The 235,742-nt window shown below is 42.5% G+C and overlaps 1 protein-coding gene, 1 long non-coding RNA gene and 1 other non-coding gene across 6 annotated transcripts; all 3 read left to right on the forward strand.

Annotated features, from left to right (window-relative positions):
- The first annotated feature begins 1,923 nt into the window (after positions 1-1,923).
- DOCK5 (dedicator of cytokinesis 5) lies at positions 1,924-231,587 on the forward strand. Of its 4 annotated transcripts, XM_519666.8 has the most exons (52): positions 1,924-2,186; positions 60,491-60,574; positions 85,594-85,634; positions 92,129-92,184; positions 95,306-95,402; positions 108,641-108,789; positions 113,141-113,276; positions 115,553-115,710; positions 117,185-117,266; positions 118,938-119,067; positions 120,868-120,940; positions 125,413-125,555; positions 129,785-129,910; positions 136,408-136,532; positions 139,006-139,104; positions 140,408-140,480; positions 143,269-143,372; positions 144,785-144,968; positions 151,625-151,722; positions 151,982-152,071; positions 153,475-153,575; positions 155,635-155,769; positions 160,265-160,376; positions 161,126-161,196; positions 161,788-161,894; positions 164,859-164,995; positions 171,113-171,208; positions 178,351-178,449; positions 182,423-182,517; positions 184,003-184,081; positions 186,252-186,352; positions 187,575-187,633; positions 187,953-188,107; positions 188,938-189,023; positions 191,937-192,096; positions 192,999-193,039; positions 193,945-194,035; positions 196,691-196,810; positions 199,679-199,768; positions 202,057-202,161; positions 208,453-208,594; positions 209,572-209,653; positions 211,260-211,344; positions 212,158-212,244; positions 214,902-215,078; positions 219,275-219,358; positions 220,299-220,436; positions 222,936-223,102; positions 227,355-227,526; positions 228,170-228,308; positions 229,464-229,567; positions 230,519-231,587. In XM_519666.8, exons 1-52 carry the CDS (start codon positions 2,144-2,146, stop codon positions 230,621-230,623), a joined length of 5,613 nt encoding a protein of 1,870 aa, XP_519666.2. In that variant the 5' UTR covers positions 1,924-2,143; the 3' UTR covers positions 230,624-231,587. The 4 variants fall into 4 exon arrangements, with proteins under 4 accessions (XP_519666.2, XP_009453323.1, XP_063672317.1 ...); XM_009455048.5 differs by lacking the exon at positions 229,464-229,567; XM_063816247.1 differs by lacking the exon at positions 113,141-113,276 and having other exon boundaries at positions 2,025-2,186.
- Positions 8,806-9,167, forward strand: LOC134810671 (uncharacterized). Its single transcript, XR_010159230.1, has 2 exons — positions 8,806-8,881; positions 9,036-9,167. It is a non-coding gene; the product is annotated as an uncharacterized LOC134810671 (long non-coding RNA).
- LOC112204344 (U5 spliceosomal RNA) lies at positions 126,426-126,543 on the forward strand. The gene has a single exon (XR_002937898.2). It is a non-coding gene; the product is annotated as a U5 spliceosomal RNA (small nuclear RNA).
- Positions 231,588-235,742: the final 4,155 nt, after the last annotated feature.

Consider the following 235,742-nt stretch of genomic DNA (forward strand, 5'->3'; position numbering starts at 1 on the left):
TCCCCGTCTAGACTAGAAGCTCTGTGAAGGGACACATTTTACTGTATTCACCGCTGCACCCTCATTCTTAGAGTGATGCCTGGCACTTAATGTGTAGGCATTTAATATGTGTGTGAAGAAGGAAGAAGTTACCTAACCTGGGAAATTAGAATCATGATATACTAATGGAGGAAGATAAACTATTTTAGGGAAGATGGTGGAATTCTTTCTGGATGTCAAGTCTAAAGTGACAGAGGAATTTCTTACATTATTGTTAAACATTGTGAATAAATACCTATTGGTTGATGGAGAAAAAAAAAAAGCCAGCTCTAGTAGTTACCCACCGTGAATAGGACTTAAAAAAAATTTCAGACCTCGTTTGGTAAAAAACCACCAAAGTTAAAATGCACTAATTCTCCAATGAAACTTTACTATCTTGTTACCTTGTTTGCCTATCTATCTTTACTGTCTTTTTTTTTTTTTTTTTTGAGACGGAGTTTTGCCCTGTTGCCCAGGCTGGAGTGCAGTGGCGCGATCTCGGCTCACTTATAGCCTCTGCCTCCCGGGTTCCAGCGATTCTCCTGCCTCAGCCTCCTGGGTAGCTGGGATTACAGGAGCACACCAGCACGTCTGGCTAACTTTTGTATTTTAGTAGAGAAGGGGTTTCACCATGTTGGCCAGGCTGGTCTGGAACTCCTGACCTCAGGTGATCCACCCGCCTCGGCCTCCCAAAGTGCTGAGATTACAGGCATGAGCCCACCGCGCCCGGCCAACTACCTTTACTATCTTTACTACATGTTTGTCTTCCTTTCTTTTATATTCCTAAAAAGCATGAAAACCTTCACAGACTGCAAGGAGGATATAATTTCTCTCTAGAGGAATCTTCTTCGAAGGTGAACGTAATTAAGCTGGTCATTTACTCTACTTGCAATGTTACTTCTCGGTACAAGGTAGCGAGAAACCCCTGGATCTTCATTCTCCAAGTCTCTCCAGGAAGAAATGAATTCCAAGAGGGGAGCTCTAGAGAGGGCGCCACCTGGAGCCCAAGGCGGTTCAAATGCGCAGCCCCTTTGGGATCTTCGTCAAGAAAAGGCAGCCGTCGACGGAGAAAAGACGGGGATGCGCCTTGTTCCCTTCTCCACGGGAATGCTCTCTGGGCTGCTGGCTGGTTGGGAAAGGGAGGTCTGGGCATGAGGGTCTAAGTTTCTTCAGCTTAAGGTTGGGGGGTCCCCGGAGTTTGGGGATACAGGACTTCCAAATTAGGGCTTTCTAAACAATTTCCCTGCAGAGGATCCCCTAGCAAACGGTCTGATACTTCTGAGGACCCCACCTCCCTTGCACCAGCTCTCCGGTGATAAAAGTTCTGCTTTCCAGGCTCTAAGCGGTGGCCCCGGGAGATTCAGTCTGCCCTGAGTCCGGCTTCTCGCGCTCGCGGCACGGGTTCAAGCTCCAGGGGGTGAAGGCAGAAGTCAACTGCTCATTCATTCAACAAATATTTATTGCGCACCCGCTTAGTGCCAGGCACCGGAGGTGCCCCGAGCAAGAAGCCGCTCTCGCTGATCCGTTTCCGCTCCCCAAGGGTCCGGTGCGCGCCGTGGGAGCGCAGCCTGCATCCCTCGCCCACCGGCCGCCCGGCCTCGGCGTGCCCGGCTCCTCCAGCGCAGCCCTCTGTCGGGAGCCGGACCCCCGGGACCCAGCCTCCGGGGTATCAGCCGGGTGGGGAGGGCGGGAGAAAGGCAAAGTGCCGCCAGCGTCAAAGTCCCGCCGGCCCGGGAAGCCGCTCCAGGGAAGCGCGCGAGGCGGAGCCGCAGTCGGCCCCCGCCCGGCAGAGCGCAGAGAGCGGCGCGGGCGGGAGAAGCCGGGCGCCCGCGGCTCGGAGGCGGCCCCGGCGGGCGGAGGGCGCGGCCGGCGGGAGGGGCTGGGGCGGCGCCGGGAGGGGCGCGCACTGCTGCGCTGCCGCCCGGCCCAGCAGGTGACCGCGGGCGGCGCGGGCACGGGCACGGGCGCGGGCGGCGCGGCGAGGAGGCGGCCCGCGGAGTCCAGCGAAGTTTGGCGGAACATGGCGGAAGCGTCTGGGGCACGCAGGAGCGCGGCGCGGCGGCGGCCGGAGCCCGAGGAGCTGTAGCAGCCTTAGTCGCCGCCGCCGCGGGGCGAGGTCGCCGCCATGGCCCGCTGGATCCCGACCAAGAGGCAGAAGTACGGGGTTGGTGAGTGCGCGCCCCACCTTGTCCCGGCCCGACCCACGCGGCCAAGTTCGCGGACAGCGGCCCTGCCAGGTTTGCGCAGAGCCCGGCGGAGGACCCTGGCCGGGGGCTCGGCCCGGCTGCGCAGCTCTGGGAGCCGGGGGCGGTAGCGCCGGTGGGGAAGTCGCCCAGGGTTTGGGGACTCCGAGTGCTTCCAAGTGCAGCTGAGCTTCGGGACCGTAATCCCGCTCTTGCATCCCAATCTCCGGCACTTCACACCGGGGAAATGTCAACGCGAGGGGGGCGCGCCTGCTGCTCTTTTGGGGCCGCAGCTCTGTAGCTCGCCCCCGTGCGCCCAGCGTGGGTTTCACCTGGGAGTAGGTGACCAGCCCGGGTCGGCCCATGGACTGGTGCTCATTGTCCCAGTGCTTTCTGCTCCCCCCCTCCTTTCGTAGGTTCTTCTCAGACGCCCCTTAAGTGAGGAGTTGAGGGTGGAAAGCCGCCCTGCCCCCTTTCCTCCAGAGACTGGGATCTTGATGACAGTTGTGAGCTGGATGGAAACTAGAGTCGTGGCGTGGAAGTGATGGAAGGGACAGGAAGTTGTGGCACGGGAAGGGGGTGGCTGGCCCCTGGGGCTGTTTGTGCGCACTCATCCCCTAACGGAGCCTGTCTGGAGAGGGTGTAAGGCTGCCTTCCGGATCCTGAGTTTCATCCTGGAGACGAGAAGAGGACATTTTATTAAGGAAACGGTGCCAGACCCCGTGCTGGGCACTTGGCATTCAGAACAGCGGTGCTGGAGAGCCCCGGGTTGTGCGCAGGGGTTGCTGGTGGTGGTGCTTTGGCTCCGAAACAATAGATGTGCGGGGATTTTGACCCAGGTGGAAAGTCAGGCTCCTTTGGCTTTTTATCAAGGATTGAGGTTATTGAGGGCCTGTGGGAAGACTTCTGCCCTGAACGGGGTGATTACAATGGCAGTTAGACCTGGGGTGATTCCCTACAATAAACACGGCTGAGTGTGTTGCGAATTTTATCACTTCCTCTCAGATCCATTCATTTGGCCTGTTTGTAATTTAGTCTTTGACTTTACTCGCTTACTGAGGTCCTGTTTTTCCTCACCTCACTGGTTAATGAAGTGCAGTCTCAATTAAGAGCTACTCAACGTGTCTAGGGGCTTTTCAACTCTGTAGCCAGGAGTCAGGGTTTTTTGTTGTTGTTTGTTTTGTTTTTTAATAGTCTCATATTTACTATATTATTCTTAGGTTGTGATCCTTTATATATTTATTATTCTTTGTTTTCCCTCAATTCAAAAGACATTTTCTTTTTTGCTCTTAAGTTGCTTTTAGAATCTTAGTCTCTCCCTTAGCTGCATCTCAGAAATGGGTAGAGATGTTGCTTCTGCCTCAGGGCTCTTTTTTTTTTTTTTTTTTGGTTTGTTTGTTTTTGAGACGGACTGACGAGGGAGTCTCACTCTGTCGCCCAGGCCGGAGTGCAGTGGCGCAATCTCGGCTCACTGCAACCTCCACCTCTGGGTTCCAGCAATTCTCCTGTCTCAGCCCCCCTCCCCTAGTAGCTGGGATTACGGGCTTGCATCACTACACCTGACTAATTTTTGTATTTTTAGTAGAAACCAGGTTTCACCATCTGGGCCGGGCTGGTCTCAAACTCCCGACCTCAGGTGATCCGCCTGCCTCTGCCTCCCAAAGTGTTGGGATTACAGTCATGAGCCACCTCACCTGGCCCCTAGATGAAAGCATATTTACAATGCCTAATAACTACAGAAATGTTATCAACTCTAATTTTATCAGGATTAAAACCTCTTTGCAAAACTATTCAGTTGAGGGTAATTAATGCAAACATGTTTCAAAAATGTGGTTTTTATTGCCATAGTCCTAGGAGCAAGTATAATATGTTTTTAATATTTTGTTTTTATGTTCTGGAGTCAGTTTACTGTGTCACTTATCGGTCAAGAAAAATATTTGGGCCAGGTGCGATGGCTCACGTCTGTAATCCCAACAATTTGGGTGGCAGAGGCAGGAGGATTCCTTGAGCCCAAGAGTTCAAAACTAGCATAGCAACATGGCAAACGGGTCTTTACAATAAATACGAAAAAAATTTAGCCGGGCATGGTCGCCTGTGCCTGTGGTTCTAGCTACTGAGGAGGCTGAGGTGGGAGGATAGCTTGAGCCTGGGAGGTTGAGGGTGCACTGAGCCCCCATCACGACACTGCACTCCAGCCTGGGTGATACTGTGAGACCCGATCTCAAAAAAAAAAAACTATATATACATATATATAGTATATATATGTATATATACACACATGTATACACACACATATATGTATATACATATATATGTATATATACGTATATGTGTGTGTGTGTATATATAGGTATATGGAAATATGGGTGGAAATTGTGTGTGTGTGTGTGTGTGTAAAATATTTGGATTGCATTTCCAGGGCCTAGGTGTTAGGGAAACTGCTCCAGGATATAATTCTGAACGCTTGTTTCACCAGACATAGATTCTGGTTTGTCTGGGTTTGACAAAAGGACCCACAGTTGGGATAAATTAACTGAAGAGAGAAATCTCCATTGCTTATTCCTAAAACTCATTGTTGTTTTTGTCACCTCCTTGCTTATGTTTATGTCACCTCCCTGCTTGGAAGCTTCTCGTGGTCAACAGGATAAAGTCTGAGCCTCAGTTCCAAGGTTCCTATAATCTGGTTCAGCCTATCTTCAGCATTATCTCTCAAGGCTTCTTTCACTAGCTCTCCAATGCAGACCAACTGCCCTTCCCACTGTTGTGCAACATACCCTGCAGAGTCCCTCCTTTGGGACTTTGCTCCCATTGTGCTTGTCCCTGCCAGGAGTGCCCTCCCAACTCTGCCTCAGACAGCTCACCTTTCCTTGAGGGCTCAAATCCATTCCTACTCCCTTCTTCAAATTTGCTATTTGTCAGACTGTCCCAAACCTCCTTGCTTCTTCCTCGCAGTTCCTGGACTGTGCCATCCTTGGGTTCAGTGAATCAGACCATTGTGGTTTGGTATTCCTAGCACTCAACAGGTGTACCAGGTATTAGTGCATTCAGTTTGCTTGTCCTTGATGTTGGGGTGCCGTTCTAAAGTACACTAACCTCGCTTCTCTGGTAATTGAATGCAGTTTTTTCCTCTTCTTTTTCTTCCCATTAGGCATAACATCTCATTCACCCCAATATGGGTTGAATTTTGTTTGGTTAGATGGAGGAAGGGAGAGCCTCCACTCTGTCTTTATCTCTGCAAGTAAGAGAATGAGATATTCTGCTGAGAAAACAAGGAAGCATGGAGCAGACAGACTTGCTTAAATATAGTTGGGAAAATTGGCTTTCTGGACTTTTCTAAGTGTGTACTGGTCAGATTTGGTTTCTGGATGAAGGAACCGTAGGATAGTCATGTTGAAGCATTTGGATGACTCAGAGCTAGCTATGACTTTGCCTGTTGTGCTCTAAGAGGAGTGTGCCTCTGCAGAGCTAGTCTGTGTGAGGATAGAGCTTTGGACTCAGTATGAATTGTGCCTGCTGAAGCTGGCAGTCGCTACTGTCATATTTTATCTTGGTGCCACTCTTGGCTGTTCCTGACATATCCTAGATGTTTCTACAGGGACTGAAGTGCAGCCTGTCTGGGCTTTCTTAGTTCTTAAACAGCAGTGTTGGCTCAGGCTCTAGCATTAAGTGGATCTCAATGGTTTCTGTGTGTTATCAAGTGAGGTGACTGATCCATTTGATTCTTTAAACTTATGTGCTCTAGTACCCCAGTGTGAAGTGCTCAGTGGCTAAGTGTTCTTCCCTGGAGATGTGGAAAATGTGCTTTTTTTCTCATCTTTTTTCTTTCTTTGTTTCTCTTTTCTCTCTCTCTCTTTTTTCTGTTTGAGCATATGAAGATATAAAACACTTTTAAGCAAACATTAGTGATAAATATCCAGAATAGTCTGATTATAAAAACATTTATTTTTAAGTTTGCTTCCACACACGCCATTATGTAAAGAATAGCCCCAGATTAGGTTGACTATGGATTCTTTGCAAAGCTTTTTTTTCTTTTCTTTTCTTTCTTTTTTTTTTTTTTTTTTTGAGACAGGGCCTCACTCCACAACCCAGACTAGAGTACAGTATGATCATAGCTCACTGCAACCTGCCACCTCAGCCTTCCAAGTTGCTGGAACTGCAGGTGTGCACCACCATGCCTGGCTTAAGTTTTTTGATTTTTTAAGTTTTAAAATATTAAACTTTTAAAATAATCATTTTAAAGATGGAGTCTTTCTATATTGTCCAGGCTGATCTGGAACTCTTGGCCTCGTGTGCTCCTTCAGCCTTAAGCCTCCCATGTTGCTAGGATTACAGGGGTGAGCCATGAGTCTGGCTGATTTTTTTTTCTTTTCTTCTGAGACAGGGTCTCGTTCTGTAACCCAGGATAGAGTGCAGTGGCAAAATCATGGCTCACTGCTGCCTCAACTTCCTGGGCTCAAGTGACCCTCCAGCCTCAGCCCGCTGAGAGCTGAGAACTACAGGTGCGTGCCACCACACCCAGTTGATTTTTGTATTTTTTGTAGGGATGGAGTTTCACCATGTTGCCCAGGCTGGTTTGGAACTCCTAGGCTCAAGCAGTCCTTCTGCCTCAGCCTCCCAAAGTGCTGGGATTACAGGCATGAGCCACCACACCCGGCCTTATTCTTTGAAAAGTAGCTCATTGTTGCATGTTGGGATTTGTGATCACATATATTTTTATGATGTAACAAAAGGCAGTTTTGGGAAATATTTCTAGTTAGCTCTTCAGGTGTTTACTTGTTTAAAGCTCTTTAGTTGTTTAGAAGCGTCTGACTTAACAGAGTAGAGCTTTGAATGCTGATTTAAGACTGACTTCAGACTTGGGCTTTTGTTGTGATTTTGTTTGCTTGTTTGTTTGTATTTTGAGATGGAGTCTTGCTCTGTCGCCCAGGCTGGAGTGCAGTGGTGCAATCTTGGCTCACTGCAACCTCCGCCTCCTGGGTTCAAGCGATTCTCCTGCCTCAGCCTCCTGAGTAGCTGGGATTACAGGCGCACGCCACCACGCCCGGCTAATTTTTGTATTTTTAGTAGAGACGGGGTTTCACCATGTTGGTCAGGCTGGTCTGGAACTCCTGACTTCATGTGATGTGCCCGCCTTGACCTCCCAAAGTGCTGGGATTACAGGTGTGAGCCGCCGCGCCCGGCCCAGAATCGTGCTTTTTGTTAATGTCTTCAGGTATGTTGTTTTCCACCTGATTCTTCTCCACTATGGACATCATATTCCGTAGACTGTAGCTGGGGTGGTAGAACTGGGAGCGGCCTCAGGGAGTAAGCATCCTTTCCTTTAAAAGAGAGGAACTTGGTGCCTGAAGAGATTAAGTGAATTGCTTAACACCAAGGGTTCTTGCCTTTTTGGCCACATGAATCCTTGGCGGTCTGGTTAAGCCAGCGGACCCCTTTCTCAGAATGTTTTTATTTTATTTTTTATTTTTATTTTATTTATTTTTTATTTTTTTGAGATGGAGTCTCGCTCTTTCGCCCAGGGTGGAGTGCAGTGGCGCGATCTCGGCTCACTGTGAGCTCCGCCTCCCGGGTTCACGCCATTCTCCTGCCTCAGCCTCCGGAGTAGCTGGGACTACAGGCACCCGCCACCATGCCCGGCTAATTTTTTTTGTATTTTTAGTAGAGACGGGGTTTCACCGTGTTAGCCAGGATGGTCTCGGATCTCCTGACCTCGTGATCCACCCGCCTCGGCCTCCCAAAGTGCTGGGATTACAGGCGTGAGCCACCGCTCCTGGCCCAGAATGTTTTTAAATGCATAAAGTACGATACAAAGTTCCAAGTCACTGTAGAAATAAAAATTAAGTAAATTACAAAGGATAGAAAATGAAAACAGCCGTATTGAAATAGGCCGTGAAGGTGTTTTTCAAAGTTCGTGATACTGCAGTATATGTACTTCTTTATTAATGCATAAAGTACCAAGATCTAGTGACAGGTCTAATAACTACCATAATTTTGAATTAGTCACGAGCATATATGATTTTTCAAGATATCTGCAGTAACCATACTATGACATAAAAATCCCTGTTTTATTGGTGACAGTATCACAGACGCTACTAGTGCAATTGCGGTTTATTGGCTACAGTCGTAATTAAAGTGAGTGCTGAATGTCAGAAAATAGAGATGTAACTTTTTTTCTTGTTCAAGTCCGTGGATCCTCTGGATTTAACAGATTAAGTATCCTTGGCTGAGGATCACATAGCTAATTAGTTACAGTGCCATCTGAGCAACACTGTGATACTTGTTGACCACCTCTTTACACATAGCACTGTACCGGATATTATATAATTATAATGACCCGAAGAAGGCCTGGCCTTAACTTGGTCATGGTTTTTTTTTTTTTTTTTTTGAGACGGAGTCTTGCTCTGTCGCCCAGGGTGGAGTGCAGTGGCGCGATCTCGGCTCACTGCAAGCTCCGCCTCCCGGGTTCACGCCATTCTCCTGCCTCAGCCTCCCGCGTAGCTGTGACTACAGGCGCCCGCCACTGCGCCCGGCTAATTTTTTGTATTTTTTAGTAGAGACGGGGTTTCACCGTGTTAGCCAGGATGGTCTTGATCTCCTGAACTTGGTCATGTTTTAACAGCATTGAGGCTAAGAACAAAAGGAAGAGAGAATTAGTATTCATTGAGAACTTCCCTTGTGAGGTACCATTCTGAACCCTTTATTTTAGTATGTTCCAGGGACATGTGGGGTCTTGGAGACACGTTCAGAATGGGGGGGGTCCATGAAATTAAAACTTTCTTTTTGCAGTAATGCTAAGACATTATTGGCCTGTTTACATTCTCATTCTCTCGTTAGTGTCTCGTGGAGTTTTCCAGAGGCTTTGCAAAGTGTGATATGGCCACTGATGGAATGCAGAGGCAGCTATAAAGACCCAGCTGCCTATAGTGAAGTCAGACATTAAAGAGACTTCCAAATATGCAAAACAAAGCCACGCTTCCAAGTGTTTTTCTTTGAGAAAATAGTTCTGTTCCTTGAAAATATGTATTTTTACAACATGTATTGGATTTATCATAGTTATTTTAAATTAATTACCAACTACTTTTTGAATGTTTCAATTTGAATTTCTGATATGGCAAGTTGTGATAGATGTCACCCACATAGAAGCTCTTTGGGGGTTCTCAGTAACTTTTAAGCAAGTAAAGGGGTTCTGAGACAAACATTTGAGCTGCTTTACCTGTTATTTCATTAAATCATTGTGGCAGTGGTATGAAATGCTGTTGTCCCCTGTTTCTGATAAAGGAAACGAGGTTCGCAGAAGATGAGTTTCTCATCCATGGCCATATAATCTCGCTCCATAAACAAAATCTTTTTTTAAAAATTATATATATATTTTTATTATACTTTAAGTTCTAGGGTACATGTGCACAACGTGCAGGTTTGTTACATATGTATACACGTGCCATTGTGTGCTGCACCCATTAACTCGTCATTTACATTAGTTATATCTCCTAATGCTATCCCTCCCCCCTCCCCCCACCCCACAACAGGCCCCGGTGTGTGATGTTCCCTTTCCTGTGTCCAAGTGTTCTCATTGTTCAATTCCCACCTGTGAGTGAGAACATGCAGTGTTTGGTTTTTTGTCCTTGCGATAGTTTGCCGAGAATGATGGTTTCCAGCTTCATCCATGTCTGTCCCTACAAAGGACATGAACTCATCCTTTTTTATGGCTGCATAGTATTCCATGGTGTATATGTATCACATTTTCTTAATCCAGTCTATCATTGATGGACATTTGGGTTGGTTCCAAGTCTTTGCTATTGTGAATAGTGCCACAATAAACATACATGTGCATGTGTCTTTATAGCAGCATGACTTATAATCCTTTGGGTATATACCCAGTAATGGGATGGCTGGGTCAAATGGTATTTCTAGTTCTAGATAGCTGAGGAATCGCCACACTGTCTTCCACAATGGTTAAACTAGCAAAAACAAAATATTTAACCCATGTTGTGTTTCCCAAGTTCCACTTGTTCATCGTCACCTTGGTTTTGCCCTGTTCAGGTACCACTGTGTAGCATCTTCAGGGCTATTGCTATACCCATTTCCATCTGTATTCTTTTTTGTTTTTCTTTTAAGAGATAGGGTCTCACTGTGTTGCCCAGGCTGGAGTGCAGTGGTGCAATCTCGGCTCACTGCTGCCTGGACTTCCTGAGCTCAAGCGATTCTCCCACCTCAGCCTCTGGAATAGCTAGAACTACAGACACACACTACCATGCCTGGCTAATTTTTGTTGTTGTTGTTTTCGTAGACACAGGGTCTCACTGTGTTTCCCAGGCTGGTCTTGGGCTCCTGGGCTGAAGCAGTCCTCCTGTCTTGGCCTCCCAAAGTATTGGGATTACAGGCGCCAGCTACCACGCTCAGCCTATACTATTTTCTATGTTATATTTTCTTTATATTGTCTGCTTGTTTTCTTTTTTAATTTTAGCAGTTACTGAAAAAGAAAGCCTTATCTTTCTACCACTACTTGCTGTAGAAAAGAAACAATTGTAAAAATGAAAGCAACAAAAATAAAAGGGGTGTATTAGATTCTGGCTGGATACTGTTGCTGTCAAGCCTAGAGCCCCAGACCTGCTTTTTCTTCATTAAAAAAGGAGGAAGCTGATACCCAATGGAATCTTTCTCTTCGGTATAGTGTCCATTCTCATTATTCATGGTAATTATGTTCTACTTAGTCACAGTGAACACTGAGTTAGTGAATACTGACCCGTTGCTCCTAGGGGAGAGGCAGGGTTCCTGTGAGCCTCTGGTCACAAGCTTTTCATCAGCCGATCAATACATAACCTTATTTTATGTGTGTTCGTGTTTAAAGTTACCTTATTTAACATATATAGTTGGTTCACTAACATTGAGCCCATGGCAAAAAGCACTGTAACTCATGCCTGAATGAAGAAACTTATCTAACGTGTATTTTTTTTTTAAGGCACATTACAGCTTTTTTTTTAGCATTTAGGTACTTAGACAGCACTGTAGCACTATGCTTGGGACCATTTTAAATAGCAAAATCACCAGCAAAAAGCACAAAAATGAGGCCAAATGTGGTGGTTCACACTTGTAATCCCAGCACTTTGGGAGACTGAAACGAGAGGATTGCTTAAGCCCAGGAGTTTGAAACCAGCCTGGGCAACGTTGTGCAACCCCGTCTCTACAAAAAAAAATACAAAAATTAGCTGGGCATGGTAACATGTGGTTGTGGTCCCCCTACTTGGGAGGCTGAGGTGAGAGGATCATCTGAGCCTGGGGAGGTGAAGGCTGCAGTTAGCTGTGATCGTGCCACTGCACTCCAGCCTGGGTGAGCGAGTGAGACCCTGGTCGAAAAAAAGGCAGAAAAATAAGAGAAATGTGGCAGTAAATAGACCCTGAAAAAGACACTTGTTTACAATATGTTAGCTGAAAAAAGAATGCAGAGCATCACCTTGCTCACCCTTAGCTAGGAACTTGTGCAGGAGTATTGGTTTTAAGGTTCCATATATATTTTAGTGAGTAGGTGAATTCGCAAATATGGAGTCTGTCAACAATGAGGATCTACTGTAGTTTCACAAAACGATAATTGAAGCCGGGCATGGTGGCTCACACCTGAATCCCAGCACTTTGGGAGGCTGAGGCGGGTGTATCACCTGAAGTCAGAAGTTCGAGACCAGCCTGGCCAACATGGTGAAACCCTATCTCTACAAAAAATACAAAAAAAAAAAAAAAAATTAAGCCAGGTGTGGTGGTGCTCACCTGTCATTGCAGCTACTAGGGAGGCTGAGGTAGGAGAATCCCTTCAGCCCAGGAGGCGGAGGTTGCAGTGAGCCAAGATCACGCCACTACACTCCAGCCTGGGTAACAGAGCAAGACTCTGTCTCAAAAAAATAAAAGATAATTGAAAATGGAATCACTTCCTTTCCCCATGTGTTTGTTTTTGTTCACAGATTGGATGCAGTTGACTTTACTTCTGGAAACATTTTCGTCTCTAGACTTTTGATCCCATTTCTCCACAGTTTTCCTCCCATATCCCCACCCTCCATCCTCCCTGCTTTCCCTCCGCTTTGCCAGAACTTTAAGGCTTGCCATAGCCTGGCTGGCTTTTGTGTCTCCTTTATCTACCTGATACCAAGTGATCTCATCCCCCGCCTTGGCTCTCATTCCCATTCATTTGCTGCAGCCTTCCACATGGATAGCCCCAGACCCCTTCCCTGTGCTTCGGAATCACATACAGCTGTTCACTGGGCGTCTCCCAGTGTTTTTCTTAACAGGCAGTCCCTGCTTCCAGAACAGAAGTTTGAATCCTCTCTAACCCCAGAACCGCACTTCCCCCAGTTTCTTGCTGTCTGTGCAGTGGCCCAGGCAGAACACGAAGAGTCACCCCACATTCTATCTGTCATCAAGTGCAGTCTGTCCTTCCTCCAAAATATGTCCTCAGATTACCGCTCCTGATGTTTCCATTTCAATGCAAGCCTGCATTAGCGTCTGCAGGGCTACTGCAACGGGATTTTTTTTTTTTCTTTTGGAGACGGAGTCTCGCTCTGTCGCCCAGAGTGGAGTGTAGTGGCGCAATCTCGGCTCACTGCAACCTCCACCTCCTGGGTTCAAGTGATTCTCCTGCCTTAGCCTCCCGAGTAGCTGGGACTACAGGTGCGCATCACCATCCCTGGCTAATTTTTGTATTTTTAGTAGACACGGCATTTCATCTTGTTGACCAGTCTGATCTTGAACTCTTGACCTCAAGTGATCCACCCGCCTTGGCCTCCCAAAGTGCTGGCATTACAGGAATGAGTCACCACGCCCAGCTGCAATGGTCTTCTAACTGGACTCCTTACCACTTTTTTTTTTTTTTTTTTTTTTTAAGATGGGCATCTTGCTCTGTTGCCCAGGCTGGTCTTGAACTCCTGGCCTCAAGTGATTCTCCTGCCTCAGCCTCACAAGTGCTGGAATTACAGGCATGAACCACCAAGCCCAGCTAAGAGGAACTTTTTAAAGGCAAGAACCTGACATTGCCACCCCTGCTTCCACCTTCCCATTGCAGTTGGGATGGCACTGAAGTTCCTGGTCATGCCCTCCAGGCCCTGTGGGATCAGACCTGCCGCCTACCTCTTTCCCTTCTGCATTCCAGCCACACCAGCTTTATTTCTGGTTTTTGAACTCGCCAAGCTCAGCTTGACTCAGGACCTTGGCACTTACTCCTCCCTCTTATGGAATGTGTTTCCCTAGATCTTTAGATGTCCGGTTCTCTGGTCATATTGAGGTCTTCCTTCAAATAATCACTGCTTAGAGAGAACCTTCTCTGAGAAGAACCCTAGCTGCATGATCCCACCTCCTTGCTGACACCTCAGAATGTCTAGCCCTTTTCCTTTATTTATTTGTTAGTGTTTACTGTCTGTCTCCCATACTAGAATGTAAAGTTATGAGGACATGAACTCTTTTTCATCAGTGTGCCCCAGCCCCTGGAATAGCACCTGGCTCATAGTAAGTCCTCAGTGAATATATGCTGTATGAATAAATGAATACTGACCCCATCATCTATTTAAATTCATCTTGCTTACCATCAGCAGGATTTTGCCCACACTTTGGAAAATACCACCCTGTGTGTATTTCCCATGAGAGAAACATCAAAGGCAGAGAGAAAGGGACATTCAAGTAATAGAGAAAATAGATTTAATAAACTGCATAAGCAAAAGATTACATGAATCCTGTGGGGTGGGTGAGGACTTAGAATCATAAATGTTGCATTATTAGATGGAAGTGATGGGATTTGCTTTTTTATTTTTGGGTCATTATTTCTGGAGGCTTTATGGAGGAAGGGGCATTGCAGACTTGGCTACCTGGAAAGAAAATGCTTGACCATGTGGTGCACAGAGTTTAGGAGGTTCTGAGTCATTGGTTGGTGCTGTGTTGAGCACATGAATTGGAAAGGAAAGAAGGCGCAGTCTCATGGAAGAAACAAGACATTTAGATTCATCTGTTATTTCCCATTTCTAATACAAGGAGTTGAGATTCCTTATAAAAAGAGCATATGTACTGTACACTCAATAATTAAATAAAAAATCTGAGAAATCACAAGTAATTTGGAGAAGAAGAAAAAGTAATTTAGAATACTGGCAAGGGGCTTTGAAGCCGTGGTTACTCAAACATTAGTCTGTCTAAATTTTTCTTGTGGCCATAGCTGTCATGTAGCCATCATGTTAGCTGAAAATATAAATTAATTTGTGTTTTCTCCTCATCTAAATTTCAAGAGACAAATCAGTGGGGCTTGAATGTAAGGAATCAAATCTCATTGTACTTAATTTTACCATAAAGCAAAGTTTTTCTAACTTCTAGCTTATTGCCAGCAGTATTCAATGCAATGACGTTATAATGCAATGCATATAAAAGATTTTAGTACTTTCAAAAGAATTAAAAAAAAGGAATCATCCAGTTCTTTGGAATGAGTTGTAGCGGAATTGAACCATATGTCTGTGGTCAAGGAACACATAGTTTGTTCTTCACTAAATATTTTGGCTGGGCACGGTGGCTCATGCCTGTAATCCCAGCACTTTAGGAGGCTGAGGCTGGAGGATTGCTTGAGCCCAGGAGTTTGAGACCAGCCTGGGCAACATAGTGAGACCCTGTCTATTATTTAAAAAAAAAATTAGTAGAAAGAAAAATCGTTTTCCCCTTCCTCAAACAGGTAAAATCACCCAGAATATGCCTACTCTCCGTGGACATTAAAGGACATAATAAGCCCTTTGGGAGTCCTTTGACTGATTTATAACTACACCAGCATACCTCCGGAATAATGGGGGTTTTATTGTCAAGCTTTATAAAAGTGTTTTTTGAGAAATTATTTTGAGGCAGAGATGTGGATGAGCACGATAATTGTATTTTTCCAAGTAATGTTTGGGCCATGTCCTCTCAGAGCCTGGGCTCACTCAAACAATTGTCTGAATGCTGGCAGCCACTTCCCAAGCAAGAGACAGAAGTGGGCTTTGTCTTTCAGAAAGCTCCGTGCCATTGCAAAGCCACTGTTGTTCGAATGGGTTCATGGTCATTATCCACCTTTTCCCAAATGTGCCGTTTGCTCTCATATTTCCACAGCTGATTAAACCCTGTCACTGTCCACATCAGATAATAGTTGGACCCCAAAGATGCCCTCTCTCTAAGGATCGTGAGTGTCTTTGTCTTTTTTTTTTTTTTTTTTTTTTTTTTTTGAGAAGGAGTCTCGCTCTGTCACCAGGGTGGAGTACAATGGCGTGATCTCGGCTCATTGCAACCTTCGCCTCCTTCCTGGGTTCAAGAGATTCTCCTGCCTCAGCCACCCAAGTAGCTGGGACTACAGGTGCATGCAACCATGCCAAGCTAATTTTTTTTTTTTTTTTTTTTTTGAGACGGAGTCTCGCTCTGTCGCCCAGGCTGGAGTGCTGTGGCGCAATCTCGGCTCACTGCAAGCTCAGCCTCCCTGTTTCATGCCATTCTCCTGCCTCAGCCTCCTGAGCAGCTGGGACTACAGGTGCCCACCACCATGCCCGGCTAATTTTTTGTATTTTTAGTAGAGACGGGGTTTCACTGTGTTAGCCAGGATGGTCTCGATCTCCTGATGTCGTGATCTGCCTGCGTCGGCCTCCCAAAGTGCTGGGATTACAGGCATGAGGCACTGTGCCTGTGTCTTTGTCTTTTAAAACAGCTTGAGGGAAGGAAAACACAGTGGAGACTAATTCCCTCTTGAAAATAACTGTTTGCTGACTCAGCCAAGGTGCATTAGAATGCACCCTCCTGATGGGTTTGTTACCTGTATACCTGCAACAAGTTGCATCGTATTTGATTGGTACTTTCTGTGAGCCTGAAACAATGCGGCTCTCATGACCCAGCCTTCCCTGCCAGAGACCAGTTATAAGACGAAGTGACGACCAGACACGGTGTCTCATACCTGTGATCCCAGCACTGTGGGAAGCTGAGGCGGGTAGATCACCCAAGATCAGGAGTTTCAAGACCAGCCTGGCCAACATGGTGAAACCCCATCTCAACTAAAAATACAAAAATTAGCTGGGCATGGTAGTGTGTGCCTGTAATCCCAGCTATGCAGGAGGCTGAAGCACAAAAATCACTTGAACCCGGGAGGCAGACGTTGCAGTGAGCTGAGATCGTGCCACTGCACTCCAACCTGGGCAACAGAGCGAGACTCCATCTCAAAAAAAAAAAAAAACTAAGTCATAAATAAGACTCAGTTGTCAAAATCTAACAGTTTTGCCCTCTTGTATGTAGAATCAGAAGATATTAAGAGCTGGAATTTGTAAGTATTACCTCTTGGCTAACACCCTCATTTTATCAGAAGAAAAAAAGCCCCAGAGACATCAGATGACTTACCTGAAAGTCACACAGCTAGTAGCAAATTTTTGTTTCAACTTGCTGTCTATCTTTCTCCTTACTTACAACTCTGGAGAGGGGTTTGTTAATCAGATCTCATTAAGGTTGGAAGAGTAAACTCTCCCCTCTCCATCCAAAGGGGAAGATGCCTGTGTCTCCTGGGTTTTTTCCAGGTGGAGGTTTTGTTATAAGTAAGGTTCGGCTGTTAAATATCTTCCCTTTTTTAAGAGGTCTAGGAAGGAAGTGTGTTTGAGGAGGTTTGAGCCTGCAAAGTGGAAGTGACACTGTGGGTTCCACGGTTTGGCCACTGACTTCTCACGTGGTTTCAGTCCTTAGCACCGTGGTATTGACATGACATCAGTTGCAAAATTAATAAGTAATGTGGCATTGTCACTACATCACAGGCATATTTGAGAATGAACATCACTGTGTTTTGCAAAGTAAACGTTTAAGGGGTGAAGAAAGGGTCATGTATTGCTAATAAAGGATTATGTTAGTAACCTGGATGTGAGAGAACATTTCTACTTTTTCAGACCTGTATTTCAAATAAAAGTTGATGTCATCTTCTGAAGACTTAGGAAAAGTTTGAGTAAGCGCCTTCTCCCTCAGCTTCCATTTCTGCTCTGTTCTTTTTTTTTTTTTTTTTTTTTTGTGAGACGGAGTCTTGCTTTGTTGCCCAGGCTGGAGTGCAGTGGCACCATCTCAGCTCACTGCAACCTCTCCACCTCCTGTGTTCAAGCAATTCTCCTGCCTCAGCCTCCCTAGTAACTGGGATTATAAGCATTTGCCACCACACCCGGCTAATTTTTGTATTTTAGTAGAGACGGGGTTTCACCATGTTGGCCAAGCTGGTCTTGAACTCCTGACCTCAGGTGATCCTCCCGCCTTGGCCTCCCAAAGTGTTGGGATTACATGCGTGAGCCACCATGCCCGACCAACTTCTGCTCTATTCTCTTTGCTGGGAGTGGACAGCTTTACTCTAGAGGAGGAGATGCAGCCTCTTCTCATGCAGAGACAATCACTGTCATTCTCCATTGGGAGCAAACTCCTAAAATGGGGCAATATCTACCCACGTGGAACCAGAGGTGCTGGTGCTGGTGCTGGTGCTGAGCTTTGAACTTCCTTCAGAACAAAAGTAAACAGCAAGTTGCCCTTGTTCTTTACCATAAGCAGAGAAGGCCTGTCTATCCAATTGTGACTGCATGATTTGTTTTAGATTGTTAATTTACATTTTGCAGAATACTGAGGCACATTTTCTGTGAACTTATGTGGTTATATATACTTTCAATCAGTGGATACTGGAAGCATTGTTATACATTTGATGTCTTTTATAAAATAATCCTAAGGGCCAAAAATGTTGGGAACTTTGGAGTAACTGAAATGGCAATGTGCTGTATCTTATCATAATACTTTGGAGTTCATTGTGACTTGAAAAGTCCAATTAAAGTTGGTATAACCTCTATCATGTATTGATTAAAAATGCACATACCCTTTAACTTAGCAACTCCGTTTCTCTGAGTTTATCTTACAAATATACTCCACATGTGGGGAATAATACATGGACAAGGTTATTCATTATAGCATTATTTATACCAAAAACATGGAAACTCTCAAGTGTTGGCTAATTAGGGATGGATTTAGTAATTTATAGCACATGCATACAATGGAAAACTATACAGCCATTAAAAAGAATCTGACACAGTGATAGATAAAGTGTTGACAAAGGTGACAGTGGCATGTAGTGGTTGAAGGATGATCTTTTCAAAAAATGGTACTGAGTCGTTTGCTTATCTCTACTGAACAAAATGTATCAGGACCCCTACCTAATACCATATAAAAAATTGATTCCAGCTGTATGAAAGATAAAACAGTGGAAGCTCTTAGAAGAAAACATAAGAGCACATTTTTGTTACCTTAGACCATCTATAATTTAATACATTTTGCTTTCTGCCATTCAGTTAGTTACTTATGACCATCTCTTTGTTAATCAACAAAAACCAAATCCAATATTTTACTTCAATAAAGGGCAAAATAAAACATGCCTGTGCTGGTCTCATCTCTTTATAATCCTACTTTTTAAAACTTGCATAATTACATCTTATTAATTGTAGTGTTAACTTGTTGGTTGTTTAAGGATCTAAATGGCTATTTCTTCTTCCTCTTCTTTTTTTTTGTTTGAGATGGAGTCTTGCTTTGTCACCTAGACTGGAGTGCAGTGGTGCAATCTTGGCTCACTGCAACCTCCGCCTCCTGGGTTCAAACAATTCTCCTGCCTCAGCCTCCTGAGTAGCTGGGATTACAGGTGCATGCCACCATGCCTGGCTAATTTTTGAATTTTTAGTAGAGACAGGGTTTCACCATTTTGGTCAGGCTGGTCTCAAACTCCTGACCTCAGGTGATCCGCCCACCTCGGCCTCCCAAAATGCTGGGATTACAGGCGTGAGCCACTGTGCCCGGCCTAAATGGCTATTTCATGGTGAATAAACCATTAGCCTCAGGCTTCGTCTCCTCTCTCTGTTTGAAGACAATAAAGTATGATGTAATTGTATTATTTTGATAAGGTAATACTTAGTCCCATGACATACAAAACACTAGTAGCATTACATAAAACAAAGTATTTCAATAGTGAAAGAGAACATTTATATACAATTATTTCTATATTCTAACAGTATCACTAACATTACATGCCTTTTAAAAAATATGTTTGAGTTACTGAAGAAGATCGAGATACAGATGTTGACTTGTTTAGGGCAACAGGTTAAGCTAACTTTAGAACGCTGGTTACTACCTTTAGTCCTGCAGGCTGTGGAGCCGGGCAGCCAAGCCATGCTTGAAATCAGAATCGTCAAGGTGGATGCAAGAGCCATTGGCTGCAGAGTGAGGTTTTGGAGAGTAGTTGCTTGTGGCTGGGATTTTTGAAGTCCAAGTCTCCTAAATTTTATTACTCTTTACCTTGTGAAGTCATATAAGGCTCTAAGTCAAGTAAGAAGGAAGGAATAAGATTAGCACACTTCCTGGTACAGTGGGCAGTACGTGATCGCTATCTGAAAGTTTGCTCAGTCGCAGCCTCCCTGACAGTACCCTAGCCTGGCAATCAGGTGCCTTTGTTTGCAGAGTGGGGCTGATTACCAAGTAGTTAATACTGGTTGGCTCAGAACCTGTCCTCAAAGTTCAGAATAGATTTGAGTATATTTTTGATTTTAGAGCCTTATGGCCAGAAATGGCAAGAATCTTCCTGGAAAAGAACATATATATATATATTTTTTTTTCTTCTCTTTGAGACAGAGTCTCGCTCTGTCACCCAGGCTGGAGCGCAGTGGCACAATCTTGGCTCACTGCAATCTCTGCCTCCCAGGTTCAAGCGATTCTCCTGCCTCAGCCTCCCCAAGTAGCTGTGACTACAGGCATGCACCACCACCCCCAGCTAATTTTTGTATTTTTAGAAGAGATAGGGTTTTGCCATGTTGGCCAGGCTGGTCTCGAACTCCTGTCCTCAAGCGATCCACCTGCCTCGGCCTCCCAAACTGTTGGCATTACAGGTGTGAGCCACCGCACCCACCCCTGGAAAATATTTGAATTCCCAGGGATCTCTGGGTGATGGGACTGTTACTTTTTTCTGATCCTGTGCTTTTGGGGTGGTACTCACTCACTGGCTTAGAACAGGCTGGAATCCAAAGAGGAATGAATGAATGAATGAATTCACACACAACAAACTAACGGAAATGTTTTGAGTCACGCCACCTTGCGTGTGAATCCCCTTACTGTGGCTAACCCACCTCACTGTTCTGAGGAAGCCCATGTTCACTGAGCACCTTTTATGTTCCAGGGTCTTGCTGGGCTGGATGGTGGTGAGGATCACACAGTAGTCCCGCCTTATCCTCAAGGCATGCTTGAAACCACGGATAGTACTCAAGCTTGTATATACAATGCTTCTTCTATACAAATATATTTATGATAAAGCTGAATTTCTAAATTAGGCACAGTAAGAGGTTATCAACAATAACTAATAATAAAAAAGAACAATCAACACAATATGCCAGTATTACCACTCTTGCACTTTGGGGCCATGATTAAGTAAAATAAGGGTGACTTGAACACCAGCACTGCAATACCCCGGCAGTTTGTTTTTGAATTTTTTTATTTAATATTTTTGGACCTTGAGTACCTGAAGCCACAGAAGGTGACACAGGGGACACTAGGAGACTACTGTGTAAGATAAAGAGTCTATAGAAACGCACATAGAAGCAGTAGGCAGGGATTCATAATGGCTGCTTTCCTTTTCTTTAGCTTGATAAGAGTGCTACCAAATACATCTCCAGTGTCATGAATTCATGGATGTGTGACCAGTAGCTCTTAGCCAGCCATTTCTGGTCTTAACATCCAGATCATCATAGAATATGAAGATAGGAATCCACTGATGACAGAATCCTGAATGACTATCTCATGTGCCTGAAAGACGGCTGATGTCTTCTTGAATTAAAGAGTTGCTTGCATATAGAATATACTGGAGTCATTTTTCAGAAGATCCTTACATGGCTTGGCAGAGGGTGGCATCCAGTTTATCTTTGGCGGAATTAGAATTGCTGCTCAAGATTGTTTTCAAATTGTTTGATAGCTTCAGGGAGGTCCACTGGTAAGCTCACAAATTCAGAAATAGTTTGAGGCTACAGAAGAATTCTTTTCATGTTTGAGCTGTGATCTAAGCCAAGAGCCTTGGAAATTTTGAATCCGTCTTATATTTTCTTTCCTGAATGAGAAATGGGTATACTTGCTCAGTTCCGATTCTGACAACATGACTTATTTCAAAAACAAATAGCTCACCCCATGAAGCAAACCCTTTATCACTCTCCTGTGGTGACATTTCGATTCTGATACAATGTGGTGGCATGGGGATAGATTTTAGACCAGGAAAAGAGAGAGCCTCTCATTTGTTGCCCAAAAGACTCAATTTTAAAGATCAGATTGGAATCTGTCAGGGAGGACATATGGACATAGTGATTTTTTCTTGTATTTGCCTTTTTTCGCCTCTCTTTACTTTTGGTTTAATGTCTTTTAGGACTTGAGGTACAAAATCCCGTGTTGTGGAGGCATTAGCTAACAGTTGTAAAACCTTAGGAAAAGTACAGCATCTCAGTGATCCTGCCTTCCTAAAATTGCTCCTCAACAAATACAGATGGAGGAAATAGAAATATCTAAAATGAAACATGTGTTCTTTCGTCTTAGATGTCTTTATCTTCTTGCTTTTATCAGCAGCCTTGAGTGACAGGATTTTATACTTTTGGAAGATTAGAGGGTTTGTTTGTTTTTCTTGCAGAAATAGTTACTTATACCATGTTCATTTGTCTGCCTCAGTTCTGAGAATTCTTTGCCAATTTTTTTAATAGCATGTGTTTGGATGAATTATAGACTTCATAGAAGTAACTTCAGGAATTATCGACTTCATGGTCGATACAACATAATGAGACCCTGTCTGTACTTTAACTTTTTAATACAAGAAATTTTTTAAAATTTTAGGGGCATTTAGGTTTTTGGGGGATAGTGCATGGAGTGAAACTAACAGAAGTATTGATCCCAGGATTAGGAAGTTGGGTTTGTATTTCAGTCTCTGTTACAGAAGTGACCAAGTGGCTTGACTCTCTTTAGCTTAGTTTTTCCATCTGCAAAACAGAGATAATATTTTCTATTACCTTCTAGATTCTCAGAGTGTGATGAATTTTCAGTTGTTGAAAATTTCTGCAAATGAATTAAGCAATGCCTGTTAGGCCACATTAATGGACTAAAAACTGCTAGGATCTAAAGTTGACATGCCATTGAACTTTCTGCCTGAAGACTTACTGAGGAAACTTTGTCTACAAAAGCTTTGGTGCAAAGAACCCCATTACTTTATGGCCAAATTTTCTTCACATACCGATGGTAATCCAGTAGTCTTTTTTCTAACTTCTTGGCGGCTTTCATATACTCTTCAGACTGGCTAAGTCATACGTAATAGGAAGAACTAATTTTCTCTCCCTGAGGCTGAACTTGTGATCTTTTTCATCTGGTTTCCACTTCTCAGATTTCCCCAAATCTCTCAGTCGTCTTTCCCAAAGTATTTAAAGGAAGATTGATTTTAACAGAGTGCTATGGACTGAATTATGTCCCTCACAAATTCCTATGTTGAAGCCTCAGCCCCTAGTGTGATGGTATTTGGAGATGGGTCCTGGGAGATAATTAGGTTTAGATGAGTTCATGGTGGGGCCCTCATGAGGGGATTAGTGCTTTTTTTTAAAAAAAATTATTTTTAAAAATGTCTTTTATTAAAAAGTTAATTAAAGTACAGACAGGGTCTCATTATGTTGGCCAGGTTGGTCTTGAACTCCTGGCCTCAAGCAATCCTCCCGCCTCAGCCTCCCAAAATGCTTGGATTACAGGTGTCAGCCCCTGTGCCTGGTCTCTTCTTTTATGTGGAGAGCGCTCTCCCTCTCTCTCGCTCTTGCTGTCTCTCGCTCTCTCTCCCTCTGTCTCTCTCTTTCTGTCTTTCTCTTTCTCTCTCTATGCTATGTGAGGATACAATGAGAGGGTGGCCATCTATAAGCCAGGAAGAGAGCCCTCACCAGAAACTGACCATGATGGTAACTTGATCTTGGACTTCCAGCCCCCAGAGCTGTTAGAAAACACATTTCTGTTGTTTAAGCCACATGGTGTGTGGTATTTTGTTATGGCAGCCTAAGCTGACTGAGACAGAGGGAGTTGAGTGTTATTTGAAATACGAGTCCACTGTTGCCAGATCAAAGTTCAATCTCTGTAGTTTAATCCTAGATTTTTCCCTCCTCTTTTACAGGGATTTGAATCTAGTGAAAGTAATTCACATGCACATCAGATACATGCCTTTAGCAGCCTTCTGGCCTTGAAAATCCTGCTGTTGCTGATTCAGTTGTCAGGGCCCAAATCAGTTGGCAAACTCATGAGTTTGCAGGTCTAGAATTGTAGGTGTGGGAAGGGGAGAGAGACATGGGTTACTGAAGACTTGTGCAAATAAATGCTGTGTTCATCTTCACCGATTCACCAGGTATCTGAGTAGGAGGTATGCACTTAGCACTTGGAATACTCAGAGATAATGCCATTGCACACTTAATTGATACTTCTCCTAACACTTAAGAGAAGTGGACATAGATTCTGTTTGTGGGAAGTTTATAATGAATTAAAAGACCCCAAAGTATAAAGCCATAAATAACTCCAGGGAAAGGAAGGCTGAACATGAAAAAAGTTGCAAAAAAGTCCAATTGGGGTTATCGGAGTTTAGAGAAGCAGAGATTATTCTAATTGAGGGAGTTGGGGAAGCTTCAGGGAAGAAGTTGAACTTTATAGAGATGGACATCAGGTTTGGGAAGGCTGGAGACCTGGCACAGCGTGAGCCCTGGCCCTAACGCAGTTATTTTTGGCAAGTGGATAATGAGGAAGTTGTCCATTCTTGCTGAAGCAAAGGTTGGGTAAAGTGGAAAAGAGGGAAATGATATAGATTTTGTCAGATTACGGGGAGACTTGTTTACCTTGATTTTTTTTCTTCCTCTTTAACCATTCATGCTGCAATAGTGTGCTGGTAAACTAGCTCTGTAGAGTGGGAGGAAAAAACTTGAGTTTGTAGCATTCGCCAATATCTGTGGTGTAAATACTCCCACAGTGGCCAATTTCAGACCAGCAGTGGATTAAGAGATAGCTCACAGAATTCCTGAAAATTCCTGAAAATGTAACAGTTGGCCCTTCCAAACTAGTACAAGTTTGCTCCAGTATTCTGTGAAAAACCTGGGCTAGTTCCTACATGACAAATAGTTACAGTACCTGCCTGCCCACAGCCTGGATAGAAGACCCAGGGAAGGCCTAGGTAGCCTCGTTTTACACCATCTAAGATTCCTGTGGCCATCACTGATTGTCCATGGATGGACACACTACCCAGAGGCCATTCCGTAGCCTGGACAATGACATATGGTTTGACGCAAAGAAGTAAGTACTCAATCAGGTTCCTTCTCTTGGGAATTTGAATGAAGAAATACCAATATGTTTTGCCACAGGGGCAAAAGCTAAAAGGATGTTGTTTGGGAGTTGAGTTGGTGGCAACCTGAAGTCATGTGGAAGCCAATGTTGTGAATGGAAACCACAAGGAAACTGAAAAAGCTGATTGATAGAGAGAGGGGAGCAGATGTGGAGAGACCCTACAGCCCTAGAGTGGCCCCTGTTCTTAGCAGCTTTCCAAGTCCAGGTCTAAAACATCCCTTTTCTGAGGCAACTTGAGTGAGTCTCTGTTCCTTGCAATACCGTGGCATCACTGAAGACGTTTATGTGGCAACTCAGGGTACTTTGCGGAGCTTTCTATGAATGCAGACATACCTCCTTCTATATAGCACATCACTTTATTGATCGACCATAAGATTCATGGTCGATCAATAAAGCAATGGTTCATGAAGTTTGATGAAAGACGTTTAATAAAAGAAGCCATTGCCATAGCATAGAAGTGCAAGGTGAGGCAGCAAGTGCTGATATAGAAGCTGTAGCAAGTTATCCAGAAGATCTAGTGAAGATATTGATGAAAGTGGCTACACTAACAACATATTTTAAGTGTAGATGAAATAGCCTTCTATTGTATGAAGATGCTGTCTAGTACTTTCATAGCTAGAGAGGAGAAGTCAGTGACGGGCATCAAAGGATAGGCTGACCCTCTTGTTAGGGGCTAATGCAGCTGGTGACTTTAAATTGAAACCAGTGCTCTTTCACCATTGTGAAAAATCTGAGGGCCCTTAACAATTATGCTAAATCTACTCTGCCTGTGCTCTATAAATGGAACAGCAAAGTCTGGATGACAGTACATCTGTTGACAGCATGGTTTACTGACTATTTTAAGCCTACTGTTGAGACCTACAGCTGAGAAAAAGAAGATTCCTTGATTCAAAATATTACTGCCCATTGACAATGCACCAGGTCACCCAAGAGCTTAGATGGAGATGTACAAGGAGATTAATGTTTTCATGCCTGCTGACACAACATGAATACTGCAGCCCATGGATCAAGGGATAATTTTGACTTTAAAGTCTGATTATTTAAAAGAATACATTTCATGAAATGGTGGCTGCCACAAATAGTGATTATGCTGATGGTTCTAGGTGTAGTACATTAAAAACCTTCTGGAAAGGATTCCCCATTCTAAATGCCACAAAGAATATTGATGTTTCATGGGAGGAGGTCAAAATATCAATATTAGTAGGAGTGTGGAAGAAATTGATTCCAATTCTCATGGATGACTTTGAGGGGTTCAAAATTTCAGTGAAGCATGTCCCTGCAGATGTTGTGGAAATAGCAAGAGCACTAGAATTAGAAGTGGAGCCTGAAGATGTGAGAATTGCTGCAATCTCTTGATAAAACTTGAGCAGAGAAGAGTTACTTTTTATGAATGAGCAAAGAAAGTGGTTTCTTGAGATGGACTCTATCTTGGTGAAGATGCTGTGAACATTGTTGACAACCAAGGATTTAGAATAATCCATAAGCTTGTTGACAAAGCAGTGGCAAGGTTTGACTGGATTGACTCCAAATTTGAAAGAAGTTATACTGTGGGTGAAATACTATGAAATGCTATCAAATAGCATCACATGCTATAGAGAAATATTTCATGAAAGGAAGTATCAATTGATCTGGCAAACTTAATTGCTGTCTTATTTTAAGAAATTGCCACAGCTGCCCCAATCTTCAGCAACTGCCACCCTGATCCATGAGCTGCTATCAATATCAAAGCAAGACCCTTCACCAGCCAAAAAATTAAGAGTCCTTGAAGGCTCAGATGATCATATGCATTTTTTTAGCAATAAAATATTTTCAAATTAAGGTCTGTACATTTTTTAGACATAATGCTATTACACACTTAATTGTAGTGTAAACATAACTTTTATAGGCACAGGGGAACCGAAAAATTTGTGTGATTGGCTTTACTGCAATATTTGCTTTATTGCACAGTCTGGAACCAAACCCACAGTATCTCCTAGGTATGCCTATATAGCAAATTTCTTAAGAATAGAGGACAAATCACTTGCTTCTGATTGAGGTTAAAATATGCCCATGACCTTCATTTCTTTGCCTTCCCTCCCTCCCTGCACTCCTCCCAAGTGACTTGTGAATATTATTTTTTCATTCTTTTTCATTCCAGCAGAGCTGGTTTGGAATTCATGATGTTGAAAGAATAGCCAGTAGGAACATGTGGTGGGGTGATGTTTTGTTGGCATTTACCATTACAGAAAATCACAAGAAAATTGGAGCCATTAGCAGCAGGGAAAGGAAAATGAGTTCTTTATCTGCTGAGGGCATCTGGTGAGGGAGGGTCTGTGAAGATGCCGCGGGTGCACTGCTCTAGTATGAAATGCCATTTGAAGGAGGCTCAGAGCACATTAGCGCCGTCATCCCTGTCTGATGTTCTCACCACACGCAAGTTCGTGAATAATTAAATTGTTAGGAAAGGGAAAGTCATGCATGGCGGGTCTTGCCCGAGGCTCAGGCAGAGACACAATGAGGTCGCTACTCTGGGAGCCCAGTGGTCCAGGATGCCAGTCTGGCAGTGCCAGGGAAGGATCCTTCCTTTCAATAAGTGAACATTGTGAGGGAGCGGGGTGGAGGCAAGAGACCGCTTAGAAATCAGCACATGTGAATTCTGCTTCAAACTCTGCCACTAATCAGCTATTTGACCTTCCGGAAGTTGCTTCTTCATCTATAATGAAGGATGATGCCGAGAGGATTTTAACTTTTTGAGAAATAAAGCTCCTTTGAGACTGTAATGAAAGCTGTGGATTCTTTCCACAGAAAATGGTGCATATGTCTGTCGATGACATTTCACATACAACTTTAGGAAGTTTAGAAATCTTTGGGGACTCAAGGATCCCAGCTTAAGAAGAAGTCTTGCATGAGATGATGTCTGAACTTTTTTTGTATCTCTACAATTGCATTTTTCTGAGACTTTGGATCTTGGAAGGAACCTAGAATGTCAGCTGGGCTTTCACTTCTACTCTCAACAAGAGGCAAGCCTGCCCTGCCAGCATTTCGTGCAGAAGGCGCAAGCAACATGGGAGCCTCCTGTGTTTTCCTCAAAAGACACCATACTTCTTTTTCATTAGAGACAGGGTCTCAGCCTCGCTTTGTTGCCTAGAGTGCAGTGGCGCCATGATCCTCCCCTCTCAGTCTCTTGAGCTGCTGGGACTACAGGCACATGCCACCATCCCTGGCTAATTATATATATATATATAAATTGTGTGTGTGTGTGTATCTGTCTATTTATCTATCTATGGAGTAGAGATGGGGCCTTGCTATTTTGTCCAGGCTAGTCTTGAACTCTTGGCCTCAAGCGATCCTCCTGCCTTGGGCTCCCAAAGTGCTGAGATTACAGGCATGAGACACTGCATCTGGCCCTCTATAACCTCTTGATGGGTGCATTCTAAGCGGGAAGAAACAGACAGCAAATGCACAGTATGTATAGCATGATGTCAGTGATCAGGGCTTTGAAAATATTGATGAAGCACAGTGATGCCATAGACAATGATGGGGTGAGGTGCTGTTGTCGAGTTGGGATGGTCAGATAACGGCTCTGTGGAGGGGATATGTGGGAAAAGATGTGAATAAAAGAGGGATTGAGGCCGGGTGCTGTGGCTCATGCCTGTCATCCCAGCATTTTGGGAGGCCGAGGTGGATGGATCAGTTGAGGCCAAGAGTTCAAGACCAGCCTGCCCAACATGGAGAAACCCCATCTCTACTGAAAAATACAAAAATTAGCCAAGTGTGGTGACACATGCCTGTAATCCCAGCTACTTGGGAGGCTGAGGCATGAGAATTGCTTGAGCCTGGGAGGCAGAGATTGCAGTGAGCTGAGATGGCACCACTGCACTCCAGCCTAGGCGACAGAGCAAGACTGTCTCCAAAACAAAAAAGAGGGACTGAGCCATGCAAATCTAAAGTAAGAACATTCTAGGCAGAAGATGTGGCACAGTTAAGGAGCAGTGGAAAGTGCCAATGTTCCTGGAGCTGAATGAGGGGAGGGGGAAGGGAGGGAGGGAGAGGTGGGAGACAGGTTGAGAGACTGGCAGAGCTGAGGTGGGGGTACTTCTTTGTCTACTGGAAACACAATTATCTGTACTCAAATGACATCTAATAATAATGGTTATTCATAAGCCACCCATTCATTTCATAGACTTGGTTCATTACCAGCAATGGGCTGCTTTAATAAGACAGTGGTCCTCAAACCTGGTTCTGTCAACAGCACCTGGATAGCCTGCTTTGCGGAGTACCATTGGAATCAGATATCCCTGTCTTTAAGTAACTTACAGTACAGCAGAGGGGACAGGATGGTGTCTCCATTATTTTGTGCACATGGGAGAATTGCTGTGTCTCATAAGAGAAGCACAGAAAGTGCCAAATAGAGTTTCAGGAGAGGAAGTGAGTACTATCTATTGGAGAGGTCAGGAAGGCCCCAGGGAACAACTACGCCAGTTTTATCACCCATGCACTGGGGATGGTATTAGAACCTCCCACAGCATCGTATAGACAAACTGTATGAGTGCCTAGAAAGCTTTCCACACAGGGCCTGGCACACACCTAGTAAGTGCTCAATAAAATATGGGCAAGCATTTGACTTGCGTCTTAAAGAAGGGTTAGGATTTCTGAAATATAAAATGCTGTCTGTGGCCAGGCACAGTGGCTCATGCTTGTAATCCCAACACTTTGGGAGGCTGAGGTGGAAGGATCACTTGAGCCCAGGAGTTTGAGAGCAGCCTAGGCAACATAGAGAGACCACATCTCTGCAAAAACATTAAAAAATTAGTCTGGTGCAGTGGTGCATACCTGTAGTCCCAGCTACTCTGGAGGCTGAAGCGGGAGGATCGCTTGAGCCCAGGAGGTCAAGGCTACAGTGAGCTACTATCACGCCACTGCACTCCAGCCTAGGCAACAGAGCAAGAGCCTATCTCTAAATTAATTAATTAATTAATAAATGCTATCTACATAGTTTATCATGCAGATTTTTTAGAAATACAGCTTCCGCCGGGCACGGTGGCTCATGCCTGTAATCCCAGCACTTTGGGAGGCCGAGACGGGCAGATCACAAGGTCAGGAGATCGACACCATCCTGGCTAACACGGTGAAACCCTGTCTATACTGAAAATACAAAAAAATTAGCCGGGCATGGTGGCGGGCACCTGTAGTCCCAGCTACTCTGGAGGCTGAGGCAGGAGAGTGACGTGAACCTGGGAGGCAGAGTTTGCAGTGAGCCGAGATTATGCCACTGTGCTCCAGCCTGGGTGACAGAGCGAGACTCCGTCTCAAAAAAAAAAAAAAAAAAGACAGCTTTCATGTAAAGAACTATTCAGGTCGAAATAGCTAGCTATTTTTTTTTTAATCTGGCTGTTTGCTTTATGAGTAGTCTTAATTAACAAGAGGATCAAGATTTTTCCAAATCTAAATCCATCTGTATAGCCTTGTTCAGGAAACATTTTGTTCTTGACTTTGGCTTGTGTCTGATACACTTGAACTGTCTGTGTTATTTATTGCTTCTTTAATTAGAGCAGCTTTTAAGGACCAACTGTGGGCCAACAGTGTGCTAAGGGCCACGGGCAAGTTTCATGTGGGGTCTTGAAAGAGCTTACATTCTAGTCGGGGAAATAAGAAGTATACACAAAAGTCAAATTATATTGAGTCTGCATTATGTGGGTACCACCTAGGAAGGGGACTGGATGTACCTCTGCTCAAAACATCTGGATCCCATTTCACTTGCGAAGTCTGTTTTGAAAGGAAATATCCAGATGTGTCACGTGACTGTGACCAATTCATCTGAAGTAGCTAGAGAGTGTCTGAATAATTTTATTTCGATGCTTGCAAGAGAGAGGGTCGAAAACCCCTTTATGCTGGACTAGAGGAAAACCTCAGCAAGGGAGGTCTGTGTCAGGCCAGCGTGATTCTAGGTGGGGCTGACACCATCCTCTACCCTCCCCAGCCATGGCAGGGAAATGCTCAGGAAATAGATTAAGGCACGAGGGCTTGGCGTGGCTTAATTGACCCCTGAGTTTTGACTGCCAAAACCCTGAATAAGGATGAATCTGCTGTTTGGAGAATATTCCCTGAGCAATTTAAAGGCTAGTTTCTGGGTTTGCAGAAAAAGGCAAGGTTCACTGTGAGCGGAGTCTTGGAGGTTGCCTACAATGGTCATGGGTGGACGAGTTTGTTGGAAAAGCCCCCGTGACTGGGCTCTCGGTAGAGTGGCAGGGCGTGTGTGTTGGAATGGAAGATGGAAAGTTAAACCTTGGGCTCAGTGGGCGTCTAATCAAGAGAGAAGTTTCCTGTGCATCAGGCCCAGACCTAGGAAACGGGGAAGGTCTCCGTGTTTCCAGCCTCAGCCTCAAATGAATGGGCACCAGGATGGGCCGCAGTGACTTCTCCGGGGTCTCTCTGATGTCCAAAGCTCTCCCCACCCAGACATTTTTGTTTCACAGGAAAGTCAGGAGCCTCCTGAAAACAGACATGAATGTAGCAAAAAAAAAAAAAAAAAAAAAAGCTGATAATCTTTAGGTTTCAGCCCCCTTCTGGCTGGTGCAGCTATTTGTAACCTTTCCTTTGTGTGCGTCTGGCAGTGTCCCCTTTTTGAAGCCTTTTAACGTTTGAGAAACTGGAGACCTGGTGTGTTTTTTTTGTTTGTTTTTTTGTTTTCCTAGTTTTTACTCTTGTTTAGGGTCTGGCATTTTCATTTTCCTCATGCTACATCAGGGTTTAATTAGCAACTGTCTTTGAAGTAGCCTTCAGGGAGGAATAAACTTTCTTTGTGAATACCTCCTCACCCCCCAAAGAAAAGCAGTAATGCAAGTTAAATGCGTATCCAGAATTGCAGTCACTCTAATCCTGACATCATAAACGCATTTGTTCTTGGAAATGACTTTGGTGGAGCCTGACAGTTTTATGCTTCTTACTGTGGCTGAGGTGGAGTGGCCTCTTTAGATGCAATAAGAGATGGGGGAGAGGTTGATGCTTTGATTAGTAAACCTGTTACAGGTTGTGTGTCCCTTATGGAAAGTACTTGAGACCAGAAGTGTTGTGGATTTTGTATTTTTTTCAGATTTTAGAATATTTGTGTATACATACTGAGACATCTTGGGGATGGGACCCAAGTCTAAACACAAAATTCATTGGTTTCATATACACCTTATGCACGTAGCCTGAAGGTAATTTTGTACAATTATTTTCAATAATTTTGTCCATGAAGCCAAGTTTGTGTACATTGAACCATCAGAAAGCAAAGGCATCACTCTCTCATGGCAACGCTCTAACAGTTTCAGATTTTGGAGCATTTTGGAGTTCAGGTTTCTGGATTAGGGATGCTCAGCCCATAGCAGGTTCTGTTTTCTCCCTCACTGACCCCTCTGCTTTTAGAGAACGAATTCTCTGCTTTGCCTGTTCCTCTTTGATCTTAACCTTGGATATTTTCCTCTTTCTCCTGGATGTTTGGTATCCAGGAGGGCACAGAGAGGTGAGCCCGGACCCCGTGTTGGGTGTGTGTCTTGGGGTCAAGGGATCCTGGGCAATGAGTGGGGAGGCCATTTCTGAGCACCTCTGAAAAAGGAAAAGTGGCATTTTCACAGCAAATATGGGTTGTGTCTAATCCGGTGGTTCCCAATTTCAATCTCCTGTTTACCTCTTCAACATCCAGGCGGGTGACACACACTGTCAGTATCTGTAAGTATACACAGTGATTCCTGTACCTTCACTGTAAGACTGTCAGCTACCAACCCCTGACCCCCAAGCCCCACTGCCACTTCTCTTAAAGTGTGCCTTAAACGCCATCCCCTGGCACCTCTTTTATCCTGTGGGAATAGAGTCTTATCGATTCAGCAGTCATCGGTTGGTCATTAATCTTCCACAAACCACGCACTTTATCATTGCGAAAGGGGACAGAGAGGATCAGGATGTTGGGTTGTGACACGCGAGAGAGCCCCATCTGTCCCTGGCTGCTCCGCTGAGGTCATGGCACAGCACAGAGGACCAGATGGGATGGCTAAAATCTGTGTCCTACCCTAACTTTGTTTTTATCCCCCACTGGCCAGCTGCAAATTTGCTCTTGCCAGCAGAGGCTAGGGCCTGGAATGAAAGACTTCCTATACTGCTGGCTGGACATATTTCTCCCATGCATCAGCAGATGAGCCTTTTGAAGGGTGAGACATGATCTGTGACTAGGGGCTGTGGGAAAACATGCCTGTCCTGGAGCTGGGGGAATCCTGGACTCCATTTTGGAGAGGGAGTCATCCAGCCCCCGTTGGGATACGGTTCTTCAGGCCAGGGAAGGCCCTAACAATGGCTCAGCTGGACTCTTTGTGTCTGTTTGAAAAACAGGGGAATTGGGTGACCAGTTTGATTTCAGCTTTAAAACATGGATAGGCTAGGGTGACACTGCCATCAACATATTCTGTGGGAACAGAGGGCCTTTGGACAAGGCAGTGTCTCTGGGTGAGGGTAGGATGGGGGTGGGGGGATGTCTTTTCTCCTCTGTCCTGGATCTGTAGAGGTTGGGGAGAGAGAGAGAGAGGCACAGAACTTTCAGTGCTTCAAGTGCAGGAAGTGGTTCTTCTACACCCCGATCCCCAGTACCCTGGCCATCATCAGAGGCCGAGTAAGGTCACTGGTGCAACTTGTCCACTATGTGACAGTTGCCATTTATTGTGAAGGTAGGACAGTGACTCTCGGGAGGGCACAGATAAGGAGAAAGGAATTCTTCCCAAGCAGGGCAGGAGAGCAATTTGCAACCTACTCAATCCCTTGGTCATTGTGTTATTTCTATTTCCAGCAACATTTCTGACAACAGTATGTATGATTAGAACACATCTCTTTTTTTTCACCTTTAAATATAAAAAGGGCTTTATTAAAGCAGTACTGTTCTGTTTTTAATGAATATATAATAATTCCTATTACAATAATAACAGAAAGTGATAGCTATTAACTTTGATATTGCTTCCCCCAGTTTGGATAGAGAAAAGGTTATTGTCATTTCTATATTAGATAATTAAAAGTAACACCTCTCAGATTTTTTTCTTAATCTTTTCAAATCCTGGAAATAAATACACACACACACACACACACACACACACGTATACAATATGAATATATATGTGCATACAGTATGTATATATGTATACATGTATATACGTGTATACAATATGTATATATGTATGCAATATGTCTATACGTGTATACAACATATGTACACAATATGTCTATATGTGTATACAATATGTATGTATACAATATGTCTATACGTGTATACAATATGTATATACATGTATATATGTATACAATACGTATATATGTATATATAATATGTGTATATATACACATATATACGTATATATGTGTATATATACACGAATGCAGGAGAAGGTGATAGCATTGTTCACTTTCCTGTTGTAGGGAGAGAGAGATATATATGTATATATACATACACATGTATACATACAATATGTATATATGTATACAATATGTATATATGTATACTATATATGCATATATATGCATATATACACACAATTTCATATTATTGGGAGATTTTTAAAACTAGTTTGTATTTAAACAATTAATTATACTGATGATCTCTGGACACCTTAGTAATGAACAACTTAAAAACGGGGAACTGATGTTAGGGGTTTGAGTCACCATGAGTTTACTGAAGTTACTACCCCTGGGACTTGCCCTGACCAGTAGCATTCACTTGTTGGAGAGTTTGAGATTCTTCTTTCTGTGCCAGCTGATACCAGCAACGCATGTGCCAGACATCAGGCAAATAGAGTTGTTCTAATGCCTTTAGTTCCAGTGACACAGAAGTCAGCAGTCAAGGTTGGGTGCTTCTTGGGTGGGTTATGTTGGTGGAGAACAATGTGTCAAAGTTGGTGGGAAAATATTATTGCCCAGACCAGCACCTGCAAGAAGGGAACCATGTCTATGATTTCAGAGAGCCATATGGTAGTTTGAGAGGGTGCAGTATGCATGACATTAATCTAACATTGAATCATGTAGTGAGGAAATAATTCTTTAAAAATTCTCTTTCAGTATTTCTGGTTTCACCAAAGAGAATGGGACATGTTAGTAACGACTCTCTAACATTTGCAATCCCAGTCTTGCAGGCCACTGCACCTACTAAGATTGTTCTTTATTACCTTTTATTCAAAGGGAATGGTGCTGGTTTTCCAATTACTATAAAGAAATCAATTTAAATAATTTGATTTCAAATACATCTAAATGATGTACTTATGAGAAAAACAGTGAATTCGTTTAAGCAAATAGTAAGCAAATAAGTATCACAGGTGGCTGATGGGACTGAAATCCTGGAGGCAGGTACATGAACAAACAGAGCCTGGGAAATCCTGAGCTAGGTCATTGGTGTCTCTGGAATTTGTTTTCAAGTGAGTTTCATGAATCTTTTCTTCTATGAAAGTTATACTTTTTAAGATTTTTTCAGAATGGTTATGACCTGATTAAGTGACGGGGACTCTCCTGCCTCCGTGGACAGGAATGGAGTGTGGAATCCCAGGGTGCCCTCAGGTTGGTCACACAGGCTCTGATTATCATAGGGCATCCCTGCAGGGCCCGGGGTGGCCGCAGAGCTCAGCTTCTGTCCTGGTTACCACGCACGTGCCACCATGACCACTGTGCTCTTACAGTTCTATTTCATGCTGCTTGCCTCCATAGTGCCTCTGTGTGGTGTCTGGACCTTGCCATGGTCCAGAGACAGCTGGATTGTTACAAGGGGGCATCTCCAATGTCACCTTAGTGGTGGCTAGGAGATGTTCCTAGTCCCTGACTAGTAGGATCTTTTAAGTCCCTCCTGTGGTGTTTATGACACGTTCACCTGTATACTGGGGGCAATGGACAATGCAGGAGAAAGTGATAGCATTGTTCACTTTCCCGTTGTAGGGATAAATCTAACATAGAAGGAAACACTAACCGATTTGTCACAATTAAGGACTGTCTTGTGTGGAGCCTCCTTGGCAGTGCTGTGGCTCTTCTAGGGAGAGGCTTGAAGGCTAGAGCAGGAAGACAAGTTTCCAGGAAGAGAGCTTAGGTGGCAGGACCTTGAAGGCTGGGTAACAGAAATAATAATCATTGTAATCAAAATAATGCATGCATATACTTTTTAAAAATCCAAGGAGCACTAACAGGCTTATAATGTATCAAGTAACACTTTCCTTCGTCTTCTTCTCACCCAAAATCTCACTGATACTCCTTTTTAAAGAGGATTCTTTTGGTATTCATATTGATGACTCTAAACATGCTTATTTTGCTCTCTTGTGATTCATCAGTTTTAGGCATTATTTACTGACTTCCGCTATCTGTTGGTAGACGAGTATCTGCTCTTCTACCTGGCTACTTCCCCTCCCCTCTGAGTCACAATTTTTTTGTTAAATTCACATTCCATGTTTATGATATTATGACTATGCAGATATTCTTGGCTGAGTAAAATATGTATTATGACCCTGAGCCCTTCCTTGTACAATTTTCTTTTTCTGGAGTTAATAATTGCTTCATTTCTATGTCCTCCAATATGTCCCCTCTGATAATCTGTCAGTGGCATGTTTTTTTATTAAAGACCTCATCCCTGGAGTACTTTTTCTGTTAATTTCAATCTGGCATAGCCGCTTTTTATATCTCTGTCCATGGCTATCATCCGAGACCTCCTGTCCTCCTCATTATGGGACCTTCCTTTTCCTCTCTCCATTGTTGGATTTTGTCTTTCCCCTTCTTGGTTTACTTATTTGTTTTTCTGGATTGCATCCTGTAGTAACTCTTTGAGGAAGGTTCCGTGGTAACTTTTGAGAGCCTAAATGTCTGAAAATATCTCTATTCCACCCTTCCACCTCCTTGACAGTTTGCACATAGAACTTGAAAGTGGCTTTCCCATGGGAATAATGCATATGTAGTAGTCTGTTGTCCTCTAGGGTCCGTGTTTTTTTTTTTTTTTGAGACGTTCACAACCACTTTTGACTTTCTGTCCCCTTCAACTGTGACCTGGTTTTTCTTTCTGGAAGGTTCTAGAATCTTCTCTTTATTTTTGTGTTGGCATGCCTTGGTAGGAATTGTCTTTCTGTTATTTGTGCTAGGTATTCATTGATTCCAGAAAGTTATTCTCTTTACCTGGAAACTGTCATGTGTCATTTAAGATAATATTTTCTTCTTACTCATTTTGTATATTCTTTGTGAAATTTCTAACAGATGTTGGTCTTTGGGGATTGACCCTTTAGTTTTCTTCTTCTTCTTCTTCTTTTTTTTTATCTATTGTCCTTCTCTTTGTTTCACAGACATGATATTTCATCTTCTCTGCAGGTATCAATGATCACTTTGATGTTATTATTATTATTTTAGTTTTTCCTCTAATACTTGCACTACCTCTTTTTCTGCCAGGTTTTGTTTTGTTTCGTTTCGTTCCTTTCCTTTCCTTTCCTTTCCTTTGTGTGTGTGTGTATATGTAGGTGTGTGTACTTCCTGTTAGAGAATTTCCCCAGTGGTTTCCTGGTCCTTGGCCGCTTGTTCCTATATAAAGGTGAGAAACTGAAAGTTGATTGGATGCTCTGTGTATGGCTAGGCATGTTGATGGGTGGACTTCACACTTAACTGCCTTTTTTGTTCTCTTTCTCTCTAAGACTTTCAAATGCCTTTATCTGTAGAAATTTCTCTGTGGCAATTCAGATTCTCCAGGAAAAGATTTTCTGATTTCATACCGAGGCAGGACACACCTGCTGCTAGGGCTCTTTGTCTGCAGCAGGAGGGGCTGGGGTCACAGCACGTTTCATGTGTTCTGTTACCCCCCAGCTCTCCACAGGTACCGGGTGTCCCTGAGGCCAGAACATCTCTCATTCAGTTTTGTTTTGTTTTGTTTGTTTGTTTGAGACAGAGCCTTGCTGTGTCGCCCAGGTTGGAGTATAGTGGCGCAATCTCGGCTCACTGCAACCTCCACCTCTGGGGTTCAAAGTGATGCTCCTGCCTCAGACTCCTGGGATTACAGATATCCGCCATCATGCCTGGCTAATTTTTGTATTTTTGTAGAGTTGGGGTTTCACCATGTTGGCCAGGCTGGTCTTGAACTCCTGATTTCAGGTGATCCGCCCGCCTTGGCCTCCCAAGGTGCTGGGATTACAGGCACGAGGCACTGCGCCTGGCCTCTCATTCAGTTTTTACAGAGGATGAACTTTCCTGTCTCCCGTGGGAGTGGAGAAGGGTTTGTTATCTGGACCTGTGGAGGGGATGGGTAGGGATGGTGGTTATTTGTCCCATCTCTCAAATTTCCCTGTTTCTTAGCAGTCTGCCTCTCCGGTCTGTCCCTAACTGGGACCAAGCTACCTATATCACTTTATTTCTACAGTTCATTTTTTAGTCCCCCCCATTGTTGGGTATTTAGCTTGTTTGCTGCTTCTCCCAGTTTATTACTGAACTTTATGTTTAATTTGTCTTGTCTTTCTCTTTCCAAAGGAATATATCCGATAAGTGAAATTATTAGATCAAAGAATTAAAATATTTAAAATACTTGAAGCTTTTTAAAAGCTTCAGCTACATTCTGCCAAATCTTTTTTGTTTGTTTGTTTGTTTTTTGAGATGGAGTCTCGCTCTGTTGCCAGGCTGGAATACAGTGGCACAAACTGGGCTCACTGCAACCTCCGTCTCCCGGGTTCAAGCAATTCTCCTGCCTCAGCCTCTTGAGTAGCTGGGATTACAGGCACCTGCCACCATGCCCGGCTAATTTTTGTATTTTTAGTAGAGATGGGGTTTCGCCAAGTTGGCCAGGATGGTCTCAATCTCTTGACCTTGTGATCCGCCTGCCTTGGCCTCCCAAAGTGCTGGGATTACAGGCGTGAGCCACTGTGCCCGGCCCATTCTGCCAAATCTTAAATTCCACTTCTGCTACCTACCATCATCATCATCTCCATCACCATCCCATCATCATCATCATCATCATTAGTTGAGTACTTACAGGGACCATGCTGAGCAGTTTTCATTCTCATCTCATTTAATCCTCACAGCAATCATGCATAAAGTGTACAGTTATTCCTCAGATTGGCAGAGGAGAAAATGAAGGCTTAAAGAAGTTTAATGACCTGTCCAGAGCCCCAGGGTTAGTGGGTGCTTGGAGCTGGGACTTATATCCAGGCTCACCTAATGGCATAGTAACGCTGATCGTATCAGCTCCCCACTGCCAGGGCTATGCTGACCCATGCCAACCAAGACTCATCTTCAGGGCCTTTGAGAGTGAAGAAGTGTGCTCTGAATCTTACCTTCTCTCCTGCTGTCAGCCCTGCGAGTTAAGAGAGAGCATTGCTTTTTGCTAGGGGTTTTTGCTGTTTAGGACACTCTATTTTCTGTGAAGGAAAAAGGATGAGTTCGTGATCTCGCTTTCTTCATGCTGGTCCACTCTGCACTGTTATTAGATAGAACAATGCTCTCCCCAAGGTCCTGGCATATGATTAAATGCTTTGGTTTGCTTTCTAGGGTGGCTATGGATTTGTCTTTCTTTGAATAATTCCAGTATTATTTCAAACGGGATCTGAGAGGCAGACCATAGTCTTGAGGGCCATGCCTTATTACTTATGAATTGTTTCCAAACCCTGTCTTTAAAATAAATGGAAATATAATTCAGTGGGTCATATTATGTTCACTTCTAGGCTGGGGGGATATGAGAGCTCTCCTAGGAGTCGGATGGCCTGAACCGGCCCCTGACTCAGATGGTCCTTTATTTTCTGAGCTGTGAGTAAAAGCGTGTGATATGCCCCGTCTCTAGCTGTTTCACAGGAGTTCCATGAGAATAAGTAAGAAGATCTCTAAATTCATTCTTTTACCCTCTAATCTGATAGGATGAAGACCAGGAATCATAATTATTGCCACATTAACACACTTAGTTAGAGCACATTAGAAATCCTTTCTTCCTTTCTAATCTCCCTTTCTTCCATCTGTTCCTTGCCTCCAGCAGGGGCTCCTGGCAGCCCTGGGCTGTGTGTCCTCATCTTCCACAAGCACCAGGCCCATGGCAGCTCAATGAGACCTTCATAGAGGCTGTCAGTCCTCAGCATTTCCCTGCCTGCAAGCAGATTCCCATCGTCCAGTGAGGACAAAGTATGTGAAATTTGCCAAAAGTGTCTTGCACGCTTGGTGCCCTTGGCAGCTACCTCGCCAGCAGATGACACCCCAAGTAATGCCCTTCCTAAAGGGCTTCTCACCCTACCTGGAGTACTGCTTGCCCAGGTGCCCATGAAGTGCTTCCATGGAAAGTCCTGGAACCGAGGAGCTAATTAATCCATCCTTGCTCGAGCCCAGTGGCTTACCTAGGAGCCAAGTTTTGAAATATGTATTCAGGGTCTCAGTCCCATAAATAAAGTACATGTGCTGGAATGTTTTATGATTGGGACTATTGATATGTGAAGGTTTTTTAAAAAAATTTTTGAAATCTTATTTTAAATATAGAGACAAGGTCTCACTACGTTGCCCAGGCTGGTCTCGAACTCCTGGCCTCAAGTGATCCTCCCACCTTGGCCTCCCAAAGTGCTGGGATTATAGACGCAAGCTACCACATCCATCCAGAATGCTTTATTTATTTATTAATTAATAGACAGGTTTTTGCTCTGTCATCTGGGCTGGCATAAAGTGGCACAATCATAGCTCACTGCAGCCTTGACTGCCCCAGGTTAAGTGATCCTTCTACCTCAGCCTCTTGAGTATCTGGGACTACAGGCGTGGGCCACCACGCTCAGCTAATTTTTAAATTATTTGTAGAGATGAGGTCTCGCTCTGCTGCTCAGCGTGGCCTCCAACTCCTGTCCTCAAGTGATCCTCCTGTCTTGGCCTCCTACCATGCTGGAATTATAGGTGTGAGCCACTGCTTCTAGGACTGGCCGTGATTTTTAATACCACCAACAATGGGCATAAAAAAGGAAATAAGAGCGAGTGATAAGAATGGTTTGCTATTATTGTCAAGAGAGGTAACTTACTTTTGTAACAAATGTGTTGATTACACATTTACTTGTTAAGATGGATTTGGGCACTTTTGGGTAGATGATTATTTTGTTTTATTAAAATCTCTCTGAGATTAAATTTCTGTTAAACAGCGAGACCCTGTACTTTATGGATGAAGCATTGAATTCATGACCTGTCATAACTGGGGCTCATCATAACAGACAGTTTCCCTGACCATGCTTGGTACTATTTTGTACAGCACTTATCACCTCCAATTTCTCTGTTTTATTTACTGCTGTATCTCCAACACGGAGAACAAGGCTAACTTGCACTCAGTTAATATTTGTTGAATGAATGAATGAGGCATTTTTAACTTTATCCTTTTTTCATGGTTTCCACATTTATATACTATCCTTGAGTTCCAAATCTTTGTTTTTGTTTTTTGTTTTCTTTTTCTGAGACAGAGTCTTGCTCTCTTGCCCAGGCTAGAGCACAGTGGTGTGATCTTGGCTCACTGCAACCTCCGCCTCCCGAGTTCAAGTGATTTTCCCACCTCAACTGCCCGAGTAGCTGAGACTACAGCTGGGCACCACCACACCCAGCTAATTTATATATTTTTAGTAGAGACAGGGTTTCACCATGTTGGCCAGGCTGGTCTCGAACTCCTGGCCTCAAGTGATCTGCCCACCTTGGCCTTCCAAAGTGCTGGGATTACAGGCGTTAGCCACAGCTCCCGGCCTTAATTGTCTTTGTCATTTCTGTGTGTAAACAAATATCTCCTTTTCACTATGTGGCATATATTATGGACATTCTTATATCCATGAGAAAAAGTGCAAGGAAGTGTGTCACTCTGAATCTTACTAACTTGTTGTTGGAAAAGGTACAAATGAAGTAAGAATGCTTCAACTAGGGGAGAGAAACTTTCATTTAAAATAGTTATGGTTGAGGGAAGATGGACTGCAAATTGTAGAGGTTGGCCTGAGGCTCTTCTCTGCATTGAAAGACATGGCATCATATTTTCTTCCTGTAACACATTAGATACAAAAACAGCCAGAAAGGCAACCCCCATGTGTTTTATAACGAATCAAATAATACAGAAATGTATAAAGAAAAAGTTACTGTGTTCATTGGCCCCACCTCTGCTCTGGGCCACCCTGGCACCCTTCTCAGGAGACTGATGTTAAGAAAGTCATCTGCCCTACAGCTTAACCATCAAAAAACCTCATAACTCAATTAACAAATGGGCAAAAAACTTGAAAAGACGTTTCTTCAAAGAAGATATGTAAATGGCCACGAGCATATGAAAAGATTCTCAGCACCACTAAGCAGTATGGAAATGCACATCAAAACCACAATGAAATATCACCTCACATCCGTTAGAATGGCTGTTATCAAAAACAAAAAACAAAAACCAAAATAAATGGTCATCCAGGATGTGGAGAAATTGGAACTCTTGTGCTCTGCTGGTGGGAATGTAAAATGGTGCAGCCCCTATGGAAAACATTGTGGTAGTTCCTCCAAAAATTAAAGATAGAATTACCATGTGATCCAGCAATTCCACTTCTGGGTATATCCAAAAGAACTGAAAGCAGGGTCTGGAGGAGATATTTTTACACCCGTGTTCAGAGCAGCACCATTCACAATAGCAAAACATGGAAGCAACAAAATTGTGTACAGATGAATGGAGAAGTAAAATGTGGTCTGAACATACAAAGGAATATTATTCAACCTTAAAAAGGAAGGAAATTCTGCCGTGGTGGCTCACGCCTGTAATCCCAGCACTTCGGGAGGCCAAGGCAGGCGGATCACGAGGTAAAGAGATTGAGACCATCCTGGCTAACACGGTGAAACCCCGTCTCTACTAAAAATACACAAAATTAGCCGGGCCTGGTGGTGGGTGCCTGTAGTCCCAGCTATTTGGGAGGCTGAGGCAGGAGAATGGCGTGAACCCGGGATGCGGAGCTTGCAGTGAGCCGAGATCTCGTCACTGCACTCCAGCCTGGGCGACAGAGCGAGACTCCGTCTCAAAAAAAAAAGAAAAAGGAAATTCTGACACATGCTACAACATGGATGAAACTTGAGGATGTTATGCTAAGTGAAATAAGCCAGACACAAAAAGGCACTGTGTGGTTCTACTTATATGAGGTCCCTAGAGTAGTCAGAGTTAAAGGGACCCAAAGTAAAAAGGGAGTTACCAGGGGGTGGGAGTCTGGAGAGTGAATGGGGAGTTATTGCTGAATGAGTATAGAGTTACACTTTTGCAAGATGAAAAGTTCTGGAGGTTGGTTGCACTACAGTGTGAATATACTTAACACTACTGAACTGTACAATTGAAAATGCTTTTAAGATGGTAAATGTTATGCTATGTTTATTTTACAACAATTGAAAATTAAGAAAAAATACTGAAGTCATTTATCAGGTAAAATAAAACAAGAAAAATTGAATCTGTTTATTAGTTAAAACGAAACAGAGATAAACATAGAAATAAATTAAGAAAAAAGTAAAATAAAATTTAAAAAGAGGGTAGTATGTATCCTCCACACTAGTCTTAATGCTTATGCTTATATGTGCCAAATGTGTGTATAGGCTGCTTTTTTTTTTTTTTTTTTTTTTTTTTGGACAGAGTCTCACTCTGTCACCCAGGCTGGAGTGCAGGTGGCATGATCTCGGCTCACTGCAACCTCCGTCTCCCAGGTTCAAGTGGTTTTGTTGCCTCAGCCTCCTGAGTAGCTGGGATTACAGGCTCGTGCCACCATGCCTAGCTAATTTTTTCTATTTTTATTAGAGACGGGGTTTCGCCATGTTGGCCAGGCTGGTCTCAAACTCCTGACCTCAGGTGATCTGCCCGTCTAGGCCTGGGATTACAGGCGCAAGCCACCATGCCTGACGTTACCCATGTTTTATTTTTTTATTTTTTTAATTTTAATTTTTTTTTTTTTTTTTCGAGAGAGTCTCGCTGTGTTCCCCAGATTGGAGTGCAGTGGCGTGATCTCAGCTCCCTGCAAGCTCCGCCTCCTGGGTTCACACCATTCTCCTGCCTCAGCCTCCTGAGTAGCTGGGACTACAGGCGCCCGCCACCACGCCTGGCTAATTTTTTGTATTTTTAGTAGAAACGGGGTTTCACCGTGTTAGCCAAGATGGTCTCGATCTCCTGACTTCGTGATCCACCCGTCTTGGCCTCCCAAAGTGCTGGGATTACAGGCGTGAGCCACCGCACCCGGCTCCCCCATGTTTTAAATCCATACCATGGACATCTTTCCAGGTCAGCAAATATAGATCTGACTCACTTTCCTTTAAAAGGTGACTAATTATCTGTGGGATGTGTGTACCATGATTTATTTCACGTTTCCTTTTTCTGAACCTTCAGGTTATTTCCAGTTTTGTTGCCACTACAGTGTTGCAATAAACAGCCTTATTCATATTACCATTTTATTGTGGTTGTTCTGACTTCTGCCGAATTTCAAAAAGTGTTGCTAGGTCAAGAGTAGTGCCAGATTGTTTTTCAAAAAGTCCAGAGCAGCTCACGTTCACACCACATTTGGTGAGAAGCCTGACTGCCGACCTCCCACGAGGGCCAGGTACTGTATTCTGCAGGTAGAAAATGGCTTGCTGTGATCTTTCAAACATATAGTTAGGAAGTTGAGTAGCTTTTATAAATTTATTACTTGCATTTTTTTTGGATGTGATAAAAGATAGGGAGTCTAATTTTGGTTTTTTTCAAGCAAATAGCCAATTATACCCATGCTGTTTATTAAATCATTTGTCCCGCTAAATTAAAATACATAATTATATGCATTTTGGATATTTTCTTATTTGATTCCATTGATTTATTTTTTTATTTCTGTGTCAGTGCTAGATTGCTTTGGGTATGTAAACCTTATAGAAAGTTCTAATGTCTTGAAAGCAAAATCCCTTGCCATTTTTCCCTTCTCAAAATGTTGTGAACTCTCAGATACTTTTTCCTTCTTATGAACTTTTAAACCATTTGTTCAGTTATTTAAAAAAGTCCAAGTGAGGTTCTAATCCTATTTAAATCTACCACATATAATCTGGTGTGTGTATGTATTTGTATGTCTCATTGTGTTTTATGAATAAAGATATATCCTCATCTTTGTCAAGCAAACTACAAAGTATTAGATAATACTTTCTCTAGTTTTCTAAGCATCCATTAATAATTTATAGTATGGACATGAAGATGTTTTTCTGTGCTTTTATTGTTGTTGTTGTTGTTTGTTTTTTTGAGACAAGGTCTCTCTCTGTCACCCAGGCTGGAGTGCAGTGGCAGGATCATGGCCTACTGCAGCCTCCACCTGCCAGGCTCCAGTGATCCTCCCACCTCAGCCTCCTGAGTAGCTGGGACCACAGACACGCACCACCACACCTGGCTAACTTTTTGTAGAGATGGAGTTTTGCCCTGTTGCTCAGGCTGGTCTCAAACTCCTGGGCTCAAGCGATCCACCTGCCTTGGCCTCCCAAAGTGCTGGGATTACAGGTGTGCGCCACCATGCCTGGCCATTTTCTGTGTTTTTGAAACACACATTTACTTATTTAATGAAAATAGAACATCATATACTAAGATATTTCAGCATAGTTTTGTTCCACTTAGAAAAAGTTATGGCAATTTTATCACTAACTGTCTAACTTAATACCCATACATGATGCAGGATAGGTGTGTCCCCAAATTGGGGCTTAACCTGGGAGGGTTCTTGGCTTCACTTAGGATGGAATTCAAGGGTGAGCCAGTGGTGTTAAACAGTGACTTTGATTGAAGTGGCAGTGTACAGCAGTGGCAGAGGGACTGTTCCTTGTGGCTACCCCATAGGCAGTGTGCCCACAATGGCAGCTCTGGTTCTACAGTCATATTTATACCACTTTGAGTTACAGACAGATTAAGGGGCAGAGTATGCAGTAATTTCTAGAAAAAGGATTGTAGCTTCTGTGTCTTTGGGTTGTTGCCATGGGAAGGGGCAGTAACTTCCATGCATTGCCATGGCAGTGGTAACCTGACATAAATATGTTGAGGCAAGTCTCCCTTTAATTTTTCATTTTCAAGCTATTTTAAACTATTTTTTAACTTTTTTCACATGTTTATTCTTCCAGATATATTTTATTACCATTTTTGTGTCATTTTCTAAAAACCTTTTTTATTTCATTTGGAATTTAATTTAGTCTATGTCTTATTTAGAGAATTGAACTCTTCGTAAGATTACTTTTTTTCCTACAGGAACATGATGTGTGTCTATTTTCTTGGTTCTTTCAATCTTTTAAACAAAAAAAATTTGTGAGCTGGGCACAGTGTCTCACACCTGTAATCCCAGCACTTGGGGAGGCCAAGACGGGAGGATCACTTGAGCCCAGGAGTTCAAGACCAGTCTGGGCAACGTAGTAAGACCTCATGTCTACCAAAAAAAAAAAAAAAAATTGTGATGCAAGAATTTTAAACTCAGTTGAACTTGAAGGCAACGAAAAGTCGCAGATGCAGGAACCAGAAAGAATGCCACACATACGTTTCTTGACTTAAACAAATTGCTTGGAGCCAGGTGCAGTGGCTTACGTCTGTAATCGCAGCACTTTGGGAGGCCAAGGCAGGCAGATCACCTGAGGTTAGGAGTTTGAGATTAGCCTGACCAACATAGTGAAACCCCATCTCTACTAAAAATACAAAAATTAGCTGGGCGTGGTGATGGCCACCTGTAATCCCAGATACTCTGGAGGTGAGGCAGGAGAACCTCTTGAACCCGGGAGGCAGAGGTTGCGGTGAGCTGAGATCTTGCTACTGCACTCCAGCCTGGGCGACAAAGCTAGACTCTGTATCAAAAAAAAAAAGTGCAGTTCCAGTGAATTTAAGTTTTCATTTCTTCTAAAATTAAGTCATAGAAATACTGATTTACCTTTCTTCAGACTGGAAGAAGAAATGAGATTGAAAAGAATTTTTCGTTTCTTTGCTTTGAATTGATTGCGACTAATTGTATCTCAAAAAGAAAATTTTATTTGGTTGCTTACATATATATATGAAGAAGGAAAATATATCAGAGGGTCATTCTAACTCTCTGATATATTCATATTTAATAATTCATAGACCTGAATGTTTCATTTGTTTATTTCATTATCATTCCTTCATTGCATAAAAGGTAATTGGTCATTTGTTTTTATTCCTCCACTGTTTTTATTGTTCACTTTAAAAGTATAATTTAATACAGGGTAAAATTTATTATAAAGATCACTAATGTGGCCCTTGAAAAAAATGGTTCCAGCTTGCTCATCCTAGACTGCTTCTAATTCTCTATGATTTTAAGCAAGCTACTTTATTCAGGTCATAGTTTTCTCGTAAGTGAAAACTGCAATTGGATCTAGAATTACCTTCAATAAGAATCAGCAAGTATAGAGCCAGGGTTGGACATAAACAGTCTGAGTCCAGAGCTGGTGTGATTAAATATTATGTAATACTGCAGACCTCTTAATCTCTCAGAGATTATGTTTCTTTATCTGTAAAACGAGGACTATGAGCTCTTTCTTCTCTGCTGGTTTGCATGAGGCTCACATATAGTAATGCAGGGGTTTTGCAATGTCATCTCTGAACCAGGAGCACCAGTGGTATCTGAGAATGTGCTACAAACACACATTCTGGGGCTGTATTCCCAACCTACTGAATCAGAAACTAGGTTTGGGACCTTGCAACCTGGGTTGGAGGAAGCCTCTCACGTAATTCCGATGTGTGCTAAACGTCGCTAACCACTGGAATAATACCTATATGTAGGTTTGTGTTAACGTGCCATCAATTATGTAAACAGGTTTCCTTTTGTCATTATGATCCTCTCCTGCATACATATATAAATATCTAACTGGTTTTTGTTGTTTTAATTAAACATTGAATGCATAAAGAATATTTATACCAGGCTGGGCATGGTGACTCATGCCTGTAACCCCAGCATTTTGGGAGGCCAAAGTGGGAGGATTGCTTGAGCCCAGGAGTTCGAGACCAGCCTGGCCAACATGGTGAAACCCTGTCTCTACTAAAAATACAAAAATTTGCCAAGTATGGTGGTGCATGCCTGTAACCCCAGTTACTTGGGAGGCTGAGGCAGGAGAATCACTTGAACCTGGGAAGGGGAGGTTGCAGTGAGCCAAGATGGTGCCACTGCACTCTAGCCTGGGCGATGATGTGAGACTCCATCTCAAAAATAAATAAATAAATAAATAAATTTACACCATTTGCGAAGAGTATGAAGAAGAACAGTAGTAAAAGTACCTACATATCCCTGTCAAATGAATTGCAAACAACATGATTCTCAGTATATTAATCCTATACTCATGCTCTTCCCTAATTGTCTGACACCTTGGCCCCACCCTGGATGTAAACATACCCTCGGGTTAGTGTGTTTCATTTCCTCCTTTTTTTTCTGTAGTTTTATCATCCATACACATATGTATATGCAAATTCATTTCACTTAGTTTTGTAAGATTTGGTATTATATCTAAAGGCATCATCCTGTGTATATTTTTTCTATAATTTTTCAATTCGCTCTACATTCTGTTAGTGTCATGCATGCACTCATTTTCCCTGCCATATAGAATTCTATATCTGAATATGCCATAATTTATTTCTCTGTTTTCCTTTCCATGGACATTAGGGGTGAATCTCTTTTCAAAGGGCTATCACACACAGTGCTTCCGTGAACTTTCTTGTACATATTTCCTGGTACACTTGTGCAAGTGTTTCTCTGGGGCATAGTCTTCAGATTACTACACTTGCACTTCGTGGGAAGAAATGCACTTTTTATCATAACCAAGCAATTTCATATTGTTTGTTGTAGTATAGAGAAATACAATGGATTCTTATACATTGACCAAAAAATTAGGCCCTGAAACCTCCCTAAAAACTCACATATTAGTTGTAGTAACTTTGTTTTTGCAAATGCCTTAAGATTTTCTGTATAGATAATCATGGTATTTGCTCATAAACACAATTTTATATTATCCTTTGTAATTAATATGCTTTTTATTTCTTTTTCTTGCCTTATTGCATTAGCTAGACCCACCCTTAAAATGTGAAATAGAGTGATTCAAGCAGATATCTTTGCCTTGTACCTGGTATTAGAGGAGCACATTTAATATTTAACAGTTCATTATGGTGTTTGCTAGATGTGTATGATGGATTTTTTTTCTACTTTGCTGACAGGTTTTTATTATGAATAGAGATCAGATTTTACCAAATGTCTTTTCTATATCTATTAAGATGATCATAGTTTTTTCCTTTTTTCATCATAATATGTTGGGTGATGTTGATATTGGAATGTTCCTCGGGTTATTTAGAGGTGTGTGTTTAGTTTTCAAATATTTTGAGAGTTCCTAAGTATCTTTCTGATACTAATTGGTAATTCAATTCTATTGTATTCAAAGAAAATGCTTTGTATGATTTGCATCCTTTTAAATTAATTAGGACTTGTTCTGTTGCCTGATCTATGTCATTTCTGGGTCTTTTTCTAAAAGTCTCTTTTCTCCTAACTATGAGTAATATTTTTCTTCTTCTTTGGCTACTTGGTAATCTTGAACCAGATGTCAGTCATGAATTTAATCCTCTTGGGAGTTTGAGTCTTGTTCTGCAATGCAATGCAGAACAAGGCTGAGCTAGTTATTGGAAAACGTATTCAAGGTTTGCATTTAAGCTTTGTTATGCAGGACCAACACAGCCTTTATTCTGGGGCCAGTTTGGCTACATGTCTAAGTCTATTTGGGATGCTATAACAAAGTCTCATAGACTGGGTGGCTAGTAAACAACAGAAATAGATTTCTCACAGTTTTGGCAGCTCAAAGTCCAAGGTCAAGGTTCCAGCATTGTCAGGTTCTGGTGAGGGCAGCCTTCTGGGTTGCAGACTGCCAACTTATCATTGTGTCCTTGCATGGTACAAAAAGGGCAAGTGAGCTCTCTGGGGTCTTTTATAAGAGCACGAATCCCATTCATGAGAGCTCCACCCTCATGACTTAATTACCTCCCAAAAGCCCACCTCCTAATACCTAATACTATGGGCGTAGATTTCAACATAAACATTTAGGGGTACAGGAGACAAACATTCAGCCTGTAACACTGCACTACCGAGTACTCAGTACCCTTCTGAGCTCTCAGCCCAGTACCCTCATATTCCAAACTTTCTCTACTCTGGTTGTGGGATCTGTAAGCTGTTCTCATCCATGTGCGTGGGTTGGGAACAATGCCTCTTGCTCTTTTCCAGTGATTTTTTTCTTAGCCTCGGGTATTTTCACACACATGCACTGACCAGTACTCAGCTAAAGACTTGGGGAACCTTCTACACATCTCTAGCACTCTCTCTGAGCAGCCCTCTTCTCTCTGGTTCTCTGCCCTGCACATTCTAGCCACCTTGACCCCCCTGAATTCTCCACTCTCCTGGTCTCAGAGTGACCACTGGCTGCCTGCACAATAGCCTGGAAACCCTGTTCAAGCAGTAAGTGCAGGCAGGTGTAGACTTCACTTATCTGTTTCTCTCCTCTCAGGTATCACTCCCTGCATTGCCTGCTGTTCAGTGTCTGAAAACCAACGTGTCATGTACATTTTGCCTAGTTTTTAATGCTTAAAGCAGGATAATTCATCTGGTCCCTGATGGGTTGCTTCCCTAGTCCACCTGGGCAACAAGTAGAATTGATATATGTATTTTTTAGGTAGAAAACAAATCCCAAATTCAAACTGATATTTCCAACCCACGTCATCCCAGAATCAGTTAACCTTTTTGATTGTGTACTTGTCTTTGATGCTGAAAGATCTTCATTCCAAAGACATAACCAATAGTTGCTCGTTGTTTCTTCTCATTTTATTCTTAACCAGAAGAGTTAGGTAAAACACCAGCTCACTTTACTGATGAGGGAACAGAAGCCTGGAAAGATTGAATCACTTGCCCTAGAGTCCAGGATGGCAGTTTTTTGGCCACATTATGGAAAATATCTTCAATGGCACAGCTGTAATTTTGTTCGCCTTGGTCTATCACTTTTCTTTCATTTTTAAAATTCTAGATATTTTTTAGTGCTCCACTTTTTAAAAAATTTTGTTTTATTTTTAATTTTTATAAGTACATAGTAGGTGTATATATTTATGGGGTACACGAGATGTTTTGATGCAGACATGCAATGTGAAATAATCACATCAGGTCTGTCACTTTGAACTTCACACACACATGTATGTACACATGTCCTATCCTTCTGTTTCCTCACTGCAATTTCAGTAGGGTGTGATTCTGCAGTGTATAAATACCCCGGAAGTTGAGATTCAGTTCTAAAATCCTCCTGAGTAGGATCCAGAGGTTAAAGGAGTCAGGCCAGAGCTTGTCCGCAGACTGGCCCAGGGCCGGAAGCTGCTATTGTACTTGCATTTTTTAGGTTGATATTGTCAAAGTAATGACTTGTGTAGCCTGGTTGGGGATCATTACTTTTCTCAGTGAAATGTGTTTGTCTCATTCATGTACATATAGAGAAGATAATCGGTGACATCCTCAACTATCATTTAAAAGTGCTTTTTCTAGATTCCACAGTAACCTCTGGCATTTATCTTCAGATTCTCTATTCCTCAGTGATGATTTCTGTCTATAACAGAGTCTTAGCTCAACAGAGTCTTAGATGTGACCGTCTTAATCTTAGATCTGTTCACCTTTTGTTTCATAAGGATGTGTACCAAGAAGAACCTGATAAGGAGACTTTATTTGCTTTGGAAAAGATGTTCTGGGCTGGGTAGTGAGCTATTTTCCTTCATTATTAAAGACTGCAATAGTTGCTATCAGATTTTTTTCTGTTTTACTTTTTCCTTTTTTGTTTAATAAGGAAGATATTCATTGAGAAAAATGGAGGCTAATAGAACTATAGGCGTGAATAACATTAGCATGTGTACCTTTGATATTATATACAGCCTGAGGGTCCTGTGGTGAGTACATGGCTGAGGCCATCTTTAGTATTCTGGATAATACCCTGGTTTCTCAATGAATTGTTGCAGAAATGCTTGGAAGGGGCAGCAAGAAATGGTGAATGTATTAAAATACTCCCCGCACCTGGTGCTGTTTCTTAAAGGAGCTCTGTATTTAGCGGCCTGCAATAAAATGGCTTTGCCCTAATCAAAGACATCTGCATTTCATTGTCCATCAGCCATTGCCTTGGAAGGACCATTGAGGCTGATTTGTTCTTGACCTCTCCAGTCCTTCCTGATTCACTGTTTTCATTGACCGACTCCCACTGGTTTATTGATGAGGGGGTAGTGTCCATCTTTGAGGATGTAAGTGTCACCATGCCCTGAATGGGAAGCTGGACACGGCGAGAAAGGGGAAGGAGTGGAGGGGAGGAGACTGCTCTTTACTCACTGTCTGCCAGGTGTTAGTCATCATTCTGGCCCTGCACAAATTCTCCTTTTTGGGCCTCACAAAACCATAGGAAGAATGTACTGTTGCCTCCCTTTTTCAGAGGAGGAAGCTGTGGGAAAAAACTCCTATGATTATACACCATAGACTCTTTGTTCTGTAATTTTGTTTTTGTTTGTTTGTTTGTTTGAGACAGGATCTTGCTCTGTCGCCTACGTAGTGCAGTGGTACAATCTCAGCTCACTGTAGCCTCGACTGCTACAATCTCAGCTCACTGAAGCCTCAACCTCCTGGGCTCAAGCGATCCTCCCACCTCACCCTCTCGGGTCGCTAGGACCATAGGCACACACCATTATGCCTGGCTAATTTTTATTATTTTTTGAGACAGGGTCTCCCTATGTTGCCCAGGCTGGTCTCAAACTCCTGAGGTCAAGCAATCCTCCCACTCAGCCTCCCGAAATGCTAGGATTACAGGCGTGAGCCACTATGCTGGGCCTTTGTTCTGTAATTTCGAATTGCCTTGTTTCTGCTTTCCTGCTGTAAGCATTTCATGTAAATTTAATCTCATATTCATGTAAATGATGTGGCTTCTAAGTCATCACTTGCTGCCAGTGAGGCCATCAAGAAACAATATTTGAGTTTATATCTGAGAAATATCCCTCCAGTTCAAGATATTTATCTATTCCCTTCACAAATATATATAATCTTTAAGATAGAGATTTTTTTCTTTTCTTTTCTTTCTTTCTTTCTTTTTTTTTTTTTTTAAACAGAGTCTCACTGTCGTGCAGGCTGGAGTGCAGTGGCACGATCTCAGCTCACTGCAACCTCCACCTCCTGGATTCAAGCGATTCTCATGCCTCAGCCTCCCGAGTAGCTAGGATAACAGGTGCGTGCTGCCATGCCTGTCTAATTTTTATATTTTTAGTAGAGACTGGGTTTTACCATGTTGGCCAGGCTGATCTTGAACTCCTGGCCTCAAGTGAGCCACCTGCCTCGGCCTCCCAAAATGCTGGAATGACAGACATGAGCCACTGCACCTGGCCAAGATAGAGATTTCTAAATAGTAATCAATGCATTGATTATGAAATCCTCTCTTCTCCTAAATTATCTAGAAAATGAAGTTAAGAATCCTGTAAGAGCCTGCTCTTATGGAGTACTGTTGGTGAGAAATAGAACTGATGTCCTAACCTGATAGCCTCCGTCCTGGATAGATCTGAGCGGAGAGGTGGCGTGATGGTCATCTCATTGTAGAAAGACTGATTTGGAACCTACTTGTAATTATCATCCTAAAACCACAGATTTGACTTCTTGGTGTTATACCTATTATTGAATATGATTTTCTAGTCCTTATAGTACAGTGTAATTAAAGAGCATAAGAAAATGAAATCTGTTTGGCCTTCTTGGATATCATTGCAGGAAAGCCAAGATGAGGATCAAAGATGAGTTGTGCCTCTTTAGTTTTTATAGAATGCATATCTGAAACTAGGCAGATCAAGATCATAATGGAAAAGAAGAATTGTAACCATCTTTTTTTAATTTTTTTTGAAACAGAGTCTCACTCTGTTGCCCAGGCTGGAGTGCAGTGGTGTGATGCTGGCTCACTGCAGCCTCCGCCTCCCAGGTTCAAGCGATTCTCCTGCCTCAGCCTTCTGAGTAGCTGGGATTACAGGCATGAGCCACCACACCCAGCTAGTTTTTTTGTGTGGTTTTTTTTTGTATTTTTAGTAGAGATGGGGTTTTACCATGTTGGCCAAGCTGGTCTCGAACTCCTGACCTCAACTTACCCACCTGCCTCCGCCTCCCAAAGTTCTGGGATTACAGGCATAAGCCACTGCGCCTGGCCATAGTCATCTTTGGAATATTATGAATGATATATGTCTCCAATGGGTATCTCATTCTGTGTTTGCTGGATCTTTCTTTTGTAGATTCTATCAGGTGACTAATAAAAAATATAATGTAGCTATTCTTCAGGGGATTGTAGTTTGAGGATTCATGTAATAATCTCATTTATTAGAAATATTCATTACTTGGCCGGGCTGGATGTCCCATGCCTGTAATCTGAGCACTTTGGGAGGCCAAGGTGGGTGGATCACATGAGCCCAGGAGTTCGAGACCAGCCTGTCCAACATGGTGAAACTTTGTCTCTACAAAAAAAGTTTAAAAATTAGCCAGGTGTGGTGGCACATTCCTGTCGTCCTAGGTACTTGGGGGGATGAGGCGGGAGGATCACCAGAGCCTAGGGAGGTCAAGGCTACAGTGACCCACGATTGTGCCACTGTACTCTGGCCTGGTTGATAGAGTGAGTCCCTGTCTCAAAAAAATAAAAAATAAACATAAAAAAAGAAATATTTATTACTTTCTAGCCTACAGACTTTTCATTGTCAAAACTGATCACTCAGTTTGCAGCCAGTAAGTCTGTTCTGTTGGTTTCGTATTGCATAATCCCAGGACTTCAGTTTTCTTCTCATGTAAGCCTGGTTTAAAAGAAACAGCCAAATCAAAGATTCAGTAAAATGCAAACTATTTTGTCTTGTCTACTTGGCTCTGCAAAATTATACTTTCCTGTTATAAACAGTAAGCTGCTTAGGGAAGAATTCCAGCAATTTGTCTTTCCCAGTGCTGTTCATGGCAGCCAGCGAGGCAACGTATGTACAGCAACTCCCGGTTCTTGTTTAATTTCCTCAGTCAAAACAAGAGATTGTGGTGGTGCCTGCCGGTTCAAAAATGGCACATGTTTCTTTTGCCTCTTCTCATTACCCCGTGAATCAGAAGGCGTTAGAACCAGAGGGCTCTTTAAAGGCAATCCTGTTTTACAGATAAGAAACTGAGGCCTAGGCTTAGTAGCTCATTCAAAGTCATGCATTGTGTAAGTGGTAAAGTTGAGTCTTGAATCCGTTTTGCTTACCCTGAGGTTTTTCTTGGTTTCCCATTTCTCTAGCTTTCTCTATAACAGTTATTCATGTTCTAGAAAGAAACTATGGGCCCACTAAGTGCATTAGTTGTACTCTCATTCTTGAAATAGCATCAGACTAGCGGACAATGTGATCACCAGTCACTGATGTGTGTGATGAGAAAGCTTGGTTTGGGAAGTAGGATGGTCATTTAAAGAGAGAAATCTAGGCTCTTCTCTTTGTTTCTGGGCTATTCCAGGGCATATCTTCACCACTATGGACTGGCTTGGTCAAATGTGATGAACAGACCAGCTTTATAACAGCTTTGCTGCTTGCAAGCTGGGTTTAACCCTTCTGAGTCTCAGCTTCCCCATTAAATAATGTGACACCTGGCATCCACTCTATACAATTACTAAGATATATATGAAAGTAAACTATGAAATACACTGGAAATGTGAGGTATATTATGATATGGAGGGCATACTACCAAACCCAAGAGTTAGAATGAATAGATGATGGCGGTGATTGGAAATCTTGTTTGTGCTTTTGCCCAGAGACATGAAACAGATTGTACAAACATCCTCTAAGCGGTGACTTTTCATTCCAGTGAAAGGCATTGTTGAAGGGATGTGCTTCTAACATGAATCTCTTTGAAAGCTTAGGTTGGAGAGGCAGATTCTGTCTTGTGATAAACCAAATGGATGGAGAAGTGATTTTAGTAACCCTTTCTTGAGTGATGGGAAACCACAGCCTCTGCTCTGGAGGAAAGCAGAAGTGTGTTTGAGTTTGGGGAAGAAGTGGTGAATAACTGAATTTTTTGATGGATTTTATAGAAGAGATAAAAATATGTGTTTTTAAAATATATTCTTTTCTGACATCGTTATTATACCTTGAGTACTTTCTTTGGGACTAAGCCTGTGCCTTGTAATGAGAAAGACACAAAAGTAATGTGTAATGAGGGCCCCAATCATAGGGATTTCCTTCTAATTGATGGCAGACAATTACACAAGATTGTCTATGGTTAAAAACCCAAACTGCGCTGGAAGGGAAAATTGTTGTGGAATGTCAGAGAAGAAAGAGATCCACGCAGGTAATTGGGAGCTAGTAGCCATTTGTTGAATTGCATTGTGGATGTGAGATTTGGATTGTTACAAATCAAGACAGGCCCTTGTTCTAGGCAGAAACAAACCATGGACTGAGCTCAGAATTTAGGGGAGAACATAGGAGTCTTCACTGGAGAGTAGGTTGGAATTTCACAGATAGTGGAGACAAAGACAGGTAATTACGGGCTGGGACAATTTTGGAGGTATTTTGGGTCAGGCTTAGAGATCTAGGTTTTAAGCAAACCAGTCTTTGGTGTGTGCGTGTATATGTGTGTGTGTGTGTGTGTGTGTGTGTGTGTGTGTGTGTTTCCAGCAGTCCTTGGTAGGTGTTTGTGTTTGGAGCTTCCAGTGCAAGGTGCTGCCTTTGAGAGCTTCTGCTTACTTTTCCAATGACCGGAACCAGGAAGAGGTGAAGCTTGGTCATTACACAATGCATTGTGACTCAGTGACCTCACTACTTCCTGTTTTCATTTGAGAAGGGGGCCAATGGAAGGGACCATTTCAGTACAAGGCCATGAATAGGGAGTAGGAGATGTCAAGGATATGAGGTCTGCCAAACTAGCAGGCAGAGCATTCACGTAAACCAGCAGACGAATGAAGGAGTTGAACTCCACTGGAATAGCAGCGGTGGCCCAGTGACCCATGAGAAAGTCTAGGAATTGGGAATTACTCCTACTTCTGAATCGCGTGCGATTTCTCCTAACCTATGTCACCAGCCAATCCTGGTTGTGAATTCATAGCCTAGTCCATAAGCTCAATAGTAAAATAAATTCCAACATACTTTGTCCAGGCTTCTGTGCCAGGAGTGCAGGAGAGCACTACCTGGATGACTTCCTTTATCAAGGAGAGGCCACTGGAAAACAGGTGGCTGGACGTGTGCTCCTTCCTGCTCACTGAGAGGTTGACTGTGATGTAAGCCAAGCTGCAGGTGCAGGGTGCACTGCAGGCCCAGGGAAGAGCTGGGAAGAGCCGGGAAGACCCACCACTGGCAATGTCAAGGACGCCTTTCTTCCCTGTGGGATATACTGATGGACTGAGTGACTATCCATTCATCAGTGTGGATGGCCACTCATCAGGCCTGCAGAGATGGGAGCCTTATGGGTTCCTTGGATTGTCAAGTCCATGGCTAGAGCTGAATCTCTAAGGGAGTTCTTTTTTCCTGGAAAGATGTAGTTCCCTCATCAGTAGAGTGAGGGTAAGAAGTAAATCTACTTAAAAAAAAAAAAAGCCAGCTTCCGTCAAGTGTAATTTATATACCATAAAATCCACCCGTTTTAAGCATATAATTCACTGATTTTTAGTAAATTTACAGAGTTGTGTAAATATCACCGCAACCCAGTTTTAGGATGTTTTCATCTCCCCAAGAAGCTCCTTAGGGCCTTTTGTGGTCAATCACCATTCCCTCCTCACAGCCCCAGGCAACCAATAATCTCCTATATTGCCTTTGATAGATTTGCTAAATTCTGGACATTTTGAATAAATGGTGTCATAAACTATGTGGTCTTTTGCATCTGGCTTCTTTCCTTTAGTGTAATGTTTTGAGGTTCGTTCATGTTGCAGTATGTGTCTGTATTCCATTTCTTTTCATTGCTGCATAGTATTCCATTGCATGGATATACCATACTTTGTGTATCCTTTCATCAGTTAATAAATTATTTCCATTTTGGGGGCTATTGTGAATAATGCTACTGTAGTGGATTTCAGTGGCTGCTGTGACAAATTATACACTTGATGTCTCAAGACAGTGGGGGTTTATTCTCTCACAGTTCTGGAGATGGGAGTTAGGAAGTCAAGATGCAAACAGGGCTGTGCTCCCTCCGGAGGCCCTCGGGGAGGTTCTGTTCCTTGCTTCTTCCAGCTTCTGGTGGATACTGGTCTTCTCTGACTTGCAGTCACATCAGTTCAATCTCAGCCTCCATCTGCATGTCGCCTTCTCTCCAGTGTGTCTCTCAGCTCTCTCTCTTTCTCTCTTGTAAAGATATATGTGATTGCATTTAAGGCCACCCTGATAATTCAGGGAAGAGAACTCCTCTCAAAATCCTTATCATTGGTCATTAGAAAAATGCAAATAAAAACTGCAATGAGATACCATCTCACGCCAGTTAGAATGGCGATCATTAAAAGTCAGGAGGCTGGGTGCGGTGGCTCACGCCTGTAATCCCAGCACTTTGGGAGGCTGAGGCGGGTGGATCATGAGGTTAGGAGATCGAGACCATCCTGGCTAACATGGTGAAACCCCATCTCTACTAAAAACACAAAAAAAATTAGCCGGGCTTGGTGGCGGGCACCTGTAGTCCCAGCTACTGGGGAGGCTGAGGCAGGAGAATGGTGTGAACTCAGGAGGTGGAGGTTGCAGTGAGCCAAGATCACTCCACTGCACTCCAGCCTGGGCAACAGAGCAAGACTCCGTCTCAAAAAAAAAAAAAAAAAAAAAGTCAGGAAACAACAGATGCCGGAGAGGACGTGGAGAAAGAGGAACATTTTTACACTGTTTTTGGGACTATAAACTAGTTCAATCATTGTGGAAAACAGTGTAGTGATTCCTCAAGGATCTAGAACCACAAATACCATTTGATCGAGTAATCCCATTACTGGGTATATACCCAAAGGATTATAAATCATGCTACTATAAAGACACATGCACATGTATGTTTATTGTGGCACTATTCACAATAGCAGAGACTTGGAACCAACCCAACTACCCATCAATGATAGACTGGATAAAGAAAATGTGGCATATATACACCACGGAATACTATGCAACCATAAAAAAGGATGAGTTCATGTCCTTTGCAGGGACATGGGTGAAGCTGGAAACCATCATTCTCAGCAAAGTAACACAGGAACAGAAAACCAAACACCACACGTTCTCACTCATAAGTGGGAGTTGAACAATGAGAACACAAGGACACAGGGAGGGGAACATCACACACTGGGGCCTTTTGGGGGGTGGAGGTCTAGGGGAGGGATAGCATTAGAAGAAATACCTAATGTAGATGACGGGTTGATGGGCTCAGCAAACCACCATGGCACGTGTATACCTATGCAACAAACCTGCATGTTCTGCACATATATCCCAGAGGTTAAAGAATAATTAAAAAAAAAAACCTTAACTTAATCAACTCTTTTGCCTTACAGGGTAAGATACACAGGTTCCAGGGATTTGATGTGGATTTCTTTTGGCGGTGGGGGGGCACCTTTACAGCCCATCACCGCAGCTCTGAACATTCACATAAGGTTCTTATGTAGACACATGGCTTCATTTCTCTTTGTAGGTACCTAGGAATGGATTGCTAGGTCCTATGGTAAATTTATGTTTAACTTTTTGAGAAGTTCCCCAACTGTTTTCAGAAGGGGCTGTATCATGTTACATTCCTACCAGCAATGCGGGAGAGTTCTAGTTTCTCCACATTCTTGCCATTTGTCTGCCTTTTCTTTTTTCGTTATCATAGCCATTCTAGTGGGTGTGGAGTGGTATCTCACTGTGGTTTTAATTTGTATTTTCCCATGACTAATAGTGTCGAACATCTCTTCGTGTGCCTGTTAGCTATTCATACATAATTTTTGGCAAAATATCTATTCAAAGCTCTGGCTTGTCTTAAAATTGGGTTGTCTTCTTTTTTTGAGTTATGAGTTAGTCTATCATTTTTCACAACCCGGCCCAGCCATTGCCAGCCCTAAAGACTGTGGTGGCTGAGGTCACCTTGATTAGGAAGTGCTGTGGTAACCCAGTTGCCCAGGGTGCCCTGGGCTGGGGCCAGGCACCATCGTTGCACCGTGCCCTGTGTCAGTTTGTCACTGGAGGGTGGATGGGCCTCACAGGTGGCCTTTTGCCATCAGATACTGTGCCATGGAAGCCAGGACATGGCTCGCCTGTGTCCTAGAGATCATCAGTTCCGTGTTCTTGCAGGCTGGCTGTTGTCTGATGAACAAGGGCACTGACTAACAAAATCCCACAATATATTTTCATTGTAACCGGATTGTTTCTTTCCTAACACTTATCACAACTTTAACTAGTTATTTCTGTGATTATATATTTGATATCTTTCTTCCTTCCACTCAACTGTTAAGTTCCCTGGGGACAGGGGCCATGTCCATGTGATTTGCCCCTCTATCACTAGTCTCTAACACAGTTCGTGATGTGTAGCAGGCAACTGATCCATATTTGTTGGATGGGTGAAATGAGGATCCATTTCTCTGCTTTACAGTGGGCAATTCACATGAAATTATTAAATAGAGAGTTGTTTGTTGACCGAATTGTTCACTGTGACATGCATTCTTTTTTTTTTTTTTTGAGACGGAGTCTCATTTTATCACCCAGGCTGGCGTGCAGTGGCGTGATCTCGGCTCACTGCAATCTCTGCTGCCCGGGTTCAAGCAGTTCTCCTGCCTCAGCCTCCCAAGTAGCTGAGATTACATGCGCCTGCCACTACGCCCAGCTGATTTTTGTATTTTTAGTAGAGATGGGGTTTCACCATCTTGGCCAGGCTGGTCTTGAACTCCTGACCTCATGATCCACCCACCTCGCCCTCCCAAAGTGCTGAGATTATAGGCGTGAGCCACCATGCCCAGCCAAGTGACATGCATTCTAATTTCCCTTTTTTATTTCTCATTTCCAGCGATCTATAACTACAATGCTTCTCAAGATGTGGAGCTCTCCTTGCAGATCGGTGACACAGTTCACATCCTGGAGATGTACGAGGGTAAGTCTGGCTGGCCTTCTGCCAGATGAGGGCAAGGGAAAAACAGTGTAAGTTACTTATTAAAAAGGCACTTAGAGTAAACATCAACATGCTTGACTTCCTGAAACAGTGCTAGTAAAAATTCAGGAAGTATTTGGGTGACACAATTTTGAACAGAGTGTGATTTCAAAACAGCCAGTTGAGTACATGAGCACAAACTTGCACAGACACCAGGGTGAAAGCTCATGCATATGTGAAGGGTGCTGGTGTGGCCAGGCCACTTGGGCACAGAAGGATCAGTGACAGAGCTGGCTCGCGAGGAGACACTTGGGATGTTGGGCTGGCAGTAGTAGCTCAAAGGAAGCACTGCTGATTAAGGGTCTCTTTCTGTTCAGCACTAAATGTTCCCAGGTTGGGGGAGAAATGAGGGAGAGTCTTTCTGGTGTTGCTGAGATTCTTTTGGAAAATTAGGTCATGACTGCAGCAGGTCCAGAAAGCCTGATTGTATATCTCCTTCAACTAGGTCAGGCGAGGGCCGTGGTTCCATTAACCTGTTAGTGGGCTGTGGGGCAGTACTTAGGACTGCCTATTTGTCTGCCAAGCATTGGTCATGTCTGTACCCACTCCACCGCAGGCTTCCAACTTCAGCTCAGGTTCTCTAAATCCTAGAAGTCTTCCTCCATATATCCACATTTTTAATCCAAACCTCCGGAGCACAACAAAAGCATAGCCAGGCCACTGAAGTTGAGGACCAAACCAAGAACTATCTTTAGGGTCCAGTTATTCTCTCAGAAGGTTAGGGTACCAATGAGGTGGAAATTAGGCAGATTTGACAGGGACCGTGCATTTTCCGGGTCTAGCCCCCATGTAAACCCTTGTGATGGTGAAACGGCAGAGATGGTCCGCGAGGACCCCGTGCAGGTTCCTAGGGTGGGATGGGATGACACAGGATGAGAAAGAAGAGATGGGAAGGCAGGAGGAAAGGAAGCAGGATTTGGCCACAGAACAGCTAAATTATCTGCATGGTTGCATGGAAGACTCTGCTATTACTGCAGCCTCCCTTTAGTTTTTGGCAGAGGGCTGGGGTTTCACATTATCCTTTTCCCTTCCACACAACTCGATGTAATCATGTAGCTCCCAGGGGCAGAGAGAAGACAGAGAGGGCTGTGTGAACTCTTCCCTTTTTCTTTCTACTGCTTATTCTCACCATCTCAGGCCCAGCCAAAGCATCAATTCAAAGTCTCTAAGACACTAGGGCAGTCGCCTTATTTTTTCCAGAATCCTTTGCTTATGGAAACCACAGCTCTTCCAATCTTTTTATTTATTTATTTATTTTTTGAGACGGAGTCTCACTCTGTCGCCCAGGCTGGAGTGCAGTGGCGCGATCTCAGCTCACTGCAAGCTCCGCCTTCCGGGTTCACGCCATTCTCCTGCCTCAGCCTCCCGAGTAGCTGGGACTACAGGTGCCCACCACCACACCCAGCTAATTTTTTGTATTTTTAGTAGAGACGGAGTTTCACCATGTTAGCCAGGATGGTCTCAATCTCCTGACCTCGTGATCCGCCTGCCTTGGCTTCCCAAAGTGCTGGGATTACAGGTGTGAGTCACTGCGCCCGGCCTACAGCTCTTCCAGTCTTATCAGCTCATACCTCTTTTGTCAGGAGGCCAGGTTAATTCACTTTGTCTAGCCTCAATGGATGCATATTTTCCTATTGTGCAGGTAAAAAGCATGTGTTCAATTTTTCTAACTCTTCCATGTGGGCTTGGAAAGAATGTATATTTAAGGATCATTGGGTGCAAAGTTCTTTTTTTATTTTTTTGAGATGGAGTCTCATTCTGTCGTCCAGGCTGGAGTGCAGTGGCACGATCTGAGCTCACTGCAACCTCCACGTCCTGGGTTCAAGCGATTCTCATGCCTCAGCCTCCTGAGTAGCTGAGATTACAGGCGTATGTCATCACACCTCGCTAATTTTTGTATTGTTAGTAGAGACGGGGTTTCATCATGTTGGCCAGCCTGGTCTTGAACTCCTGAGCTCAGGTGATAGCCCCATCTTGGCCTCCCCAAGTACTGGAATTACAGGTGTGAGCCACCATGCCTGGTGGCAAAGTTCTATATATGGTAATTAGGTTCTAATTTCTGAGTCATTTTTCAGGTTTGCTATATGCTAACTTTTTTTTCCTGCTTTCTCTGTTACTGATAGAACTGTGTTAACTCTTCCACCATGATTGTAGTTTGTGTCTCTTTACGGTGATGTCAGCTGTTTGCTTTATGTTTTCTGAGACTTGTTTTTAGGTGCCTGCTAATTTAGAATTGTTGTGTTAAACAGTTCTAACTTTTAATTCCTATTTATTAAACCTTTATCATTGTCTTACTCTGTAGTAACATGCTATGTCTTACTCTGTGTTGTGTAAAATTGCAGCCAACTCACTGGCAAGTCCCAGGGCTTCAATTTTTGTCCTCCTGGCTCCACAAGGCCATCAGAAATGCTGCTCAGCTTCTCAGCCACTCAGGAATCCTTTCTTTTTTTGTTGTTGTTGTTGTTTTTTGTATTTTTTGGAGATGGAGTCTTGCTCTGTCGCCCAGGTGGAGTGCAGTGGCTCAATCTTGGCTCACTGTGATCTCCGTCTCCCGAGTTCAAGCGAGTCTCCTACCTCAGCCTCCTGAGTAGTTGGGATTACAGACACCCGCTGCCATGCCTGGCTAATTTTTGTATTTTTAGTAGAGACGGGGTTTCCCCATGTTGGCCAGGCTGGTCTCCTGGCCAACTCCTGACCTCAGGTGATCCGCCCACCTTGGCCTCCCAGTGTTGGGATTACAGGTGTAAGCCACCGCACCTGGTCAGGAATTCTTTCTTAAATCAGCAGATGGATGCCCCAAGCAGAAAGCAGCCCCAGATGCTGAGCTGGTCTTTTTAGGTTTTGGTCTCTTTCAGATTTTGACCTGGTAATTCTTCACTGCCATGTTAGTTCGTGTGTGTGTGTGTGTGTGTGTGTGTGTGTGTGGCGGGGGCGGGGTGGGGCAGTGTATATGTTTGTGTGTGTTGTTTTGTCAAGCTTTTCTAATTGTCCTACAGAGTGTGGGAGGGAAGAATGGAGACTTGGTCTGAAATAAAGTAGGTAATGTCTTTTGTTTTTTGTTTTTTTTTCTTTGAGACAGGGCCTTGCTCTGTCACCCTAGCTGGAGTAGTGTGATCATAACTCACTGCAGCCTTGAGCTCCTGGTCTCAAGCTATCCTCTTGCCTCAGCCTCCCAAGTAGCTGAGATTATAGGCATGTGCCACCACACCCAGCTAATTTATTTATTTATTTTAATGGAGACAAGGTCTCACCAAGTTGCTCAGGCTGATCCCAAACTCCTGGCCTCAAATGATCCTCCTGCCTCAGCCTTCCAAAGTGTTGGGATTGTAGGCATAAGCCATAGCACCTGGCCCGGGTGATACCTTTAAAATATTTCTTCAAATTTTTTTTCATTTTTATGTGACCTCAGCGTATTTTTAAGAAATAGTTAATTGAAACACTTTGTCCTGTTAGGGTTCATATCAATAGTAATTTTAAGGATGAGTGTGGTGGCTCACTCCTGTAATCCTAGCACTTTGGTAGGCTGAGATGGGAGGATCCCTTGAGGCCTAGAGTTCAAGACCAGCCTGGGCAACATAGTGAGACCTTGTCTCTACAAAAAATTTAAAACTTAGCCAAGCATGGTGACACGCACCTGTAGTCTCAGCTACTTGGGAGGCTAAGGTGGGAGGATTGCTTGAGCCTGGGAGGCAGAGGCTGCAGTGAGCTGACCACACCCACTACACTCCAGCCTGGGCAACAGAGTGAGACCCTGTCTCAAAAAGAAAAAAAACAAGTACTTTTAAGTGTGCTCACTATAATTTACCAAGAGTTCTCCAGTTGGCCTATAAACATTCCTCAAGACAGCATCCCTATGGACCAAGCTAAGGGGGTCACTGAGCTTAGTTGAATATAAATATAAACACAGATACATTCATTTCAAATACCATGCACTTGAGTCCAAACAGTCCAAAACCCACAGTGCTTCTAGTATATTACAGCTCACACTACGATATGCTTGTAGGATGTGCTGGCCCATTTGACAGTCACACAAAAATGGTTAATTTCTTCAGTTATGGTGATCCAGATGCTGTAGTCCTGCCCGCAAGAAACCGCTCTTCTTAACTGCTACCATAACATTTTTGCTGCGTCAGCCGTAGAACTTTTTCATCTCAAAGGACGTCAGTGCCTGTTCTTTAAAAGTAAGCACGTGTCAAGGTGTGAAGGGGAGGGAGGTTGAGAACACTTGAGCCTGCACCGTGAGCTTACTGAGTTCATTAACCACCAAGGGGCAGGTCAGCTTGACAGAGAGATTACTATATTGGATTATATTTTTCAATAGTGTTCATTTTCTGGGATTAATTTTTAAAATCGTGCCTACCTTGCCAGATGTCCCATGATAGGTCCTTGTATCTGCTAAGCACTTAGAGTTCTTGGCTTGATTCTCAAATTCCTTTATAATTTAAGGCAGCTCGAGGCAAGGGCAGGAGTGCTTTGCAAACATGAAACGCGATGGGAATGCTGAGTAATCACTTGTCTTCTACCCCTCCTCTCCTAGTCCCTCTTAACTTTAGAAAAATAAACACAATGAAAACGCCAACAGTCCTGCCGGGTGGAACTGAAGGGTGACACCGGCACTGTATTGTGGCCCTGGGATTCGTGTCTTCCAGCTTCCTGTCGGAGCTGACTTTGGGGCGCTCCCTCTGCACTCTGCCCCACCCTGCCCTCGAGATGTCTGCATACCAGATCTGTGTGTGTTTTTCCAGCGTGGACATGAATCCACCCAGACATGAAACATTTTTTCTGCCCACCGCCCGGGACAGAATACTATTTTTGATTCTCCTTTTTCTGTTTCCTGCCGTGTGGTTGGCTGAAAAATTTCAGAAAGTATTGGCTCCTTGAAGGCAAAGCCTGCTCCTCCTTCATCTGCAGAGCCTGTGCCTCCCTAGCTCCTGGTATACGGCAGGTGCTCAGCAACAATCTATTGAATGATGAAGGTAAAATAGGAGACCAAGGCAAGCTGGTGTAGAGAGTAAGGGGGTCAGGGGTCACCTCCACAAAACCCTGGGTATTACAAGGCAGAGGTGCTGTTCCTTCTCTATGAGGGAAATACAGGGGGTGCTAATGTTTTCTGGTCCTCTGCAATTATAGGAGGATTTAGTCATTGCTGAAGTTTTTGTTTTTATTTTATTTATCTTTTTTTTAGAGACAGGGTCTTGCTGTCCCCCAGGCTGGAATGCAGTGACATAATAACAGCTCACTGTAACCTTGGCCTTTTGGACTCAAGGGATGCTCCTGCTTCAGCCTCTTGAGTAGTTGAGACTACTCGTACATGCCACCATGCCTAGTTAATGTTTTTAATTTTTTAGGAGAGGTGAAGCCTTGCTATGTTGCCCTAGCTGGTCTGGAACTCCCGGCCCTTAGCGATCCTTCCACCTCAGCCTCCCAGAGTATAGGGATTACAGGCGTGAGCCATCGTGCCTGGCCTTGTGGGTTTTTTTGTTTGTTTTTAATAACAGCTTTCTTGAGATATAATTCAAATACCAATCAATTTACTTATTTAAAGTATACAATTCAATGGATATTTACTAAGTTCACTATGCAGAGGGTTGGGCAAATATCATCACTATCTACTTTCAGAACACTTTCATCATCCCATAAAGAAGCTCTGTACCCATAGGTAGTCATGCCTCCCCTGGCTCTAGGCAGCTTCAAATTCATTTCATATAAGTGGAATCACATAATATGTGGTCTTTTGTGACTGGCTGCCTTCATTTGGCATCAGGACTTCATCTCTCTCACCCTCTCTCTTGCTCTGTTGCTCAGGCTGGAGTGCAGTGGCATGATCACGGCTCACTGCAGCCTTGACCTCCTGGGCTCAAGGAATCCTCCTACTCCAGCCTCCCAGGTAGCTGGGACTATAGGTGCTCACCGCTACACCCAGCTAAATTTTTATTCTTTGTAGAGACAGGGTCTCGCTATGTTACTGAGGTTGGTCTTGAAATCCTGGGCTCAGGCAGTTCTCCTGCCTTGGCCTCCCAAGGGCCAAGTGTCCCAGTGTGTTGGGATTATAGGCATGAGCCACTGCACCTGGCCCAACTTCATCTCTTTTCATTGCTGAGTAATATGTATTATGTAGGTACATTATATTTTATTCATTCATCAGTTGGACATTTGGGTCGTTTAGATATTTCAGCTACTGTGAATAATACTGCTGCAAACATCTGCGTGCAAGTTTTTATGTGGACATATGTTTTCATCTCTCTTGGGTAGGTACCTAGGAGTGGAATTGCTGGGTCATAGGGTAACTCAATGTTTAATATTTTGAGGAACTGCCAGACTGATTGAGCTTTGGCTCCAAAACAGGCGACCAGAGTCCAGATGAACGAGCTTCTATCCATCATCTTTTTTCACTCATTTGACTCTCTGGCCTTGCCCCTGAACTTCATTTGTTGCTAAATGAAGGAAAGAAGCAGAACTGACTGAGAAGCTATCTACTGCTCATCCGTTACAGGTCTCCAGGAATTATTTGTCTTTAGAGACTTTATCAGGAAACAGAATTCCTTAAGGACTGAAGTGAGCATTCTTGCCTTTCTTCATCTTTGGCACTGGCTTGCCCACAGTCATTTTTGTGTCTTTGCTTCTTTTACTGTGGAATGTATTTGGCAGCGAGGTAGCTGTTTATTACTGTGAACGTTCCTTTCCACCCCAGATCCATGGCAGAAAGTGCACTGACTTCTGGAGATGACCGGCCGTAAGGTCATTTATTCATTCAACATTATTTGCTGAGCACCAAGTATGTGCCAAGTACATTTATTGAGCATGAGAGATGTTCTGGGTACTCTGTGGTCTCTTAAGTGACAAAATGCAAGTTCCTGCTCTCATAGGGTTTACATTGGAGGGATAGACAAAAACAAGTAAACAAAGTAAGTAAACAAAACAATTCAGATATGTGCTTACAAATGCTATGGGGAGAAGAGGGTGGTATTGCAGAGGCCAGAGGTGGAGGACAGCGATGGAGAGGGAGAGGGAAGACTATTGTAGGTTGGTGGTTTTGTCCTTGTCTAGATTGACTGTCCCTGGGCAAGACATTGCAGCCGTCTTTGTGACAAGGACATTTCATCTAAACTGGAGTCACTTTTTGAGTCGAGAGTGATCAAATGTAAGTGCTTTGAAAAGTGCATAGTACCTTGTATGTGTCAGGTTTCAGCATCCTGTTACCATGGAGCTCCCCTCTCCTGTGATTAACGTCACTCCAGTCACAAGTGGTTTTAGGCCTGGAGTCTGAGGTTCCTCTAGTGCTGGTTTCCTGTGTTTAATTCATATCCATCGATTAACTCTTTTTCTGCTCCATAAACCACTCACAAGCTCATGAGAAAGGGCGGCTGGTGTGCTGGTGTTAGCAGTGATTTCTGGGGTAAATACAACACAATTGACCGCTGTTGGAACCAACACAATGAAATGTCTCAAAGGTGAGCTGAACTGTACAGAGGCAGGCACAGCACATATTATTTCAGGGCAATTTGTAAAGACTCGAAGAATAGCACAAGTGCTTGGACTGGAACCAGAGGAAACAGGCAAACCTGAAAAGTTAAAAGAAACAAAAAGAAGCGTTTGTATATGTACAGGAGTTCCCCAGAATACCCATGTTATTTCTTCTGTATAGAAGAAGTCCAGTTTTGGAATGCACTTTAATCAAAAAATCTACTTCCCTCTAATATGAAAAGGAATAAAAATGTATTAAGACTTGAGTTGTATGTGTTTTGAATCTCATTTTTATAAAGCAGGCCTTTGTGAGTAGGGACAGCGGACAGTGTTATGACAGGTAAGTTACATGGCAATGAATTTTGTCTGCATGTTTGCCAAAACTTTCTAACAGAGATATAAAAAAGAAGAGAGTGGGCTGGGTGCGGTAGCTCATGCCTGCAATCCCAGTACTTTAGGAGGCTGAGGCGGGCAGATCACATGAGGCCAGGAGTTTGAGACCAGTCTGGCCAACATGGCAAAACCCTGTCTCTACTAAAGATACAAAAATTAGCCGGGCATGGTGGTGTGCACCCATAATCCCAGCTACTTAGGAGACTGAGGCACAAGAATCACTTGAACCCGGGAGGCAGAGGTTGCAGTGAGCTGAGATCACGCGTGCCATTGCACTCCAACCTGGGTGACACAGCAAGACTCTATCTCAAAAAAAAAAAAAAAAGAGTGCTTTTAAAAGATTTTTTTCAAACAGAGGCTTAATCATCATCCTTTAGAGATGTGGTAATAGGAACCCTGCATTGGATTATGATACAGTATGGTATCTAACGTTTTGAGAATGTCTGTCTGATTGTCACATTCTGCTATGCTCTATGACAATTAATTCTGTAACACTGAAATCTCTTTATTGTTCCTCCTTTCTACTTGTTTCTTTCTCTACTTGGTCATCCATGCACAGTGGTCAGAAGCCAAGAGAGAGACAAAAGATTCAAAATTGCTGTTAAAAATCAGTTCTTAATAGAATGTGTAAAAGTTTACTGGACATAAGCTTCAATAGGGGTGTCCAAGGTATTTGTAACTTCCGTTTACTTTTGTTACCCGCTAATTAAAATAATTGAAAGTTTATTGTAATTCATAATCTATATAGTCTCCACGATCTAGGTACAGAAATACTGCCTTTCTCATACATAAATGGCAGTGAGCCTAACAGCTTGGATTTTATGATGCTGCGTGCAAACATTTTGGCATTAGCCTGGAAAGCAGATAAGGCCATGTGGCATTTTGTTGAGTGTGCTTGGTCACTTCCCACATCTGTTTGACCTTTACCTTAAGTACAGCTTATGAGCTACTACTGCTGGTGACATATGTTCCTGAGATATGTTTTTCAAAAGATATGTGTGGCAGTAGGAGGGTGTTTACCAGAGAAATTAATTAAAAGGAGTGTCAGTGAAAAGTCTTATCTCGGATTTAATCTTTAAAAAAAGTGAATGCCTTCTCCTATTTTTCCTTTTCAGGTATGTTTCAATATGCTTCTAAAATTCTAAAATTCCATCTTTATTTATTTTTTTGAGACAGAGTGTTACCCTGTCTCCCAGGCTGGAGTGCAGTGGTGCAATCTTGGCTCACTACAACCTCTGCCTCCTGGGTTCAAGTGATTTTCATGCCTCAGCCTCCCGAGTAGCTGGGATTACAGGCACATGCCACCACGCCCAGCTAATTTTTAGTAGAGACGTGGTTTTGCCATGTTGGCTAGGCTGGCCTCAAACTCCTGGCCTCATGTGATCTGCCCACCTTGGCCTCCCAAAGTGCTGGGATTGCAGGTATGAACCACCAACCCTAAAATTCCATCTTTAAAAATGTACGTGATTCAGGTATAGGCATATATGGAATTTTCTACTGTAGAATTCAGAACTGTTTCCTGAGTGGTACCTTCATTCAGTTATTCTGTCATGAGTAAGTACTTGGAATTACCTATTTGGGCAGCTCCCATGCACCTAAGGAGGCAAACTCAGTCTGAAAGCAAATATGCTTTTGGGAGTACTCTGGAGGAATATTCCCAGGAGCTTTTAGCATTCCACAGATTTTGGACCGCAACAGATCTTGGTTGGATCAAGGGGTTGAAATGGGAGCAGAGTCCTTCCATCCCATGCACACACATACCTGCTCACAGCTGTCTTCACACCCCTGATTGCTGTAGCATTCACATTATTTGGTGCATAACCTTTATTTTTTTTTAAATGCGTTAGGTTATGTCCATATAACATCACGGTTGGGCTGGCTAAGCCTCGTTAAGGATTAGTGTAAGGAGAAAGCCTTAGAGGAAGGTTTAAAATTGATTGAGGGCAAATGATCATACTTCTCCTCTTGCTTATATCTGGAAAAAAAAAAGTTAAATATATGCCTCTGCTTCATACATAGTAATATAAGAGTCAGTTATTATCTTTAAAAGCATATATTGATGAAAGAATTTGAAATACTAAATAAATGGAAGCTGTCCCATGTTCATGGGTAGGGAGACTCAATGTCAAAATGTCAGTTCTTCTGAAGTTGATTTATAGATTCAAAGCAATCCCAATTAAAATCCCAGACAGTTATTTTGTGGATATCGACAGATGGATTCTAAAGTTATGTGGAGAGGCAGAGGACTCAGAACAACCAACATGAAGTTGAAGAACAAAGTTGGAGGACTGACACTACCTGATTTCACAACTTACTATAAAGCTATAGTAATCAAGACTGTGGTATTGGCAGAACACTAGACAAACAAATCTACTGAACAGAACAGAGAGCTCACAAATAGACCCACACAAATATAGTCAGCTGACCTTTGACAAAGAACAAAGGCAATACAATAGAGAAAAGATAGTCTTTTTAACAAATCGTGCTGGAACAACCTGACAACCACATGCCAAAATAATAATTTAGACACAGACCTTTCACCCTTGACAAAAAATAAGTCAAAATAAATTCAAGACCTAAATGTAAAATATAAAGGTGTAAAACTCTTAGAATATAATAACATGGAGAAATGTAAATGACTTTTGATATGGGGGTAACTTTTTAGATATAACACTGAAAACACAGTTATATGAAAGAAATAAGTGATAAACTGGACTTTATTAAAATTTAAAACTTCTGCTCTGCAAAAGATAATGTCAAGAGAATGAGAAGTTAAGCGACAGTATGGAAGAAAATTTTGTAAAAGAGAAATTTGAGGGTGGGCACAGTGGCTCACACCTGTAATCTCAGCATTTTGGGAGGCCGAGGTGGGCAGATCACGAGGTCAAGAGATAGAGACCATCCTGGCCAACATGGTGAAACCCCGTCTCTACTAAAAATGGTAAAAATTAGCCGGGCGTGGTGGTGGGCAGCTGTAATCCCAGCTACTTGGGAGGCTGAGGCAGGAGAATTGCTTGAACCTGGGAGGCAGAGGTTGCAGTGAGCCGAGATTGTGCCACTGCACTCCAGCCTGGCGACAAAACAAGACTGTGTCTCAAAAAAAAAAAAAAAAAAAAAAAAGACATTTGATAAAGGACTATTATCTAAAACGTGTAAAGAGCTTTAAAATCCAACAATAAGAAAACAACCCACTTAAAACATGGGCAAAGACCTTCACAGAAACCTCGCTAAGGAAGATATATATCCATATGGCATGTAAGTGTGTGAAAAGATATTCAGCATCATATATCATTAGAGAATTGAAAATTAAAGTAATGAGATACTACTATGCACCTATTAAAATGGCCAAACTCCAGAATACTGACAACACCAAATGCTGACAAGGATGTGGAGCAACAGGAACTCTCATTCGTTGCTGATGGGAATGCAAAAATGGTACAGCCACTTTGGGAGACAGTTTGTTAGTGTCTTAGAAAGCTAAACACACTCTCATCACACAATGCAGCAATTTCTGTCCTTGGTATTTACCCAAAGGAGTTGAAAACTTACACCCACACAAAAGCATGCACATAGATGTTTGTAGCAGCTTTATTCATAATTGCCAAAATGTGGGAGTAAACAAGATGTCCTTCAGTAGGTGAATGGATAAACAAAGTGGTACATCCAGACAATGGAGTATCATTCAGCGCTAAAAAGAAATGAGTTATCAAGCCATAAAAAGACATAGATATGCATGTTACTAAGTAAAACGAGTCAATCCATATGATTCCAACTATATGACATTCTGGATAAGGAAAAACTATGGAGATGATAAAAAGATTCGTGGTTGCCAGGGGTTAGAGGGAAGGAGGGATGAAGAGGTAGAGCACAGGGAATTTTTAGAGCAGTAAATCTACTCTGTATGATACTGTAATGGTGGAATCATGTCATTATACATTTGTCCATACCCATAGAATGCACAGCACCAACAGTGGACCCCAATGTAACCTATGGACTTTGGGTGATAATGATGTGTCAGTGTAGGTTTGATTGCAATAAATGTACCACTCTGGTGGGGTATGTTGATAGCAGGGATGTCTTGTCAGGGGACAAGAGGTATGTGATAACTTTCTGTACCTTCTGCTCAGTTTTGCTGTGGACCTAAAATTGCTCTACAAATTAAAGGCTATTAAAAATTTTTAAGCATATAAGGAGACTTCTGTGTCATAAATATTAACTCTGTGCTTGAGTACACCCATTCTGTTTCACCCATGGAGTTGAATGATTCAATAGAAATGGTCATAGTAGCAGGAAACAGACTGCCTAAAAAACTTGTGTTTTATTGATGGGTCTTAGAAACCCATGAAAACTTCACTTCTCTTCCTTGCCTCATCTCCGTGTATAATTCAAGCTACAAATAAGAATGGACAAGGCAACACAGGAAAGTTTCTAGTTACAGAAAGATTCTTAGTCTTACTATGATATTCTGTGTATCTGTTCCTAATGTTTGTCATGCAACCAAGAATATTAAATATGTGTGTGTGTGTTTAACTTTTGCAATAGGAATATAGGATTTTAAACAACTGTATCTAGCAATTTGGTTAATCTTCTAAATGGCAGGAACAATGAGTATTACGTTACTAACCCTGAATACTTGTTTAGTTTTCACCAATGCCAGTTTAAGAATCTGTTACAGGCCGGGTGCAATGGCTCAAGCCTGTAATCCCAACACTTTGGGAGGCTGAGGCGGGTGGATCACTTGAGGTTAGGAGTTCAAGACCAGCCTGGCCAACATGGCGAAAACCCGTCTCTACTAAAAATACAAAAATGAGCTGGGTGTGGTGGCGTGTGCCTGTAATCCTAGCTACTTGGGAGACTGAGGCAAGAGAATCACTTGAACCTGGGAAGGAGAGGTTGCAGTGAGCCAATATCGCACCACTGCAATGCAGCCTGGTTGACAGAGTGAATCTCCATCTCAAAAAAAAAAAAACAAGAATCTGTTATAGTTGGAATTGAAAGATACAAAGGGTGAAACTTTTTCTTAGTGTCACTTTCATTGCTGACACTAAGTGTTTAATCAGGCCTTAGATAACCAATTTCGGTAACTTTTGAGTTTGGCCCCATTTGGTCTCTGCCAAGGCCCTGGTTACTCAGTGCCATGTTTCTCGATTATTCTAGCCACAGTCTTAGGGTTTTTCTATCACTCAAATTGTTTCTTCTTAACTTTTTTTTTTTTTTTGGTCCTCTTTCTTTTAAAGTCATCTTTTCTGCCATTTTCTTGGAGTAGGGAAGTTATGCTGGAAAACAAAATTATGTCTTCATATCAGGTACTATAGTCTGGACACCCCTAGCATGGTATTCTAGCTGTTTTGTGTGTCTCAGCTTTGGTTGTTGGCAGTAATTTAAGTAGTTGAGAGAGGTTCTGTTCTTTTTGAGGAGCACAGACACATTCTTCAAAAAAATAAGTAAAAAAGAACTCCAAATAGAGCCCCCCTCAGTCAGCAGCACAGGAACCAGAAGACAGCCCTAAGCACTGCCGATGGTCCCTGAACTGTGCCATTGGGTACCTTCCGTGTCTGACATTTTACATCCCTCTCTATGCCAGGCATCGAGCTACGGCCTTTCATGTACTGCCTCTCAGTTCTTACAATCCTGGGAGACCAGAATTATTGATGCTCTTTTAATCAATGTGGAGATTTAGGTTAAGAAACTTGGAGAAATTCATGCAGCTATTAAGTGGCAGAGCTGTGATTCCCACTGGGGTCCTGTGGAATCCTAGTATATTGTTCTTTCCACAACGTGCAGCCCTTCAGCAAATGACGTTTATACTTTTGGACATGACATAAAGTTTTCCAAAGGGGATAGGGTTGTTTTGCTTTTGAAATAGCCACCTGAAAAGTTCAGCAGCATCCCAGATGTGTCTGTATTGCGGTGAGCTCTTTCTGAACTTAGCTCCCCTCCACGGCTCTTGGCACACAAACTTGCCACTCTTACCCAGTGGTCTCGTTGCTGTCCTGGAGGGAGATCAGGGATTGGGGTTATACTCTCAAATTCCTTGAGGTCCCATAGCCTCTAGCATAACTCTTTATAAAAAGTGGACCTCATGTTGGTTGATTAATTGTACATCTCTCTCATTTGTCTTTCGAAGTCATGCTGATGATAACAAAACCAGCATAAGAGTGAGTTGCAGCAAATTCGTTGCTCCTACTGACAAAACCACATGCTACCTCCTGTCATCTCAGCTTTCTTGACTGCTTGGATAAGCTAGAGAAATGCATCACAGAAGAGGAAAGTTAGACTTTTAGCAAGAATGACTAACCGCTGGCAAGATTACTTTGCTTTAAAAAGGAAAGAAAGAAAAACCACGTCCAGAAAATATAAAGCGAATTGGCCAAAAAGTAGATGATGTTGTCCAGGCTACAGGAAGTGTTATTTCCTTCCTCTCACTGAGCTTCCAGGGCTCTGTGAAGGCACAGAGGGAGGTTTCCTTGTTTTGCAGTGGAAATTTGGATATATCATCTCTCTATTTTGCTGACTGTGATTTGGTCCTCTTCCTCGTCCCTCACTGCCTGGACCAGGTCTCTCTGCTTGTCTCAGAAGGTATTTGCTGGTTGCAAATAGAAATCTCTGCCATCACCCTCTATGATAGGCAACCAGAATAAACCTTCTTGGCATTCTTTGCTACAGATGTTATGGGGTAACAAGATTAAAAATATTGTAATGTTTTTGTGGAATGAAATTTAAGAGATTGAAACTGTAATTACTTAAAATTGACAAGGGAAAAAAATGGAGTCCCCCAGAGCTGGTTACTGTGGAGCTAGGATGGAGAACCAGGCCTTTTGGTGTCACACAAGCTCTCTTTATAAAGAAGCAATGGCTCCTCTATTCTGGGCATTCTGGCCTCATAGGCAGGGTGCTTTAGCGCTGCCTGTCTCTGCCCACTGGGCATGGGATCCCAGGAGAACAAAGAAGGGTCACTCAGACCCTGCTATCCAAGTGTGTCTTGTGGGTGCAGGTTTCATTGCATATTCCTTACAGCAGTCTATTCTATACCTAGCCAGTGGCTCAAGAACACCTGTCTTTCTCATTGCTATATTCATCAGATGTTTACTCAGTGCCTGCTGCATGCCAGGCACTGCAAAGGACGGTTCCCTGTTTTGATCATTAAAATAGGGAGAATTAAATAGACCGGACACAGTGGCTCACGCTTGTAATCCCAGCACTTTGGGAGGCTGAGGTGAGTGGATCGCTTGAGGTCAAGAGTTTAAGACCAGCCTGGCCAATATGGTGAAATCCTGTCTCTACTAAAAATACAAAAATTAGCTGGGCTTGGTGGAGCATGCCTGTAATCCCAGCTACTCAGGATGCTGAGGCAGGAGAATTGCTTGAGCCCAGGGGGGCGGAGGTTGCAGTGAGGCGAAATCATGCCACCGTACGCCAGTCTGGCTGACAGAGCGAGACTCTGTCTCAAAGAATGAATAAATGAATGAATGCATGAATGAATAAATAAAGCCAGAAGACTTATCTCCTTTTTCACTTAGATGGTGTGCCTATGCGTGTATGTTTTATACTGATAGAATTCCATGGCCAAGCTCACCTGACCTGAGGGGTGGCGCATTGAGAAAGTGTCCTGTCTACTGTGCCCCAGCAGGGCCATGGGCCAGCTTGGTATAAGGGAAAGCAATGAGCTGGCAGGTAGGAGGCCTGTGTTTGTATCCCCAGCTTAGGTAGTAAGTAGCTGGGTGATATGGGACAAACCTTTTCAGTTCCTTAACTATGTTTTCTTTCTTTAATTAATTTATTTACTTTTTATTTTATGTTTTAAGAGGCAGTCTTGCTCTATCACCTAGGCTAGAACACAGTGGCACCATCATGACTTACTGCAGGCTCAACTTCCTGAGCTCAAGTGATCCTCCCGCCTCAGCTTCCTGAGTAGTTGGGACTACAGGCATGCATCACCAGGCCTGGCTGATTTAAAAAAATTTTTTTTAGAGACAAGGTCTTACTCTGTTGCCCAGGCTGGTCTTGAACTCCTGTCCTCAAGCGATCCTCCTGCCTTGGCCTCCCAAAGTGGTGGGATTACAGGTGTGAGCCACCGCACCTGGCCTCCTTTGTTTTAAAGTAAGGTTGTTATATTTTAGTGAGCTGTGAGTTCTTTCCAATATCTGGCTATCTCAAATCCACAAGATTGAGCTCAGATAATTAACCTGGAAGACTCATTTGTCTCACCAAGAAGTACAAAAGAATAGAATCATCTTTTACCATCTTTGCATCCCTTGACTTTCTGCCTTTGAACTTATTTTCAAAAGCCCCAGTGAGTTCCATGTGGAGTGTGGACATCTTGAGACCTGAGGCTCAGGAAGGCAGTGAGTGTGCTGCGCACAGGGAGAGGTGCAGCCACTGTCTGTAAGGAAGGATTTTAGACCCAGCCATTTGTCTGTCCTGTGACGAGTTTGCACCCAGCAGTTTCTGCTCACTGGCTTCCCAAGAGACAATCAGCTTCTATTGGAGGGACAACTCACTGGGGATGGGAGGACAGGATATGCCGGTGGAAACCTGACAAGCTTACCTGGCCCACAGGGGATGGAGCCTTTGCCCTTGGCCTCATTAACTGTGTTTTATCCAGCAAGATACCAGACCAGCAACACTTAAAGGAAAAACAACAGAATTTAGCACCTGCTCCCCACCCTCCAGTCCCCGCAAACACACACATAATGCAGGTGTATAGAAACATAGCTCTTTTATGTGTGTACGTGGGGTAAAACTAATTTATCTTGTGATCAGAAAGTAGGGAGAGATTTTATAAAACACTCCATAATTTCAGCATCTAAATGATGCTTTCCTTCTTGGGAAATCATGAGTCCCTCTCAGTAATTGCTTCTGAGTCTTCAGCATATTCATGACTTTCTCTTTTGTGTGCCAGAGTCTACAAGCATTACCATTAAAAGCCCTTTTGTATTTTGTTATTTGTTTACAGATCTGTTTCCTTCCTCCTTGAAGACAATGTCTGGCACACTGGTGTTCAATAAATGTTTTCATGTATAATGAATGAATGACCACATTAGTAATGTAAATCCTCAGCCTAAATGTACATCCTCAGAGAGACAATTTTCTTTCTTTCTTTCTTTCTTTTTTAAACGGACAGGATCTTGCTCTGTTGCCCAGGCTGGAGTGCAGTGGCACAGTCATAGCTGACTGCAGCCTCCAACTTCTGGGCTCAAGGGATCCTCTGACCTTGGCTTCCCTAGTAGCTAGGACTATGAATGTGTGCCACCTCACCTGGCTAGTTATTTTATTTTTAGTTTTTTTTTGGAGACAGGATTTTGGCTATGTTCCCCAGGCTGATCTCCCACCTCAGCCTCCCAAAGTGCTGGAATTATAGATGTGAGCCACCACGCCCAGAGAGAATTTTCTAACCATGTTTTCTAAAGTAGCTCCATCCTCAGGAGTTGGCCTTTCCCAGGTTAGCCTCTTTTATTCCTTTATAACTTTTAGCCCTATATGAAATTACTTTTCTTGTTTATATGCTTGTGTGTTTACATATATATTTTTTTCTTTCCATTATTAAGTAAGATTTAGGACACGGAGACATTGAATACCCTGCTTTCCTAACATCTGTAACTAATTGTTCACTGGAGAAATTAATCTCCAATCTGCAATTGAACTTCTGGAAATAGCAAAACTTGTTCAGAATGAATTTTGGAGCATGCAGTAGTAATTAAGATGAATAATGTCTTTGGGAAGACAAAATACCACGTAAAGTAATGGAGAAATAGTTCTGTGCTTTTTCACACATGACTCAAACTTGTTTCAGAGGCATTTCCAAACAAAAATATTCAGTCATATTTCAGCAATGCAATTCCATGTTACTTTGAGGTGGTTACTTTATAGAGTAATATTCATCTGACAGTGTCAATTTTTACATTAAAGAAAAAGTGCAGTAAAATTTACAAGCAACAAAAGGCATTCATCTTAGGTTTACAATTCAATGTGTTTTATGAAATGAATGCAGCTTGTATGCCTAACATTCCGATCAAGATAAAACACATTTCCCTTACCCCAGAAAATTCCGTGGTATCTTTATCCACACAGTTCCCACCCTCAGTAAACAGCCACCAATCTGGTTTAGATCACTGCGAGTTAGTTTTACCTGTGAGTCAACTTCATATCAGTGGAATTAGATGTGTCTATTGTGTTTGGGCTCTTTCACTTATTGTAATGGTTTTTGGGTTCATCCTTGATGTTGCACATCCGTAGTTCATTCCTGTGTATTGCCAAGTATAACTATATTACGTATTATATATCATAGTTATAGTATAGTAAATAATATATACATATAACACTGTCAATACTCCCATTGATGTACATTTTGACGTATTCCAGCTTTTGACTATTAAAAATAAAGCATTCACAAACATTCTTATAAAGCAGTGGAGTGAGGATGTGGCCAGGTCATAGGATAAGTGTACGTTTAACTTTATAAGAAACCACCAGCAATGGGAGAGAGTTCTAGTTGTTCCATCTCCTTACCAGTGATTGGCACAGTGAATCTTTTTAACTTTAGCCATTGCAGTGGGTGCATAGTATTTCACTGTCTTTTTTTTTTACAGTTATAATTTGCATAGAGTAAAATTCACCGTTTTTAGTGTACAATTCTGCAGGTTTTGACAAATGCATACAATCATGAAACACAACCGTGGTCAAGCTACAGAACCATTCTGTCAGCCCCCAAGTTCTCCCGTGTCCCTTTTCAGTCATCCCCATGCCACCCTGAGCACTTGGCAACTACTCGTGTGTTTTGTATCCCTATAATTTTGCCTTTGCCTAGTTCTGGCCTACCGGGGTTTATCAGCTGTATATTTTTTTAAATGTTATCAGTCATATATGTTTATAAATTTAAACATCAAGACCATTTCTACAAGGTTTATAACGAAAAACAGGAGACCCTTCTTAACTCCTCTCGAATTCTGAGGAGTTTCAACTTTTTCAGAAGTCTTTCAACTCTTTCAGCCAATGTTTTATGCCATAAATCTCTTCATTTCTAAATTCATTTCTTACTATGGAAGATAAGGATTTCACTCTTCTGTACACCCCACCAACGATGCAGATACCCATTAATCCCTCATAGAAAAGCAAATATAGATATAATTTTTTTTTTTTTTTTTGAGACCGAGTCTCGCTCTGTCTCCCAGGCTGGAATGCAGCGGCACGATCTCAGCTCACTGCAACCCCCACCTCCAGGTTCAAGTGATTCTCCTGCCTCCACCTCCTGAGTTTTTTTTAAACACTTAGGATTTGGGTTATTATGCTTATGTAGTGTAAGCAGCAGAGGCTGTGGGATTTACCTTGATTACATTTCCTTTCTTGAATAATATGTTTTTCTAGAGCTAATTCCTTTTTTTCTTCATTCTCTGTGAATTTACCTCTATTTCGTACTCAGGGTTGCTGACAGGAGTATTGACTGCCTTTTAATATGTTGAGACAAATAAGATCATTTCTCAGTTCCTTTTTTTTCTTGGATTCATTCCTCATGGGACCGTCTGTCCTCCCTTGTTTGGGACTGGTTGTGCTTTCCCAGTGACAGCTCTTTTTCTGAGGGCTCTCTTTATCATCTATCTTGGGGACAGAAAAATAGGAACTAACTAGGTAGTTCAACAGAGCTAGGGGTAGTATGCATTTGTATAAATACAGATTAATACCTGTTAATTTTGACTGATCCACATGTATAAAAAGTCATGAATTCATGTGGATACCTTCAATCCCAATCCGGCAGCACAGGGTTCATTCGAGATTTTTCCCTTCTGGGGCTTATAACTCCATTCTATAATGGTAAGAAACCTAGCTGCCCATATTTTTAATAGATTTAGCTATTTGATCAGTTCCCTCATGTATAACTGATCACTCATCCTCATTAGCATGCTGTCTCCCATGGGAACACCTCCCTCACCCCGTTTTAGCTCAGATATCCGAGGCCAGTGCACCACCCCCAAGTCCTATGTGCGGATACCCCCTCGCCCCACTTAGGCTCTGACACCCCGTGTGCTCCCTTACACGGATGCCCACCTCGGTCCCCCGGGGCTCTGACATGCCATGCCAGTCTGGACCCCTCTGCAGATGTGCAGCCTTCCCCCACTGCGAATGCCCAGGTCACTCTGCTCCACCCCATGGCTCAGGACTCAGCTGCCCAGGAGGGACAGCAGAAGGGCCAGGATCCATCTCCTGATTCTGTCCTGATTCCCATTCCCCAAGGTTTTCCTTTCTTCAGTCTTCCTATACCAAAGACTACTGTCCTCCTATTTGCTTAAGCCCAAGATACAAATACCTTTGAGAATTTGCCTTTACTCCCCCATTCATGGTCACCCCCAGCAAAATCATGAGCAACTCCTGTTGATTCATATATATCATTTGTCTGGGTGCGGTGGCTCACGCCTATAATCCTAGCACTTTGGGAGGTCTAGGCAGGCGAACCGCTTGAGTCCAGGAGTCCGAGACCAGCCTGACAGCATGGGGAGATGCCATCTCTATAAAAAATGCAAAAAATAGCCGGGCATGGTGGCATGCACCTGTAGTCCCAGCTACCAGGGGTCGGGGGTGGGTGCTGAGGTGGGATCCATGGAGCTGGGGTGGTGGAGGTTGCAGTGAGCCATGATTGTGCCACTGCACTCCAGTCTGGGTGACAGAGTGAGATCCTGCCACAAGAAAAAAACAACAAAAAAAACCTCATCAATGTATATATCCTACATTTTTTTCATCTCTCTTCCTCTTCACTGCACCCACCACTCCCCTTTGGTGTTCCTCTTGCTACTACACCTCACATCCCACAATCCATTCCCATAGAGCAGCAAGGATGCTCTTTTAAGAGCCTAAGGCAGCCAGGCACAGTGCCTCACGCCTGTAATCCCAGCACTTTGGGAGGCCGAGGCAGGTGGATCAATTGAGGTCAGGAGTTCAAGACCAGTCTGGCCAACGTGGTGAAACCCTGTCTCTACTTAAAATACAAAAAATAAGCTAGGCATGGTGGCACACCTCTGTAATCCCAGCTACTGAGGAGGATGAACCATGAGAATTTCTTGAACCTGGGAGGAGGAGGTTGCAGTGAACCAAGATTGCACCCCTGCACTCCAGCCTGGGTGACAGAGCAGGACTGTCTCAAAAAACAAACAACAACAACAACAAAAAAACATAAGGCAGGATGACATTTGAAACCCTCCAATGCTTCCTGCTGTACGTAGAATAAAACTTGAATTTCTCCATGGCATATAATACCTGTGTCTGATAATTAATCTTGGTTACACATTAGCATCACCATCTCCATGGTATATAATACCTATGTCTGACAATTAATCTTGGCTACACATTAGCATCACCATCTCCATGGCATATAATACCTGTGTCTGGTAATTAATCTTGGCTACACATTAGCATCACCAGGGGACCTTTTTAGAAGCATTAAGTCTGGGCCTCACCCCAGTCCAGTTAAATCAGAATATTTGGTGGTGTGGACTAGGCATCAGTATTTGTAAAAGTTCCTGGTGGGTCTCATGGGTGCCCAGGGTTGAGAACCAGGCCTCCTCTAACTACCTTCTTATTGCCTCTCCCCATCTCAGTCTCTTGCGCTGAACTCTGGCAATGACATTTTTCTTCTTTCTTTGAACTTAAGGCTTACTCTTGCCTCACAACTTCCTCGCGTGATTTGTTTCTGTCTGGAAGTTTCTTTGCCCAGATCTGTTAATGGCTCATTCCTTTTAGCTTCTTAGAGTAATCTGTCCTTGGTCACCATATCTAAAATAATGTGCCATGTTACCAACCATTCTCTGCCATATTACTTTTCTTGAGCACTTCTTCCTCTTAGCACTGTCATTAGCTCAGCTCATTCTACTTGTGTATATTTTTAACATTTGAGTGTAATCTTCATGTGAACTCTTGCTTTCCATTATGTCATGGTTCTTAATTAGTGCTTAATAAAGATTTGTAGAATGACTGCATGTAGCGAGGAGAAGAATCAGGGAAGGGATCTGTTGGACAGAAAGTGTGCAGGAGCCAGAGAGACATTTGGATAGGTGAAGTGAAATGGAGCAGATGAGAGTCCTGACTGATGGAGATTACTTGAGAAGCCAGATATAAAGTAAATAATTTTGACAGTGGAATTAGCAACTCTCTGTTATTTTCAGTTGGAGAGGACAGATTTTTATTCTGGATTAGAGCAATCCCAAGAAAGCAGAAAAGACTTGTGAGCCTAGCGAAAGAGCAACCCTCAGCATAGAATACGTTGGTGTTCACCATGGTTGCCATGAATTTGCTTTTTGCAACTGTCATTTCCCCTAAATGTAGGCAAGAGTGGCCCTCTGGACTCATTATCCCCTCACCATTCCCTTTATTTTAATGGTGTGTAATAACTTAAGAAAGCATCTGAGATCCTGCTGACCGCTTCACACCACCCACCGATTGTAGCTACTGATATGCCCATCGCTTCCTCTTTGCATTATGCCTTCTTTTTCTTTTCTTTTTTTTTTTTTTTGAGACGGAGTCTTGCTCTTTCGCCCAGGCCAGAGTGCAGTGGCGCTATCTCGGCTCACTGCAAGCTCCGCCTCCTGGGTTCACCCCATTCTCCTGCCTCAGCCTCCCGAGTAGCTGGGACTACAGGCACCCGCCACCACGCCCGGCTAATTTTTTGTATTTTTAGTAGAGACAGCGTTTCACCGTGATAGCCAGGATGGTCTCGATCTCCTGATCTCGTGATCCGCCCGCCTCAGCCTCCCAAAGTGCTGGGATTACAGCATTATGCCTTCTTAAGCCTAATAGCAAGCTATATTTAATTATGATTGTCTTACTGTAAATACGCGGGATTAATTGGAAAACTGGATTCTTGCTTGTATGACAACCCAGGTATGTAATGTGGAAATGAGCAAACATACTTGTGAACTATTACCATATTCTGTGCAGTTATTAAAATTGAATTTATGGAGTTCTGACAGTATATGCTTAAAACTCCAGAGATAGATCTGTTCTCTCATACCTGATGCAAGGAAAATGAACATTCACGTTTACAAATTCAGCATGATAATTTTGTGCCTTTAGGTAGGGCTTACACACACACCACAATTCTAGAGAAGACATAGGAGGTTAAAAAAAAAGTTTTTTCAACAATGACAGGCTTAGGAAGCATAATTCCGTAATGAATGGTTGTGCAAAATACTGTTTACAAAAGTACAGATAAATTCTTCTTTGAAAGTGGAATGAAGTTTGTATTGTGACAGCTTGGCTTTATAGGGCACAGAACGATGAAAACTGTTTGGAAAAGATGAATATCTTGTTTCTCAGCCTGCCACCCTCCCACTCTGCCCTTCTCCCAGGGTGAATTCGAAGCCATTTATTCATGCAAAAGCCCATTTTCATGTTTTCACAGAACCAAGCAAGTATATACAGATGGGTACAGACCTTGAGACCTGGGGAGAAATGCTTAGCTTAGTATGCTTCTTATTCCTGAATCTCTTACACCTTGGCATCCTAAATCGGGGAAAGTGTTTCCTGTTTAGATATCTTTTTTCTCAGCCATGTGCCTTGATGCAAGCCACAATTCCACAGCATAGTACCCCACGCCTCCCTGTAAAATGTAGCAAATCCTTTCAATGTCTGAATGCCACAGTTTAAAATATTTATGAAATGCTACTTTTACAATATTTGTGAAAATATTATTGAATATATGCCCAAAGAAGGTAAGTTCAGTTTTCTACCCATAACATGCACGAAATAGAGTATGTGTCTATTTTTTGGTTGATTTCATGTAGAACAAATTACAAGAGAGTTCTAGGATCCTATTGGCAGATGCCAGAAGTTTTAATTACAGTTTGCATCTACTCACTGTGTATATATCGCTACCTTATACGTGTATGCCATTACTTTCAGTGGCAAAAACTGCAGTTTCTTTTGCACCAACCTGATACCACAAGGTTTACCTGGGCAAGATGACCACACTGATGCTTTAGTTGATGGGCATGGGGAATGAGGGAAATTATTACAGTGAACTTCCTACAGTAGGTGTTCAGCAAATAGTTAATATAAAAAATCTGTTTATGGACAGAGTAAATTGTCTACTCTCCACAAGATAGAGGGTTGGAAAACATCTGTAGGGGTGTGTACCTTTATTGGAATTTTTTTTTTTTTGGAAACGGAGTCTCGCTCTGTTGCCTAGGCTGGAGTGCAGTGGTATGATCTCGGCTCACTGCAACCTCCGCCTCCCAGGTGCAAGAGATTCTCCTGCCTCAGCCTCCTGAGTAGCTGGGATTACAGGGGCGCACCACCATGCCTGGCTAATCTTTGTATTTTTAGTGGAGACGGGGTTTCACTATGTTGGCCAGGCTGGTCTTAAACTCCTGACCTCATGATCCACCTGCCTCAGCCTCCCAAAGTGCTGGGATTACAGGCGTGAGCCACCGTGCCCGGCCGGAATTTTTAAAAAGAAGTTAAAGCCTTTACCTAAAGCCTCAGCAAGCAAACGCATAAGATCTTTTTATGGGGGGTGGGGGGGATGTTGCTTTTAGCATTACCAAGAATTGCACGTAATTTTGTTTTATTATTTCATTACTTGGATTATTTTTAAAGTGCAAATATTTGTCTTCATAAGATCTGCTAGTTCAATTTAAAATTTTTCCAGAATAGTGGTTCTTAACCTGGGAACTCAGAAGAGTTACAGCAAATATAATTTATTTAAAAATATATATTTTAATAGTATAAGGTGACATGTAGAAAGCATGTATACAATGAAAGTCCATATTTATTCATGCAAAAACATTTATTAAATGACTGTAAGGTATTAGGGTGATAAGAAATGGGCTGTCTTGTTTTTTTTTTGCTATTGTTCTGTTCTTCCTCCAAAGAAGTAGAGATGAGGCTAGCTTCTAAGTGAATTTTAAATCCGATTGTTATTAAGAGAATACAGCTCTAAAATACAGTTAGATTTTTATTGTGTAATAAACTGAAACATTCATCTTCTAACGTACTGTTAATTGTCTCTGTCAATTGTTGCATCCCAGTATTGCTAATAGAACATGAAAGTATATATTGCTAATACCTTTATGATATCCCAGAAAACATAAAATATTTTGTGTTCTCTTTTGCTCTGACAGGTTGGTACAGAGGATATACCCTCCAAAATAAATCTAAAAAGGTATGACTTATCATCCACTTTTTAATTTCATTTGAAATCTGTCTGCTAGTTTTGTATTGTGCTATGTGATCCTCTCCTCTGCTCTCTGCTGTCTCTAGACCTAGTTTGCTTTCTCTTTGATGGCTCTTCTTTGGATTTGAAAGCAAATTCTCTGACCTCAGTGCCTAAATGTAACAGTGTAAATCCCATTGACTGTATTTCCTACCAGCCAATTCAAGGAGAAAGTCCTGGAAGACTTCTTGCTTCCTGTCCCTCAAGTTAAGCAAGTTGGTAACACATTCATTGCCCTAGTTGGATCTCTTTTGCAGGGAGTGGTGGACCCACCCTTCTCCCTTTGTCCTTTACTTCCAATGCTACAATTCCAAACTAAAGGATCTCCCCATTTCCACTTGATCCTTTCCTTCATTGCAAATTGGATAAACAAGAGTGGTTTTCATATTATGAGCCTCACACCCCAATAATACATTATGAAATCAATATGGTGGATTATAACCAATTTTTTCCAAAAAATGAAACCGAAAAGTAGAGAACATGAGATGCAATGGTAAGTACTGTTTCACGAAACTTTTATTTTAGGTATATACTTTTATTTGTTGTTTTTATTATATTTCATGTATTTGATATGTAATACTGGTTGCCATAAGAATGTATCTCTTACTGTGCAACAAAGGCACAGTTCGAAAAATACTGACCTAAATGGTTCCTTTTGCCGGTGCCAAAACTACTAATCATCAGGCTAAAGAAAATCTATTAATTATGTTAATACCTCCCTCAGTTTCTTTTAGGTCTTGTCAGCACTTTTCCTTTGATACTGCTCGCTGGGGCAGCATGACATGTCAGCGCTTTCTTTTGAAAGAGCAGAGTTGATAGGGCCTTATTATTTCACAATTAGTTCACATGCCAAATAGCAAATTAGGAAAGGGATGAGAGAAATGTTTTAGAATTTATCAAAGGAGGAGTGAAAAAACAAAACCAGACCCACGATTCTTACACTTCACGGACAACATGAGAAAGACGTAATCCTGCACAGATAGGCTGATGTTACACACCCAACTCTCCAAAGAGTATGGGGCCCAGGAAAACACCTTTCTACAAGGTATAGTTCATTAGAAACCAGGACTGCTTCTGCATTGTTGATGCTTAAGTCACACTCAGTATTTGCACATGTATGTGTACACATACACATTTTGTTAACTTTGACAGTTTATTCATCTAGCAAAATAAAGGAATGTTTGCTTTTATTGCAATTCCCACAGTTTTGGTCCTTTTTTCTCACCTCAAGCCAGAGAATGAATTTTTCTACCCACAGTTATTCTAGTGTCACATGTCTTTATTTCAAACCAAATTATTTTCATTTAATCTCTTGCTGACTTCAGTTTCTCTGGGCTGTCAAATAGGGGTCCAAGACGGCAGGCATGCCAGAGTAAATGAGAACGTGATAGAACTAAAGTGAAAACTTTTCTTCTGGGATCCTCAGTGACACAGAGTACTTGATTATGGCCACTCTTGCTTTTTTAGCCCTATTGGTGTTAATTTTACTCATAGTTATGGAAGTGGTAGTTACTTCAAAGAACCATTAGAGTTAACAGTTTTGATGTTCTGAATTTGTTAAACAGTAAGAATACTTATGTCACTTAATTCCCAATCCTTTTTTAAGAAAAAAAAAAGTTAATTTAAAAACAATAAACAAAAAGCCATTCTCAAACAAAATTATGTGATGAACTTAAGTAACAAACGAAACTCTTGAATTTTCACTGTGAAATTCAATTACGTTCAACCAAGGTCCTAGATCAGGTCTTCTTTTTCACAGACTACAGTATGTAAGGATCCTTTTGAACATGGCAGACCTTGCTTTCTAAAGTATCCTGTGATTTTTTAATATAGTCATTTCCTCATTTCCACAGGCAATTGGTTCCAGGACCCCCACAATACCGAAATCCATGGATGCTCAAGTCTCTGATATAAAATGGCATAGAATTTGCATATAACCTCTGCATTTCCTCCCGTGTACTTTAAATCATGTCTAGATTATTTATAATACCTAATACAATGTAAATGCTGTGTAAGTAGTTATTATACCGTATTGTTTAGGGAATAATGACAAGGAAATAAACCTCTGCTTACTTTTTTTTTCTGTATTTTTAATCATCCGTTGGTTGAACCCATGATATGGAGGGCCTTGTGTATATAAAAATCAGTCTAGCTAATAGTGCCATTGTTGTTGGCTTTGAACAGTAGATAGATAGGGTTCCCCACCAGGATCTAAATGATAAATTCTGGATTTTTTTTTAATTTTTTTGTGTTCATTAAAGAGTGCTTAAAACCTTTAAGCTTAAAATCTCACCCTTTAGAAGAAATCTTTTGGTAAGAGTTTCTCTTTGTTCTCTTGGTAAGTAAAGAAAAACTTTCTAATTCAATGAAATGATGACACAGACAAGGGACATGCATTTATTTGATGATTGTTTTAAGTCGAAATATCCTTCTTGTGGAGAGATTCAGGGAAAATACAGGCAAATCAAATTCAGTTGCCATGAATTCTGCTCTGCTTTTGACACCCCGTCATTAAGAGATCAGCTCATTAGAAACGCTCTCCTGTGCTGTGTCCCTCATTTCTCCGTCTTTAAGGGGAAGAGCTACTTGAAAGGCCTATTGTTTTAATGGAAATTCTTGGTGTCATTTATAAGCTGACCCAGCCATTTAGAGTGATGATAAAAGGAGCTAGTTGATGATAAAAGGAGCTAGTGGTTTTACAAATTGAAGAAGCCAAGTGCTTTTCCGAAACTGATTATTGATCCTGGTGGAATTGTGGGAGTGTGGATAAGGGCAACATCTAGAAAATCATTAGTTTATTTTTCTACTCAAGTGAGTGGGTTACAATGAGGAAGGAGAAGCAGAACTGAGAGACAGGCTGTAAATCAGAAACACATGACCTAGGTTTACTCTGACTTTCTGTGTGTCATCATGGCATAGGAGTCATTCTATAAGCATCAGATTTGCCAGAGCAATTCTATGACTGTAAATGGCCAAGTGTCATCATGGAAAGGTGAAGCCTACTGATGACAAATACACACATACTATGTAACAAATACACACATACTGTATAACAAATACATGCTATATAACAAATACATACATACATATATACATACGTACATACATATTTGAGACAGGATCTCAGTCTGTTGCCCAGGCTGGAGTACAGTGGCGTGATCACAGTTCACTGCAGCCTTGACCTTCTGGGCTCAAGCAATCCTCCTGCCTCAGCCTCCCATGTAGCTGGGACCATTGGCATGTGCCACCATGCTGTGCTAATTTTTTAAATTTTTGTAGAGACGGTGTCTCAGTTTGTTGCCCAGGCTGGTCTTGAACTTCTGGGCTCAAGCGATCCTCTTGTCTTGGCTTCCTAAAGTGCTGGGATTACAAGCATGATCCACTGTGCCTTGCCTCAAATATTCTCCTAACATGAAAATCATCATGTCTGAACACCCAGTGTAAATTGTCTGCTTATGATCTGCTTAGATGTCACAAGATTCATCACTCTGCATTTATGTTTCTGAATACTTCTATCTTGAATGTTTTCCACTTATTAGGAGCGACTAGTCACCAGATTGTGAATGCATGAAAATTTTAATTGGTCCTTTACCTTCTGATTTCAAAAACCTTCAGCAGGGATGTTCCTTTGTAGTAGCAATGTTACATTTTACTTTTGACTTCCAGAATTGGATCCTTGTAACTAAACAGTTGATCCTTGCCCAGCGCCTCCGCAACCCCACTCCTGCTTTTTTATGAGTTTTGGACTTTTTTTATTGTGGTAAAAATATATATAACATAAAATTTACCATCTTAACCATTTGTAAGTGTACTTTTCAGTGGCACTAAGTACATTCTCATTGTTGTGCAACCATCAACACCATCCATCTCCAGAAGTCTTTCATCTTTCCAAACTAAAATTCTGTCCCCTTTAGATACTAACTTCCTATTGTCCCCTATCCCCGGCAAGCCCCTCAGAACCCCCATTGTACTTTCTGTCTTTATGAATTTGACTACTCCAGGTGTAAGTGGAGCCGTACAGTATTTGTCCTTTTGTGACTGGCTTATTTCACTTAGTGTAATGTCTTCAAGGTTAATTCCCAACATCCCAGTTTAGTTCCCCACAGAGATGATAGTCAACAAATCATTTGCCATGGCGCAGTGGCACAGAGGCACAGCAGGCAGAAGAAACACCCAGAGTTCCTTAGGCCTCCTAGGGACAGGCCTAGAGCTTCCGAACTGCAGAAATCAGGCCCCAGAGGAATCACACGCAGTTTGTGAACTGAACACCTGCCTTTCTCATTGCTATATTCATAAGATGTTTACTCAGTGCCTGCTGCATGCCTGGCACTGCGAAGGACAGTTCCCTGTTTTGATCATTAAAAAAATTAAATAGACCAGGCACATGGCTCATACCTGTAATCCCAGCACTTTGGGAGGCTGAGGTGAGCAGATCACTTGAGGTTAAGAGTTGAAGACCAGCCTGGCCTGGCCAATATGGTGAAATCCTGTCTCTACTAAAAATACAAAAATTAGCCGGGCATGGTGGTGCATACCTGTAATCCCAGCTACTTGGGATGCTGAGGCAGGAGAATTGCCTGAGCCCGGAGGGCGGAGGTTGCAGTGAGCCGAAATTGTGCCACTGTACTCCAGTCTGGGCAACAGAGCAAGACTGTCTCAAAGAATGAATAAATGAATGAACGCATGAATGAATGAATAGTCAGAAGACTTATCTCCTTTTTCAGTTAGATGGTGTGCCTATGCGTGTATGTTTTATACTGATAGAATTCCATGGCCAAGCTCACCTGACCTGAGGGGTGGCGCACTGAGAAAGTGTCCTGTTTACTGTGCCCTACAGTAGACACACATTTAATTTTTGTTTTCAATTATTTGATCAGTTTTCCAAAATGGTTCTGAATCCCACCTCCATAATGAAAGAGGTCATTGTCACCTTGTGTCTCTGTGTGTTCTTGGTCTCATCAGTAACGGGATTAGAATCATGCTTTCACACTCATATTCCCCACGCCTGCCCCCGTCTCAAAGCGAGGAGGAGAAGGGATGTACTTTTTATTTGGGGCTTTGTGTCTGGTGGGGAAGCACGTGCAGGATCCACTCTGTCATCACAAATGCTAGGGGCAGTTTAATCTCAAATGTTCTTGCTGTTTCCTGTTTTATTGGCAACGGATTAAAAGAGAGAAAGCAGAGTGTTGTACAGACAAATATAGCACATGCAACTGGACACAAGAACAACCCTGTCAATGTTCACTGGCTTCCTGTCTGAGTGGAGTAAGGATCAGTGGGTATATATGCCTCCGGGCACTGGGACATCCCCTCCCACCTTTATGATCAGCCACCCCTGACATGTCATGTTCATGGAGTTCACACCAACTCTTCCAGGAATAGGGCTGGGAGCAGTTAGCCAACAGTGCCAGCTATAAGCTCCACGTGAGATACCATGAAACAGATCAGCATCACTGTCTCCAGATGACGTCTCCTCTATGTGTGAGCATATCACACAGTAAACAGCAGAAGCTTTGGTACACATAACACTCACATCTGGGACTGGCTTCCTGTTGGTTAGATCTGGTCCTCCGTTCTCTGATTTCTATCCACCAGTTTCTCCTCTTTCTCTTAGGTCTTTCCAGGCCTAAGTCTTCCCCATGGGCAGTGTTACAATACTGATGTAGAACTGCCTCTTAGGGATATAGAATGGAGAGCAGTTTGACACTGTGAGGTGCTGAAAATAACCAGGTAACTAACACCCGTTGATTTTGAGTGCATTTGGTTTAAGTGGGAGTGCTGAGAGGAACTACTTTAGAAAAATCACTATGTAGTTGGCCCGTGAAAAATATGAGTTTGAACTCTGCAGCACTTACACATGGATTTTTTTTAGCCAAATGCAAATCAAAATTACAATACTCTTGGGACATGAAACCTGTGTAAAAGTACATGCAGGTTGTGCAGGGCTGCGTGCCATACTTGAGTATGTGTGGATTTGGGTATATGTTTTGTGGGAAGGAGGTTTCTGGAACCAACCCCTTGCATATTCTGAGGGATGACTTATTTTATGGGCTACTGAGTACTGCATAGTTTCCATGTCACCCCTTATGTGAAACCCTTTATGGGAAGCATCTCATGGCAAGTAGCATCTGAGGGGTTTAGGAGTTCACAATTACACTCCTTCCCATTATGTTATCTCTGAGCTGACACAGCATGTTTGCCTCTTCATTCACAAAATATCCTACGCTCTCAACCCAAATTTTAATTTCTACCTTTTTGATGTTTTCACCATGCTTTTGTTGAGGTACCCAGTCAACATAAGTGGTGTCCTGCCAACCTGATCTCAGGAGTTTAGCTATTGCCTGGGTGTTCCCATTTATTCTCTTTACTTTGGGCTGAGGTGTTTTTGTTTGGTTTTTTGTTTTGTTTTTATGGCCATATAACCAAAATTCTTTTCTCTGTAGGGCATTTTCCCTGAAACATATATCCATTTGAAAGAGGCAACTGTGGAAGACCTGGGGTAAGTTCCAAGCTAGGAAGATTCCCCAAAAATGATGAAGATGTAACATTATCATTAATGATAATCTTAAGGCATTAATGCCTTATGTACGTTAATAGTTCTCTCATCTCAGGCCAGGCGTGGTGGCTCACGCCTGTAATCCCAGCACTTTGGGAGACCGAGGTGGGCAGATCATTTGAGGTCAGGAGTTCGAAACCAGCCTGGCCAACATGGTAAAACCCCCATCTCTACTAAAAATACAAAAGTTAGCTGGGCTTGGTGATGGGTGCCTGTAATCCCAGCTACTGGGGAGGCTGAGGCAGGAGAATCACTCGAGCCCAGGAGGCAGAGCTCGCAGTGAGCTGAGATCATACCACTACACTCTAACCTGGGTGACAGAGCAAGACTCTCTCTCAAAAAAAATAAAAATAAAATATAAAAAATTTCTGTCATCTCATCAGCTCTACTTCTCCTATGAGAGAGAAATGAAGAAAAACTTTTCACTCATACAATTCCTTCCTCTGTCTTCTCTTTCTATAATTGTTCCTCCTTTCCATTACTTCTCCAGAATACTAAACACAGAAGTAGCAAAAACTGAGGGTTTTTGCCTCTACATTACATTTATTACCTGTTCACTGATTGTGTGTGTGTGTGTGTATGTATGTTTGCACACATGAACATTTGGGACTCTGACTGATAAGATCTGAGAAGCCCCCAATTCAGGATCCTTGAGAGAGAGATGATTAAGCGACAGCCTGCATTTACCAGCTGTGAGCCTTGGATGAATCATTTAGCCTCAAGTGGATCCTGGGTTTTTCACAGCATATTAGGGGAAACAATCTGACCTTACTTTGATCATGAGCTTGTCATGCGATTCGAATGAGGTAATGTATGCAAATGTGCCCTGAAGATAAGATCTGCTATATTTTGGGTATTCGTATTTCTTGCCCACCTCATCTTGCCCACCTCATTTGTCCTGGGAAGTACTGCCTCTGTGACAGTTAAGAAGAGTGAGCTACTTAGTCTAAGTGGGAGAGAGAGAGGTCACTTAGGTGATGGTGAGTCTCTGGACAGGAGAGTTCTGGAGGCAGTACGGAGAGGCTGGGGTAGGACTGGAATCCTGGGGCTGATGGAGAGGAGAGTGGGGCCGAGGAGAGAGTGGACAGCTGGGTCACAGAACCACGCAGCCTCACAGCTAGAAAGAGCATTCCCAGTTGTAGTTCAGCACCATCATTTCTTTTCTTTTCTTTTTTTAATTATGATGGGCAAGCTTTATTTTGTATGAACTTGATTTCACAAAATTAGAATGGCAATTCCACTTAAAATTAACTGTTTAAAAAGTATAAATGTCACGGTATAGATCTGTTATCCAAAACTCCAAAAGGCGGTGAAATTGGTAACAGATATTCCTCCTCATCTTTGGACCGATACAACAGCAGAATTGATGAAACTGGTTCCCAGGCAAGTATGTGCCACTTGCTCCCGTGCCTCAGGGAGGAGAGGATGTTATGACACAGGCGTTTTTGTTGCAGTGACTTGTGGATAATTGCTCCTTATTAACACTGCTAAAATTATGTTCACATGTTTTACTTTGTGTGGGAGCCGACGACTCTTGTCCTTTCGTTTTTTGAGTAGTATCTTTCAAATGAGCGTTGGCCTCAAACCCGCTCATTCCAAAATGCCTCACAGATGGGAATTTAAGCCTCTTCACAAAGCAAACCACTGGAAATTCATAGGTAGTATGCAACATTGGTCTGTAACTGATAATAGGGCAACATCATTTCTTTGGAACATAATTTTCTTGATTCCACAAGAAGTGACAGGATAAGAAAACTCATAGTTAAATGAGAACAGTCTTGTTACAGGACAGTTATCTCCCAGGTGTATGTCGTCAATTCTAATTTCCGTGTTGTTACCAAAGGGCCTTATTTTCATTCTGACTAACAACCAATCATCAGAACACATTGAAACTGTTGCTGGGTCAAGTTCAGAAGATTTCCAAAACAGTAAAAAAAAGACGAAGGGCCCACCAAGAGCACAGAGGTCTTCATCGCTCCAGACTCCCAGATACAGCACAGGGAACAAGAAATGGCAGAACCATCATTTCATAGACAAGTGGTCAAGATGTCCTCAAAGCCGTACAGCTCTTTGGTGGCAGAACCAGGACCAAAAACCAGGTCTCCTGCCCTGCTAGAGAAGTCCTCTTTCCGGTGGGCCGTGGGCTGCCTCCACTGCCACCCACCATGTTGGAGGAAACGTAGGTGGGGAGGCACATTCACACCAATTAGGGTTGTACAGGATGCCCAGTTACATTGGCAATTCAAATAGTAAGTAATTTTTCATAGTAAGCATTTCCCAGATATTTCATGGGTCACACTTATTCTAAAAAATCTTACTATACCAGAAATTCAAACTTAACTAGGTCTCCTATATTTTTCCTCATTGAGCCTGGCAGTCCTACCACCAGTTCCAATTTGTTTGCTTGCTCTTGCTTTCTCCTTTTTTCTTTTTGCTAATCATAAAAATGCCAGAGAGGATTTCTGTGAATAAATGTAGTACCTACCTTTATGAGAGTCTTCTGTGAATAAGCAAGGATTTTGTTAAGTGTACGTTTTCTGTGTTGTGAAACTCAGATGAGAAGAAAACATGGGACTATTCCAGAAAGGGGTGCTGCCTCCGTACCCCCCACCTCTACCCTGGCCTCTGCCCCAACCAGGTCCTGGGTGGAGTCACAGCCCCAGGACACTCGTGCCACACACACCTTTCCATCCAGCCTCCCAAATGAAACAGCTGCTTGGTGGAACCAGCTAAAATGCTGCATATTTTGCTTCCATCTTTGAGAATCACTGAAGCCAGCCTGGCTCAGTAATCGAGTCTCCTGGAGAAATCTACACTGGGGAGGTCGAGGCTGGGCCACAGGCTCATTCAGTTCCAGGAACGGAGCCCATTTTGAGGACTGTGCTGCCTTACTCTCCTTCTCTTCTCCCAGATGCTTGGATGCGATAAAGTCCCCTGCACAACTCCTGCCCCCAGGCCTAACCAGCTTCATTCTCAACCTTGAACGTTGGGAAGTCTGATCCCCATCAAGTAAAGCAGTGCTGATCAGCCTAGAAGAAAGTGACCCTCGTTTGGTTCTTTGTAGGCAGCATGAAACCGTGATTCCTGGCGAGCTCCCCCTGGTGCAGGAGCTCACATCCACTCTGCGAGAATGGGCTGTCATCTGGCGAAAGCTCTACGTGGTGAGTTTCCCCTTGTGGCTTGGAGCCCCAGGGTCACTCTGGGTCCTCAGCCTGTAGGTCCTTTGCAGGGTGTTGGCCCCTTATTGGCTGACTTCATGGAGTGGGATGCATTCTCCCTGGATCACACAAAGGCTGATAAGCAGCAGATTCTCATTTCCCCAGAGCTGGGTCACTGATAGCGGGTAGTGGAGTAAGTGGGCGTAATCATTCTAGCAGTCTTTTCTCAAATGATAAACATGCTGATTGTGAAAGTACTAATGATAATAATCACTGCAAACACTTCTGCAGTCTTTCCTAAGTGCCAGAAACTATGAATCCTCACAACATTCCTATAAAGTAGGTGCAATTATTATTAATTTGTTAATAAGGAACCTGAGTCATGCTCTTAGCCTCTTCATGTATACCAGTGAACTGAAATTTGTTGATATTTCAGGGCTCAGCTGCATGAGGATGACATTCTTTACCTTGGCCCACATACCTTACAGACTCAGAAACTTGAATAGTGTTAAGTTGTGGTCTGAGAGTCACCTTTTTGGGCAGACTCACAGTATTCTTTCTCCCAACACTGGTTTGACCTCATAATGCTAATACAGTGTGTCAGTTCACAGGGAAATTACAAGGAGCCAGCACATCCTCTCCGTAATAAACAATAAGCTCAAGTTGTGTGCAGGAATCAGCACCAAGTAAATCTAGCATTTAACATGATCAAACTGAGAACAGCTGTCTTGCAAGAGACCAAGGATGCTCAAAGTCTATTGGCAGCAAGCCTGCCTCATCTCCAGTGTAGAAAGCTCTTTCCTTAATGTTAACATTGGAATCCACAAAGACTTTTTATTTTATTTATTTATTTTTTTGAGATGGAGTCTCGCTCTGTCACTCAGGCTGGAGTGCAGTGACACCATCTCAGCTCACTGCAACCTCCGCCTCCCAAGTTCAAGCAATTCTGCCTCAGCCTCCCAAGTAGCTGGGACTATAGGCGTGTGCCACCCCGCCTGGCTAATTTTTTTTTTGTATTTTTAATAGAGACAAGGTTTCACCATGTTGGCCAGGCTGGTCTTGAACTCCTGACCTCAAGTGATCTATGTGTCTTGGCCTCCCAAAGTGTTGAGATTACAAGCTTGAGCCACCATGGCCGGCTAATTCTGTGTGTGTGTTTTTAGTAGAGATGGGGTTTTACCATGTTGGGCAGGCTGGTCTTGAACTCCTGACCTCAAGTGATCCAACTGTCTTGGCCTCCCAAAGTGTTGGGATTACGGGCGTGAGCCACTGTGCCCCGCCCACAAAGACTGTTTATTCTAAAGTTGCTTCTTTGCCTATAGCCCTTGTAGTTCAGCATCACTGGGTCTTGCCTGTGTTAGTGGGTTCCAGCCTTCTGTGGCTGACCAGAAATTCCTATGGCGAATGTATATTCTCTCGTTAGATGTGTGTACAAATTCAGGGAGGTTGTAGACCAGACTTGATGGCCTGGGAACCCTCCTCTTTTCTTTATGTGGCTTTGTTTGTCTCAATTTTTGTTCAGTCATGTGTTGATTCATTTTAACTCTGAAAAGCCAATCTTAATAAGTTACTGGGAATACCTCACTCTAGACCCTAAATACTGAAGGCAGTAATCAAAAGCTCATTTTGGCATAACTTCTAAGAGTTCATGGAAGATATTTCACTTTCATTCAGGGCTGTTGTTTCCCTTGGTTAATCACAGCAGTAGAAATCACCAACCCCTTTGGTGGAAAAGCACATGGTATTTCTCTACTTGGTCATTCTTCAAGACCTTGTTTAGACACTTTCTTCTTCATATTGTATTTTCTAAACATAGCAATCTATAACGTTTCCCTCTGGACAATAGAAGCACTTACTGCTAAACTCATCATCTGACCCTTGGAGCACACTGCTTCATAATAAAGGTGATCTTTTGATCTCTTTATGTTTAGTTGAAGAGAGAATGCACATTAAGTTGCTAAATCACAAGGAGGATGGAGACACTCCTGTCAGCCCCGTGGCCTTCATTGATCATCTTGCACTTATATTGAGAGTACTCTCTGGTTCTGGTTTATTGATTAGTTAGTTGGGTGGATGTAACAAGGTTGATGGATGAGGAATTGCATGTACGTGGGTTGGTTCCTTAACATGTTCTTTCTGGAAATTGTTGAGTGTTGAAATGCATTAGATAATCAGTATTGGGAAAAGAGTTTTTTTTTTTTTTTTTTTTTAAAGATGTATGAGACTGGAGAGTATGAGTGAGGCCAACTTTTTTTCTTGCTAAAACACAACTGGTGTGCCCAGTTTATTACCTATGTCCTCTACACATCCACAAGTAATTGTGCCAGGTCTACCATTGAATAGACTGAAGAAAGAAGTGAATGGGGGCCAGGTGCAGTGGCTCGTGCCTGTAATCCCAGCACTTTGGGAGGCTGAGGAGGGCGGATCACTTGAGGTCACGAGTTCAAAACCAGCCTGTCCCAATATGGTAAAACCCCTTCTCTACTAAAAATACAAAAATTAGCTGGGTGTAGTGGCTTGTGCCTGTAATCCCAGCTACTCGGGAGGCTGAGGCAGGAGAATCGCAGGAGAATCGCTTGAACTGGGAAGGCAGAGGTTGCAGTGAGCCAAGATCACGCTGTTGCACTTCAGCCTGGGGGAAAAGAGTGAAACTCCGTCTCAAAAAAAAAAAAAAGTGAGCGGGGATGAAGAATTAGGACTCATGTATTTTGGCTGCCAAAATCTCTTAGTAGTTAAAGGTGATAAGGTCTTGTTGAGCATTTCCTTGGTGGGAGAGTTTCATGTTGTAGTAGCAGAATTTGGTTAAAAAAAAAAAAAAGGCCGGGCACAGTGGTTCACGCCTGTAATCCCAGCACTTTGGGAGGCCGAGGTGGGCGGATCACAAGGACAGGAGTTCAAGACCAGCCTGGCCAATATGATGAAACCCTGTCTCTACTACAAATACACAAATTAGCTGCGCGTGGTTATGGCCACCTGTAGTCCCAGCTACCCGGGAGGCTGAGGCAGAAGAATCGCTTGAACCCGAGAGGCAGAGGTTGCAGTGAGCCAAGATTGTGCCATTGCACTCCAGACTGGGAGACAGAGGGAGACTCCGTTTAAAAAAAAAAAGAAGAAAAAAAAAAAAAAGCCATCCCCTCTTCGAGGGCAGCACATTTCTCATTTTAATTTAGATATCTAATAACATAATTATTTTGGTATTTGTGAATAATTTAAAATGTCTTATAGCCGCTGTTGATTGACTAAAAGACATTCTTTGTAGAAATTCTCAGTCAGTTGATAGGACTGAGAAACCTGCTTCTGCTCTTGATACATGCTCATCCAGTAAGGAACAGTCCACTAAGATTTGTTATTATGGTTAGTGCAAAAGTAATTGCGGCTTTCACCGTTACTTTAAATGGCAAAACCCACAATTATTTTTGTACCATCCTAGTATTAATTGTGGCTTTCTCTTTTATTTTTTTTTCCTGTCCCTTCCTAAAGCATTGACAGTTCACTTGAGGCAGAATTTCTGAACTTCTTACTGAAACATTTCTGTATCAAAGTAGCAAACCTCAATATTATGTTTCACTAGGAAACAAGTGAAAACCCAAATCTCTGGTTTTCGTGTCCCATCTCCTTTCACCCGCTGTATGCTGTTATTGATGTTTTTGCTTTCTGATTCTGTAAGTTCCTTCAGTCCATGTAAAGATAGATACAGATTTTACTAGTATGTAGCAATACTTGTATTATTTCTCTCTTGCATTTCCTCCTGTAGATTACAACACCAGACACTCTGTTTGATGTCTTTAAAGACACCTGTGGCCAGCATAGTGGCTCACGCCTGTAATCCCATCCCTTTGGGAGGTCAAGCCTGCGGGATTGTTTGAGTCCAGCAGTTTGAGACCAGCCTGGGTGACATAGCAAGACCCTATCTCTACAAAAATTAGCTGGGCACAGTGGCACATACCTGTAATCTAGGCTACTCAGAAGGCTGAGGTGGGAGGATTGCTTGAGCTCGGGTGGTCGAAGCTGCAGTGAGCCATGATTATACCACTGCAGTCCAGCCTGGGTGACAGAGTAAGACCCTTTCTCAAAAAAAAAAAAAAAAAAAAAAAAGATACCTGTGATGTCTTAGAAATCCCACATTTCTATAGTACATTTCCTTGTTCTTTTCAGTCTCAGTTCACCAGAAATTTACGTTGTGGATCCACAGTCTCATATGAGGGGAAAATGCAATCCACTAACCAGATTAAGCCCAGCCATGTAGACACTGGTGATTATTCTAGAAAGGAAAAATACTTGCCTAGCTGTGACTTATTTTTAGCAGTTATACGGTAACCATGTAGAATAATCATAAATATGTCTTAAAGGGGAGGAGAGTATGTACACAGAACAGAGGTGAACCCACTTATCCAAAGTGGAGAGAAGAGATGACTCCCCCCGTGGTCTCTCTGTTCCTTAGGTATATTATTATTGTTTTCTGTTGGATTGTCTTCCCCAGTGGGTGTTGGCCTTATGCTCAGGAGAGGAGGCGGGTTTTAGGAGACAGACACTGGCCCAGGAATTGGGAAGCTGAGTATCCTGTGCGGGTCCTGTTTTGACCAGTTCTGTGGCCTTGGGCAAGTCACTTGAACACTTCAAGTCTGCTGGATGTTGTTCCTCTGCAAAAGTTGATGTAAAAGCTGCCGTGTTGACTGCGTACAACTATGAGAGTATGGAAAGAGAGAGTGGCTGTGATCTATGCTGCTGACAGACCATCAAGGACTCCGCCAATGGGAGCATGTGCTTTTGATGTTATCTTAGCTGGAAGCAGTAGCCATCTGGACACCCTCCCTCTGGGAAGCCTTGGCATAGCTTCCCTCTTACCCGACTGCCTGCCCGAGACTCTGAAGCTCCCTTCTGTATGGCCCCTTATCCAAGGTCGCTTCCTTTGGAACAATTATCTTAGGCAAAGTGGCCTTGAGCACTCAGCAGCCAAGCTAAATTTCTCACCATACATAGAGAACCTGCTTGGTTTAAATTCAAGTCCAGGAGGCCCGGGTCATTCCAAAATACAGAGAAACTGCAAATGTATGGCAGTTTCTGATGGTCTTTCCCTATACTGCTGTGCCTCAGTTGGAACTAGTCACTGGGTGTATTTTCATTGGTTGTTCAGGAAAGGAGGGAACATTGTGATCAAGGAGGCCTCCTGGTGACGTGCCAAGACCTTGGACATTGGAGTCAGACAGACTGCCTAGTTCTTAAGTTCTGGCTTCTCCCTTACTGGGTATGTACTATTATATTCAGAAAAAATGACAAACCCAGTAATAGTTACTGAAAATAAACCAAAACAGGAAGAACTTGGATGCAGAAGGCTACTAGCTGATCCTGCTGCCTAAGACAAGTCCCTTGATCTCCTTAAGTTTTCTTTTCTTCTCTTAAGTGGGGATTTTATGTGCTATATGCCTTGCAAATTTGCTGTAAGGATTCAGCGGGATAATCTGTATAAAACCCAGGGTAGTACCTGTCACACTGTGGTCAATACATGACAGCCCCTGACTAACCCCTCACAACTCTGCTCCTAGAAAGAGCTGATTGATAATGAGAAGTGTAAGAGAAGAGCTGGATCACACTAGAAGATTTAGTGACATTTGCCTTGAGGTCATGTAAGGGTGCAGTTGCCCACCTACTGTGGTTATTCCCCATCTTCCAGCTTCGGGCAGAAGGGGTGGGCAGATAATGTCTAGCCTCCCTCCAGCCCCGTAGTAACTTAACTAGGTCGATGGGTTTCAGGTTTTCTATCCACTATTCTTCCCAGCCTTGGAAAGCAGATCCAGCGAGCTGATCTTTGGCCTCTTTTCCTTTCTGTCAACACCTCTTCCTGCTTCCACACGGCTGAGGTGGAATCAGGGCAGATCCCCCTGCTAGATGGCCGGATGCCCATGCAGTGACTTAGACATGGTCGGATTCGTGTAATGTCTAACTTTTATCTTGTCGATAACAACTCAGTTATACTTTTTGAATATAAACAATTCTACATCTCAAGTCAAAGGATCATACTTTTTCAACTAAAAATCTGGTCTTGAAACTGAAGAATTGCAGTGTATTCGTGGACACAGTAGGGCAAGAGTTTTCAAATACAGGACTGTCCTGGAAATTCTAAGGTGTTTGGATGCCATAAACACGCTGTGCACCATCTCACCCTAAGATTTAGTTTCGTGCTATTCCTCATCTTCCCATGGGAGAAAGGGTTCAGTGAATTGTGGTCAATCGGGCTGTTTTGTTCGTGTAACTTTGGAAGACTGGATCTAATCCTACTCCTTATGGAAAAGAGATAGAAGATCTTTTCTGGTGATAGAAGGTATTGAAGGCATAGTGTTGAATCAAGTGAATTTATTATTATTATTTTTTTTTGAGATGTAGTTTCACTCTTCTCGCCCAGGCTGGAGTGCAGTAGTGAGATCTTGGTGCACTGCAACCTCTGCCTCCAGGGTTCAAGCGATTCTCATGCCTCAGTCTCCGGAGTAGCTGGGATTACAGGTGCGCATCACCACGCCTGGCTAATTTTTGTATTTTCAGTAGAGAAGGGGTTTCACCATGTTGGCCAGGCTGGTCTCAAACTCCTGATCTCAGGTGATCTGCTTGCCTTGGCCTCCCAAAGTGCTGGGATACAGGTGTGAGCCACTATGCCCAGCCAATCAAGTGAATTTAATTGCTAACATGTAGTTTGTACAAAGGACTGATCTCCCCTCACTTAAAATTTGCCAGCAATAAAGAACCCTGTGGCAGTCTATAGTTCTGGAAAAATCAGGAGCAGAAAATGCCTATAACTGGGAAGAGGGGGTAGGGGAACTTGCAGAACACACTGAATGGCCCTTTCTTCCCATCATCGCATATCCAGGCAGTTTAAAGCTGCTGGATTCTAATCTCTTTGAACCGGTGGTTATTACTGGCTGCTGGAACGTAATCTCTGAAGTACAATTAAGCTGGTCTCATGGTTTGAAACCAGCATCTTATTCCTTATTACCAAGAACAGAAAATTCCCATAGCAAACTTTGTCCTCTTGTCAGGGCATTTTATCTGGGAGTTGCAAGCCCTGCTTCAGTGTGGCTCTAACAAGAGAGCCAAGATGTGGCGTGGGACTGACTGATGGGCACCAGACATGGGTGGTGCTTTGGGTATTTTTCCAGTTTTGATTTCCTCTGACCTGGTTGCCTGGCTGTCAGGATTTCTTTTCCTTCAGGAGGCAAAAAATGGCCTTTAACTTGAATGGTTTCTTTAAAAATCAGACCTTTGCTGGTCAGACTGCACTTTTATCTGACACAGAGAAAAGGCACTAGAATGGATAGGAAGCGTGTTTGGGGCAGTGGGAATTCTCTTCTTCCCGGGGTCCCGGGAGTCAGTGTAGCTCAAGAACACAGAAGGACCCAAACACCCCATCTGGACCCAGGTGTTACAGCTACGTGGAAAAGGCATGAGATTGATTGCAATGAGCTCGACACCGGGAAAATTTGATTCAACGCCAACTGAGTGTGCAAGCAAGTGAGATGATCAGAGTCAGATGCAGTTAATCAGGAAGCTGCCTGGGAGGAGTAATTGAGTTTAATGTCTCAGTCATAGACTCAAAGACGCTTATCCTTGGGAATGGATTTTAGTGCCAGTCTCTTTATTTTACATATGAGTTTACCCTAGAGGGAATATGCCCGAAGCCACATAGCAAGTTAATGATAGAATTCGAGATAGAAGCCAAGTACCCGTACTTTCAGCCAAGCCTGTTTCCCCGTAAGTCATAAAATCTGCATGGAAGAGGAAAGGTTGGTGAACAGAGTGAATATTGATTCTTTTATACATGGAATGGTAGAAGACCAGAGAAAGGGTTTTTGACTGTGGTCTGCATTGTTTTTCTCTTTTTTGGTTTTTTTTTTTTTTGTTTTCAGAGATAGGGTCTCGTTCTGCCACCCAGGCAGGAGGGCAGTGGTGCAGTCACAGTTCACTGGTGCCTCAAACTCCCAGGCTCAAGCAATCCTCCCACCTCAGCCTCGTTGGTAGCTGGGACCACAGGCGTGCACCACCACATCTGGCTAATTTTTTATTTTTTGTAGAGACAGAGTCTTACCATTTTGTAGAGACAGAGTCTTTAGCCCATGCAGGTCTCAAACTCCTAGGCTCAAGCAGTCTTCCTACCCCAGCCTCCCAAAGTGCTAAGATTATAGGCATGAACCATTCTACCCATCCCTGTGGTCTGCATTCTTTGGGAAAATGAAGAATAGAGTCCAGGTTTTCTGATACCCATTGCAGCTGGGCCATCATCTAAATGGCCCCTCAAATTTCTATAATACTTCTGCTTTCCTGTGAGTATTGAAGGCAAAGTTATTTTTTCTTGTGACTTCGTGTTTATCTCTAGACATTCTAAAAAAAGAAAAAAAGTTATAAACATCGGGAGGCCGAGGTGGGAGGATCACCTAAGGTCAGAAGTTCGAGGCCAGCCTGGCCAGTATGGCAAAACACTGTCTCTACTAAAAATACGAAAGTTATCTCATTGTGTGGTGTGTGCCTGTGATCCCAGCTACTTGGGAGGCTGAGGCAGGAGAATTGTTTGAACCCAGGAGGTGGAGGTTGCTGTGAGCCAAGATTGCACTACTGCACTCCAGCTTGGGTGACAGAGCGAGACTCCATTAAAAAAAAAGTTATAAATATTTGGACTAAAACTACAAAAAGTGAGGCTTCGGGTATCTCCGTATCTCCAAGTAGAAGAGGGAGAAATTTTAAGCAAATGCAGGAATATCTTTGCTATCTTGAAAAAAATTTAGATTGCTTTATTTTGTGGAGCCATTCTTCACTCACATTGAAAGCAGAGTATTACATAGTGTTATTTTAAATTTAAGCTGTCAAAGTTTGTTTTTGAGTCCCTATTGTGTTCCAGGATTGTGCTCTTTTGTGGAGAGGGTCACAGAAATTCTTGGATGATGTGACAGTGGCGGATAATGCAGAAAAGGCTGAAGTGAGTGATGACGAGAGATAACTGAGAAGGCTTCTACAACAGCCGGGCCTGGGCAGTATGGGATTCAGGAAAGAAAGAGCTGGAAGGAGGGCAACTGGAGAGAGAAAATAGAGCCTCAGAGGAGCTTAGCACATGCTCTTTTTTTTTTTTTTTTTGAGATGGAGTTTCTTTCTTGTCACCCAGACTAGAGTGCAATGGTGTGATCTTGGCTTGCAGCAACCTCTGCCTCCTGGGTTCAGGCAATTCTCCTGCCTCAGCCTCTTGAGTAGCTGGGATTATAGGTACCTGCCACCACACCCAGCTAATTTTTGTATTTTTAGTAGAGACGGGGTTTCACCGTGTTGGTCAGGCTGGTCTCGAACTCCTGACCTCAGGTGATCCACCTGCCTCGGCCTCCCAAAGTGCTGGGATTACAGGCGTGAGCCACTGCGCCCGGCCAGCCTGTGCTCTTTTGGTGAGTGTTTGGTTTTCTCTTCACCTGTCCTCATATGCTTCCCCCAAAACCCATGAAGTGTCAGGGACCAACTATTATGTGAAACATCTTGCTTAGAACGCTCTTAGGAATGTAGCAACAAAGTCCATCTCCTTGAAGTGAATGGGGAAATTGTTTCCTTTGGTGTGTTATAGCTTGTCTATTCAGATTTCACTTGGCACAGTAAATCAGAGAAGAATGACTGTCTTCATCCTTCCTTGGGGGACAAACTTGGCAGACAAGGCTGGTATGGACGGGCAATAATTAAATTGCCACGGATAGTGTCTAATGTAACTGAGACTAAGAACTTGTGCACATGTACCCCAAACAAAGCACTGTGTCACACAGAGGATCCCTGGAGCCTTTGAACCCTTTCTTTACCATATTATGAGAAGCAATATCTTAACATTAGAAAACATTTTGAATTGCTAAAAGTGGACAAATGCGTTGCAAGAAAGAAAACAAGAGTCTCTTTCTGCCTAGCAGTTTTGAAAAGCAAAAACTGATAGGCTTAATTTCTCACTTCTTTTTCCAATTTTGAAGAAAATGAAATGGAAACATTTTATACAAGATTGAAGGAAAAAAGCAGGGTTTTTACCTTTGCTTATTAAAAATAGTATCTTAAAAGCCCTCATTTTTATGTTTTGCTAAGGACTGGGGGATGAGGAAGAGGCAATTCAGAAAATGCTAAAAGCAGTAAATGTAGGTAGTTTCAAAATTTTAAACAGGCTTTGCCTTCTGTGTTTTTTTAAGATCAGTGGTGTTAACAGAGCATATTGCAATCACAGATAAATGGGTTCTTCATCTCTTTCCTTTGTGTTGCCACAGAACTTTGAACTTCTGTTAGGGTTTCAACACACTCTGCTAATCTCAGTTTTGTTCATTGTCCCCTACTTTACACCAAGGCCTCTTTCCTCCTCATTTATTCTTTGTTAAGGAGTATTTTGCATGTTTTCAGCCCTGTTTCTAGTCTACACCTGGTCCAGGAATCTGTGTCCTTAGGATCGTCATAGAAGGACATCACTAGAGAATATTGTGTGCTGTCAACATCTCTCTCTGTGTGTGCATTGTTTTTTTGGGGTTTTTTTGTTTGTTTGTTTGTTTATTTTACAGAAACAAGGTCTCACTATGTTGCCCAGGCTGGTCTCCAACTCTGAGGCTCAAGTGATCCTCTTGCCTCGGCCTCCCAAAGTGCTGGGATTACAGACGTGAGCCACCATGCCCAGCCAGTGTGAGTTGTTTTTACAGCAGATAAGAAGAATGTTTTCTTATAATTTCAGAAGTATATGGTTATATAAGTATATCATGACTTTCAACTATAAAGAAGAAAGAAATGGGGCTGGGCGTGGTGGCTCACTCCTGTCATCCCAGCACTTTGGGAGACTGAGGTGGGTGGATCATCTGAGGTCGGGAGTTTGAGACCAGCCTGACCAACATGGAAAAACCCCATCTCTACCAAAAATACAAAATTAGCTGGGCGTGGTGGCGCATGCCTGTAATCCCAGCTACTTGGGAGGCTGAGGCAGGAGAATCACTTGAACGCGGGAGGCGGAGGTTGCCGTGAGCTGAGATCACGCCGTTGCACTCTAGCCTGGGCAACAAGAGCAAAACTCCGTTTCCAAAAAAAAGAAAGAAGGAAATAGATTCATAGTATATGTGGATTCAGTGGAATTCTGTGGGGTTTTATTTAACTAACATTTCAAAAGTGATACACAGAAGACTTTTCTCTGAACGCAGTACCTAAAGTAACATCCTTCCCCTATATACACAAGATCATATTGTCCTATTTATTCTTCTTGTACTTTTCATCATCAGAAATTATCTCGTGTATATATATATTATGATATAATATATGGCGTATATATTTACTTTCTTATTGCTGTCTTACCTTCTCTGGAATGTTAGATCCTTGAGGGCAGAAACTTTATTACCAGCACATAGTGGATGCTCATTAACTTAAAAAAAATTAAAACGAAGCCATCAATCATTTAGATCAGGGGTGTCCAATCTTTTGGCTTCCCTAGGCCACATTGGAAGAAGAATTGTCTTGGGCCACATATGAGATACACTAACATGAATGATAGCTGATGAGCTAAAAAACAAAAATTGCAAAAAAATATGATAATGTTTTAAGAACGTTTATGAAGTTGCATTGGGCTGCATTCAAAGCCATCCAGGGCCACAGGTTGGACAAGCTTGATTTAGAAGGTTGTGATGGCTTAGGTGTCAAGTATTTGATTCTTAAAATGATTGAAAAACAAATGATTAGTTAGTTGTAAGGTAATTTAGTTTGGTTACAGTAAGTTACTAGTGAAACCAAGATTAACAGTTTAATATGTGGATGGTCTAACAATTGGGGAAATGGGGACTTTAAAATAATATTTAAAATTATATTTTCTAGTATTTCTTTTTTCTTATCTCTGAAATTATAATTATTTCTCCATTCATAATTCACTCATTTAGTACATTTGCTAGAGTGCCTACTTGTACCAGCTATATTCTAGGGACACACAAATGAACAAACTCTCTGTCCTATAAAGGCCTACCAGCTAAGCAGGGAGGCAGATGAGTCAGTGTAACCCAGGGGTCTCCATGCTATCATGGGAACAAATTCTGGGCACTGTGGGTGGGACCGCTAACATGAAGTTGAAGTTTCAAGGTAGAGACATCTAAGTTGAGACTGAAGAAATCAGAATTACCAGTTGGCAGAGGGTGTAGTGTGAGTCAGAAAAGGATAGGGGTGGGGTAGATTTGGAGGAAAAGGACAAAAGAAGAAATAACATATTGAGAGGATCTGGAGCCTTGGAGAGAAATGGATGTGACTTTGCATGGAAGGGAACATAGATTGTTGGGGTGGAGACTGGTATGAAATGCAGCTGGGAATGTGTGGAAGAGTCAAGATATGGAAGGATCAAGATATGTGTCTGGAGGACATTGAGACTCACTGGAGGGCTTTAAACCCAGGAGGGGCATGGCTAGAGTTTTAGGGTACATGGATGATTTGATATGTTTGTGAGTATGACCCACTGTTTACCCTACAATCACCAGTTTCCACAGTTGCAAGAGGGGAGGGTGTAGAAATGGCTTGGGAGAAAGCCATTCCTATTAATATATTTTCTTAAAATCCCTGGATGCATGCAGCTTACTCTATGACACGATTGATTAAATAACACCTTATAAAGAATCAGGCCAGCCGCAGTGGCTCATGCCTCTAATCCCAGTACTTTGGGAGGCCAAGGTGGGCAGATCACTTGAGGTCAGGAGTTCAAGACCAGCCTGGCCAACGTGATGAAACCCCATCTCTACTAAAAATGCAAAAATTAGCTGGGTGTGGTGGCATGCTCCTGTAGTCCCAGCTATTCAGGAGGCTGAGGCAGGAGAATCACTTCAACCTGGGAGGTGGAGGTTACAGTTAGCCGAGTTTGTGCCACTACACTCCAGCCTGGGCAACAGAGCAAGACTCCGTCTCAAAAAAAAAAAAAAAAAATCGACCAGGCCAGACGTGGTGGCTCAAGCTTATAATCCCAGCACTTTCGGAGGCCGAGGCGGGTAGATCCATGGTGAGACCCTGTCTCTACTTGAACCCGGGAGGCAGAGGTTGTAGTGAGCCAAGATAGTGCTACTGCACTCCAGCCTGGGTGACAGAGCAAGACTCCATCACAAAAAAAAAAAAAAAGAATCGGCCAAAAGATGTTCCCTCTCATCTGTCTGACATTCCTGTTAAAAACAAACAAATAAAAAAAGGATGTTCCCATCCTCTGTCACACCTTTTTCTAAGAATCTTTTCTTCATCATATTTTCTCATCTTAGAACAACAAGCTCACCCTCTTCCGCCAGCTGCAGCAGATGACGTACAGCCTGATCGAGTGGCGGTCCCAGATCCTGTCTGGGACGCTCCCCAAGGATGAACTGGCAGAGCTCAAAAAGAAAGTCACAGCCAAAATTGATCATGGGAACAGGTAGGTAAACCAGGGATGACTTTTCACTGAAAACTTGGCGAACAGTGGGCATGTTCACGCTAATGACACTGTTTGCAGCAGACCTTTGATCTTAGAGTTGCCAAAGAATAATGCTCACTGCTCTCATTTTGTCTTTGAAGACATTTAATTTTGTTAAAAAAAAATGTCACAGTTCCCTCCATGGCCAGGCTCTGTGTTGGATCTCTGATCCCATGGAGGTGACAGATGACCAGGAAAGATGGGTCTTGGACTGAGGCTGCTCCACTTCAAATAAAGAAAACAAAAACAAAAAACCTGGCTGGGCACAGTGGCTCACACTTGTAATCCCAGTACTTTGCGAGGATGAGGCTCGAGGATCACTTGAGCCCAGTAGTTTGGAACCAGCCCAGACAACATAGCGAGGCCCCATCTCTACAATAAATATTTGGAAATTAGCTGGGGGTGGTGGTGCACACCTGTCATCCCACCTACTCGGGAGGATCACTTGAACCTGGAGGTTCAAGGCTGCAGTGAGCCATGATTGCATGCCTGCACTCCAGCCTGGGCAGCAGAGTGAGACCCTGTCTCACAAACTAAACTAAACTAAATTAATCCCTGAAAATGACCAAGCCTCTGAAGTTGACATTTTCAGATACTTGGGACTGTATCTATTTTTATTCTAACAGTGGATTCCAAATCAATACCAGACTCATTCTCTTTATTTCTCTTCATCTCCCCCTAACTGGGACCATTGTCTACGGGGTGTGAAAAGCAGACTTGCAGGAGTAGTAAAACATGTTTGTAGCCTGTTGATTATGGCTACAATCACCTCTACAGAGTTAATCACTTCATTAATCTTCTGATTAACTCAGGCACATATCCAGGCTCCAGATATCACTGCCTTTAGGAAAATGAGAAATTCAGTCCTATATCCAAATTAATGGTGGCCTGGGGTTTTTGCCTCCTGACCAGCACTTTCTTAAAAGGCAAAAGTGGTCCCTCAGTTAGCTGTTATTGGTGATTCTTTTGGAATTAGTTTCATTTTCTAAATTTCTTCAACTTGTGCATATGTGATTTTTTTCCTCCTCCTCTACCTTGCTTTTCCAGTGTTGGAATTCTTGGATATCCCTCAGAGACCTATTAAAATACAGATCATTATGCCACTTATTTAAATGTCATAGACTGTGACAACTATATTCTGAAGTAGCCGAAGTGAACATGCCATGCAAGATTCAGATTCAAGCAGTATTTAGGAAACACCTTCTATGTACATTTCATATACATTACTTGATTATAATCTTAAAACATAGGGTTGAGGTAGCTGTTATTATTTACATCTTATGGATAAAGAAACAGACCAAGTGAGCTTAAGTGATTTATTTCCCAGCCACATAGATAATAAATGGGAAAGGTTAAATTTGAACCCAAGACTTTTGACTCCATGTCTAATGCTGCCTTCTTAGGGTTAAGAATTAATAGTGCCCTTCCCTATTACTTGACCACCCAGAAGACCATACCCGCAGTGGCTGCACTGCCAGGCTTGTGGTGTCAGAGGACTTATTAAAAGGCCAATTAGGCCAAGTGAGGTTGCTCATGCCTTTAATCCCAGCAGTTTGGGAGGCTGAGGTGGGCAGATCACCAGAGGTCAGGAGTTCGAGACCAACCTGGCCAACATGACGAAACCCCATCTCTACTAAAAATATAAAAATTAGCTGGGCATGGTGGCATATGCCTGTAATCCCAGCTACTTGGAAGGCTGAGGCACAAGAATCGCTGGAACTCAGGAGGTGGAGGTTGCAGTGAGCCAAGATCACGCCACTGCACTCCAGCCTGGGTGACAGAGTGAGAATCCATCTCAAATTAATTAATTAATTAATAAAAGGCCAATTAGGTGGGATAAGGAAACTCCATTGCACATAGGACACTTCTGTCATTTGGTGTCTTGCCATGACATTGGCCTGGAGGTCCCGTGATCTCTAGCACAGGATGTTCACACCCCACAAACGGCAGAACATGACTTCTTTCCCGTTCCAGCTCTTGGAAGTAGCTCAGGAAATGGAGCTGCTGTGTCAGTGCCTTCCTGATCCAGTCTCCGAGCAGCCAGCATGGCCATTGTTCATGAGTCTGGGTAGCCTGTGGGTCTGGCCGCCATGGAAAGGAACCTGCCAGATCAAATCACTTGATAGAGATGCTGTAAAACAGGGAGGAGGGAGAGGAGGCATTTTTGCTTTCTTCCCAAAGACTTGGCACATTGCAGTGTTATCCCTGAGCGGTCTTGCTCTTTGGTGCCGGGAATGCATGCTGGGTATTCGGATAGCAGTATCCTATTTCCACCACAGTCCTCAACTTCTTGAGCCTAAGCAAAATTTTTTCTACTTCTGTGTGCACTTTGGGCACAAAAGCCTTGAGGGGAGGGATTGCACCCACGATATGGCCCTTAGTATTCCCAAGCATATGCAGAGCTACAACTTCACACACAGCCAGGTGTTCGCTTCTACTAGTTGCTGCGATAAGAGCTGTGTTAGTCCATTCTCACACTGCTATAAAGAAATACCTGAGACTGGGTAATTTATAAGAAAAGTGGTTTAATTGACTCATGGTTCTGTTGGCTGTACAGGCAGCATACCAGCTTCTGCCTCTGGGGAGGCCTCAGGAAACTTACAATCATGGCAGAAGGGGAAGCAAGCACGTCTTACATGGCCAGAGCAGGAGCAAGAGAGAGAGAGGTGGGAGGGGCTACAGACTTTTAAACAACCAGATCTCGTGAGAACTCTATCACGAGAACAGCACCAAAGGGATGGTGTTAAACCATTTATGAAGGATCCACCCCCATGATCCAATCACCTCCCACCAGGCCCCACTTCCAACATTGGGGTGAATGTGAGATTTGGGTGGGAACATAGATCCAAACCATATCAAGAGCTAACATTTAAGCTTAAGCTGAGAGTTTACTGTATGCTACGTATAGTATTAGGTACTGTACACGCATTATCTTATTAAATTCTCACAACAGGGCCAGGTGCAATGGCTTATGCCTATAATCCCAGCACTTTGGGAGGCTGAAGTGGGAGGCTCACTTGAAGCCAGGAGTTCAAGACTAGCCTGGGCAACATAGCAAGACCCCATCTCTACAATTTTTTTTTTAATTAGCTGAGCGTGGTAATGTAAGCCTGTAGTCCCAGCTACGTGGAAGGCTGAGACAGGGACTGCTTGAGCCCAGGAGTTTAAGGCTGTCTCTAAAAAATATATAAATAAATAAATTCTCACAACAACCTTGAAGGGTAAGGAATGTATACAAATGAAGAAACCAAAGTTTTGCAGAATTAAGTAAATTCTCCAGGGTCATAATGGTAGCAAGTATTCAAGCCAAGATTCAAATCCTGGTCTAAATGACACCAGAGCCCATGCTCTGGGCATGAGATAGCAGCAAGCCAGGACTTACTTCACTTGTCTCCTTTATGACCATCTTGAGTTAAGGAAATCAAGGCAAGCACTGAAATAATTTGTTCATTGGTCCTTCATAGCAATGTAATAAACAGTGAGACCACGCCCACTTGGTCTATTCCTTTACTCATAAAATGGAAATAATAACATTTACCTCCACCCTACCTCATGGCATTATAATCAATCAATGTTTGCAAAGTGTATATAGGAGGTATATGTGTATGTATGTATTTATTTATTTATTGTTTCAGGCAGGGTCTTGCTTTCTCACACAGGCTAGAGTGCAGTGGTGCAATCTTGACCCATTGCAGCCTCAACTTCCTGGGCTCAAGACATCCTCACACCTCAGCCCCCCAAGTAGTTGAGACTACAGGCGTATGCCACTACACCTGGCTAATTTTTGTATTTTTAGCAGAGACAGGGTTTCAACATGTTGCCCAGGCTGGTCTTGACCTCCTGGTCTCAAGTAATCCGCCCACCTCAGCCTCCCAAAGTGCTAGGATTACAGACGTGAACCACAGCGCCTGGCAAAGGAGGTGTTTATTAAACACAGGTTGAATCTTAATTTTGTTTGCTCTATTTACTTCATTTCATAGTTCCTCTTCGTAATAACAGAAGATTACAGTTAAGAAGCATTGGCCAGAGGAATTTAGTCAGAATCAGTGCCAATTTTACTTTTCTCTTGAGGGTCTATGGACCATATTTGCATATCCTTCTACGACTTTGGCTAATATCATCTCATGAGTTTTCTAACAGTGTTGAAAGGTGGCAGAAACTGAAATGAGAAAAGTCAATGAGGTGTGCTTCCCTGGGCTTGTCCAGCATCTCCCTTTCTAACTATGGATCCTCTGGGCTCCTTGACAAGGACTCCTCAGTAAAAAGTCTGCCCCTGGTGAGGAGAACCAGCTGACTACTCCTTTCTCTCCAGAATGCTGGGGTTAGATCTGGTGGTGCGAGATGACAATGGGAACATCCTAGACCCTGACGAAACCAGCACCATTGCCCTCTTCAAGGCCCATGAGGTGGCCTCCAAAAGGATTGAGGAAAAGATCCAAGAAGAGAAGGTACAGTTCCTCAAATGTGAAATTCTGCCCACTGAGGTTCCATTTTTGCCTTGGTTTTTAATGAAAGAAAGGGAAATCATTGAGAACAAAACTACTTCTGTAGTTTTCGTCCTCATTTTAAAAGTGAAACATAGCAGAAAGGATGAGGCAGATATATATATATATGTTCTGATATGGAAAGATCGCAAAGATACGTATTAAGTGAAAAGATCAGGATCCATAACGGTATATATGAAATGCCATTATTTGTGTTTCAAAAAATGTATATAAATCTATGCTTGCATATACATAGACTAACTCTGAAATAATAGACAAGAAATAATTATTAATGGATGCATCTGGGAAGGAAAACGGGGTGGGAGGGAGACTTCTTAAATGTGTAATCTCTTGCATTCATTGCATATATTGCAATTTCAAAATAAATAGTATTTATTTTTATTTTTTATTTATATGTTTATTTTTGAGACGGAGTCTTGCTCTGTTGCCCAGGCTGGAGTGCAGTTGTGCAGTCTCGGCTCACTGCAACCTCTGCTTCCCGGGTTCAAGCAATTCTCCTGCCTCAGCCTCCCGAGTAGCTGGGATTACAGGCACCCACCACCACACCCAGCTAATTTTTGTAATTTTTTTTTTTTTTTAGATGGAGTCTTGCTCTGTTGCCCTCGAGTGGCCAGATCTCAGCTCACTGCAACCTCTGCCTCCTGGGTTCAAGCTGTTCTCCTGCCTCAGCCTTCTGAGTAGCTGGGATTACAGGCGCTCACCACCACGCCTGGCTAATTTTTGTATTTTTTAGTAGAGACTTTCACCATATTGGCCAGGCTAGTCTTGAACTCCTGACCTCCTGTGATCCACCTGCCTGGGCCTCCCAAAGTGCTGGGATTACAGGCGTGAGCCACCAAGCCCGGCCAATTTTTGTATTTTTAGTAGAGATGGGGTTTCACCATATTGGTCAGGCTGGTCTCAAACTCCTGACCTCAGGTGATCCACCCTCCTCGACCTCCTGAAGTGCTGGGATTATAGGCATGATCCACTGCACCCAGGCTAAAATAAATAATATTTAAAAATAAAGTGTTTGAAAGACTTCAAAAGTAATAATTGGACATTAAAGAAAAATTAGAATCCATGCATGGTGCCTGATGCCTATAATCCTAGCCCTTTGGGAGGCTGAGGTGGGCAGATCATTTGAGGCCAGGAGTTCAAGACTAACTGGGCAACATAGTGACATAGTGAGACCCCATTTCTACAAAAAATTTTTTTAAAAATTAGCTGGGCATGGTAGTGCATGACTGTAGTCCCAGCTACCCAGGAGGCTGAGGCAGGAGGATCACTTGAGACTGGGAATTTAAGGCTGTAGTGAACTATGATCATACCACTGCACTCCAGCCTGGGCAACAAAGCAAGACCCTGCCTCTTAAAAAAAAAACTTACTCATATTTTGATTTCTCAGACCCAAACGTATTGACATTTTAATATTTTTTTTCCCAGTCTTTCTGTTCTAATGAGTAAAGATTTGTGTCAATTTTCTTTGGTTTGTTGGTTTGTAGTGTTTAATTCTTTAGCATGGTCATGATAATATTTGTGTTCTGAATCCAATGGCAAACCACGCCTGAAGGTAAAGCCTTTCTAGTGGAATATTTTGTTTTTAATGAGAGTTATTTCTTTATCCAGGATAATGGATCATGATGTTTGTGCTTTTGAGCTTCATTCAGAAGCTATTGTGTAAGACAAGCACTTCTTGGAGCTACCAAAACCCTGGAATTATCACCTTTAGACAGCATTTGTTTGAATGTCTGGGATTCAAGGCCCTGAACAGGACAGTCTTGATCACTGAAAATATAATGATTATATTTTGCTCACTGCATTTGTCCACTTACATACACTTTTTCTTAGCAAATGCACTTCCTCTTGGGTGTTGTCTGTGTTTTGTTTTTTGTTATTTATTGATTAATCAACTGATTGATTGAGACAGGGTCTCACTTTGTTGCCCAGGCTGGAGTTCAGTGACTCCATCATAACTCACTCACTGCAGCCTCCTCTGTTCCCAGGTAGCTGGGACTACAGGCACAGCTAATTTAAAAAAAATTTTTTTGTAGAGACAGAGGCTTGCTGTGTTGCCCAGGCTGGTCTCAAATTCCTGGGCCTCTAGTAGCACTGGGATTACAGGAATGAGCCACTGTGCCCAGGCTTTGTCTGCCATTTGCAGGCTTATTTATTTATTTTTGCCAACATTTCCCATTTGCCAAAATCAAGATGTTTTTCTCTGTTCCCTCTTTGTTCAGTCAATCCTGCAGAACCTCGACTTGCGGGGCCAGTCCATCTTCAGTACCATCCACACCTATGGCCTCTATGTGAACTTCAAGAACTTTGTCTGCAACATCGGGGAAGATGCAGAGTTGTTTATGGCCCTCTATGACCCAGACCAGTCCACTTTTATCAGGTAGCAGAGACCCACATCCCCTGCTGCTGACCTAACAAAGATACCCAGCCTTCCCCTGACCCCTACCCAGGCAGCTCTTTGCCAGATTTGAGAAGAGAAAATAGGGAAGCAGGGAAGATTTCTAAGCAGTAGAATGTAAAATCATATGGTCTATGAAGCCTTCATATGTCACTACTAGAACAATGCGGCCAGTTTGTATAATCTCTGGGATTTAGAGATCACATAAAACTCATTAGGGCTTGGAGATGGGAACAAAGAATTCAAAACACTGTGTGGGAGGGTGAGAAAGGGATGAATAGGCAGAGCACAGAGGATTTTTAGAGCAACGGCACTATTCTGTATGATGCTATAGTGGTGGATGCATGTCATTATGAATTTGTCTAAATGCACAGGACGTTCAATGCCAGGAGGGAACCCTTATGTAAACTGTGGGCTTTGGGTACATGATGTGTCAGTGTAGCTTCATCAGTTTTAACTAATGTTACTACTATGGTCGGGGGAATGTTGGTAGCAAAGGAGGTTGTGTCTGAGGGGAGAGAATATGTTATGGGACTCTATTTTCAGCTCAACTTTGCTGCAAAGCCAAAACTGCTCTAAGAAAATAATGTCTATTAAAAAACATTTTTTTAAGACTCTAAGGAGTGTAATGGGCATTGTTCAGCCCTACAGTGGTACTACTGTTTAGCAGCTAAGAAAATGGAGAATTTATTTTTGAGAAGATAGTTAAAAGTAATTGCCGACAATTTGTTTCTTTAAAAAAATTTTTTTAATGTTATAATGTGGATTACAGGGGATAGATTTGGAATGACTGTTATAAAATTAAATTCTTTTTTTATCTTTTATTTATTTTTTATTTTTTGAGACAGAGTTTAGCTCTTGTCGTACAGGCCCGCATCCTGGGTCCAAGCGATTCTCCTGCCTCAGCCTCCCAAGTAGCTGGGATTACAGGCACCTGCCACCATGCCTCACCAATTTTTGTATTTTTAGTAGAGATGGAGTTTTACCATGTTGGCCAGCCTGGTCTTGAACTCCTGACCTCAGGCGATCTGCCCGCCTTGGCCTCCCAAAGTGCTGGGATTATAGGCGTGAGCCACTGCGCCCTGCCTAAAATTAAATTATTAATTTAGCAAAGCTGAAACTTTTATTCAAAGATTTTGAGATGGAAGGACAACCCAGACCGTAGCATCCCATAAGCTCTACCATGTCTGTGCCCACCAGGAGCAGTGGGTTTCCTGCATCTGTGTGGGGCATGCCTTGCGGAGCCACAGCAGGGACGCTTCTCTAATGCCAGGACACCCGGCAGTGGCCATCTGTGTGGTCCCAGTTCCCAACTCAGCTCTTTTCACACCGGCCTGTTGAATTTCACTGAGCATTTCTGGCCTTTCCTCCTTCCCTTGTAAGTCTATACTAAGGGTAGCCTCATCTCCAACCCCAGTTAGCCTCTCATTAAGAGCAATTTTTTTTCGTTTGCCAGTGAGAACTATCTAATTCGTTGGGGCAGTAACGGGATGCCCAAGGAAATAGAGAAGCTCAATAACCTCCAAGCAGTGTTTACAGTAAGTCCTCCCTTCTGTTTAATCATTCTCTTTGTTTGTGATATGAGCATATTCACATAATGAATATGTGGAAAACGTACAAAATGAAAAGATGAAAGGAAAAATCATCAATCTGCCTAGCAGGAATAACCCACCCATTTATTCAACATGTACTTCAATGCCAGGCACTGATTTAGACACTTGAGATACATCCGTGAAAAATCGGGGAAAAAAAGCAGCTTTTGTCCTGATTGGTAGGATACATAATAAACAATAATCAATCCAGGCACAGGGGCTCACGCCTGTAATCCCAGGACTTTGGGAGGCCAAGGTGGGAGGATCACTTGAGCTCAGGAGTTCGAGACCAGTCTGTGCAACATGGTAAAACCCTGTCTCTACTAAAGAATTTAAAAAAGGAAAAATGACCTTAAAGTACAAGAGGAGTGATGCTGGCAATTCGGATATGCCAAAGAGAAGCGTGCTCCCTTTAAGTGAAAAGGTAAAACTTTATAAATACGTATGTATAGGAAAAAACAGCACATATAGAGTTCGGTACTGTCTTTGGTTTCAGGTATCCACCAGGGGTCTCAGAGCATATTCATCACAGACAAGGGGGGGCTACTCTATCAATGTGCCACGATATATGTAACTAGTCACCTGGAGTCTTTATTTTTCCATTAACAGAAGCCTTGCAGACCTAGAGTAGAAATGCAGGGTGGACGTTATCATTGATGTATATCTTGGAGACCTGAGTTAACTAAATTACAGGGGCTGGATTTGGAATGATTATGTTAAAAGTGATTCTTGCTTCAGTAAAGAGAGCTTGGGCAGCTATTTCATATAACCAATTTGAGATGTGATTAGTTTTTTTTCTGAAGTTGAACTGAATGAGAGATATCAGCTCATTCCTGGGTTTACTCACCCATCCTTAAGAAAACAAATAATGGCTGGGTGCAGTGGCTCATGTCTGTAATCCCAGCACTTTGGGAGGCCAAGGAGGCTGGATCCCTTGAGCCTAGACGTTCAAGGCCAAGGCCAGCCTGGATAACATAGGGAGACCTTGTCAAAAAAAAAAAAAAAATACAAACAAGTGTAGAACCCTAGCTGCAAGAGAAATAGGTATTTCATTGACACATCTGTCATGATTCAGTATACACGGATAAGCTCTCAATAGAGACCTCTCATAAATCAGGTGAATAGTCCCATAAAGCAGTGCCTGTCTCATAGTTGCCTCACGGGCTTGTTTTGAAGAGGAAATGAAATGTCACAGACTTGTGTGGCTACCCAATAAATGTCAGTGTTACACAAGTTTTTACTTCATTTGATGTTGAAATGCATCCTGTGCTGAGATACGTCCAAGAAGGATATACAGTCGCAATGATGAGGGCCCTGATTTTTCAATACCCTGCTTAAGCTGATGAACTGGAGACTTCCAACGGGCTGTGATCTGATTTGTAAATTTGAAGTAGGAACTGGGGAACAAAAAAGCACTTGTTTACAAGCACAAAGTCATGTTCTCTGATGCCATAATAGCTCTTGGATGGAGATGGGGGAGAAGAGAGTCGTTCTAATACTTCAGCATTGAGAAATAAGGTCGGAACAGGATTTTGTTGTAGAGGGTAAAGGAAAAAGAGACACAGGTGACACAGTGGTCCAGCCCCACCTCCTCTCACACTTTCTCTGCCCCTTTAGGACCTTAGCAGCATGGACCTCATCCGGCCCCGCGTCAGCCTGGTGTGCCAGATTGTCCGCGTGGGCCATATGGAGCTGAAGGAAGGCAAGAAGCACACCTGTGGACTCCGAAGACCTTTTGGAGTGGCAGGTACAAGAGAGACCCAGAGACAAATGTGAAATAGTGCAGTGCTGTGGAAAATAGCATGGCGATTTCTCAAAAAATTAAACATGGAACTAGCAAATGATCCAGCTGCCCTGCTTCAAAACAATCAAAAGCAAGGTCTGGAGGAGATATTTGTGCATCCATGTTTGTAGCAGTATTATTCACAATAGGCAAAAGATGGAAGTAACCTAGGTCTCCATCAGTGCATGAATGGACTAAGAAACTGTGGTGTGTACGCACAATGGAATATTACTCACCTTAAACAGGACAGGAATTTTGACTCATGCTACACACAGCGTGGATGAACCTTGAGGACTTTACACTAAGTAAATAAGTGAGACACAAAAGGACAAATACTGTATGATCCCACCTATATGAGGCACCTAGAGTAGTCAAATTCACAGAGACAGTATAGAGTGGTGAGTGTCAGGGGCTGTAGAGGGGGAATGGGGAGTTAGTGTTTAATGGGTACGGAGTTTCCATTTGGGAAAATGAGAAAGTTCTAGAGATGGAAGGTGATGATGGTTGCACAACAATGTGAATACACTTAATGCCACTGAATGGAATACTTTAAAATGGGCAAGATGGTACATTTTATGTTATGTGTGTTTTACCACAATTTTGAAAATAGAGGAAGAGAAGGAGGAAAGGAGGAAGAAAGGTGGAAGAAGGCACAGAGATAGTAAGAGATGGATCACGTTGTCATTGTCAGTATCAGACACGCAGCATTTACTGCCTGGCACTGTCCGTTTTCTTTGCATGGGTTCTGTGTCCTCACCTAGCCCACGCTCCTTTCTTTCCCCCTTAGTGCCCAACACTGTGTCTTATACACAGTAGAACCTAAGTTGTGACTATTGGAATCCTCCCTGTCTGGGTCTGCGTATTGATTTTAGTGGAATAAAATACTCGCTGGGAAGTGGTTTGCCAGTCTAGGAAATTTACTCTTCGAAGACAATGTTGTGTTTGTTTCTAAATGCTTTCAGAGATGCTCCTTGGCTTACATCAAACCCCAGAACCTGCTTAAACGCCCAGCATCTTCCTCTGTAGTTTGTTCAATTGAGGAAATACATTTTGGGCCTTACATTGACATTTTGGTTGCTCATAGATTGAAAACGATCAAGGAAATGTCATAATTCTGCTCCTGGACCTTTGGTTCCATACTTACTAAAAAGTAACCTGATGTTAAATTTCTCAAGAATTTAGCAACTCGGGCGGAGCACGATGGCTCATCCCTGTAATCCCAGCACTTTGGGAGGCCGAGGCAGGCAGATCACCTGAGGTCAGGAGTTCAAGACCAGCCTGGCCAACATGGTGAAACTCTGTCTATACTAAAAAAATACAAAAGTTAGCCAAGCGTGGTGGCATGTGCTGTAGTAGTCCCAGCTACTTGGGAGGCTGAGGCAGGAGAATTGCTTGAACAGGGGAGGTGGAGGTTGCAATGAGCCAAGATTGTGCCACTGCACTCCAACCTGGGCAAAAGAGCAAGACTGTCTTTTAATAAAAAGCAAAAGAATTTAGCAACTCGATCTTGTAGAGTTTTTAAAGTGGGTAGTCTGCAAAATTGATCCAGTAAAACCCAGACCCCTTCCTTAGCACCTCATGCGTCACTTTTTTGCTGGGCTAGGTACAGTGGGAATCACCATTGGCAAAGAAATTTTAAAAAAGTCCCTGCTTAGTACCTTTCTTCCTGCAGTGTTTGATGTTTGCTGATACTGTCCTTTTCCACAGTAACTTACTGAGGCATGAAGCAATTAGTTTCTTTAATGAAGTTTATCTTTTTCCTAGTGATGGATATTACTGATATCATACATGGGAAGGTGGATGATGAAGAAAAGCAGCATTTTATTCCCTTTCAGCAGTAAGTACTTTGGCATGTGTCCCAGGTGACTTGAGACCTGGATTAGCCATTCAATTGTCTTTTAACACAGAAACAGGTGTTAGAAACCATTTTCTCAGAGAAGGAAAGATTCTAAGCTGCAAGATTGTCAGATAGGAGCTGAACAGAAGACTTCATTCAAAGTCCTTGATGTTGGACTCCCATTGAAGAGGGTAAACTGAACTTTCCTGATTCTATAGAAAGCATCAAAGGAATATAAAAGGGCACATATCTGTCTGCCCTGGAATGCAGAGAGGGTGCCGTCCTTGTGTCAGCAATGCCAAAGTATATGTGCAGTCTATTGCATGAAACAGGCATCATGGATGACACGGAATCACGTGGGCTAGCATAGGGCTTCTCAGACTGCATCATGCATATGAATCAGGGGAGCTTGTTAGGCTGCAGGGGAGTTCTGCCTCTGACAGGCTCCCAGGTGATACTGATGTAGCTGGTCTGAGGGCCACACTGTCTGTAGCGAGGGTTTAGGAGTTGAGAGAGTGAAGGGCTGACCCACCCATGGGCCAGTGTTCCTGCATGTTGGGGGAAAGCCAGCCTGGGAGCATGTGAAAGGATCCTTGCAGAGCTTTACTAAGGCCCTCCATATGCAGGAGCTGGAGCCATGGGTAGGCCATTGAGGAGCTGTTGGGAGTAGATTCAAGCCGTGTCACTCTGAAGAAGTGCAGGTGTGAATGTCATGACCTGCTCCAGCACCTGCACAGGCAGTGGAGGCCTAGCGGAGGCCAAGAGCATTGCCGGGACCAAGTCCCACCGGGGGCCATCGTGCCAGTCAGAGGGCATCATCTCAGCTCACTTGCAGCTGCCACTGCAGACAAGTAGAACAAACTGAGAATTCCACAAACCAGCCAGAATCATATATTTGAGTTAATATATCATTTTTTACAAATGATATCACAAATTAGTGGAGAAAGATACATTATGCAAAAAAAAAAAAAAAAAAAAAAAGATTTTTGGAGAAAGCTAGCCATTTAAGATCCCTAAGTTAGATTCCAGTCTCACAACTTATGCCAGTGTAAATTTTAGATGATTAAACATACAACTGTAAGAGCTAGAATCTTAAAATATTAACGGGAAAATAGAAGTTTTATGTGGTAGTAATGGGAGGGAGGCCGTTTTAAAGATTCAGCCAAAAAAAGAAAAATTGGTAGGTTCAGCCACCCCAAAACTGTAAAGAACTTAATACATAGAAAAAAATCGATACAGTCTTTGCACTGTGTTTGAGAAAGGATGAGTATTTGTAATATATAAAGAATTAGTAGAAATTAATAAGGACATGAAGGGAATACACACACATATAGAAATGGTGTTGTACATTTATTGAGGATGAGTGAAATGCAAATCGTAACATCAAGGTTTATTTTTTATCTTGATCACACTTTAGTGTTTGGGTAGATATAAGGAGACATACATTACTTATAGAGAATATGAATTGTTACAATGCATTAAAAGCCTTAAAATTTAGACATTTCAAAAAGTGTACTCCATGATTAACAGTGATTATTTCTGTTGATGTAACTCTTGGTGATTTTGCTCCTGTTTTTGTTTTCTTGTTGTCTGTTTTTTATACAAAAAATATGTATTATATGTAATATATAAAATATAAAAATTTTAATCTTTCAATGTTAAGTCCACACCTTCGGACCAGTTTCTAAACATAATAGTGCAAATAGCCCATGCTAAGTAGTACTTGTCTCTTTTATCCAGAGGCTGCTATGAATTATTTTTTTAAAATATGGCCATTGCACTCCATCCTGGGTGACAGAGCCATACACTGTCTCAGATAAAATAAAATATAAAGTAAAAATAGATAAAATAGTTAAAAAATAAAATGCACTTACCTTGTATGCTACCACCTATATATTGACCTTCCAAGACGAGACAAATATTTTATGTAGCACAGTGCTAAAGTTAATTATGTGATAACTTTCATCTCCATGAATGCTGCTCTTGTTTTGTGCATAATATAAAACACTGCATGCACATACCTATATAAATAGGTATTGTATAATATATAAATATGTTTAAGTATATTTAATAAACATGTTGAATTTAGGGCCGGGCGCGGTGGCTCACGCCTGTAATCCCAGCACTTTGGGAGGCCGAGGCGGGCAGATCACAAGGTCAGGAGATTGAGACCACAGTGAAACCCTGTCTCTACTAAAAATACAAAAAATTAGCTGGGCACAGTGGCGGGCGCCTGTAGTCCCAGCTACTCGGGAGGCTGAGGCAGGAGAATGGCGTGAACCTGGAAGGTGGAGCTTGCAGTGAGCCAAGATCGCCCCACTGCACTCCAGCCTGGGCGACAGAGCGAGACTCCGTCTCAAAAATAAATAAATAAATAAATAAATAAATAAATAAATAAATATGTTGAATGTAATACAATGTTAATTTGTTAATTACATTTATAAATATGCTAAATAAAATACAATCATGCATCACTTAATGGCAGTGATACGTTCTGAGAAACATGTCACTAGGCTCTCGTCATTGTGTAGACAACATAGAGTGTACTTACACAAACCTGGAATATATAGACTACTACACACTTACGCTGTATGGTATAGCCTATTGCTCCTAGACTGTAAACCTGTCCAGCATGCTACTGTACTGAATACTGCAGGCAATTGTAACACAGTGCTATTTGTGTCTTTAAATATATTTAAACATAGAAAAGGTAATGAGTTGCGCTGAGATGTTAAAACAGCTATAATATCACTAGGCAATAGAAATGTTTCAGCTCCATTAATAATCTTTTTTTTTTTTTTTTTTTTTTTTTTTGAGACGGAGATTTGCTCTTGTTGCCCAGGCTGGAATGCAGTGGCGTGATCTCCGCTCACTGCAACCTCACCTCCTGGGTTCAAGCAATTCTCCTGCCTCAGCCTCCTGAGTAGCTGAGATTACAGGTGCATGCCATTACACCCAGCTAATTTTTCTATTTTTAGTAGAGACGGGGTTTCATCATGTTGGTCAGGTGAAACTCCTGACCTCAGGTGATCCACCTGCCTTGGCCTCCCAAAGTGCTGGGATTACAGGTGTGAGCCATCATGCCTGGCCAGCTCCGTTATAATCTTATGTGACCATGGTCATCTCGGCAGTCTGTCATTGACAGAAACATTGTTAGGAATATGACTGTATATTGAATAAATATAAATATAATAATAAATATAAATGTACCATATATATTATAGTACTATGAATGTATTATATTTGTATTTAAGATTATATGTACATAATAGGAGTGGCCTTCATGGATATGAAAGGTGTCTGAAACAGCCATCTGTATATTTGCTGGTGGTGATGTGCCTCCTGCTTAATTTCTGAACCAGCTTTCCTCCAGCAACCATATCACAGTACTTAGTCCTGAGATTGTCCCCACTGTATAATCCGTGCCTTGAGTCCCTGACGAACCCTGCCTTAATTTCATTACTGCTCACTGTGCAGCCAGCAGCCTCAGTGGAGTATTCATGATGCAGACTGCAGCCTCTGGCATTGAATGCCTAAGATTTATGGCAAGTGCTACTATAATCTACTTCAAAAACTTTACAGTGTTTTCCAGTAGGAGAGTATTGTATGTGTATTCTGCAAGTCCATTTAGAGAGAATCATTTGTAAAAAACAGGAACTCAAGACTATAGCAATCCCATTTGCCAGTCACATATTGCAGTGTGTTTTATTGTCAGGGTACAGGGAACCCTGCGGAGAAAACTGGCCTACATGCTGCGGACAGAGGAGACAGGAGACTATTGTACTGCACCAGGCTGATGTGCAGTTGCTGATAGTGCTTCTGCCTTCAGTAGAATGGAGGCTGTGTTTGGTTCTTTGATCGCCGTTTACGAGCCGCAGCCTGATAAGGTCACTCAAGTGGAGCTTGTTTGGCAGCACCCATGCCAAGATCTAGCTTGTCATCACATGGAAATCTGAGAACATCTACCAGACACCAGGCATATACACTGTGCTCATATATAGGGGGTTGACACTAGACAGGAGCCTTAACAGGCATGCGATCCCAGCCCATCTCTTACAGATGGAGAAACTGAGGCCCAAAGGGAGCCTTTTGCAGAGCTCACTATCAAGCAGAAGTAGACCTGGGGGCTCCCGCCCCTTCCGTGGGTGCTCTGTCTTCAATTCTATTGCATCAGCCTCTTCTGCCTCTGAAGGAGCATGGAGTGTTGCCTCTGATTTTAGTTGCTAACCGTTGGTCACCAGTTTTGTGTACTCTTGGGTTTTTTTCCTCCCTCTTTGCCTCAAGTCATTTCCAAGGTGAATTTAGTATTTAAGATGACACAAAATGGAAAAATAAAGGAAAGATAGAAAGATAGGGGTACTTAGTGTTGATATCTCCAAATTATTCCTATACGACTCACCATTATCTGAGGTTGTGCTGCAGAGACTTCCTTTCTCCCCCTCCCACCTTACCTCTTATTTCTCTTTCCCAAGAATTGCGATGGAAACCTACATCCGCCAGAGGCAGCTCATCATGTCGCCTTTGATAACATCACACGTGATTGGGGAGAATGAGCCACTCACTTCAGTCTTGAATAAAGTGATTGCAGCAAAGGAAGTGAATCACAAAGGGCAAGGTACAGTCCAGTGCCAGAGCTGGGAGGGACTCTGCTGAGGGTGGGGGACATTCACAGCTGGGTCCTTGGACTCCTGCCCTTTATTATCTTTCTCTGATACAAAACAGCCTCTGCTGGGGACCATCCCCCTCAGCTTCCTACCACAGGCTTTTAATACTGAACTCATTGAGATGCACCCAGTGGTGATTTGATCACAGTTGTGTTTTGTAAATTCTTTGGAACAAATTTTTATCCCATGAGTCTTTACTCTTTATTCATTTATTTATTTATTTATTTTTGAGACTGTCTCATGTTGTCACCCAGGCTGGAGTGCAATTGCATGGTCTTGGCTCACTGTAGCCTCCACTTCCTGGGCTCAAGCATCCTCCTACCTCAGCCTTCCAAGTAGCTGGGACTACAGACATGTACCACCATGCTCAGCTAATTTTTAAATTTTTTGTAGAGATGGAGTCTCACTATATTGCCCAGGCTGGTCTCAACTTCTGGCCTTAAGTGATCCTCCCACCTTGGCCTCCCAAATCCCTGGAACTATAGGTATGAGCCACCGCCCCTGGCCTCCATGTTTTTGTCTACCCTTCATTCCCAATGTCGACCCTAGATAATAATTATGCTCTATTCTGAATAAGTTTATCCCATCACATTTTTTAAAATTGAGAGGAAGGAAACCAAAGTAATACAGATGAATATGTATTAATATAAAATAATGTAAAAATTGTAGTTTTTAGTATCTCCATATCATGTTCTGTTGATAGAGTTTTAACTAAGAGAAGTTCTGCTTATTGAAATTACATTTTGAATCAAATGAGGAAAAGCAGTTTTAAGACTCAAATGCCAAGATGGTGACCATATTTGTATAATTTCAAAGATTGAATGCTTTGATTTTCCTTAATATTTTATAAATCTTTCACCTTTAGTTACTAAAGATTTCCATGGAGAGGAACCACTCTGAGCTTTAACTAACTTTTTAAGGCCTTGTGTTTGCAGAGCTTATAAAATTAGTTTAAAAAAATGAAGCAGCATTGTTGTCTGGGGTAATGCCCCAGGGTTTGTTGTCCCATGCCAAGAAAATTAAGGACATGGACACACGCAAAGAGTAAGTTAAGGAGTGGAGGTTTAACAGGCAAAAGAAAGAGAAAGGAGAATAGCTCTCTCTCTTGTGAGAGATAGGGCCTCCCAGATTTTATAGGCAGGCTTGAGGAGGTGGTGTCTGATTTCTGTAGGGCCCACAGATTGGTTGGACTAGATGTGATATTTACATAGCATGCAGGGAAGACTGGTCACTCCACCCTAATCTTACACAAATGGGCTTTCCACCTGCCTGGTGCCATGTTGTCTGCTTCTTACTGTACACGTGGCTGGCAAAGAGAAAGGAAGATGGAGCTGCCATGTTGGACATGCCTAGCTCCAGGTAGCCTTTTCCTATTGGCACAACTGCTGGCATTCACCCTTGCAAGCTTCCAGCTTGCTTATCTATGTCTGCAGCTCGATTTTACAGGCTGTTCTTTGTTGGAAAAGAAAATGATTTGGGGACTGCTTTTCATTAAGAGGAAAACCTTGCTGAGGATTTCCTTACCCTCACTATCTGCCTAAATAATTTCTTAACTCCTGTATCAAAAGTATGTAGAGACTGGGCCGGGGGCAGTGGCTCACACCTGTAGTCCCAGCACTTTGGGAGGCCGAGGCGGGTGGATCACAAGGTCAGGAGTTCAAGACCCTCCTGGACAACATGGTGAAACCCCGTCTCTACTAAAAGTACAAAAATTAGTTGAGCATGGTGGCACGTGCCTGTAATCCCAGCTACTCGGGAGGATGAGGCAAGAGAATTGATTGAACCAGGGAGTCGGAGGTTGCAGTGAGCCAAGATTGTGCCACTGCACTCCAGTATGGCAACAGAGTGAGACTCCCTCTTAAAAAAAAAAAATGTGGAGACTGAATTTGTCTGTACGTATCAAAAATACAGAGACTGAATGACTTTTTTTTTTCACTACCCTGTAACTGTCTTCCAAAATGGAAGCAATCAGAAAACACATTATTTTCGTAATATTTAGTTTCTTATATATTTGCAATTATCCTGCATAGGAAAGACATACAAGGGATCAATAAAGAACCTGAAAACAAATAACTAAATATATTTCTGGTGGTTTTTTTTTGTTGTTTGTTTTTTTTTTTTGTTTTTTTCCGAGATAGTCTCACTCTGTCGCCCAGGCTGGAGTGCAGTGGCACAATCCTGGCTCACTGCAACTTCCGCCTCCTGGGTTCCAGTGATTCTCCAGTCTCAGCCAACTGAGTGGCTGGGATTACAGGCGCCTGTCACCACACCCGGCTAATTTTTGTATTTTTAGTTGAGAAGGGATTTTACTATATTAGCCAGGCTGGTCTTGAACTCTTGACCTTAAGTGATCCTCTGGCGTTGGCCTCCCAAAGTCTGGGATCACAGGTGTGCGCCACTGCGTCCGGCCCTATTTCTGTTTTTTTAGAGGTTTTAACTAAGTATAATTTCAGTTGGCATGGAAAACCCTTACACTAAACAGATTACCATGTATGTGTGATTTTTTTAACAAAACTGAAAAAAAGTCATTTCCATTCTTGCTGCCTAACAACAAAACAAGCACTTTTCATTCTTTTTTCTTTTTTTTCCCCAAATACCATACTTCATGCCAAACAAGCACTTTCCAAATGTTTTTATGCTCTTCACAAATATTTTTTATGGCTGCATAATATTCCAGGGTTTAGATTTAAGGAAAGGGAATCCCTTAGATAAACATTTAGGTGCTTTCTAATTTGTCATTATTACAAATATAAAAACCTCTGCCCTGACTATCTTAATACATGAAGTCTTTTCCGTGTTTAAGACTGTCTCCCCGAGAAAATTCCCAGAAGTTGGATTTCTAGGTCACATGCTGGCAACAAGCCTACACCTGGAGATATACATATTACCAAATCGCTGGCCATAAATTTCTACTATGTGTGAGTGTTTATATTGCTGCACTCTTGGTTATGTTGCAGACTGATATTTAAAAATCATTAGGGCTCGGCGTGGTGGCTCATGCCTGTCATCCCAACACTTTGGGAGGCTGAGGCAGGTGGATTGCTTGAGGTTAGAGTTCAAGACCAGCCTGGCCAGCATGGTGAAACCCCATCTCTACTAAAAAAAACAAAAACAAAAAAAAAAAAACAGTAATTAGCCAGGTGCAGGGTCTCACTATATTGCCCAGGCTGGTCTCAACTTCTGGCCTTAAGTGATCCTCCCACCTTGGCCTCCCAAATCCCTGGAACTTTAGGTATGAGCCACCGCCCCTGGCCTCCATGTTTTTGCCTACCCTTCATTCCCAATGTCGACCCTAGATAATAATTATGCTCTATTCTGAATAAGTTTATCCCATCACATTTTTTAAAATTGAGAGGAAGGAAACCAAAGTAATACAGATGAGTATGTATTAATGCAAAATAATGTAAAAATTGTAGTTTTTAGTATCTCCATATCATGTTCTGTTGATAGAGTGTGTTGGTGCACACCTGTAATCCCAGCTACTGGGAAGGCTAAGGCATGAGAATTGCTTGAACTTGGGAGGCAAAAGTTTCAGTGAGCCGAGGTGATGCCACTGCATTCCAGTCTGGGCAACAAAGTGAGTCTCTGTCTAAAAAAAAAAAAAAAAAGAAAGAAAGAAAAATGGTTTGTTCTCAGAAGTTTAATAGCTATACACTTCTTTTTTCTTTTGACATTCTGCCTTCTTTTTCTATGTAATTCATTATTGGGAATTTATTTTAATGAAAATACAAGATGGGAAATTAAATTTTCTTAAGTAGGAAGAAAATAATCCCAGCATATTCATGTATTTATTGGATTTTTTTCATGATTTGTTATGCCTCTTTTGCCATATATTAAATTGCTATATACTATAGTATTTCATTGTTTCATGTATATATCTTTTTTACCACTAGGATCACAGATGGTTGTAGCTTTACTATATATTCTGGTATCTGGTAGGGTCTATCTTTACCCCTTTTTTCCCCCAAAGTTAGCATCTGTTCACATCTCTGTCAAATTCTCAAAGAGGTCCTGTTGTGATTTTAACGGAGTGTCATTAAAATTATAAGTCAACTGGGGGAGAATTTACATCTTTACAGTAAGGTTGTGACTATACAACTCAAATGTTCTTCTCACCAGTTACGCGTGTGTTTTATACATCATGCAAAGAACTAAACGTTTATCTTTTATTTCTTTTAAGGCCTTTGGGTATCCTTGAAGCTCTTGCCCGGTGACCTCACCCAGGTTCAGAAGAATTTTTCACACTTGGTTGATAGATCAACAGCAATAGCCCGGAAGATGGGCTTTCCTGAAATCATACTGCCAGGTAAGCACTTTGCATGGCTCACCTGTTTGCTTCCTCCTGTGCAGCGATTATTTCTTATTGGATGGTGGAGGCAACTTGGATCCAGAAGACTTGGTTATTTACATTCATTGGTCCTGAGACACCTGGGACACAAACAGAGACACCTGCAATACTTAAACACTTAGGTGCTTTCTAATTTGTCATTATTACAAATATAAAAACCTCTGCTCTGACTATCCTTACCATGATGTCTTTTCCATGTTTAAGACTATCTCCCCGAGAAAATTCCTGGAAGTTGGATATACAGTGTGCAAGCCCAAGATAATGCTTTTAAACGTAAATCAGATTTTCTTACTCTCTCTTTTACACAGACTCTCTCAAATAGCACAGGGTGCTCTGTTCAGGAGACTAATTGGCCTCATTTGTGTGTCCCTTTCTCGTTATGACATCCCCAGCATGTGGGCGCCTTGCTCTCTCCATTCTCTGAAGCTCCAAAAGCGCTCTGGCTCTCCCTGTTCTTGTTGTGACAAGAATGTCAGCATTTTCCTGTTTCATCTTCTTTCTAGTGATCTGCATATGTGTGTGTTCTCTGGAATTTGCTGACTTCGCCCATTTAATTTTAATCTCCATACTAAGAAAAGGGAATTGGTCCCTCGAATTTTATACATATTGCTATAAACTAATTGATATTAATAGAAATTCTAGAAAAACAACCATGGCTTGGCCTGGCAGGGTGGCTCACGCCTGTAAAATCAGCACTTTGGGAGGCTGAGGTGGGCGGATCATGAGGTCAAGAGATCGAGACCATCCTGGCAAAGATGGTGAAACCCCATCTCTACTAAAAATACAAAAAATTAGCTGGGTGTGGTGGCACGTGCCTGTAGTCCCAGCTACTCGGGAGGCTGAGGCAGGAGAATCACTCAAAACTGGAAGGTGGAGGTTGCAGTGGGCCGAGATCGCACCACTGCACTCCAGCCTGGGCAACAAGAGCAAAACTCTGTCTCAAAAAAGAAAAAAGAAAAACAACCATACCATGTTAGAAAAATTCTAGAAAACCAACTTACCTATTGCACAAAAATTCAGGTTATTTTAGGCCAGGCATGGTGGCTCACGTCTGTAATCCCAGCACTTTGGGAGGCTGAGGCAGGCAGATCACATGAGGTCAGGACTTCAAGTCCAGCCTGGCCAACGTGGTGAAACCCTGTCTCTATCAAAAATACAAAAATTAGCTGGGCATGGTGGCTGGTGCCTGTAGTCCCAGCTACTCAGGAGGCTGAGGCAGGAGAATCGCTTGAGCCTGAGAGGCAGAGGTTTCAGTGAGCTATGATTGCACCACTGCAACCCAGCCTGGGCAACAGAGCAACACTCTGCCTCCAAAAAAAAAAAAAAAATAGGTTATTTTAAAGTAATACAAAATCTTATTTCTCCTGTGAGTAATTAAGGGGCAGTGATAACTTGTTGCTGCCCACATTGTCTACATGTAGTGGGTCTTAAATGAGTATTTGTGGAAGGAATGAATAAAAATGTTATAAAATGGAGATCACTCTTTTTTCTTTTTCTCATAAAAGAAGATAGTTTTTTGCTTATTTTGTCCATTACATAGCTATTTTACCCTGATATACATTCATCAACATTCTGGGAAAATGTTTTGTCTTCTCGTTAAGGAAAAAAAAAATTAGTAGTAATATTCTCTACCTGAAGGTTGTTTTACTACTACAACAAGACACAAATCTGAAAAAATAAAGTAGAGAAGTTTATTCTTTGATCAAGGTGACAGCAGGGTTGGCTTCTCCTGAGGCCTTTGAATAAGGTGAGTTTACCTTTTAAATCTGGCTTGTAAAAGAACATTTAGTTTTGTTTTGTTTTGTTTTTTAAGTCAATAGGATTGGTTCATAGGATGCTAAGGGCTACATTGGTTTTAAAATTCATCTAGAATACAGCCAGGCCAGATGGCTCACATCGGTAATCCCAGCACTTTGGGAAGCTGAGGTGGGTGGATCACTTGAGGTCAGGAGTTCAAGACCAGCCTGGCCAACATGGTGAAACCCCATCTCTATTCAAAATACAAAAATCAGCTGGGCGAGTTGACGTGTACCTGTAGTCCCAGTTACTCAGGAGGCTGAGGCAGGAGAATTGCTTGAACCCGGAAGGCGGTGGTTGCAGTGAGCTGAGATTGCACCACCGTGCTCCAGCATGGCGACAGAACAAGACTCCGTCTCAAAAAAAAAAAAAAAAAAAAAATTAGCTGGGAGTGGTGGCGCATGCTTGTAATCCCAGCTACTTGAAAGGCTGAAGCGGGAGCATCACTTGAACCTGGGAGGCAGAGTTTGTAGTGAGGTGAGATCACGCCGCTGCACTCCAGCCTGGGCAACAGAGTAAGACTCCATCTCAAAAAAGAAAAAAAAAATTCATCTAGAACAATGGTTTCCAGTGCTAGTCTGTGGACCAGCTAATCAAGATCTCCTTGAAGATCTCCTTGAAAATACAGATTCCCAGATTTCTAGAGACCGATTCAGAGCTCCCAAGGTGATCTGGTGGTGAGTCAGGTCTGAGAAATTCAGGTCTAGACCCAACTCCCTGGGCTCAGAACTCCTTCCTGTTGTCCCATCACCACGTGAACTCATTCCAGTTGCCTCCTAAACTCTTCCCTGTACCCCCTTGCCCTCTAGCAAGGAGCTTTGACTCTCTTGTCTTCAGCATCACAGGAGTGATTCTGTCCACGCTTTTTCTCTGTTCTCACCTCTGCCAGCCCCACTCCAGCCTCTCAAGAGTAGCTCTCATGAGAGTCACCCATGATCATGGTATCACTACATCTGATGGGAGTTTTCTAGCCTAGTGATCAGCTCTGACCTCTCAGCAGCATCTGACATTGTTGAAATATTTCCTTCCCTTCTCATTGGTGACCCCTCACTTTTCTCTGCTTCTGCATTTCCCTGGGGCCTCTGCTAGAACCCCTTTGCCACCTTCTCATATTCTGCTTCACCTCTAAATATTGAAGTTCCTTGTTATTTGGTCCTGAGACCCTGTGTGAGTGTGCTTGGGCTGCCATAGCAAAATACCACGGACCGGGTGGCATCAACAACGTTTATTTTCTCACAACAAAGGACAGGGACTGGAAATTCAACATCAAGGTGACAGCAGGGATGGCTTCTTGTGAGGCCTCTCTCCTTGGCTTGCAGATGGCCATCTTCTCCCTTCGTCTTCACTTGGTTGTCCCTCTGTGCATGTCTGTGTCTTAATCTCTTCGTATGAGGACACCAGTCATATTGGATTAGGGCCCACCTATATGACCTCATTTTACCTTACTTACTCTTTTAAAGGCCCTATCTCCAAATACAGTCATATTCTGCATTACTAGGGGTTGTGGCTTCAGCATATGAATTTGGGGAGGACACAGTTCTGCCCAGAACAGCCCTCTTTCTGTCTCACCTGTGTTTTCTCCCTAGGGGTATCATCCACTCACTTGGCTTTCATCTGCCTGTCACCTTCAAATCTGTAGCTCCAGCACCAAGACCTCTTTAATGAATTCTAGGACCGTATAGCCAGCTATTTCCTGCCTCAGGACTCCCCTCTTTTTTTTTTTTTTTTTTTTTTGAGGCAAGGTCTTGCTCTGTAGCCCAGGCTGGAGTACAGTTGTGTGATGATAGCTCACTGTAAGCCTTGATCTGCTAGGCTCAAGCAGTCCTCCCACCTCAGCCTCCCAGGTAGCCGGGACTACAAGCATGAGCCACCACATCTGGCTAATTTAAATTTTTTTTTTTTTTTGTAGAGATCAAGTTTCATTATGTTGCCCAGGCTAATCTTGAACTCCTGGGCTCAAGCAATCCTCTTGCCTCTGCCTCCCAAAGTGCTGAGATTACAGGCATGAGCCACAACACCCAGCCCCTCCTTGCTTTAATTGGCTAATTCTTACTCAGCATCCCCATTTGGACCTCATAATTCTGTGCATCTAGGCCTGAGGCACCTCTCTTGTGTTTTATCTAAGAAAATAGCACCTCCATCCATTCATCCATCCATCCATCCATCCACCCACCCACCCACCCATCTATCATCCATCCACCCACCCACCCACCCATCTATCATCCATCCACCCACCCATCCACCTACCCATCCACCTACCCATCCAACCGTCCACCTATCCATCCAACCGTCCACCTATCCAACCTCTGTCCATCCATGTATCTATCCATCCATCCATCCATCCATCCATCCATCCACCTACCCAACCTCTATCCACCCATCCATCCCTCCCTCCACCCACCCACCCATCCATCCAGCCACCTATCCATCCACTGCACAAGGAAGAAGCCAGAAAGTCACCCTTGATATCTCCCTTTCCTTTACAATTCACATAAATTAGTAGATAAGACCTGTCAGCATTACCTTTGAAAGGACTCTCAAGTCTCTCTCTCCCTTCTCTCCATCTGCATTGTCACTACCCAAATTGGAGCTACGATGACCTCTTCCCTGGACAACTGCCATGGCTTCCTACCTGGTTTTCATGTTTCTGCTCTTTCTTTGCTCGTTTTCTCTTCTCCTTACTGCATCCTGAATGTTCTATTCTGTAAGCACACCTGATCTCATCCCGCTCCTCCCTCGCTGAAAACATCTTACTGACTTTCATTTATGTTGAGGGTAAATATAAAAATTCTTAATTTGCCCACCCGCCTCAGGGGGATCTGGCTTATTTCTGTCTCTACAGCCTCATCTCACACCAGACACCCCCTCACTGTGAGGATGTCAGTCAGGTTGTCTCCTACCTCTGGGCCTTTGCACAGGCCACTCTCCCTGACTGTGCTAACAGCTGAAAGGAAAGATTCCCATACCCTGCAGACGAGGTCAGGACCTGGTATTGTTCATTCACAGAGCCTGGCACATTCCTCCATTGCTAATGGTGGGTTTACTTGTGCAGATTATTTGACTGGTGCTTCTCTCTGGCACTAGACTGTAACCTGAGCTGGGGCAAGGCTGGTGAGTGGCTCACCATCGCCACCCAGACACCCAGCACATGCCTGCTGCAGAGTAGGAGCTCAAGCACTTTTTAAAATGAATGTTACCTCCATCACGTGATTATACCATAATTTATTCAACTAATTCCCTGTGCTTGGAAATCGAGACTGTTTCCATGTTTCCACTTTTATAAACACCACAATGAATATCCTTACAGATAAATTATTGCCCACATTTTTAATACTTCGAGACAAATATTACCAGTGGAATTGCTGTATTAAGACTTTTGACACATTTTCAATTTCTCCATTGACAAAGAGTGTGTCAAGTAAGATTTCAAACTGTGCTGTGTGAATAAGCCCCTTTTTCTTCATCCTCAGCAAGTGATAAGCAGTATCTTATTTTTTTCCAGTTGAGGAAATGATGAAAATGATCAGTGCTCTAAATATGCACTCCTGTTTTCTTGTAGTGTTAAAAGGTTTTGTTTTTTACATTGGGTGGCAGTTTAATATAGTGCAGGTGTTGGAATCATTTTTTCAATACTTTTTTCATCTAGGAGTTTAATATACTTCACATTTATTCCAAGTTTCTTTTATGTACCTCAATAACATTTAATATTTTTCTTCAATATGTGGGCCACACGTTTATTAATTAAAATTTTTTTTGCTGGGTAACAAAAAAGAAAAAGAGCAGCAGAAAGCATTCTTTCATTGATAAAATCAAGTAAACTGATTTAAAGAAATAAAAAGTACTCTAGGCTGGGCATGGTGGCTCACACCTGTGATCCCAGCACTTTGGGAGGCTGAGGTGGGCAGATTGCTTGAGTCCAGGAGTTTGAGACCAGTCTGGGCAATGTAGTGAGACCCCTTCTCTACAAAAAATACAAAACATTAGCCAGGCGTGGTGATGTGTGCTTGTAATTCCAGCTACTTGGGAGGCTGAGGTGAGAGAATCACTTGAGCCCAAGAGGCCAATGTTGCAGTGAGCCGAGATTGCACCACCGCACTCCAGCCTGGGCAACAGAGCAAGATCATGTATCAAAAAAGAAAAGAAAAACATACTCTATAGGCTTTCAGAAAGAGTGTCTACCTCATCAGGTTGTTCTGTAGATTAACAAGTTAGTCTATAATTGATTACATTAATACATGTAAGACATTTTGACCATTGCCTGGCACAGCATATAATAAGCACTCAATAGACAATTGCCTTCATTATTATCAGATGTATTCAAAATATCACACTCTCCAAGGCACTATTGAAAAACCATCTGCCACTGTAACCTAACAATATATACTATGTATTTATTATTAGATAGAAATTTTTAATAGAGAAAGAATTACTACTTAATTTTCTGTAAAACCACAGTGCAAAGACATCTTGGTATGCATGGAAAGGTAAAATGAGATAAGCTGAAGACAGCAAATGCATATGAAAGCCTTTTGTCGGATGAGTAGTTCAGTATAAAACCAGACCATTTCGTATTGTCTTTACCTTTTATGTCGTATGACATTCTGAAACTTAGAATGACTTCTCTCAGCAACACTCACAGCATGCTTATCATGTTGCAGGAGATGTTCGGAATGACATTTATGTCACCCTGATCCATGGCGAGTTTGACAAAGGGAAGAAGAAGACGCCAAAGAATGTGGAGGTGACGATGTCTGTGCATGATGAGGAGGGCAAGCTCTTGGAGGTGCGCAGCGTGGCCCAGAAATCCTGCTACCATCACATCCGTCTTTACAATCACGATAGAATTTTGGCCGTATTTTAATTCTTCTTCGCATCAGGATTGGTTTGATTTTTCCTGAGAAAAGAAATATAAAGCCTGTTAAATTTGTGATTAGCAGTGAGCAGTTTCACTAAGGAAGCTATCTAGACTCTTCTAGACTCTTATTTTTATATTTCTCCTGTGCTAAGAAATAGCTCCAGCCACTAATGATTTTATGTGTAAGCTTCCAATGCAGATGTTATTTATCGTTTTCAACTTATTTAGCCACTTTCAAGCTTGATCAGTTCCTCTTAGGCTTGAGCTAAGTGGCCTGGGTGCTCGAATGGCATCAGAAAGCATGTTTCCTTCCCTGGGTGAGCAGAACCAAAGGAGATGTGCTCATCAGAGACTGAAACTGGAAGAGCCCTGGGGTAGGCATCCGCTACCACTGCTCTTTAGTTTGTTTGTTTGTTTGTTTTTTTGAGACGGAGTCTCGCTCTGTCGCCCAGGCTGGAGTGCAGTGGCACGATCTCCACTCACTGCAAGCTCCGCCTCCCGGGTGCACCCCATTCTCCAGCCTTAGCCTCCCAAGTAGCTGGGACTACAAGCGCCCACCACCACGCCCAGCTAATTTTTTTGTATTTTTATTAGAGACGGGGTTTCACCATGTTAGCCAGGATGGTCTCGATCTCCTGACCTTGTGATCCGCCTACCTTGGCCTCCCAGAGTGCTGGGATTACAGGCGTGAGCCACTGTGCCCAGCCTACTCTTTAGTTTTAATGAACAGGAAACTGTAAGAAACTTTAAAAGGATGAGTTATTGTCTCTGGGAAACACAGGAGTTAGTGGCAGAGCTGGGAGGGTATCTAAGTATCCTGAATTCCAGTCCAGAGTTCCTCCAACTCTGGCAGCTTTTTCTTTTCTTTTCTTTTCTTTCTTTTGTTGCTGTTGTTGTTGTTGTTGTTGTTTGATGGAGTCTTGCACTGTCACCCAGGATGAAGTGCAGTGGCACAATCTCTGCCTGCTGCAACCTCTGCCTCCCAGGTTCAAGCAATTCTCCTGCCTCAGCCTCTGGAGAGCTGAGATTACAGGTGCTCGCCACCATGCTCGACTGATTTTTTTATATTTTTAGTAGAGACGGGGTTTCACTATGTTAGCCAGGCTGGTCTCGAACTCCTGACCTCGTGATCTGCCTGCCTCAGCCTCCCAAAGTGCTGGGATTACAGGCATGAGCCACCATGTGCTGCCTGCTTTGCTTTGCTTTACTTTCTTCTTTTCTTTTTTTTTTTTTCTCTTTCTTTCCTCTCCCTTCCCTTCTCTCCTCTCCACTCCCCTCCCCCACTTCTCCTCCCCTCCCCCACTTCTCCTCCCCTCCCCCACTTCCCCTCCCCTCCCTTCTCCTCCCCTTCCCCCTCCCCTTCCCCCTCCCCTTCCCTTCTTCTATTTTCCTTTCTTTTCCATTTTCTTTCCTTCTTTTTTTTTTTTTTTTTTTTTTAATTAAGACAAGATCTAATGCAGGTATCTGCCAGCTTTCTGCCCACATAAAGAAGTGAGTCCCAATTCTGACATCAAAGAGGATAGGCAGGAGGTGGTCACAGGAGGCTGCATGGCCTCTGCTGAACTCCACCTCTTCTTGTATGAGCCGTAGTTAACTGCTTTGGTAACCAAGGACCAAGCTCTTGATTGACTTGACTCACTGAGTGTCCTGTTGCATAGTTGTTTGAGGCTACAATGAAATACAATTTCATCACTTGCCATGGATGTTATAATCTATTAAGGAAGCAGATAGCTAGGCAGTTTACCAAGGCAAGTCGTATTCTGCATGAGAGGGAGAAACTGAATGCTATGAGCCACTGTATGAAAGTGCTTTATTTGTGCTGTTGATAAGAGCACATGAGCTCATTTCACGTAGACACCTTCTCCTGGTTGGTCATTTCGTTTGATAGTGCCCCACCAAGGCCTGGTTCTACTGAGCTCAGTGGTTCATGACCAGGAAAAGATGCAGCCCTGAGTTGAGTGAATATGCTGTGCCAATACCCTAAGTCCCTAAAACAGAATGTAGACAGGAAAAGAGAAATGCTTTTCTGCAAACAGCGGCGTGTCTGCAGTTGTCACCTAACTTCTCGTCATCGTCATGTTCCCTGAGAGAGAAGAGGAAAGAATCAGAGGAGAATGCATGCCTGGGGAGGGAAGAGAAAATACAAGTTACAGGAAAGAAGAATATTTAGGTGGTGCTGGGTTCCTTAGCTGCTACCAAATTGATATTATAGACCCTTGAATAAAGTGGTGGAAATTCAGTCTTCTCTGTTCTTCATCCCCCAAACTTAATCAGCCGATCAGTGCCAGTGTAGGGCATGTGTGGACGTGTTTGGGGGTGAGGGGCTTGTGCATGGTATATGGGGTCCTCTTACTTTTCTAAACAAAATTATTCCCTTCTAATTTTTTCCTTCCATCTGAAGAAAGCAATTCACCCTGGTGCTGGATATGAAGGCATTTCAGAATACAAATCAGTAGTCTATTACCAAGTCAAACAGCCCTGTTGGTATGAGACTGTCAAGGTGAGAATGAGTCATTTGTAACCCCTGTTATCTGTTAAACCTCAGTTAGATTCCTATCTTCTGTTTACCCCCAAATTATTCCTACTTTATTTTGAAATTTTTAGATAAGTTGCCTATGGTGTGCAGTAAGAAATGAATCAGTAATTGTAATTCTGTATTAAGAGCATTTATCATTAAGAAACTCAGTGATGTATGAGAATTTGAATAGCAAAGCTTGTGGTTGACGTGATGGATATAATAGACTGCCAAGATGGTACAAAACCAAACAGAAATTTTCACACTGTGCAAACAGTTTCCTAACATTTTTTTATTCTTGGCCTCTCACCAAGTGTTCTGGGCCTCTTTTCAACTTCAATATGTGTATTACACATTCCAAAGTGCTTTTCAGATCAGTCATCTCCTTTGAGCCCCACAAGGGCTCTGCAACTAGAACAAGCAGGTGTTGTAACGCCATCTTTCTGATTAGGTACTGAGGTTCAAAGTTCAGTGACTTCCCAGGATCCTAGAGCTGACTGGTATCAGGGCCCAAACTAGAGTCCACTTCTTCTGAATCCCGGGCTCCATCAGCTCTTTCTGGTTGTCGAAGTCACACGAGTTCTTCATAGAAAAAAAATTTTTTTAATTGCATTCATATATCTCAATTTAGAATTAACCATTTTCAACAGTTTTCTATAGTTCATATGTTTTGAATGATGCTGTTGATACAAATTTATATTGTGCTTCTTAAAACTACTTATCACAATGCATATAAATTCTTCAGATATGTATTTTAGATACTTGCATAAGGTTCCAAAGTATAATCATGCCATGATTTGACTGCACACCACAAATCTCTGCTCGTTTGAGTGCCCTAAGGCTCTGTTTCTTCTCTCCCCTGTAGATATGTAAGCAGCAGAAAACTGCTTTATAAGCCCTAATTATTACCTTTCCCCCTCTTTATGGAATAATCAGGTCTTCTAGATCCAATTATTACTATATTTATACACATCTTGCAGTCTGAAAGGTCCTGTGTGGACCTCAAAGTACCAGTATTTCCCCTCTGAAGTATTACTGTTTCTTACTTCAGAAAATGCTAGAAATTCACAGTATCCCTATGCTCAGAATCTATGATAAACAGCAAGATGATCTGAGATTCTTTTGATCTGAAAATAGCTCAGTCTCCTTTAAATGAAACCTATACCAAATCTCACTCTCTAGTAATTTGTGCTGTGGAAAGTATAAAATTGAGCCTAATTCCATGAAATAAACCATGCATGCAAAGTACTGTGTGTCTGTAAACTATTAATTTCTTACTATGACACAGGTATCCATTGCTATAGAAGAAGTCACACGCTGTCATATAAGATTTACCTTCCGACACAGGTCATCTCAGGAAAGTAAGTATTAAGACGTCTATGACATATTTCCACTTAAAAAAAATTTGCTCTGGCTTGACAGCCATCTTGTGAAGCTGGAGAATAAGATATTTGGAAACTAGAGACTTGGCAACTGTATTTTGTAAGTCACTGCTAAGGAAATCAGCATAATGAATTTTGCTGGGCGTGCAAGGTCTGTGTTGTCACTCTATATTAGGATTTCCTCAAAATGTGTTTTGTGAACACTAATATTCTCAAAGACAGCAGTCCTCAATCTTTGGCACCAGAGACTGGTTTTGTGAAAGCCAGTTTTTCCAAGGACCAGGGGTGGGGTGATGGTTTCAGGGTAATTCAAGCACATTACATTTATTGTTTTCTTTATTCTTATTACATTGTAATATATAATGAAATAATTATACAACTCACCGTAATGTAGAATCAGTGGGAGCCCTGAGCTTGTTTTCCTGCAACGAGACAGTTCAGATCATCAGGCGTTAGATTTCCACAAGGAATGTGCAACCTAGATCCCTTGCATGCACAGGTCACAATAGGGTTCGGCTCCTGTGAGAATCTAACGCTGCTGCTGATCCAACAGGAGGCGGAGCTCAGGTGGTAATGCGAGCAGTGGGGAGCAGCTGTGAAGACAGTTGAAGCTTTGCTTGCTCCTCCGCCGCTTACCTCCTGCTGTGTAGCCCAGTTCCTAACAGGCCACAGAGTGGTACGGGTTTATGGCCTGGGGTTTGAGGTCCCCTGCTCTAAGATGCTACTAGATGCTCTATAACAAAAAGTGTTGTATTTCACAATCAAATAGGTATAGGAAAGGCTATATATACATTGTATCTCCCTCCTAGACGTTCACAATGCGTGTTGCCATGTTGCAGTAGCAAGAAAACTCTTTAGTCACTTGTCTCCCCAAATTATCATTTTTCTCATGAAAAAACTCTTTCAAGTCTTAGGTCACAGTTCTTGAAATGGCTACACTAAAGTGTAAGCAGAGAAGAAAATTGATTGTTTTCAGATTGATCACAAAATTTCTGGAATCGTCTTATTCTCATTTCACACTGCATAAAAATGTAACCCCTCCTTCCAAAAATGCATGTGTTGAACACCATCTACACAACAGGCTGCAGGCGAGGCGCTGGTCTATGACAGCCAGCTGGACACTCCCACTCAGAGTCTTTGTGGTCTGGTTAGGAAGATGAACGAAAAAGTGGGTGGTTATGTACGGAATAGTGTGATATGTACATTACAAGGGGCAAAGACTTGTAATGGATGCGTAGCACAGCACCTTACCCAGTCTGGGGGATTTATGCATATGACTTCCTACATCTTAGCTGAGACTTGAAGGTGAGTAGAAATTAGCCCAGTGAAGGGTGATGGGAGAAGTGTGTTTGGAGAACCAAATGAACTCAGTATGGCTAAAGCAGGACCAGTGGAGCAATAATAGTATCAGGTTGAATCGTGTGAAATTGGCATTTTTTAGGTCTAAATGGCCAAATATCAGCCATTTCATATGGTTCTGCATAATAACTAACAATTGTCAATTAACAACAAAGATCAAGTTTGTATGAAGTATTATGTGAAGCTATATTTGTACATGGTCCTGTTTAGTATCCACAAGAATATAATAAGGTACATTCTACTTTTATCTACATTTATACACAAAGAAACTAAGGCATGGAGAGGTTAGGCACTTGCCTGTGGTCACAAGGCTAGCATATGACCAGGCTAGGTTAGCACCCAGACAATCTGATTCTAGCTGGGCTGGAGCCGGATCATGAAGGCTGAAGATGTTTTTCAACCATGTTAAGGAGGTGCAATTCAAGGGTGGTTTCTGGTTTTGAGGTTTTGGGAGGGGTTGGTCTATGTTCATAACAGCTTTACCCATAGTACTCCAACACTAGAATAGCCTAAATCCCCATCAATAGGAGAATGGATAAACAAATTGAGGTATGATCATACAATGGATGACTACTCCACCACTGTGGGGACCCAAGAGGCACGGCAGACCACAGAGCCATGCCTATGATAAAAACAGGCCACAGGTTACCCTACTCAGAGCCACTGAAGCAGGGGACCCAGTGAGTTCAGAGACTGGCTCCGAAGACCAAGAGAGAGGTGCTCTGCCTCCTCATGAAGCTGCACCCTCCTCCCGGCTGCCACAGGGCATGCAGATCTTCTTTCCTGGCACTGGAGCTGGTATTCTGGGGAGGAAGGGGAAAGAAACTTTGGGCAGCACCATAAACCCTAGAGTAGAATAAATATCTTGCAGAGCCTGTTTTAGAGCAACATAAATTGAGATCTCTCATTCAAGTGTTTTGAAGCAGCGTGGTTGACATGATTGGATTGGACTTTGGAAACGTCATTCCAACATAGAGAATGTGTTTGGTGGGAGAGCCTAGAAACAGAGAGATGCGCTGGGAAGGTCTTGTAGAAATAAAGAGAAGAGGTGAGTGTGGCCTGAAGTCAGGAAGGACAGCAAGATGGAGAGAGAAGAGACAGGCTCCAGAGCTATTTAGGACATGGAGTTGACGTGGGGTGGAGTTGGTGTCAACACCCACATTTCTGATTTGGATGACTGGGCAGATGCTAGTCTCATTTATTAGGGGATGTAGGAAGAGGAGAGCATACTTGGGGGTGCCAGGCAGTTTCAGTGGCACATGGTACGTGGCTTATTGCAATTTGCTCAGTTGTGCTTATTAGAATATGGTTGAACGCCACACCCCCGAGCAAAATGTGAAATCGTGTCATAGCCGTCGCCTCCTGGTGTCTTTCTGCACTGCTCAGACATGTCTTTCTGCTTTTTCAGCCAGAGATAAATCGGAGCGAGCATTTGGGGTGGCCTTCGTGAAGCTGATGAACCCGGATGGCACCACTCTGCAGGATGGGAGGCACGATCTGGTGGTTTATAAGGTGGTGCTAACAGAAAATGGCTGAGAAAAATACTCCCTTTCAAATGGGCATTTAAGACTCCTTTCATATTTATTTGTGCAAACATCAGAAACCTTTCTAGAGCTTTCTGTACTTGCCCATTAACATCTAGAAACCCGGAGGGCTCTGGGCCCTCCAGCTTTGTGGTTTTCCACCTGCTTTCTGGAGAGAGTGAGTTGCATTATTACTGAGTCTTCTAAGGAGGCTCTCACCTCCTTAGACCTCTCACAGGAGAGGTCCTGTGAATGGTGTTCCCTAGCAGTGAATGGTAAGGGGTCGGCCTCTCATGATCTGCTCTTTGCATCATCCTGCATGGCACGTGGACAGGTGCACTGTTGGGCTTCAGTAGTGTGTGGTGGATATGGTTTTCCCATCACCATGAGCCACATACTATTTCTGTGCTCTGGGGGCCTTATTTCCTTCCCTGAAAGTTTTGTCTTTGTTCTTGCCTTCCAACTGATGCTGAGCTCCCACTTCTACTGAGATTTTAGAGTATAAAGTAGATGCTGGAAGATCTCATTTAGCCAACAATATCTGGGGATTTCCCCACAGTTGGCTGCTCTTTTGAGATGCATCTACCTGAGGAATATTTTTCTTAACATCTTAGTTTATGAATCATTTTGGAAGGGATGGCAAGCTAATTCTTCTTCCATCAACCCAATAAAGTATAATTGTCCCCATTTTTTAATTACACTTCAAGTTTTAGGGTACATGTGCACAACGTGCAGGTTTGTTACAGATGTATACATGTGCCATGTTGGTGTGCTGCACCCATTAACTTGTCATTTAACATTAGGTATATCTCCTAATGCTATCCCGCCCCCCTCCCCGCCCCCGCCACAACAGGCCCTAGTGTGTGATGTTCCCCTTCCTGTGTCCATGTGTTCTCATTGTTCAGTTCCCACCTATGAGTGAGAACATGCGGTGTTTGGTTTTTTGTCCTTGCGATAGTTTGCTGAGAATGATGGTTTCCAGCTTCATCCATGTCCCTACAAAGGACATGAACTCATCCTTTTTTATGGCTGCCTAGTATTCCATGGTGTATATGTGCCATATTTTCTTAATCCAGTCTATCATTGTTGGAATTGTCCCCATTTAGAGACTGAAGAAAATGAAATTTAACCTTATTCTGAAATATGTGTATTTACTCTAACAGAGACTAGGATATTCTGGTTTCTAGTTCACAACTTATTCTGTTTCCATTCAATCATGAAATTATTTCTGGGCTCAATGTTTACAGAAAGATATCAGAGTATCTCAGAGGTGGAAGGGATCTTCAGGATAATTTGATAAGTCCACGCTTCTCATGCTGAAAATGCATGATAGAAATTGTTTTTATTTGCATATAAGAGATTGTGGCCATCATTTGGTGTTCCTAACATGCTTCCTTTTAGGGTGACAACAAAAAAATGGAAGATGCTAAATTCTACCTGACCCTGCCTGGGACCAAGATGGAGATGGAAGAAAAAGAGCTTCAAGCATCCAAAAACCTGGTCACCTTCACCCCAAGCAAGGATAGCACTAAAGACAGCTTTCAGATTGCCACCCTCATCTGCTCCACAAAGCTCACCCAGAATGGTAGGAGTGGTGAATACACTGACACAAATAAGCTTCTTGCTCAGCCTTTCTGGGCTCCTTGGTTAGGCTCACAGGGCTGGACTATATGGGGCTGGGTCTTATTAGGTAGGATGTTGGCCAATTGGATTCTGCTGTCTGCTTTTCAAGTGGTATTCTGGGTAGTGCTGATCACATTGCACAGCCTCTTCTGAAGTTTCATTGTCCACTTGAGAGCAGGATGAAAAACATTTTAGTATTTAATATCATAAAACCTATAAATGCATTTATTAACAGCAACTGTAAAATTCAAAAGCCGTATGTTCCCTGATAGTGCATTCTGTGTAGTATGTGCAGGAAGAGATGTTGGTAGTAAGAGGAGGAGCTTGGCAAAGAAATATAATCAGTTTCCTGTCCAAACAGGTATGGCAGGGCTTCCTGTTTGAGTTCTGTCTTTCCCTCCTATATTCTCTTCTTTCCCATTTTTTTCCAAGCAGTCAGGGATTTTCCATAAATTCCGCTGAATAGTTCAAAGAGGGGTTCATTTGGTTTTTCCTTCAAATCTCTGATATCAATTTTAACCTCTCTTGTGTAGATTATGACATATGATAGCCAATATCAACTTCTTATTTATTTAACTTAAGTAATGTGTAAGGAACCCTACTGGATGTAGTAAACCAAGAATGAGCTGCCTAGGGGACTTGCGCTAGAAATTCTGTCTCCTATATGCTGTGTAGAGACTGTTGCCTTTGACCTTGTAGACAGTTTGAGTGAGGTACAGGCAAGAGCTCTGCCTTAAGGGGTGCCAAGATAGACAAAAAAGGGTAGTTATAGGGTAAACCCAGGGATCAGATCCCTGATCTTTAGAAGGGCTCAGTGTTAGGTTTGTTTCAACAAGTCGTGGTTGACAAAAAGATAAGGATTGTATTTCAACTTGGACAAGTGGCTAGACTCCACAGAGTGAAGTTTAGGGCTAATCCGTATGTGCAAGTAGAAGCATCCTCACCAAAAATGAAGCCAGAAACATAAAAGACGTGTCAAAACCGTCAGCAACATACCCCATGTTATGGACAAAGTCAATCTATTAACAATGAACTGCTGGTAGGTTAATGTGTACAACATTTATGGAAGATAATTTAGAAGGCATATCAAGGAGTTTAACTGTCTTCAGACCCTTTGAGCCTGTGATTTGATTCCTGGAAGTTGAACTTAAGTAAACAATGAGAGATGTACACAAAGATTTATGTACAAGGATGTTGTTTCCCTATTATTTGTAACAGGGAAATACTGGAAACAACCCAAATGTCTGATAGTCAGGGTCAGTTTAACCACGTTTTATAATATAATTAAGTGATGAAATATATGCAGCTGCTAAATATGGTATTTCAAAACGTAGTGAAGGACACGGTGAACTTTTTAACACTATATACAGTATGATCCCAGTTTTATTTAAGTATATGTGAGCAACCTGCAGGCAGATTGCCTGGCTTCAAATCCCAGCTCTGCCATTTACTAGCTGTTTCATCTTGGGCAAGTGACTTGATATCTCTGTGAATTGGTTTCCTTGTCTTTAAAATGGGAGCAATAATAGTATCTATTTCAAAGAATACAGTAAATTAAAATACGTAAAAACAAAATCACATTCGATCTATATAGTGAACACTATAATGTCAGCTATCACGATCATCATCACTATTTGTACACAGAAAACGACGAATAGGACTAACCCAAAGTTTGATAATTCTTGTTTTCTTTATTCTTTTTGGTATTTTCCAAATTTTTAACTATGAAATGTCAAAATGTTATTTTTTAAACTAAGTATGGTAGTATACTATATAAAGCATTAATGTTCTTTTAAAACTATCAAGGGATATTTGAGAGGGATAACACTTATTGAACATCTAGTAGATTATCCTTTCTGGACTACAGATCAAAGAAGAATAAAGAAAACAAGAATAAAAGTTTGTGAAATTAACTAGTAATGAAAAGCAAAAGGAATTTCTGTTAGAGATAACCATATTGTTACACTGTTTGTTATCTCCCTGTCAAAAATGTAGGGTTTCCTGACAACCTGCAGTTCTCAATGTAGACCCTTCGTTTGCTGATATATCTACTTCACCCCATCTTCTGAATGTTCTTAACTAGCCTGTACTGTCCCGATATGGTAGCCCCCAGACACATGTAGCTTGTAAAATTTAAATTAATTAAAATTGGAGGGTGGGGAGATTGGGGAGAAGTTGGACAAAAGGTACAAAAGCTCAATTAGACAAGAGGGATAAGTTCAAGAGATCTGTTATATATCCTCGTGTCCATAGTTGATAGTATAGTGTATACTTGAAAATTGGTAAGAGAGTAGATTTTAAGTGTTCTCACCACCAAACAATAAGTGAGGTAATGTGTGTGTTAATTACCTTGATTTACCCTTCTACCGTGTGTGTGTGTCAAAACATCATGTTGTACACTGCAAATACATAAAATTTTTTTTGTTAATTAAATTTTATTAATAAAATTAAATTATAAATCAGTCCGCTAGTTGCCCTAGTCGCATTTCAAGCATTCTGGTCTTCTGCAGCTGGTGACTTTTGTGTTGGGCAGATGGATATACATTTTCATCATCACAGAATGTTCCTTTGGATGACACTGTATGCTTTATTTTGTCATCCTTATTCCTGATGTTTTGATTAAAAAAAAGACAAACTCATCATAACACATACAAAAAAAGTCAGAAGGGTTAAAAAGGCAAACCTCGTCTGAATCAGAGAGGAGTGAGCTGCCATCCAAACAGACTGAGAGCAGGGAGAGGGACCAGGGTACAGAGAGGGAAAGACGGAGACTTGGCAAAGGCATCACGAGCATCAGGGAAAATGGGGTATTCCAGGGACAAATGATTGCAGATTATTCATGCATTTGCTTTCTTCTGACTTGATGGAAATCATAAAGAGTGAATTTGATTTAATAAAAAGCTGAAGAACATTAATAAGCCATCAGCTAACTCTGTGAGGGTGTTGACTGAGTAGAGAGGGTAGCAGTGTTCTCACTGAGAGAGTGAGCAAAGGCATTCCTCCTTCGCCTGAGGAGAGTTATTCAGACTCAAAAGGTTAAAAGCCACTGGAGTTTTAACAAACAGATCTTGGAGACTCTTTTGTTTACTTGATTTGTTTTTTAGAAACTAAAACAGACCAATTTGTGTGGGATCATTGGTTTCTGGGCCCACTGGAAGGTAAGAATAGATTTGTTTTCTAGGAAAAAGAGAGGAATGTGCAGGTCCCCAGAGGTGCGTGGCCTTGGGCCAGGAGGTTCATACTCAAAGTCAGTCATTGCACCCTCCAGCACCAACTTTGCCAGATCATCTCCAGCTTATTGATCAGAAAATTGAGTTTTAAAGTGGCAAAACATCTTTCTTAAGCTCCTAAGTCGTGGACTTGTATTTTGAAAGCAGCTCTTTGTAGCTCCAAACAGTTTATAGTTTATCGTTTTGCAGTTACAGAGTCTCCAAGATCTGTTTGTTACGAACTCCAATGACTTTTAACCTTTTGAGTCTGAATAGCTTTGTCGTTCTTTTCTCTTTAAAAGTATGTGTTCTTAAATTCTCTCCTTTAGGGTAGAAGGCAGTTACTACCCTAAATTTGGGGATTGTTATTCTCTTGCTTCTCTTTATAATTTTGCCACATCTGTATCCCTTACAGTATATTGTTTCATTTTGCATTTTTAAATTTTATGTAAATAAATTAAATTATGAGTCAGTCCCTTAGTTGCCCTAGCCACATTTCAAGTGCTCAGTAATCTCCTGCAGCTGGCGACTTTTGCATGCCACCTTACTTATTTTTTGGTGGTAAGAACACTCAAAATCTATTCTCTTAGCAATTTTCAAGTATACAGTATACAGTACTATACAGTCTACAGTATTAATGTAGTTAATAATTGAACTGTCTAATTGAAGTCTTGTGTCACATGTGAATTCATGTAACTTCGCTTTTACTCAGCATTACTGAAGATTTGAAATATCCTGAATTCTTACACATTTCTGACGAGAATGTAAAATGAGGACAGTGACTTTGCATAATATTTAATATGGTTGAAGATATTCTTCCTGATGCCCCAGAAATCCCACCTTAGTTTTCTACCCCAGAGAAGCTGCTCTACCTGTATACCAGGAGATGTATGAGAATGTTCATGGTGGAATTGCTTATGATAGCAAAAAAAACTAGAGACAACCCAAGTATTTATCAGCAGCAGAGTGGATAAACAAATTGTGTACACCCATACAATTGAATAGACACTATACAGCGAGAAAAAAAATTAACTAGAGCTATATGGATAAACCTGTATAAATCTTAGAAACACAGCAAGCGTGGGGCTCTTTCTGTAACCCCGTGTCACTGCTCTCCTGGCCCTAAGACCTTAACAATTCACCAGATGCCAAAATATTTTCCTATGTGAGCAGTGATCTGGCATGCAGGTATCACTAGGAAATAAACCTCTGGGCTGATAGATGGGTACTTTGCCGGAGCTGAAGCTGCTGGGTGAATATTCACCCCTGGTGAAGGGACTAAATCCTTTTCCTCCAGCAGCTATGAGTCAAGTGATGGAATGAGCAATACCTTCGACTAGCCTGTGACAGAAATAAGAGCTGGAGAATATGGAAGTAGATGGTGCCTAGTGGATGAATGAATATATTAATGATTGGATTGAGCATATTATCAGTTTCCTTAGGGCTACTGGTTCCCTTTCCATTCATTCATTTATTCCTTCATCAAACATGTATTGAACACCTAATAGATGGCTAGTACTAAGGCAAGATAAAAGAATGAATACTATATGATTCCTGCCTTCAAATGGCTCAAAACTATGGGAAGAGTCAAGGAGATACCAAGTACATCTTACCAAATACATAGTATTTCTGGGTATTTCAGGCAAAGGGAAGAATATACACAAAGACACAGAGATATTTCAGAACCTGCCATGGTTGGGCCGTAGTGATTGGATTTCTCTGACTGCTAAAGGGTAAAAGAGAATGGTGGTGGTTAGAAGTATGCAGGAGTGATATAGGTGGGGCCTTATTACATTCTCTGTGTGGCATTGGAAGTTTATCCTGTAGACACGAGGAATCCCTAGGCACTAGGTTTTGGAGGGTGTTGATAAACACCCTCAAGAAGGACTTTGACTGTTTATGAAAAATACATGTGTAACTACTTATATATTTCTACAAATTCATTGATTGAAAAATATCAGCCGGGTGCAGTGGCTTACACTTGTAATCCCTTTGGGAGGGATTTGGGAGGCACTCTGGGAGGCCGAGGCAGGAGGCTTGCTTGAAGCTCAGGAGTTCAAGACCAGCCTGGGCAACATGGCGAAAGCCCTTCTCTACAAGAAATACAAAAATTAGCCAGGTGTGGTGGTGCATCTGTAGTCCCAGCTACTCTGGAGGCTGAGGTGGGAGGAATGCTTGATCCCGGGAGGTGGAGGTTGCAGGTTGCAATGAGCTGAGATTGTGTGATTGCACCACTGCATGAGATTGCACCACTGCACCCCAGCCCGGGTGACAGAGCGAGACCTTGTCTCTCAAAAAAAAAAAAAAAGTATGTATTGCTACATTTACCAGATAGTGCTCTGAAAAGAAATAGTAGCTTGATGTACTAAACTAGGTGATAATACAGTAACAGTCCAGATAACTGCAGTTTCTCTGTGACACACACACACACACACACACACACACACACACACACACATATGTATTTCTTAATAGAGACAGGGTCTCTCCATGTTGCCCAGGCTGGTCTTGAACTCCTGAGCTCAAGTAATCCTCCTGTCTTGGCTTCCTAAAGTGTTGGGATTACAGGTGTTAGCCACTGTGCCCAGCCCTTTTGACATTTTTAATAGCTCAACATTTATTAAACCTGTAAGTGGCTTAAAGTTTCAAAATTCTCCATTGTAAGTCAAAAAATGTCTTAAGATTTTTATCCCAGACTTATGCTAAGGGTTATGAATCTGTTCCACCTTTTCTTTGAAATAGCCACCTGTCTGATTTGCTTGTCTATTTCTTCAAAGAACTCTGGGGAAAACAGTATGATAGAGTAGCAAGGAGTTGGTTTTTCAAATCAGATAAATATGTAATAAAATTCCATTTCTACCTCTCCTAAGACATGTAATTTAACTTCACAAAGCCTCAGTTTCCTCATCTAAAAGATGAAAAAAATAAAATCTACTGTGCAGTCATGATGTTGAAATAAATTAATGCATATATATATATATATAGAGAGAGAGAGAGAGAGAGAGATACACACATACCTATGTTCTCTTTCCCTCTGAATCCACCCAGACATAGGTAGTGATAAGTGACAAGTTAAATAAGGCAGCAAATTAAAAGTAGGAAGGTTACATTAGCATGCTTCTTAGCTTTACTTCTTATGACCATGATGTCATTATTTGAGAAATGTTAGTTTCAGTCAGATATTCTAAGTTCTTACACATTAATAGTTAATTTTTTTCTCTTTGAAGAATGAAAGAGGACCACAAGGTTTTCTCTGACTTAGGAGACAGTAAATTAAAAGAATATATAAGGCATCTTGAATTAGCCACTATTGAGAGCAATTACCTGTTCTAGAGAATTCTTTAGCTATGTCCTGCAATGGTCTGGGTTGTTCTCACCTGTATCTAATGTTTGTGGTTGTTCTTCCTAGTTGACCTGTTAGGCTTGTTAAATTGGCGTTCCAACTCCCAGAACATTAAACACAACCTAAAGAAGTTAATGGAAGTGGATGGAGGAGAGATTGTTAAGGTATGTTTATATATTCATAGTTAGAAATACACATACATACATATATATACCTATCCAATTATACCTAATTGGTTCAACATTTAAAATTAAACCATTCATTGTAAATATAAAACTTATCTACGTTGTTAAACAAGTGTGCCAGTTTTTTAAAAAATGCTATTTTAAACCTCTTTGATTTAAACCTAGTTGTACCCAGATTTCTGTGGTGTGGAGCTGAATGAAAGCATCAAAATAACCTCTCCGTTTTTCTTATCTTCAGTTTCTGCAAGATACACTAGATGCACTTTTTAACATAATGATGGAAATGTCAGACAGTGAAACCTATGACTTCCTTGTGTTTGATGCACTGGTAAGCAGTTAAACATATTAACTAGTGTTTATTGTTGCAACTTTGTAGTTTTCAATATTTCACTATTATAAGTGATTGTGTGAATATCTTCTCACATAAATATTTGTTTACATCTCTCTGGTTATTGTTTTAGGCTGAATTCCTAGAAGTACTATTAGAAACAAATGACTTATATTTCAGGCCTTTGTTTGTTTCCTGTTAGGTCTCATTTTTTGATATGCTCTTTCTCATTAGAGAAGATAAGGCGTTTTATTTTTATTAGAAATCAGGAATCATTTTAACTCACATTACCATGGTCTGGAGCATTGTTACATGTTGGATGTGTGTGTGCACTGGTGTGTTTATGCAAGGGAGACTGAATTCACAAGTCAGAGGTGAATCTGAGCCTCATTAGGCAGAATATTCAACCCAGCAGAAAATTGAATTTGTCGCACAAAGCACTTAAACCTACAACCCATTGCAAGAATTGAAATCAGATCAGGGATAAGTGATATCAGAATCTGGGAAAGCCAGAGGTGAGGGTGGAGGGGAAGAAGCTGAAAGGCTCAAAGCAAGCATCGTTTTCACCTTGGTGGGGTGAAATTTCAGGACAGGATTTTACCTGAATGCCACAGCTGAGGAAGAAGGTCAGTTGCAGCTTTAGGCGATTCACCAGCTTTGAGAAACTAGTCAGTTTAGGAAATGATTAGGGCATTAAAGCTAAGGTTTAAGATAAAGAAAGAAAAGGCCACCTAGTAGAGATCCAACTGGTTGGACTCGGGTTTATGGGAAAGAGAGACAGTGGTTATGGTTGCTGTGGGACAAGGTCTGGAAACAAATTCCTGAGGGACATAGCAGCTGGCTGTGGGCATAGATGGAAATCCCAAATGCCTCTTTCTTTTGACCCCTCTGTCTTAAACGGGGTAGTGTGGCTGATTTTAGGTCATGTGCCTGATAGCAGTGCAAGGGAATATACAAGAGGTAATTGGGAGATAAAACTCTGGTGAAGTTGTTACTGGGGGCACTCATAGTGTACACAGGAGAAAAATGTCATGGAATGTTTCATTAGCTGCATCCTTGGATTAGAGAAAACACCTTTCCAGAGCCTCCTTCCTCCTGCCCGTTAGGTTACCTGGGCATCGACTCCCCTGTCTTTGAGATAGTCAGCTCCCTGAGGCCAAGGATGCTGGCTTGAGTTGGTTTCTTTACAGCATTTAACATAGTGCCTGACACATAATAGTCTCTCTATTTGTGCTAAATAAATACAATCCTCAAGACTTGACATCAGCTCTGGAATAGTAGAGTGGGAATGCTGCAGAAAAGATCCAGAGAGGAAAGAAGGCACCGAGATGTTAAAATGCAGCTTGTTGACAGAATACTTGGGATTGTGCAGTGCTGCTATTTCTATTTTTCACTTTTGGCAGGTATTTATTATTTCACTGATAGGAGACATCAAGTTCCAGCATTTTAATCCTGTACTTGAAACCTACATTTACAAGCACTTCAGCGCCACTTTGGCATATGTGTAAGTATGATCTGAAGGAACTACATGTTGTTGGATCTTTGGATTTGTACTCTTAGGACTGGATTGTTGAGAAACGAGATGGACCTATTACTATTCAGTAAATGTGCCTGTTAAGGCAGAACTCTTATTCTAAGCTTCCTGGTGGAAAAAGGGAACCATCTAAGTATTCTAACTCTGGAAAGGGGGCTAAGATCAGGGTCTTCATTCTGGATCAGGCAAAATCTCCTTAAGAATCCAGAATAGGCCAGGCGTGGTTGCTCATACCTGCAATTCCAGCACTTTGTGGGGCTAAGGCAGGAGGATTGCCTGAGGCCAGGAATTCAAGACCAGCCTAGGCAACATAACAAGAACCTATCTTTACAAAAAATTAAAAAGTTAGCCAGGTGTGGTGACACACACCTGTAGTCCTAGCTACTCGAGAGGCTTAGGTGAGAGGATTGCTTAAGCCCAGGGAAGTCAAGGCTGCAGTGAGCTGTGATCATGCCATTGCACTCCAGCCTGAGTGACAGAGCAAGACTTAGTATCTAAAAAGAAAAAAAAAATCAAGAGCAAAATCAATAACAAATGACTCAACCCAGGATCTCAGAGGTTGAATATCAGTGGGATCGGCGTGGGACATCAAGGAGATCAAACCATGAATTAAACGAGACCAAGTTTGATAGAAGAAAAGGTCATGCCCTCAACCCTGTACCACAAATGCTTTGTAAAATGTATTACTTATAGGATATGAGAAGATTTCGTTTTCCCATCTTTTGCATAAGAGGCAGTGGTCTCTACCTTTTTTGTAGTGCAGCCTGCCTTCTATCATTGGTTTATGGGCCCCTGACTAAGGAAAGCAACTGATGTCCACTCCGCATTCCTCCCCAGAGCACTCAGCTCACCATGGCATTGTATGTGCCTGCCACACCCACCCGTTGCCTTCCAGTTATTGTGCAGAATGTGATAAATAGTGATAGGAATGTAGCTGGATTGGTCCATGATCTTCTTATGACAGTGGCTTAAGCCACATCATTAGATTGCTGCCCACTGACTTGTCAGCAAGAACACCAGTGACAGTGGCCGTTCCACCCAGGAGCCTCACATCCAGGTGGGCAATAGCTACAAATGAGGAAATCCCATCACTGTGATCATACCGAGCCAAATGCAGCACTCCAGGTGGTAGTAATCTGGGTTTACTTGCAAGAATTGATCAATTCTATATGTTTCCTTTTTAAAAAATAATAATTCGGCCGAGTGCTTGAACCCAGGAGGCAGAGATCACGCCACTGCACTCCATCCTGGGTGACAGAATGAGACTCCATCTAAATAATAATAATAATAATTATTATTATATATGACTATTATTATGTTATTATATATGACTATTATTATATATAACTATTATTATTCTAGGAAAGCTCAAGGATCCCCAGAAGGAAAGTTTAAGATTAAAATATCAGTGCCCTCCAAAGTCTAAGGCATAGCACAAAATGAAGACCATTCCTAGCCCAAAAACTCTAGAAAGACACAAAGAGCAACCTATAACCCCCGAACAGCTTTATCTGTTGAATGCTTAGAACCATGAATGTTCTGGAGAGTCGGATTGAGCTCCTCTTTCTTCACTCCATAAAGTTTCTATCTGGCTCCATATTGATGAATCCCAATGGGTTGAGGCAGAATAAAAGGAATTAGGCTTCTTTTAAGTCAACTCCTGTAGGCAGGCATAATCCCTCATTTATGGGAGCGTCTGAAGATGTCAGAATTGCATACCAGAGATTAAAATATCCTAGCAATTTGGGTCACTTCAACCATTTCATTTCATAACCCTCCGGTTTAATCCCACAAAGGGAAAGAAACCTTTTCTAGTATTTCTCAGCAGAAGGTAGTTCCAAACCTAGATGGCAGATGAGGAAACTTAATTGGAAAAGAGTTAATTTTGCTGTTCAGGGCATATTCTAGAAGATATAATTAGTTATGACTTCTACTTCCAGGATGCCATGTTCCCCTCTTAGATAACTTACCCAAGCCTCAGAGTATCCTGTTGCTCATTGGCTTAATTTTTCTTTCTCATTCTTCTAAGGAAACTCTCCAAGGTACTGAACTTCTATGTGGCTAATGCAGATGACTCCAGCAAGACTGAACTGCTTTTTGCTGCGTTGAAAGCCTTGAAGTACTTGTTTAGATTCATCATCCAATCTCGAGTGCTCTACTTGAGGTAATGTTAACTGCAGTGAAGATGTTTAGATTATCAGCTGTCACTCTGTGTGCTTTTTCCCTCACTCTGCACAGCGGTGTTCAGCTCTGTGAGCAGTTAGTTCTTAGAATTGCCTTATTTCAGAACTGCAGGGCTGAAGATGGATTTGGGCTGTGTGTCTGTTGGAGAAGACTCATGAGAAGTTTTTGTAGATCAGCAAAATTCTGGGGCAGTAATGACCTCAGGACTTGGGGAAGCAGATTCCTATGGAAAGATTGTACCTAATACAGCAGATGACTTCATGACAATATTGAGTGTGCAAATCTAGGATCATAATCTGCTGTCGCTAGCAGAAGCAGCAGTCATCTCGGGGGAGGTGTTTCCTGAGATGAGTGTTTCCTTGTTGACACTGTGCTTAGCTACCTGGGCAACTAAGCACTAGAGATAGGATTATTCCCTGTTTGGATTTCTAGCATAACAGTTCCATCAAACACAGAAGAAACCACAAAAGAGCAAGTACCTTTGCAGGGAACATTCACAACCCCAGTGACTTTCCTACCCTTCAGAAATAGCTGTATTTCCAAACTGTTAAAATGTTTTTCTAAGGAAGAAAGAAAAGGTTTGTAGAATTGAGCATATGTATTTTTAAAAGAAACTTTATTGAAAAAAATAAAATTAAAGGCAGACAACCTGCAAAAAGGTTACATATAGTACAGATGAAAGGTTAATAGCTTTTCTCAGTTAAAGCTTTTATAAATCAATAAAAGAATGATAAATAGCCCTAATGGAAAACAAAAACAGGTAATTTACAAAAGAAAAACTTAAATGGTCAATAAACTTTTTAAAAAATTTCATACTATCAAAAGAATTTTGATACGCACGCACACACATGCATGCACACACACACCATCTTTTACCTATACATTTGAAAAAGATTAGACATCTTTGTCCTTGATGAGATTGGGCAAAAATTGGTCCTGTATTTCAGTTTTGATGCTAATGGAGATATAAATTCTTCAGGATAGAAATAGATAGTCTGAATAAAAACAAAAAAGAAAATTTTTAAGGAAAAGGAAAAAGTGTCACATTTGTCCAGTAATACCTCATCTAGAAATTTATCTAATGGAAAAAAATCTATCAGGTATGACAAAAATGAATGTGAAAGTATGTACCTTCAGTCATTTCAAATGTAGGGTATGTTAATGAGGAAAGACGACCATGATAGATTCTTTTGTTTTTTTTTTTGAGATGGAGTCTTGCTCTGTCACCCAGGCTGGAGTGCAGTGGTGTAATCTTGGCTCACTGCAACCTCCACCTTACAGGTTCAAGCGATTCTCCTGCTGCAGCCTCACGAGTGGCTGGGACTACAGGCGCATACCACCATGCCCAGCTAATTTTTTTGTATTTTTAGTAGAGATGGGGTTTGACATGTTAGCCAGGATGGTCTCGATCTCCTGACCTCGTGATCCCCCCGCCTCGGCCTCCGAAAGTGCTGGAATTACAGGCATGAGCCACTGCGCCTGGCCCGATACATTCTTAAATGATAAAACAAAGGTATTAAGCATGAGTACAGTATGATCTTCCTTTTAAAATAATACAGATTTGAAATATGTATAGTAAAGAAGACTGGATAGATCACATGCTAAAGTGTTTTTCTGTTGTTGTTTCTTTAGAGTTTTTTAGGGTTTTTTGTTTTTGTTTTTGAGACAGGGTCTGGCTCTGTCACCCAGGCGAGAGTTCAGTGGCACAATGTTGGGTCACTGCACTCTGCTTCCCGGGCTCAAGCGATCCTCCAACCTTAGCCCCCCAAGTAGCTGGGACCAAAGGGCACGTCACCATGCCCAGCTAATGTTTATATTTTTTGTAGAGACAGGGTCTCTCTATGTTACCCAGTCTGGTCTCAAACTCCTGGGCTCAAGGGATCTGCCCACCTCCGCCTCCCAAAGTGCTGGAATTACAGGCGTGAGCCACTGTGCCTGGTCTGAAATGTCAGTAGTATGAAAACTTCATGTTTCAGGGTTGTAATTTATTTTTTCATTCTTTATGTTTTTATTCTTTCAGCATTTTATTTACATTTATTATTCTATTTTTATTTGCTATTTTTTATATTTTTTTGAATTTTTAAATGAATATGTACCTTTCTGATTGTTTTTAAAAAATGTTTAATGACTTGAAACCCATCTGGCTGAATGACTGTCCCTCCTTTCCAGGTGGAAGTGGGCAGTGTTTTCCCCACACATAATTTATGCTCAGTCTCTGTATTTGCTTTCTTTTCAGAAGGTCTTCTTTTAAAGTTGTTTCATTATATTTTCCAGTTATGGTACATTTCCATGTATTCAGAATGGTTGGGGCATGGAGTGTTCGACCAAGGGAATATTCTCTTACCCAAAAGTTTGTATGTATAGTAAACCCTGATGTCCAAAAATCAGTATCAACTTTAAACCACAGAAAGAAAACCTGAGTGTGAAATTAAAATGTATTTTCTTATGGATGGTTCACTAGTTCATTTCCTCTTCATTTATTGAAGCACATCAGAGTCCTCATTCTAGACACCAGATAGGACAGTAAAGGATGGTGAGTGTGGAAAACAAAAGGTTAGGGCGACAGAGGACCCATGAAATTGACTAGGAGAGTTGCTTCATTACACATTGTCTGTGATGGCCTGTGTGTGGTTACTTTTCCCTTATATGTTATTAAAGAAGAACCTGAGCTGGGGAAGAGACTGGCAATGTGCGTCCTCTGGTTGCTTAGATTTAATGGTCACTTCAGTGCACTGGCCATGTTTGGAGGCTGCAGTGGAATGTCACCTGGTCCCTGGGCCCCCTGTTGCCTTCATCAGAGCTTAAATCTCTCTTATGAGCTCATTACCTGGCTGGATTTCACCTCAATCAGCAAAACACCAAGACAAAATTGTAAATTGCTCCCAATAGGATGTTGAGAAGCTTGATCTTAATCCCTTAGCCCCCTATCATTAGTACTTAAAAAAAAAAATTAAGTCACATACGTAGAGTGCCAAGTGTTCTGCATTGGTGCAGGGCTTTTGCAGCATATGTGACCAGGCTCCCACTGTGATGGTGTGTGTGGGTTCCATGGAGTTCAGGGAGGCAAGGAGTAAAGAAATCAACCCCTAAATGAAGGCAGTGTTGGAGTGGTGGAACCAGCAGGGAAGGCTGCCTGAGCTGAGCTGGGTGGAGGAGGAGGTGGTATCATGTGAGCTGAGACTGAAAGATGAAGAAGCCGCCTCCAGAGATGTCAGGTAAGGGTTAGTGGGAGCAGGACCTGCCCCAGGCAGGGACCTATAGGGCACCAAATGTGGATGCGTGAGGAGTAACAAGAACCCAGTGTTGGGAGAGAGAGCGGGAGTGGCCAGCAAATAGTAAATGATGTGGGGCCTTGTAGGCCATAGTGAGGAGCTTGGATTTTATTCCAAGTGTAGTGGGAAGCCGTTGGGGGACAACTAGAGAAGTAATAAAATGTGGCTTATATTTTAAATGATCATCTCATCTCCCACATGGAAAATGGATTATTGAAGGCTAAAGGTAGAAGCCAGTGACCACTCTAAGAGGCCATTGTGGTTTAAGTGTGAGATACTCCAGCCCCATCTCAGAGGCAGATGGAGAGAATGGACTGATTCGAGCTCGTAGGATTTGCTGTTGGGTTTGATGGGGCAATGAGAGAAAGGGAAGAAACATAGATAACATCTAGGTTTGGGGTGGATCTAGGTTCGAGGTGATGCTGTTTGCTGACATTTGTAATACTTAGAGTTGAGCAGGGAAATCAAGCGAATTCTGTTGTAGGTGTGTTAATTTTGAGATACTTTGGGGACTACATTGCAAATAAAGTTCTTTTCTAGTTCTGTAAAATGGATGAATTGAGAATTACCGTTAACCCTCTGATTAACGATCTCAGTGAAGTTCATATTCTTTGGGTACTATATAAGGTATAGGTGAATGGAGGAGATGAATTTAAATGTACATGTGTGTATTTGAGTGTGTGCATGAAATTTTGAATTCAAGCCATCCTATTCTTGACCACTTAGTGGTGAAATTGCCACCTATTATATGTGCATATGCACTTTCATTTGGGACTTTTGTGTGTCTTGGAAAGTGCCCAAATATCTCTTGATTTCTACTTATGAGAAAGAACCCACTTTTATGATGGACAGATCTTTTGGAGACAAGTAGAGTACTTTAATTAAGGCAAGCATGTATCAATGAAGACTAAGGGGTCTTGTCCTGGAAGGCCCTTATGGTAGAGCAGGTCAGCATCGGCACGGGCAGTTCAGTGACTAAAGTGGAACAAATGGTTTTGTAGGCTGGGTTGGGGATCAGAGCCTTTCCGGGTTGAGCGGCTTCTCTAACCCGTTGCCTGAAACTTCAGATGACTGGGGCTTAATTAGGTGAGTCAGAATGATTAGGGTGATACAATGAAGGAGAAGTGAGGGAGGCAACAAATCTATTTTAAAATTTCTTTTAACAATGGAAAGTCCAACTGCTTTTCTCTTTTTCCTATTAAGATTTTATGGGCAGAGCAAAGATGGAGATGAGTTTAATAATTCAATTCGCCAGTTATTTCTTGCTTTCAATATGCTGATGGACAGGCCTCTGGAGGAAGCCGTCAAGATCAAGGTCAGCCTGGTGGCATCATGGGTAACTCTTCTTAGGCTGTGGTAAGGATGTTCTGGGACCACTTAGAATTGGCCATCATGAGGGAGAAACAAAGTGAATCATGGTTCATGCATAGCTTATGAATTTTAGTATGATTTACAGAAAATAAAGGAAAAAAAATCCATTTTAACTTCTACAGAGCTTGTATTTTCAAATGTCAGCTTGCCAAAGACAAGCTACCCAATTAGACATCCCTTGAAAGGCCATTGTGAACCCTGTTTGACCCCATGATTTCAGCAAACTGATCCCAATGCACTACAGGTGACAAATTTTTATTTTTTGTCCCTCATTTTACCCAGAAGTGCAAAGTCACCATCTTTATTATCATAATTTTTAAAAAAATATGAAATACATAATCCCTGAAGGCTCAAATGTGAACTTTACTATTAATATTTATTTTTTGCTCTTTATGGCCATGTTGCAAGAGAGGCTTCAAGAATTTAACCACCTCCTTAGGCAGAGAAATGAACTCCAAGTGGACAGAGCCTGCTGGCAGTAGAAACCAGAAAGCTGTACCCCCTGGCATCTTCAGGAAAAGCATTTTAGGAGATCGTGTAGAGCAATGCCAGCTTTCCTTTTTATTGTAAGGGTATCTGTGTCCAGTTCCCTATATAAGTTCCAAGCACAGCCTTTTCTTCCTGGGATCAAGCAGTAAATACTGTATTTGTCTTGCCTGGCAACTGAATTTGCCTTTGGTGTTTTTCTTACAGGGGGCAGCTTTGAAGTACCTTCCTAGCATAATTAATGATGTCAAACTTGTATTTGATCCTGTTGAGCTCAGGTAAATAGCAAAACAAAATTTTGTTCCTTAACTCTAACAGAAACAGCTCCCCTGCTTGGCTGGAGCCTGGGCTGCTACACCTGGCTTTTATTTTTCTAAGAAGTATTAACTGAATACCTTTTTGTGCTCAGTTCTGTGGAAGATGCAAAAGAACATCCAAAACCTGCCCTGAGAGAGGTTTGCACTTTCTCTGGGAAAACAAGACATGCAGACATAAAATCGATTACAAAAGACAGTGTATAATGACATGCTTCCAGCCCTACCCCTAAGTATCCCAGCAGTGCAAAGTCAGACTGCAATCAACATGAGAGTGGAGTTGCCAAGAAAGCCATTTTCATAAAGGCAGGTCTGGAAAGTGATGATGGACGTGGGTGTTCTTTGGCAATTTAAATACTCAGCTCTAAGGCAGAGCCCTCCAGTAAGTGAGGATAAAGTCTCCCTTGCTGCCATGTCATAAACTCTCAGGTCATTTTGTAGTTTTCCAGGTAAATCTCTCCATGCCCAAATCTCAGAGTGGAGGAGATAAGTTTATAATGATGCCTTCAATTTGGCAGAATGAAGACACTACTAACCCTGAGGTTTCTCTCCCAGCGTGCTCTTCTGCAAATTCATTCAAAGCATTCCTGACAACCAGCTGGTTCGGCAGAAACTTAACTGCATGACCAAGATAGTAGAGAGCACTCTTTTTCGACAGTCAGGTAAGTCTCCTTCAAAAATTGCTGCATGAGGTTGCAGTGAGCTGAGATTGCACCATTGCACTCCAGCCTAGGTGACAGAACAAGACTCCATCTCAAAAAACTAAAACAAGCTGCTGCATGCTGAGATGCAAGCCCCATTTCTGCAGCTAACACTTGAGTTTTGTTGTTTGTTTGTTTTCTCTTGGTTTTTTTTTTTTTTTTTTTGAGACGGAGTCTCGTTCTGTCACCCAGGCTGGAGTGCAGTGGTGCAATCTCGGCTCACTGCAACGTCCGCCTCCCAGGTTCAAGCGATTCTCCTGCCTCAGCCTCCCGAGTAGCTGGGACTACAAGGCACCTGCCACCACGCCCAGCTAATTTATTTTTATTTTTATTTTTAGTAGAGACGGGGTTTCACCATGTTAGCCAGGATGGTCTTGATCTCCTGACCTCGTGATCCACCCGCCTCGGCCTACCAAAGTGCTGGGATTACAGGCGTGAGCCACCGCGTCCGGCTTGTTTGTTTGTTTTTTAAGACGGAGTCTCACTCCCTCACCTAGGCTGGAGTTCTGTGGCACTGTCTCTGCTCCCTCTAACCTCTGCTTCCCAGGTTCAAGTGATTCTCCTGCCTCAGCCCCCTGAGTAGCTGGGATTACAGGTATACACCACCACACCCAGCTAATTTTTTTTTTTTTTTTTGTATTTTTGGTAGAGGTGGGGTTTCACAATGTTGGCCAGGCTGGCCTCAAACTCCTGACCTCAAGTGATCTGCCCAACTTGGCCTCCCAAAGTACTGGGATTACAGGCATAATTACCGTGCCCAGTCAGCACTTGACTTTTCTTTTTTAAAAATGTCATTAATATTCTTGCCAGTTGTTTGTTGGCAACATTAATATTGTTGCCAGTTGTATGTAAGGACCTCCTGGGAGAGCGGTTTTAAGGAGAATCTAAAGTCAGCTCGGTATTTCCAACAGTTCCTAAAAGAGCAAAATCATGTGTTCCTTAATCTTTAATTAGAACAATCTGCAAGTGGTTCATTAATTAGAGAATTTTGTCTTTAAAACAGGAACCTCAGGAAGTAACAAGCAAGTAGGAAAAAGATGACCCTTTTAAAAGAAATTCTTCTTCTTTAGTCTATACTTATTGCATGACCTTAAAAACCAGGGGACAGGGAAACAGCAATGTGTTGGATCCCACAGGAGAGCTGGTTACATGCATCCCTTCTCAACCCCACGTTCAGTGATATCACGTTAGTAGCTGGAAATTGGCCATGGTGGAAGTATTTACACCAGGGTAACTGGCAAACATGATAAAGCAAGCGTTTTTTTGTTTCGTTTTGTTTTGAGATGGAGTCTCACTCTGTCGCCCAGGCTGGAATGCAGCGGCATGAACTTGGCTCACTGCAACCTCCACCTCCCAGGTTCAAGCAATTCTCCTGCCTCAGCCTCCCAAGTAGCTGGGATTACAGGTGTGCACCACCATGCCCAGCTAATTTTTTTTGTAATTTTAGTAAAGCCAGGGTTTCACCATGTTGGCCAGCTTGTCTCAAGCTCCTGACCTCAGGTGATCCACCCACCTTGGCCTCCCAGAGTGCTGGGATTATAGGCATGAGCCACTGCACCTGGCCAAGCCTTTTTCTTTAGTGGGTAGGCTGGCAGAAGCCAGATTACTAGTATTCTGCTGGGAGAGGAGTGGGGCATGGAGGGGAAAAACTCTTACACTGATAAAATACTTTTCATTTTGTAAGTGGAGTCTAGCCAATAGCCACCAAGTGTTTCTGTCCCAAAGCTGATATAAACAGGAGGTCCAGCACCTGGGCCTTCCCAATAAACTCAAGACTTGCTAGAGTGAGGCAGCCACGGAGACTTCTTTTGGGGCTAACTACCTGGTCAGGGGCTCCCAGAGTGTGACCTCATTTTATGTATGTATATTGCCTGGAGATCTGAAGACCAGCAGGACTCCTCAACGTTGAACAAGTTGAGTGGATTGTTAGTGGGAGAGCCTTCCTGGCTTTGCCCCTGGCTAGTTATGTAACTGGACAAATGAGTGGCCTTCTCTAAGTCTCAGCTTCCAGTTCTGTGGAAGGAAGGAATTGAACTAGATCATATCAGTAGCCTCCTTGGGCTCTGATATTTTCTGACCCTATGAATTTGCACTTTGAAATTGCAAATGTTCCTATGACACAAGTGGAGGTAGAGGTAATGCCTGCAAAAGGTTAGTGAATGCTCATAAGTAGAAAACATTTATTACTAAAGCAAATTATTACTAAACATTTTAATATGCTTTGATCACTTTTTAAGGATACAGAAAAGGTAATTGAGATAGTAAAGATAAGGTGTTTGAGCAGAAGAGCAAGCATGCACTGGATAGTTCTAATTAGAGTGTGGTCACTGTTAACAGTCATTTCTGTAGCATTCAGAGTACCTGAACTCATTATAAAATGTGTTACAATAGCAAAGATCTCAGAAGACATAATAGGTCATACCTTACTTTCTGAAATCCACACGCCTGCACAGACATGAGCAGAATGTCATTGAAATGTACTAGGGAAGCTCAGTATTTATAGGAACTTTATTTTAGGAACTTCTTTTAGTAAATTTTCTCCATTAGGTGAAAAAATTTTTGAAAAAAAATCTATAACTTGCTTGGTTTTATTTGTTTCATATGACCCTCAATTTCGTGTATTAGGTTGGCATTTTGAAAAGCTAGAGAAATTATTAAATAATTTAAACATTTTGCTAAGGTCCCACCTTCACCTGTGAGAAGGGTCATTTTTTTTTTAAATTCATTCATCTGCGCATTGAACAAGGGTAAAGTTCTGTGCCTAAAACCAGGTGTTCCTGGGTGGGCTGGAGGGGCTGCATCCCTGCAGGGCTGATTGCAGAGCTTAGAGCTACTGGTACTGGTCGAGGGAGAGTTGCAGGAAGGAGACAGGCAGTTCAGGAGATGGCACTGCTGTGTGTGAGCTGTCTGTGTTTTCCTTCTCAGAGTGCAGAGAAGTGCTGCTGCCACTGCTGACGGACCAGCTCAGCGGCCAGTTAGATGACAACTCCAGCAAGCCTGACCACGAGGCAAGCTCGCAGCTTCTGAGCAACATCCTGGAGGTGCTGGACAGGAAGGATGTGGTGAGTTGAGTCATCACTGATGCTGCACAGAGTTCACACTGGCCCCTTTGCACCAGACAGGAGTGACTCCATGGCCTTCCTATTCTCAGGTAGTTTCCAGCTCCGGTATTAGGGCAGGCTGTGCCCATTTTAGAGATAATTAGGGAGGCCAGAGCCTCCAGTGCAAAGTCAGATTACTGCTGGGGCCTTCCGCAGGCTGATTTTCCTGGCTTGCCCAGTGTGCGCACTATTGAGATCCCTGTGACTATTTTTTTTTTGAGACAGAGTCTCGCTCTGTCGCCCAGGCTGGAGTGCAGTGGCGCAATCTCCGCTCACTGCAAGCTCCGCCTCCCGGGTTCACGCCATTCTCCTGTCTCAGCCTCCCGAGTAGCTGGGACTACAGGCGCCCGCCACCACGCCCGGCTAATTTTTTTGTATTTTTATTAGAGACGGGGTTTCACTGTGTTAGCCAGGATGGTCTTGATCTCCTGACCTCGTGATCCACCCGTCTCGGCCTCCTGAAGTGGTGGGATTACAGGCATGAGCCATCGCACCCGGCCCCTGTGACTATTCTTAAGAATCAAAGACCTGACTGGGCTTGGTGGCTCAGGCCTGTAATCTCAGCACTTTGGGAGGCCAAGTCAGGAGGATCACTTGAGTCCAGGAGTTCAAGACTGACCAGCCTGGGCAACTTAGTAAGACTTTGTCTCTCTAAAAAATAATAATAATAATAAAAAATAAAGAATCAAAGGCCTTTCTGTTTTTATGCAGACACCTCTTCCTTCTTATCCTCTGATGCCTAACAACCTGATATTTCTGAGCTGCTGAGAAGTTCTCATTTCCATATCCTCTTGGACACTGATACTTTCTCTGGAACCTAATGGAAATTATGTTTTCTCATCTTGCATTTTCTCTGTGACCTGGCCCCCATCCCTCTTGAAAACACAGGGCTAAGGCCGGGTGTGGTGGCTTACACCTGTAACCCCAGCACTTTGGGAGGCCGAGGTGGATGGATCACGAGGTCAGGAGATCGAGACCATCCTGGCTAACACACGGTGAAACCCTGTCTCTACTAAAAATACCAAAATTAGCTGGGCGTGGTGGCACGCGCCTATAGTCCCAGCTACTCGGGAGCCCGAGGCAGAAGAATCCCTTGAACCTGGGAGGCGGAGGTTGCAGTGAGCCAAGATTGTGCCACTGCACTCCAGCCTGGGTAACAGAGTGAGACTCCAACTCCAAAAAAAAAAAAAAGAAAACATAGGGCTGAACCTGTCTGGATTCACCATGTCCTAGAAATAGTGCAGCCCACAGGCCTAGCAGAGCCCCCACACAGGAAGCTGGAGAACTTTGCAGAATGTGTTCACTCGAACAGTTGAGGGCTGAGAAAAAAAAAGCATCTTACCACAAATTATAGTTACCACGTCTATGGTGGTTTCATGGCACAGGTGTTCCCACAGAACAGGAAAACCACTCTGTTGTCACCTAAACTCTTTATCTTTCCAGTATCTTGGGATTCTGTCCTACCAAAGGATATGAATACTACACCTTTTCCCATAGCTAAACCGTTAGTTCACTTGTCAGGGTCCACCACCGTTTGACTACAGCCCACCTTTTCTCCTGCTCATGGTTTGCACTGGGATGTCTACATTTCTGTGAATCCACATTGCAGCCTCAGAAGTATGTGAGGGTACCATTGCCATCTCTAGCTGCTCCGCCAATCTCTGTCCCTCCACTTCCCTAAGCCCCTGTAGCCCACTTACTCTTTGCACTGCTTACTTGATATTTATTCATTATAGATCATTCCCCCTTTTTTTCATTAAGTATGTTTATAGAAACCACATTATAAAATGGAATACATTTTCTCAAAGCATGTTGCGATTGGAGATTTGGTTCCTAACCAAGGACTTTGCACCAAATACGTAAATGTGACCAATCACGTCATAAACTCAATACTTTTTTAAAAGTAACTCTTATAATTCAATAATTCCTTAAAATAATAAAGTAAGCCTCCACGCCCTATAAATTTGGCAGCAATGTACCTGGCACATTGGTTTAGCCAGGGATCAGTGTTCTAGAAATCATATGTTTATGATCCAAAGTTAATGTAAAACACAAGAATCGGAGCATTGGATTCTAGTCCCAATATTACCACTCTGCAGCTATTTGTCCTTAGTCAAATATCTCAGTGCCTCAGTCTCCTAACCCAGTCCACTGTATCTAGGAATTGTTCTAGACGACCTCCTTGGTCTCTTCCACTTCTGACCCTATTGTTTAATACGTCACATCTCTACCAACCTTCTCACCACCCAGAAAGACTCTTTGGAAATGACTCGAATGTATTTAAATCCTGTGCAAGGAGATTTAAGTTAGCTTTTTATTTTGGTATTCCCAATATTATGTTCCCTGTAATGAGCAGAGACATTCAAAATTATCGATCTTGGAGCTCTGGTAAAGTAGTAAGTCCAATCGTTTTTTGTCCATCATGATGGTACCTTTTTTTCTTCATAAACATTTTGAAATATGTGCACTAGTTCAATATCTCTTCCCTTATCCTCTCATCTCCTTAGTTAACTCAAAGCTCTAATTACTGACATTTGTTCTTCCTGCCTTTTGTTTTATTTTTTTAAACATTGCAGGATTCCCTCCTCTCCCCACAGCTCTGTTTTGGAATTGTCCTCGTTCTTTCAAGTCCAGCTGCAGTAAGCGCCTCTGTGAAGTTGTCTCTGGTGTGGTCCTGCCAAATTCTACTCATTCTTTTCATGCTCCCTTTGAGTTTCTTTTGAGGATTTTATCACTTTGTACATTGAGTTAGGAATGCAGCTCACAAATCCTTGGGAAGCTGCTCTTATGCTCCAGGCACTGGGATCAGCTAGGGCTATGACAGTGAACTAGAGAAGCAAGCACCCTACCCCCAGGAGCCCACCTTCTAGGGAGATTCTTGTGTTATGCTTATTTAAATGTATGTCTCAGCTGGGCACAGTGGCTCACGCCTGTAATCCCAGCACTTTGGGAGGCTGAGACAGGTAGATCACGAGATCAGGAGTTCGAGACCAGCCTGACCAACATGATGAAACCCCATCTCTACTAAAAATACAAAAATTAGTTGGGCGTGGTGGTGTGCACCTGTAACCCCAGCTACTCTGGAGGCTGAGGCGGGAGAATCGCTTGAACCCGGGAGGCGGAGGTTGCAGTGAGCCGAGATCGCACCACTGCACTCCAGCTTGGGCAACAGAGCGAGACTCTGTCTCAAAAAAAAAAAAAATTTATGTCCCACTCACCCGCACCCCCACAATAGAAATCTCTAAAGGCTCAGAGGAGCCTTATTCATTTCATACCCTCCCCACAGGGCACAGCATGTGACTTGCACAACTATTTAGGGCCACACTAAGGAAATGTTATATAAATGGAAGTGAAAGCAGCATCTCCTGGAGAGGCTGATTTTATGAATCACTTTCATTCAGGGAAATGGGAAACAAGTAAATGACTAATAAAAAGTGAAGGAGGAAGAGAAGAAGGGACAGAGGGAAGCAGAGAGGGAGGGTGGACCCCAGATACTTGATACTGTAATTAAAATACATATAGCCATACCATAATTGAGAAGTCAAAAAACAATAGATGTGGGCATAGATGTGGTGAAAGGGGAACATTGTTACACTGCTGGGGGAATGCAAATTATTAGTACGACGACTATAAAAAACTATGAAAGACTATGAAAAACAGGGAATGCAAATTATTAGTACGACAACTATGAAAAATGTTTAAAGAACTAAAAGTAGAAGTACCATTCAATCCAGCAATTCCACTCCTGGGCATCTACCCAAAGGAAAATAAGTCATATGAAAAAGACACATGCACGTGCATGTTTATAGCAGCACAATTTGCAATAGCAAAGATATGAAACCCATCTAAGTGTCCATTGACCAATGAGTGGATAAAGTGTGGTATATATGCATCATGGAATATTACTCACTCATAAAAAGGAACAAAATAATGTCTTTTGCAATAACTTAGGTGGAGATGGAGGCCATTATTCTAAGTGAAGTAACTCAAGAATGGAAAATCAAATATTATATGTTCTCACTTATAAGTGGGAGCTAAGCTATGAGAATGCAAAGGCTTAAGAGTGATATTATGGACTTTGTGGACTTTCCGGGGAAAGGCTAGGAGGTGGGTGAGCGATAAAAGACTATGCATTGGGTACAGTGTACACTGCTTGGGTGATGGGTGCACAAAAATCTCAGAATCACCAATAAAGAACTCATCCATGTAACCAGAAACCACTCGTACCCCCAAAACTATTGAAATTAAACAGAAAATTCCTATAGCCATAGACAAATCCTACCTGATCTGACTTCTATGTGGAATCTAAAAAAGTTAGACTCCTAGAAGCAGAGAGTGGAACATTCTTTACCAGGGGCAGGATGGGGAGATGTTGATCAAAGGGTAGAAAGTGTCAGTTATAGGATGAGCAAGTTCTGGGAATCTAATGTATGGCATGGGTGGCAGTAGATATGTTAATTTGACTGTGGAAATCATTACACGATTACATGTATCAAATCTTCATGTTGTACACACTGGATAAGTACAGTCTTTGACAGTTAAATTTGTAAAAGATAATAAAAATGTTAAGCAGAAAAATACAAATAGCAATGATTTAGTTATTTGAAGCATTAAGCAGGAGTTTCAAAATATCTATCATAAAGCAAGGACGGATAGAGGCTATGAAAAGTCAAGTTGCATGTGGGTAAGTCAGAGCCAAATGAGGGTAATATCTAGCTACAAAAAAGGAAAGAAGGTGAAAGAAAGAATGTGTACATCAGCCCTACTAATTCCAATAAGAAAACTGTTACTGTCCCCCTTTTGCAGCTATGAAAACTGCAAGCTCAGCGAAGTTGAATAATTGCTCAAAGTCACACATGACAGAGTCAGAATACAAAATCCTTGTATTAGTCTGCTCAGTCAGTCTTCTATAACAAAATACCACAGACTGCGTGGCTTAAACAACAGACATTTATTTTCTCACAGTTCTGGAGACTTGAGTTTCTGAGATCAGGGTGCCAGCGTGGTTAAGTTTTGGTTAGGTCTCTCTTCCCAGCTTGCAGACAGCTACCTTCTTGCTGTGTGCTCACCTGGTGGAGAGAGAGATCCACATCTGTGATACTCATTTACTAAGAGCATTCATCCCGTCAGTCCAGGGCCCCACCCTCATGACCTCATCTAACCTTCATTACATCTCAAGAGCTGCATCTCCTAATACCATCACGATGGGGGTTAGGGCTTCACATATGAATTTGGAGGAGACACAAACATTTACTCCATAACAATTCCCTTGACTTGAATTTCTTGGTTTTTTTTCTTCCAACACAGAAGGTGGTAAGAGCTTTGTATTTTTGCCTTTAATTTCCCACACATATGCCTAACTGACCTGAGCAATTCTTTTATTTTTATTTTTATTTTTATTTTTATTTTTATTTTTATTTTTTTGAGATGGAGTCTGGCTCTGTCACCCAGGCTGGAGTGCAGTGGTGCGATCTCAGCTCACTGCAAGCTCCACCTCCTGGGTTCCCGCCATTCTCCTGCCTCAGCCTCCCGATTAGCTGGGACTACAGATGCCGCCACCACGCCCAGCTAATGTTTTGTATTTTTTAGTAGAGATGGGGTTTCACTGTATTAGCCAGGATGGTCTCAATCTCCTGACCTTGTGATCCACCCGCCTCAGCTTCCCAAAGTGCTGGGATTACAGGTGTGAGCCACCGCGCCCAGCCTGACCTGAGCAATTCTAATCTGCTCAACCTCAGAACAGAGTACGTCATGCTAATGGGGGTCCCCCAAAACTATTTGTTGAGTCAGTGGCCACAGTGAGCTCTCAATGAACCTGAGCAATCTGAGTTATTAGGAAGGCACTCGTCCCTGCACACCCACATTCATCTTTTAAGTGTTATGACTGATCATTTTCAACTATTTTCTTCATAAAGTTATATATTATTCTGTGAGACCATTTTCCACTTTTGGACAAGAGATTGCTTTGCAGGGAAGAGCCAGAAAGAGATCTAAAGACAAAACTCATCTATCTGAGGTTCCTTAAAGAAAGTGAAACTGAGTCAGAAGGAATGGAGTCAAATCCTGTGTTCCCTGCAGGGTGCCACTGCGGTGCACATTCAGCTTATAATGGAACGGCTGCTGAGAAGGATCAACCGGACAGTGATTGGGATGAACCGGCAGTCTCCCCACATCGTGAGTATCTCTTTGTTGGATCCCACGGCCGCTGCTGTTTCTCTGTCCCCTTTGCCTATCGGGAGGCTTTCGGGGCCAGTGGCTTGAGACTATTCTTCACATGGGCCTCTCGCATCATGGGTCATTGGTTATAACCTTAGCAGATCTTGATTCTGACATGGATTTTCTATTGAGAGAAAATAATCCAGCCTAGGCAATATAGTGAGACCCATCTCTACAAAAAATTAAAAAAATTAGCTGGGTGTGGTGGTGGCACGTGCGTGTGGTGGTGGCACGTGCCTGTGGTTGCAGCTACTCAGGAGGCTAAGGTGGGAGGATCACTTAAACGTGAGATGTCGAGGCTGCAGTGAGCTGCGATTGCACCATTGCATCCTAGCCTGGACAACAGAGCAATAGCCTGCCTTTGAAAAAGAAAAAAAAAAAAAAAAGCAGCAAGCAGGGAGGGAAGGGAGGGAGGGAGGGAGGAAGGAAGGAAGGAAGGAAAAAAGAAGAGAAAAGAAGAAAAGAGAAAAGAAAGAAAATGATCCAGTATGAACCACCCAGCCCCTTTGATTCAAGGAAGAAACCAAACATTTTAAAGAACCTGTGGTTAGCATGCTTGTGGAAAGGCCATTGTTGGTCTGGCCTCTTATTTTCTGTGCACTCTATCTAAATAGATGCCGGGTAACAACTATGATAGAGGCCATAGGTAGCTGTTGAAAGGCTAAGTGGTGTCATCATTAAAGTGAAGCATCTTTTGCTTCCTATATTAAAAGCTTCCTATATTAAAATCGAATTAGATTTTAATTAGAGGACATAGGAAAAGAACTATTTCAAATTCCTATCAGATAAGAAAAATTCATTTATTTCACAAATACGTATTTAAAAACTGCCATAAAACAGGCACTGCTCTGGACACTGAAGAGGTACCCATAAACAAAACAGAAAAATCACTGCCTTTGAGGAGCTGACATTCCAACAATAACGACAGCAGTTACAGCAAAATAAACTACATAGTGTTAGGAGGCAACAGGGGCTAGAGAGAAAAAAAATGAGCAGGATAAGGGAAGTGAGGGTGGGGGAGTCACACCTTTAAATAAGATGATTAGGAATTTTACCAGAGAGGGTAAAATTTGGGTAAAAACTTGAGGAAGGTGAGGGAGTGAGCCGTGTGGCTATCTGGGAAGGGTCTTCCAGGGAGAGGCCACAGCCATAGCAGAAACCCTAAGACATGCCTGGTCAGAACCTGTAGGGTGATGGAGCTGATCCTAATAAGAATAAAGAGAAATGATTGCAAGTAAAACTGTCTTTCTGCTGGATTAAAACCCAATCTCTGAGCCGAGGAGTTCGAGACTGGCCTGGGCAACACAGCAAGACCCCATCTCTACAAAAATTTTTTTAAAAAATTAGCCAGGTGCAGTGATTAGTGCCTGTACGCCCAGCTACTCTGGAGGCTGAGGCAGGAGGATCGCTTGAACCCAGGAGATCAAGGCTGCAATGAGCTATGATCTCGCCATTGCACTTCAGCCTGGGTGACTGAGTAAGACCCTGTTTCAAAATATAAAATAAAATAAAATAAAAATCCAAGCTCATCCAAAACATATTATAAAAGGATTTAGATCTTGTATTAGTGGATTATCAGTTAACTAGACTAGTCCTACATCTTTTTCTCAAGGAAATGTCTGAGGGAACAAAGGCTAATATGGAAATTGGAGAATTCCTCATGTAAAATCAAGGCTTTTATCTTTAGAACAGTCAGATTGTTGGCAAGGAAATACTATTTTTTTTTTTTACCAACAGAAAGAGGGAATAAAACCTAAAATCTATCAATTACTCTTTATTTCTAGGCCCTGATAATATTGCTGTTAATCACTTGTGCAAAAATAAAATCTATAGCTTAACTGATCTGTCTTTTCCACCCATTGACTATTGAAGGGTAAGAATGACTTAGGAAGCTGGGTGCGGTGGCTCATGCCTGTAATATCAGCACTTTGGAAGGCTGAGGCGGGCAGATCACCTGAGGTCAGGAGTTCGAGACCAGCCTGCCCAACATGGTGAAACTCTGTCTCTACTAAATATACAAAAGTTAGCCAGGTGTGGTGACGCATCTGTAACCCCAGCTACTCCGGAGGCTGAGGTAGGAGAATTGTTTAAACCCAAGAGGTGGAGGTTGAGGTTGCAATGAGCCAAGGTCACGCCACTGCACTCCACCCTGGGTGACAGAGTGAGACTTTGTCTTAAAAAAAAAAAAAAAAAAAAGACGTAGGAGAGAAAACTAGTCAAATCACTTATATGTTTTATATGTTTAAAAGTTGGGCATGTTTTAACAGCATTGCTTCACTAATCCCTTTATAATTTACTGAAATTACTAACAGATGGAGTGCAATTTAGCAGATCAAGATGGAAAAAAACAGGATTGAAGAACATTGCGTTATGCTAAAACTGATATACTTTTAGAGTAGTTTACATATTTTGTGAAATTTAAGAAAAGACAGTGTACCATTAATTGCTATTGCCAAGCCATTTCTATCATACATTATAAAGAAAGATTGATATGGGAAATGATATATTGGCTTATAGATAATTACATACTTGAATTCAAATTTCCTGAGCTCCTTTTAGGAATCAAATTGCATGTTGTCTCCCTTGTTTAAACTCACTCAAGGACATCAGCTCCATATGTTTGAAGGGAAGGGCAGGACTGGATGTAAAGGCAGCAGTACTCCCGCCGTGCTTCCGCTAAAATGAAATGATGAGAGTGGGAATGACTTAGATCCACGGAGTGATGGCGGTGCCAAAAGAAGCAAAGTGAAGTGGGAATGATAAGCATAAGAAGGAAAAAAAGTGAGGGGAAAATGTACAGACAGACACAGACAGTCGCGAAGAGAGATGTGGAAAAAGAAAATCTACATGGCTTGATACAGTTTATTTCAGATATTCAAGAATGGTTAAATATTAGGAAATAGATGTATAAAATAATATCAATTCAATAAAAGGAAAAAAGCCTTATAATTTTCTTCATAGATGCCAAAATGATATCTGATTATTGTTACATTTTTTCCCAAATCAAGAAGAGGAGGGAACTTTTTAGCGTGAAATCACCAGGCATCATGATACTCAATGGTCGTTAAAAAAGGGAATCAAGATATTTAGGCCAAGCACAATGGCTCACACCTGTAATCCCAGCACTTTGGGAGGCTGAGGCAGGAGTATTGCTTAAAGCCAGGAGTTTGAGACTAGTGTGGGCAACATAGCAAGACCCTGTCTCTACAAAAAAATTAAAAGTTAGCTAGGCATGGCAGCATGTGCCTGTAGCCCCAGCTGCTTAGGAGGATGAGGCAGGAGGCTTGCTTGAACTCAGGAAATTGAGGCTGCAGTGAGCTGTGAAGGTGCCACTGTGCTTCAGTTTGGGCGACAGAATGAGAACCTGTCTCTATTTAGAAAAAAAAAGGTATTTAATTTCAACACTGTTGTTTAGCTTTTTCTATAATTTCTAGCCAATGTAATAAGAAAAAGATACTAAACATAAATATTGTAAAAGTAAAAATAATTGTCATTATTTTTAGCTGAAATGACCAGCATATCTACAAAACCCAAGAGGGTTTACTCAAATTTTAGTAAAACTAATAAACAGTTTATTAAACTAACCTGTTTGTTTATTTTGTTTTGAGACAGGGTCTCACTCTGTCAGCCAGGCTGGAGTGCAGGGGTGCTATCTCTGCTCACTGCGACCTCCACCTCCCAGGTTCAAGTGATTGTCCTACCTCAGCCTCCCAAGTAGCTGGGGTTACAAGTGTGTGCCCTGACACCCAGCTAATTTTTGTATTTTTAGTAGAGACGAGGTTTTGCCATGTTGGCCGGGCTAGTCTTGATCTCCTGACCTCAAATGATCCACCCGCCTTAGCATCCTAAAGTGCTGGGATTACAGGCATGAGCCACTGCACCCAGCCTCTAACCTGTTTTAAAATAAATGATATTTAATGCCTGTTCTTTAACAATGGAAGCTATTTAGAGATTATAAATGAGAAATTCTATTTAATTTAGTCACAAAAATATCAGAGTAAAAATAAATACTAGTTACAAATAAATAGCCAAATAGAAATAATAATGGGGCCTGGCATGGTGACTCATGCCTGTAATCCCTGCACTTTGGGAGGCTGAGGCGGGCAGATCATGAGGTCAGGAGATCGAGACCATCCTGGCCAATATGGTGAAACCCCGTCTCTATTAAAATACAAAAGAAAAAAAAATAGCCAGTTGTGGTGATGCATGGCTGTAGTCTGAGCTATTGGGAGGCTGAGGCAGGGGGAATCACTTGAACCCCGGAGGCAGAGCTTGCAGTGAGCTGAGATCGCACCACTGCACTCCAGCCTGGTGACAGAGCGAGACCCCGTCTCGAAAAAAACAAAAAATACATAATAATGGAGAGCTTGCCTGTCAGACTTAGTGGACACATATCAGCAGAACAGAACCATGATAAGTGAAAAGGAGACTTTGGATTATATGAACATTTCATTACCTTTCTAAAGGGAAAATGAAGGTTTTTAGTAAATGTTATTTAGAAAATTAGTTAACAATTTGGGGCTGGGTGCGGTGGCTCATGCCTGTGATCCCAGCACTTCGGGAGGCTGAACCTAGCAGATTGCTTGATCCCAGGAGTTGGAGATCAGCCTGAGAAACATGGCAAGACCCTGTCTTAAAAAAAATACACAAAAATTAGCCAGGCATGGTGACATGCGCCTGTAATCCCAGCTACTCAGGAGGCTAAGATGTGAGGATCACTTGAGCCCCAGGGAAGTCGAGGCTACAGTCAGCCATGATCGCCACTGCACTGTAGCCTGGGTGACAGAACGAGACCCTGTCTCAAAGAAAGAAAAAGAAAATTAGTTAACAATTTGGAAAAAATTTGTTCAACTTCATGCTATACCCACAAAATAAATGTCAGAGTGAAGTGTTCAATTAAAAAAAGTTGTATCATAAAGCACTAGAATAAAATAATAAATAGATAACTGATTTGAGGAGGAACAGGATTCATGGATTTTTTATAGTTAAAATACAAGAAAACGATTTTACTAGATAAAATTTTAAATCCCTATATATGAAGATTTTATATATATATATATATATATATATATATACATGCAAATTAAATGTCAAGTCCCAAGCTTTAAAAATTTTGTAATATAGGTGACAGGTGGCTAATAAACTTCATATACAAAAGCTATTATAAGCCGCTAAGCAAAGATATTGTTTTAGTAGAAAAATGAGTAAAGAATGGGTGCAAACAGCAACATGAGAAAGCTAAATGGCCAAAAAGTTCATGGAAAGACTGTTTAATTTAGAGAAAAGGAAGTGAAAGTGCAAAGTGAGATTAAACCTCTGAGTATTAAACCTCAGTGTTAAATTCTGAGTATTAAACCTCTAATACTCAGAATAGGCAAGGTCTTGGAGAAACAAATTGTGTTAGACACCATTGGGAAAACAAGCTATCTGATAATTTGGCAATATATATATATCAAAGGCCTTAGTACAATAAGTTTACACTGCTTTATAATTGAAAAAATAAACGTTTTTTTTTTTTTTTTTTTTTTTTTTTTGAGACAGGCTCTGGCTCTGTCACCCAGGCTGGAGTGCAGTGGCAGAATCTCGGCTCACTGCGTCTCTGCCTCCCAGGTTCAAGCAATTTTCCTGCCTCAGCCTCCCGAGTAGCTGGGATTATAGGTGCCCACCACCATGCCTGGCTAATTTTTGTATTTTTAATAGAGATGGGGTTTCACCATGTTGGCCAGACTGGTCTCAAACTCCTGACCTCAAGTGATCTGCCCACCTTGGCCTCCCAAAGTGCTGGGATTACAGGTGTGAACCACCCCACCAGGCCTAAAAAATAAACTTTTTAAAACAAAAGAGACAGTCTAAGGCATACGTTCAGAAAGAGATAGACATGGACAGTCTTTCATTGTTCTGCTTGGGGAATCTTTCCCTCTGTTTTAGAAGCAGCTGTATGTTCATCTATCCTGTGCTAAATTCCTTTGTGTTATTTTCATAGCTGCATGAATACAGGAGGTTAGCACCTCTGGATCTTTACTCCCTGTCTAAAAAACTAAGTCTATAATTCACATTTTTTTGGTCTAGGGGATAGCACCTTGAATATGTAATTCCTGAACTCACAAATGGAAGCAATGTTAATGAATCATCTAGTTATTGATTTTTTCTCTTCAAGTCAGGGTCACAATTCACGTGGGTAGTATGTTGGAACAACTGGCTGAAGGGCTCTGGAGTTGGAGAAGTGGTATCAGGTTGTATTAGTCCGTTCTCATGCTGCTAATAAAGACATACCTGAGACTGGGTAGTTTATAAATTGGGTAGTTTATAGAGGAAAGAGGTTTAATTGACTCACAGTTCGGCATGGCTGGGGAGGCCTCAGGAAACTTACAATCATGGCGGAAGAGGAAGCAAACGTCCTTCGTCACATGGCAGCAGCAAGAAGTGCCAAGCAAAAAGGAGGAAAACCCCTTGTAAAACCATCAGATCTCGTGAGAACTCACTCACTATCACGAGACTAGCATGAGTGTAACCGTTCCCATGATTAAATTACCTCCCACCGGGCCCCTCCCACAACACATGGGGATAATGGGAACTACAATTCAAGATGAGATTTGGGTGGGGACACAGCCAAACCATATCACAGGTATTCTAGCAGGGAGTTTTCATCATCATCGCTTGCCCTCCTCTCCTCCATGCTCAGTGTTGCCACCTCTTTTCCTGCTAGCCTTCCTCCCCGTTAAGATTTGTTTAACTAATGTAAGTATTTCAGACATTTCTCCATGGAATTCTATACTACAGCTCTGTCTCAACAAGAAACCCAAAGCCCCACAAGTTGTTACATCTTCACTGGTAATCTCATTGAGGTGTCCTGTCTATAGGATTCCACACTTCATAGCTGTTAATGAGATTTCTTCACTCAGACCTGGAAGGAGGTGGTTTGAAGCAGAAACCGCAAAGCACGTGGCCTTTGGACCTTTAGAATGCAGCGTGTTTCCAGTGTGGTGGGGTACCTGCGTGGCTCGGTGGGTGGGAAAAGCCAAGTTCATGGGGTTCACATAGTGTTTTTGTCAGTTGGTGGTCTAAGGAGTCTTGGATTTGTGCTTTCCTTTTCCTTCCAGGGGAGTTTTGTGGCTTGCATGATTGCCCTGCTGCAGCAAATGGACGACAGCCACTATAGCCACTACATCAGCACTTTCAAAACCAGACAAGACATCATCGTAAGTTGCCTTTACTGGTCCTGGTAACCTGAAGACTTCTTATATTTGGTTTAAAAAAATGCCTGAAGCTGAGCATCGTGAGTCCAGGGTTCTCTTCCCACGCACCTCCAGTGCTATGTGGCTGTCCACAGTGATTACAGAAAGGAGAGAGCTGATTCCTACTTTCTCTCTTTGATAGGATTTGAAAAAGAGTACAACACATATACCAAGAGGTTATCACACACTTTAATCTCTCTTGGATTTAGAGAGAGCCCTTATTTAGCAACATTTGGGAGATGTTTTTTGCTCTGAAAACAGGACTTAATACTTGGTACAGTAACTACTCATGTCATGGCAAGGATTTTAGAAGGCAGGGGTGTGCAAAGTCTCCTAAGACGTGGTTGATACCATCATTTTGGAGAGGGCAACAAAAAGAGGTAATCCCTGCCCTTTACAACTGGTCCGTGTGGCCTGTTAGGAACCTGGCCGCACAGCAGGACATGAGCAGCAGGCCAGCAAGCATTAACTCCTGAGCTCCGCCTCCTGTCAGATCAGCAGAGGCATTAGATTCTCATAGGAGCTGAATCTTATTGTGAACTGCACATGCGAGGAATCCAGGTTGCCAGCTCCTTATGTGAATCTCACTAATGCCTGATGATCTGAGGTGGAACAGTTTCATCCCAAAACCATTCCTGCCCCCATCCGTGGAAAAATTGTCTTTCCTGAAACCTGTCCCTGGTGCCAAAAAGGTTGGGGACTCCTGCTTTACAATATTTGTAAGTTATCTTCAGATGAAAATATTTTGTTCTCTATTGTTTTAAGCAGGAAAATTGTTCTCATAGTTGCTGTGAAGCACTCGTCTAAGAAGCTGAGTTAGGCCTCCAGCTGTGGCTTCACGGCACCTTCCCTTCAGGGGATTGTTAGTGGCCCTTCAGACGTCCATGAAGGTGTTATTAGACTTTGCAGAGCAGTGGACAGGATGTGCCGCTGGATTAGCACACTGTTGTCATGTTGACACTAGTCTTTGGATAACTTCCCATCATCTGTGCGTACTCCAGTCTCTTTGTTCTAGATTTTCCACTTTCTGCCTCTGTCATGCTGAGTAGATGGCCAGTGCCCCCATGGATTCGCAGCTCCTTCCTTGCCCATTACCCACCTTTCTGCCATGCCCACATGATGGACAAACATACAAGGAATTGGAAGGAAAGTGCTGTTTGTTATTATTAGTTGGTTCCATGGTGGACTCTCAATGCCGTGTTAGACTACGTGGCTTTAGCTGAAGGTCTCCATGAGCCTCTGCTTGGGCCATACCCTGGCAGGCAGCATGGCATGGGAATCATAGCAATATGTAGATGCGCCTGTGGAGACCAGGCGCAAGAGGCCCAGGATGGGGGGTGGGGGGTGGAGGAGGAAGGCCAAGGTTAGCCATGTGTTCTCTACAGGCAGGTGGTGTAGCGGGTAAGAGCACAGGCTTTAGAACACGCAGCTCTGGGTTTGAATTCTGACCATTCCACTCCCTTGTATGCAATTTGGGGCAAGCAGTTTAACCTCACTGAACTTCAGTTTCCTCATCTGTAAGATAGTACCCACCTTGAGGGTTAATTAAGTGTTGCTTGGCTCCATGCATGGGAAATGCCCAGCTTCGTGCAGGTAGGCATGTAGCTAATGCCTATGAGGACTAGCTGTTTGTAACAATAATTGTATTATTATTGCTATATAAAGTAAAATTAACAATAAAAATTTTAGGGATTTTGTTTCAAATTTCCTTCAGAGAGCAGGCAAAATAGGGAAGTTTTAAGGTTAAACCCTGACAATTTGGCTCCATTGTTAAGTAAGAAAAAAAGGGGCGTACCTCCTGTTTGCCAGCATGGTGTTGAGCTCCTCCAGCTGTATTATGTAATTAAAAGAGGATCATTATCCTCACGAGGGAGCTAAGACCTGGAGAAATGAGGGAACTTGCCTGAATTTAGTCCCCAGTGGCTGAGCTACCGTGCACAGCTAGGCCTTTGCCTCCCTGTGGCCTTTCAGTCCCTCATGCTGCCTTCTGAGTGAACCGCATGAAGGCCCTTGGGAAGTGGTGGATAAAACCAGGCTTTGGGATTCCCTGTGAGTTTCCTTTATCATGCCGTCTCATTAATTTAGATTTCCAGGAGTTAAATAGGAGTCTGTATCTGAAGCAAATAACAAGTATCTAAATTCAATCCTTGCTTCACAAACCATGAATTCTTATGGATTTAGAAGAAAAGTTAACAGAATGGCTAATAAATTGGTGGAAGCACTTAAAATATATAATGAGGCCGGATGTGGTGACTCATGCCTGTAATCTCAGCACTTTGGGAGGCTGAGGCAGGTGGATCACTGGAAGTCAGGAGTTCGAGACCAGCCTAGCCCATGTGATGAAACCCCATCTCTACTAAAAATACAAAAAATAATTACCCAGGGATGATGGCAGACACCCGTAATCCCAGCTCCTGGGGTGGCTGAGGCAGCAGAATCGCTTGAACCCGTGAGGTGGAGGTTGCAGTAAGTCGAGATTGTGCCACTGCACTCCAGCCTGGGCGACAAAGCAAGACTCCATCTCGAAATAAATAAATAAATAAGTAAATAAAATATATGATGAAACGAATTTGAATTCATTAATTATGTCTAGGATTTCAGAACTGAGGGTGGGTATGTCTAACTCGCCATAAAACCAGGGGAGAATCCACAGTTGCACACACACACTGGCTGGCCAGGGAGAGTCATTCCCCATGCCGTTCAGCATCCAAAGTATAGGAAGTTACCCAGCTTGACCAGCATCTCAGAAAAATATGGTTAGCAATAGGACCTGGGCCTCCTGTCTCTCACATACTGTGTCCAGGCAGAACTGTGTAGGTTAGTGCCAGAGAAACTGGACAGGGCTTTCAAGAATCCCAGTGGAAAAGGCCTAAATTTAGCTAACTAATAAAAATGCCTTCAAAACATTTTAGCTTTGATTTCAACTCTGATTGTTCTATTTCTGAATTAGTTTTTGCTCACAGCCCCCTTTGGAGCAGAAGAGCTCTGTATGCTTAAGCGATTAGTTATTAGTCATCACCAGCCACTGTTACGATCCATTTTGAAGGACCGTTTAGGACCTTTCTTCCAGGCTGCACATGATAACGTCCCTGGCGCAGGAAGAGTGGTGATTCTGCTTCTTGTGTGTATCACTGTGTCCTTTTCTAACCATAATAAAGGAGAATTGAACTGAAATCTATTAAAAGTATCCATTTCCCCACAATTGTTGGTGAATTATGTTTAAGTGCATGAGATACATTCTGACAACCTGTGGCAGCAGAGGAAGAAAGAGATAAGGGTTGCAAACTTGGGGTCCAAAGCTCCAAGTTCTCATCCAGCTCTTCTCCTTCCCACTTTCTTTTTTTCCTTTTTTCTTTTCTTTTTTTTTTTTTTTTTGAGATAGAGTCTCACTCTGCTGCCCAGGCTGGAGTGCAATGGCACAATCTTGGCTCACTGCAACCTCTGCTTCCTGGGTTCAAGCGATTCCCCTGCCTCAGCCTCCCGAGTAGCTGGGACTACAGGCATACACCACCATGCCCGGCAAATTTTTGTATTTTTAGTAGAGATGGGATTTCACCATGTTGGCCAAGCTGCCCACCTCGGCCTCCCAAAGTGCTGAGATTACAGGTGTAAGCCACTACACCCAACCCTCCTTCCTACTTTCTATGCCCTTAAGTGAGTCCTTTAGTTTTTCTCAGCCTCAGTTGTACCATTTGTAAAATGTGGATGATTCTTTTTGTCCTCATCTTCCTTATAGGGTCCTACAATATAAAAATCAAATTGCATCACAGCCAGCTGTAAGAATGCTTTGTTATTCCTAAAACCCTTGAAAGATGGGCTGTCACTGTGGGGCTAGGAACATCCTGTTCTGAGGTTGTGGTTCTGCTTGTATACACGCCAGAATAAAGACTATGAATGTAACCCAGTTTTCCCCCAACCACTCCTCTGTTCTCCGCAGGACTTCCTCATGGAAACTTTTATCATGTTCAAGGACCTGATTGGAAAGAATGTCTATGCCAAAGATTGGATGGTGATGAATATGACTCAAAACAGGTGAGACAGCCCATGGCTGGCCCTGAGGCATTTGTCTGAATACCTAAGGCTGCTGTGTGAACTTTGGGAAATGTCTTTAAATCCCTTTGCCTCAAATCCATCATCTGTAAAGTGAGGATCTTCCTGCTCCAGAGGTCCTAATTTATGTGCTCATGATCTTGATTTTCCCAGGGTAATTGCCTTTGCTCCACCTCGGGCTCTCTACTCCCTTCTCTAGCGTCGTCTCTTCAGTGCTCTCATGGTAATTGTCATCCTCAACTCTCCACTGCACCTTTCCGTGGCTCCACGTGGCCTGTGTCATCCTGATATTCAGGGCTCACCAGTTAGTGTCTGTTCTATGACCGGTCCATGATGTATTTAACCAGATTCTTCTTATGAACATTTAGATTCTTTCCATTTTCTGTTAATGTGAAATAGCACTGTCATGGCCTTCCTTGCTTTACATATTTAAAAATATCCATGGTTATTTTATCAGGATATACTCCTAAAATAATTTAGTAGTTCAAAAGTTTGGTGAAATTATAGGGCTTTTGATACACAGTGCCAAACTAACTAGTTGCTTCTGCTACTTCCCTGTGTATGCTACCTGTACTCCAACCAAACTGGCCTCTGCCCAGTCTCTGAACACATGGTCTGCTCTGCCTCACACCGGTCTTCCGCCAGCAGTGCCTTCCCCATAACCTCTGGCTGTCAGCATTCCAGCTATTCTATAAGGGTCTTCTCAAGCGTCACCTCCAGAGGAAGCCTTTCTGACCTGGATGTCATCTCTTCTTCCTTCGATTTTCCATACCCCATTCAAACCTTCTTGTAGAATTGTTTTCAGATTCTATGTTGGGTAATAGATGTACATGTTGTTAATTTCCCCAACCAAGCTGTAAATTTCTTAAGATCAGAAACTGTGTCTTTCAACACAGACGTGAGCCTGTGCCTTGCAATTGCTAGCCCACAACAAATACTTGTTGAACAGAAGTGAAATGAACTGAATATATATTATATTAAAAGAGTGTTAGAGTTTAATGAGATAAATAAACCATTATTGTAAGCATTATTATTAACTCTACATGATACCCAATTCTGAGTAATTCTACTCTAACACCTGATTAGAAGAAGCCTTCTCTGCTATGTACAGATTAGATTTAAAAAATTACACCAGAAACCCTAAGCTTAAACAGAAGGATCATAATAGAGTCTATATATATTACCCTCCTCTGAGGCTTAAGAGTCCTGGTTTGCAGTCTCAGATCTACCTTCAATTACCTAAATTGGGATGTGGCCCTGAGTGGCTCTTCTTATTTGTTCTGTAAACTGACCTCCTGTGCCCCATCTGCAGATGGTGTTAATGCTGTTGTCTGCAAGGACACTGTTAGATTATGAGGTCTTATGATGCCAAGTTCAGGTTTGGTTTGGTTTAGTTCTTAATATAGGTGGGAAAAGGTTTCAAAGGACATACAGTTGGCTTCTTTATCTGGTGTTTTCCTTCCGCAGGGTTTTTCTCTGTGCTATAAATCAGTTTGCTGAAGTTCTCACAAGATTCTTCATGGATCAGGCAAGCTTTGAACTTCAGGTAGGCATGTGACTCACCTACCTGCTTCTAGAATTTTTGGCCATGGCAAGAGAACTATATGAATTTGGAAAATGTCTCCTCAGATTTCACTGTTTTCACATGAAAAAGGTTTTCCTGTGTTTTTTCATATCCTAAAGCACATATGCCTGTCACACTGTCCTCCAAACACAACAAAATAGGGGTGGTTTCTTCTTTCTATAAAGGTTAACATATGTAAAAAAAAAAAAAATCTTAAAGAGTAATAGTAGAAGATCAAAAATATAAATAGTCCTCCTTGTCGCTATAAACATTTGGAGTTGACCCTTTGTATATTTACACAAATGCACATAGACACACATGGCTACAAATAAGCACACAGGTAACTCTCCTACCTACAAATGAGTTTGGTTCTAAAGAACAGTTCTTATGCACAGTTTGTTGAAAGTCCAAAGGAATTGCAAAACAGATGACCACTAGCTCTATCTTCATTCATTCATTCATTCACTTATCCATTCATCCATTTAACAAATGTTAGAGTACTTACATGTACAGGGCCCTATTTTGCGCCCTGGTAGGGGCATTTCCCTGGTGAAGGCAGGTAAGTTCCTTGCTCTCATGGAGCTTACCTTCCAGAGTACTCCGCATTTTGTGGGTGATGTGCTTTCTGTGTTCTTTGTCTTTGCGTGTGTCTGTGGAACTGTTATCAGTGGAGGTCCTTGACTACAGATTGTCCAAGTTCTTGACATTTTGAACAAAATGCACAAACAAAGCAATGAAAGAATGAAGCAATAAAAGCCAGATTTATTGAAATGAAAGTACACTCCACAGAGTGGGAGCAGGCTCAAGCAAGTGGCTCAAGAGCACTGGTTACAGAATTTTCTGGCGTTTAAATACCCTGTAGAAGTTTTCCCATTGGTTACTTGGTTACACCCTATGTAAATGAAGGAGTAGCCTGTGACCAGTCTGACCCTCCCACCAATTGTGGGAGGGGACCAATCAGAGGTACTTTCAATTTTTCATCTGCCACAGAGTGCAAAGGGGTAGCCTCTGATCCTTTTGTTACTTGGGTGTGGAGAGGTGGGGTTTTCCTTTTGATTCAGTTCTAGGAAGTCAGTGTGAATTGGCCTTCAGTGCCCTGCCTCCAGGCCCTGTTTTCCTGCCTCAGAACTTTAAAAGTTGAAAATCATAAGTAGAGGAAAGTATACACACATACAGACACAGAGATGCATACACATATAGATGAATATATATTGTATGTATGTGTATGTATATTTGCCAAAATGGAATTGAGCTGTGCAGTTCTTTGGTACTCTGTTAATCTATTTTCCTTTTTCAATGATCTGTGATCTTTTCAATAATGTTGAATATTTTCCTGTTTTTAATGGCTGAATATCATCTGTTCTATGACTGGTCCATGATGTATTTAACCAAATTCTTCTTACGAACATTTAGATTGTTTCCATTTTCTATTATATTAAATAACACTGTGATGGACTTCCTTCCTTTAAATATTTAAAAATATTCGTGCTTGGCTGGGCACGGTGGCTCACGCCTATAGTCTCAGCACTTTGGGAGGCCAAGGCGGGCAGATCACCTGAGGTCAGGAGTTTAAGACCAGCCTGGCCAACATGGCGAAACTCCATCTCTACTAAAAATGCAAAAACTAGCTAGGCGTGGTAGTGGGTGCCTGTAATCCCAGATACTCGTCAGGATGAGGCAGGACGCTTGAACCTGGGAGGCGGAGGTTGCAGTGAGCCGAGATCGTACCACTGTAGTCCAGCCTGGGCGACAGAGTGAGACTCTGGATCAAACAACAACAACAAAATCCGTGGTTATTTCATCAGGATAAAGTCCTAAAAGTGTTTACTAATTCAAAAGTTTTGCAAACTTTTAGGACTTTTGAAACATAGTGCCAAAGTACATACTATAAATAGATACACTTCTTGGCAGCAGTTTTCCTTTATCCCAGGAGTAAAGAAAAATATAATAGCTTAAATTTTTTTAAAAAGCTTAACATTAAGTCTCAAAACTTTTAGGATTGAATAATCAAAACCTAAGAAGAATGTAGATTGTATTTTGTTCTTTCATTAATCTCTTGTTAATGACTTTTTGCCATGTGACATTGTTTTATTATGGCCCTTATTAATGTTATTTTTCATTTCCTTTTACCCACACAATTAATTTTGAACAGCTCTGGAACAATTACTTCCATTTGGCAGTTGCATTTCTCACCCATGAGTCCCTTCAGCTTGAAACCTTCTCACAAGCCAAGCGCAACAAAATTGTTAAAAAGTAAGTGTCCTTTTAAAGTTAAGATCGGGAAGGGGCTTCTTCCGTTTGTTTATATTGAGAGCAATATTTCAGATATCACAGAAATTACTATTTAGTGGCTACCCATGTTGTTAGTGAGGTAAGTCTTCAACTAATTACTTAATAGACCTCACATTCACCCAGGTTCAGCTCTCTTTTCTTAAGGCCCAACCATCTTCCCATCAGTCATCCCATGCTTTTTATCAAATCTGTAGCTGGAGACGGACCTTGGCTGTCAGTGTGCCCATCCCCAAGAACAGCTGCGCCTCTGCTGGCAGCTTCCCCAAATTGCAGGCATAGTACCTCCTCATTCATAGCGCTTCACAAAGCACACTCCTTCAGCACAGTTGCTCCACCTTCCTGCCGTTTCAGCAGAGAAAGCCAGGTCTCAAACATTGCATTAAAATGCCCTCCAGATTCCTGGTTTGGAATTCAAAATGGAATTATGTGCAGAAGTGATAAGAGATTTAGGGAAGCATTTCATTTCATTGAGAGACTGGAATCCAAAGATCATGTCGTTAAAAAATAACTTGAGGAATGCATTATTTGAAGACTTTGAAATTTTAGTTGTGTTCCCCTTGTTGGGATATCTGCGATATGTAGGAAAATTATTTAGTGTCCCTCTACTTCTGGTTCCTCCCTCAAAAACTGCCTACATATATAAAAACAGCAAATTATTTTTTGCTCCTAAGGACCAATTTTTATCCCTTTGTGGACAGTATCACTCCCATTGAGAGTGCATGGTGTAGAGCCTTCCAATGTGAATATTTTGAAAAACACGCTGGAATGGGTGTATATTACCCCAATATCAGTCTATAAAGTATATAAGTATTTAGTCACCTGTTAGACATTAGTCACAGTACTGTATGATCATACTTCATTCACCTTCCTTTTCATCAATGTTTGCCGTGTTTTGTTTGGCTTTGTCTGTGCCTCACTCTTCTCCCTGAAGTGAGTTTGTTAATCTCATCTTCTCAGTTATTTTTCAGCGTTTCCATTTGGCTTTATTCTGCTGTCAAGGTCCCCCGGCCTCTGTGCGCCTCATTCCTTTTGGGGGCTCGTTTAGGTATGAACCTCATCTCTTAAGGTTGGGCCTTAAGAGTGACCAAGAGAGACACAGACTGTTTTTACTTTCCTTCTTATTGTGTTTATGCAATTCATTTCTACTGCAAATCCTCCTTCTAGTTTATGATCTTCTTCCTAGATATGGGGACATGAGAAAGGAAATCGGCTTTAGAATCCGGGACATGTGGTATAACCTGGGTGAGTGTCTAGCCTTGAACAGGCCTGATCACAACCTCTGAGTGATAAGCATCCCACGATGAAGTCTTTTTTTTTTTTATTTTAATCCAGATAACCCTGAGATGTATTTGTCTGTGTGTCTGGAAGTGAAAGTTGATTTGTGGGTTTCATTGACAATGAACTGTCTTTTACTCTGGCATCCACATGTTATCAGAATCTGAGTCACTCACTTCTGAATTGAGTTGTTTTAACCTTTTCTTTTCTTATGGAACTTGTGGAAGAAGATTTTAACACTTTCAGTGAAATAATTTTTTAATATCTTCATTCACTTTTGTTTCAGGTCCCCACAAAATCAAATTCATCCCATCCATGGTGGGTCCCATTCTGGAGGTCACTCTGACCCCTGAAGTAGAGCTCCGGAAAGCCACAATCCCCATTTTCTTTGATATGATGCAGTGTGAGTTCAATTTCAGTGGAAATGGCAATTTCCATATGGTAAGAAGTGGCAGACCGCGTAATATTAGTAAATGGACATATAGTCAAATCATAACTCATTTCTTTCTATATAGAGAAGCAGTAACCTAAATAATGCAAGTCCATGTTGATCTGAAAGTTCACTTTACATTTCATTTTGTAAAGCAATTAGAGATAGAGTCAGACAGTGCAACCCAGAGCCTGGAAAAGATCTTTTTGCTACATGTCTTTCCTAAGGCAACACCTGTCTGTAGAAAATTAAAGGAAGTTAACTTCATGCATTTTAATCCTAGCTGTTTCAGTATAGCCTAGAGAATAATGTAGTGAATTGAATTTAAAAACCTATCTATTATAGTACGGCTGAAAGCGGTACAATGGATTAAGTTCTAATCCATTACTCTATAGCTTTGAGAATGTCATTTTCCTGGTATGTCTTCCCTGTGCCTCTGTTTTCTTATCTACAAAGTGTATTAATATTTAAAGGACGATTTCGCATCTATGAACCTCTGCAAAAGCAATCTCACTGCAGAGACTTAGACATGAAACTGAAGTAAAATAGAAAAACAAGAATTATTATTCTATTTTTATATGCATAGTTGTAACAGAAAGCAATGTTTTGGATAATATGTTTTTAATCAAATGTAATGCAAAGGACAAAGTAACATGAGACTTTGTTAGAAGATTTTGATAGGGCCTTGGTGCACAGTTTATGAGTGACCCTCTGTGATCCTCCCTGTCTGTGCTGGAAACAGTTCACAACTCAGTGAATGGGTTGGCCAAGTCTAGAAAGTTGGCCATGTCTTCTTCTAAGGATGCAACATTTTCCTGTGAAATTCTGCCTCTACTTTCAGTTTGAGAATGAGCTGATCACAAAGCTGGACCAGGAGGTAGAAGGGGGCAGAGGAGACGAACAATACAAGGTTCTTCTGGAAAAACTGTGAGTATTTCAGGAACAAAACCTGAAGTCAGTGGTGTCATTTAGTAATAGAGAAATACAGGGGTCCTGTTGCACCGATAGAGCAATTGAGTAGTCTTAGAGTCACTAGGGCGACCCCCACTGTGGTCTTCAGTATGGTTATGGGGTGTATACTGTCCACAGCTGACATTGTTTATCTGGTGGGAGTCAAATGCTGGTATTTTCCTGGCCAGCCTGGCCCTAGAGAACACAGCAGATGGAGGCAAGGAGGAGGTGCAGAGTGGTGGCATTTTGCCCAGTGTTTGAATTTTTGAACTTCAACAAAAGTATTAGCACTTCTAATTATAACTGCAAAGTAACAATTTAAAGGAAAAAATATTTCAAGGTCTGCTGTGTATGTAAAAAATACCTTAGGACCCATGAAGGACATATAACCAAAGCAGTTCTGTCTCCAGCCAGGTTGGTCTTTTTCCTGCCCTGTCATCCACCCCATCCAACACATCTGTACCTCTTTCTGGGCTCCCATTATCACCACTGTCCCCTCTTCCCCCACCACTACACTCACCTATAACCCTCTTGCCCTCCTTGGCACATGTGGAGTAATGAAGAGTGGGAAAGTGATTAAAAACACATAGGTGTTGGCCTCAGTGAGAGATTGAACTTCAAACCCTGTTTTCGCCACATATTAAGAGTTTGGCTTTAGTCCAGTGATTCTGCATATCCAACACTTCATTTTTTTCCCTCTCCAATAATAACATCTATTTTTTGATATCATCATGAGAATTACAGGAGATGATGTGCTAACATAGCATCTGTTGCAGAGTTCATGACTAATAAATATTGGCTGCTCTAGTGTTCATGGTTGTTATTATTACAATTTGTTTTTGGTGTTTGTTTTTAAGAGATAGGGTCTCTCTCTCTTGCCCAGGCTGGAGTGCAGTGGTGCAATGATAGCTCACTAAAGCCTTGAACTCCTGGGCTCAAGCAGTCCTCCCGCCTCAGACTCCCAAGTACTAGGACTACAGGCATATGTCGCCATGCCCAGCTGTTTCTTATTTTTACTTGTGTAGAAATGGGGTCTTGCCGTGTTGCCAAGGCTGGTCTCGAAATTTTGCTTTAAGTGATCCTCCCACTTCAGCCTCCCTAGTAACTAGGACTGTAGGCGTGCACCACCATGCCCAGCTGGTTTTCATTTTTATTTTTGTAGAGACAGGGTCTTGCTATGTTGCCCAGGCTGGTCTGAAACTCTTGGCCTCAGGCAATCCTCCAGCCTCAGCTTCCTAATGGGCTGGGATTTACAGGCATGAGCCACCACGTCTGGCCTAGTATTATTATTATTATTATTTACAGGCCTACCCTTCATTCAGGTTGTAACTACTCTAGACCATTGCTTTCTCATGTTCCCTGAACTTTTCTAGCGTTGACCAACTGCATCTCCAGCTGGGTGCTTGCCTCAGTCACTTAGTTGTTCACCTGTTCGCCTGTTTTGTGTGAGTTTTGTGGATGAGAGTCTGTGTTTGAGGACAGTGCTCCCAACTCTATTCTTTTTTGAAGATTCTCTAAGGAACCAGCACTCTGAATACCGAGAAATGGAATTGAATTGTATTTTCAGTAGAGATGGGGTTTGACCATGTTGGCCAGGGTGGTCTCCATCTCTTGACCTCGTGATCCACCTGCCTCGGCCTCCCAAAGTGAGCCACCGTGATGGATGCCTGTAGTCCCAGCTACTTGGGAGGCTGAAGCAGGAGAATCACTTGAACCTGGGAGGCGGAGATTGCAGTGAACCGAGATTGCACCACTGCACTCCAGCCTGGCTACAGAGCAAGACTCCGTCTCAAAAAAAATAAAAAATTAAAAAAAAATTGAATTGATGAATAGTCTGTATTTTAAAGGACTAGAAGCCTTTCTTATTTTGTTTTTAATAGTGACAAGACCTTTTGTTGGTCTTTTTTATCCTGTTTCCATTAAGTCTCTCCATTTGAGCTTCAAACCTCCCAGTTTATATCTTTTGCAATTCTGATCTTATATGGAATTAAATGAAGTTATGCACATATACACACAATGTTTACACATGATATGCTACTTTTTTAAATCCTACAGCTCATTTGTTTTACATAAGGATCTTACTTTGTTTTCTTCATTCTTCCTAGATCACTAACTTAGAAAAAATACGGATACATAGGTCTCCAGTGCCCAAGAATAACCCTAAGTCTGGATTAATGTGTTGGACCCATTTCTTTCTCTTTCCCTCTCCCTCTTTTCCCAGGTTTTCTTTTAATTATCTAATCTAATAAGCCCCAGAACTTGGCTCTGTGTGGGTCCAAAGGGACAGGATTTAGACTGAAAGTTTAGCCTCAGTTTGCTTCTTTATAACTCTGCATTTTTTTCTGAAGCTAACACTTTTATCTAAAGAGCCGCATTGCAGGAGATGTACTAGGTTCCCAGGTTCCTCTAGGCTGGGCATCCATACGAGGCATTCCAGAATGTTCAGAGGATGCCCTGAGTGCCAGGCCTTAGGGAGAATAAAGACATAGGAAAAATGGTCTCATACAACTAATTAGAGTCCTCACAGAGCACACACGAACCTTTTGAGCAAGGGTTTGTTGACTGAATAAAACACAAACAAAAACAGACATTGAAAGAAGGACATTGTGTGCTCGGATTCTAAGTGATGTTGGGACTTGAGCTGAGTCCTAAAGAAAACTGGAACTCGAGTCCACAAAGAAGCGCAGCATAAGTGAAGGTCACAGGATAGGAAGGTGTTGCATGAGGTGTGTGTGTGTCGGCTTAACTGTGTCACTTAATATCTAACATTGACATTCTGTGTCATCAAATCCTGCCCCAGCCGCTGCTGAGACCCTGGTCAGTGCTGGTCAGTGCTGCTGGAATGATAGCATGGAACCTGGGCTTTTGTCTCTCCCTCCGCCCCTCCAGGCTCCTAGAACATTGCCGGAAACACAAATACCTCTCCAGCTCTGGGGAGGTCTTCGCCCTCCTGGTCAGCAGCCTCTTAGAGAACCTGCTGGACTATAGAACCATCATCATGCAAGATGAGAGCAAGGAGAACCGTATGAGCTGCACTGTGAACGTGCTGGTATGTGACATGCCTCCGGTGTGATGGGAGGGCACTGTCAGGCCGCCCCTGCACCCTACAGCTCAGCTCTAGGTAGATCCCACAAACACAGAGGCGCCCTGAGGCACCTTTGTGGAGCTGGTATCTTCCTAAGTCTAATTGGAATGGCTGGCTCAGCTCACAGGTATCAGCAGCCACAGACCCTGAGGATAAATTTGGTGTGTTTTTGATTGTTTGTTTTAATTTTTATTTCAGTAGGTTTGGGGGTACAGTGGTTTCTGGTTACATGGATAAGTTTTTGGGATTTTTTTTTTTTTTTTTTTTGAGACGGAGTCTCGTTCTGTTGCCGGGCTGGAGTGCAGTGGTGCGATCTCAGCTTACCGCAACCTCCGCCTCCTGGGATCAAGCAATTCTCCTGCCTCAGCCTCCCAAGTAGCTGGGATTACAGGCACGCGCCACCATGCCCAGCTAATTTTTGTATTTTTAGTAGAGACAGAGTTTCACCATGTTGGCCAGGATGGTCTCGATCTCCTGACCTCATGATCCACACGCCTCAGCCTCCCAAAGTGCCGGGATTACAGGCGTGAGCCACCGCACCCGGCTGGATAGGTTATTTCTTTAGTGGTGATTTTTGAGATTTTAGAGCACCTGTCACCCGAGCACTGTACCCAAAATGTAGTCTTTTATCCCTCACCCTCCTATAACCTTCCCCATTGAGTTCCCAAAGTCCATTATATCATTCTTGTGCCTTTGCATCCTGAGGATAAATATCCCCTTTTCTTATGGGGATATTTGTTAAAGGGAAACAGTGATCTCTTTGGAAAAGTGAAACTGTTGAAAAGCAACAATAGTGGTTTGTCTATTTTTGTGTCAATAGCTCTTGATTTATGTTGGGATTCTGTGATCCTTTTTTTTCTTGGCAGAACTTTTATAAAGAAAAGAAGAGAGAGGACATATACATAAGGTAAGCTGAAGGAAATTTCTTGCTTCTGCTGTTTATTTCATGGCTTTGTGATTGATTTCTTCAGTAAACAAATACTTTCCCAACACCGTGTTTGCTGCTTTGAGAGACCCCTAAAAGTACATGATACGTTCCATTCACCCTGAACCGACAAACTCTTTAGACAGATACGTGAATAAGTACGACAGGAAGGAGTGCCTATGTGAGGTCATGTCAGGGATCAGGGGAAGGATAGACAACTTCTGGCCTGGGTAGGCAGGAGAGGCTGTACAGGAAGAGGCAGGATAACCCACCCAAGAGTCTTAGCTTGAAGTCTGCGAATCCCTGAACATGAAACAAACTTGTACGTAACCAACGTGCATGTTGTTGGGGAGAGATTCCATAGCTTTCATTAGCTTCCCAGAGGGGTCCAAGACCTAATATTTAAAAACATTAAACACCACTGCCTTAAAGAAAGAAGAGAAACTAGTCTAGGTGGAGTCAGAGAAACACGGAGGCAGGAGGTGCACAGTGTATTGAAGAAATGGGGAAGATCCGACTTCTTGGTTCAAGAGGAAGGAATTGCTTCTGTACAGTAGTGGGGAAGGGGGTCAGGCAGGGAAGCAGGCTGGGGTCTGGTTATGGAATGAGCTGAACACTAGATCAACTCTCAAGCCTGGGCAGCATGGTGAAACCCTGTCTCTACAAAAGATAGGAAAATTAGCCGGGCCTGGTGGCACATGCCAGCTACTTAGGAGGCTGAGGTGGGTGGATCACTTGAGCCCTGGGGCTTAAGGCTGCAGTGAGCCATGATCGGACCACTGCATACTCCAGCCTGGGCAATACAGCAAGACCCTGTCTCAAAACAGAACTAAAAAACCTATAAAACTCTCGAGTGACAAAATGCTTCCTTCTCCCCTTCTTGCCAGATATCTGTACAAGCTTCGAGATTTGCACCGAGACTGTGAGAACTACACAGAAGCTGCCTACACGCTTCTCTTGCACGCTGAGCTTCTGCAGGTGAATGGCTCAGAGAGCTTGTTTCAACAGGGTGGAGTACAGTGTCCTTTCAGACTAAATTCTATACATTTCATGATTTTGATGGGAAAGAACTTTATTCCAGGAATATCCTTTTATACAAGTTTTTTTAGTTCTTTCTAAATAGGCACAGCTAATTTGTAGATCAAGTATGGGAAAATGTCAGTTATCTTTTATTTAAAAATCCTTAGCAGAGCACGACTTATGAACCTTTGGTAATTGACACTCTAATTAAAGCAATAAAACACACATTGATGAATACATAAAAAAATTTGTAAAACTGCAGAAAACCGCAGAAAGATGAGTTATAAGTGAATATAGTACCATAGAAGTACTCTATTTTTATTCTCTCCCTAAATAAATGTATGTTGTGGTTTAGATATAAATACATCTATATGTTATGAATCCCAAGTAATTATTTCTAGCCCTGAGCACCTCCTCTAACTTTGGATTTACATATAAACTTTGATTGGCCAATATGCAGCTCAAACTGAACAAGGCAGTAACAGGAACCTTTATTTCTCACTCTTTGCTCCTCCCCAGCCCATCCTACCTCACTTTGTTACCATGTTACTAATAACATTCCCATCCATTTAGTTGCTCAGGCAACCTCATAGTTATCTTCAATTTCTCTCTTTTACTCACCACCTCCCACATTCTCCACAAGCGAGAGATGTGGCCCCTCTGTTCAGATCATGCCCCTAACCTATCCACTTTTCTTTTTCTTTTTTTTTTTTAAAGAGATGAGATCTTGCTATGTTTCCCAGGCTGGGTCTCAAAACTCCTGGGCTCAAGCAATCCTCCCACTTCAGCCTCCCAGAGTACTAGGATTACAGGCGTGAGCCACCATGCTAGCCAATCCACTTTTCTTTATCTCCCTGGCTACCACCTTGGTCCATCCCATAAGCATGTCACACCTTGAGCACTACAGCAGCCTCCTGTTGGGTGTCTCTGCCTCCAGTCTTGTTCTCAGCTATTAATATTCTTTTACGGTTTATATTTTATACTAAAGTAATATATGTGCATTGTCCTAACATGTGAGTTAAAAATAGGATTCCTATGCCTCACCACTTCCCAAAGGAAATTCACAATTCATATTTAAGTTCAGGGCATTAAAAAGCTTATTGTATAATGGACTGGGCCTGGTGGCTCACGTCTGTAATCCCAGCTCTTTGGGAAGCTGAGGCCAGCAGATCACTTGGGGTCAGGAGTTCAAGACCAGCCTGGCTAACATGGTGAAACCCCATCTCTACTAAAAATACAAAAAATTAGCAGGCGTGGTGGCACATGCCTGTAGTCCCAGCTACTCAGGAGGCTGAGGCAGGAGAATCATTTGAACCTGCAAGGCGGAGGTTTGCAGTATGCTGAGATGGTGCCACCATACTCCAGCCTGGGTGATAGAGCAAGACTGTGTCTCAAAAGAAAAAAAAAAAAAAGCAACCTACCGTATATAGCTTAGAAAGTGAGGCTTGTTGACTGTGGATTTCGCCATTGTATGATCAGAAAGAAATCCCCAGTGTCTGTAACTGTAGGTCTTTTCATTTGGGAAACTCAGGAAGGTAAACTCTCCTATCCTGGTGTAAGATATGAGGTATGAATGCAGCTTTTTTTCCCCCCAGATTGCTATTCAATAGAGATGCTGTTTGTTAAGCATCTCTATTGCTTAAGCTGTTTGTTCACATTTTGCTTATTGGTATAAGATCCCATCTTTATTACTAAATTCTTATTTTGGAGGGAGGGAATCTCTTTCTAGATTGTATATGCTTTTACGTGGGTCTCTGTCTGTTCATGTACCAGTACCATACTGTATTAATTATTAATTCTTGATAGTGTGTTTTATGACCTGGTAGTTACTCTTGATTGCTCTTCTTTTTCAGAGTTTTCCTACCTATTCCTTTTTGTTAATTTTTCCATATGGACTTTGGAAAGATGAAATTTAAAAATTAATTTAGTGAGAATTTACATGTTAATGAAATAGAATTTTCTTATCCAAAAGCATGGTATGACTTTCCATTTGTTCGAGTCTGCTTTTGTGCCCTTCAATGGCGTGTGAAAGTTTTCTGCATATAAGTCTTGCATATTCCTTGTAATGTTCACTCTTAGAAATGTTCTTTTTGGACTTATTTTTGTTTGGTTCCATTCTTCTATTCTGTATATTTAGTCTCCGTGTATCTGAAATAAATTCTATTCCAAGTATATTAATTGTTTTTCCTGCTGCGTAACTTAATTCTCTTATTGCGTGTCGCAGTTTCTTAGTCAACTGCCTTGCATTATGAGGAATACAACCATAATGTTTGCAAATCGTGGTAGTTTTACCTCTTCCTATTCATTTTTATACTCCTAATTTGTTCCTTTTATCTGACTGTGTTACTGATGCCCCAGTACAACGATAGTCATGTCAGTTAGCGACCTTGCTTTGTCGCTGGCATTTTGGGGGGATGCTGTGGATGCTCCTTCATTTGGCATGATACTTGTTTTGGAGCTGGCATGTGTATATGTGTGTATATGTAACTTTTGTGTTTAATACATAATCTAAAATACAAAATCAATGAGTCAAATATATATACAATATTTTCTTGATGTTGGGGGGCTGAATATTTGTTGTATTAACCGTGTGTCACTTTTCTTCCTTTTCAGTGGTCTGACAAGCCCTGTGTGCCTCATTTGCTTCAGAGGGACAGTTACTATGTTTATACCCAGCAAGAGCTTAAAGAGAAGCTGTATCAAGAAATCATATCATATTTCGACAAAGGCAAAGTGAGTATTGGATTGTTTTTGTACTAGGGGAAAGAGGAAAATGACCGCAGTATCGCAGTACAATTCTGATGCTCACCACTTGGAGTTAGCACTGACTACCCAGGTTCAGGGCACCGTCTCCAATGAGACTTCCCCCGCTTCAGATGCCATCTGCAAATTTGGGGGTCCCCAGTCCATTCACAGTTCTGGGCAACTGGCTATACATCTGGGGGGCTTCCACTGCCCCCTCAGGTTTAATAGTCTGCTAGAACAACCAACAGAACACAGTGAAGTGCTATATTTAACCATTCCAGTTTCATCAGGAAGGACGTAAACTGGGGCCAGCCAAATGAAGGGACCCATAGGGAACAGTCTGGGAGAATCTCAAGCATGGGGCTTCTGTGTCTTCCCCCTGTGAACTCGGGGCACCTTCCCAGCAAATCAGTGTGTTCCTCAATCAGGAAGCTCACCCAAGCCATGGGTTTACAGAGTTTTTATTGGGGTTTCTTTTTTTTTTTTTTTTGTAAATATGGGGTCTCACCAGTTGCCCAGGCTGGTCTAGAACCTAGAACTCCTGGGCTCCAGTGATCCTCCTGTATTGGCCTCCCAAAGTGCTGAGACTACAGGCATGAGCCACTGTGGGGTTTCATTATACAGGCAGGATTGAATGAATCATTAACTACACAATGAACTTGATCTTTAGCCTTCCTTTTGTCCCTGAAGATTGGGCTGATATCACATGGCTCACAGCCCTAACCTTCTAGTCACATGATTAGTATTTCTGGCATGGCAGCCCCCATCCTGAGACTAGGAGACCACCATGAGTCACCTCATTAGCATAGATTTGGGTGTGATCCTGGGGTGGGGGCACCAGGAATAACAAAGACACTCTTATTATTTGAGAAATTCTAGGAAAATTCACCAGAACTCAGGACCAAGACCAGATACATGATTTAATATACAACAATAACTCACAGCTACTGTTTATTCTTCCCTTGTGTATTCTTGAATTCTGAGATTTCAGAGGGGGACAGATTTTGCAAACAATGATTTTAAAAGATTTAATTTTGAAGTGTTTCCCAATGGCTTGTGGGCTCTGCACACATTTCCTCAGAAGCCAGAAACAATGGAACATAGCACCTTGTGAACAGGAATGAAGCAGGAGGTGACCCGATGCTGCAAGTTGAATAGTATCCATCTAAGAGATAGCTCATGAAATACCAAAGGGGTTAGACGGCTCAATCTGGGCTGCTAGCCTCAGACACTGAGGATGTGCTTTAGCCTGTAACTTACATGGTTATACATGCTCGGAGGCATTTCCTAAAACTCATCCACTAAGTAGGGAAATCAGTGCCCTGCATGGAAATACAGTTTGCCAAATTCCACACTATCGGGGAAACCCACCCCCAATATTTCAACATAGGTTCTTTCTATTTTCCATAAGTGTTGGCCGGCTGAGAAATAAAGGGAAAGAGTACAAAGAGAGGAATTTTACAGCTGGGCTGCTGGGGGCGACATCACATATCGGTAGGACCGTGATGCCCACCTGAGCCGCAAAACCAGCAAGTTTTTGTTAAGGATTTCAAAAGGAGAGGGGGTGTACCAAAAGGTAGTAGGTCACATACTTCAAGGGGCAAAAAGCAGAGTAAAGATCACATGCTTCTGAGGAAACAGGACAAAGGGCAAAAGGCAGAAACTCCTGATAAGGGTCTATATTCAGCGGTGCACGTATTGTCTTGATAAACATCTTAACAGAAAACAAGGTTTGAAAGCAGAGAAGCGGTCTGACCAAAAATTTACCAGAGTGGAATTTCCCAACCCTAGTAAACCTGAGGGTACTGCAGGAGACTGTTTATTCTTCCTTATCTCAACTGCATAGGACAGACATTCCCAGAGTGGCCATTTATAGACCTCCCCCCAGGAATGCATTCCTTTCCCAGGGTCTTAATATTAATATTCCTTGCTAGGAAAATAATTTAGTGATATCTCTCCTACTTGCACATCCATTTATAGGCTCTCTGCAAGAAGAAAAATATGGCTCTTTTTGCCCGACCCCGCAGGCAGTCAGACCTTATGGTTGTCTTCCCTTGTTCCCAAAAAATCGCTGTTATTCTGTTCTTTTTCAAGGTGCACTGATTTCATGTTGTTCAAACGCACATGTTTTACAATCAATTTGTACAGTTAACACAATTATCATAGTGGTCCTGAGGTGATGTACATCCTCAGCTTACAAAGATAACAGGATTAAGAGATTAAAGTAAGACAGGCATAAAAAATTATCAAAGTATTATTTGGGAACTGATAAATGTCCATGAAATCTTCACAATTTATGTTCCTCTGCCGCAGCTCCAGCCGGTCCCTCCATTCGGGGTCCCTGACTTCCTGCAACACCACACAACAGTACTGTTAGCCTTTTTCCATCTCTACAAACAACATCACTACACCTACACACACACACACACACCCATACACACACCTGTACACACACATTTCAGAACCAAAGTCCCACAGAAACTTTCCTTCCCCCTCCAACCAGACTTGCATGCTTTCCGAACCTGGGCTGGCAGAGCTTCCTCTCTACTTTGAAGTGCTATAGGTGCTTTACCTGTTAAATGCAATATTGCTTTTTTGGGCGACACATGGTACTTAATGTCCGTGCAAACAGAACTACAGAAGATGCCCCTGGCAAAGCTGCCAATATACACTGTCTTTATGATGTCAGGAAATGAAGGTTTCACTGATCTAAGGGATAAAGCGAGTGAGGAATACCTACCGAAACTCAATCCCCCAGACCACTTGCTCATTCCCAGTGACTCGCCAGTGGCTTTTGCCACTGAATCAATGACTGCCTTGTTCTCCACTTTTAACCCTACTTTCCTTTTTCTGAAGATGTGGGAGAAGGCCATCAAGCTGAGCAAAGAGTTGGCTGAGACTTACGAAAGCAAAGTATTTGACTACGAGGGCCTTGGCAACCTCCTGGTGAGTCTGGGTCAAAATATGTTAGGCCTCTGACAGGGTTGCTAAAATTAGCGCTCATGAAAATGTTTCCATAAGTTGAAAGTCAGGATGAATGGTGTTTTTTTACAATGGAAAAGTCAACTTTTCTTGAAATGAGAATGAAAAAAGATGTAGTCCAAAGGCTCTGATCAATATTTCTGCCAAATATCCTTCAGAGAAGGTTCAGGACATCTCTGGAAGTGGAGTGGGGTTGACTCGACAGTGTGGGGGAATATTGAGTTTCAGATAGTAGTGACTCGCTTTCCACATCCCTCAGGATCTCCGTCTGCAGCTCTCTCATTCTTCCTGAAGCCATTTTTCTTTCTGTGGACCCTCCATATTCCCAGCCATCAGTAAAGCAAAACAAAAATGAGTGCCCAGTGTTAGGCAGCCACCATTCTGAAAGCTCAGTGGAGGCAGCCACCATTCCGAATGCCCAGTGGAGGCAGCACCATTCCAAATGCCCAGTGGAGGCAGCACCATTCCAAATGCCCAGTGGAGGCGGCAGCCATTCCGAATGCCCAGTGGAAGGCAGCCACCATTCTAAATGCCCCAGCGGTAGGCAGACACCATTCTGAATGCCCAATGGAAGGCAGCCACCATTCCAAATGCCCAGTGGTAGACAGCCACTCTTCTGAATGCCCAGTAGAAGGCAGCCACCATTCTGAATGCCTGATGGTAGGCAGCCACCATTCTGAATGCCCCATGGTAGGCAGCCACCATTCTGAATACCCAATGGTAGGCAACCATAATATTAAATTTAATAATTTTTAGTAGAGGAGTTAGAAAAGATCAGGTCACCCACAGTCATGAAATGATCATTTATTTGAGGAGCTGGGTGTCAAGATCACTTTGTAAAAAGTTTACCGGTGTACTATTACCAGCCCCTGGCTTCACATGCAAGAAACTCACTTATTAATTTCATCAACTGGGCTGGGCATGGTGGCTCATACCTGTAATCTCAGAACTTTGGGAGGCCAAGGCAGATGGATCGCTTGAGCCCAGGACTTCCAGACGAGTCTGAGCAACATAGTAAGACACCATTTCTACAAAAAATATAAAAAATTAGCTGGGTGTGGTGGCACCTTCCTCTAGTCCCAGTACTTCTGGGAGGCTGAAGTGGGAGGATCACCTGAGCCTGGGAGGTCAAGGCTGCACTGAACTGTAATCATGCTACTGCACTCCAGCCTGGGCAACAGAATGAGACCCTGTCTCAAAAAAAACAAAAATTTCATCAACTGAACTGAGCTGAAATATTAGTAATGTAACATGTTACATACTAATGTAACATGTCTAAGAAAATAGTATTTTGACGAGTACCATCACCTAGATAGAAGAGTAATGGCATGCTAACTATTGTGGGGGAGGGGGTTCAGGTCATTGCTCAAAGCTGTCCACGTCTGGCTGGCTATTTTGCTTTCTTTAAGGCCGACCTTGTGAGCCAAAGCTGGAAAGCCCCTCATCTTGTGAAGAATTAAAGATAGAGGTGGTAGCAGATACTGAAAAACAGAACATCACCACCACCTTCTGGGCACTTATAATTTACCAGACACTTTCATCCAGACCACCTGCATGAACTACACAGTCCTTCTTTTTAAAAATGTTCTTTATTTTATTATTATTTTTTCAAAACAGGGTCTCACTCTGTCACCCAGGCTGGAGTGCAGTGGTGCAGTCATAGCCCACTGCAACCTTGAACTCCTGGGCTCAAGACATCTTCCTGCCTCAGCTGCTGGCTAATTTTTAAATTTTTTGTCGAGATGGAGTCTCACTATGTTGCCCAGGCTGGTCTCAAACTCCCAGCCTCAAGCAATCCTCCCACCTCTGCCTCCCAATGTGCAAGGATTATAGGCGTGAGCCACTGCGCCTGGCCTTGGAAGGTTCTTTATCTTCTCCCATGGGTGTCTGGTTAAGTGCAGCCGCCTTCTGTGAATCTCAGAATGCACTTTTAAACCTTTTATAGTCCCTGAGCCCACTTTGAGAAACTGCTGAAAGTTGTGCACTGCCCCGTTACGCAGAAGAATTCCAACGTGCACACACTTCAGCATACACCCTCAGGGAGTCACAGCCCTCCAACGTCCATTCATGGAGCCCAGGTCCAAAACCTGTGATCCGAGAACAGGATAACCCTTTTCTGCCCATAGGGTGTTTTCCAAAGACCTTTCATTGCTCTGGGTTACATGGGAAACAACAAAACAAAGTCTGACTTTTTTTTTCCCCCAACTGTGTACTTATAACCTCCCCTTGGAATGTCTTGTTTTGTTTTCCAGAAAAAAAGGGCCTCATTTTATGAGAACATCATTAAGGCCATGAGGCCTCAGCCTGAATACTTTGCTGTTGGATACTATGGACAGGGCTTTCCTTCTTTCCTACGGGTAAGAAACCTGATGGTGGTCTCCCAGGCCATTAGGAGGAGGGAAGAGAGTCATTTCTTTTCCAGATGGGCAACAGGGTGTTAGCAGCTGCCGACCCGTGTTCTCGCTGTGGGAGGTAGGGGAGGGAAACCACTTCCTGAGCGGCCGGCCTCTTCACCCCACACCCCCGGACACCCCTGGTGTTCTGGCAGGTCTTTTGTGAAATGACTTTTCCCAGGTGCAGTGAAAAAGGGAAAAACAGAACCATCCCCCACACTGGTCAGCTGCTACGGGTCACGCCGGGGAAAAGTGTGGACTGATGTATTTCGTTGTTTACTGTGTTTCTAGCCAGAGCTAATTTGAAAGTAGGTATCCCAAGAACCAGACTGCAGGAGTCTCCCAAAATAAAACATTTTATTATAATAATAATGACAAGGGTGGTATTTTTCTTCCATCTCAAAATTGTGTATAATGTGATATTCAATTTATAGTTTAATAAATAAAAATTCTTATCTCTTACGAAAAGTTTCTTTTAGAGCCGAGCTTTGCTTAAACATTTATTATCCATCTGCTTTCTCCTAATTTGAAAACAAGCGATAAAGCAAGCAATTTACATTCCTAACAGTGCCTAATGAGACAGTTTATTCATTCAGTCAGTAAATATTTATTGAGCATCTACTGTGTGCCAGGCATAGGGAAGGCATTAGAAAGATCTTGCTGATTACAGTCAAGCATAGTCCCTACTCTCATGGATTTTACAACCTAAACTCATGAGGGGAGATTTTAATCACACATGAATGTAAAATTTAATCTGCATGTCGGACGCAGTGGCTCATGCCTGTAATCCCAGCACTTTGGGAGGCTGAGGCAGGCAGATCACTTGATGTCAGGGGTTCGAGACCAGTGTGGCCAACATGCTGAAACGCTGTCCCTACTAAAAGTACAAAAATTAGCTGGGTGTGGTGGTGCATGCCTGTAATCTCAGCTACTCAGGAGGCTGAGGCAGGGGAATTGCTGGAACCCAGGAGGTGGAGGTTGCATTGAGCCGAGATCACACCACTGCACTCCATCCTAGGTGACAGAGCGAGACTCCATCTCAAAAATAAATAAATAAATAAACTGTAACCAAGAAAGATACCCTGTGCTATAAGAATCTGTAACCAGGAAATATTTACCCAAGTGAAATAGAAACTTACCCTTTTACAAAAAATGTACAGGAATATTTATAGCAGCTTTAATCATAGTCACCAAAGACAGGATCCAATCCACGTGTCCCTGAACTGGTGATGGGATAAACAAACTTCAGTGTATCCACACAACAGAATACTGCAGCAGCCAAAGGCAGTCAGCTCCTGATACACACAACTGCGGGCATGATTCCCACCCACATGCAGCTTGCTAGGTAAAAGAAGTTACACTTAAAAGGCTGCATACTCTGTGGTTTTATTTATACGAAATTCTTGCCTAGGCAACGCTTCCTATCAGGACAGAAAGTAGATCAGTGGTTGCTGGCCAGGGGGAGGTTGGCTGCAGAAGGGCCTGGGGAAATTTTTGGTGGCAGTGAAGCTGTTCTGTATCTTGATTGTGGTCCTGGTTATGTTTGTCAAAACTCACAGAATTTTACACTAAAAGGGGTCCATTTTATTGTATGTAGATTATGTCTTAATATTATTTATTTATTTATTTTGAGACAGTGTCTCGCTCTGTCACCCAGGATGAAGTGCAGTGGTGGAATCTCGGCTCACTGCAACCTCCGTCTTCTGGGTTGAAGCGATTCTCGTGCCTCAGCCTCCCAAGTAGCAGGGATTACAGGTGTGCACGACCAGGCCCAGCTAATTTTTTGTATTTTAGTAGAGATGGGGTTTCACCATGTTGGCCAGGCTGATCTCGAACTCCTGACCTCAGTTGATGCCCCTGCCTCAGCCTCCCAAAGTTTTGGAATTATAGGCATGAGCCACTGTGCCCAGCCTATGTCTTAATAAAAAAAAAAAAAAAAAAAAAAAAAAGAATCAGGGCCTAGCACAGTGGCTCACACCTGTAATCCCAGCTACTTGGGAAGCTGAGGTAGGAGAATCACTTGAGCCCGGGAGGCAGAAATTGCAATGAGCCGAGATGGTGCCACTGCACTCCAGCCTGGGCGACAGAGCCAGACTCCATCTCAAAATAAAATAAAATAAATCAGGAAAGACTTTCCAGGGATCCTCTGTTTCAGCTGCAACCTGAAAGGTAAGCTGGGAGTGGAGCAGGTAAAGGGGGTAGGAATAAGCATTGCAGGCAGAGGAAGCATCAGGCAAGAGCAGGGCAGTGCCTTGAAAGGAAGGGCCAATGCGGCAGGCCCAGAGAGAGCTGGGGTGCCAGCGGGGAGGCGGGGAGCCCTGGAAGAGCCTGCAGGGCCTTGGGGTTTCCTGGGGTGTTCTGTCTACATCCTGAGAGCAGTGGGAGCTGCTGCAGACTTTTCGTGTTGGAAAGGTCATCTGGCTTTTGTCTCCATGGTCATCCATGGAGAATGGATGGGAGGTGCTGCAGGTAAACCACTAAGAGACCATTGCAGATGTTCAGAAAAGAGATGACAGGCTAGACTCGGGACATGGGGGTGGTGGCTTTACAGAGAAGCGGAAAGACTAGAGGGGTGGAGATGAGGTCACAGCCATCTGATGATTGATGGGCTGTGTGGGTGAGGAAGCGAGAGTTGTCAAGAATGATTTCTGGGCTTCTGGCCTGCATCATTGGAGGGGGTAGTTGAACCATTTACTGGGACAGGAGGACCGGAAAAGGCCAGAGTCACAGAGGAGAGAATGAATTTATTCCTTGAGTAAATATTTATTAAACTCCTACCATATACTTGGCTCTAATATAGGCATGGGAGCAGAGTCAAAACAAACCAAAATCTTGAAATGATCTAGCTTATGTTCCAGCTTGGAGAGATCAAAAAATGAGATAAATCAATAAACTATTTAGTATGAGAGATGGCCTAGAACACTGCCTCCTACAGTGTAGCTACTCAGTATCATGGAGAAAAGGACTTAGGGAAGGGGACTAGAGAGGCAGGTGTTGGGGATGGAGTTACAATTTTAAATACAGTAAACAAGAAAGACTTCAGAAAGAAAATGGCATTTTTGCAAAAACCAGAAAAAAAAGAATAAGCTATGCAGCTATCAAGAGGATGAGCAAAGGCCCCAGACCTTGAGAAGAGCAGGTCCAAAAGCTATGAGGCTGGAGTAGTGTGTACAAGAGGGTGTATAGGAGAATGGGGCGGGTGGCTGTTGGTACCAGATAGCAGAGGGCCTCCCAGGGCTTTCTAAAGTGTTTGCAAAGTTTGGTTTTGCACGTACTCAAGGGGAGGTACATTTGGAACATCCAAAAGGCACAAATCAACCATTAGCTGTATAGATCTGGAACTCAAGTGAAGTTACAGACAGGAGAGAAAAGTTGGTGGGTTACTTGTATGGAGTTAAAATAACCGTGGTTGGGGATGAGGTGGACCAGGCAGAGGAAAGAATAAAGAGTGGAAAGTCTGAGGCCAAGCATGGTGACTCATGCCTGTAATCCCAGCACTGGTAGGCCAAGGCAGGAGTCTTGCTTGAGCCCAGGAGTTTGAGACCAGCAGTTTGAGGCCAGCCTGGGCATCATAGCATGGCCCCGTCTCTACAAAAAATTTTTTTAAAAATTAGCCAGGCATGGTAGCGTGTGCTGTGGTCCTAGCTACTCAGTAGGCTGAGGCAGGAGGATTGCTTGAGTATTGGAATTAGAAGTGACAGTGAGCTGTGATCAAGCCACTGCACTCCAGCCTGGATGACAGAGTGAGACCCTGTCTCAAAAAATAAAATAAAAAATAGAAAGAGTGTAGGGTCTAAATGCATCAGGGTCTAGTGTTAGCTCAGCTTCAATCCAGGTCAACATAAAAGAACAACCCCTGCCATAGCCGTTACATATGCCTGCGTGTCACATGAAATCAGAAATGTGACCGCAGAGACAGCAGTGATTCTGTGAAATCAAGAACACCAGACTTTCAAGTCGAAAGCATTCTAGTCTAAATCACCTGCTGAACGAGTGTGCAATTTTGGTGAAATCAGGTAATCACTGAGTCTTGGTTTTCTGATCTGTAATTTAGAAAAATAATGCCTACATCGCAGGAAAGTTTTGAGAATTAAGTTAATAGCATATAGGAGTGCTTTATAAACTGTAAAGTACTTTAGAGATGTTAACATACCTCAAAGGCATACTGTAGAATATAAAATCCTCAGGAGTGATATAACCTCACTGCCATTCTCTTCTATGGGATATTTCCCTGAATTCAGAATATTTAAAATTACATCATCCTCTCCTTCCAACCCAATGAGATCTCATTATCTCTTTTGTTTCTGTCAGGGGTAGCACTGTTCTTCCTACTCCAAGACCAGTGACTTTTTTTTTTTTTTAAGAGACGAGGTCTCGCTCTGTCATCCAGGCTGAAATGCAGTGGTGTAATCACAGCTCCCTGCAGCCTTGACCTCCCAGGCTCAGGCAATCCTGCCTCAGCCTCCTGAGGAGGTGGGATTACAGGTGTGCACCATCACGCCCAGCTAATGTTTTTATTTTTTCTTAGATATGGGGTCTCACTATCTTGCCCAGGCTCAAGACCAGTGATCTTTGAATCAGCGTCGACTCCCCTGTCTGCCTTGCCCTTCTCCCGACACCAAAGAAGCAAACACTGAATGCTGTTACTTCTGTCTCTCCTTCTGTTACTTTTCCTTCTTCTGCTCAGTCCAGCCTGTGAGCTTTCAGTTGGGCATAGATGCCACTGTTGGCTTACATTGTCTACACTTCTTCTTTCATCATGCATCTCCTGCCTTCCAGAACCTCCAGTGAACATTCCGAGTCTTTGAAACCTCTGCCTGCCATGCGAGACCATTCATTTTCTGGCTCATTCTTCCAGTCCAAGCTCATTTCTTCTCCCAGAATTCTGTGCTTTCCGCCCCTGGGCCTGACTCTTTCCACATACCCACCTGGTCCTTCGCACCCCTTCTCTTTATGCTTCCTTATCCCATTCATCTGTCTATGCCCATCTAAGGCCCATGTCTTGCTTGAAGCCTTCTCTTTCCAGTCGAGCTAATTCTTCCTGACCTGCTTCTGTGATTCCTTTTACAGTTATCGTCTGCATCATACAACTAGCGTTGTATTACACTCTGATCCTTTACCCACCATTGTTTCGTCTGAATGATGGAATTTCAACAGGCTTGAGTCCCATAGACTTTCCTAACTTGGAAAAGTTTTATCATATATTCCAAAAGATCCAGTAGTTTTTACTCCCTTCGTTCAGTGTTTGCCTGGAAAGTGTAATTGCCCTCACGGTACTTACGCTATCATGTTTACTAATATATTTACTTGCTTGTTTTTTATTCGGTCCTCTAGAAGGTAAGTTCTGTGAGAGCAAGATCACCATTGTATTCCTGTTGTCCAGCTGATCTTCTGTTTGTGCAGTACATATTTTTTATATGAATGGACAAGTGATTTTGAAAGACATTTTACAAGACAACCTGGGCCCAAGTGTTGGTTAAAAATGAATCATGTGTGGGCTACCCAATGCAAACTGCTCATTTCAAACATGGCTATGTTTGCACTTGCCCAGGCAACCACACCTGTGAGACAAATTACTCCCATGCCTGGGGCCTAGGAAATCTCTTTGGGGAAAAAAAAATGTTTAAAGAGATTATATTTACAGTCTAGAGTGGAGAAAACAGTATTTAATGCAGTGATTTTCTATTAGACTTTCAGGATTGGCTGGGGACTGTGGTACATTGCTTCTGTTCTCTGTCACTCTGTTTCTGTGCCAGAAGACACATTGCTTCTCCTCATTGTCTTATGCAGTGCTGTTTAAGTGGTGGTCCACAAATTGTTGCTGGATCGTGATGAGATCGATTAGGAGTTTATACCTCAATGTAAATTAATGCACTTCCTTCCTTCCTTAAGAATGTCTTGCCATGAAAATATCAGCATGCCTGGGGATGTCATTTATTTAAATGAGGGCACAAGTTCCGTATTTCCTTGCAGATGGGTCCAGACTGTTTGCAGACTGGCCATGGTCCTTGGGCCACACTGGAAGAAGCACTGGGCTAAGTATTTTTTATGCCTGTGATTTAACTTCTCCAATAAACCGCAGCTCTTGTAGGATATGATGGTCGCTGTCAGGCAAGGACTAGATTTTCAATGAGAACTTGATCGTGGGGATTGAACGTTGGCTGGGGAGTGCAATGGCTACCTCAGTACCCGGAACTCCAGTTGCCTCTCCACTCTTCCTATGTAATGACTTCCCTTTCTGTGTCTCACCTGCAGAATAAAATCTTCATCTATCGGGGAAAGGAGTATGAGAGGCGAGAGGACTTCAGCCTGAGGTTGTTAACCCAGTTCCCCAATGCGGAGAAGATGACCAGTACCACGCCTCCTGGGGAAGACATCAAGTCCTCCCCCAAGCAGTGTATCCTTTCTGGGGGGAGTATGGCCCCGAGGCTCTTATGGCTGTGCACAGCCCCAGCTAAGCCAGAGAACATAGGAGCTACAGTCCCTTCTCTGCAGACACACCATCTTCTCAAGCATTCTGACACAGGTTCCCATTCCATGTAAAATCTTTGGGACCCTAATAGCATTAGCTGGTGGTGATGACATAAAAAAAGAGGAGAGATAATAGACAAATGATGGATATGAAATATACTTCGTAGCCAGATGGGGAGCTTAAGTGGAATATATACTTTCTATTGTGAATTCTGGATTCTGTTGTAGACTTTGAGACAGTATCTCTGTCCTGGTGGGTTGGGGAGCTAAGACTTTCTAAGACTTGATCATTAAATCAGAGCAGGAGCGCTTACACTTGAGCTGCTTTTGAAGCCTAACTTTACCATTTACCAGTTGTGTGATGTTGGATTTTAACCTCTCTTATCCTCAGATTCTCCATCTGTGAAAAGAGAATAAGAATATCCCTCATGTAGAGTTGTTGTGTATAGTAGAGATAACACATTCAAAATACCTAGCACAGTGCCCAAATATGGCGCTGGATAAACAGACGGGATCCAAAGATAAAAGTAATTCTTGTTGCCTGGGCTCTGATTCTGGTGATTTCAGAGGGATGCTTGTCCCAAGAAATTGTTTAAATCCATTTCTAAGTACCTATTTCCTGATATTGCATTGATGTCTATTTCCCTATGGCAAGGATTGTTTGCCAGATGTCTGACCGAAAAAAAAAAAAAAAAGGGCCCTAGGATTAATTGTAATCACTGAATAAGGCATTCCGGTGATACACAAAGGAACTCCCATTTTCAATGTGGTCCTGGCATTGGGGTCAAAGGGAGTGATTGGTGCTGGTGGCATTTCCGGCTGTGAAGCAGGAGGAACAGGGGTGTTTGGTGTCTGACACCTTCGCGGCCCCAGCCCCTCTCCTTTCCTTAACGAGCTCTTCAGACATGCAGTGCTTCACTGTAAAGCCAGTGATGAGCTTGCCGCCCAGCTACAAGGATAAACCTGTTCCAGAGCAGATCTTAAAGTAAGTGGTTTTTCATTTAAAAAAAAAAAATTTGTGTCTAGGCACAGTGGCTCACATCTATAATCTCAACATTTTCCGAAGCTGAGGGAGGAGTATTGCTTGAAGCCAGGAATTTGAGACCATCCTGGGCAACAAAGTGGGACGCTGTCTCTACAAAAAAGAGAAAAGTTTGTCTCTCCCTCACACTTGTTTGGAGTACATCAAAACCGAAGCCTTACATGTATTACAGTTTGCAAGACCTACTGTCTGTTCTACTTTGAGTGTAAGATAAAAGCTTGGTAATACAAAGGGATGTGGGGGTTTTGGTTTTTTTAGGCAGAGGAAAATCAGAAATTTCACACCTAGCTTACAGATCCCTGAGCTTTTATTTTCACCCAAAAGCATCGCAGAGGAGTGGCTGGTCCCCAGTGATGGAGGGGCTCATTCCTTGTCTTGAAAAGCCGAATGTTAATAGTATTGAAAGAACTGTTATAAAACTAGACTAATGAGATCACAAATGTATGTGTAAGTGCATACACCTTTTTTTTTTGTTTTTTTTGAGACGGAATCTTGCTCCGTCACCCAGGCTGGAGTACAGTGCGTGATCTCGGCTCACTGCAACTTCTGCCTCCCGAGTTCAAGCAATTCTCCTGCCTCAGCCTCCCAAGTAGCTGGGATTACAGGTACACGCCGCCACACCTGGCTAATTTTTTGTATTTTATTAGAGACGGGGTTTCACCGTGTTGCCCAGGCTGGTCTCAAACTCCTGAGCTCAGGCAATCCACCCACTAAGAGACAGGGTCTCGCTGTCAACTAGGCTGGCATGCAGTGGCACGATCATAGCTCACTGCAACTTCAAACTCCTGGGCTCAAGAGACCCTCCCTCCCACCTCAGCCTCCTAAGTAGCTGGGACATACACCACCACACCTGGGTGTGTGTGTGTGTGTGTGTGTCTGTGTGTGTGCGTGTGTGTGTGTAGATGGGATCTTGCTGTGCTGCCCAGGTTGGCTGGTCTTGAGTTCAAGCAATCCTCCCACCTCTGCCTCCCGAAGTGGTAGGATTACAGGTGTGAGCCACCACACCTGGCCACATATACCTTTTAAAATTGTGTGCTGTGACTTCGAGGCTGAGGCGGGTGGATCACTTGAGGTCAGGAGTTCAAGACCAGCCTGGCCAACATGGTGAAACCCCATCTGTACTAAAAATACAAAAAAATTAGCCAGTCGTGATGGTGCGTGCTTGTAATCTCGGCTACTCAGGTGGCTGAGGTAGGAGAATCACTTGAACTCGGAAAGTGCAGCCTGCAGTGAGCCAAGATCGCGTCACTGCACTCCAGCCTGGGTGACAGAGTTAGACTCTGACTCAAAGTAAATAAATAAATAAAAATAAATAAATAAATAAAATTGTGTGCTGTGAAATAAATTCCTAAATAATATAAAAGTAAGGTGTGAAATAAAATCAAATTGTACACTTTCTCAGGCCTTCATGTGGAGGCACTGTTGATTATGAGATAGCTTAGTGGGTAAAACTCAGACCAGGCAGATGTGTTATAGGTTTTGTTGAAGTCAAGTCAAGGAGTGGTTGTTCTAAGAGAGAAAAATACAGCATTGCTTTGTCCTTCTCCAGCTACTACAGAGCCAATGAAGTGCAGCAGTTCAGATACTCCCGGCCGTTCCGGAAAGGAGAAAAGGATCCAGACAATGAATTTGCTGTGAGTTCACCCCTTTTGTCCTTTAAGAGGTAAAATTAACGGGCTGAGCACAGTGGCTCACGCCTGTAATCCCAGCATTTTGGGAGGCCGAGGCGGGCGGATCACGAAGTCAAGAGATCGAGACCATCCTGGCTAATACGGTGAAACCCCATCGGTACTAAAAATACAAAAAAATTAGCCGGGCGTGGTGGCACGCACCTGTAGTCCCAGCTACTCAGGAGGCTGAGGCACGAGAATTGCTTAAACCCAGGAGGCGGAGGTTGCAGTGAGCTGAGATCGCACCACTGCACTCCAGCATGGGCGACAGAACGAGACTTCGTCTTAAAAAAAAAAAAAAAAGGTAAAATTGACATCCCAAGTGGAGGTCTTCCACCTACCTAACCAGCTTCCACAGGAGAAACGATGGCACCCCTGGGAACAGAGACTTCACCTGCTAATTACCTAGACAGCAAGTACTAATTACCTAGACAGCCAGCTGTCATCTCCATGGAAAATGCTAGACTAGGAGTCCAGAATCTGGTCTCTTCCTGGGCCTGCTGCTCGTAATGACCTTGGGCTAGTCATACCTCTCTAGACCTCACATTTCCCTCTGTAGGGTGAGAAGTCCCAAGTAGATGATCCCTTTCAGCTTTAAACATCCAGAATCCTTGAATTTTATGAGAAAATTTGGCTCAGTCTCTACGAGGCGTTTGAGAATAGAATCTCACTTAAGTGAACCAGGGAGTCTTGCTGTTTTCCCTGGGAATTGACCAACATTTCATGTTTTCCTCCTGGGAATTGACCAACATTTCATGTTTTCTTTCTTGCCACCAGACGATGTGGATTGAACGGACCACGTATACGACTGCATATACCTTTCCTGGGATTCTCAAGTGGTTTGAAGTCAAACAGATTTCAACAGTGAGTCATTTGAAATTGGCATTTGGAAAAAAACTTTCTGTTTCCAAATATAATAACAGCCTTTGTTGAATTCCCTCTGCAGTTCACACCAGCTTGGCCCGCCTCCTCTGGCCAACTTTGTTTTTCAAAAGAGAAATAAAAGGCATGCTTATATAATAGAGCTCCTTTGTAAAACTGATGTGACAACACCAGCCCTAAAGGTCAATCACAGTGAATGACTCTTTTATGTCCAGAGGAGTGGTGTCTGCTCAGCGATCCTGCCAGCACCCAGAAACATTTTTGGAATGCTGCTTTGGAGTTTCTTGTCAATTACATCTTCCCTCCCAAAGCCTGTTCTCTTCTTTTATTCTCTGCTAATCATATCCACAATTACCCTAGACTCCTCCCTCTTCATCTCGCCCAAAAGCTGCTTATTTTACCTGTTTAGTATTGATTAAATCTGTTTTATTTCCCACCTCCTCATTGGCCTCCCTGCCATGCATGGCCTTCTCAGGTCCAGTTACCTCACTGCCTCAGTGGGAATTCCATTAAGGAAATCTCACCATTTCGTCCATTCTCGTGCTTAAAGTCCTTCCATGGCTCCAAGTACCTGGAGTATAAAGCCTGTCCTCCTTAGCACACACACGTATGGCCTAACTCTTCTGCCCCATCTCCTAGGCAATCTATTGGAACCATACTGTTCATCCCATGCTAATTTCAGTCCTCTGTGACATTGGATCGTTTTCTCTGCCTGAAACACACTCTTGCAATTTCTGCACCTAACTAACTCCCATCAAGGTTCAGTTTAGGCACCAGCTTCTCAATGAATCCATCTCTGGAACACCCAAGTTGGGTGACCTGCCCTTTGTCTGTCCCCTGTGGCATCCTGGGCGTGTTTCTAACCTACCATGTTTACATGTCCTGAGACCCCGCTAACACCATCAGCTCCTCCAAGCCATGAAATACATACATCTTAATCACTTTTGTATCTGTGGTGCATAGCATGGCACTTAGCCTAAAGTAGGTGTTCAAGAAATGTTTCTTGACCAAAGCTGAACTGAAGTTTGATGTGTTATAAGTCATGGCTAGGTACAGTGGCTCATGCCTGTAATCCCTGAACTTTGAGAAGCCAAGGTGGGAGGATCACTTGAGCTCAGGAGTTCAAGACCACCCTGGGCAACATAGCAAGACCCCCACCTCTACAAAAAGAATAGCTGTATGTGGTGGCCTGTGCCTGTCATCCTAGCTACTTGGGAGGCTGAGGCAAGAAGATGGCTTGAGCCCAGGAGTTGGAGGTTACAGTGAGCTGTGAATAATTGCACTACTGCAGTCCAGCCTGGTCAACTGAGTGACACCCTGTCTCTAAAAGAAAAAAAAATTAGACATTATTCCTCAGTTACGGATATGAATTTTGGTTGGAGACTTTTGGAATCAAGTCTGGAATAGGAGGTCGTGTTGACTGATATTGGGTAAAATGAAGAAGGAGATACTTTTTTTTTTTTTGAAACCTGATTTTGTAGACATTTCCATAGGAAGAACTCTCTGAATCTGTACTGTGTCTCATTTTCTTTTCATTCAAAATTCAGCCTGTATATTTGAATACATCCTATTATTTCTGACTTCTGATACACATAGAATTCATACTAAGATTATGTATGGTCTGAATGCATGGCCTCCAAGATCACTTACCTCTTTTCATGGAGGAAGCATCAAACGTTTTGCCAGTGGACATTCTTGGTGGTTCAGAAGTGACTCAGATCTGATATCCTGCTGTTCTCTTGTCGTTGATCTTAAAAGTCTCCAAGGAAGTGTTGCCTAGGAAATGATTCTTACTACAGGTCCAGTTCTTTTCTTCTCAAATTGTCTGTAGACATTTTGTCCAAGGAATAATCATTACCATAGCTCCAATGTTTAAGTCATCATTCTACTTTGTAAGGAGATTTTAAATAGCTTATTTTGTATCTTACCACTATTCCAAAAAATTGTGGTGTCCTTATAAGCTAGCAGTCCTCAATCTTTTTGACACAGGGACTGCTTTCCTGGAAGACAATTTTTCCATGGACCTGGGGTGGGAAGGTGGGGGGTGTTGGGGGATAGGGGATGGTTTTGGAATGATTCAAGCACATTACATTTACTGTGCACTATATTTCTATCATTATTATATTGTAACACATATTGAAATAATTATCATGTGGAATCAGTAGGAGCCCTAGCTTGTTTTCCTGCAACTAGAAGGTCCCTTCTAGAGGTAATGGGAGACAGTGACAGATCATCAGGCATTAGATTCTCATAAGGCATGCACAACCTAGATCCCTCGCATGTGCAGTTCACGATAGAGTTTGCACTCCTATGAAAATCTGATACCACCGCTGATCTGACAGCAGGCAGAGCTCAGGTTGTAATGCGAGCGATGGAGAGTGGCTATAAATACAGATGAAGCTTCCCTCACTTACCTGTCGCTCACCTCCGGCTGTGTGGCCTGTTTCCTAATAGGCCACGGACTGATACTGGCCTGGCATTTTGGGACCCCTGCTGTAAGTCTAACCTTGATTAGCAAATCTTCCCTTTTCTATAGCTTGTGGGCATTTTATACCTCTTCAAGGGAAGAGTTCAACTTTTTTCAGTCTTTACTTGGAGCTGACAGGTGTCCTCTTTCTCCCATGTGCTCTGTCACTCAGGAAGAGATCAGTCCTCTGGAGAATGCCATCGAAACCATGGAGCTGACCAACGAGAGGATCAGCAACTGTGTTCAGCAGCATGCCTGGGACCGGTCCCTCTCTGTGCACCCTCTCTCCATGCTGCTCAGTGGCATCGTGGACCCGGCCGTCATGGGGGGCTTCTCCAACTATGAAAAGGTTCGCTTGGTCCCAGAATCCCCTAGGGATTCACAGACCTGGGTGTCTGTGTGCCTCCCTCTGTGCCATTTGCCACTGACAAATTCATTTCCTACAGCTGCTCTAAGAAATGTTCACTTTCCCTTCTGGCAAGTGAAGTGAATGACACGATTGTCCCTGACTTCTTAGAGACTATCAGCAACCCAGCTGGTATAGAACATTGCCTAGTAAAGCGTCACAGAAAAAAAACCAACATGCCTCTGGTCAAAGCACCTGTTATTCTGTCTCCCCTGAGGGTTATACAAACTAATGGGTGGACCCCAGAACCCAGGCGCACTGGAAATGAAGCAGCATCTCTGGGGATGGCAGAGCCACACTCTCTTTAGAATTAGCTTCTAGGGGCCAGGTGTAGTGGTTCACACCTGTAATCCCGGGATTTAGGGAGGCCGAGGCAGGTGGATCACTTGAGGTCAGGAGCACGAGACCATCTTGGCCAACATAGTGAAACCCCGTCTCTACCAAAAATACAAAAATTGGCCAGGCATGGTGGTGCGTGCCTGTAGTCCGAGCTACTCAGGAGGCTGAGGCACGAGAATCACTTTTAACCCCAGAGGCAAAGGTTGCAGTAAGCTGAGATTGGGCCACTGCACTCCAGCTTGGGTGGCGGAATTAGCTTCTAGGACCCCTGCCTGACTTGGTGTGCCAGAGGTTGTATGGACAACTGATGGCCCTGACTCTACAATTAAATTAGTTCAACTAAGTATTCTTAGTTGAGACATGAAAGCAGTACTCGGCACAATTTAATCCATGGGATAGGGTTAGGATGTAACAGCATTTAAAATACACATCATGCATTCAGTGTATGTTAGGTATAATTAATGGAGGCAGAATTTTTCATTGCTGTGGTATGTTTACAGTGGCTAAATATTTTTTGAATATAAACTTTTTGGATATAAATCAACATTTGGCAAGGACACCCCTGTGGAGCCGCCTGGAGAGTGGGTAGAAATTAAAGGAGCCACAGGGGAAGGGTGAGCAGCATTAATTGGGTGGCACTCTTGTGTCCGTGTGTGTGTGTGTGTGTGTGTGTGTGTGTGTGTCCTGGGAAGAGCAGGAGCTTTGCACTCAGTTGCTCCCAGGACCCAGTTCTGGCTTCCAATTGGCCACTGTGTGCTCTGGGCAACATGCTTCACCTCTCTGAGCTCCATATATCTGCAAAGTGAGAAGAATGCCTGACTTGGCCAGGCACGGTGGCTCATGCCTGTAATCCCAGCACTTTGGGAAGCCGAGGCGGGAGATCACCTGAGGCCAAGAGATCGAGACCAGCCTGGCAAACTTGGCGAAACCCTGTCTCTAATAAAAATATAAAAAAATCAGCTGGGCATGATGGCGGGTGCCTGTAATCTCAGGTACTGGAGAGGCTGAGGCATTAGAATTGCTTGAACCCGGGAGGTGGAGGCTGCAGTGAGCCAAGATTGTACCAGTGAACTCCAGCCTGGGTGACAGAACAACACTCCGTCTAAAAAAAAAAAAAGAAAAAAAATGCCTGACTCACAAGATAGATCACACGATGGTTTGGAAGATTAAGGGAGACATCCTGTGTAGAAGGAACATCAGACAGTGCTTGACATAGAGTCGAGGCTTCACCAGTGTTGGTTTTCTTCCTGCCTACTTGGAGCAGACGGTGTAATTGGAATGTTCTTCATGGGTGGTGACATCTATGCTCTGTGGCTGCCACTATGATCATCTTCTTTCTGTCCTTTTTCTCAGGCTTTCAGCCTTCTGTAGCCTTATTATACTCAGCAGCTGGGAAAGACTCAACACCAGAGACAAATTCTAGTTTCTCCATGTTAGGTGCCATAATAATATCCAGTGTTACAATGGCAGTCAATATAAAAATAGGATCTAATATACACTACTTTTTAAATACTGTAATACTTTCAGTGTGTACTTTTTCATATATACTGTTTGATACTAATCTTCATGTATTTTTTCCAAGTATTAATTTTTACAGAATACCCCTAATCACAGATTTATATATGCCAATATCTGTGACTAATACATAATATCATATGAAGTTTTTCCAGCGTGACAGTGTTCTAATTAAAATGAACAAAAAGCTAGGATAAATACATACATACATACATACGTACATACGTACATTTCGGGACCTTTGGCTTAAAATACTAATGTATTCATTTAATTAATATGTATGACTGCACATTTCTAAACGTAAGAAAAAGGTAAACTCATTAATCGCCATGATGTATTGCAATCAGTGGGGAAGCCCGTCATTACATATTCGATGTAATATGTAATGGTAATAGGTAGTAGGTAAACTATTCTAATCCAGCTCTTTATTCATCACCAAAGTGATAAGAACACAGGAGCTGTGTGCTGTAATTCACCTCCCCTTTCTGTTCTGAGGCAGAATCCTGCTAGAAAAATGAATTTCAGGGCTCTCTGTTCCAGTGTTCCCTGATCTAACCAATACTTTGGGAATTTCCATGTGTCCTACCATTTACCAAAAACGAAATTGTTACTACTTTCAAAAATTTCAAGTACTTGTATTTGAAAGGTAAAAGTCAATGAAAACTTAAGTAAATACTCCTTTTTCATTTATACTGACAGTCCCTCTAAATACGATCCTGGCTAGAATGAGCTGTTTTGCTAATGTATTATATTGTCATGCTTCTTTTTGTGATAATTATTTCATATATATTCATATTCTCTGTTGTATTAGTTTGCTAGGGCTGCTGTAACAAAGTTCTCCAAACTGGGTGGCTTAAAACAACAAAAACTTCTTGTTTCACTGTTGCACGAGCAAGAAGTCTGAAATCAAGGTGTCACAGTGTTGGTTCCTTCCAAGGATGTGTGAAAGAATGTTCCATGTCTCTCGTCCTGGCTTCTGGTGTCTTCTTGGTGCTCCGTGGCTTGAGGATGCTCCTCCATGTCTTGTCGATGGCCATCTTCTTGCATCTCTTCACATAATGTTCTCCCAGTGTTTGCACTTCTGTCTCCAAATTTCCCCTTTTTATAAGGACACTAGTCATATGGGCTTAAGGGCCCACCCTACTCCTGTATGTATGACCTCCTCTTAACTAATTAAATCTGCAACAGCCCTGCTTCCAAATAGGGTCACATTCTAAGGTACCAGGCATTAGGACTTCAGCATAGGAATTTTGGGGGACATAATTCAACCCATAATGTCTGCTCGCAAGATAGGCTTTGCACATACTTTGTTTGCCATGCAAAATGGGCCCTTCACTTTTATAAGTCTGTCCTGTAGTTCCAGGAGCTCTTGGTTTTATATAATGGGGGGTTTGGCTCTCATGGCATTAAAGCAGAAGACCGAAGGGGAATCTGAAGGCAGGTCTTCGAAAGCACTTTCAGAAATGAATGTTAAGGTCTGGGAAGAAAACATGTCACTCCAATTTTGGACTCTGTTGGAAACGTTTGCTGCAAACTTCTATTTCTCTTTCCTGATGAGTTCTGTCTTTAAAACTGTACCCTATATAAGGCCTGTGTTTGGAATTTAAGTTTGGGTTTTATTTACCTGTTACAGGGACTTAGCTGGGGGGTCATGAGTGTTTACTGATGAGCCTGGTGCTGATATATAATAATAAGGGCAACCAGCATTTAATATATTTGAAATGTCTTCACATCTACATCTCATTTTCTTTTTAAAATAGCACTTGGGATAGGGGACTAGTAAGAAAGTGCAAATATTAACCTTCACTTAATATAGGAAAAAAGTGTGATATAGCCAATGTCACGGGACGAGCAGAAAAACTGTCACCTCCATCTTCTGTTTTTTAACTTTTTGCTCTTTCCCTTATAATATCTATGCACTTAATTTAATGATTAGCCTTGAGATATTGCCATTTCGCCTTTGCTTTGTTCTTTGGGAAAGTTATTTTAACGAATGACGTTTTGCTTTGTTGATGCTGATGATTTGATTAGTGTGTGTGTGTGCTGGGCTGGTGACTGTTAAGAATGTAGTTTTGCTAAGAATTTGCTAATCAAGGAAAGACCACACAATAGCACACACTTTTTTGCATTGTCCAACATAGTATAAGGGCTATCTGAGGAAAGGGATGCATTTTTAGTTAGACACACCTGGTTCTTCAGCACAGGACACATGTTTCACCCTTCCAGGCTTTCCTGCACAGATAGGAATGTGTTCTAATTAAAACTTGCATATGCTCTGTTTTTAGGCTTTTTTTACAGAAAAGTACTTGCAGGAGCATCCTGAAGACCAGGAGAAGGTTGAGCTGCTAAAGCGACTAATAGCATTACAGGTACAGGACGGCTTTCCTCTACACTCCCAGGGAGGCCACAGTGTAGGACACCCATTATTCTCCAGGGCTTAAGTCTACAAGCCCACTCAGGGTTACTTTTCTTTCTTTTTTTAACCCTTGTGAAACCACCACCTATCTGTGTATTTGTTTGCTCGGCCGGCAGTTAAACTGCCCAGGGTTGACGGAGCCTTCTTAAAGCTGAGATCAAAGTTCATCGGTTGGGGCCGGGCCCAGTGGCTTATGCCTGTAATCCCAGCACTTTGGGAGGCTGAAGTGGGTGGATCACCTGAGGTCAGGAGTTCCAGACCAGCCTGGCCAACATGGTGAAACCCCATCTCTACTAAAACTACAAAATTAGCCAGGCATGGTGGTGCATGCTTGTAATCCCAGCTACTCAGGAGGCCGAGGCAGGAGAATCATTTGAACTCAGGAGGCAGAGGTTGCAGTGAGCCGAGATCACGCCACAGCACTCCAGCCTGGGCAACAGAGTGAGACTCCATCTCAAAAAAAAAAAAAAAGAAAAGAAAAGTTCATCTGTTGGTTTCCTGGCATGTGTTTCCAGCTGAGAGATGCTGGCCTCATTTTTTTCTCTCAAGACTTCAGTGGGCAGTGGTAGAAAACATGACTACCAAATTCAGTCTAAGACTTAAACCTATCAGTTGCTCATCCACGGAAGTGCCCCAGGACTCCGTTAGATTTGCCTCATCCCACAGCCCTTCCCCAGTTTAGGGCCAACCTGTATTCGTGGTGTGCACATTTTCCCACATCATTGACCAAAGTCCATCCAGTCCGCAAGTCCTACACTGAGAAGTGGCCTTCCCATTGGCCAGCACTATGTCTAGCAGTTTACCTTTCCACCCCATCCCTCCCTTCCCCAACCAAATCAAAATGATCCCTCTTCCTGAAGCACACTGCACTCATTTTTTGCCCTTGTTTCTAGATGCCCCTGCTAACAGAAGGGATCCGCATCCATGGGGAGAAACTGACAGAGCAGCTGAAGCCGCTGCATGAGCGGTTGTCTTCTTGCTTCCGGGAACTCAAGGAGAAAGTAGAAAAGCACTATGGGGTTATAACACTGGTAAGCGTGATCTAAGTAGCCTTCAGACCTTTTTCTAGGCTCTGTGACCTTTTATGACACTGATTCGTTTTTCAGATGCCAAGTGAGTTGTAATAACTTAGCTATGGCATGGAAATAGTGAGGCTGGTGGGAGAGAGTGTGTTCCCCTCTTGGTGACCTTGAGCAGTCCTTGTGCTGGTCAGAGGTTCTCCAACTTGAACAACTATCAGAACCTCCCAGAGCGCCTGTGAAAATACAGATGGCTGAGTCATCATAACCCCGGAGTTTATGATTCCATAGATCTGGGGGTGGGGCCCAAGTAGTTGCAATTCTGAGAAGTTCCCGGGTGATATTGATGCCGCTGGTCTGGGGACAACACTTTGAGAACCACTGTACTAGAAATCAGGCCAGGTGCAGTGGCTCACAGCTGTAATCCCAGCACTTTGGGACGCCAAGGAGGGCTGATCACTTGTGGTCAGGAGTTCGAGACCAGCCTGGCCAACATGGTGAAACACCGTCTCTACTAAAAATACAAAAAATTAGCTGGGCATGGCGTCAGGCACCTGTAGTCCCGGCTATTCGGGAGGCTGTGGCAAGAGAATTGCTTGTACCCAGGAGGCGGAGGTTTCATTGAGCCAAGATCACACCATTGCACTCCAGCCTGGGCGACAGAGCGAGACTCTATCTCAAAACAAACAAACAAACAAACCAAAATAACTCAAAGTTTTCTGAATCCTAGACACTGGTTATTCTTGTGCTGTCTGGCCAAATTCTTACATTTTTTCCTAATCTTAGAAATAGTATCTATTTTGATGAAAAGTATACAGTTTTCACGCCTTTGAAGGGAAGAAGGAATTGCGAATTACATTTCATATGCATGTAGCTGCTTTCATAATTGTTTTTGACGAGCTCCTCACAGCTACAATTTTCTTTTCTCCTCCTGAGCAGTTCAGTGGATAGTGCATGTATGTACTAACCTTTTCTCTCCAGTGAGTGATGGTGTAATACGTTCTAGCTTTACTTATCTGCATTTTTTTCTTTGAATTCATCCTGTTCTCTTTAATGGTCTTATTCTTTTTGTTTTGTTTTGTTTTTGTTTTTGTTTTTGAGACAGGATCTCTCTTTGTCACCCAGGCTGAAGTGCAGTGCGAGATCACAGCTCACTGCAGCCTTGACTTCCCAGGCTCAAGCCATCCCTCCCACCTCAGCTTCCTGAGTAGCTGGAACTACAGGTGTGCTCCACCACACCCAGCTAATTTTTTGTTTGTTTGTTTTTTGAGACAGAGTCTCGCTCTGTCGCCCAGGCTGGAGTGCAGTGGCACGATCTCAGCTCACTGCAAGCTCTGCCTCCCAGGTTCACACCATTCTCCTGCCTCAGCCTCCTGAGTAGCTGGGACTACATGTGCCCGCCACCATGCCCAGCTAATTTTTTGCATTTTTAGTAGAGACGAGGTTTCACCGTGCTAGCCAGAATGGTCTCAATCTCCTGACCTTGTGATCCGCCTGCCTCGGCCTCCCAAGGTGCTGGGATTACAGGTGTGAGCCACCACACCCGGCCCACACCCAGCTAATTTTTAAAACTTTTTTGTAGAGATAGGGTCTCGCTATGTTGCCCAGGCTGGCCACCAACTCCTGGACTCAAGCAATCCTCCTGCCTCAGCCTCCCAAAATGCTGGGATTACAGGTGTGAGCCAGCATGCCCAGCCCTTTAATGGTCTTATTCTTAAACCCCTTATTTTCACATTATTTCCTCAAACCAAAGCTCTGAGTTTCTTTTCATGCTCTTTTCTCCCCCATTCCTGTCTGCCCACCTTCAGTACAGTTTCCTCCAGGGTATCTTTTTGAGCGTGTCTTTCAGCCATTAAGTGTTCAGTCTTGCCTTCTTCCTAAGATTGTGCCTCCTAACCTGCTGCTACTTAAGAGTTTTTCTAGGAGCATTTGTCTTTTGCACACACATTCCTAGATAGCAAAGACTGTCTTCGATTTAATGAGCTTAGTCATTATTAGAACTTGGCCGGTATTAGTGAGTCAGTTTCATATGGTGGCATCTGGGGGTAATCCTACTGGTGACATTTCTAGAGAACATAGGATTCACCAGGTTAAGCTGCATGTCTACAGTGTCAATCTAACAATTTTCTCTAACCCCAATATTCCATATTTTAAAAGACTGAAAGAAGCTGAGCTGGGGAAGCAGACGGAAGGTTTTGCTATTTATTGGAGAGTGTGAGGCACATCTTAATTTTTTCCTGTCTCATGTAGGTAGCAGAAAATTATGACAACTTTTTCTCTAGTCTTAGAATCAGGGAGGTTTAACCTAAGTTGTACCTATAGCTAACAGTATCAGTACATGCAATATTTAACAATGGAGGCAGCACCGGCACCAACCAATCAGAATGGGGTGCCAGCCACATAACCAGTACAGATGGGTACTGGTTAGCCACAAGCAAACAGGGCAGCTGTGGCCAGTTCATAGGGGCTGGATTCCAGGTCCGCTAACCATGTGGAGTCATATGTTTTCAGCCACCCAACTTGACGGAGAGGAAGCAAAGCCGCACGGGGTCTATTGTGCTCCCCTACATCATGTCTTCCACTCTGCGGAGGTTGTCCATCACCTCAGTCACTTCCTCTGTGGTTTCCACCTCTTCAAACTCATCTGACAATGCTCCTTCCAGACCGGGATCTGATGGGTAAGGGTTTCATCTTTAATCTGCAGGAAGGGTGGGGTAACGCCTTACTAATGTTTGCCTTTAGCCAGGCATCACTCCTTTGAGAAAAATAGCCTTTGGGTCATTCTCATTGTCTTCCTCATGAGGAATGTCATGATTAGCAGAATAATAACAACAGTTACTAAAAATGAAAAATGACAAAGAAATCACCCATAATCCTACCACACTATTACATACCTATAGTCATTACCTATTTTTTCATCATTTCCATTTTAAAAAATAAATTTTTACATCTATTTTATGAATAGGTTTTATAATCACATGGCATGAAATTCCAAAAGAACCAAACGATATATCACAAAAAATCTCCCTTTAATCTGAGACTTCCCACTACAGTAGAAGCCCTGCAGTAGCCCCACCCCCAGAGCCAGATGATGCTAACATTCAGGTTCTTGGTAGCCCCATGGCAGCTCTTTATAGGTTCACAAGCATTGCGTAATTATATGTTCTTCCCCACACTTTTTTTTATATGAATGGTAGAATTTTCTTTACTTTGCTTTTTTTCATTTACTATTATATCTTGAAACTCATTCCATTTCAGAACATAAAAAGCCCCCTCTTTATGCTTTCTGTAGCTATAGATATGGCTCATTGTATGTATGTGGCATGATACAGATTGAGTATCCCTCATCCAAAATGCTTGGGGCCCGAAGTGTTTTGAATTTCGGATGTTTTAGTATTTTTGGATATTTGCGTTATACCTGTTCAGCATCCCTCATCCAAAAACCCCAAATCTGAAATGTTACAGTAAGCATTTCCTTTAAGCGTCATGTCAGCATTCAAATATTTCACATTTTGGAGCATTTTGGATTTTGGATTTTGGGATTGGGGATATTCAACCTGTATATTCTACCAGTGCTTACTGGTGGTTATTCAGTTGCTTTCACTCTATTACTGTTACTTCAGTGTGACAATGAATAACCTTAAACACATGTTATTTTGTACATATACAACTATATCAATATGGGAAAAATCTCGTATGTGAAATTGCTCTGTCAAAGATGTATATTTGCAATTTTGAAAATTATTCCTAAACCGACTTCCGTAAAGATTATACCAGTTTACACTCCCACCAGCAACACACAGGAGTGCCTAGTTACTCACCCTAGCCACCAAACTGTACTCTTAGTCTTTTTAAGTTTTACCAATCTGATAGGTGGAAAATATTTTCTTGTATACTTTTTGTTTGTTTTTTGGTTTTTGTTTATTTTTCTTGTTTTGCCTGAAGTTGAACATCTTTTCATTTGTTTGTGTTTTATTTTCTGTGACCTGTGGTCAAATATTTTTTTCTGTTGAATTGTTGGCCCTTTGTCTGTGAAATGAGTTGAAATGTTTTCTCCTAATTTCTCCTTTATCTTTTGACTTCTAATTTGTTGCTTCTAATTTTTTATTGAGTTGTGCTGATTTTTTTATGTAGTTATATAATCAATCTTTTATTTTATGACTTCTGGGTTTTATTTCACAATTAAAGGCCTTTCCCACTCTAAGATAACAAAAAAGGTACTTTTTTTTTTCATTGACTTTTAGGGTTTCACTATTTACAATTTTGTCTGTAATCCTTTAGAATTTATTCTAATATAAGATGTTAAGTATGGAGCCAACATTTTTATTTCCTAATGGCTACTCAATTCTTCTTATAACATTTAGTGAACAAGTCATCTTTTTGTTTTTTTGAAATGTCAATCTTATAAAAAATCAAATTTCCACATACTCTTTAGTCTGTGGACATTTTTTTTCTATTTCTTAGATTTACCTGTCTATTCATGTATCAGTACTATGCAATCTTAATTATTATAGATATAAAACATTTTTTATTTCCTAATATTCCTTTTCAGAATTTAATCTGGCTAGTGTCGCTATTGCTCACTGTTGGATTAACTTGTCTAGAATCCTATTGCTATTTTTATTAGGATCATGTTAAATGTATGGACTAACTTTAGGAAGACTGATGGCTTTTTGATGCTGAGGCTTCCTTGCCAGAAACATAAAGTGCCTTTCTATATGTTCAAATTTAAAATATTTGAAAGGAGTTATAGTTATGTTCTTTCTGCCTAAGATTACTATTTTTAAATAATATATTGCTAAAGTACAGGAAAGGTTTAAAAGAAAACAATGCTTTATTACTTCATCACTCAAAGATAACCACCGTTAAAGCTCAGGTATATAATATCAAAAAAGTATGTTTATTTTTTATTTTTTATTTTTATTTCTTTGAGATGGAGTCTGGCTCTGTCACCCAGGCTGGAGTGCAGTGGTGCGATCTCGGCTCACCGCAAGCTCCGCCTCCCGGGTTCACGCCATTCTCCTGCCTCAGTCTCCCGAGTAGCTGAGACTACAGGCGCCCGCCACCATGCCCGACTAATTTTTTGTACTTTTAGTAGAGATGGGGTTTCATCATGTTAGCCAGGATGGTGTCGATCTCCTGACCTCGTGATCCGCCCGCCTCAGCTTCCCAAAGTGCTGGGATTACAGGCGTGAGCCACCACACCTGGCCCTGTTTATTTTTTATACAAGTGGAAAAGCATTGCATCTATCATGTTGTGACCTACTGCTTAATTTAATATAGGTGATGAGCATTTATGCATCATTAAGTATTTAAAATAGTCTTGAATATAAGTTATCAGTTGACTCACCATTTTTTCACAAATGTTTAATTCCATAATATAATAATTACATCATAAAAATAACCTACCTGAATGCCACCCTACCTGGAAATCAAATATGTAGTGTTTCTTAAATTATGCATTCTTTTCCGTTGATATAGGTATATTTACATAGCTCCAATTATAGCATATAGTTTGGTACTTTGCTGTTCCTTCTTACCTTTTTATTATAAGCATTTGTCATGTTGCTGTGTAATTTTTATTTATGTATTTTTTTTTGAGACAGAGTCTTGTTGTGTCGCCCAGGCTGGAGTGCAGTGGTGCGATCTCGGCTCGCTGCAACCTCTGCCTCCTGGGTTCAAGCTATTCTCCTGCCTTAGCCTCTTGAGTAGCTGGGACTACAGGCGCCCACCACCACGCCTGGTGAAGTTTTATATTCTTAGTAGAGACGAGGTTTCACCGTATTGGCCAGGCTGGTCTCTAACTCCTGACCTCATGATCCGCCCACCTCGGCCTCTCAAAGTGCTGGGATTACAGGCGTGAGCCACCGTGCCTGGCTGTGTAATCTTTATTATTATCAGCTTTTACCATCATTTTTGATGGCAATTGACATTGCATCATACAAATATGCCATGATTAATTATTCTCCTACTATAGAATATTTAAGCTGTATCCTTCTTTCTAAACAATTAACCATAAAACTTCATTATAGATTTTAATACAAAAATATGTATGTAACTTGTATCAGTATAAAATATATTTTTATTAAAAACTATAGCAAACATATTTGGACATGTAGCTTTCTTATTAGGATGCATTCTTAGAAGTGGTGGGATTATTTCTAGAATGTAGTAATCTAGATTCTAGATTACTTCTAGAATCTAGATTACATTCTAGTAGTATATAGTAATCTAGATTACTACATTCTAGTAGTATGTAGTTTGTGGGTAGGATTTGAACACAGGCTATCTGGCTCCAGAGTTGTGCTCTTACCCACTACATAAAACTGCCTATTGAATCTCTTACTTTAAAGATTCTGTCTTTGCCTGTACATTGAATTAAGCCCTTCACTTCCTGGGATAAGATACTCACTAATATTTTCATCCAGTCGTCTGATGGTCTTGTTTCTGTACATTAACACCTTGAGATGTTTGTTCAGTTGTAATTGAAAATTTAGATTTAGAATCTGAGAGTGAAGTCATAGGTCAAGAGTAGGTTGAGGAGGCCGGGCATGGTGGCTCACGCCTCTAGCCTTAGCACTTTGGGAAGGCTGAGGTAGGAGCATCACTTGAGCCCAGGAGTTTGAGACAGCCTGGGCAACAGTTTGAGACCAGCCTGGGCAACATGGTGAAACCCCATCCCTACTAAAACAATACAAAGTTTAGCTGGGCATGGTGGTACACACCTGTAGTCCCAGCTACTCAGAAGTCAAGGTTATAGTGAGCTGTGATCGCACCACTGCACTCCGGCCTGAATGATGGGAGAAAGACCCTGTCTCAAAAAAAAAAAAAAAATAGCCTAAAGAGTCATAACTGCTGGTACTTTCATAGTGAATTTTTATTGCAAGGTGATCAGTATTTGTGATGTTTGTCCTTGTTCCTGGCCAATAGCTCAATCTTGGAGCCACTTTTGGAGCGCAGGGCCTCGTCAGGTGCCAGAGTTGAAGATCTGTCCCTTAGAGAGGAGAACAGCGAGAACCGGATCAGCAAGTTTAAGAGAAAAGACTGGAGTCTGAGCAAGTCCCAGGTCATTGCAGAGAAAGCACCAGAACCTGATTTGATGGTAAAAAACGAAAAGAAAAAAAGAAATCTCTGGAGGCTTGCCCCCCTCTCCCCTGTACCCAGGCATATCACCATCCCCTCCCAGATTGAAGCTGGGCTATGGCTTGTCTCAGGACTCAGCAGCCTGGGTTAGTGTCAGATCGCAGATTGTGGTAAGGAAAGCACATACCTCATGAGAAGTTCGAGTCTATAAATCAACATTGGTGAAGATCTTGTACCCACAATGTAAACATGTGGGTTGATGCTTAGAGCTGTCGTTCTTGCCACTCTGTCCCCTGAGTCAATCCAAACATTGTCATTTCTCTTCTTTAATTTTTTTGAAAGGTACTTTTCCTTCCATATCAAGTTGTTAAATGTGGCAAGACCACCTTTTCCTGAGAATCAGGGTGGCTTATTTCCAACATAAATGACACAGCCCAACTGTGATCAGAATCAAGTCTGTGGCCATTCAGAAAATAATCTGTGGCTCAGTGGTTCTAGTCAGTGCCTGTTCGGTGTTGCCCATCATATGACAATGCTTAAAAATCGCTCCTTCAGTTAAGTCCTTTTCCAAGTGTCTTCTCAGAAGACAAGGCTGTTGAGAGCATTGTTGAGCTCAGCCTTCCTCACTGGGAAAATGTTTTGCTTTTTCTCTCTGGTCCTAGAGCCCAACCAGAAAAGCACAAAGGCCAAAGAGTCTCCAGTTGATGGATAATCGGCTATCACCATTTCACGGTTCTTCACCTCCTCAGTCAACACCCTTGAGCCCACCTCCACTCACTCCCAAAGCCACCAGGACCCTAAGTAAGTTTTCCTGTATTCCTTATAGTCTTTTTACTAGAGAATGGAGTATGTTTATGCATCTGGGCAGTTTGTAACTAAACCAGCCAGAATGTATGTAAGACCATTGTAAAACTGGTTCGATTTCGTGTTCGTGTATTATACAGTTAGACTGGAGTTTGGCAAGGAGGCCACTAGGACTCATTAAACTTTTCTGGATAGTGATCCAAAGGGCATTAGTGTCAGTTTTATAATTGTGAAGGTATAAATGAGGCAGATCTGCACTAGGACTAGACAGATAACAAGTAACTTACAAGCTAACCATTAGTTAGGTAGGCCTGAACAGGGACAAGAAATAGACCCATTCCATCTACTGCTTATAGTCTGGCTTGGGGAACCAGCAGTGCACAACACTTGAGAAGAATTGCAAAGTACCCATAGTCCAGAGGCATGGTAGAGGGATAAATCTATCGAGCCAGATGGGAGACAATTGTCAACCAAGAGTTAGAGATAATCAGTTACAGTTTCCTGGAGGAAGTGGATATTTTCCTAAGCACTTGGGCTATATCAGAGAACAGAATAATACCATACATTCCAGAAAATGTTCTCATCTTCAGCTTAATACTAAAACCCTGAACAAAAAAAGTTTTGGCCAGGCACGGTAGCTCACGCCTGTAATTGCAGCACTTTGGGAGGCCGAGGCAGGCGAATCATGAGGTCAGGAGATCGAGATCATCCTGGCTACAGTGAAACCCCATCTGTACTAAAAAATACAAAAAATTAGCTGGGCGTGATGGTGGGCGCCTGTAGTCCCAGCTACTTGGGAGGCTGAGGCAGGAGAATGGCGTGAACCCGGGAGGTGGAGCTTGCAGTGAGCTGAGATCGCGCCACTGCACTCCAGCCTGGGCAACAGAGCGAGACTCCATCTCAAAAAAACAAAAATAAAAAAAATAAAGTTTTTGCTTCAGAACACCTTGTGGAGCTCTTGAAACTTCTGGCGAGGGCATCACCTGTGTGATGTGGGGTAAGTCTTCTTCATTCTATCCGCAGAAACCATAGAATGTGGCTTTCATCAGTTGGTTAACCAGGTTGGCTTAGGTGTTACAGTGCCAGCAACATTTCCATGAGCTTCCTTGCTCAGTGCCTCTCTCTGCCGACTGCACTTTCTGTCATTTCTAGGCTCCCCATCGTTGCAGACAGATGGAATCGCGGCCACTCCTGTCCCACCTCCACCTCCCCCCAAAAGCAAGCCCTATGAAGGCAGCCAGAGGAACTCCACTGAGGTAGGGAAATCACAGCTGGCAACTGTGGCCAGGGAGCGCCACTCCTGGGAAGGCAGCATCAGGTTTTCCAGGCTCTTTAGTGGGCAGGTTTGCTCATAGACCTGTCACTGCAGTCGATTCTTAGCTCATTCCTGAAACCACAGGAGATAGAGAAGTTTTCAATGGGAAGGACAGACATTCAAGCAGATGATGAAGGTAGAGGCAAGTGTTCTCTGTACCTCGTCCTGGGTACGTGTGAAATAAGCCGTGAGTTCTAGTTCACCTTTTTAGGGGGGCGGGGGCAGGGTCTGGCTCTGTCACCCAGGCTGGAGTGCAATAGTGCGATCATAGCTCACTGCAGCCTCAAACTCCTGGGCTCAAGTGATTCTCCTACCTTGGCCTCTCAATTAGCTGGGACTACAGGCATGTGCCACCATGCCCAGCTAATTTTTTAATCTTTTGTTGAAATGGGGTCTCTCCATATTGCCCAGGCTGATCTCAAACTCCTGGCCTCAAGTGATCCCCCCCGCACCTCAGCCTTCCAAAGTGCTGAGATTACAGATGTGAGCCACTGCCTGCCCCCAGCCCTCTATTTCACATTTGAAGAGTTTACTTCTTCTGAATAAAGGACAGTCATTCTGGAGTGACCTCAGATGGGTTTCCTTCAGTCATTTAACAAATGACTTTTAAGTGCCTCCTGTCTATACGCCAGGAACCCAAGTGTTGGGGATATGGCAGCGAGAGAGAGAGAGAGAGAAAAAAAATGTGTGTGTGTGTGTGTGTGCACGCGTGTGTCTGATTAGCTCATGGGAAACAAGGAGGATAAGTCAGTGTAGTTTTCCATTTCACTTTGCAAAGCCTGTGTAGATAGATCAATTAGAAGCTAAAGCAGAATATGAGAAATAGGAGGAGAAGGCAGAATTGGGAAGAAAGCTAAGACCTGCTTCTAATTTTGTGTTTCTGCTTCTGCAGCTCGCTCCCCCACTGCCTGTCCGAAGAGAAGCCAAAGCACCACCCCCTCCACCTCCAAAGGCTCGGAAGTCTGGCATCCCTACTTCTGAGCCTGGATCCCAGTAAGGATCTTGCCCTCCCTGCAACACCGAGTGCCTTAGACAGCTGCTGCCTGAGAACTGGCCTCCAGCCGGTGTCCTCATTCCATGTGGTTCCCTGCTGACTGCATTTCCTGATCTGGGATGATGTTTACCAGCCCAAAACCAGTCATGTTCTTCCAAAAGCTTCTCTTTGATAGAATTTTGAGGCCATGCCACCTCCCTTCCAGTCCACATGGAATTCCAGAATCAGTCACAGCCTCTGAATTTTTCCAAGAAGAGATTGCCTTCACCATTGTTAAATGTCAGCCTGTACGGCAGAGACATGGTGGTCTGCACAAGCCTGGACAAGTTCTTCCATATTGATGGTGGAGCAACCCCTGTAATCTACTCCTTGGAAGGATTTTTTGCTTTGCTTATGAAAAGCTGTGCTTGAGACTTAGGTACTTTTCTCACGTGGACACACTGATCCCATCCCATATTGCATCTTGGAAGAGATGGATATCAAGTACACTTTGGTAGCTGAAATAATCATATCTTTCTGATGTCTATTGTATCTCCTTTGAGGAAAAGAACACACATTTTTAATGGAGATTGGCTGCTTTCAGGTATGTGTGTCTATCATTGAAAGAGCATGGACTCAAACATCAGCCCTGAGTTCTTGAGTCCACCCAACTCCCATCTTCTTGTGGCACAGGAAAGCTGCCCTCTCCCTCTCCCACCACACTCCTGACTAATGGCCTTCACTGCATCGCAGTCACTCCTTCCCTACGGACTTCTTTGAAGCTCTTCCTTTTGCACATACGGCTTTTTTTTTTTTTTTTTTTTTTTTTTTTTGTCCTATTACCTCCTCTGAGCGCAAATCACTGGCTACAAGGGACTTACCAGTCTGGATTCAGCAGTTTCTTTTCTAAAACCCATTTGGGTGACTCAGCAGCCGCATCTGCTACCTGATTTTATCCTGGAGAATACAGTGCAATATTTCTCTTTGATTATTTATTCCTCTTGATTGTGGAATTAATTTGATTGCTTGCTAATGGTACTAGTAGTACTCCTTTCAGAAGAAAAAATGGAGTGATTTAGGTGACCAAATATTACATACATAAATAGCCACATGAAGTTTTAGACGTTTGGACTTGAAGCCTCAAAGATCAACCAACCAGTCCCCTTATTTAGTAAATAAGGAAATTGAGGCTACACACAGAAAATTGTACTACAGATTATTACTAATAACCCAGCTTGCTAAATTAGGCTATACCTAGGTAATCTCTAGAAGACAACTCTGACAGACTCTTCAATATTTACCCCTGGTTGGAACAATATTTGAAATGTCCCAGATATTTCTATGCTACTTAGATATTTGTGGCAAAGCAGAAAGCTTTTTGACTGTGAAGGCAAAGGTCAGCACTGGGGGAAACTTGCTGGTGGTCTCTCCCACAACCTTGCCCAGAGTCCTTTCCACTAAGGAGGTGAAGAGAACAGAGAAAGAGATTTCCATTTCTGCTGCCAGAGCTGGTATTTGCCTGCCTGATTCTCTGTGTTTCCTGTTTCACCGCCACCCTTTCAGGAGAGAACTACACCAGTTCATCATGAGGGTCAGGGAAGCAAAAGCTCTCAGATGTGTCCAGGGCGTTACTTAAGAAATGAGTATGCAGATTCTGGAAGGGGTGTGGAAAAGGTGATCCTTTACCCCCACCCAGGAAAACCTGCATTGTGCTAGCATGGAAAAATCATGGGCTTTGGAATTAAACCCATTTGGTGGAATTAAACCCATTTGGTTTCAAATCCCAGTTATGACATCTGTTAACTTTGCAAACTCACACAAATTATTTGAAATTATCTGAGTTTTCATTTTCTCACCTTCCAGAATGGGGATAATGCCTCCTGCATCGGTTGTTGTGAGGTTTCAATGAGATGAAATATGGGAAAGAAGAGGTATCACCTGATGGTCCCTGCTTTCCTCTGCTAGGCCTGAGTAGGAACTGGAACTCTCTAAGAGCATTACTCATACTTTTTTTTTCTTCCAAGGTAGTTTGGAATGTGAGTGCAAGTTAGTTCTGCACATACAGCCCTTCTCCAAATGGTGGTTTCCTTTGAGGTCTTTTACATGATTATTTATGACTAGAGACAAACTTAATAACTCAAGAGGATTTTAAATGGAGAGAACTCAAGCTGTAGAGAAAGGAGGAGGCAACAGAAAGGATATGTAGGGGCTTACCTAGAGCCTGGCACGACTTCTGAGAAGTCACCCAGCAGACTGGCTAGAGGGGATTTGTGTGCCGCACTCTACTTGCCGGGCTGCCATTAAAATAGAAAGATATAAAACTGGGTCACCAAAAAAACCAAACCTCAAGGCTATCCTTCCAGAGCAGTAGAAATGAGTCCCACAGCCTGGTCTTTGAGCAGAGGCTGGGAAGATAGGATACATCACTGTCTGGATACCTTCTCTTTTTAATAGAATATATTCCGTATGATTCCTTTTCCACCTTAATGGAAATAATAGCTCTCTCCTGCCTGAACAAAAGGGATTCCAGGTAGTATTGTGGCTAAGAGATTACAGCGGACGATGGAAGGTTCATTTTTTAGGGAAGGTGTTGGGTAGGAAGAGTCACATTTGACAGAATTCATAAATAACGTGTCCTGAAGTCAGAGGATGACTGCAAAGAAACACCTCATGATTCCATTAAATATAAAGAGATAAGGAGCAAGGAGGAAAAAAGAGAAAGAATTGGTCTATATTTGTCTTGCTAAGAACTCTCTGGAGTATTGAAAGACATTGAAATTATCCCTAAAATTGTCACAACTTTTGTGAATACTGGTATACGGTTGGAGGTGTTTTTAAATCTTTATTTCCTCTCTTTCTTTGTTCTAGTGACTTGTCTTGCTTTAAGATTTTTTTTAAAGAATTGTTTTATTCAACATATATCAAGTTCTTATGGAATGCCAGTCATGGTACTAGCCCCTTGGGATGTTTGGTTGAGTGTGTTCAATGGAAACAGCCCCAGTATACAAAGACAGTTCACTCTGGTGTGCTGTAGGATTGGAAAGGGAGTGGTACCAGATGAAAATGAAACCCTAAAGAAGACTGCTGGGCCATGAGTTGCTTCCTCCTCCTCCACCTTAACCCTCTGATTCCAGAATTGCAGTCATTTTCTCCTGCCAAGGAAATCCATTAAAAACTGCAGCCACACTGCAATTTCCTAATGTAGAACAAGATATAAAGCAGGCTTTGAGACAACAACCTACCTTTGTTTACTCTTTCCAAGCTGGAAGAGTCCTTCTCCTCTAGTTGCCCCTAGGTCACTGGCTAATTTATTTTAAAATTTAGATGGAACTCATGTATAGTTAAGTGCACAAATCTTAGCCGTGCAGATGGGTAATTTTCACATAGCTATTTGCCCACATCCCTGCCTCTAAGATATAGACATACACTGTTTTCAGCACCCCAGAAAGTTCCCACATGCCCATGGTGCCATTTTGTGAAAGGTATTTATAAGGCCCTTCAAATTTGTGGCTTCCTTTCTCATACTTCTCAGGTATAATGAAAGGGGGAGAAAAACCCCACCATCAACACAAAACAAGGCTATAAAGATTGTGCACCTTTTAACAAGTCAATTTGTAGTCAGTCCCTGGGCCTGTCTTTTTTTTTTTTTTTTTTTTTTTAATTTTGAAGCTACCTGAGGTTTAGAATTCCTTCAGCCCTAGCTGCTTTTATTCTGCTTTTTATTTAAACAAAAAGAGGGGGAGGATCTGAAGGAAACTAGTTTTCTGTACAAAGGCTTTGAGGTCCATGGACTATACTTGTCCCATTTATCATCCCAGGTGGTGCTTTGACCCTGCCATACCCTGGCTATTAAGATAAAAAGATTTGTGGACATTAAAATTATGAATATGTCAGTAATAATCCAGCACACATTGAAATATTGACACAGATTACCATAATTTGTGCAACATCTTATAAACAATGTCATTTCCATAGTAGTCTAAGGCTTCACCAGCCTGGCCCACTGTATCTAGACTTTAGGTTCATTTTAATAATTATGCTTTCCTTCTCTGTATCATTTGGGAAGTTGATAAATATCACTTCCTTAGATACCTTCATTCAGTGATATATCTGGCTTTTACAATTAAATTGGAAAAGGTAAGTTTCTCTTTGGTGGGTTGAGAGTTGGACCATCAATTCTAATCTACAAAAGGAAATTCGTGATTTCACTCTGACGCCTAGGATCTAGCCAAGGCTGGTCTGCAGTATCAGATGTCCAAACTCATCTACTATTAGCCATATTTTGTGAGTCGTTTATCTAAACTTTGTCAAAAATGCCTTTGCCATGATTTTGTTGCTATCTGGATTTCAAACATGGACAGTTAGGAAGATGTGCATTGAAGTAGGAAAATTTTGTTCAGATTTGCTGTTATTTATTTTTTAAATTAAAAATGGAAATGTATTTTAAAGTTTATTGTGTGTTTAGTTTGTTATTGCCCTTATGTTGATGAAATCATTCCTGAACTTGGCAGTTTTTCCTTATCCATGCCTCCTTCATGACACATCACACCTAGCATTTTTCTGGCTTGTTTCCTTACAGGTCCTGTTAGGTTAAACCTGCACTGTGGGGTCCTGGAGTCATCTTTGCCCAGAAATAAGAAAAATTACAAACCACTTGGTTCTTTTCACCCTATCTATTTTTTTTTCTATCTAGGCTGACAATTTTCTGATAGCAATTCATTTAATGTACATAGGTTCTGTTTCTTTACCCATTCCCCATAGATATTTAGACAGGTAAAGAGAGAAATAAAAAGGTTAAAGGGGATATCTAAAACTTACATGAAAAGGATAGGAACTGGTTCTAAAATGGTTGAATGTTTGTATCACCTGGGGAGAGGCCATTCCCAGACCATTTACATCAGAATTTCTGAGGGTGGGGAGTAAGATCCCAGCCATCCATATTTCTTTAAAGTCCCTCCCATGTTATTCCAATGCTAGACCAAGGTTGGAAAACCACCACATAAAGGAAATGAGACTTTAGAAAATTGGTATTTAAGATGTGTTTCATAAAATCCCTGCTGGTGGTGGGTCAAGTTGGAGAGAGGGAAGGGGCAGTCACACCTGTATTAGCACCACTGTTTAGTCCTGAGCTTATGCTTACGAT

Source organism: Pan troglodytes, chromosome 7 (genome assembly GCF_028858775.2).
Source record: "Pan troglodytes isolate AG18354 chromosome 7, NHGRI_mPanTro3-v2.0_pri, whole genome shotgun sequence".
Lineage (NCBI taxonomy): Eukaryota > Metazoa > Chordata > Mammalia > Primates > Hominidae > Pan > Pan troglodytes.

Bases quoted from the DNA above. Each gene is read 5' to 3' on its own strand.
- DOCK5 (XM_519666.8), top strand. From the start codon at position 2,144: ATGGCCCGCTGGATCCCGACCAAGAGGCAGAAGTACGGGGTTG. The intron at 95,403-108,640 runs GTGAGTTTCCCC...TTCTCATCTTAG, and splicing joins TCTGGCGAAAGCTCTACGTG to AACAACAAGCTCACCCTCTT. The intron at 202,162-208,452 runs GTAAGAAACCTG...TCTCACCTGCAG, and splicing joins GCTTTCCTTCTTTCCTACGG to AATAAAATCTTCATCTATCG.